Raw genomic sequence first — 202,390 nt, 5'->3', positions numbered from 1 at the left:
CAATATATCTACATAATTTCCCTCCCTCATGATGCCATCTATTTTGTGAAGTACCCCAGTCCCTCTTGCAGCAAAGCACCCTCACAAAAAATGCTGCCACCCCCATGCTTCACGGTTGGGATGATGTTCTTCGGCTTGCAAGCCTGCCCCTTTTTTCTCTAAACATAACAATGGTCATTATGGCCAAACAGATCTATTTTTGTTTCATCAGACCAGCGGACATTTCTCGAAAAAGTACGATCTTTGTCTCCATGTGCAGTTGCAAACCGTAGTCTTGCTTTTTTATGGCAGTTTTGGAGCAGTGGCTTCTTCCGTGCTGAGCAGCCTTTCAGGTTATGTCGATATAGGACTCGTTTTACTGTGGATATACATACTTTTGTACCTGTTTCCTCCAGCATCTTCACACAGTCCTTTGCTGTTGTTCTGGGATTGATTAGCACTTTTTGTACCAAAGTACATTAATCTCTAGGAGACTGAATGCATCTCCTTCCTGAGTGGTATGATGTCTGTGTGGTCCCATGGTGTTTATACTTGCGTACAATTGTTTGTACAGATGAACGTGGTACCTTCAGGTGTTTGGAAATTGCTCCAAGGATGAACCAGACTTGGAGGTCTACACATTTATTTCTGAGGTCTTGGCTGATTTCTTTTGATTTTCCCATGATGTCAAGCAAAGAGGCACTGAGTTTGAAGGTAGGCCTTGAAATACATCCACAGGTACACCTCCAATTGACTCAAAGGATGTCAATTAGCATATCAGAAGCTTCTAAAGCCATGACATAATTTTGGGGAATTTTCCAAGCTGATTAAATGCACAGTCAACTTAGTGTATGTAAACTTCTGACCCACTGGAATTGTGATACAGTGAATTATAAGTGAAATAATCTGTCTGTAATTAATTGTTGGAAAAATTACTTGTGTCATGCATAAAGTAGATGTCCTAACCAACTTGCCAAAACTATAGTTTGTTAACAAGAAATTTGTGGAGTGGTTGAAAAAATAGTTTTAATGACTCCAACCTAAGTGCATGTAAACTTCCAACTCCAACTGTATATACTTTTGTTCCCCACAGGTCCAAAAAGCACCACATTGTGTCACAAGTGTAGAGAGGAGTAGGCAGGAGGCAGTCGCAGGTTTAGAACTACTGAGTTTATTAAAGCACTATAATTATAAAAACAGTACGAAACCCAAAGTGCAAAACAATAAAGTACTCAGGAAATAGTAGGAGAGATTCCTCTCAGGAAAACAAGCAACATTTACAATGACCGACAAAGACAAATGACAGAGGGAGTATATATACAGTGATAGAATGGGGATTGGAACCAGGTGACAAGTTCGGGGTTGATGAGTGAAGGGCGTTTGCCAGCAGCTGAGGGCAAAGACTCAGTTTCTGCAGAAGGTCCATAAAGTTTATTCAGAGAACCTTCTAAAGTCAAAAAATGCAAAGACATGTATTTTTATAACTCTCACCCCCTCCTACTTCCATGCACACACAGACACACAAACAGTAGGTGGGCTGTATCTTTCCCCACAGTTCGAATTCCTCGTTTATCACTACCAAGCTGGCAGTTCTATCCTCCCGAAATTAGAGGGACCTTGACAGGACTCCCTTTCCTGTCGTAAGTTTCTTAGATTTCCAATCAGGTCAGGTCATGCATAGTTCAACTGTCCTCTGTATTGTCTTAGTCACACACTTCTCACCCTTAACTTGTCTCGACCAAACCTTATTGGACTTTAGTCTAATCACATTTATTCATTTTACTTTACATAGTCTAATAATTACGTTAGTCTAATTATTCATAATACATGTTACATAATCTAATAATTATGTTTCAGGGTGGAATTCTTTAGTCATTACCTTAAACATATAAATTCCCTTATCAGCAGCGGATGGAGTTTGCCATAGGGGAGGTGTTTCAGTGTCTTGCTCTGTGTGCAGGTGGAGCAGGAAGAGACGTAAAACCGGATGTCCTGGGCCAAGGTGGGCCACCAGTACTTGGTGGAGAGACAGTCGATAGTACAGCCTATATCCAGGTTCCCCGACACAGGTGCTGTGTGTGCTCAGGCAAGGAGACGGACCCGCACATCAGAGGGCACGTAGGCACGCCCCTCGGGACAGTGGGCAGGTGAGGGCTCCTGTCGCAGGGTTCAACAGATGTCCGCGTCCACATTCCACACAACAGGAGCCCCAATGCGGGACAGGGGAACAATGGGTCTCTCTTTCTCCCTCCAATCCTCTGTGTCATGCACCCGGGACAACGCATCGGCCTTGATGTTCTTAGATCCCAGCCGGTAGGAGAGGGTAAAGTCAAACCTGGCGAAGAATAGGGCCCACCTGGCCTGACGCAGGTTCAGCCTCTTCCCTACTCGAGTATACTCTAGGTTCCGGTGGTCCGTCCAAACAAGGAATGGGTGTTGAGCACCCTCCAGCCAGTGCCGCCATGTTGTCAGCGCCTTCTTGACTGCCAGCAACTCACAATCCACCACCTCGTAATTCCGCTCTGCGGGAGACAGCTTCCATGAGTAGAAGGCGCATGAATGGAGTTTAGGCGGCTATCCAGCGCGTTGGGAGAGTACAGCCCTTACTCTAACCTCTGAGGCGTCCACCTCCACGATGAAGGGCAGAGACGGGTCAGGATGAGCCAGAACAGGTGCGTTTGTAAAACGCACAGAATGCTTCGTTGGCCTCCTCAGTCCAGCGGAGCTATCTAGGACCTCCCTTCAGGAGGGAGGTGAGAGGGGCCACCACTGTGCTGAAACCCCCAATGAAGCACCTGAAATAATTGGCAAAACCTAGGAAGCACTGCACCGCCTTTATGTTGGATGGAACAGGCCATGACCGTACTGCACTGACCCTCTGCTCTTCCATCTCCACTCCCGCGGTGGATATCCGATAGCCCAGGAACGAGACCGCCTGCTGGAAGAAAAGGCACATCTCCGCCTTGGCGTACAGGTGATGCCCTATCAGCCTCTCCAAAACGGACCTGACATGAGACATGCTCGCTTGTAGTGGAGTACACCAAAATGTTTTCTATGTACACCACTACACAGCGACCCAACATGTCTCTAAACACCTCGTTAATGAAGGATGGAAACACAGAGGGTGCGTTTGTCAGGCCGTAGGGCATTACCCGGTATTCGTAGTGCCTGGTTCTGAAGGCGGTTTTCCACTCATCCCCCTGTTTGATGCACACTAGGTTGTAGGCACTGCGTAAATCCAATTTGGTAAAGTACTGAGCACTGTGCATATGTTCAATCACAGTGGGTATGAGAGGTAGGGGATAACTGAATTAAACAGTTGCCTTATTCAGTGTCCGGTAATCGATACAGGGGCGGAGACCTCTATATTTCTTCTTCACGAAAAAGAAGCTGGAGGAGGCCGGAGAGGTGGACCAATGGAGGAATGCTTGGCCCAGCACCTCCTGGATGTAGACATCCATGGCATCGGTCACTGCATGTGAGAGAGGGTAGATGTGCCCATGCCGGAGGGTAGAACCAGGCAGTAGGTCGATGCAGTGCAGTCCCATTGGCGATGAGGGGGCAGGCACGTGGCACGAGTCTTTCGAAAAAGCCACCTGTAGGTCCCGGTATTCCTCCAGGATAGGAACGTGGGTGGCCTGGTGCAGACTTTCCACCGAGGTGGCACAGATAGACACAGAGAGACACCTCCCCTGACACTCCTGCGACCAACCCAACAACCTCCTCTCTGTCCACAATATCCTGGGGTTATGCAACTGTAACAAGAGGAAACCTAAAACTATGGGGTGTGCAGGAGAGTCTAAGATGAGGAGAGGGATGCGTTCATGGTGGTTGTGAGCAACTGTAGGGGAAATGGGAATCGTGGTCTGGCACACCAGTCCTGTTCCTAGGGGACGGTTGTCTAGGGCATGGACTGGGATAGGGGTTTGTAAAGGGACTAGAGGAATGCGTAATGATAAGGCCACTGACCTGTCTAGGAAATTGCCTGCAGAACCGGAGTCCACTAGTGGGGGGCCAGGATAGTCCAGAAAGGTGACAGGAAGGAGGACGGGCTGGGTGGACAGAGAGGAGCAAGGCACGTCCACGCCTACCTGGGAAGGTGCCAGAGCGCTCCTTGGCCTGTCGCTTCCTCACCTGGTTCACCTTCTAGGACAGGTGTTCCAGGGGTGGTCTGAATCCCTGCAGTAGGATCAGAGACCCGATTGACGGCGGCGTTGACGTTCCTCTGGGGGAAGGTGCGAAGTGCCCACCTCCATGGGCTCAGTCTTGCTGGAGGTTCCTGGGAGAGACCCGGGCAACGACGGACACGCAGTAGATTATACAGGCGGATGTTCTTGGCGATGAGCTGGTCCAGCGTGAGGTCCTCATTGCGACAAGCCAGCTCGGAAAACAGTCAACAGGGCCTGGTCGTTCCAGACAGTGGATGCAGCCATTGTCCGGCAATCCAGAGCATACTCAGACGCTGTCCTGGACCCCTGGCGTAGACAGAGGAGATGCTCACCTCCCTCTCGGCCCTCTGTAGGGTGGTCGAAAACGGCATGGAAGAGTTGGGTGAAGCGCTCATAGGAATTCTGGACCGTCCCTCTCCCAGGCAGCGTGCGGCCTGTCAGCACCGAGATCACCAAGGCCACCTTGTCCCAGCATGACGGGCAAGGTAGAGGTCACACTGCAGGAGTAACCCCCTACAGTGAGCTGGGGTCCCGTCAAACCGCTCCGGGAGGGGCAGATGGATGTTGCTGATCGGACCTGGTGATGTAGATGGTGATGGGGTGGCTGGATCGACCGCAGGGAACTGAGAAGATGGTGGTGTAGCCTGCAGCTGGCGTACGGTCCGGAGCACCTTGTCCATGGCAGTCCCGAGGTGCTCCAGGCACGAGTCTTGGTATAGGAGCTTCTCTCCTATAGCGGAGAGGTCAAGATGTCCTGCTGCTTCCTGTTCTCTTGGGTCAGTGATTCTGTCACAAGTGTAGAGAGGAGTAGGCAGTCGCAGGTTTAGGACTACTGAGTTTATTAAAGCACTATAATTATAAAAGCGGGACAAAACCCAAAGAGCAAAATAATAAAGTACTCAGGAAATAGTAGGAGAGATTCCTCTCAGGAAAACAAGCAACATTTACAATGACCGACAAAAACAAATGACAGAGGGAGTATATATACAGTGAGGATTTGAACCAGGTGTGTGTAATGATGACGAGACAAGTTCGGGGTTGATGAGTGAAGGGCGTTTGCCAGCAGCAGGTTCGGCAGCAGCTAGAAGGCCGGTGACGCAAAACGCCTGAGCTGGACAGGAGGGGGAGCCAAAGCGAAGGCTGGTGTGACATTGTAGGAATGACCCGGCTACATGTAGGCTATACAGTCATAAGCATATCGCTGGAGGAGAGGTGGAAGGGGCAGGCAATATCATTATATGATAAGACTTTCTTTCATTGTGAAGATGTAGTACTTTCCTTTATATAATTACATTGTCCCTATATGTATTATGCAAAATAACTTATTTTTCAATACTTTTCCAATACATATCTCCACTATTACTTTACCTTATAAAACATGTGTGTGAATTAAAAGGAGACTACCATCAACCATGTTTTTGTTTATTTACAAAACTGTACATTTCAGTAAGACATTTCAGAGACCAAACAAGTTGGTGTTGTTTCCATTCTGAAGCAATCTTCCCAGAGGGCATAGGGACACCTGGTACATCAGGGCAGTTGGCAGAGGAACCAGTTCTACCTGCTCTGTGCCACTTGAACCATGGAATATTAAATTAACAAATCCAATCACAAGACATGAGCAGAAATACCCTACTGCCATGGTCACATTTAACCCTTTACGTACAGTATGCAAATACAAATCATGTTCCTAATTGAGACAAGTTGAATATCTAATTCAGCTTTAGGGGCAAGGTTAAGAGACAGAATCAACCATGTCAATACAGAAGTTCATAATGAGTGTACAAAGACAATGACCTTTTCAAAAACCTTTTCACACACATAGAGTGCCCGATTTGCTATGTGTTTGCACCCGTTCCTGTTTAATGTGCAAATACAACTAGTAATTGTATTCCCAAGTGTACGTTTATCAACACTTCCACTAATACAGTCATTCAAAACATTGCACATTAGACCTCAGTATACTGTAGCCTACTGTATGTGATTTGATGCACAGGGACAGGGAGCGCCTGTGACCACTCCCACCATCTCAATATTAGAATCACTCCAGAGTCTTCCTGAGGAATTCCACAAGCAGATGATGAGGAAAGGCAAAGTCTGTCTGGATAATCACAAAACCCTACAGACAGAAAGACAGATGACAATGAATAGTATCAGTTCTGTAAAATATTTATTTAGTCCTATAGTTTGTGTATATATTTTAATTTGAGCTTATGATGAGTAAGAATGAAGTGAGGGTGTATGTATGAGTACTCACATCCTGAGAAACAACCTGGGGTTCGATGAGTTCAAACAGATTTGCTCCCTGTTTGTCCAGTAGTGCAGTTAAACTTGGTTCTAGTTCTAAGAAAACAGGGTCAAAAGAGGAACATATTGTTCACAACAACACACTTACCTTGCATTCGGAAAGTATTCAGACCCCTTGACTTTTTCCACATTTTCTTACGTTACAGCCTTATTCTAAAATGGATTTAAAAAAATCTTCATCAATCTACACACAATGCCCCATAATGACAAAGCGAAAACAGGTTTTTAGAAATGTTTGCAAATGTATAAAAAGTAAAAAACAGAAATACCTTATTTACATAAGTATTCAGACCCTTTGCTATGAGACTCGAAATTGAGCTCAGGTGCATCCTGTTTCCATTGATCATCCTTGAGATGTTTCTACAACTTGATTGGAGTCCACCTGTGGTAAATTCAATTGATTGGACACGATTGGGAAAGCCGCACACATATAAGGTCCAACAGTTGACAGTGCATGTCAGAGCAAAAACCAAGCCATGAGGTCGAAGGAATTGTCCGTAGAGCTCCGAGACAGGATTGTGTCGAGACACAGATCTGGGGAAGGGTTCCAAACAGCATTGAAGGTCCCCAAGAACACAGTGGCCTCCATCATTCTTAAATGGAAGAAGTTTGGAACCACCCAGACTCTTCCTAGAGTTGGCCGCTCGGCCAAACTGAGCAATCGGGGGAGAAGGGCCTTGGTCAGGGAGGTGACCAAGAACCCGATGGTCACTCTGACAGAGCTCCAGAGTTCCTCTGTGGAGATGGGAGAACCATCCAGAAGGACAACCATCTCTGCAGCACTCCACCAATCAGGCCTTTATGGTAGAGCGGCCAGACCAAAACCACTCCTCAGTAAAAGGCACATGACAGCCCGCTTGGAGTTTGCCAAAAGGACTCTCAGATCACAAGAAACAACATTCTCTGGTCTGATGAAACCAAGATTAAACTCTTTGAATGTCAATCGTCATGTTTGGAGGAAAACTGGCACCATCCTCATGGTGAAGCATGGCAGCATCATGCCGTGGGGACTTTTTCAGCAGCAGGGACTGTGAGACTAGTCAGAATTGAGCGAAAGATGAACGGCGCAAAGTACAGAGAGATCCTTGATGAAAACCTGCTCCAGATAGCTCAGGACCTCAGACTGGGGTGAAGGCTCACCTTCCAACAGGACAATGACCCTAAACACTTAGCCAAGACAACGGAGGGGTGGCATCAGGAAAAGTCTCTGAATGTCCTTGAGTGGCCCAGCCAGACCCCTGACTTGAACCCGATCGAACATCTCTGGAGAGACCTGGAAATAGCTGTGCAGCAACGCTCCCCATCCAATTTGACAGAGCTTGAGAGGATCTGCAGAGAAGAATGGGGGAAACTCCCCAAATACAGGTGTGCCAAGCTTGTAGCGTCATATCCAAGAAGACTTGAGACTGTAATCGCTGCCAAAGGTGCTTCTACAAAGTACTGAGTAAAGGGTCTAAGTACTTATGTAAATGTCATATTTCAAAAAAATAGTTTTTGCTTTGTCTTTATGGGTATTGTATGTACAGTTAAAGTCAGAAGTTTAAATACACTTAGGTTGGAGTTATTAAAACTCGTTTTTCAACCACTCCACAAATTTCATGTTAACAAACTATAGTTTTGGCAAGTCAGTTAGGACATCTACTTTGTGCATGACACAAGTCATCTTTCCAACAAACGTTTACAGACAGATTATTTAACTTATAATTCACTGTATCACAATTCCAGTGGGTCAGAAATGTACATACACTAAGTTGACTGTGCCTTTAAACAACTTGGAAAATTCCAGAAAATGATGTCATGGCTTTAGAAGCTTCTGATAGGCTACTTCACATTATTTGAGTCAATTGGAGGTGTACCTGTGGATGTATTTCAAGGCCTACATTCAAACTCAGTGTCTCTTTGCTTGACATCATGGGAAAATCAAAAGAAATCAGCCAAGACCTCAGAAAAAAAATTGTAGACCTCCACAAGTATGGTTCATCCTTGGGAGCAATTTCCAAATGCCTGACGGTACCACACTCATCTGTACAAACAATAGTACGCAAGTATAAACACCATGGGACCACACAGCCGTCATACCGCTCAGGAAGAAGACGCGTTCTGTCTCCTAAAGATGAACGTACTTTGGTGCGAAAAGTGCAAATCAATCCCAGAACAACAGCAAAGGACTGTGTGAAGATGCTGGAGGAAACAGGTACAAAAGTATGTAAATCCACAGTAAAACGAGTCCTATATCGACATAACCTGAAAGGCTGCTCAGCAAGGAAGAAGCCACTGCTCCAAAACCGCCATAAAAAAGCCAGACTACGGTTTGCAACTGCACATGGGGACAAAGATCATACTTTTTGGAGAAATGTCCTCTGGTCTGATGAAACAAAAATAGAACTGTGTGGCCATAATGACCATCGTTATGTTTGGAGGAAGAAGGGGGAGGCTTGCAAGCCGAAGAACACCATCCCAACCGTGAAGTACGGGGTTGGCAGCATCATGTTGTGGGGGTGCTTTGCTGCAGGAGGGACTGATGAACTTCACAAAATAGATGGCATCATGGGGATGGAAAATTATGTGGATATATTGAAACAACATCTCAAGACATCAGTCAGGAAGTTAAAGCTTGGTCGCAAATGGGTTTTCCAAATGGACAAAGACCCCAAGCATACTTCCAAAGTTGTGGCAAAATGGCTTAAGGACAACAAAGTCAAGGTATTGGAGTGGCCATCACAAAGCCCTGACCTCAATCCTATAGAAAATTTGTAGGCAGAACTGAAAAAACGTGTGCGAGCAAGGAGGCCTACAAACCTGACTCAGTTACACCAGCTCTGTCAGGAGGAATGGGCCAAAATTCACCCAACTTATTGTGGGAAGCTTGTGGAAGGCTGCCTGAAACGTTTGACCCAAGTTAAACAATTTATAGGCAATGCTACCAAATACTAATTGAGTGTATGTAAACTTCTGACCCACTGGGAATGTGATGAAAGAAATAAAAGCTGAAATAAATCATTCTCTCTACTATTATTCTGACATTTCACATTCTTAAAATAAAGTGGTGATACTAACTGACCGAAGACAAGGAATTTTTACTAGGATTAAATGTCAGGAATTGTGAAAAACTGAGTTTAAATGTATTTGGCTAAGGTGCGGGCAATCTTTAACTGTAGTTTGATAAGAAAAAAAACAATTAAATTAATTTTAGAATAAGGCAGTAATGTAACAAAATGTGGGTCTGAATACTTTCCATATGCACTGTATATCACAATTCACTAAGTGTGAGAGGATGAAACAGTACTCACCGGATATGACTTTTGGGACACCTATTTTCTCCACTGCCTCTTTCAAATATTTAATGTGCGCTTCAACCATCTGGAGAGCATAGGGAAATGAGAAATAAAGCAATGTACCACCGCTACTGGTCACTTAGATTGGGATTCAGCCTATTTAATTCTCACCTGCAGTGTGTCTGTGGACAGTGAATCCTTCATTATGGAAATTCTTTTGTGGGAAGAAGCAAAGTCACATAAGTGTTGTTTCTTTACTTGCACAGACTTGCACAGACATAGGCAACTGAACAAAAATATAAAACTCAACATGCAACTGTTTCTAAGATTTTACCGAGTTACAGTTCATATAAGGAAATCAGTCAATTGAAATAAATAAATTAGGCACATGACTGGAAATACAGATATGCATCTGTTGGTCACAGATAACTTTAAAAAAAGTAGGGGCGTGGATCGGAAAACCAGTCAGTATCCGGTGTGATCCCCATTTGCCTCATGCAGCGCGACACATCTCCTTCGCATAGAGTTGATCAGGCTCTTGATTGTGGCCTGTGGAATGTTGTCCCACTCCTCTTCAATGGCTGTGTGAAGTTGCTGAATATTGGTGGGAACTGGAAGATGCTGTCATACACGTCATTCCAGAGCATCCCAAACATACTCAATGTTGGTGATTATGCAGGCCATGGAAGAACTGAGACATTTTTAGCTTCCAGGAATTGTGTACAGATCCTTGTGACATGAGGCCATGGATATCATGCTGAAACATGAGGTGATGGTGGCTGATGAATGGCACGACAATGGGCCTCAGGTTCTCGTCACAGTATCTCTGTGCATTCAAATTGCCATCGATAAAATGCACTTGTGTTCGTTGTCCGTAGCTTATGCCTGCCCATAACATAACCCCACCGCCACCATGGAGCACTCTGTTCACAACGTTGGCATCAGCAAACCACTCGCCCACACAACGCCATGCACGCTGTCTGCCATCTGCCCGGTACAGTTGAAACCAGGATTCATGAAGAGCACACTTCTCTAGCATGCCAGTGGCCATTGAAGGTGAGCATTTTCCCACTGAAATCAGTTATGACACCAAACTGCAGGCAGGTCAAGACCCTGGTGAGTACCTAAGAAAGCAAAGGTAACTGAACTAAATGACTTTCGCCCCATAGCACTCACTTCTGTCATCATGAAGTGCTTTGAGAGGCTAGTTAAGGATCATATCACCTCTACCTTACCTGACACCCTGGACCCACTTCAATTTGCTTGCCGCTCAATAGATCCACAATTGATGCAATCGTCATTGCACTGCACACTTCCTTATCCCATCTGCACAAGAGGAATACCTATGTAAGAATGCTGTTCATTGACTATAGCTCAGCCTTCAACACCATAGTAAACTCCAAGCTCATTCTAAAGCTCTGGGTCTGAACCCCGCTCTATGCAACTGGGTCCTGGACTTCCTGATGGGCCGCCCATAGGTGGTGAAGGCAGGAAACAACACCTCCACTTCACTGATCCTCTACACAGGGGCCCCACAAGGGTGCGTGCTCAGCCTCCTCCTGTAGTCCTTGTTCACCCATGACTGCGTGTGGCCACACACGCCTCCCACTCAGTCATCAAGTTTGCAGACGACACAACCATAGTAAGCCTGATTACCAACAATGACGAGAGTCGTGGAAATTCAGTCCTGAGAGAGACTTGGTTATTTCTTCAAACAATCATTTTTTTTTTATATCGATTAATTATTGCAATAATGACACTGTCAGCCCAACAGTCTTGTTCTGACTGCTAGGCTGAGAGCCTGAATCATACAGACAATGCACAGTTCATATAGCTAATACCCAGAATGCTTGGTTCCACCACTCCCATATAGATTGGGGGGAACCATAAGCCACTTTGGGCTCATCCTACCTTTAGCTGCCCCTGGCGTTATCTTAACCCCTGGCCTAATTTCCCAGATGCCAGGATGTCTAAGGACCATTGAGGCCTTTGTTCTACTCCTCTCTATCCCAGCTAAACATACACCATATCTTGTCCATGGAATGCAGGCTCAATCAGACCGGAGACATATGTCTCACATGCACCACTAACCATAAAATGAAATGTGGCTGTTTGGGTTTTTTTTTATCACAGAGACATCAATCAATTGTCAGCTTCAAGCTATCTCCAGTAAAACCAATGTCCTCGACACCCAGACTAGCTGCAGGAAGCTAGAGTGGACACCATAAAACTCAGCATTAGCAGGACAGAAATATCTTACTGTTTGTTAAGTAATTGTCAAATATCCAACAAATCAGGTAAATATGTAATTATTCTATCACACGAGACAGCCCACAGGGAGGAGGTGAGGGCCCTGGTGGAGCGGTGCCAGGAAAATATCCTCTCCCTCAACATCAACAAAACGAAGGAGCTGATCATTGACTTCAGGAAAAAGCTGAGGGAGCACACCCCTATCCACATTGATGGGACCGCAGTGGAGAAGGTGGAAAGTTTCAAGTTCCTCGACATACACATCATTCATTTTAGTCATTCATTGATGATCTGAAAAGGTCCACCCACACAGACAGCGTGGTGAAGAAGGTGCAACAGTGCCTTTTCAACCTCAGGAGGCTGAAGAAATTTGTCTTGGCCCCTAAAACTTTTACAGATGCACAATTGAGAGCATCCAGTCGGGCCATATCAACTGCACCACCCGCAACAGCAGGGTTCTCCAGAGGGTGGTGTGGTCTGCCCAACGCATCACCGGGGGCACACTGCCTGCCCTTCAGGACACCTACACCACCCGATGTCACAGGAAGGACAAAAAGGTAATCAAGGACATCAACCACCCGAGCCACGGCCTGTTCACCCTGTTATCATCCAGAAGGCGAGGTCAGTACAGGTGCATCAGACCGAGAGACTGAAAAACTTTTTTTTTAGGGGGTAGATCAGCTTTAATATTGCAGATACTGTAGATTGTAGCTTCCATCAATGTAATTGTCTGCATCACTTCTAATCCCCCATATATATTTTTTCAAATATATATATATATATATACACTATCGTTCAAAAGTTTTGGGTCACTTAAAGAAAAGCACATTTTTTGTCCATTAAAATAACATCAAATTGATCAGAAATACAGTGTAGACATTGTTAATGTTGTAAATGACTATTGCAGCTGGAAACGACTGATATTTTATGGAATATCTACATAGGTGTACAGAGGCTCATTATCAGCAACCATCACTCCTGTGTTCCAATGGCACGTTGTGTTAGCTAATCCAAGTTTATCATTTTAAAAGGCTAATTGATCATTAGAAAACCCGTTTGCAATTATGTTAGCACAGCTGAAAACTGTTGTCCTGATTAAAGAAGCAATAAAACTGGCCTTTAGAATAGTTGAGTATCTGTGGCATCAGCATTTGTGGGTTCGATCCGATGTCGTTTTGTGTATCAGTTCATAAACCATGTGCCATGGAATCGGTACGTCGAAAATCTCTTCCCAACTATTTTGCAATCTATATGGCACGGCTGTCCATTTTTTGGTCCTTAAATGAACCTGATATACTTTTTTATTTATCGCAATTTTCTTTAACCAATGATGGTCTTTAATGCAGAGCCGGCAGACAAGTTCCTTACTTTTTCCCCCTTCCACTTGCCTCTTCCATTTTTGCGATAATGCTGCAATTAGTTGGTTGTAATTTTGGATAGAGCAGACATTTCCATTTGTTTTTGTTAGCTGCATGTGTGACATAACTCCACCAGTCCTATTTATAATATAATTTATGAAGATTATACCTTTTTAAAAAAGAAATTCAAAACATACTGTTTTTTTAATCAATTAGTATATTTGAGTTTAAGCATAATATTTGTTGTATTATTTGTTGTCTTTTCTGGTATGTTAAATTGAAATTGCAATAAACTTTCCATGGCTTGTTTTGAAAACAGCGATATTTGGGAGGGGATTTCCTTTTCAAATAACTGAAAGTGAGAGGTTGTAATCTGAATTAAAGGAAAAAAGGCCTTTCTTGAACATAGGGTGAGACATTCTTACTAATTTGCTAGAGAACCAGTTCGGATTTAAGTGTAACTTTTGTATGACTGAAGCCTTTAGTGAGAGGTATAATGCTTTAATATTTAATAATTAATTTAATAATTCAATAATTCATCCGAATTCATATTCATTATATAAATAGGCCCATTTAATTTTGTCTGGCTTGCCATTCCAAATAAACTTGAATGTTTTTCTCATATAATTAAAAAAAATGTTCTCTAGGTGTATAGGTAAACTGGGATATTACTAAAGAGTTAATCAGGGTGATTTTTCCACAAATAGAAAGGTATTTACCTTTCCATGGTAGCAAGATCTTATCTATTTTTGCTAACATTCTATTAAAATGTATTGGAGTGAGATTATGTATTTATTTCGGGATATGTATACCTAGTATATCTACATCACCATCAGACCATTTTATTGGTAAACTACACAGTAATGTAAAAGTTTTTTTTTTTTGTGATCCAATACATTATATAGCACATTTATGATAATTTGGTTGTAATCCAGAGAGATTAGAACAATTATCTAGATCCTCTATGAGGCTGTGGAGGTATCCAAGTTGTGGATTTAAAAGAAAACATGAATCATCAGTTGACAATGACACCTTTGTTTTTAAGCCCTGTATTTCTAATCCCTTGATATTATTGTTGGATCTGATTTTAATGGATAACATTTTGATGGCCATAATACATAGATATGCCAATAGTGGACAACCTTGTTTTACTCCTCTTGACATTTTACATCTTTCTGAGAAGTAGCCATTATTTACTATTTTACACCTAGGGCTACTATACATAATTTTAACCCATTTTATAAGAGATTCTCCAAAATTGTAATGCTCCAGGCATTTATATATAAACTCCAGTCACACTTTATCAATAGCCTTTTCAAAGTCAGCTATGAAAGCAGGCCTGGTTTCCCAGATTTTTCATAGTGTTCTATTGTTTCCAGTACTTGCTTTATATTATCTCCAATGTTTCATCCATGTAAAAAGGCTGTCTCATTAGAATGAACAATGTCCGACAATACCTTTTAAATTCTATACGCTGTACATTTTGCAAGAATTGTTGCATCACAACACTGAATTGTAAGGGGCCTCCAATTTTTTTCAATGGACTGGATCTTTATATTTCCCACTTGTATTCTGTTTCAGTAATAATGAAATCAGACCTTCTTGTTGAGTGTCTGATAATCTAACATAGGAGTGATTAAAACATGCTAATAACGGTCCTTTGAGTATATCAAAACAGTTTTGGTATGCCTCTACTGGTATGCCATCCAGCCCTGGAGTTTTCCCGGACTTAAAGGCTTTAATTGCATCAAGAAGTTCCTCCTCTGTAATTTCACCTTCACATGAGTATTTCTGTATGGCTGTTAATTTTACTTAAAAAAAACAATTATCCATACAATTAGCTTAAGTTAGAGGAGATGGAGGAGACTGAAACTAAAACATATCCTTAAAGTTGGCCTACTCCGCTTCCACTTTCAAAATATAATTTGGTGAATCATGGGTGACTCTGTCACTTGTAACAAGTTTCAGTAAATAACTTTTGGTAGCATTTCTATGTTGAAGATTTAAAAATAATTTGGTGCATTTTTCCCCATATTCCATCCAGTTTGCTTTATTATTATAATATATTACTCTTGATCTTTGTTGAATTAGTTCCTCCGTTTCTTTTTGTTTTTCCTCTAACTTATTCGGAGCCTCTATGGTACAGTTTTTATTGTTACCTATCTATTCTGTTAGTCTTTCTATTTCCTTTATTAGTTGGACTCCTTTGACCTAAATTGCTTTTGTTTTAGAGATGAGTACTGAATAGCATGGCCTCTAAAGGCACATTTAAAAAGTGTCCCATACAATAAGGGGATTTGCTGTACCTATGTTATGTCGGAAATATTCAGTTATAAATAACTCTGTCCTAGTTAAAAAACAAGTTATCATTCAAAAGGCTATGATTAAATGTCCAATATCCTCGCCCATGTGGAAATTCAGTAAGAGTAATGTATATGCCAATTATCTGATGGTCCGACAGCATTCGATCCCCTATCAACACCGTTTTTACTTTTGGTGCCAATGAGAATGACATAAGAAAGCAGTCAAGACAACTAGCTTGATTGAGCCTCCTCCGTGTTTTTTTATTTAACTAGGCAAGTCAGTTAAGAACAAATTCTTATTTACAATGATGGCCTACCTCGGCCAAACCCTAACAACACTGGACCAATTGTGCGCTGCCCTATAGGACTCTCAATCATGGCCGGTTGTGATACAGCCTGGAATCGAACCAGGGTCTATAGTGACGCCTCTAGCACTGAGATGTAGTGCCTTAGACCGCTGCACCACTCGGGAGCCCCTGTATATCTCACTAGGTCAGGATATTTAAGCCTCCATATATCCACCAGCTCCAATATATCCATGACATTCATGATTTCCTTAAGAGCACGAGGGTGATAGTTCGTAATGTGATTTTGACTACGGTCCATTAAGGTATTTAAAACAGTATACAATCTCCCACCATGATAATAGAGTCTTGTATTGCTTGCAGGGTTGATCATTTATTATATATATTTTTAAAGAAGCGTGAAAAGGTTAATGAGCCATATCTGTTTATGGTCCAACAACGTATTTAAAATCATCCATCTACCTTGCGGATCTGTTTAGACAATTTGCACATTCGGATCAAAATTACTGTTAATTAATATCATCGCCCCTTTTGAGTTACTTTGCCAATGGGAGAAGTATATTTCACCCCCCCCAGTCCTTTTCACACACAACGTCATTTAAAATTGTTGAATCAGTTTCCTGTAAACATTAGATATTATATTCCTTCTCTTTGAGCCAGGTAAATATTGTTCTTCTTTTCTTATTATTTGCTAAGCTATTACAATTATAATTGACTATACTTATTTCACCATTTACCATGAAATACAAGATTCAAATCTATTTATCATAATATATGTTTGTAAATTTACCATTAAAAAGTACCATAGTGATTGAGTGTCCATATAGCTGTACCATGATATTTGCATTGCTACTAAGTAACCCTCCAATTGTTCTCCACTATTCCACCCGCTAAAGCCCTCCCCATCCCAAGTTGGGTTGTCATCCCAGTGACCGGCAGACCACCCAGTCCCTCCGGATCCCTAGCCCCCCCAGAGAGGCCAGGACCCATCCTTTGAAAAGAGCACACAGTGCCACCCACAGAACAGAAGCAGATCAACCGCTAAAAGTATTTCCAATGCTCTCACCTCAATTTGCTTCATATATAGCTATTAAAAATATTTATATATTCAAATATCTTGCGTATCTTAATTTCCATCATTAACAATTAATATGCGTAATAATGTTGACAGTTCATGGAAAGGATTGTTACCTGTAACCAGGATTGCCAATGCATTACATTTTTGTCAAGCAATTATTATTTTAGCAAAACATTATTGTGATTCCTCCTATATTGTCCCTAACATCCTTACCCCCTTGCAACAGATGTGGTATATACACACACACAAATACACTCTTACACACTCAACCCCTTTCCCCCACAATCAACCATAAGCTCAGATGCTCAATGGTTGTTACATTCCAGAGCCCAACTCAAGAAAGGACCTGATTTACAAATGCATATACAGTTACAGCTGTTTGAGAAAGCATGCAAGACTTAACCAATGTCAAGTCCTAGGTGATGGAGATCAGATCCACCCCCTTACCCTGAAACACACACACTCTGGTCCCCCGTTATGACCATTTTCCCCAAGCATCTCTGTGCAGTCAGACCTTTGATTATTTTGTGCCACCAGGGCCACAATAACATGCCCCCTCTCTGATTGTCCGAGTGTGACCCCCTCCCCATGGGTACTGCAGCCAGTGTTACTAGCACAGCTTCTATCTCAAGGCCATCAGACCTTTATATAGCCATCACTAGATGGCTACCACCCGGTTACTCAACCCTGCACCTTAGATGCTGCTACACTATATACATAGACATGGAATCACTGCTCACTTTAATAATGGAACACTAGTCACTTCAATAATGTTTACATACTGCTTTACTCATTTCATATGTATATACTCTATTCTAATCTACTTTATTTTAGTCAATGCCACTCCGACATTGCTCGTCCTAATATTTATACAATACCAGTCAAAAGTTCAGACACTTGGCCTCCCGAGCGGCACGGCGGTCTAAGGCACTGCAACGCAGTGCTAGCTGTGTCACTATAGATCCTGGTTTGATTCCAGGCTGTGTCGCAGCCGACCGGGAGACCCATGAGGTGGCACATAATTGGCACAGCGTCGTCCTGGTTAGGGGAGGGTTTGGCCGGCCGGGATGTCCTTGTCCCATCTCGCTCTAGCGACTCCTGTGGCGTGCCGGGCGCAACAACGCTAACACGGTTGCCAGGTGTACGGTGTTTCCTCCGACACATTGCTGCGGCTGGCTTTCGGGTTAAATGGGCAGTGTGTCAAGAAGCAGTGCGGCTTGGCGGGGTCGTGTTTCGGAGGATGCACGGCTCTCGACCTTCGCCTCTCCTGAGTTCGTACGGGAGTTGCAGCGATGGGACAAGACTGTCACTACCAATTGGACACCACAAAAAAGGGGTAAAAAAAATCTATAAAATACATTTTCCGGATTGACTGACCTTCATGTCTTAAATGATGGACTGTCATTTCGCTTTGCTTATTTGAGCTATTCTTGCCATAATATGGACTTGGTCTTTTACCAAATAAGGCTATCTTCTGTATACCACCCCTATCTTGTCACAACACAACTGATTGGCTCAAATGCATTAAGAAGGAACTGTTTAACTGTTAATTGAAATGCATTCCAGGTGACTACCTCATGAAGCTGGTTGAGAGACTGCCAAGAGTGTGCAAAGCTGTCATCAAGGCTACTTTGAAGAATCTAAAATCTAAAATCTATTTTGATTTGTTTAACACATTTTTGGTTATTACATGATTCCATGTGTTATTTCATAGTTTTGATGTCATCACTATTATTCTACTATGTAGAAAATAGTAAAAACAAAGAAAAACCCTTGAATGAGTAGGTGTGGACAAACTTTTGACTGGTACTGTATATTTCTTAATTCCATTATTTTACTTTTAGATTTGGGTGTATTGTAGTGAATTGTTAGATACTACTGCACTGTTGGAGCTAGGAACACAAGCATTTTGCTACACCCGCAATAACATCTGCTAAATATGTATATGTCACCAATAAGATTTGATTCGAGATTTGATTTGAGCACGCAGATGAGCTTCCCTGAGACGGTTTCAGACAGTTTAAGCAGAAATTCATCAGTTCTGCAAACCCCACAGTTTCATCAGCTGTTCGGGTGGCTGGTTTCAGACCATTCCGCAGGTGAAGACGCCAGATGTGGATTTCCTGGGCTGGCGTGGTTACACGTGGTCAGCATTTGTGAGGCCGGCGTTGAAGGCGGCTTATGGTAGAGAAATGGACATTCAATTCTCTGGCAACAGCTTTGGTGGACATTCCTGCATTCAGCATGCCAATTGCATGCTTGCTCAAAACTTGAGATATCTGAGGCATTGTGACAAAACTGGACATTTTAGAGTGGCCATTTATTGTCCCCAGCACTAGATGCACCTGTGTAATGATCATTCTGTATAATCAGCTTCTTGATATGCCACACCTGTCAGGTGGATGGATTATCTTGGCAAAGGAGAAATGCTCACTAACAGGGATGAAAAGAAATTTGTGCCCAAAATATGAGAGAAATAAGCTTTTTGTGCATATCGAACATTTCTGGGATCTTTTATTTCAGCTCAGGAAACATGGGACCAACACTTTACATGTTGCGTTTATATTTTTGTTCCGTATACTTGTTAGTAAACTGCCATGCAATCAGAAAGTGTTTTACTAAACCATTACAGTCTGTATCCCTTATAGAGGCACAGTGGAGTCAGTATCACAAGAACAATTAAAAGCATGGTCTTCATGTAATGCCTTTACTCACATATGCAGTTCATATACATGTGTATGTACATGTTCACTACAGTATAGGCGCGTAAATAGACTCACTGTGATGTTGTAGCGATTAGGATCAGTTTCTTCTTGGCGTAGGAAGCAGTCACAACAACCTCCACCTCCTAGACAACGACAAACCCCATTCAGCTACTCTTCTTGGACACATTACTGTCTGATGCTAGGTTATCACTTCAAATGTTAAAACAAGTGTTTGTTTGGCTGACCATCTCAAAGTAAAGTCCTGGGATGTCCTCAGCTCCGCTAGTCAGCTCTGCTGCAGCCACAGCTCTGACAGAGGTGCCCATTGAGGTCGTCCACAGGTGAGGCACTGACACACTCCACACCCTCAGCACTGGCTCCTCAGAGGACAGAAACTGACAAAGGGATACAGAGAGACAGGTTTCATACAGGAACAGACAGATAGAAACACTGACTTACCTGTGTACACAATATAAGAGGTTTGAAATACAATGAAACTCAAAACACCACTAAATTGCAGAGGCCAAGATAGGTCGCATGGAGCTGATAAAAGCATGTTGTGTCTGTCTGAGGACTGTCCTGAGTGGGTTTGTCACATTACCTGGCTTAGGAACTCTGGAATGGGGGTAGACAAATGTGTCTTAAACAGTTCCTGAAATGAAATTGACAATGTTAAATAACTGGCATACATTAAAACAAACACATTAATTCAGCTTGTAATGAACAAGAATTTCATTGCCTGTCACAGTGCTACAGTCAGTTTCCCTGCCTTTACCATATTGTAACACCGTGGACCAAACCCCAACAACAAGTCCTGATTACTGTTTTCCTGATAAATGCTGCCTTGTACACTAGTCCACATGACTTCCACTAGTCTGGTAGACACCTACTGTGAGCTCCAGGCCAGAGATGTTGAGGACAAAACGTCTATCTTGGTGGGCAGCTGTAATCAGGGGGTTGAAGACCTCATCAGAGATCCAGAAGTACAGCATGCGGTCCTCTGTCAGTTGGCCGGGGTCGAATACAGACGCATTGATGACAGCTGTCACGTTGTTGTATTTGGCCAGACCCTGGACATTATGGGAAGACAGAAGAAAGATACTGTAATACTTATAATAACAATTGGTATTGTGCATCATCATGTACAATGAATATGGATGCTAGATAATAAAGGGATATACAGTACCTTGTGGTATGATTCAATGTAATTGGATGTGATGACAGGGGCAGAAGTTACTCCAATATCCATGCTGATGTCATCATCACTAAGGAATTGCTCTGTGGGAATCAACACGGAGATGTTAACATAGTCACTGACAGATATTCTAAATAAGAGAAAGTCTTGTTACCTCTATAGGCTTCGTGTGTTATCTACCCAGGATCCCCAAACGTACCTGCTTGTTCCTGTATAAAGTCAGCCAATATGTTTGCCACATTATTGATCTCCTTACAGATCTAAGATAACGAAAACAGGGACATTGTTTCATTTTATGTTGCAGCTGATGTGACAATGTTTTTGCTGGGTTGCATTAACAAGACAGTAGAGGGCAGAGTTGAGCTATCAGTGAGGCCTCTGTCCAATACCTTGATACATTGCAGGTTTATTTAATTAGGAAAGTCAGTTAAGAACAAACTCTTATTTACAATGATGGCCTACCCTAGGTCCAACAGTACATTATTCTCCTATATTTCCCTCTAATCATCACTCACCTGGCTTTTAATAACCAGCTTCACAGTGAAGGTGATGAAGTTTGTGAACAGCCTCTTGAGCCAGCCAGGCCTAAAGCCAGAATGTAAAACACAGGGTTTGTCCTTCACGTCGCAGTTACTTCCCTTGAAGGAAGAGGACATTACAGATATACCATTTTACACTGTGTATAAAACTATCTGGGTTCCAGAATGCCACTTACTCCCTGTCTCCTTGCAGCAGGAGATCCAGCTTGTGGAACGTGAGGTAGCAGTCTGATGTGTCTGCAGCAACTTTCCCCTTTCCACAATCTGAGACAGAGAAAGCACATGGTCAGTGGCAGGAAATACATTACAAAAGGTAAGATAAGATTCCTGTAAACTCTTAGGAAGAATGAGAAGGAAGAGTGAACATTGAACACCACAAAAACAATGGGCAGAAAAAGGTACTTACAGAGTTTGGGGTTAATGCCAAGATCAATGTGCGAATCAATTTCAAAGTCTACTGAATGTCCCACATTGACACTGCAAAACAGATTACACATGGCAGTGTCATGGCCACGCAGATACTCAAGGTAGATATTCAATACAAAACTTAAGTAGTAGCCAACATGAAATGTGGATAAATCACAACATACGTAACTGTAAGATCTAGAAAGTTATATCTAATCATATCACAAACTATTTCCATCCCTCTCATCCTCCCTGTTCACAAGGACTGATGGAAGGACTCACAGCCAGCTTCCATATCCATACTGGATGGTTCCCTTGAAAACAGCAGACACGTTGGAGATGGCAATCTCAATGCCTTCACCTGCTATGAGCTCAAACTCACTCCGCCCAATCGACAGGTTATGGATCTCCAGACTGAGAGGGCAAAGGTCAGGAGAGGACATTATTATTGGTTGTTCATTTTAGCAAGAATAAAGGAGCAAACCAACAAAGCAATGGCAACAGTGTTGACATTCAATCTGTTTTTGATTGAAAAATTAGTGCTTATGCATTCATCCAATCATGTGTCGTATACATTATCAATGGTAAGTGAATACAGGATAAAAGAAGAGCATGTGAGGTAATGGAGGAGGATGAAAGGAACAGCATAAGCGGGCACATGTGGTGCAGGTACACTGACTGTCAGGTCCACTCACTTGGCAAGGCCATATTTCACCTTTCCAACAAAGAGAATAGACTTCTCGTTGCTGATGCTTGGATATTTGGCATGCTGGAAGGCAGCCTGGATGACCTTGGTCGTCTTTTCATTTACTGAAGAGAAAATACACAATTTGTCTATATATAGACTAAAGACAATACTTAACAAAACAGTTAACTACCCGAACAGTAACAGTTCTGGTGGAAAACATTTCAGAACACCATAGGGAGACAGGAATAAATAAGATAGATACTCACAGACCACCGCTGCAGGGTAGGTCAGTCTACAGACAGCCCCAGTGAACCTGTATGCAGAGGCTGGCTCCAGACAGGACTGGGACATCACAACCAGGCCCAGGAAGAGCAGCAGGACTGGGAGTGTCATCACACACTTATCCATCTCACCAGTAGCTAAATGAACACTGACTTCAAAGTGGATCCCAGAGCTGTGTAGTGCCTCCTCAGAACCTCTGAACTAACTGATCCAGGCTGTGTTGAGCATGCACAAGAGACAAGGGGAGGAAGAGGGAGGGAACAGAAGACATGGGGTTCGGACTGAGGCTAAACGTGGCTGAACTAAACTTCACAACACCGCCCCTGTAGTCTGTGATTGGGCCTCAACCAGGCCAGAGCGGGATATGTGGGTGTTGTTACGTGTTTTATCTGGGCCCAGGGGACTACTTCTGTACATGCGAGGTAGGGTTATTATAGGGCAGTAAATAACAGATGTACAGACACTTTTTCTAGGGCACATTCTCAGAAACTCCCATACCTTACAGTCACAGAAATGCCAATCTTGACCCAGAATGATGGAACCATACAGTTAAACTTTCACTAAAATCTTTCAGTTTTATGTAAAGAAAATTGGAATTGTGGTACTATTTCTGCAAATATTCATCAATCATGGCCACGTTGGTCAATACAACTTCCTAAGAAAATATGTACTTTCCAGTAAATATGTAGTTACATGACATACATGATCAGTTGCAGAGTGGGCTGGGTTAGAGGGAGCAAGTCTCTATGGACCAAATGTACTAGCTGAACTCCCTAGCCTGCCTGGATAACTCAGAGGAAGTGATGGGGACAATACATGGAATGTACAACAGTAAACCTCACATTGTAAACATAGAATAGAGTTTGCAACTCCCACATTTCTCTCTACAGGTCAATGAACTCTGGATAGCAAAAGCTGTAGAGTTGGAGCAGAGGCTTAAGGGATCTACACAGCAGTCCAAAAATTCAGCCGCACAAATGTACGTAGAGCTACGTAGTGACCCAAACTGACCTCGGTCGGCTCTGTTTGCGTATACTGTGTAGACCCTTTTACCCCTGTGAACAGTTTTCTTTACCAGAGATGTTATGAAAATGTTAAATCTATTTTTGTTGATTGTTCTCAAACATGTTATCTAAAACAAGCTTGTGTGTCTGAGTACTTTAGATGTGGTAAAGTATTTTTGTTCTGTTAGGTGACTGTAGTCTAGTAAATGACTATCTAAAGAAGCAATCCTTTTAAATAAGTAAGTTTATTGCAAGTCTCCACAAAATATTCTTGATACAGTAGCATCCATTAAAAAGCTGTTTTACCAAAATAAAAACAAAAAGATAAATCACATTAGAACGTACTAGGGGGGAATTACACTTAGTGTATGTGTACAGTTAAAGGCATTCCAAAAGGAATCACAATATATATTTTTCTCATTGTGTAACAAGGGAGCGAGGTTGCTATGCATGATTCCATTTTAATTGCAAAAACAGTCTGGCCTAAGACCCACACAACTGCATATTCCCGTGTTTAACATAATTCAACTTTCAGAAGATCTTTAACCAGTCTAATGAATTAAAGCCACACTATGTTAACACTGCCTTCCGTTTCACATCTGAGACAACCAGAGAAACATTCAATACTCATGCACAACCCTGTATAGCACTTCCATCTCTGAGCAAGAGCAATACAAACTATTTTATCATACAGCACTATAAGCATCTCAGAATTTAACCCAGATTAAAGCAAGCTTGCATAATAAGTATGGCCGGCACAATACCAGTATTGCGATACTCGTTAGTATCGTGGCAAAGAAATAAAACACAAAGCAGATTTAACTATTTCGGAAAACAGCCCCATGTATGTTGGAAACATACAATCAGTGGCCAGTTTATTAGGTACACCACCCCGTTCACGAAAATGGTTTGCTCCTACAGACAGTGAGTCATGTGGCCTGCTATATAAAGCAGGAACACAGGCATCGTAGCATTCAGTTACTGTTCGATTGAACGTTAGAATGGGCAAAACGAGTGACCTAAGCGACTTTAAGCATGGTATGATCTTCGGTGTCAGGTGTGCCGGTTCTCAGAAACGGACGGCCTCCAGGGCTTTTCACACACGACAGTGGTGAGAATGGTGCGGGGGGATAAAATCCTGTCAGCGGCAGGCCTGTGGGCGAAAACAGCTCGTTGATGAGAGAGGTTGTGGGAGAATGGCAAGAATTGTGCAAGCTGCGAGGCCGGCCACAAACTGGCAAATAATGGCACAGTACAAGTGGTGTACAGAACAGCATTTCGGAACGCACAACTCGTCGGTCCTTATCACGGATGGGATTTTGCAGCCCATCCGGTTTCTACTCCTATCAGCTAAAAACAAGAAGAAGTGGCTCCACTGGGCACACAATCACCAACACTGGACAGTTGAGGAGTGGAAAAACATTGCCCGGTCCGGCAAATCTCGGTTCCTGTTGAGTCATGCTGATAGCAGAGTCAAGATCTGGCATTTAGCAACATGAGTCTGACTACGTTGCTATCCTGCCTGGTGTGAACGGTACAGGCTGGTGGCGGTGGTGTAATGGTGTGGGGAATGCTTTCCCTGGCACACATCAGGTCCATTGATACCAATTGAGTAATGTTTGAATGCCACACCTTGAAGAATTCATGACCCTGAGATTTCAGGCTGTTCTGGGGGCAAAAGGGATCTGGCCCGGTACTAGGTGGGTGTTCCTAATAAACTGGCTGCTGAGTGTACATTACTACTCATCCAGAATCACAGTTATTTATTTTTCCAAGATATAGCAGACAATATTTACATACAGAAGGTTTTTAAAGGGCCAAAGAGTTTGATCTGCTTCGTGTTTACATTTTTGCAATGGAAAAAATATTGCGATATTAGTATTGTCCCAGCCCTAATAATAAGATACGTTTTGTAAAGTGCTGTGTACAGACAATACAATAATATTTAAATGTTTTGTTCCAATAAACATTTACAGCATTTACAACCATTTGGCAGAGAGAGGTGTATGTACTGTACTGTACTGTATATACAACCATTTGGTCACTATCATAAGGCAGGAAGCGCCGAATGAATCATATCCCTAAACACACACCCTTAACAGACTACAGCCAGGGCTTTGTATGCATTGACGATTTTAATCATTCATGATTTCTCACAAAATGTCCAGGCATCCATCCAGGCATCCATCCAGAAGGCCAGAGAGAGGACTTCCTGTGACAGAGAGGCAGGTCTGATACTGAGGGAAACTTCAGTTCCAGTGTGCCCCCTGCTGGAAGAGTCGATTATTCAGTTAGCCACTCCCGGGGCCTCTGGGATGAGGGAGGCAAAGAAGGCTTTGAAGAAGATCCAGGCACTCCAAACGACGGACACCCCGTGTTGAGGCACAGGTACTGCAGTCAGCGGGTGTGGTTCATCAGGTCCAACCTCCGCCTCGGCCCCCTCTTCTCCTGCAGGGACCTCCACCTGAGGGAAGAGGAGAGACTCTGTTAGCCCCACCACCAGAGTTCAGATATAAAACAAACACTTAAACTGTATTTTTTTCAACACAGTTAAATGAAACTATATCAGGGGAGTCAAACAGGGCCAGGATGATACCAGTATAACTAATATTTTTCCATGGCAAAAATGAAAACACAAATTAGACCATTCTCTTCGGTCCTTTGAAAACCTACTGTATGGTGCATTCGGAAAGTATTCAGACCCCTTGACTTTTTCCACATTTTGTTAAGTTACAACCTTATTCTAAAATGGATTAAATAGTTTTCCCCCCCCTTATTAATCTATACACAATACCCCATAATGACAAAACAAAAACAGTTTTTTTGAAATATCACATTTACATCAGTATTCAGACCCTTTACTCTGTACTTTGTTGAAGAACTTTTGGCAGCGATTGCAGCCTCGAGTCTTCTTGGGTATGACGCTACAAGCTTAGCACGTGTATTTGGGCAGTTTTTCCCCATTCTTCTCTGCAGATCATTTTAACCTCCGTCAGGTTGGATGGGCAGCATCTCTGCACATCTATTTTCAGGTCTCTCCAGAGACGTTCGATCGGGTTCAAGTCCGGGCTCTGGCTGGACCACTCAAGGACATTCAGAGACTTGGCCCGAAGCCACTCCTGTGTTGTCTTGGCTGTGTGCTTAGGATCATTGTCCTGTTGGAAGTCCGAGGTCCTGAGCGCTCTGGAGCAAGTTTTCATCAAGGATCTCATTCATCTTTCCCTCGATCCTGATTAGTCTCCCAGTCCCTGCCGCTAAAAAACATCCCCTCAATATGATGCTGTCACCACCATGCGGCAGGTAGCCTAGTGGTTAGAGCGTTGGACTAGTAACCGAAGGTTGCAAGATCAACTCCCTGAGCTGATAAGGTAAAAATCTGTCGTTCTGCCCCTGAACAAGGCAGTTAACCCACTGTTCCTAGGCTGTCATTGAAAATAAGAATTTGTTCTTAACTGACTTGCCTAGTTTAATAAAGGTAAAAATAATATAATAAAAAAATGCTTCAGCGTACAGATGGTGCCAGGTTTCATTCAGACGTGACACTTGGCATTCAGGCCAAAGAGTTCAATCTTGGTTTCATCAGACCATCATGGTCTTAAAGTCCTTTCGGTGCCTTCCATCTGGCCACTCTACCATAAAGACATGATTGGTGGAGTGCTACAGAGATGGTTGTCCTTCTGGAAGGTTCTCCCATCTGTCAGAGTGACCATCAGGTTCTTGGTCACCTCCCTGACCAAGGCACTTCTCCCACAATTGCTCCGTTTGGCCAGGCGGCCAGCTCTAGGAACAGTCTTGGTGGTTCCAAACTTCTTCCATTTAAGAATGTTGGAGGCCACTGTGTTCTTAATACCTTCAATGCTGCAGATATTTTTTGGTACCCTTCTCCTGATCTGTGCCTCGACCCAATCCTGTCTCGGAGCTCTACGGACAATTCCTTCGACCTTATGGCTTGGTTTTTGCTCTGACATGCATTGTCAACTGTGGGACCTTATATAGACAGGTGTGTGCCTTTCCAAATCATTTCCAATCAATTGAATTTACCACAGGTGGACTCCAATCAAGTTGTGGAAACATCTCAAGGATGATCAATGGAAACAGGATGCACCTGAGCTCAATTTCGAGTCTCATAGCAAAGGGTCTGAATACGTAAGTAAGGTATTTCAGTTTTTAAAAACCTGTTTTCACTTTGTCATTATGTGGTATTGTGTGTAGATTGATGATAATAAAAATATTTTAAAAATCGTAGATTTTAGAATAAGGCTGTAACGTAACAAAATGTGGAAAAGGGAAGGGCTCTGAATACTTCCCGAATGCACTGTATGTAACATTGTGTGCTATAGCTTGAAAAATCAATAAATGTGACTGGATGACAACATAATAATGCTTGTTTCCAACATTAGGGCTGTTTTCCTAAAGAAGTTAAATCCGCTTCTTTCCTGGGACACAAACTCAATATACTTCAAAATGACTAAAACCAAATCTAAACTGTGTAGAAATGACAATGGACCAACATTTATACAGTTCTTGACTGTCCAGCTTGCTAATAATCCCCAAAATTAAAGCTAGACAGTCAGGGAGTATTGAAAATTACAAAAACAATGGATAGAGGACTATCTTTTGCTAATTCTGACAGCTAGGAAGTATAACCAAGTTTCAGTGCACCCCTCTGGACCACGTTGAAGAACGAATACGACCCCTGGGACAAAATTTGTTTGACACCCCTGCTCTACACGCTGTGTGACGAATGTTACTACATAAGGCAGTACATGCCTTGTAATGAAGCCATATCTGTTTTCCACCCCCAGAGATCCAGCCCCTGAGGAAATGTGTCTTACCGGTGGCACTGGGTTCCTGTCCTGGTTCTGGATGACCTCAGGGACCAAGTTGTTTTGACCTCTGACCAGGGGCCTTTGTCTGAAGGGGAACCAGCCTGCTGTGTGCCTGAGAGGAAGACAACTGGGATTAATAAAGTAGATCTGCATGATTCTTCTCAAACTGTGCATCTATTACACAGTCAGAGTATACAGGATATTTGTGGTGGTCCCCATTTGCATTTCCAGTTAAGACCAGGTGGTGCAAACAAAGAGGAAGTACAGACTGACTGACATGTTAATAATGGTCACTCTATTTACATTCCTATAACCAGGCCAACTTTCCTTCCAGCACACTGAGTCCAATCTAATCATTAGCGTGGGCGGTGGAGTACTAGCGGCTAAACCTTGTTACACATAAAGATAAGGCTTAGGTCCCATTCTGCCACGTCTGTCCAGATTAGTTGATCAGGGAGGGAGTAGTGCCCTTGAGCTGATGCCCATATCTATAGTAACCGTAGCAGAGATGAGGCCTGCTGTACCAGGCAGCTCTCAGCAGCACATAGAGAAACACTCAACCAGCACTACATATCCTCACATTAGACTGACATATGGGAAAACATTCAGGACACTGCGGTCACAACGAACTCACAGACTGTGTTAGTTCCCCTCAACATCTCTCAACCTCTCTCAAACACACACAGCTTTGTCTCCAGTCATACTTTTGGAATGTGTGGTTTGGATGAGAGAGCGGATTCCAGAGCCTGAGGGAGTTGCACAATGGACAGAGCGTGTGACTGCAACACACATCTCTTCTTTGCTGATTAGCACAACATATGGCCCTCATTCTCTCAGGACTACTGTATGGGTGCCTTCATCTGCCCATCACCCATGGCCAATGCCAGCCTCACCATTCGCAGACAGGCTATACACAGAGCCATGTATTTAGAGAGTTGGGCCATTGAGGTTTCTGCATTATGATGCATTTAGATGACTCTACAACATGATATGGCAGCCATGTTAGCACCTCATTAACATTACATTGGGAATAATGTCTAGAATGAGCATTACGACGCATTTACATGACACTTGAAAACATTATTGTCAGCCATGTTAGTGCCGATTAATATAACATGGAGAATATGAACAATATTCAAACTTCTAAAAGTTGGCCAAACTCTCTAAATACATGGCTCTGGCTACAGAGTACCACAGTATGAGTCAAAATACCCATAAAACCTAGCGGTCAAACAGGGAAATGGTTCCAATCGTTTTTCCACCATTCATTTTTCCCATTGGGCATTTTAGAAACACTTCAAATAAGGGTTGTTTTTTGTCTAGGCGTACCCTGGTGTGACGTTTTGATAACCATGTAAATCTCTGTAGGACAAGGTGACTTTTATCAATATATTCGCCTGTATTTACACCCAAAAAATGGAATGCTAATTAGCTGCTAATATGGTAATCGTTAAAAAAAATGACAAACGCCATGATGGTCTGGAGAAGACTGACGAATCGAGGCAAAAGTTAATCCAGAGATTCTTCCCATCTAATGTTAGCTAAATGTAGTAATGAATAAATTGGCTACATTTCTTTCAATGGACAATTCCGTGAACTGTCTTGTGCAAGTTTTAAACGGACACAATACCTGTTAGCAAAGGGGTCCGCTAGAGTTGACATGCAGGAGCTTGCAGGGATTTGTAGTTTGCATGACGTCTACTTGGATGCTAATTAGCATTTTTTGAATATGAGAGTGAACAAAGCCGAACAGATAAAGAAGTCACCTTGTCCAAGAGAGATTTACACAGTTATCAAAACGTCACGCCATGGTAAGCCTACACAAAACACAGACCTTATTTTAAGTGTTGATAAAATCCTCTATTAATAGTGGAAAAACAATTGGAACAATTTCCCTGTTTGACCGCTAGGTTTTATGGGTATAACGACACCTCCACTGTGGGGCTCTATACAGTTATAGACATAATACACAACAACATACCTTGTTTTACAACAAAAAAACACAGTCACATCAACAGTCAACTCACAGGTACATAAGGAGCAGGCTGCTCATGACAAGGGCGAAGCGGCTCAGGCTGGAGTAGAAGTAGACAATACTGAGAAACACTCCCAGACGGGCAGCCGTGTACACCCAATCCAGCCAATCACGATCCATTTCCTCCTCATCCTCCATCACAGGCCCGCCCTGGGCATTCATCCGCAGGTTCTGATTGGCGGCTCCTGGGTTGATAAAGGCACCGTCCTGCGCATTCTGATTGGCTGGCAGGTTGTCAATGGGGGCCTGATTGGGCAGGGCTGCTGGGACAGCGGCTTGGTGGGGAGCAGCAGGCAGGGATGGGCCTGCAGCTGGGGCAAAGGGGGCAGAAGCTGCTGCTGCGTAGGCTGCATGGCTATGGGACAAAAGACAGACACGGTTTCTCAATATGCATACTACCATGCTCCACACTCTCATTCTCCGACTACGTTCTCTTGAGTACGTTCTTGTGAGGACGAGTGTGTGGTGAATGCATAAAACATCCCCCTACTGTATTACCTCCCCCTCCCGTATTACCCCCCCTACTGTATTACCTCCCCCTCCCCCTACTGTATTACCTCCCCCTCCCCCTACTGTATTACCTCACACTACACCTCCCATTCACTGAACCTTCTTCCAGCCAGGACAATTACAACAATAGACTAAACAAGATATACACAAAGAAAATGTTTTACTTCATAATTATCAGCTAACGTTAGATATGTGAATCATAATAATCTAGCTAGCCAGCTAGTTAAACAGGCAAAAATTACCTAAAACTAATGTTATGCAAGGTAGCTACCAATTATTCGTGACTAGCTAGCTAGCTAGCTAGCCAGCCAGCCAGTTAGCCCTATTGACTTACTATGGACTTAGCTACACATTTACTGAACCGTCTTCCTGCCAGGACAATGGCAATAGAGACTAAATAAGATATACACAAAGCAGACGTTTTACGTCCTAACTATCTGCTAGCTGTGTGAATCGTAATAATGAAGCTAACCAGATATTTTTGCTTGTTAAACTGACCTAAAACTAATATTATACAAGGTAGATGTCAATTCTTTGGGGGTAGCTGGCTAAAAATTATTTGTGGCTATCTGGCTAACAGTCGTAGCTAGCAAGTTAGCTTGCATCGATGCATGCTTCAAAATATGTACAAATGGAGTACGCATTCAAGAAGTGCCCTTCGTGCTCCGTTTCGCATACTTTGATTTGGACTCATACTCCGACCCTCCCGTGCTCCAATTTGCATGCTCGGAGCACGGTACTATGTATTTTGAGAAACACCCACAGTAAGCCAGGAGTGTCAAACTAATTTTGCACCGCATTTGTTTTCGATCACTTAGCAAGCTGGACAGAGTGAAGAGACTATAAATGATTTGATCCAGGATTTGTTTTATATTTGCGGGCAAAAATGCTTGATCTTGCAGCTGTAAATCTGACATTTTACATGGCAATATGCAGTGACTTTGCCCGATTTATCAAAAAATTGTGCTGACGAGGAAAAAAGTTGGTCGATGTGTGGCTTGATTGAACCATATTATGCAGTTAATGTGCGGTGATTGGTTGAAATTGCGAGCCCTCTTTTTGTAATGCAGTGATGGCTCAGTTTTATGCAATAATATTGCTATGATTTGACTGTTTAATGAGCAAATAGTGCAGTAATTGTTCAAATTCGCAACCCCTTGCATATAATGCAGGAAATTGTTGATTTTTAAAAAATTGCGATCGTAGAGGGACTGCTAAATGTAGGTCCATTATCATTTCTCCACAGTTGGTTTTAGTCATTTTAATGTTAATTGAGATCTCCCTTTATAGCATATGGCCCTGCGAGCTTACACCCCTGGTCTAAGCCAAACATACTTCATTAAGTATTTTCCCTGCTTAAAATTATGCTATGGCAAGACAGTAGGAAGTCATTACTAAATGTGATAAAATGCTTGGGATTGAATACTTACTACTGCATGTAGTATTGGCGAGCATACATGTGCTGCAGCCAGAGCAGCTGTTGAGGGCTGTAGAGGGAGTAGGTGGGGAAGGTTGGGTTGGTTATCTCTGCTGCCCCTGGCCTAGAGACACACAGGATAAGAGCAGTGTGAATTGCATGTCATGTCAGAATGAAGGATAGACCAACGTATTACATCTCTCCCAGCAATATAACGTTTCATAAAGCAACACAAGTAATAGAGCTATACTTAAATCCAAACTGGTTCTCTAGCAGATTAGTAAGAGTGTCTCACCCCATGTTCAAGAATGGCCTTTTTCCCTTTATTCAGATTACAAATGCTCACTTTTGGTTATTTGAAAACAAAATAATCTCCAAAATATAGTTATTTTTTAAACAAGCCATAGAAAGTTTGTTGCAATTTCAGTTTACTCAACCAGAAAAGACAGAACAAATAATACAACAAATATTGTGGTTAAACTCAAATATACTAATTGATAAAAACAATGACTTTATTTTTTGATAAATGTATGTCACACATGCAGCTAATACAAATATATGGAAATGTCTGCTCTATCCAAAATTACAACCAACTAATTGCAGCACTACCGCAAAAATGGAAGAGGCAAGGGGGAAGGGAGAAAAAGTAAGGAACTTGTCTGTCGGCTCTGCATTAAAGAGCAAAATTGGTTAAAGGAAATTGTGATAAATAAAAATATATACTAGTTTAATTTAAGGACCAAACAATTGACAGCTGTGCAAAATAGTTGGGAAGAGATTTTTGATGTAACGATTACATGGCACATGGTTTATGAATTGACACGCAAAATGACGCCGGAATCAAAACTTCTAATTTTTCCATTTATATGTATACAAAATTCTTGCAACCAATAGAATGTTACATATATGGGGGATATAATTTTACCAGCTCTGCAGATTTTGCTGCGAGGAGGCAGAGTCATTAGATCATTTATTTTGGTCCTGTTCATATGTAGCTCGTTTTTGGTCACAGGTCCAGGAATGGCTGAAGAATTGCAACAATTACCTGGAGCTAACCTGGCAGATAGCACTACTGGGTGATTTGAAAAGTTGTAGTCAAATCGATCAATAATATAATAATACTTTAAGCAGAAAATTGTATCTTTAATTTACAATCTGTAGAAACCATAAGAATAGAAAGGTTTAGAATTTTGGTGAAGCATCACAGCACAATTGAAAAATATATGGCAAACAGAAATCCAATTTGGATGGTGTTAAGAGATACAGTTGAAGTCGGAAGTTTACATACACTTAGGTTCGTGTCATTAAAACTCATTTTTCAACCACTCCACACATTTCTTGTTAACCTCTCTAGGGTAGGGGGCAGTATTTGCACGGCCGGATAAAAAAACGTACCCGATTTAATCTGGTTATTACTACTGCCCAGAAACTAGAATATACATATAATTATTGGCTTTTGATAGAAAACACCCTAAAGTTTCTAAAACTGTTTGAATGGTGTCTGTGAGTATAACAGAACTCATATGGCAGGCAAAAACCTGAGAAGATTCCTTACAGGAAGTGGCCTGTCTGACCATTTCTTGGGCTTCTACACTCTCTTTATTGAAAACTGAGGATCTCTGCTGTAACGTGACACTTCCTACGGCTCCCATAGGCTCTCAGAAGGCGGCAAACCGGTGAATGATGTCTTTGCAGGCCCTGGCTGAAAAACAGTAGCGCATTTGGATAATGGTCGATCAGAGAACAATGAGACTGAGGCGCGTGCACGAGGCGACACCATGTTTTTATTTTTTCGTCTTTGAACTAAAACAGGGTTTCCCGGTCGGAATATTATCGCTTTTTTACGAGAAAAATCACATAAAAATTTATTTTAAACAGCGGTTGACATGCTTCGAAGTACGGTAATGGAATATTTAGAATTTTTTTGTCACGAAACGCGTCGGGCGCGTCACCCTTCGGATAGTGTCTTGAACGCACGAACAAAACAGAGGATATTTGAACATAACTATGGATTATTTTGAACCAAACCAACATTTGTTATTGAAGTAGAAGTCCTGGGAGTGCATTCTGACGAAGAACAGCAAAGGTAATCAAATTTTTCTAATAGTAAATCGGAGTTTGGTGAGGGCCAAACTTGGTGGGTGTCTAAATAGCTAGCCAGTGATGGCTGGGCTATCTACTCAGAATATTGCAAAATGTGCTTTTGCCGAAAAGCTATTTTAAAATCGGACATAGCGATTGCATAAAGGAGTTCTGTATCTATAATTCTTAAAATAATTGTTATGTTTTTTGTGAACGTTTATCGTGAGTAATTTAGTAAATTCACCGGAAGTTTGCGGTGGGTATGCTAGTTCTGAACGTCACATGCTAATGTAAAAAGCTGTTTTTTGATATAAATATGAACTTGATTGAACAAAACATGCATGTATTTTATAACATAATGTCCTAGGTGTGTCATCTGATGAAGATCATCAAAGGTTAGTGCTGCATTTAGCTGTGGTTTGGGTTTATGTGACATTATATGCTAGCTTGAAAAATGGGTGTCTGATTATTTCTGGCTGGGTACTCTGCTGACATAATCTAATGTTATGCTTTCGTTGTAAAGCCTTTTTGAAATCGGACAGTGTGGTTACATTAACGAGAGTCTTGTCTTTAAAATGGTGTAAAATAGTCATATGTTTGAGAAATTGAAGTAATAGCATTTCTAAGGTATTTGAATAACGCGCCACGGGATTCGACTGGCTGTTGAGTAGGTGGGACGGTCCCACATAACCTAGAGAGGTTAACAAACTATAGTTTTGGCAAGTGTTTTTTTTTTCTCTTCACCTTTATTTAACCTGGTAAGCTAGTTGAGAACAAGTTCTCATTTACAACTGCGACCTGGCCAAGATAAAGGCGCTGCAGGCTACCTTAACCTCTCTAGGGTAGGGGGCAGTATTTTCACGGCCGGATGAAAAACGTACCCAAATCAAAACGGCCTACTACTCGGGCCCAGGAACTAGAATTTTTACTCGGGCCCAGGAACTAGAATATGCATATTATTAGTAGATTTGGCTAGAAAACACTCTGAAGTTTCTAAAACGGTTTGAATGATGTCTGTGAGTATAACAGAACTCATATGGCAGGCAAAAACCTGAGAAAAATCGAACCAGGAAGTGAGAATTCTGGGGCTTGTAGTCCTTTCAAGTCATTGCCTATCAAACACACAGTGACTTAGGGTTCATTTTGCACTTCCTAAGACTTCCACTAGATGTCAACAGTCTTTAGAAAGTTGTTTGAGGCGTCTATGATGAACAGAGAGCGAACAGAGGAAGTTGGAAGTTGTTGACTCAGGAAGGTACTGGCGTTCGTTGGCGCGCTTTCACGTGAGAGTTAGCTGTGTTCCAAAACGTTTTTCAAGACATTGCAATCGTCCGGTTGGAATATTATTGAAGTTCTAAGTGATAAAGGCCCTAAAGATTGATGCTATACAACGTTTGACATGTTTGAACGAATGTAAATAGAACTTTTTTTACTTTTCGTCGTGACATTTTCCTCGCGCTTCCTACACTTAGCTTACTGAATGCGCTAACAACAAGGAGCTATTTGGACATAAATTATGGACTTTATCGAACAAAGCAACATTTATTGTGGACCTGGGATTCCTGGAAGTGCCTTCTGATGAAGATCATCAAAGTGAATATTTCTAATGCTATTTATGATTTTAGATGACTCCAAAATGGCAGGTATCTGTATTGCCTAGTGTATTTTTCTGAGCGCAGTACTCAGATTATTGCAAAGTGTGCTTTCCTCGTGAAGCTTTTTTGAAATCTGTCACAGCGTTTGCATAAAGGAGATGTTCATCTATAATTCTTTGAATAACAGTTTAATATTTTATCAACGTTTATGGTGAGTATTTTTGTAAATTGTTGTGCTGATTCACCGGCAGTATTGGAGGCAAAATATTTTCTGAACATCACGCGCCAATGTAAAATGGGGTTTATGGATATAAATATGAACTTTATCGAACAAAAAATTTATGTATTGTGTAACATGATGTCCTAGGAGTGTCATCTGATGAAGATCGTCAAAGGTTAGTGCATAATTTTAGCTGGTTTTCTGGTTTATGTGAGGCCTGTCCTTGCTAGGAAAATGGCTGTGTGCTTTTTCTTGTGTTGGAACTGTCCTAACATAATCTAACTTTATGCTGTCGCCATAAAGCCTTTTTGAAATCGGACAATGTGGTTACATTAATGAGACGTGTACCTTTAAAATGGTGTAAAATAGTCCTTTGTTTGAGAACTTTGAATTATGACATTTTGTGGTTTTGAATTTGGCGCTCTGATTTTTCACTGGCTGTTGAATAGTGTGAAGCGTCCCACCTGCCCAAGAGAGGTTAAGAGAGTCATAGTTGCTCTCGCTGTAATCTGCGCGACGCTGATATTTACATACTGGTATGAGGAGCACAGCGCCACTACAGGAGTTCCGCCGGTTGGATTTCTTCACTTTGACATCCGCTTACGCCAAACCCGTCAAGCCTGACATTTCTACGTTATATAGGTTGCGCATCAGCCGCCTTCCTTCCTACCGGAGGCTTTATTTACTCCCCACAATGCAACACACTTGTGGGCTTCAAAGTTCCCTTTTCACTCCTCTTATCTAGCTTTAACCCAGCCTTAGTTGAACGAGCAGAGGTTCAGCGTAATCAGCGGAATTCCCTACTAACGGGCCCTTCGGTACGCTCCATATCGGTGATGGAAGGCGGGGCACAATTGTACTTCAATGGTTCACTTGACCCAGCCTGTACTCCTTGGAGCTAACCGCATTTGAGACGGTGTACGGCGGCCAGGAGCAAAAACTCCCTATTAGTCGGCCCAATGGAGAAACCCTGGGAGGACCAGGCTCCTCGGAGTGGCCAGTCCTCTGAGGCTGTGCCGAGTCAAGATAAGAAGATTTCACCAGTGGAACCCTACCCACTGGCGGCACCTTTTTTTGGCTGTCAGGAAGTGCATCCTGTATGACTTAGCTCACGTCAGGACCTGCTTCCCTTTAGTATCTGCTCAAGGTCGCACTTAATTGGGCATATTTAGACCGTTTCAGTGTTGTCTACGTCTTGGTTATCAATCACTGCTTTACTCTTTTATTCTCATCACCATTGTTAGGTGTTGGGATCCTGTCTCCTGGCCCTTTTGTTTATACATTTCTTGCCCGCTATAATTACCATCTATTGATGGCACAGCCCTATTGCGTGGACCTTAATACTCTTTTGTTTTATTCTCATCACCATTATTGGGTGTTGGGGTCCTGTCTCTTGGCCCCTTTGTTTATAGATTTCTTGGCCGCTATAATCACCATCTATTGATGGCATGGCCTTATTACTTGGACATTATTTACATTCACCCTCAATTCCACTATTGGGGTTACCTATGGGCAGGTAGTTCACCGGGTAAGGGTTGGAAGGGCCTCCCCTTAAACCCCCTGTCCCAAGGCGCTTGGACCTCTACTGTCCAGGGCTTAAGATTACACTGCCCTTCACAAAGAAAAGAGAACTCTCCCCGGGGCTCCCGCCAGCTTCTCCGGGATCGGTCGCATTACTGCACTGGATGCCTCGCGGTGCCCGTCTCTGCCACTCCGGATTCGGGGATTTGAACCCGACTCCCTCCCTTCCGAACGGCGTTCGCCCATCTCTTAGGACCGACTGACCCATGTTCAACTGCTGTTCTCCACTTCGGCCTTCAAAGTTCTCGTTTGAATATTTGCTACTACCACCAAGACCTGCACCCGCGGCGGCTCCACCCGGGCCCGTGCCCTAGGCTTCCGTACTCACCGCGGCGGCCCTCCTACTCGTCGCGGCATAGCCCTCGAGGCTCTCGTGGCCGGCGACGGCCAGGTATGGGCCCAACGCTCCAGCGCCATCCATTTTCAGGGCTTGTTGATTCGGCAGGTGAGTTGTTACACACTCCTTAGCGGATTCCGACTTCCATGGCCACCGTCCTGCTGTCTATATCGACCAACACCTTTTGTGGGGTCTGATGAGCGTCGGCATCGGGCGCCTTAACCTGGCATTCGGTTCATCCCGCAGCGCCAGTTCTGCTTACCAAAAGTGGCCCACTAAGTGGCTCGCATTCCACGTCCGGCTCCAAGCCAGCGAGCCGGGCTTCTTACCCATTTAAAGTTTGAGAATAGGTTGAGATCGTTTCGGCCCCAAGACCTCTAATCATTCGCTTTACCAGATAAAACTGCGAGACTTCGAGCGCCAGCTATCCTGAGGGAAACTTCGGAGGGAACCAGCTACTAGATGGTTCAATTAGTCTTTCGCCCCTATACCCAGGTCGGATGACCGATTTGCACGTCAGGACCGCTACGGACCTTCACCAGAGTTTCCTCTGGCTTCGCCCTGCCCAGGCATAGTTCGGGTCCTATCGGTTAGGACATCTACTTTGTGCATGACAAGTAATTTTTCCAACAATTGTTTACAGACAGATTATTTAACTTTTAATTCACTGTACCACAATTCTAGTGGGTCAGAAGTTTACATACACTAAGTTGACTGTGCCTTTAAACAGCTTGGAAAATTCCAGAAAATGATGTCATGGCTTTAGAAGCTTCTGATAGGCTAATTGACATCATTTGAGTCAATTGGAGGTGTACCGTGGATGTATTTCAAGGCCTACCTTCAAACTCAGTGCCTCTTTGCTTGACATCATGGGAAAATCAAAAGAAATCAGCCAAGACCTCAGACCAAAAATTGTAGACCTCCACAAGTCTGGTTCATCCTTGGGAGCAATTTCCTAACACCTGAAGGTACCACGTTCATCTGTACAAACAATAGTACGCAAGTATAAACACCATAGGACCATGCAGCCGTCATACCGCTCAGAAAGGAGATGCATTCTGTCTCCTAGAGATGAACATACTTTGGTGCGAAAAGTGCAAATCAATCCCAGAACAACAGCAAAGGACCTTGAGAAGATGCTGGAGGAAACAGGTACAAAAATATCTATATCCACAGTAAAACGAGTCCTATATCGGCATAACCTGAAAGGCCGCTCAGCAAGGAAGAAGCCACTGCTCTGAAAAAAAAGCCAGACTAAGGTTTGGAACTGCACATGGGGACAAAGATCATACTTTTTGGAGAAATGTCCTCTGGTCTGATGAAACAAAAATAGAACTGTTTGGCCATAATGACCATGGTTATGTTTGGAGGAAAAAGGGGGAGGCTTGCAAGCCGAAGAACACCATCCCAACCGTGAAGCACGGGGGTGGCAGCATCATGTTGTGGAGGTGCTTTGCTGCAGGAGGGACTGGTGAACTTCACAAAATAGATGGCATCATGAGGGGCGAAAATAATGTGGATATATTGAAGCAACATCGCAAGACATCAGTCAGGAAGTTAAAGCTTGGTCGCAAATGGGTCTTCCAAATGGACAATGACCCCAAGCATACTTCCAAAGTTGTGGCAAAATGGCTTAAGTACAACAAAGTCAAGGTACTGGAGTGGCCATCACAAAGCCCTGACCTCAATCTTATAGAAAATTTGTGGGCAGAACTGAAAAAGCGTGTGCGAGCAAGGAGGCCTACAAACCTGACTCAGTTACACCAGCTCTGTCAGGAGGAATGGGCCAAAATTGACCCAACTTATTGTGGGAAGCTTGTGAAAGGCTGCCTGAAACGTTTGACCCAAGTTAAACAATTTATAGGCAATGCTACCAAATACTAATTGAGTGTATGCAAACTTCTGACCCACTGGGAATGTGATGAAAGAAATAAAAGCTGAAATAAATCATTATCTCTACTATTTTTTTGACAATTCACATTCTTAAAATAAAGTGGTGATACTAAGGGAATTTTTACTAGGATTAAATGTCAGAAATTGTGAAAAACTTGAGTTTAAATGTATTTGGCTAAGGTGTATGTAAACTTCCTGCTTCAACTGTAGATGGGAGGGGTTGAATGGAGCTGAAGGGTGGGACTAATGACAACAAGATAACCAATGTAAAACATACTGTGTCTGTAAAATGTATATAGGTTCAGAACTTTTGTGAAATAGCACAGTTAAAAATATATGGCAAACAGAAATCAAACTGGATGGAAATCAGAAATAGATGGGAGAGGTGGAGGTTAAAGAGAGGCCAGGACTAAAAACAAACAAAATATAAGTATTGTAAAATAGATTGTCCGTGAAATGTATATATTACATATAAGCCGAAGTGTTGTTGTTTATTAGTTTATCATTTATATGGTACTAATATCACCAGCATTATGCAAAGAATTCACTTGTCTTGTTAACTCACGTTGTAGTGCCAGGCCATGCGGGTGGGGCGGGAGAGGTGGAAGTGTACCTGCGTTGTCTCAGCTTTGGTTCAGTGGGCACAGATGGGGCTGGGGTGGCACCCTCTGGGTTCTGTCTGGTTGGCATGGCAGAGGGTTGTGGTTCTGGCTCTCTGACCTGAATCAGAAGTGAGACATTGTGTTAACACCACAAGTGCGGACATACATACTGTACAAAGTGGCTGCAGTGAATTTTCAGAGAAGCAATGTTATGGTCTCCAGAGATTCCTAAGGAGAGTAGTTGTGCACCTGTCTCCTGCTATGCACTGAGCTGGGACTCCTCTCTCCAGAGGCCAGAACAGCCTCAGCTCTGACACCTCCACAACCACTGATTGGGGGAATAATTTAGACGATTTAGCTGATAGGGCGTTTTGGCAAATTATTCCTCAACCGTGTGAGGTGTCTTTTTCCTAATCTGAATGTCTGGCTTTGACTGTCCGTTGTCAGCTCCGGGAGTTCCCAATTAAAGCTAGTAGATAATATTCATGAGGTGTGTAGGGTTTCTAAAGGAGAACACAAGGGAATCACAGGCACGGCAGAAATAAAAACAAAAAAGTTTCCTGGTTTGGCACAATATCTAGGGGAGCAACAACTGAGGCATTGTTGACTGATGCTATTTAATGAGTATATTTAACATAGCTTCACCTAGGTCTACATCATAACCTTCACATAGAGTACATGTCACAGTTTGAGATGGGGTTCCATATGGGATAGTTTACCTTTGGTCTTGCTCCTAGTGGACCTCTGGGCTGAGTTCTGACTGCACACACCAGGTGCACAGTGGGTGTTAGGTCCGTCTGTGAAGACATACATACATGATGCAATATCCCAGGCGGCATAAGACACAGTAACATCACATCCATTCTTGGCACAGGACATAGAGAGACACTCATTCAACCTTTTGAAGTACAAAATGTATAACAAAGAGTGGCTATCGAAAAATCTTGAGAAAAGTAGTGAATGCAACATTAAACATGAACTGAGTGATCAAAATCTGACTGATCTATAGTTCAGAAAAGGGGACTGCATTCATAACAGTCCTGACACAAAACAATAGTTCTGAGGGGCTCTATGGGCTTGAACTCCAGGGATGTCAAAGCCCAGTTCAGTTTACTGTCTGTGTTTTGCTCTCTGCATTAATCTGAGCTTCTAGCATTGTAATTCATTGACATAATATACACAGTGTTCAGCACAGTTGTATAGGTAATCCAGTAATACTAAAAATAACTAGGACCTAGGTTTAGCAATTCTCTGCCTAATTTCAGGTATTTGTGTATCCCTGTAGGCAGACTGAATCCCTAGGCACATCATTTTGAATCAATAACTTTTTTTTACTGATGATACCAGCAATCTGAAAGGATGGCACATAACTCAGTATTTGCTAGAGTTTTGAGAATATGTCTAGTTAATATTTAGGCGAATAGGCACACACACGTACCTTTCTGAAAATATCTCTGACATGCAGTTGATCTGGGAGCAGCTTGCCAGAGTAAATGAGTCTCTGATCACTTTCAGCCTGTGGGGGGAAAGGGGGACAGATGTCAGCACACACTGACAGCAACCACGATTTGTACATACACAACTATTTATAGCCTAGCTAGCTGTTTGGATTGCATGATTGTTATTGACAGTAGCTAACGTTACTTGTATGACATTATAGCTGGCTAACTTACTGGACCAGTCTAACTTGGCAAGGACTGGCTAGCTTTCTAGTTATGGGGTAGCTAGCTAGCCAAGTTAGCTAGCTAGCTATCACAATCACTCACCGGGTTGTTTGGGTACACCCTCGATAAATGAGTCTTCAACTCTTTCACTGTCCAGTCCGTGTCAACTCCTTCAATCGTTTGATCCCCGTGGGCTTGATTCGGTGTTTTTATCACAAGAGTGATTGTCTTTTGTCTAACGTTAGGAAAACCACTGTTGTCCATTTTTGTTTTCTTGTGACCTCTCCAACGCGACCTCTTAGTTATAATATCAACGGAGTAAGTAATTACAGCATCTAATCATCAAGGTAAAATGTCAGAAAAACAAAGTAGGAATTAATTTATTCAGCCGACAACTTTTTAGTTGAGATGATGAGGAAGTAAGTAGCTAGCTACACAGCCTGTAGTTCTGTGAAAAGGGATGTTGTTTGGAAACACACGGTGGCTTGCTGTGATTGGATAACCAAGGCTCGTGATGAGACGTGGAGGCTCCTGCTCCGGGAGCAGTCTGTTTATCATACGGGCTGTGAAGTTGCAGTTCATCAGCGGTTCGCAAACTTTTTCTGCACACGACCCCAAATTGACAGTAGAAAACACAGGGGACCCACTTGAAATAAGTATATTCCCTAGTTAACGTCGTGTGTTCACATTCTCTCGTTTTTAGTTCTCGCAAGCTGACCCAACACATGACATTAAAGCGCCTTATATTACCCTAAAATGCTTTGTTGTGAAAAAAGTGGTGGAAAAAGTACCCAATTGTCATACTTGAGTAAAAGTAAAGATACCTTAATAGAAAATGACTCAAGTAAAAGTAAAAGTCACCCAGTAAAATACTACTTGAGTAAAAGTCAAAAAGTATTTGGTTTTAATATACTTAAGTATCAAAAGTAAATGTAATTGCTAAAATATACTTAAGTATCAAAAGTAAAAGTATAAATCATTTCAAATTCCTTATATTAAGCAAACCAGACTTCACAATTATTTGTATTTTTTTATTTACTGATAGCCAGGGGCACACTCCAACACTCAGACATAATTTACAAACAAAGTATTTGTGTTTAGTTAGTCTGCCAGATCAGATGCAGTAGGGATGAACAGGGATAAGTGTGTGAATTTGATGAATTTCCTGTCCTGCTAAGCATTAAAAATGTAACAAGTGCTTTTGGGTGTCAGGGAAAATGTATGGAGTAAAAAGTACATTATTTTCTTTAGGAATATAGTAAAAGTCAAAGTTGTCAAAAATATAAATAGTAAAGTAAAGTACAGATAACCCCAAAAACGACTTCAGTAGTACTTTAAAGTATTTTTACTTAAGTACTTTACACCTCTGTGTATTCTATGCCCATTTGAAGAGAAAAAAGTAATTTGTTTGATAAGATTACAGTTTTTCTCAGGGGACCCCATTTCAATTTCAAACTGGAATGATCTGGAATGATCATTGTGACATTGGGATGTTTTCAAAGGGGTACACAATACAAGAAGCCTAGTTATCCCATTTACCTTTGTTGCTTACGTTCCAAATGAAATAGGCACAATAAAAATGTATAGACAATTAAAAATACACACTGGTGTTACACATCAAAACTTCTATCATCAAGCACATGCTTAACAATCAAGAATGTTTTTTTTTTACTACTGCTTAATGATGATAATGACAACAATGCTTCTGGTACTGATGATGATGATAATGATGATGACGTTAAATCTAATCACATTTTTCACAGATGGCTAATGTGTCTAGTACTGATGATAATGAAACAAGTGAAATGTCATAACCAGAAGACTTCTACCAGAGCACATCTAATGTATTATAATTTATGACAATAACAATGTTATTTTCCTTGACCATTGGGTGACTTCATTGAACATGGTTAAAACAGATATCACTGACAATAGAAGGTGAGCACATTCTCTTGGTTTCCCCTCACCAGTAAGACTGGTGGGCGCAGGTCACGAGATAAAGTCTCCAGCCATGCCATGTACAGAGCACTGGGACATTGCCCTCTCCTTCCCACAGGCATGGTCCTGTCAATGAGAGAACATAGATCCGTTATCCCTCTCACCTGTGTTAGCTTTGTCATGGGATGGGGTGGGTTCAAGTCAATGAGAGAACATAGATCCGTTTTCCCTCTCACCTGTGTTAGCTTTGTCATGGGATGGGGTGGGTTCAAGTCAATGAGAGAACATAGATCCGTTATCCCTCTCACCTGTGTTAGCTTTGTCATGCGATGGGGTGGGTTCAAGTCAATGAGAGAACATAGATACGTTATCCCTCTCACCTGTGTTAGCTTTGTCATGGGATGGGGTGTGGTTCAAGTCAATGAGAGAACATAGATCCGTTACCCCTCTCACCTGTGTTAGCTTTGTCATGGGATGGGGTGGGTTCAAGTCAATGAGAGAACATAGATCCGTTATCCCTCTCACCTGTGTTAGCTTTGTCATGGGATGGGGTGGGTTCAAGTCAATGAATGCAATAAAAACATCTGGTTTGCAAAAACAGAGTACGTACACAAATATAATGGCGGCGTCCCTTGAGTAATCTTGAAGAACTTCATTCAGACGAATCTGTCGAAGGGTCTGGTGCACAAACACACATTTAGAAGGGACTGTAACCAGTCTGTCTGAGAACAGTGAAACTGTCATAACCAAATGTTCCACATCTAGCTATGATACATTTAAAAGTTTGGCAATAGAGTGGTCCTGACCAATGAAACCCAGATAATGGTCACCTTGGGCTTATTTGTCTCTATCTCCTCATCAGACACCATCCAGGGACAGTCCTGATTCAGCTGCTCAGCTGTTACATGTCCATCCTTCTGGGCTGTGTTAAGCCTGTAGGGCCCTATCAGATCCTCAAACCTCCTCACACTGTCAGAGAAAGAGGTAGAAGAAAGGGTCTCAACAGAACATTGCCCTGCATACATTGTGAATGGACGTAGATTAAATTAATAATTGTGTGTTGAATCACTGTGCAACTGAACTCTTACGCAAGAATCAGAAAGTACAATTCTGAGTAGTACACAATTATACAGTATATAGTGAGTGACAGAGAACCATACTGTTCAGGTTGTGGTCTCGCATTGATATCAGGCAGAACCTCAACGTCATGGAAACCAAGGCGAAACTTGCTGATGAGGTCCATGACTCTAAAATTGGACACAAGGACATGGTCAGTTGAATTATTCAAATCTATATCAAATCAAAGTTTATTGGTTGCGTACACAGATTTTCAGATGTTATTCCAGGTGCAGCGAAATGCTTACATTCAAAGGAGGGTGAAAGGCCAAGGGGGACAACATCATATCATGTCTCTACCACACAGTATGGCCTTAAACACACTACACTCACTCTTTTCTTTGCTCCTCCTTTCGCTGGGTGTCTCCGCCCACAAAGACGCGTACCTTGCACCTTGCCCAGCGCTTCTTCCGTGTGAGCAGGTAGGGAAGTAGCAACGTCAGACCTTTAAGAGCACAACAGACTTAACATTTACCTTTCACACATAACATAGACCCCTCTGCCTGATGTGACCGTGACATAATTCTATCCTATGTTATCTCTCTGACCTGGGGTACTTGACATGTCACAACATTGTATGATTTACGACCCCACATTATCAATCTGACTATGTTATAAAACCTATTTGATTTGTGGAAGGGCACAATGAAATCCAGAACAATAAACTCACCTCCATCATCGAACAGCCAGTACACATCAATGGTCTTTTTCCCCTGCTGGGACTGGAACACAGTAGAAGGCTGAGGCTGAGGCTCAGTCACCATGGCATCAGGGTCCACTATAACCAATACAAAATATCTCTGTCAATACAATAGAAAAAAAAGGAATGTCATAGACTACAAACTGTATACTCTAAATATGATCATACATACATGAAAAATTTGCTGGGGGTGCAGGGGGGACACAGGTGTTGACACCCCTCTCTGGGCTTGCCTCAAACCCAGGGTTAACTGCAATAAAAGGAAGCAATGATAAATAAAGATATATTGTAAAAGAACATGAAATCTTCATGGTTGTCGGGTTCCTCACCATGTGTTTGTGCCTGCCGAAACATGTCCAGACCCTCCCTCATCCGCAGCACACACACTCCATACTGCAGGTCAAACGCATCACTGAAACAAATGCACAAAGACATATTAAACTGCATCCTTACTCCGTCACGTCCATTACGAACTCAGCTTGCTGATTGGACCGAGTGATTCACTCACTGTAGAATCCCAATGTAGTTGTCAATGCAGGATGGTTTGTCCTTACGCCAGTCCCTTTTGAAGCCCGTCAAGAGAACATTCGGCCTGATCCGACCCAAACCGGCACCCTGGAGTTAGACACAGTAGAACACATTCAGTAAATCCTATGGAACCACATGATGAAATGGACCTGATAGATAAGGCTTGGCAGTTGGCCCACCTGGAGCAGCATCTTAACCCCAGTGCGCAGGTCATTAGCCACCACACCGTGATAGAAGGATTTGATCTGCCGTTTGTTCAGCCAGATAACATGACTGTTGCTACTGGCAGTGTCCAAGGTTGCGGGAGAAGGACCTCCCTGTTGACACAGCAGCAGGGTGACAGAGGGAGTTAGAGGTTAATGACATAGAATAAAAAAAAATAGGCAATGTACAATCAACAATTGACATTGTGTCCTGCGTGGCTCTGTTGGTAGAGCATGGTGGTGGCAACGGCAACAGTCGTGGGTTGGATTCCCGCTGTGGCCACCCATACTTAAAAATGTATCCACGCATGACTGTAAATCACTTGGATAAAAGCATCTGCTATATTATTAACATTAACATATTCATGAAGGTCAAGTCAGGAGTATTTTTTGGTTGCCAGAAGACTGTGATCACTTGCCTGAAAATGTAAAGTAGCTATTTTCACCCACACACAATGGAGGAACCAGAAAGACCAGACTACTGAAATTCTTAGCATTTTGGTTGTTATCAGTAAAATCAAATACTTGACTACTGGGGCAACCTCAGAGCAGGCTCAACTTGCGTGACTGCTCAGGTCACTTTCCCTGGGTAATAGGGCAACCCTTAATGATCTCTGTACGATGATTCAAGATGATAACTCACAGTGACAACATTCCCACATATCATCAGGCTTAGATTCTTGGTGAAGGTTCCGACAAAGTCGACCAATGCAGGACGACAACTGGGCGGACCAGTGAGGACCAGGCACTGAGGTCTGAGAAAGGTAAGAATAAAGGGAATAAGAAAATCACATACAAAGTGAGAAATGGTTATTCAGTTGGAACAGCAACAAAAGGCTGACATTGTTCTCATTAGGTCCTCAGAGAGAGTTCAGGTCTGACCTGTAATTCTTGATATGATCGTCCACTTGGTTCAGGCTCACACAGTAGGACAATGCCATGTTGTATGACCCAGCTTGTACTGATGATCCCCAGTTTACAGCTAAAAATAAATCAATAACCGATTGAGTTGCTGAATATTCAATGAAAAACAATGCTTGCCAAAAAACTGCTACAGATTTTATGGGGGGAATGAATTTGAAACTTTGTATGTGTGTGTTTTCTCACAGGGTCTCTTGTAGAGCACATATCCCAACAGGAAGATGACGATGCCAATAGCGATGAGCGCCGCCCACCAGGTGAGCAGGAACATGATGATCACCGACACCACGGCACCCAGCAGGGACATCCACTTACTGTAGAACCTGAAGGAGGGACGCCAGCCTGCAACACAGTCAATCACACACATTGAACCTGACGCAAATATAATTAGGCAATAAGATATTGAATTTGTTTACTTTTTAACAGGTGTTAGGTTAGAACATCAGAGCAGGACTTTTAATGGTCATGATACCATGTCCTGGTTGAGATACCATGTCCTGGTCATGATACCATGTCCTGGTTGAGATACCATGTCCTGGTCATGATACCATGTCCTGGTTGAGATACCATGTCCTGGTTGAGATACCATGTCCTGGTCATGATACCATGTCCTGGTTGAGATACCATGTCCTGGTCATGATACCATGTCCTGGTTGAGATACCATGTCCTGGTCATGATACCATGTCCTGGTCATTATACCATGTCCTGGTTGAGATACCATGTCCTGGTCATGATACCATGTCCTTGTCATGATACCATGTCCTGGTCATGATACCATGTCCTGGTTGAGATACCATGTCCTGGTTGAGATACCATGTCCTGGTCATGATACCATGTCCTGGTCATGATACCATGTCCTGGTTGAGCTCCTGACCTGGGGAGTTGGTGATGGAGGCATGGAAGCAGCTGAAGTTGATGAGAGCATAGGAGCACAGGAAGAAGTTAGAGATGATGGGAGCGATGGTGTTGAGCTCAGCTGAAGGGTGAGAAGACAGGGCAGGGCTGTGTTACTGTAACAACATCTCCTTTTCACTCTGCATCAATCTTGACAGGTCTTTATCATACCAATGAGAACGAAGCAGACAGCAATGATGTACGCCAGGACGTAGCCTCTGATTGGTTCGTCGTTTTTTCCATTACCCTTCCCAAAGAAACCAATAACTGGATACAGGTTGTCTTTGCAGAGGCACTGTAAGTGAGAAGAGAACAAGATAATGCTAATAGAATAACACACCAATGCCTCTTTAGTTGTAGTGAAAGTGTTTCCCTAAGAAAACCTACCTGGAAGACTTTGGGTGCAGAGACCAGGCAGGCCAGGGCTGAGGAGAGAGTGGCCCCAAATATCCCAGCAGTGATCAGAGGGGCGAACCCTGACACCAAACTCATACTCTGACCACAGAAAGAAGGGGAAGGGAAACAGATACAATGCACCAAGGCCATACTTGTGCATTGAACATTGAAACATGGTAATCAATCATTTGTATAGGTCACCTGGTACTGGTTGCTGAGGCCATAAGTGCAGGTTCTGTTAGTAATACAGTTAGTGAAGTCCCAGCCGTACTGACAGGCCAGACCCTGGCAGCTATCAGCACTAGACACGGCCAAGGTGTCATTCATAACTCCAGACGCATCTCGTACCATACAGGCTCCTAAACCAGGACAGAGAGAGGCCCATACACAGCACATATTGACAGAAAGGAAGCACCAATGAAACCATGAGGAGACACTTTGTGCATGTGTACAACTCACCAATAGTTGCTGCTATGATGAGATAAGATAAAGTGGTCCAGAATATAGCCATCAATGTTCCTCTTGGAATAGCTACTGTAGGGTCCTATATTGTGTAGAAATAAGGGGGGGGGGGGGGGGGGGGGGGAATATATAATGACTAATCAACAGTCAAACATTTGCTATAATAAGCATCTGAATTAAAGATCTCCCTTTCATCCAAAGAGCCCTTCTCTCCTAGAGTGAGGAGAATATACAGTAGACATGTATAGAGAGATCAGAGTAAGGAACCTGCCTTTAGGTCCCCAGAGATGTTGGCTCCTGCCAGGATCCCTGTGGCTGAGGGGAAGAAGATGGAGAACATGCCAAAGAAGTTGCCTTCAGGCCCACGCCAGCCGGGTACAAAGTTTTCAGCAAATATATCCGCTGAGGGGAAAGAATAGTCAGTGTGTCTATTTTAATGATAGAGGAAAACAAAAATAACTGGAATCTAATATGAAATCTGAAATTCAAAACACTCTGTCGAAATGCCATGGAGCTCTGACCTTGGTAACTGAAAAAGCCCTTGGCTTGCTTCTGAGGTGTAGCGGGAATAATGGTCCCCACTATGTAATTAGCAAAGGACACCAAGATGACGAAGAAGAAGAGAACTTGGGCCTGTATAGTTGGCAAAGAACACAATGCACCACATGATAACATGCCATCTATCCAGAGACTCCATAGTCAGAGGCTTACAATAAACAATCATTCCCAAACAAATTAAATACATCTTATAGTAAAACATGTCTTTTACAAATTCCCAAAAAATGGCCAGGATCAACCAACTGTATTGAGTTCTAACATCAAACCTGGTCTATCGTGACAAGGCATGTACTGTAGTTATTTAGAAAGAGTGCCTCCTAGTGGCAGTTTGAACAGACCTTGGCCTCCCATTCCATCCCAGCCAATGAGATGGCCAGCAGACATGTGACAGTGATCACTCCAATGATGCGGATATCATTAATGGGGTCCACTATGCTAGCACCACTCTCCTGAAGTAGGAGGTTTGGGAGACAAATGAAAACAAGGGTACAGTTAAAAAGGGAATGCCAACTCAGAGAGGTTGGCTAGAAGTGATGTGGTTATAGGCCTATGTGATAACACACTGACTTCCATCAATGCTTGCACAGTCTCAGCGAAGCCCACGGTGTGCATGGCAACCGCCACAGCATTTGCAAAGGCAAAGATGAGTCCAATGGATCCTCCCAGCTCTGGCCCCAGGCTACGAGAGATTAGGAAGTAGGTTCCACCTGCAAGAGGGACAAAAGAGGATCAGTGTTATTTGAGTATAAGAAGCCTGTACAGAGCCAGGCATAATCAACATAAGCGGTTTAGGAACTCAGTTTTTCTCTTGTTATGCCAGTCACTGACAGTCACTCAATTAGCCATGTCAGCTAACAATTTTTAGATTGGTAGTTAATCTAGCCAGTTATCTAAACATGTAGTATCATGGCCGAATACCGACCGGGCATGCAGGGCACGTGCCCAGGGGCCCTGACCTCCAGGGGCCCTGACTTCCAGGGGTGATTTTGTTAGTCATTCTCACTCAGTTAAAAAAGAAATCCAATCCTAACATGGCATAAATCATGGCAATATGTGAAGAATTACTGGAAAATAGCTTTAAAACGCCAAACATTTCTCTCCACCTCATGGCAAAATCGGTAGAATTACAGGAAATTAACTTTAAAACTGAAATGTTTCTCTCCGCCATCAAGAGGGGGGCCACTAAAATGTTTTGCCATGAGATGGGAGGCCCACCAACCAAATCACTTAGGCCAGGGCTGGCTTGAACCTGTGTTATTATTGTATTATTTCAGCGAAGGGATAATGCACCTCCTTTGACCCTTCCGTTGGTGGCGATGGCAGAGGTGGACAGGCCAGTGATGCCAGTAATGCAGGAGGACAGCAGAATGATGACCCAGGTCAAACCTAAGAGGAGGAATATCACATACAATCCAGTAAACCATACAAATACAGTCCCAGAAATACACAATCACCATCAATGCAAAAATTGACACTTTAATGAAATAAAAGCGTTGAGACCTATCGCTTGACCCACCAATCCCTGCTTGCGCAGTGATCCAGGGCAGCCGCAGGTACAGGATCACCCCCCAGATGTTGAGCATGCAGCGGATCTAGGGGGAATTCACTTCTCCTTAGCATGTTGTCATGACTACCAGTATAATGGAGTATGTATAGTGTTGTATGGAATTTCAGTTGTTTTGTGTCTGTCGTGTCTTACCATGACTCCCTTTACCCATCCAAACCTGGTTGGTTCTGACTGAGGCTCCTCAACATCATCTTCTGAGCTGTCCCCAGGTGCTCTGCCTGTGTTGGTCTCCTCATACAGAGGAGGGGGACAGGAATCCTCCTTAGGGGTGGTGGTAGGGAAATAGGGATGTAACCATACTGTCTATCAGTCTGTACAATTTGCAGTATAAGAAAAACACTATAGAAGGCCTGACATATTGCAGGTGTGTTGCCTAGAGGCCAAATGTTTCAAACTTACTTCAATGTTGGAGTGAAGCTGAAAGAGGGATGGTCTTGATCGACGCACCCTCCCTTGGGCATTTGTGTTCGCATAGAAGTCATAATTTGGGCCAACATCCAGAGTGTCGTAACCTGTGAGGATCTGTGTGGAGTTCTGAGAAGCCACGCTGGTCCCATCGCCGTAGTGATATCTGTTGCCATCAAAGCCATACTTGGGTCCTTCTTCCCCATTCACGGAGAACTGGCTTCTAAGAGCAGAGAGGCTTATCCCCTCATTTGGTGCTGCTGGTACTTCCTCCATTTGGAGTGGAAGACCAAAGTTTTCAAGTAATAGGAAACAAATGGTGGCATGAGGGGCTTTATATGTCTTGAAAAAGGCAGGAAGTGCCTTTGGCCATGTTGAGATAAGTGAATGTTCAGTTCACTGAACCTATTTGGAACTCCATGAGAGCAATTTGTATTTATAACTAACCCCCTGAGGGCTTGTGAACGTCCTTATTACATAGATTAACTTGTGATCTAAGGCAAGATAACCTTGGCAGAAAGTCACAAAGATAGAAGAGGTAAACCCTTCTCCATAAGGTGTTGCTTCTGAGGAGGAACTGTTACCTTCCTCTTATTCCATATTGATATAAAGGGGCCTCCCAAGGATGGGAGAAATTGAAAATATTTATTTGGAAAGGCAACAAGTTTGGGAGACAGCTCCATCACCTTCAAAATCTCCATTTAAACAATCCATGACTTCTCCTTTGGCCAGCCATTCAGTATTAAACCAAACAGTAGACAAAGGGGATCCTTATAAAATAATTGAATATTTATATCTTGATAAAGTTGCCACTACGGAATAACTTTCAGGTGACCTCATTCTTGCTATGTAAAAGCCATCCCCAAAACAGTCATGCTTGGAATGTTTTGGTGTGTGTTTACCACTTCACTGCCTCAGTTAAAGGATGACCTTGGTATCAGTTGGTCATGTTGTGTAAAACAGCATGGTAAATGACTGTTACAGTCTCAGCTGAGCAATCATGTTGTGCCAGCAGCAATATGTGTTCCCTTCCATTGAGTTTCCATTAAACCGCTGACCCTGCAGACAATTCTGGGTATAGAAGCCTTACTATTCAAAACTGTTGATCCCTCTGACTGCATTTGGGCCAAAATGTAACTGTGTTTTATTACTTACAGTATATCCTGAAAATATTACTTTTTAACAAAGCATTTCCTCCTGGAATACAAATAAATTTGTTTATTTGCCTCCTTGGGGCATAATTGTCCTCCATTATTAAATAAATTAAGTAAAAACTCACAATAACATGAAAAAAAGTTTAATCAAATGCTTTTACACGTCATTGAATTTAAAATCACAGCAGACATTTCATCAGGTGAACCGTAGGAACTCTTCCGCTCCTCAAAGCTGCTTGCCCATTGGCGTCTCGTTGGCAGTGGTGCAGTGCCACCCTGGTGTTGTGAAATAGCCGGGTTATAGCAGGTGTGTGGCATCGGCCTGATTCACAACACCAGCTGCAGCACACACACCTGAGAGTGGATCCACCTTGGCAGACGGTCCATGTCTTTTCCACAGAGACCTCCAGACTGATCTTCACCAGAGCAGATGTGGTGCGTAGCAAGGGCATTGTCTCCAGAACTCATGATGATAAGGGCTGTGAGTGAAGTTAAAAAACTGCATTAAAAGAGCCTGCACAGTCAATTTGGTTGTCTCCATAATGAAGACAAGTCCCCTGTGGTGACAATGGAATCAGTTTGAGAGGAAAGGCTTCGACAATCTAGCGCAGCCAAGCAGACTCCCATCTGTGTTCTCTCAAGGCATTTCCTTCCCTTCTAACCATCTGCCAATAAGTGTAGCAGTGTCATACATGATAGGGCCCATCACAATGTACTTTCAATACAGTTCCTCTCACATACTCAGAGTAGTATTTCTTCAGCTGCTGATAGTGTAGTCATAAAAAGGGAGATGTTATCCAAAGAAATAGACCTTTCTAAGCAAATCAGTCAGGTATAACTAGTAGCAAAGATTGGTATATCATCATGTAATTCCTTATAGATAACCACCAGCAGGGATACAATTTTGTATGTGGGTGTGCAGTTTGACCAATTTACAGAGTACACAGTGGGTGCTGAATTGTCGTTCTAGCACCCACAAAATCGTATTAGCTGCCGGTTTCAGTTTGACATGCTACCTTTATAAAATCAATGGTTTCTCCAAATGTCATTTTTATCGACTGTGGAGGTGGATTCAATGTAGAACACATCTTCTGGTGAAGACAAAACTTTTTGCAAGATTTAGTTCTTCCTGGACCACTGGATTATGGCTAGTTCAATATGATTCCCAATTTCCTGTTGCTTCTATGACTATAGGCAGGCCATGTCTGAGGAATAGTTGGAGATACTTGCGATTAAGCCCCTTTTTCTATTTACCAAGAGTCAGATTAACTCGTGTACCATTTTTATGTCTCAGGGTGCAGTTTTAGCAACAAGAATTAATCTGACTCTGGGTAAGTAGAAAAAAAAGCTTAATAACCAAAATTTTAAAATATGCCTTTTACCATAAAATATCAAAAGGCACAATTGATTTTAAAATCAATAATTCCAAATGAATCTAACAGTACTTCCTTCAGTTTTCTTTAAATCCAGGTAGTATTCATACCACTAATAATTGTAGAGATGACCATGATGCATAATAATAAAAAAAACAAGCAAACTGAAATACTAAATGCAAATGAATCAAATGAAATGAATGCGTAAGAAATTAAATTTAACTGGCATTTTATTTCAATTCATGAAAAAAAAATACAAATATGGAGCAACAAATAAGGACAAAGAAACATAAAATGGGGACGAAGCAAAACAAAATCTGACAGTTGATGAAAAGGGTGGGTATGGCTGGGGCTTGAAGGTATTTTGGGGTCAGTTCATCAGGACCTCCATCTGCACCAGCCGGGCATTGGTGTCGCCTGCCATGCGGTACGGGATAATCCCGGCAAACGTGATCAGTGCACGGGCTTGGCTGCGCAGTTGCTGTTGACACACATAAAAGACATCTTAGAGCTGACAGAGAAATCAATCATGTGTCAAAACAGATAAAAACAAGACATGATAGCACAGTACTCATTATTCAATGAAATATCATATAATGGAGCAGAGGCATGTCTTTACTGCCCAGTTCATCACAATGCACAGCCCCCAAAAGTCTTTATAAAGTTCCTCAGGTTTTATCCCATGGCCAGTATTGCCCTGAGAAGTCACCATCTCCTCACCGAGTCTCTGTCCTCGATGGACCTCTGTGGTCGACCAGGAGTTCCTGCTGTGGCCCCCTTCAGGCGCTTGCACTGCGTGAACAGGATATTCATGGTGGCCAGGAGTACCTCCGACAGATTATGCCTGACCTGGAAGAAGATGCAAATGTGAATAAGACAGAAGGAAAAAAAGGACAAGAGAAGATTACATGTACACTTTGGAAGTGTAGTGTTGCATACTGAGTATAATTATATATACATTAATATATTATACACACACACACACACACACACACACACACACGGTCAAAGGTTTTAGAACATCTACTCATTCAAGGGTTTTTCTTTATTTTTTACTATTTTCTACATTGTAGAATAATAATGAAGACAATAAAATAACACAGTTTTGTAGTAACCCAAAAAAGTGTTAAACAAATCAAAATATATTTCATAGTTGAGATTCTTCAAATAGCCACCTTTGCCTTGATGACAGCACACTCTTGGCATTCTCTCAACCAGCTTCATTAGGTAGTCACCTAGAATATATTTAAATTAACAGGTGTGCCTTGTTAAAAGTTAATTTGTGGAATTTCTTTCCTTCTTAATGAGTTTGAGCCAATCAGTTGTGTTGTGACAAGGCAGGGGGTGGGTGGGGGGGTATACAGAAGATAGCCCTATTTGGTAAAAGACCAAGTCCAAATTATGGCAAGAACAGCTTAAATAAGCAAAGAGAAATGACAGGCCATCATTACTTTAAGACATGAAGGTCAGTCAATACGGAACATTTCAAGAACTTTGAAAGTGCAGTCTCAAAAACCATCAAGCACTATGGTGAAACTGGCTCTCATGAGGACTGATAAAGGAATGGAAGACCCCAGAGTTACCTCTGCTGCAGAGGATAAGTTCATTAGAGTTACCAGCCTCAGAAAATGCAGCCCAAATAAATGCTTCACAGAGTTCAAGTAACAGACACATCTCAACATCAACTGTTCAGAGGAGACTGCTGTGAATCAGGCCTTCGTTGTTGAATTGCTGCAAAAAAAAACACTACCAAAGGACACCAATAATAAGAAGAGACTTGCTTGGGCCAAGAAACACAAGCAATGGACATTAGACCAGCGGAAATCTGTCCTTTGGTCTGATGAGTCCAAATTTGAGATTTCTGATTTCAACCGCCGTGTCTTTGTGAGACGCAGAGTAGGTGAACAGATGATCTCGGCATGTGTGGTTACCACCGTGAAGCATGGAGGTGTAATGGTGTGGGGGTGCTTTGCTGGTGATTCTGTCTGTGATTTATTTATAATTCAAGGCACACTTAACCAGCATGGCTACCACAGCATTCTGCAGCGATACACCATCCCATCTGGTTTGGGCTTACTGGGACTATAATTTGTTTATTAACTTGACAATGACACAACACATCTCCAGGCTGTGTAAAGGCAATTTGACCAAGAAGGAGAGCGATGAAGTGCTTGCATCAGATGACCTGGCCTCCACAATCACCTGACCTCAACCCAATTGAGATGCTTTGGGATGAGTTGGACCGCAGAGTGAAGGAAAAGCAGCTAACAAGTGCTCAGCATATGTGGGAACTCCTTCAAGACAGTTGGAAAAGCATTCCAGGTGAAGCTGGTTGAGAGAATGTCAAGCGTGTGCAAAGCTGTCATCAAGGCAAAGGATGGCTACTTTGAAGAATCTAAAATCTATTTGGATTTGTTTAACACTTTTTTGGTTACTACATGATTCTTCAATGTGTTATTTCATAGTTTTGATGTCTTCACTATTATCATACAATGAAGATAATAGTAAAAAAGAAAAAAAAAGAAAAACCCTTGAATGAGTAGGTGTTCTAAAACTTTTGACCGGTAGTGGCGGAAGTGTTGCCAACATTTACGATAGCAAATTTCAATTTACAAAGAAAACAACATTTTCGTCTTTTGAGATTCTAGTCATGAAATCTATGCAGCCTACTCAATCACTTTTTATAGCTACTGTTTACAGACCTCCTGGGCCATATACAGCGTTCATCACTGAGTTCCCTGAATTCCTATCGGACCTTGTAGTCATGGCAGATAGAATATTCAAATTTTTGGTGACTTTAATATTCACATGGAAAAGTCCACAGACCCACTCCAAAAGGCTTTAGGAGTCATCATCGACTCAGTGGATTTTGTCCAACATGTCTCCGGACCAACTCACTGCCAGTCATACTCTGGACCTAGTTTTGTCCCGTGGAATAAATGTTGTGGATGTTAATGTTTTTCCTCATAATCCTGGACTATCGAACCACTATTTTATTACGTTTGCAATCGCAACAAATAATCTGCTCAGACCCAAACCAAGGATCATCAAAAGTCGTGCTATAAATTCTCAGACAACCCAAAGATTCCTAGATGCCCTTCCAGACTCCCTCCACCTACCCAAGGACGTCAGAGTACAAAAATCAGTTAACCACCTAACTGAGGAACTCATTTTAACCTTGCGCAATACCCTAGACAAAGTCGCACCCCTAAAAACATTTGTCATAAGAAACTAGCTACCTGGTATATAGAAAATACCTGAGCTCTGAAGTAAGCTTTCAGAAAATTGGAACGGAAATGGAGCTCCAGCAAACTGGAAATCTTCCAACTAGCTTGGAAAGTCAGTACCATGCAATATCGAAGAGCCCCCACTGCTGCTCGATCAACCTATTTTTCCAACTTAATTGAGGAAAATAAGAACAATCCAAAGTGTATTTTTGATACTGTCGCAAAGCTAACTAAAAAGCAGAATTCCCCAAGAGAAGATGGCTTTCACTTCAGCAGTGATAAATTCATGAACATCTTTGAGGAAAAGATCATGATCATTAGAAAGCAAATTACAGACTCTTTAAATCTGCGTATTCCTCCAAAGCTCAGTTGTCCTGAGTCTGCACAACTCTGCCAGGACCTAGGATCAAGGGAGACACTAAAGTGTTATAGTACTATATCTCTTGACACAATGATGAAAATAATCATGGCCTCTAAACCTTCAAGCTGCATACTGGACCCTATTCCAACTAAACAACTGAAAGAGCTGCTTCCTATGCTTGGCCCTCCTATGTTGAACATAATAAATGGCTCTCTATCCACCGGATGTGTACCAAACTCACTAAAAGTGGCAATAATAAAGCCTCTCTTGAAAAAGCCAAACCTTGACCCAGAAAATATAAAAAACTAAATCGGCCTATATCGAATCTCCCATTCCTCTCAAAAAATATTTTGAAAAAGCTGTTGTGCAGCAACTCACTCCCTTCCCGAAGACAATGTATGCGAAACGCTACAGTTTGGTTTTAGACCCATCAAAGCACTGAGACTGCACTTGTGAAGGTGGTAAATTACCTTATAATGGCATCAGACCGAGGCTCTGCATCTGTCCTCGTGCTCCTAGACCTTAGCGCTGCTTTTGATACCATCGATCACCACATTATTTTGGAGAGATTGGAAACCCAAATTGGTCTACACGGACAAGTTCTGGCCTAGTTTAGATCTTATCTATCAGAAAGATGTCTCTGTGGGTGGTTTGTCCTTTGACAAATCAACTGTAAATTTTGGTGTTCCTCAAGGCTCCGTTTTAGGACCACTATTGTTTTCACTATATATTTTATCTCTTAGTGATGTCAATCAGAAACATAATGTTAACTTTCACTGCGATGCGGATGACACACAGCTGTACATTTTGATGAAACATGGTGAAGCCCCAAAAATGCCCTCCCTGGAAGCCTGTGTTTCAGACATAAGGAAGTCGATGGCTGAAAATGTTCTACTTTTCAACTAGGACAAAACAGAGATGCTTGTTCTAGGTCCCAAGAAACAAAGAGATCTTCTGTTGAATCTGACAATTAATCTTGATGGTTGTACAGTCGACTCAAATAAAACTGAAGGACCTCAACGTTACTCTGGACCCTGATCTCTCTTTTGACGAACATTTTAAGACTGTTTCAAGAACAGCTTTTCTCCATCTACGTAACATTGCAAAAATCTGAAACCTTCGGTCCAAAAATGACGCAGAAAAATGAATCCATGCTTTTGTTACTTCTAGGTTAGACTACTGCAATGCTCTACTTTCCAGCTACCTGGATAAAGCACTAAATAAACTTCAGTTAGTGCTAAACACGGCTGCTAGAATCTTGACTAGAACCCAAAAATGTGGTCATATTACTCCAGTGCTAGCCTCTCTACACTGGCTTCCTGTTAAGACAAGGGCTGATCTCAAGGTTTTACTGCTAACCTACAAAGCATTACATGGGCTTGCTCCTACCCATCTTTCCGATTTGGTCCTGCCGTACATACCTACACGTACGCTACGGTCACAAGACTCAGACCTCCTTACTGTCCCTAGAATTTCTAAGTAAACAGCTGGAGGCAACACTTTCTCCTATAGAGCTCAATTTTTATGGAATGGTCTGCCTATCCATGTGAGAGACGCAGACTCGGTCTCAACCTTTAAGTCTTTATTGAAAACTCATCTCTTCAGTAGGTCCTATGATTGAGTGTAGTCTGTCCCAGGAGTGTGAAGGTGAACGGAGAGGCACTGGAGCAACGAACCGTCCTTGCCGTCTCTGCCTGGCCGGTTCCCCTCTCTCCACTGGGATTCTCTGCCTCTAACCCTATTACAGGGGCTGAGACACTGGCTTACTGGTACTCTTCCATGCCGTCCCTAGGAGGGGTGCGTCACTTGAGTGGGTTGAGTCACTGACGTGATCTTCCTGTTCGGGTTGGCGCCCCCCCTTGGGTTGTGCCGTGGTGGAGATCTTTGTGGGCTATACCCGGCTTTCTGCTGTGGTTGAAGATATCCCTCTAGTGGTGTGGGGGCTGTGCTTTGGCAAAGTGGGTGAGGTTATATCCTGCCTGGTTGGCCCTGTCCGGCGGTATCGTCGGACGGGGCCACAGTGTCTCCTGACCCCTCCTGTCTCAGCCTCCAGTATTTATACTGCAGTAGTTCATGTGTCAGGGGGGCTAGGGTCAGTCTGTTATATCTGGAGTATTTCTCCTGTCTTATCCGGTGTCCTGTGTGAATTTAAGTATGCTCTCTCTAATTCTCTTTCTATTTTTCTTTCTCTCTCTTGGAGGACCTGAGCCCTAGGACCATGCCTCAGGACTACCTGGCCTGATGACTCCTTGCTGTCCCCAGTCCACCTGGCCGTGCTGCTGCTCCAAGTTTCAACTGTTCTGCCTGCGGCTATGGAACCCTGACCTGTTCACCGGACGTGCTACCTGTCCCAGACCTGCTGTTTTCAACTCTCTAGAGACAGCAGGAGCGGTAGAGATACTCTCAATGATCGGCTATGAAAAGCCAACTGACATTTAATCCTGAGGTGCTGACCTGTTGCACCCTCGACAACCACTGTGATTATTATTATTTGACCCTGCTGGTCATCTATGAACATTTGAATATCTTGGCTCTGTTATAATCCCCACCCGGCACAGCCAGAAGAGGACTGGCCACCCCGCATAGCCTGGTTCCTCTCTAAGTTTCTTCCTAGGTTCTGGCCTTTCTAGGGAGTTTTTCCTAGCCACCGTGCTTCTACACCTGCATTGCTTGCTGTTTGGGTTTTTAGGCTGGGTTTCTGTACAGCACTTTGTGATATCAGCTGATGTAAGAAGGGCTTTATAAATACATTTGATTGATTGCTTGTGTACATATATACACAGTACCAGTCAAAAGTTTGGACACACCTACATATATATATATATATATATATATATATATATCTCACCTCATCACTGAAATTGCGAAATGCAGCAACCCTTTCCTCCACACTGTCTTGACTCAAAGGGACCAGCTTCAGTCTCTCCATCACCTGACAGAGAGACAGAGAGAGAGTTGGAGGGGAGAAGTTAGGGACAGTTAAAAATTCACCCATTTTAAACGTTATATCGTTTTTGTGCATCTAAACACACAAAATCGATATAACATTCAAAAAGGCTTACTCTTTCCTTTAACCCCTAGAGTCGGTGCTTCAATCGAAGTTACATACCAAAAGATTCCCATCAAAATCCATCAGTTTAAACTAGAGATTTTTTTTGCATTGGATACGTCTCAATCCACCACTGTCGAACTTCAGCATCTGCAGTGAAAGTTGGCAGAGGTAGAACGGTGTTTGTCAGACCATGAGACATCCCGAAAATCAGCCTTTTCAGGAAAACGTTTGTAGGGTCCGAATGGTTTGCCCTAAAAACTATTATGGAAAGGGGAGACTCTCACATTGACGTTCTCCGTTTTGGTCTACAACCCCCACAAGTGTCAAGGGACTCGTCTGAAGGTAACTGGTACCGGTTTGAAATAAAAAAATGGAAGTATGAAGGTAGCTTTGTGCTTACACCAAAAAAGGGGATAGAATTTTTTTTTATACATATTTTATATATATATTTTTTAATATATCCTAGATTTAGGACAGACGCTTCAAAACCTTGTTTAATATACATTTTTTTGACTGGCCTTTTTGCCATTTATGAATGTGTTATTCAATGTGTTTCTATGTTCTTTAGTTGTAAAGGCCAAAATCAATATTTTATCAAATAAAATATGAAAAATGATATATAATTGTTTTCCATTAAAAAAAGTGGGGCAATAGGGCTTGAAATTACAGAATTAAAAAAAATATATATAGTTACAATAAAAGTAAACAATTTACTATAAGATTTTACATTTCTTATAACTGTAAAATAAATATGATCAAACTTTTTCAGACAGTACAAAATTGGAACTATTTCATAACTGCAGAAAGAATTTTCTCTTAAATGTCCACTAAGAGGCGCAGAGACACCATTCACATGTGCAGACTTCTTACAACTTCAGCTTTAAGTACAAAGTGATTTCGTCCATCTGTGACCAAGATAAAGTGGTCTTAGTTTAATTATACACAATTATTTAGTATATTTTCATGTTGAGAGCTCTAAATCCGGCTGACCCACTAGATTATCCCGTTTCATGTGCGCTATTGCAAGCACAGATGTGAGTTTCCCAGACACAGGAAATCGTTCCTTGTCTGGATGGGCAAGAAAATGTGTCACGTCACTCCCTATGCAAATGTGGGGTCTGAAACCTGACACTTCAAGTCAGCTTCGCTGGGAGAGTGGGAGCAGAGAGCAGAGAGATGGGGATTTCTGGCAGTGTGAGACACGGACCCTATGACGTTCAGAGAGCTTTGTACACCAAAATGTCATTCGGAGCCAGTCTCCAAACAGGGGACTTATTAACATCTAAGAGGAGAGGAGGCTATCATAACACTTCTCAATGCCATCTGAATAAACAGCATTGTAAGCCATCAGGCAGGAAGCCCTGGGTGATAAGACTCACATCGTAGGCCCGGTCTATGTTTCCAGCATGGTACTCATCAAAGAAGGTCATGAGGTCCAGCAGCAGGTAAAAGGTGCTGTCTGCAGACTTCTCTCCAGCAACACCCTGGGTCCGGTAGCTGAGTCAGTAAACAAGACCACACACTAAAGTTAGAACTGGGCCTAAATGGTCCACTTTTGATGAGGTCCACTTGTCTTTTTAACAATTGCTTTCAGTAAGCCTATATGATGCAACGTCAAACATGATCTAATTTCAGTGGCAATGCAGAATGTAAATGATGCACAGTAAGTATGTGAGTGAGAGTAGGTGGCGAGGATAGTACCGCTCAGCGATGGCAACAGCAGTGTTCTTCAGTCTCTCCTTGTTGGACTGGGCAGCGCTGACTTGGGCGATAACGGGACTCAGCAGCCTGTTCATCAGCTCTAAGACCTTGTCTGGATTCTAAAGATCAGAGGAGAAAAACAGACAAATGTGAGGTGACATTTCATTATTTCCTACTCTTCCTCTACCCAGCCTGTACCTTCACCGAGAGTAAACCCACTGGCACAGCTTGACCGCAACCTTTCCCAGAGCTCTGCTCACCTTGGCCAGCTCATACAGTCTGACTGCTTCCTCAAACAGGCCCTTGTTCTCAGCCTCCAGCGCCACTTTTGTGATAATGGCTCGAGTGTCTCCGGCAAATTTATCAATCACTCCAGGCTGGGGGAGAAGCACAACTCACAATCAGCTCTTTGAACGGCCTGAATACAAATGTTCTAGGGTGCCATGAGCACAATGGAAAACCAGCAGCACCACAAATGCTTTCACAAAAGGGATCATATTTAACTGAGTTAAATAATAATTAACACAATTGAAAATGAAGGCGTGACCATTACCTTTCTGCTGCCATCTTTTTCCAGTCTTCCTAGAAGCATGTCAAACTCTCGACTCTCAATCACCAGCTCGCTAACACAGCACATGAACATGTTCTCCCCTTGGCTGTTTTTTTCATTCCTGTGTCCAAAAGGAAGAGGATACACTTTCACATATTTGATTACCAAACTGAATGATTATATACACATTACATCTTTTAAATAATGATAGAGGTCTGAAGGCTCTCATCAAAATGAACCTGAATAGAAAGAGTAAACCAACCAATGGAATGTGTGAAAGCCTCTGTATTATTCATGGTGAACTCATTCATGGCCCACTGGGTTATTCATATGTATTGTGATTAGATATGTTGATATTACTGCGATTTGAGGTTCCAAACATATTGCTAACCATATATATCTGCAAGACAAGAGAGAGCATGAGAAAACAAGGCTTTGATCAGTCATGGAAATAAGTGCTGAAAACAAGTTGGCTCACTATTTAAAACAAGCTATAGGATGAACAAGACTGGAGTTTTGGCGCAGGTACAGCCGACTACCGCTAGATAAAGCTACTTATAGTAGCAATAAATAAATAATCAAATAGATACTTGGGAGTCAAATATCAAAACAATACTGAGATATGCAACTGTATCGATCCCCCCCATGACTAAGCTTAACGTACCGTAGGAAGTCTACCGCCATGCCTCCAAGTCCTATTGACACTCAGTGGACTGGTGAAGAGAAGAGGTCCCCTCACCTGAAAACAGCACCTGTTAGGAGGATGGCCGCAACGTAGAGTAACGTACCGCAGGAAGTAGAAGTACTGTAGAGCCTCCCGGGGGTCTGTGGACTCAAACTTGCGCGTGTAGAGCATGAGCAGCCGGATGAAGTTGAGCCGACGCACCATAGGGGGGTCCCCAGCTTCCTGACTCACTGAGGTAGAAAATATTCACTTATAAGTATCAGCTTCAAAACTACAATGATGTTTACCTAGAAATGAAGCCCCTTTTTTAAAAAGGAATCAAGCTTTGCATCCCTAATGAACAAGACCACATACTTCATGCAACAGTAAGTCAAGTCTCCTTCCAATATCTGTGAACTAAGACATCCTTTGTAGAACATGACTGATTGTCAACGTAGAGAAAGTCAGACAGGTAGGTATCCTGACAGGACGTACACAGTTGTGCGCTCTGTCCTGATGACTTGAGCAGCAGCCGTAGCTCGTAGAGAACCAGAGCCACGTGAACTGCATGACTGCGTAGACGCTCCACCCGGAACAGGAAGGCCACAGCAGCCTCAAACTGGGCCGTGAGGAACAGCACCTGGAAGTACAGGAACGGCTGTTGGCTGGCCGAGAAGTGGGACTCTCCTATAAAAAGGAACCAAAATAAACTCAAAATCATTAGGATCACATTCACAACATGGAAAATGGAATATAGAACATGCTAATTCAATATAGATGAAGTCAGCAATTTACTGCCAAAACAACTTAATCACATTTGTAAATGAGGGATAAAAAGTATATTGAAAGCAGGTATATTAAGAAATTAACATCCCATCATGCTTAGGGTCATGTATAAAAATGCTGGGCAGGCCATTATTTTGGCTACCATGGCCATGCCTCCATGGGATGACAATGCCCCCATCCACAGAGCACGACGGTCATTGAATGGTTTGATGAGAATGAAAAAGATGTAAACCATATGCCATGGCCTTCTCAGTCACCAGATCTCAACCCAATTGAAAGATTTGTTTTCCACCACCATCAACAAAATACCAAATTATGGAATTTCTCGTGGAAGAATGGTGTCACATCCCTCCAACAAAGTTCCAGACACTGGTAGAATCTATACCAAGGTGCATTGAAGCCGTTCTGGCTCGTGGTGGCCCAATGCCCTCTTAAGACACTATGTTGGGGTTTCCTTTATTTTGGCAGTTACATGTAGTTGCTCAGTATTACAAATATTAAAACATTTTCAAACAAACTATTCCACTACATAGTCAGCCCATCAACTTGCTTTAATCCCTCTCAGTGAAGTTCATGTTCAACTGAATAGGAAGAAAACATGAATACATCAGCCATTTTGAAAGGCAGCAGGCTTATCTATGAGTCACAGTCACCTTTTAATACACGGTGTTAAAATGAGAGAGATAACAAGCCATGACTCATCCTCCAGGTGGGAGAGCTTTGCCTCCCTCTGCGGGATAAAACTAAAGAAAAGTTGAAGCTTTAAGAGTGAACAATGAAGCACTGCTTTATCCGAACAGAGCAGATCCCAGGGGGGACTGAGAAGTGGTGCCATTACACAACTCTACTTTAAAAGTCTAGGCTTGGACGGTATAGCGTCTATCGGGGTATTTTGAAATACAGACAATATGATTTTCAATACCAATACGCCCCTGCTTATAACTATCTAAAATGTGCCTAATAATGTATCTCCAGCTCAGGGCTCCAGCTACGCAGGTATGGTTTGCTAACTTGATAGCTAAGAGGCTAGATGGTAAGATCAAGCTTCTTGGTTACAGCAGAGACAAACAAAAGATTTGATTTGATGATTTGATTTGAAAGACAAACAATCCCCTCCTGGATCAAGATCCCTTCTGCCTAATTTGTTATGTGCGTCAAAATAAATAAAATAAATGCTGGTAATATTGTATACCCCGGTACGGTACAGGAACGGTATGAAAGTATTCAAATCTGAATACCGCCCAACCCTAAGAGTCCTCCAGTCCTAGCCAGTATTCTCTCTTAGAACATAATTAGTATCCAGGTCTATTTTCACTTCAGTAGTCTGGCTGTCATGTATCCTGCAGTGTTCTGAACTCACCGTAGTCCTCTAGAAGCTGTTTCTGTAGCTGGGCCAATGTCAGTCTATCCTGAGGAGCACTGCTGCCGTCGTCATCGAAGCACACCTGGTTGAGCTGTGGGCAGGGTGGAAAGAACAGGTCTACATTAATGTCAGGGAGAATTGACAAGAGGGAAACCTATTTTACCTGATCCTCCCTAACTGGGCGGCAGGTAGCGCAGCAGTTAAGAGCGTTGGGCCAGCAATCGAAAGGTCGCTGGTTTGAATTCCAGAGCCAACTAGGTGACAAATCTGTCGAGGTGCCCTTAAGCAAGGCACTTAAATCTAATTGTTCCTTTAAGTCACTGGATAAGAGCGTCTGCTAAATGACTAAAATGTAAATGGAGTATTGCTGTGTTTAAGGCACCATGTATCATGTACACTGGTAATATTAACATACATGGTACAGACTGGTATTCAGACAGCACCTTAAGCCACAGGTAGTCCTCGGTCTTGTCGGCCACGTCTCCATGGTTGTCTGCGATGTCACACTTCCCGATGAGGCAGTACACGGCCCTCTTGTAGGGGTCAGCACAGTTCCTGAGCACTCTGCGGTAGTGGAGACGCAGCTTGTTCTCTGTGGCGGGGGCCAGGCTGAGGAGAGGATACAGCATAGGTCAGACAGAGCTTAACACAGAGAGACAAAGACTTGGAGAGAGGAGGAGTACTGAGCAGATTAGTTTCTATTCATATGAGAAAAGCAATCACACTGGTGGTTTGGTGTTCTGAGCCATGGTGTTACAGCACTTCAGGTTGCAGGACAAAGTGAAACAGAGAACCTAGACCAGATGACTACACACAGTGGAGGTACACAGTATGTGTGAGGTTCCTACCGTCTGTCAGGGCTATTCATGTACTCCTGGAACCAGGTCTTGAAGTCTCCCAGCTGGTGCTGAGCCCGGTTCACCACCTGCATGGCAGCCCCCAGGTCCCCACAGCGCAGGCAGTAGTAGATCAGAGCCCAGACTGGGTGACCCTCCACCTCACCATCCTGTTATAACACACACGGCTGAGTTTAACTGTGCGAATTGTTTTTTATTTAACTAGGTAAGTCAGTTAAGAACAAATTCTTATTTACAATGACGGCCTACCCCGGCCAAACCCTATCCCAGACGAAGCTGGGCCAATTGTGCGCCACCCTATGGGACTCACGATCGGGTGTGATACAGCCTGGAATCGAACCAGGGTCTGTAGTGACACCTCTAGCACTGAGATGCAGTGCCTTAGACTGCTGTGGCACTCGGGAGCCCTACACGAATCTACACTACACTTAGTAAAAACACCATCTTGAATAATACAGTGCCATGTAAGGCTGTGCACAGCGCTGATGTCGTCTCTAGCAGAATGTGCTGCAGTGTGGGGGCAGTACAGTACCTGCATGCCTGGCAGAGGCCCTGGCAGTTTGATGTTGAGGAAGCTGCGCACCAGCTGATAGGTGCCAGGGACTCCTCCTAGCTGGGCCTGGTGCAGGTTCCCAAACACCGTCACCATGGTGTAGTTCTTATAGCTGCCGTAGTGGAAAAACAAAAGAGAAACGTTAGTGGTGGGGGGGGGGGGGGGGTGTTCTCATTCTAATTTGATGGTTCTGTCCTCCTCCGACCTGTTCTGCAGGAACTGCAGGGCCTGCGTGACGAAAGCCACCTGCATGTCCAAGGCCGTGCGGCTCTTCAGCGTGTCTTTAGCTGGGACCAGCAGCACGTCTGTCATCTGCTTCACCATTAACCACATGTCCGACACGTTCTGGAGACACAAATACATCCAGAAAAATGACAGAATTAGCCATTGAAGGGGAAGAAGAACCAACTAACGTATGCAGATGGGGGGATAATAATGTAGAATGGAGACGTGGATCAGCTGGGGCTTACCTTGTCATCCAGGCTGTCTACCACTGAGGCACAGAGGTCTCCCAGGTTGGGCTGGACATGTCCATTCACTATCTTCTCATTAAAAACGTAGATCTGAGGCACAATAAAAGCAGAGAAAACACTGATGGAGCAGAGGAGAGTGATCAGTGCTGACAGACTGAATGGCGACCGTTTCAGCACTAATGCCAGCAGGGCCCAGCCCTGATCCTGGTCACCACGATCAAGTCACCCAGGGGAGGCTACGATCGCATAGTAAAGTGATGGATGACGAGAAATAGAACAAAAAGGACGAAAACATTCAGGAGGTCATCAAAGGAGGTCACAAAGACCTGTAGAAGATGACGCCGCCGGCGTTGTGGCGACACATTATGTCCTCTTTTACCAGCAGACGCTTTCCTCTTTCACCCAGAATGTACAGACTGGAGGACGAGACAGAGACAGGCTATTCTACACCTAGCATTAGCAGATGTTAATGCGAGTGTAGCGAAATGCTTGTGCTTCTAGTTCTGACAGTGCAGTAATATCTAAAAAGTAATCCAACAATTCCACAACAACTACTTTATACACACAAAAGTAAGGTTCCAGGGCACTTAGCTCCAGGCTGACAGGATGTATTACAGCCTATTGAAGTCTAAAATCATAACATAGGGAAATATATAAAATACACAAGAGAGGATGGGTTTTGATGATTCACATCTTTGAACATTTCAAATGAGATTGAGGACTGCACTTCCCTTTTGGGCCATTTACTGTAGGTATCTCAGGCTAAATCGTTCTAAGTGGTACTGCAGCGCAATCAGCGTCAAGCCAAATTACTGACCTGTCGTCCATAGGCCACCTCCACGCTGTCAAGAGCACTCCGTCCAGGAACTGCTGCGTCACTCACAAAGCTGGGCTGCAACAAAGACGCACAGGGAGACGAATCATGACTACCGTATGTACGTGTATGTAAAAATACAGAAGTGATTTCTGACTAAATAGAAAAAGGTAAAGGAAATGGAAAACCTTAGAAGAGTGAATTGTTCGCTTGGTTGCTCATAATTGTAAAGCCATGACCAATGTAGCGTGAAAGCCATTGTGAACAAAGTTCACGCTTGAATGCAGACACATTCTAAATGCGAGCACGCACACGCACAAACATTTATCCAGATCGACCTTGCATTCTTCAGAACAAAAAGGGACACACCCATACAATGTATGTTAAATGTAGAGGGTTGTCTAGGTAAGGGATAATCAACGAGGTGCTATGCGTTCTATGGAAAAGCATGAACGACGTGGAAGGTGTGTGTGTGTGGAACTGACTTTCCCCGGAGTTGGCATTATTTTCCAGAGAACACTTAGAACCCCGAGTTGATTATCCCTTTTATACCATGGCTATAGTTTAACACATTTGCCACTAGAAGTGTTAATGTGTTCATTTGCCAGTAGAAATGTGTTCATTTGCCACTAGAAGTGTGTTCATTTGCTCATTTGCCACTAGAAATGTGTTAATTTGCTCATTTGCCAGTAGAAATGTGTTCATTTGCCAGTAGAAATGTGTTCATTTGCCACTAGAAGTGTGTTCATTTGCTCATTTGCCACTAGAAATGTGTTAATTTGCTCATTTGCCAGTAGAAATGTGTTCATTTGCCACTAGTAATGTGTTCATTTGCCACTAGTAATGTGTTCATTTGCCACTAATAATGTGTTCATTTGCCACTAATAATGTGTTCATTTGCCAGTAGAAATGTGTTCATTTGCTCATTTGCCACTAGAAATGTGTTCATTTGCCACTAGTAATGTGTTCATTTGCCACTAGTAATGTGTTCATTTGCTCATATGCCACTAGAAATGTGTTCATATGCCACTAGAAATGTGTTCATTTGCCACTAGAAACGCGTTCATTTGCCACTAGAAACGTGTTCATTTGCCACTAGAAACGTGTTCATTTGCCACTAGTAATGTGTTCATTTGCCACTAGTAATGTGTTCATTTGCCACTAGTAATGTGTTAATGTGTTCATTTGCCAGTAGAAATGTGTTCATTTGCCACCAGAAATGTGTTAATTTGCCACTAGAAATGTGTTAATTTGCCAGTAGAAATGTGTTAATTTGCTCATTTGCCACTAGAAATGTGTTAATTTGCTCATTTGCCAGTAGAAATGTGTTCATTTGATCATTTGCCAGTAGAAATGTGTTCATTTGCCACTAGTAATGTGTTCATTTGCCACTAGTAATGTGTTCATTTGCCACTAGTAATGTGTTCATTTGCCACTAGTAATGTGTTCATTTGCCACTAGTAATGTGTTCATTTGCCACTAGAAATGTGTTCATTTGCCACTAGAAATGTGTTCATTTGCCACCAGAAATGTGTTCATTTGCCACCAGAAATGTGTTCATTTGCCACCAGAAATGTGTTCATTTGCCACCAGAAATGTGTTCATTTGCCACTAGAAATGTGTTCATTTGCCACTAGTAATGTGTTCATTTGCCACTAGTAATGTGTTCATTTGCTCATTTGCCACTAGAAATGTGTTCATTTGCAACTAGAAATGTGTTCATTTGCAACTAGAAATGTGTTCATTTGCAACTAGAAATGTGTTCATTTGCTCATTCGCCACTAGAAATGTGAAATGTGTTCATTTGCTCATTCGCCACTAGAAATGTGTTCATTTGCTCATTCGCCACTAGAAATGTGTTCATTTGCCACTAGTAATGTGTTCATTTGCCACTAGTAATGTGTTCATTTGCCACTAGTAATGTGTTCATTTGCTCATATGCCACTAGAAATGTGTTCATTTGCCACCAGAAATGTGTTCATTTGCCACTAGAAATGTGTTCATTTGCCACTAGAAATGTGTTCATTTGCCACTAGTAATGTGTTCGTTTGCCACTAGTAATGTGTTCGTTTGCCACTAGAAATGTGTTCGTTTGCCACTAGAAATGTGTTCGTTTGCCACTAGTAATGTGTTCATTTGCTCATATGCCACTAGAAATGTGCTCATTTGCCAGTAGAAATGTGTTCATTTGCCACTAGTAATGTGTTCATTTGCCACTAGTAATGTGTTCATTTGCCACTAGTAATGTGTTCATTTGCCACTAGAAATGTGTTCATTTGCCACTAGAAATGTGTTCATTTGCCACTAGAAATGTGTTCATTTGCCACCAGAAATGTGTTCATTTGCCACTAGAAATGTGTTCATTTGCCACTAGAAATGTGTTCATTTGCCACTAGAAATGTGTTCATTTGCCACCAGAAATGTGTTCATTTGCCACCAGAAATGTGTTCATTTGCCACCAGAAATGTGTTCATTTGCCACCAGAAATGTGTTCATTTGCCACCAGAAATGTGTTCATTTGCCACCAGAAATGTGTTCATTTGCCACCAGAAATGTGTTCATTTGCCACTAGTAATGTGTTCATTTGCCACTAGTAATGTGTTCATTTGCCAGTAGAAATGTGTTCATTTGCTCATTTGCCACTAGAAATGTGTTCATTTGCAACTAGAAATGTGTTCATTTGCAACTAGAAATGTGTTCATTTGCTCATTTGCCACTAGAAATGTGTTCATTTGCTCATTCGCCACTAGAAATGTGTTCATTTGCTCATTCGCCACTAGTAATGTCTTCATTTGCCACTAGAAATGTGTTCATTTGCTCATATGCCACTAGAAATGTGCTCATTTGCCACTAGAAATGTGTTCATTTGCCACTAGAAATGTGTTCATTTGCCACTAGAAATGTGTTCATTTGCAACTAGAAATGTGTTCATTTGCAACTAGAAATGTGTTCATTTGCAACTAGAAATGTGTTCATTTGCTCATTCGCCACTAGAAATGTGAAATGTGTTCATTTGCTCATTCGCCACTAGAAATGTGTTCATTTGCTCATTCGCCACTAGAAATGTGTTCATTTGCTCATTCGCCACTAGAAATGTGTTCATTTGCCACTAGTAATGTGTTCATTTGCCACTAGTAATGTGTTCATTTGCTCATATGCCACTAGAAATGTGTTCATTTGCCACTAGAAATGTGTTCATTTGCCACTAGAAATGTGTTCATTTGCCACTAGAAATGTGTTCATTTGCCACCAGAAATGTGTTCATTTGCCACCAGAAATGTGTTCATTTGCCACCAGAAATGTGTTCATTTGCCACCAGTAATGTGTTCGTTTGCCACTAGTAATGTGTTCGTTTGCCACTAGAAATGTGTTCGTTTGCCACTAGTAATGTGTTCGTTTGCCACTAGTAATGTGTTCATTTGCCACTAGAAATGTGTTCATTTGCCACTAGTAATGTGTTCATTTGCCACTAGTAATGTGTTCATTTGCCACTAGTAATGTGTTCATTTGCTCATTTGCCACTAGAAATGTGCTCATTTGCCAGTAGAAATGTGTTCATTTGCCACTAGTAATGTGTTCATTTGCCACTAGAAATGTGTTCATTTGCCACTAGAAATGTGTTCATTTGCCACCAGAAATGTGTTCATTTGCCACCAGAAATGTGTTCATTTGCCACCAGAAATGTGTTCATTTGCCACTAGAAATGTGTTCATTTGCCACTAGAAATGTGTTCATTTGCCACTAGAAATGTGTTCATTTGCCACTAGAAATGTGTTCATTTGCCACCAGAAATGTGTTCATTTGCCACCAGAAATGTGTTCATTTGCCACCAGAAATGTGTTCATTTGCCACCAGAAATGTGTTCATTTGCCACCAGAAATGTGTTCATTTGCCACCAGAAATGTGTTCATTTGCCACCAGTAATGTGTTCATTTGCCACTAGTAATGTGTTCATTTGCCACTAGTAATGTGTTCATTTGCTCATTTGCCAGTAGAAATGTGTTCATTTGCTCATTTGCCACCAGAAATGTGTTCATTTGCCACCAGAAATGTGTTCATTTGCCACCAGAAATGTGTTCATTTGCCACCAGAAATGTGTTCATTTGCCACCAGAAATGTGTTCATTTGCCACCAGAAATGTGTTCATTTGCCACTAGTAATGTGTTCATTTGCCACTAGTAATGTGTTCATTTGCCACTAGTAATGTGTTCATTTGCTCATTTGCCAGTAGAAATGTGTTCATTTGCTCATTTGCAACTAGAAATGTGTTCATTTGCAACTAGAAATGTGTTCATTTGCAACTAGAAATGTGTTCATTTGCTCATTTGCCACTAGAAATGTGTTCATTTGCTCATTTGCCACTAGAAATGTGTTCATTTGCTCATTCGCCACTAGAAATGTGTTCATTTGCTCATTCGCCACTAGAAATGTGTTCATTTGCCACTAGAAATGTGTTCATTTGCTCATTCGCCACTAGAAATGTGTTCATTTGCTCATTCGCCACTAGTAATGTGTTCATTTGCCACTAGAAATGTGCTCATTTGCCACTAGAAATGTGCTCATTTGCCACTAGAAATGTGCTCATTTGCCACTAGAAATGTGTTCATTTGCCACTAGAAATGTGTTCATTTGCCACTAGAAATGTGTTCATTTGCCACTAGAAATGTGTTCATTTGCCAATAGAAATGTGTACAAAATCCACTGTAGTAGCTAGCAAGTTTGCTAGATAGCTGCAGTAGTTGCTGTGGTAACCAAACAGACGTGCTAGTTTAGCTAAACAAACCATCAGTCCTAGCTTGCCATTATGAAAATCAAATTCAACAATGCCAATGTTTTTAATTCGACTTTTGCTTTCAAAAGCAGCTCAAACATAGAACATGTAATAACTATAGCCATTGAATTCTACCGTGCAAACATACAGCGCGTTATAGGGAAATAATGCACGCTCTAGAATGCCCTTCAAGCCAATCAGAAACAAGTATTCAAGAATGCCATGGTATAAGGCAGTATGAGGCATGGCATTATAAGAAGAGCATATGAGCAAGAACTAAACACAGTAGAGGGTGTGTTTCTGACATAGGGAGTGAACAGCAGGTCAGACACGGACAACTGTTGGATAATAATGCAATAAGCACAGAGAAGGACAAAATCCCCCAAAAATCCAAGTGTCAACTCCAACACACACTCCACTGGAGAATGTGCCAGAGCTAGTTTAGGAAAGCAATGCAGCTAGTGTGCTAAATACAGTAGCCGGAGCCCTGAAGGTAACCTAAACAAAGCTGTCTGCATAAAACCAAGCTTGCTTTGGTAAAGACCGATAACATGGTGGAAAACCAAAGCCGAATGTGGCTTTTCTTTGCCCATTATTAAAAACAGGAGTACTTCCCATATCTTTTTTTGGAAACGTATCCATTTTTTATGAAAATTCTTGCAAATTGGAGGCGGTTATTGAATTTCGCAACATCCATGTGGGTTAGTATCAGTTTTTGACGAGTGTGTATTTCTCTAAATGTGTGCAAGTCATATATTAAGTATAGAAATTATATCTGGATGTGTGCTTTATGTACTGGAGTTCATAGGGTCTATATGGAGAGACTGACCTCTATGTCTTGGCTGAAGTCCAGAGCATCTTCCCCTGCTCCCAACAAGGTGTGCAGTACTCTCTGTTTCACCTGCTCCCACTGAACCAGCATGGACTCACGGTGGTACTCCTCTGCCAAGAGGAACGTCTGACAGAGAACAAGAACATGTGAGCACGAAATAGAGAGAGAGAAAAAGAGATATGTAACTTGGACAGACCAATTTGAAAGAATTTGAGAGAACCAGGCTAGGCTGCATAAATGGGAGAGACCTTGTGATTTGTTAAAAATAGCTAACACTGCAAAACCTCTCGTCATGAGAGATATCTGTGCACAATAAACACCTCCAATCACCACAGTCACCCATGCAAGTATCCTGGGGCCCCACACAGTGAAAGTGAGATCTGGGACTTGGGCGGGCTCTTCAAACTGGGTCACGCCCTGTGATGCCTGGGTGTGTGGAGGGATGGGATTGTGACGCTAAATGGGTCTGCATTCATGGCTGGTCCAGATTTAGCCAAGAACAGATTAGACAAGGTCTTTGGATTCCATCTCAATCCCACAGGGACAGCGGATGATAATTGGAAGTGCTCCTAATTAAAGCGGCTCTGAAGTCATGCAGAGGAAACCATTTTAGAAAGATAATAGGCTAAGGGTTTAATCGGAACAAGGTGAGCATCATGATTGGCAACTGAGGGTATGGGTTTATTATTTTTATTCAAAAGTGTGAGACTGATTGAAAATATAGCGTACGTATTTAAAAACTAGGTATGCCAAGCTGTCACGGAGAGAAAAGTTAGGAGATACAATCTATGACCGAAACATATCTGTCCCATCTATTCATCAGGTATGTAAAAGAAAATGTAAAAAATGTAAAACAAATGGGACTATTAGATGTGGACATGGGGTGCAATGAGGGTGTGGTCATGGCAACCAGTCAGAGGAGAGTGCGCCACCTACCCTGCGACGTGACTCCTCAATGGCAGAGAGCAGCGCATTGTCCCTCTCATTCTTCAGAAAGCCCTGGAAGGAGAGAAATGGCTGGAGGTTAGACCGACTCTAACCTACTTTCCACTTGACCACACACATACACGGCTCCTGCAAGACGCTAGCTGCAAGGGCTCCTGAGGAGAAGGAAGAACTATCATTATCATGATCGCTGTGCTAAAAATGGGAGAAGCAAACAATCAGGGCGTAGCCCATAGAAGCCTCCTCCAGACCTGACATTCTAAACAGTCCAAAATAACTTCTGTTACATATCTTCTCAAGCGTTAAGACATTTTCATGCTCATTCTATACAGCTCCAGCCCATCTACCAATCCCCCACAGTTGAACAGAGCAAAAACCCAGAGCTCACCAAGGCATTTTACAGTTATTTCAACAGCCTGACTGATAAGCACCAGCCGATTAGACTCACAGCACCTGGCCCTTTGTCCCCATATCATCCCATCTTCAATGTCCTACCTTAGGGAACAAACTCCACAGTGGGCCGACATTCATCAGCATCTACATTCAACTGGCTAACATCATATAGAAGAGACGGATGGATGCATCTTGAAGAGAGTAAAATGTACAACGTCCGTCTGCGGTCAAAATTGTGATATAGCAAGCTTACCATTCAGTACCCCCAAAAATGGCAGTACTATTGCGGTTACAATACCTACACACCCAAAAATTGACCTCGTTTTCTCAAGTTAACAGCATGAGGAGGTTAATGAGCAAATGTGCACACTGTAGACTGTGCTCCTCCCTTACAGAGTACGCTAATTAATGTACACTTTGGAAGGCAGAGAAACAGCCTGCGCTCCTTTCGATGCCCGAAGAAAAAGAGAAAACATTTTGTACCCAGAACAGGCAGAACCGCCCTCAGAGTAGAGCTGTAGGCTTGCACCAGGCAGCCAGAGTGGCAGGGGGAATGACACTCACACACCCACACCATACAGCAAAGATGTAGAACAGGGCGGTGGTGGAGGGGTCAATGCATCTAAATCAGGGTGGGGTTGGCTACGGGCAAGAATAAGAGCTAGCACACTGTATGCCAAATGGTGGTGATGAAATCACCCATAGATCCATTGTGGATGGTGAGTAACCAAAGCCAAGCCCATGACTTTGACGCATAGTGGCCACCAGCCTGCCACAATGACACAGATACCCTGATAAGACACTGACAGTCATCACAATGGATGTCACTCACTAAGCCCATCCTCTGTGGTACTGGACACTGTCTTAATATAATCTAGGCTAAACACCGGCCACACCCTTCCACAATGTGAGGACACTAACTTGCCTTAAAAATTAGATAATTTAGCCTATAGTTGTTTTCCATATTCCATAAGAGTCGGTTACATAAGAGACAGTCTCATGCCTTTTTGAGAGGAATTACCTTTTATGCAGACGTTGACATTTTCAAAGCTGAATAGGGTAATGTCATACTTGAGTCTGCGATTAAAGGGGCAATCCAGTGCAAAAAGTGATTTTCCTTTTTAAATGTGTTATTTTATTTTTACACTAGGTGGTTGAAATAACACTGAAATTGTAGAAATGATTATTCCCTTTTAGAGCTTTTTGAATAAATAAAAAACACCTGGAATTTCGGCCTGTTGAGTGGGAATACAGTTTTTGGCCCAAAGCACGACATCACAATCTGATCTAATTAGTCTGACCAATGACCAGTAATCTTTTATTTGCATATGTATGCTCCTACTTTGAAAGGGTAAGCAGGGTAGGCTCTAGAGTTTAGACGATACTATCCGCCAATCAGGGCTGAGTATGTAAATATATTTACATTTGTATCAACACGATCAGACTGAGCATTTAAATAGCAAAAGGAAGCTCATGGAAATAAATGACCAAATCTATATTTGGAGCTATTTTCATGAAGTGATATATTTGACATACAGTGATGATTCTAAAACAGGGCAGGGGGCTTTAAGGCCTGCAGGCACACATGTACACTTCCTTGTCTAACATTAGGAGATACTATAGAAATATGTGAACATTCAGAAACGCCAGACTAGGCAAAAAAAGAAGAAAGCAAAACTAAGCCTATTCGGTCCTTTTACAGGTGTCAATAGGATATATACTAATATATAGCAGCCTATGCATTCTTTCAGATCATGGGCCTTTTCCTGCAGACCGTCTCGGTCTTGGCGCCCTTCATCTCCAGGACGGACGGAGCAGCATCCCCCTTCCCCCTCACAGCTGCTTCAGCACCACATCCCACCCCCTTGCCACAGGCTCAAACCCTCGCCCCTGTCTGTCCACTCCATCGCATCACCAGACATCAGAGTGGCAGCCGTCCACGTCTTGACTGACAGCTATAAATTATCATTAACTTATTACTTCTTCAGCAGCCGACCGTCAAATGACAAGTGTAAATGCACAGTGTGGAGAGAGCCGGGGGGGGGGGGGGGGGGGCTTTTCAGTATCACAAGTAATAAGAGCAGTAACTATCCTCTATTCAATAGATAAATCAAAAGGATGATTTCCTGCTGTATCTTGCCAATTACATTTCTTGCTCAGTCATTGTGCTGGGTCCTCCCATCCTCCTGTGGTCTGTGGCAGAGAGAGGAGCGCCCCCCTCAGGAGATTCTGCTCTCCAAACCAAACAGGTTCTACCCAGTTTGCACCCTAGGAGCTGACAATGGAGCTATTTATATACCAGGAGAGCTCAGGTCATGTCTCCACACACGGCAAGACACACAAAGAGGAGAAATCTGAATAAATGTATACATTTCCTAGTGATGTGGCATTGTGTGTAGAATAAAACGGATAATGCGTTTCATTCTATGGTTTCCAGAAAGCGAAGGGTCCAAAAGGGAGGGGGAACTTATCCGCATTTTCAGCAATTAATGCATTTCCAAATAAACCTTAATTGAAATCATACACTGTAGGCCATCATTTCATATTTAGGCAACAATAGAAGCTCTAAACTCCCTGAGTAATGGACAAAGAAGCTGTAAACTCCCTGGATCTTATATTCAAGGCATTTATCCAGCGAAATACACATATGCAGTATGTAACCCAATATAGCCAGCGTGTCTGAATCTCTAGAACCTTCTAGATAATCGCATTGTCCCTCACAATTTGTATTGCGTATACTGCTTACGGTTTGGCAAGAACAGAAAACATTCACTATTGTTTACTAAAGTAGAACTGGAGGAAAGGATAAAGCATAGGAACAAATCCACACATGCTCCATAACGCGGTGCTGATACGTGTCACATACATGCGCACATACAATATTTGGCAGGGCTCGGTCAAACGAGCAATCAAAAGCAATCTACGGGTTCAAGAATGATGCATTTTTAATTCACAAATGATCGTGATTGTACTCTCTGCACATGGTTACACCACCACAAACAGAAAGCATTCTAGAACATCTTAAAATAAATTCTCTGTCATCTGGATTTGCTTAATTCTGTTTCAACATTTTCCCTTGGTGTAATGCTGCTCAGCATTTCCACAGAGATAATAAAAAAACTACATGTGAAGGGTCAGTAGCTAAAAACCTGCAGCTCATCTTCATTTACTCTGAGACAATGAGTGGAGTACGGGAGGTGAAACCCCACCCTTGTGCCACCACTTCCTGTGTAGAGAATAAGCATTCATTTAAGTGAACACCACCATAATCAACGTTATCATCTCCATAGTCACAGACAGAGTGACAGGAACAGAGAAAAAGTAAAGACAAGGTGACAGACAGATCTTGACACAGACAGAGCAGATGTATGAACGCAGTGGGTCTGTGTGTGGAGGCAATACTTACTCATGCTGTGGCTCAGCCTGCCAGGCAGGGAGAGAGCAGAGGTGCAGGTAGCCAGGCGTAGACAGACCTATGCCTGACACTAAACACACTGCCCCGTCTCTCCAGCTGAAGAACTGAGCCGGAGCCATTCTGGGGCGTTTTCGGACCCTCTGACGGGCCGGCATCGCAGATGCTGCACCTTCCTCACGCAATGTGGGCCACCGGTGTGAACCCAGATATGTACCACATGAAGGGTTACTGTAGGCTGTTTTATTGTTGGAGGACTGTACCAAGTCATCCCTCAGACACAGGGGGGGATCAAGGAGGAGTGATCACTCAACCTCACAGGTCTTCCCCTCTCCATCAGTAGATCCTTCCCCGCCTCCTGCTTCTTTCCAGCATCCCTGCTGTCCTCTTCTCTCAGTACCACTCATTTCTTCCTTTTTATACATATGCATCATACTCTTTTTCCCTCCCCCCCCAGCGCAATGCAATTAATGTAATGGATTTTCTCTCCCTCTGCTGATGGCTTCCGACATCCTGTCCAGAAAGTGGGCTAATAATCCTCTTAAGAGTCATGTTTAGTTAATGAGAAGGGTGCAGTGGCTTCTCAGGGGGGTATACACCGAGTCCACGGCTGCACAGACCAAGACACAGGCTGCACATGTGAAGCTATTTCCCCAAAGTCTGCTGTAGCAGCAGCTGCGCTTATCAGACTCTGTCAAGAGAATGCATGCCATCACTATAGCTGCTCTCAGAGAAAGAGGGGGGAGGGAGAGAAAGGAGGAGCAGAAAAAGATGGAAGAGAAACAGAGCAGGAGAGAAATACTTCTCTCTGCCATTTTATCATTCCACTCTTTTTCCTCTCTTTCTCACCCCTATTCCATTTTCCTTGGGGTTTTATTCTGTCCATCGTTTCTCTTATGGCTCCCTCTTTCTCTCCATCCTTCCCTTGGTTATTTCTATCACCCCTTTCTCGCCCTCAAATTGTTTTCCTTTGTCTCCATCCTCACTGATGTGACCCACATCAACACATACAAATATAACAAATGGCCAAAAATGCAGAGTAGGCTACATAAATCATATGCATTCACAACCATATATACTACAGACATCATTCACACCTCAGTTCCTCTCTATGAGCCACCCACATAGAGATAGAGGCTACGCCTCATCAGCATCCAGCTTTTCCTTTGTGTTAGCCAAGCTAACCCTTCAGCACTTGAACATACAGTAAGTACTACACACTGCAATCACGCTCCATGTAAAGAACACTACTGAAAAGACCAAGCCATGGATGCAGTACAGTCAATGGGGAGAATGTCAATCACTACCACCTCACATACAAGTATAATTTCCTGGCCTAATTGCCGTGATCAATGAATAGCTCAAAGGTTGGCAATACATAGGCTAGGTATGAAATATATATTACTTAGCAATCAAGGAACACACAGTTTGTATTGTAACATAGGCTATTTGAGAAAAGTGAATTTCATTGTCCCCCAGTTTGAGAACAATCAATCTAATAGCTTTTCTGTACCTTGACTAAACTTTACAAAGGCTCCCTGCCCTCGAGGTTAACACATGAGCCACCAGTAATGTGAGAGTAATTGTGGCTTTATACAGCAAGGCCACATAGGTTTCCAAAACATATGTTCCATTAATTGCCTATGAAAACTATCATGTGAAAAATAGCCAGAAATACAACTATGCATAGTGGATAGGGAGTACAGTACAGTAGAAGGCCAGCCACTTCCCACTGTGTCTGGCCCAAGCACTCAACTGAGTCCAGCTAAAAGGGCCTGGTTAAATCCTGCCAAGAGGCTAAGTGCACTTCCAGTAAAACCAAGGCTCCACCCGGCCAGCCCACCACACATCAGGTTGAAGATTATGGAGAGGGAGCACTGGGGTCATCAGAAAATGAGGAGATCAATACAACACCCCACTCATTCCTTGACTATCTGTGGCCTTCCCACCCCCCTCAGAGACCCACTCAGCCCATGTTAAAGGCCTAATTGGAATCATCATTTTCTGATGGTGTGGATGCAACCTCTTCTAGAACAGGCTAATCAATACACTTGATTTTGCAATATTATGAACACTGCTAAAATAAATAAATATTGTAGTGTCAATGTCTTTTTACCCAATTAAGAGCAAAAGAGAACACAATATTTTACATATAGCAGGTTTTTAAAGGACCAAAGAGTTTAGTCTGCTTCGTGTTTTCATGGGAAAAAATATTGCGATACTAGAATCGTTTGAAGGCCACTAACACAATGGAATAACTGTATAGTAATGGTGCTAAACATCTTTTTCTTATCATATTTCAACATACTGTATACTGACTGGAGGTTATTCTCCTCATCTTCTATTCCTCATCTGAAACAGTTCAGACTGTTCCCACTAAATAGCTTCAGATTTGCAGAAACATCATCCGTGGATGTAACACAATTGTCAGAAGTGTTACCATTAACTAATTAGCAGGCATCTCACATTTCATTTACTTCCATAGAAAATCATATGAGTAAGATGGCGCCGACAGATGGCAGCTCTGCTTCTAGCTCCTAAGCAACTCTGCAGTATTTCGTTTTTGTGTGTGTTACTTCTTACATTATTAGCCCAGAAAATGTTTTGTGTTACTACATACAGCCGGAAAGAACTTTTGAATATCAGAGTGGTGGTAACTCACCAGCATTACGACCAGGAATACGACTTTCCTGTATCCGATCCTTTGTTCGTACCCCCCAGGGCAATTTAACTTATTCCAGCGGCTGCTCCAAAACACCGCCATTGGAGAAGAGGTATTCGGAGTGGACTTCTAGTCCGACTCAGGAGGCGTGCACACCATCCACCACTTCAGAGTATATCACTGGCTAATGTTCAGTCTCTAGATAATAAAGTAGACAAGCTCAGAGGATCTCCTTCCAGAAAGACATCAGGGATTGTAACATACTCTGTTTCACGGAAACATGGCTCTCTCGGGATATACTGTCCCCATCCATACAGCCAGCTGGGTTCTCAGTACATCGCGCAGACAGGAATAAAGAACTCACCGGGAAGAAGAAAGGCAGGGGTGTATGTTTCATGATTAACTACTCATGGTGTGATTGTGATAACATACAGTCCTTTTGTTCATCTGACCTAGAATAGCATACAATCAAATGCCGGCCGTATAACCTCCCAAGAGAATTCTCTTCGGTTATAGTCACAGCCGTGTATATTCCTCGGCAAGCCGATACCATGACAGCCCTCAAACAACAACACTGGACTTTATGCAAACTGGAAACCACATATCCTGGGGCCGCATTTATTGTATCTGGGGATTTTAACAAAGCAAATGAGGAAAATGCTACTGAAGTTCTACCAACACATTGACTGTAGTACTCGCGCTGATAAAACATTGGACCACTACTTCTCAACTTTTCGAAATGCCTACAAGTCCCTCCACCGCCCTCCCTTTGGCAAATCTGATCCCGACTCCATTTTGCTCCTCCCTTCCTATAAGCAGAAACTAAAACAGGACAAACAAGGTCTATTCAATGCTGGTCCGACCAATCGGAATTCATGCTTCAAGATTGTTTTGGTCACTCGGACTGGGATATGTTCCGGGTAGACTGAGAATAACATCAACGAATACAGTGACGGAGTTCATCAGGAAATGTATAGGAGATGTTGTACCACTGTGACTTTTAAACCTATCCAAACCAGAAACCGTGGATAGATAGCAGCATTTGCTGTAAACTGAAAGCGTGAACCACCGTATTTAACCATGGCAAGGCGACTGGTTAAATATGGCCGAATACAAACAGTGTAGTTAATCCCTCCGTAAGGCAATCAAACAGGCAAAACGTCAGTGCAGAGACAAAGTGGAGTCGCAATTCAACGGCTCAGACACGAGGCCAAAGAGGCAAAGTCTACAGACAATCGCGGACTACAAAGGGAAAACCAGCCACGTCGCGGACACTGACATCTTGCTTCCGGACAAGCTAAACACCTTCTTCGCCTGCTTTGAGGATAACAAAGTGCCACCGATGCTGTCCGCTTCCAAGGACAGTGGGCTCTCCTTCTCCGTGGCCGACGTAAGTAAGACATTTAAGGGTGTTAACCCTCGCAAGGCTGGCGGCCCAGAGGGCATCCCTTGCCCCGTCCTCAGAGCATGTGCAGACCAGCTGGCTGGAGTGCTTACGGACATATTCAATCTCTCCCTATCCCAGTCTGCTGTCCCCACTTGCTTCAAGATGTCCACGATTGTTCCTGTACCCAAGAAAGCAAAGGTAACTGAACTAAACGACTATCGCCCCATAGCACTCACTTCTGTCATCATGAAGTGCTTTGAGAGACTAGTTAAGGATCATATCACCTCTACCTTACCTGACACTTCAATTTGCTTACCGCCCCAATAAAGCCACAGACGATACAATCGCCATTGCACACTACCCTATCCCATCTGGAAAAGAGGAATACCTATGTAAGAATGCTGATCATTGACTATACCTCAACATTCAATGCCATATTACCCTCCAAGCTCATCATTAAGCTTGGGGCCCTGGGTCTGAACCCCGCCCTGTGCAACTGGGTCCTGGACTTCCTGACCGGCCTGACTCCACAAGGGTGTGTGCTCAACCCCCTCCTGTACTGTACTCCGTTCACCCATGACTGCGTGGCCACGCACACATCCAACTCAATCATCAAGTTTGCAGACGCCACAACAGTAGTAGGCCTGATTACCAACAATGACGAGACAGCCTACAGGGAGGAGGTGAGGACCCTGGGAGAGCGGTGCCAGGAAAATAACCTCTCACGCAACGTCAACAGAACAAAGGAGCTGATCGCAGACTTCAGGAAACAGCAGAGGGATTATGCCCCTATCTACATTGACGGGACCGCAGTGGAGAAGTTCCTGACCTCATCCAGAAGGCGAGGTCAGTACAGGTGCATCAAAGCTGGAACCAAGAGACTGAAAAACAGCTTCTATCTCAAGGCCATCAGACCATTAAATAGCCATCCCTAGCCGGCTTCCACCAGGTTAACCAACCCTGCACCTTAGAGGCTGCTGACCTTGGAATCACTGGCCACTTTAATAATGGAACACTAGTCACTAGGGTTGTACATTTTAGGAAATATTCAGAGGTGGAAACTTTCCGTGGGAATTAACAGGAATATATGGGCATTATCGGAAATATATGCAAATTAATACCATTTAAATGTAGATGGTTTTTGCATTGGATATATTTACCATATCATATGGAGACAGTAATATAAACCTTTTACCTTATAAGTAGACAACTGCAAATGATTAAATCCTTCCAATTGAAATGAAATAAAAATGAGTTCCGAATTGAACTTTAATTAAATGAGTTGACTCTTCACATGGGACGATTTCACTGAACAACAAAAGGGAATATTGTATGATCCATCGCATCCCCCAAAAACGTTTTCAACATACATCTGTAAAATGATAGTCTAGAAACTAAAGCTTTGGTTGTCTTCCTCTCAGGCTTTCATGTCTTCTCCCTGGACCTCCTCAATGTCCACCTCTTGAACATCTGACTGAGGCCTCATCTTCACTGTCACTTTCCAACCTCTTTAAGGATGGCTCGTTGTCAGGCTCAAAAAGCCTCAAATTTGCCCGGATGGCCACCAATTGTTCCCATCTTGTATTGGTCAGCCTGTTGCGTGCTTTGGTGTGTGTGTTCCTAAACAAGGACCAGTTGCACTCTGAGGCGGCTGATATTGGTGGAATTTGGAGGATGATGGAGGCAACAGGGGAAAGAGCCTCAGATCCACCACGTCCCTTCCACCAGGTGGCTGATGAGATATGTTGGCACGACTGCCATACTGAATCTCCATCCCAAAGCCCTTGCTTGGAAGTGTACTTCGCCAGACTGCCAAGAACATTGCCCTCATTCAGGCCAAGGTGGCGAGACACGGTAGTGATGACACCATAGGCCTTGTTGATCTCTGCACCAGACAGGATGCTCTTGTCAGCATACTTGGGGTCCAACATGTATGCTGTGGTTTGTATGGGCTTCAGGCAGAACTCTTCACAATTTTTGATGTATTTCAGAAATGCAGTTTCCTCTGCTTGGAGCAACAGTGAAGTGGACAGGGCAGTACAGATTTCTTCTCTTACATCTGCAAGCAGTCTGAACATCAGGCAAGATGGCATTGTCTCCCTCAATCCGTGCAATGGCTTCTGCTATAGGTTTCAAGAGTTTCAGACTGCTTACCAGACTGCTCAATAGCATCTCATTAGTGTGCAAGATCTTGAGAATCAGCTGTACATGTGATGTAAGCGAGCACTGCATGCAGAGGGTTGCAATTCCAATGAATTGGGAATAGTTTAACCAAAATATGCCACAAGACCTAGAATTGCCTTATGAGTATCCAACAAAAAAAATGTCACTGTTATAAGCTAACTTTTATGATGAATTTAAGCAAAATTCCCCAAATTCCAGTGCTTAACTTCCCATGGAACATTTCCAGAAAATTTCCAGAAATGTACCTGAAAGTTTGACCCTTTGCAACCCTACCAGTCACTTTAATAATGTTTACATACTGCTTTACTTATCTCATATGCACAGTTTAAGTCAGAAGTTGACATACACCTTAGCCAAATACATTTAAACTCAGGTTTTCACAATTCCTGACATTCATTCCTTGTAAAGATTCCCTGTCTTAGGTCAGTTAGGATCACCACTTTATTTTAAGAACATATAATGTTAGAGTAATAGTAGAGAATTATTTATTTCAGCTTTTATTTCTTTCATCACATTCCCAGTGGGTCAGAAATGTACATACACTCAATTAGTATTTGGTAGCATTGCCTTTAAATTGTTTAACTTGAGTCAAACGTTTCAGGTAGCTTTCCACAATAAGTTGGGTCAATTTTAGCCCATTCCTCCTCACAGAGCTGGTGTAATTGAGTCAGGTTTGTAGGCCTCCTTCCTTGCACACGATTTTTCAGTTCTGCTTACAAATTTTCTATAGGATTGAGGTCAGGGCATTGTGATGGCCACTCCAATACCTTGACTTTGTTGTCCTTAAGCCATTTTGCCACAACTTTGGAAGTATGCTTGGGGTCATTGTCCATTTGGAAGACCCATTTGCGACCAAGCTTTAACTTCCTAAGTGATGTCTTGAGATGTTGCTTCAATATATCCACATAATTTTCCTTCCTCATGATGCCATCCATTTTGTGAAGTGCACCAGTCCCTCCTGCAGCAAAGCACCCCCACGACATGATGCTGCCACACCCGTGCTTCATGGTTGGGATGGTGTTCTTCGGCTTACAAACCTCCCCCCTTTTCCTCCAAACATAACCATGGTCATTATGGCCAAACAGTTCTATTTTTGTTTCATCAGACCAGAGGATCTTTGTCCCCATGTGCAGTTGCAAACCGTAGTCTGGCTTTTTTATGGCTTCCTTGCTGAGCGGCCTTTCAGTTTATGTCGACATAGGACTCGCTTTACTGTGGATATAGATACTTTTGTACCTGTTTCCTCCAGCATCTTCACAAGATCCTTTGCTGTTGTTCTGGGATTTATTTGCACTTTTTGCACCAAAGTACGTTCATCTCTAGGAGACAGAACGCGTCTCCTTCCTGAGCAGTTTGACGGCTGCGTGGTCCCATGTTGTTTATACTTGCGTACTATTGTTTGTTCAGATGAACGTGGTACCTTCAGGCATTTGGAAATTGCTCCCAAGGATGAACCAGACTTGTGGAGGTCCACAAATTTTTTGGGGGGGGGTCCTGGCTGATTTCCCCATGATGTCAAGCAGAGGCACTGAGTTTGAAGGCAGGCTTTGAAATACATCCACAGGTACACCTCCAATTGACTCAAATTATGTCAATTAGCCTATCAGAAGCTTCTAAAGCCATGACATAACTTTCTGGAATTGTCCAAGCTGTTTAAAGGCACAGTCAACTTAGTGTATGTAAACTTCTGACCCACTGGAATTGTGATACAGTGAATTATAAGTGAAATAATCTGTCTGTAAACAATTGTTGGAAAAATGTACTTGTGTCATGCACAAAGTAGATGTCCTAACCAACTTGCCAAAACTATAGTTTGTTAACAAGAAATTTGTGGAGAAGTTGAAAAACAAGTTAATGACTCCAACCTAAGTGTATGTAAACTTCCGACTTCAACTGTATATTCTGTATTATATTCTACTGTATTTAAGTCAATGCCACTCCAACATTGCTCAATGTAATATTTATATATTTCTTAATTCCATTCTTTTACTTTTAGATGTGAGTATTGTTTTTAGATAAATCTTCTAAATAGGTGTATGTGACCAATAAAATGTGATTTGAACATCAGCCCAGCTGCAATTCCACAGCACACATGGAGGATAGGATAAAGCCAGTGTAGATAAAAGAAAAACAGAAAATAACTCCATAGTGCCTTTTCTATAACAGTCACAGTTCAAGAGTGAACACTGGACAGGGTTTGAAACCCACTAATATGCCATGTATCTATTTTGGTTCTGAACAGATTACATCAATGGGTAATTCCATAATATGAAACCAGTAAAAGTATGGTTGTTTCTATAATATGAAACCAGTAAAAGTATGGTTGTTTCTATAATATGAAACCAGTAAAAGTATGGTTGTTTCTATAATATGAAACCAGTAAAAGTATGGTTGTTTCTATAATATGAAACCAGTAAAAGTATGGTTGTTTCTATAATATGAAACCAGTAAAAGTATGGTTGTTTCTATAATATGAAACCAGTAAAAGTATGGTTGTTTCTATAATATGAAACCAGTAAAAGTATGGTTGTTTCTATAATATGAAACCAGTAAAAGTATGGTTGTTTCTATAATATGAAACCAGTAAAAGTATGGTTGTTTCTGACCCCTGATTATTATGACAATGGCCACAAATATTTGTCCATGTTTTTTTCAAATCGCTAGTCATGAGTCTGAGGGCTTAGAGCCCAAATTAGTGTGACAGACGGTGGTAAGCAATAACTATCTTTATCCGCAATTTGGAATACTATCATTCCTACTGAAAATGTTCTGAGAAATTAGCCCTATTCATATTCGACCTATTTCAACTCTAAATATATTAACATGTGGTAGTTATGAATCTTATTAATGCTCTATTTAATGCATTTTTTATCAGTTGAGGAAGAGCAATTAATCCAATTGTGATGCTAGTAAAATTCCTCCGTTGGAAGATTAAGAATCAGAAGGAAAAATCAGGAATCCTCCAACCAGGATTTCTGGAAATTTTACAACCCTACATCGCCACCAATTTGAATCAAATAGGCGTCTACCTAAGATAATCTAACATCCTTTGATTTTAATTAACTTTTGTGAATGCATTTAAAGAAACTCTCAGCATTGTAGGCAGTGGGTTTGATATAGGCTACAGAACGATGAGTAGAGATTTGGACACTATACACGTGTCAGACATCTTTCCCTAGACAGAAAACATTTCTAATCCTCCCACCAGCAAGAGACTGCAATGATCCTCCAACAGAATCCATCAGCCTTTTGCTTATTAGCATAAAAATCATTACACAGTAAACCTCAGCTGTGACATTAACAGAACCCGATATGAATCCGGCAGTTTGACTAAAAGCATAATCTAAAAACCATTAATTACCATCACCTGCCCTGGCTGCCCTTGACTCTGAAAAACACAAAAGCGAAGGTCCTGACATACAACAGGTCAGGTGTGGATGAAAAAGTAGCCCAAAAGCTCAAACAGCCCCACAATAGTAAAGAGTGTATGAATACCTGGATGTCAGTGTCCTTCACTGGCTCTAAAGGTTCAAAGGTTGTGGCAGCACTCAGGCTCTCCAGACGCTGGGAGATGTGGAAGATGTCCAGGCCTCTGGACCCCAGGAGGATGGACCTACAGGGAACAGAGGAAACAGCAAATGACATGTGTTTAGTAGACTATCCTCTAGAGCCCCCATACTCAACGGGCGAACCGAGGTCCGGTTGGGTTTCGACCCCTGGTATCATATAAACACACATAAGACATGGAAAGATTTGTAGAATTGCAGGAAAGTATCTTTAAAACTGCTACATTTTGTCTCCGGCAATAAGAGGGGTGTGAACAGTTTGGGGTCGCATTGGTTGCGAGGTTGGGGTTAGTTACTACGCCAATAAATCAATTTCTATCCGAACCTTCGCCACCTAGGACATTTGTGTGACTGGACCTTCTCAAATAGCACTTGAGAACCCCTGCTCTAGAGGGCATGAAGTAAGTTGAATGCAATGCAGAACATAACACAGAGCTACACATCTCTAACATAAGATAGTTCCCATAAACTTGATGTCCCAGAGTACAAATACAGATGACAATGTAAAAAAAAAGAAAAGAGATTAAACATCACACAAATAATTGGATATTAAACTGATTATGGCATTAGTCATGTAAACGCCTTACTCTGCTTATCTTAAATAGGCGTATGGTCATAATCAAAGTAAGCATAAGCCGATTAAAAACACCTGATTTTCTGCGCAATCTTTTCGAATTATTAGGACATGATAACAGTTTAATCGGCGTTCCAGTGGTGTATTTGATCTGCACATGTGCCAGCACCAGGCAGCGCAGGCTTCCTCTTATGCACGAGTGAAGTGAGTTCGGAAAAACTGAAAGTATGCATCTTAGAAATAGTAAAAATACAAACGTCATATGTCCAAACTCAGAATCAAATAGTCTTCACAAAATAACAAGTCCCATTAGTAGACTGATTTCAGATGTGTCCATGGAAACAGGATTATTAAAGAAATTGTGCTTCTTGCAAAGCATGTAAACGGTTTAATCAAACTACTATATTAACCTGACTATGCACAATCATTATTGTGTGCATGTAACAGTGCTCAATAAGAAAATATCAGTGACTGATACCCAAGAGAGAACTTACGCTTTCACGTCAGCAGCGTCTTGTGATGTTCGAGTTAAGGTGCGGGAGCGTAGCCTCTCTCCAGCCTGCTGGATCTCCTGAAGGTTCCTCTCAACATGAGGAAGCTCAGACACGGCCTCAGTCTCTGCTGCAAGCTGCTCTGCCTGCTGCAGGAGTTCTCCAAAGCCCTCCGCTTCCATGGCAACCACTGGGAGTCAAGAGACAGGATGGCTGGATTAAAACAAATATAACTATAGTGGATTAAATGGTCTGCAGTCTTCATGACTCTAGCCTAACTATTAAAAATACTGCCTAGTCAAACCATTACTCTGTTCCAACTGGCTGATAGGAGTTATTAGATAGGTACGGTTTGGCATAGCACAGATAACTTGATCAATGAGAGAAGATTTCAAATAGACAATATGGCGGCCTGGATGACTTCATGGAGCAATGTTGTTGTTTTTTTTTAAACTGAATTTATTGACAGAGCATTTTCTAAAACATTTGTCATCTTCTTCCAAGTTGGGCTATTGCCAAGTTAAGGTTGGTCGAACATTCTCTGTAATACAACAAATAGTACCTAACCTGTAAGTAAAGCTGAGTTAGCCTGTAACAATCTGACTGCTAGCTATCCTAATCCTGGCTGGGAACATGTCATTTAAACAAATCAGTGACTGTCTGCTGTTTAGGCCTAATGACTGATTCCAGATATCAATCATTCCAGATACCACAAAACATTCTTGATCAAAACTTGAAAAAAAAGACCGTCTGTATGTAATGTTAGTGTATGTAATGATGTTGTCCAGACCAGGACTAATCACTGGACTGGTTCTATATAATTCCGTGTTTATTAATCTGTCACGGGCCACACCATGTACAAACTAATCTCACTTGTGTTTGGACCCTTTTCCTCAGTTTTCCGAAAATCGAACCCAACGCGCGACTGCCCCATTAGCACGATTAGCTATTAGGCTAGCTTGCTATCGTAGTGAGCCTCTTACTACGAATAGATTTTGATATCAGTCTACAAAAACTCAAATACGAATTACACATTTTATGCCATCAACATTTTAAAATAAATCCTTCGTTTACTAACGTTAGACAGGTACAAAGGAAAGCATGTTAGCAAACTAGCTAGTGTCATGCTTGGCAAGGACAGACCGAGTACTAATGAATGGTGCTAGTATCAGCTAGCAGGATAACTACAATAACTAGTATCATTCCTTGCTAGTTATAACGCGTATTAGCTGGGAAACTTACAATTAGACTAGATAGCAAATGATCCTTTCCCTTGTTCCACAACTAGTAGTTTTTTTCTTTCTTTTGGAAACTAGTTATAACAGTTATTTTGCGCTTATCTCATTTTCCCCCCGTCGTACATACATTTTACCCCAGCACTTCTGAGGTCTACGGTGATTGGATGATGCCTCGTTTTCCAAAACGACATTGCGTTTTTTACTTGTGGGCAGCTCTCTGCCGCCACCTGCTGCGCCGGAATGTAATGGAGGTGGTAGATCGAGAAGTCACGCAACCTTGTGCCCATACCGTCATCATGAAGGAGTGGGAGCTCAGCCTCCAACCCAACCCCCTTTTGGTTGAGTCTGCCTCATCCTCATTAGGGATGGGGACAAAATGATCATGTATTGCAATTGTCATTTTTCAATCCTTTCATGTGCTGGCATAACTGACTTGCCTAGTTAAATAAAGGTTAAATAAATGAATACAATGCCTTTTTTTATAACCCCTTAAAGTGTGACAGGCCTGCTATGCCTAATTGGCAACTAAACACCCCAAAAATAAACACTCCTCAACCTAATCTATTATTAATCACTAATCTCAAAGCAGTGTGGACATGCAGGTGTAACTGTGTTAGAACAGTTTATTCACGTCACTCCACAATGTTAAAATACAATGCGTGCGCATCATTTTCATAATGTCGGCCAACCCATCTACACAAACAAAACAGTCGTGGAAAAAGGACAATTAGGCACTTAAACTTATGTAGTGACAGACCTGTGTGTAGTATTTAGATTTGCATTGAAGATTAGATACCAGAAGGTAGCAGACACTTGGTCAAGGACATATCTTAGACTTGCAGGAACCACTGAGTCAGGACTGTGACCTTCACCTTGTCCCCACAATTACTCAGCCTACTTGAGTGGCATACTTGTCCCCAGCAGCAATTGGTTCCCATCCAAATACTTCAAGCCTATTCTAGCTTTCATTGTTGAGACACAGTATAGTATATTGTGGATACATTTAGTACTCAGGCCATTTACCATTAAAAAAAGGTTGTTCTGTCTGCTTAATGAGGTGGCTGTCCATCCTGGTTTTGTAGACTAGACTTAACAAATACAGGACACAAATTGGTATGATAGGTAACCAAGGAGGGTAACCAGAATCTCAGACAACTAGCATTTTAACTTGATAGCATGTTAGCTAACCCCTTCCCAAACCTAACTCTAGCTAATGTTATCCACAAACTGCTTGGAGTAACCCTGGATTGTAAATCATGGTCAAAACAGTGATACAACAGTAGCTAAGATAGGGAGAAGTCTGGCCATAAAGCACTGCTCTACCTTATCACAAACAAGGCAGGTCCTACCAGCCCTAGTTGTCACAGCTGGACTACTGTTCAGGTGTGTGGTCAGGTGCCACAAATACTTAATTACAATTTGCTCAGAACAGCATGTCAATCGTTCATGGGTCAAAGTGGGAGGTTGACAAGCTGAATGCTCCGAGCTCTGTTTAAAAACTACTAGCACGCAGCTCAGACACCCATGCACATGCCACAAGGCATGCTAAAAGGTCTTCAATCCCCAAGACTATGGGAGGCACACAGTATTATATAGAACTAGCCAACATCAGGTAATTGATGCAAGCGTTAAGATCAGATTCAAAACTAATAATTCACCTTACGGAACAGCAAGTACTGTGAAGACATGCTAGCACACTGTTTAGTGTTATACATTTGTGTAATGCCATTTACTGTTTTATGTAAGAGCCTTAGTGTTTGGACCCCAAGAACAGCTAATGGGGATCTGTTAAGAAATCAATTTTGTATTTAGACAAATTGCCAGTACAGAAAATAAAATCTTAAATGGAAACTGATGGTTAACTACGCAAATCCCCCACTTTTAATTTGGGAGGGAATGAAGAAACATGTAGACACTGGAAGGTTAAACATGTGTTGTTACCCACCCCCAGTAACACAAATGAAAGGCAAACTTGAATAAGTTAAATGGAATTTATTTTCTTACATTTATGTACTAAGTCTAGGCTCAAGATGGTACAACCAATTTCGTAGGGAATGACTGCATTGTCAGTCATGCACCAGGCCTCACTGACAACAGCTGGTATCACAGGTCTTGCCCTTGCACACACAGCCTGAAGCACATTTACTGCAGCCGGAAGGACAGCAGGGGCAGCAACCTGACGGGACAAAAACAATCGATTAGTGATGACCAATGACAGACTATTGCATAACCTATTAATGAGGCTCTAGGATGACTTGGCAACTTGTCTCCCCAGTCGTGGTCAACTTACTCAAAGCAAAGACTTTTTAGTTTGGCGTCCTCTTGGAAAAAATGCCTAATTAGGCTACCAGGTGTTCATAACTAAGTGGGAAAATGGTAATACCATCTTTGAACCATGCTTTGAGAAACACATTTTCTAATGGCCAACACGCAGTGTCAACCAAGTACAGCCATCATACTGGTAAACAAGTGTTAAAACTTACATTGCTTTTTATAAAAGTTGTGCAGTTGAATTTCTCTGCCGAAACTGCAGTTATCAAGCCATTTCCTTAGGTGACGCCAGCATGAGAGAGTAGTCGGCGCTCAGGACATAAGAGTTTTCCCCCACTAATTACTAGTTGGGGGGGTTTAAGTGGATTTCTCTCCAGTTGTATGTGGTAAATTACCTTCCCACTTGGTTATCACAGGGTGCACAGCCCGTCCTCCCCATTTAAAGGGCCACCAGACACCATTGAGAAGAGCTTGGGTAAATATACCTACATAGGCAATCTAAAGTGGTATTTAGAATGTAACAACAAAAAACGTACTTTTCTTACAACTGGTGCATGCGCAGTTGGCGCACTTGCAGGATCCACCGCAGTTGCAAGAGCCAGCTACAAATACAAGTTGCGTTAATAGATAATCAAAATAACAGGCAATTGGTTTCGAATAAATAGGCCTATATTCTGATTATATTAATCAATATACATAAACTTACTTTTAGAGCATTCACAAGGATCCATGTTCCAGTTTTTGATCGCGCGTCTTTATTCAAATGAAGTATTTCAGCTTAATTTCACTGATGAGTTGTAAGCTTCAAATTTCTCTTTGGCGAAGCACCGTTTTTATAGTCAGGACAGACGGGTGCCGTGTGCAAAACAGTCTCGCGTTCAGACGATCAGGGTTTGCACCCGGGTTATTTCATTATACTGCGCGAAAATAATCAAGGAAGAGTTTCCTATTGTTTCCGAATTCAAAAGCCTGTTACATAAATCTGATTACACGTTTATCATCGATTAATTAAGGCTACACCCTTATTTAACTATACAAACATTTATCGGGATCTTTTTTGTTTTTACGAATGCCTTCAATAACCCCCAGGGTCTGGAGTGTTGTAATCAATCAAGCCATTATATTGTTATTTTACAGGCACGATCTAATTGTAATGTTCAAATACATGATGATTTCAATTGTTATATACTATAATCTAATCTAGACATATGCCTAAAGATTAGAATGCGAAAAGTTAATATAATTATATTACTTGTCGGGAAGAATTTGAATAGGCCTAGTGTATATGGAAAATATATTAAAACGACGATTTACAAATCACTACATTGTTGACTGGTTTTCGATTGGACAGTCATCGTTACCGTGCACAATGCACACGGTACGCAAATTATTAAACGGTTCAGTTGTCACTTTTTCGGGAGTGGTGTTGTCATTGGTGCTGTGTTGAGAGCTTCCAGTCCCGTGCTTCCTTTATCTGCACACGAGCTGTGCTCATGAGCAACATTCGGATGTGAATGAATCACTTTGCGCATGTCGACTGAGTGTTAGTATTTTCTAGAATATCTTGCCTGAGAAAATGAGCTGTGTCATACCACAAGCATTGTGCGACGTGGTAAGAATAGTCACAGTCAGCAGCCAGTCTTACAATTAATTACAAATGACAGTTAAGAAAACAAAAACAATGATGCATTCAGAACTATTCTACAAACCTCATAAATACTTTCATCATGTATATATATATATATATAAAACGAATTTACCCTAATAAGAATCAGGATCAATACAGAAATATAGTCTAAACTCCATGAACGATGATGACTTCAAAGCACTTGTTTGGTATTGTGGAATAATACAAAGTAACTTGAGCAGCTTTGAGTGACAAGTGAAGTCATTTGCAAATAGTTATTTTTTTTTAATAACTGCCTTTGCATGGTTGTAGCTAGCTAGCTAACCCAGAAACATTGACAGTTAAAGATCGAGGACTTCGTTAAGATATCGTCTCGCTTTATCAAATGGGCCAACTATATGAAATGCTTTGTATGTTCGTGTTGCATATGGAAATGGTGGAATAAATATACCTAGCTATAGTAAGTAGTGAACGTCGTTATCTGTGATGAGTTACAATCGCTGACTGTCTTGTGGATGTGTTCATTTGGGAAAGATAATTACTGAAATGTTGCACTCTAGTATTAACAATATTTTAATTAGTCATAGCTATGCCATCTATCTAGGCATCTGTTCTATCTTTGTTGGCTATTTTCGAAGACTAGGAGGAGCCAATGCAATGAACATGGACTGCCGGGACACCCAGCGGGCGCCTGGAGTAAGCCGTTTCAAAATCAAATTGTATTTGTCACATGCGCCGAGTACAACAAGTGTAGTAGACCTTACCGTGAAATGTTTACTTACAATTCCTTAACCAACAATTCAGTTCAAGAAATATAGTTAAGAAAATATAAACGAAATAAACTAAAGTAACACAATAAAAAGTAACACAATAACAATAAAGAGGCTATGTACAGGGGGTACCGAGTCAATGTGCAGGGGTACAGGTTAGTCGATGTAATTTGTACATGTAGGTAGGGGTAAAGTGACTATGCATAGTGAGTAGCAACAGTGAGTAGCAGCAGTGTAAAAACAAAGTTTATGAGGGTAGTTTGAAAGTGGATGCAACATGCATGCATCTCCAGCAGTGATGATTAGATTTCATACTCATCTCAGAACAAGCATCCAGTAGATCAAACTCACAATATGTACTGTGATTGGTTATTTTTGTTTTAGTAATGTGCCACCATTTTGGTGCCTACAGTACCTTTGCAAATAATTCAGACCCCTTGACTTTTTCCACATTTTATTAGGTTACAGCCTTATTCTAAAATGGATTCAATTGTTTTTTCCTCCTCAATCTACACACAATACCTCATAATGACAAAGCAAAAACAGGTTTAGAAAGTTTTGCTAATTTATACAAATTTAAAAACGGAAATATCACATTTACATTAGTATTCAGACCCTTTACTCAGTACATTGTTGAAGCACCTTTGGCAGCGATTGCAGCCTTGAGTCTTCTTGGGTAGGACGCTTCAAGCTTGGCACACCTGTATTTGGGGAGTTTCTCCCATTCTTCTCTGCAGATCCTCTCAAGCTCTGTCAGGTTGGATGGGGAGTGTTGCTGCACAGCTATTTTTAGGTCTCTCCAGAGATGTCCAATCGGGTTCAAGTCCGGGTTCTGTCAGGGCCACTCAAGGACATTCAGAGACTTGTCCTGAAGCCACTCCTGCATTGTCTTGGCTGTGTGCTTAGGGTCGTTGTCCTGTTGGAAGGTGAACCTTCACCCCAGTTTGAGGTCCTGAGCACTCTGTAGCACTCAAGGATCTCTCTGTACTTTGCTCCGTTCATCTTTGCCTCAATTCTGACTGGTCTCCCAGTTCCTGCCGCTGAAAAACATCCCCAAAGCGTGATGCTACCACCACCATGCTTCACCATAGGGATGGTGCCAGGTTTCCTCTTGATGCGACGCTTGGCATTCAGGCCAAAGAGTTCAATCTTGGTTTCATCAGACAAGATAATCTTGTTTCTCATTGTGTGAGAGTCTTTAGGTGCCTTTTGGCAAACTCCAAGTGGGCTGTCATGTGCTTTTTACTGAGGAGTGGCTTCCGTCTGGCCACTCTAGCACAAAGGCCTAATTGGTGGAGTGCTGCAGAGAGGGTTGTCTTTCTGGAAGTTTCTGCCATCTCCACAGAGGAACTCTGGAGCTCTGTCAGAGTGACCATCAGGTTCTTGGTCACCTCCCTGACCAAGGCACTTCTCCCACGATTGTTCAGTTTGGCCGGGCAGTTAGCTCTAGGAAGAGTCTTGGTGGTTCCAAACTTCTTCCATTTAAGAATGATGGAAGCCACTGTGTTCTTAAGACCTTCAATGCTGCAGACATTTTTTGGTACCCGTCTCCAGATTTGTGCCTCAACACAATCCTGTCTCCGAGCTCTACTGACAATTCCTCCACCCTCATGGCTTGGTTTTTGTTCTGACATGCACTGTCAACTGTGAGACCTTATATATATGCCTTTCCAAATCATGTCATATCAATTGAATTTACAACAGGTGGACTCCAATCAAGTTGTAGAAACATCTCAAGGAATATCAATGGAAGTAGGATGTACCTGAGCTCAATTTCGAGTCTCATAGCAAAGGGTCTGAATACTTATCTAAATTAGGTATTTCAGTTTTTTATTTTTAATACATTTGCAAAAATTTCTAAAAACCTGTTTTCAGTTTTTGTTATGGGGTATTGTGTGTAGATTGCTGAGGATTTAAAAAAAAAATCTATTTCAGAGTAAGGCTGTAACATAACAAAATTTGGAAAAAGTCAAGGGGCCTGAATACTTTCCGAAGGCACTCACCCTCAAGATGAACCATAAAATAAACCCTTGCATGTTTACAATGGGCAGGTTTAATGGGATCCACCCATGCCTCACTGCAGTCACACAATCAGGGAAGGTATGGCCTCGCCCAGTTCCCTTTGGTAGTTGCCATTTACATGTATGCATGAAGCTTGATGCATCGTAATATAGCACTCCAGCTCAAGTGATTCAATCTTCTCTCTTCTATCAGGTGTTCATCCATAACCCTCACATGCGTGGCCAGTGGCAGGCAGCCTACCGTCTGAGCCAGAGTGCCCAGGACTCAGACATCTCTTTGCTCAACATCAACCAGGCATTGAGCTGCTCGACAGCTGGTGCTCGAGGACCCAACACCACTGGAGACACGCTCCTGGTGGGCACCCAGGCAAACCTGCTGGCCTATGATGTACACGAAATTGCTGACATCTTCAACAGAGAGGTGAGCCAAGGACTGGGCAGGAAGCAATGATACAACATAATCATGTTTCTGTTGTAGTAGTATTACATAATAATACAGTTTTGCAAATAATAATGCTATTTCCTTTCCTCTAGGTGACAGATGGGGCCAATGCCATCGCTTTAGGGAAATTGGCGAACATTGTGTCCCCCCTCACCATCATCGGAGGAAACTGTGCCTTACAAGGATTTGACTGTGAGGGGAACGACCAGCTCTGGACGGTATGGATTATGTTCCTCATCATCATGTGAACTGTTGTCAAAGATTGAAATTGAAATAGGAATAGTTTTACCACAATAAAGGAAATTATATGTTTGTTTGTTTGTTTGTCTGGGTTCCTTTTCAGGACACAGGGGAAAATGTCCAGTCATTGGTTCTCTGTGTTTTTACTGGCAATTGAAAAAATGAGGTGACATTTTATTTTGCAGAAGTTTCATCCAAAGATGAAAGCAAGTACTTTGCAATGTACAGCTAGACGACTTTAAATGTTGTTATTACATAAATATACTAGATCCTAAAATGGGTAATATACTGTGTATATTTTATTTTGTCTGGTCTTTGCAGCTTCTTGTCAGATCAAAGGACTTTGACATTAGGGTATACAGATGCACAATTGAGTGCATCCTGTCGGGCTGTATCACCGCCTGGTACGGCAACTGCACCGCCCACAACCGCAAAGCTCTCCAGAGGGTGGTGTGGTATGCCCAATGCATTACCGGGGGAAAACTTCCTGCCCTCCTGGACACCTACAGCACCCGATGCCATAGGAAGGCAAAAAGATCATGAAGGACAACAACCACCCGAGCCACTGCCTGTTCACCCCGCTATCATCCAGAAGGTGAGATCAGTACAGGTGCATCAAAGCTGGGACCGAGAGACTGAAAAACAGCTTCTATCTCAAGGCCATCGGACTGCTAAACAGCCATCACTAGCACATCAGAGGCGGCTGCCTATAGGCATAGATTAGGAATCACTGGACACTTTTAGAAATGGATCACTAGCCACTTAAATAATGTTCCGTATCTAGCATTACTCATCTCACATGTAGAAACTGCACTCCACACTATTCTACAGTGTCTTAGTCACTATTAAATTGTGTTTACATATTGCATCACCCATTTCATATGTATATACTGTATTGTATTCTATACTACACCACCGACTGTTAAACAGCCATCTCTAGCATATCAGAGGCTGCTGCCTATAGACATAGATTAGGAATCACTGACCACTTTAATGAAATGAAAACTAGCCCTTTAATAATGTTAGATATTACTTGTTAGATATTACTGCACTGTTGGAGCTAGAAGCACAAGCATTTCGCTACAACCGCAATAACTATCTGCTAAACATGTGTGACCAATAAATTTGATTTGATTTTGATCAAAGAAGATGAACTTGTGAAAATGAGGTATAGCTCATATTACATACCCAGAGTTGTGTTTCTGCAACAATTTGATGTTTTAAAACTTTAAAAAATCTTGCTGTGTATAGTACAGAAAATGTCAGCAAAGAGAGGATGTGTGCTGATTGTTCTCTCTTTGTGTCTTTCAGAAGGTTACCTCCCTCTGTCATAAGCATGGTAGCAAGTTTGCTTATGCACTGGCCAATGGAACAGTGGGTGTATATGACCACACTGCCCACTACTGGATAATCAAGGTACTGCAAGTTTTGAATGGGTGGAATATTAGTTTTCCTTCTTAATGCATCTCTGTCACTTTACACAAAACGTATTGAATTTGAACCAGCATTATGTTTAAAGATGTGCCAATAACTGTCCCTCTTTCCCTCTGCAGTCTAAGAACCATGCAATGAGCATCCATGTATTTGACCTTAATGCTGACGGTGTTGTAGAACTCATCAAGGGCTGGTCCAAAGGAAAGGTAAACCACCTTGATGTGTCAGTCAATAATCAATTTAGGGCAATCGAGAAGACCAATTTGTTAAAATGAGTACAGAACCAATCAAGGAGAGTCTCTAATCCTTCACTTTGTCACATTGTCTAGGACTGGTTGACACTTGGCACCAGCCTTTCCTCCAAGTGTAAGGAATGTTGTAAGGCCCCTTGACTTCACCTTAATTTACATATTGATGCACGGAGCGATCGAAACAGGTGAAATCATCTTCAAAGACAGCTTCTCGTCCTCTGTGGCTGGAGTGGTGGAGAGGGACTATCGCATAGATGGACAGATCCAGCTCATCTGTACCTCTGTGGAGGGAGAAGGTAAAGACATGAGTAACACTACTAGTACTTCGTATAGGCCTAGTTTATTTGTGTGTATTCTCTCAGAATTTGTCTTTGACATCCAATGTGTTGTATGCTTGTTGTCAGTGCGTGGCTACCTGCCTGCCAGTAAGGAGATGAAGGGGAACCTGATGGACTCCAGTGTGGAGCAGGATCTGATCCGAGAGCTGAGCCAGCTCAGGCAGAACCTGCTACTGGAACTACTCAACTATAAGGAGAATGCCAAGGTTTGTAAGAACTAGGGCTGAACCCATTTAGTCCACTGGTCGATAGGCTGTTGGTCGACCGAGACTTTGTTAGTCGAGCAGTGGCAAATATATTTAAAAACATATGTGGCACACGAGACACCTGTCTGATTCACGTCTTTCTGAGCAGACTAATCCATTGCGGAGGCCTCGGGAATGGTACACCAGTATCACCAGTAGTACATTTAGCCTACTATTCATTTCCATCATTTCTCATCTACATTGTTTAATTACGGTCATTTCTGTTGTCATTGTAGGAGTGGAAATGTTGTCTGCAGAGCGCACAACATAGGCTACACTTGTGAGAAAAAAGTTTGGGTTTATTTCATTCCATTTATGAGTTGTCAATGTATTAATTGTCTTGTTTGGAGCACTCCTGTCAATCTTGAGTGAAGACACACGCCTGAATACACATAGAAGTAGGCTTAGGATACCTGTCCTGATTACACATAGAAGTAGGCCCTAGGATACCTGGCCTGATTACACATAGAAGTAGGCCTAGGATACCTGGCCTGATTACACATAGAAGTAGGCCTAGGATACCTGGCCTGATTACACATAGAAGTAGGCCTAGGATACCTGGCCTGATTACACATAGAAGTAGGCCTAGGATACCTGGCCTGATTACACATATAAGTAGGCCTAGGATACCTGGCCTGATTACACATAGAAGTAGGCCTAGGATACCTGGCCTGCGCGCAAATGTAGGCCTATGTGCCCATTTGGGGATCTGATACTATTTATGATAGTCTTAACTCACCATTACTGTGGAGCTTCTCAAAGTCATTTTTTCTTCGCCTCAAACAGCAAGTAAATGAAGTCTGTTTTTACATCCATTGAGAAGGACAATCGTTCCTCAACGTAGCCTATTAGAAACATCTTTCCAGCTCTCTCCCTTTCCATAACTACTCAGCATGAAAGGGGAAAAAATGTCATGCTCTAATCCAGTGAAAACGTCATTAAATATGCCTACCTGATTCATTTTTATCCATTACGCAAATAGCCTACAGCTGTGTCTGTCCGGAGCTCACTGGAGCAGGAAACTCTGAGGGCCCAGAATATTTTATACAATGTTGCAAGTTTGTTAGCCTCATGCTGGATCAAGTTAATAGTTGACACAATGTGTCAAGTTCCTTGCAGACAGGCCATGCATAGCCAATGTGATTCATAGGATATTTATTTTTATCAGGATATTTTCTACCTCCGGGCTGCAATGTTTTTATTTGTTGGCTTTATGTAGGCTACTTTTACATATTGGCAATAGAAGTTACTTTTAGATTTGTATCATTTTCATAGAATTTTGATTAACCACATGATATTGATTTACTATAAATGAAATGAAACTGTTCTGGTTAGGGGTTATTGATCTCTGGCTCCCTCTTTAGTCATTTTATGTCTTAATTTTTAATTGCAGTGCTTTAAGCATCAGACAGGCTCAGTAGTCTATATATAGTTGATTTTATTCAAACATAGGGTGTGTCTATATATGTTTTAACATTTCGACCAATCGATTGGTCGAAAGAACAGACGACTCCGTCGACCAACATTTTTTTTAGTCGGGGACAGCCCTACTAAGAACAGACACTGACAAACACTTTCACAGAATCAACTATGAGGATAAAGCTACAGCCAAACACACGTTTACATGTATATATACACACTGAAACTCTCTGAAGTAACTAATATTAGAAGAAAACGATAAAGCCCACATGTACAATCAAACACCCACACCTCAGACAAACATTCCCAGACCTATCAGTTACTGTACTCTGAGGAGAACATTGATCCTCCCACTCTATGTACAAACATACACACGCATAGTGTTTGTACCTTAGTGTAAAGGACTGTGTGTCTTGTGTCTCTGGTAGCAGGCTGTCCCAGGGACTTCAGAAGGTGATACCCAGATGGGGGTGATACCAGCCAATACCCAGCTCTAGACTGCCATCTGTTAGAGCTGCCACGGAGTCCCAGAGGGCACACATAGAGCTCAGCATCTCCACGCCCAATGGTAAACACCATCACCCCAAACAGATACCCTCCCTACTAACCACTAACACATTCATGCACTGTCATCAAAACACAGTAAGCAGCTCACTTACACAGCCCTAAAACCGCACAGAAACTCACCATGCTGACCAAACTTCAGCCTGTCCCACATTGAACCCAATCACTCTCTCCACTCACCATCCTATAATCCAGAATGTGCAGCCTCATGTGGCTTGCTGTGGTAACTGAGTGGGCTGAGTACTGTCCTCTTGGATTTCCCCCTACAGAGACCATCATTAGAGCTGTGCTGATTTTTGCTGAGGGAATTTTCTAGGGTGAAAGTCATGTGGTACACCCCAGTGCCCAGAATTGGTCTGGTTGTATCCGTGTTCCCATCATTCCTCCCAAAGTTATCCTTGTGGATCTACACATCAAAGCTTTTGTTGGCGGCAAGAGCAGGTACACATATTTTAATTATGAAAGAGACAGCTGAGTCCTTTGCATAGATGTGTTAGTGAAGTGATTTGCCAGTGAAATTCACACTTTAAAACAACCAATCATTGATTTTGACTATCAATTACTTTCCAACTTTGTAAGTTTAGCAGTACTTTAGCTCTGTCTAATGACAACAATAAATCATTTTGTAATTTGAATGTGCTTATTCTTTCTCTTCCCTTTCCTCCAGCGTTCAGTTCCACGTCTTTGAGATCACGCGTCAGCTGCGTCGGCTGCCTGGCTTCTCCGTGTATGATCTTAATGTTGATCCTGAGGTATCTCAACCTACTGGGAAAGTCACCTTCGCCAGGCCACAGAGAGTAAGCACATTCATTCTTTGTATCTCTCTCTCTCTTACTCTAACTTACACACACACTTCCATGTGCTGTCACGCTCCTCTACAGACTCTTCCAAGCCCCTCTGGCATTGTGCTTCATAGTAATGTTAACTGTTATTACAGAAAATCTGTATTCTCGTCTTTAGGTCGTCATGTGGCTGAACCAGATCTTCCTTCTACCAGAGGGCATTGATACCCCAGTTGTGACGTTCAACTTTCTGCGCCGTGGGCAGAGGTATGTCTACATGTGTTAACACACATCTTCGTGCACAGGAGATCTGTAGTATTTCAAAATGGCCCCTTCAGTGGTTCTTTGCTTTCCAATCAGATCACACTAATCACAGACGACATAGACCTACAGGCAGAGGCAGACTTCCCCACGTACTTTGGGAAGCTGAGGACCACCATGACTGAGGTGAACAACACACTTCCCACACTACCCACCTCAACCTTCACACCAATAGCATTTCTCTCATTACCAACCTCACAACACTTTTAATATCGCTTTATTTTTGTGTAGTGGGCCTAACATTTCTATGTTCTCTTTCAGTCGACTCGGTTCGACGTCTCACTATGGGACACACCCTCTTTTACGGGTCATTGGTTGAAGCCTTATTCAATCAAACCTAACAGGCCAATCAGAGCTTTGTGGGTGTATGCCCCGCGTGTCTATATAACACCCTGCATTGCTCTGGTTTCCTATTTCTTTGCATCTTCACAAGTCTATTTGGGTACTAGCTCATTAAGCAGCGTTCTTCAGAAAACTAGCTCTCAACTGAACTTTTCTTTCCTGGTGGGTTACCACCCCACCATGGAGCATTGAGTGGCTTATTTTCTATTTTCAGGAATTCTGAAATCTTCAGCTTCACTTTACAGAGTGAAGATACCTCAGTTAGCTTGTTAGCAGCACTTTTTGTCGTTGGCTAGCTACAGTACATCTGTTACCTGGCCTTGTTAGCTAGCTAGCTCCACTGCTTTAGCATCCCGCTAATAGCAGGTTCCCACAAATTTAAGCTACTTATACCTGGGGTCTCTAGCTCTCTGTCGGATTCCACCGTTTGGAGCTAGCTGAACTTTTGAATGTCTTGGCTGTGTAGTGTGCTAACGGCTCCACTGGTGTTTTAGCTAGAATCCTTTGGGCTAAACCCCCATTCGGTTTGTTTGGCTAGCACGAGCGGTGCTGTTTCTTCAGTGTGTTACCCCACCATTGAAGCACCATCCCTTTTACGTTCCCCTGTGAATGATAGCCCAGCCGTTCGTTCTACCTCGAGTTATTTAGTTTACACACCGAGTTGGCACTTGGTATCTCACGTGACGGCTCGGCTAGCTGGCTATCGTCACTCAGGTGAAGATTGCGGGCATTACAATTGCGGGCATTACATGTCTGGGACAGATTCCTATCCACTCTGTAATACTTGCCTAGGCATGGAACACGCCATGGAGGCTCTCGTCGACCCCACTAGTTGTGTGCATTGCGCTCAGATGGGCTCCGGTGGCCTAAGACGTAGAGCCAAGTACATGGAAAGTATTGCCCAGGCCTCGTCCTTGCTCGAAGATGACTCTGTTGACAATGAAGTCCCTGAGGAGGGAGAAGCTACTCAGGCATCCCCTCCGTCTGATTCGACCTTAATTCTGACGAATCCGTAAGTGAGGACGACAGCATATCTCTTGCCGCATCAGGCAGCGGCCTTTCTAACCAGGAGATGGATTACGCCCCTGAATAATTTCTCCCCTCTGCTCAGTTTGTGCTACCCAGCCAGACTGCAGAGGTAGGACAGGAGTCAATAATTGACCTCCACTTCTTCGAGGCAATCAGATGCACTGCAACCAAGCTTGTTGTTGAGTATTCAACGCCTCCCACACCTTCCAAGAAGACTAGGATGGATGGAATCTTCTCTCAGAGTAATTCTACATCCGTCCGACAGCGTGTACCAGCCTTCCTAGACTGTCTGGCGTTGTTGGAATCTTCCTGGGTGTGCCACTCAAGTCACCTTCTCCTGTGACTGGCTACCCCTATTTGGATATGCACAGCATGGAGTCGTCGGGATGGCTCAGACCGCCTCCCGTGGAGCTATCCCTGGCTGAGCTCCTCTTCCTCTGCCCCCAAGCGCGCTCATCCCAATGACCGCTTCACCGCGTCCGTGTATGAGAGGATCTACCGATCTGCATCTCAGGTGGGGCACTCCGTGAACACTGCTGCCCTCCTCTCCATCTACATGGCGGTACAGAGTGCGCCATCTCTGTCCGGGCTCCAAGCCACTTTCCTCATCATGGGATTTGGCACGGGTTCTGGATGAACTTACAGGCAATCACTTTGAATCCGTGGAGACAGTGGATCTTAAGACTCTGTCTTATAAGACAGCCCAGTTGCTCGCCTTGGCTATGGCCAAGTGTGTTAGTGACCTTCATGTGCTCTCGGTTCATCCTTCATGCACTCAGTTTCCCCACCGACTACCCCAAGGCTATGATACATCCGTGGTCGGGCTTTGTCCAAACAATGCCTCACCCATTGTGTAGTGGAGGCTATCGCCAAGGTGTACAGTTGTCTGGGATTGCAGTCTCCCCTGGGTGTCCGCGCACATTTCACTTGAGGAATTGCCACGTCATGGGCACTGTATAGAGACATCTCCGTCTTGGAGATTTGTGCGGCTAGTTAGGCTTCCTCTCACACCTTTGTGAGGTTCTATTGCATGGACGTTACTGCGCCCTCCCTGACGCACAGAGTCCTTGGACTGGAGCTGAGTAGGATGGATCAGGTACATTACCATGTACCACAACAGGCTTCTCAGGAAAGGTACTATTGGCAATCGGGGAGCTTTGCAAGTGTCCTGTAGTGAACCGAGTCGACTGAAAGAAAACTTTGGGTTACGGTATGTAACCCCGGTTCTCTGAAGGAGATCTCACCAGATTGCCCCTCTTGCACGATTTGTGTAAGAGGTAGTTCGTAGAATGAGGAAACCAGAGCAGTGAAGGGTGTTATATAGACACACGGGGCATACACCCATAAAGCTCTGATTTCTCTGTTAGGCATGATTGGTTTCAACCAATGACCCACAAAAGAGGGCGTGTCCCATAGTGAGATGTCTTCCTCATCTCCTTCAGAGAAACGGGGTTACATACCGTTACGCAAAGTTACCTATTGTTTGAACAGGCAGATGACTATCTCTCTGTCCACCAAATGCTGATGGCGGCCATTGCAGATCATTCTAATCACATCCGTAACATGCTGGAGCAGGCAGAGGACGCACAACTCATGGGGGATTTCTCTGCTTGGCTTTTCTTTTCATCCCTTCATCTTTTTGCATGACAGGAGGAACATGAAGAAGCTCTACATTGAGCTCTATGACCTGAACAGAGACCTGATCAATGAGTACAAGATCAGATCCAACAATCACAATGCTCTTAAGTCTGTCAACCAGGCCCATTCAGAGGGCAGGGAGACTGAGAGGTGAGTAGGGGTTGAAAGCGTGATCAGTGGGGGATAGCAATTGTAGAGGATTGAATGTGTTTTGAAAGGTTCAGGTCTTTCCTAACCTCTACTACTATTTGTCTCTCTCAGTGGGTAAGCCGAAGAATCAGGTTATCACAGCCTGCCGAGACGCTATCAAAAACAACGTCAATGCCCTGTTCAAGATCATGAGAGCAGGCACAGCCTCTTCCTGAGGGTACCCCCTGTGTGAGAGGGGGGAGCCAGTCTGGGGGGAGCCAGGAGAGGAGGCTTTATAAGTGTGAAGAAAGTCTAGTTCCCTAGTGGCAAGGCCTGAAGAAAAGACAGGCCTCTCCTGCACCCCACGATGTCATTTTTGTCAGCAGTGATGTTTTAAAAGAGTCAGTGGGTGGGAGTAACTGTCACGTTGTAAATGTGATTTTCTTGCCAAAGAAATCTATACTCCTTTAATGAAAAATGGGACCAGCATAGTGTGATACACGTTTACTTTTTGTAGATTGTTAATAGACAGGGAACTTTGTGTGTGCAGAAAATGTAACTCTAAATTAAATGGTCTTTTAACTTAATATGTCTGTTTTTTGTTTTCATTGTAGTATTTTCATTCAAGTCTTGTTGGTTGAATGAATGAATGTCTTCAATGTCTCTCAAGCCAGATTGCTGTTAAGTGAATCCAGCTCCTAAATTGCAGCCATTTAAGACAGCTAGGGGCTAGAAGTGCATATGGTGCTGTATTGCAAGGACATCAATCACCACGATAAAATTACAAAGTGTCTGACAAAAAAATAAGTCTGCTAGGTTCGGATCATTATGCTCCCCCCTTTCCCCTTCCTTCATATTCTTGGAGAGTCCGCTTCCAGTTGCTGCGCTGGCATCTGGCGCACAGCTGGACCAGCGACTCCCACACGTGTCACGTGACCAGTGAAATGAATACCGTTAAAATGCTGTCTTGCCAATTTTGCACGTTTTTCAAAAAGTTAACTTTACCTTACTGAGCCTCCCTCCATACACCATGTAAGTCTGTATTCATTTCATGTATTTTTCTCTCCATTTTAAACTTCGTTTTTGTTGGACCCCAGCACTGTCAGAGACTGCAGTTTTCATACAGAAACCAGATGTTCCCGGGTTTGGCAGTGGCGCTATAAATTGCTTTGGTGACTTTCATCTGTTGTGGTAAGTATGGCTGATGCGTACATTGAATTCTTTGTACACATATACTGATACAATACAAACGCTGTCATTCAATATAGGGCACCCTGTATTATGCAAATATGCAACAGTCTGGCAATTATATGTAAATCTAATGCGTCATGGTCGGCTTTTTCTTTTTTTACATGCGACAAAAGTTTTCCTTTGAGTTAACGCATGCATGTCCGAAAAATGATGCATTTTAAGATACATTTTTGCAAATTATAAACTGCATGGTGAACCAATAAATAGTTACATTTGTGAAGGAGATTAAGATAGGGACATTGAGTTAGGAACACTATGTTCTAATGCACACAATAAGTAATTTTCTATTTAGAAATCTTATGTAGAGTTTACATAAGAACCGACACGCCCTCATAATAGCCGAATTGACCAGATTTGGGGTTAGCTCCTATAGGAGAGGGTGGCAATGAAGTCGTTCTTCAAAATCTTTTGGAACATTTTGGTCTGGTTTAACATTTGCTTCTGAGGTGTCATTTGAACGCTAACTTGGAATCCGTGGTCAATTTCTGTAGACTACTGGGAGATTATCTGTTCTGTTCCTTTGAGGGGGCGTGTCTGCTATAGGAAAAGGTATGAACATTCTTGCATTAGTTCTGGAAACTTGGGGAAATGAGTTTGAACGGTTGGAACTGCAGATATCCCTGTAATGGCGCCTCAGATCATTTATGAATAATAAAGTCAAAGAAAAATAAGAACAAACTATACAAAGTAACTGCAAATATAAAAGTAACAACAACAAAAAACTTTGTCAAATATATTTTGTTATTTTCCTTGTATGTGTAAAATGTCATTCTCGTGATTTATTTTCATATCTAGGATTACAGCCTGCTGAAGAGATGGAATGGAATGAATTTTGCAGACTAAAGGGAAAACCCCTCTGAGATACTGGAGTAGAAACATAAGGACTGCAGAGTGTTGGGTTACGGAGCATTATCCAGCAGGACCTCAGGGTCCCCCAGAAACCTCTCGGGAATTGCTCTTGCATGGGTGATCAGTATTGTGAACTCTTCACAGGATGCTGTATGGAGCTTTCTAATCTCAGAGATCCTGAGGAAGAGGAAAATACAAATTAATGGGAAAAGAGTTGTAAATGAAATCAGCCGTTGAAGGGAAATAGGTTCAGTAGGACACAATGAGGAGAATTCACATAAAAGGAGATGTTCTGTGCACCCTGCTCATGCTGGGGCTACTCTGTCTGCTGTTGTATGCCCACCAATGCTTCACTCCCACCTGGGACACTTGGCACTTAGAGCAGGGCTCTACAAGCTCCCGTGCTCTTCTAGGGGCTCTACCAGAGAGCCACGTGACTAAACTGGTCCCCTCTACGCACCCAGATAAGACAAAGTGCCAGTCTGAGCCTCGGTCACATCCGAAGTCCAAACTTCAGTCTAAATCCAAACCTAAGGCCAAGACCAAATCTAGATCCAAGTCAAAGAAAGATGAGGGGACAAAGAAGGTTGCTCCAACAAAGGCTGCTCCTGTTTTACCCACACAACCACCTTTTGACTTTGAGGGTTACCTAAGAGATAAGGACAACCGGGACTTCAGACTGCTGATAGACCAGCCAGGGAAGTGCTCAGGCGAGCTCTACATGCTCATTACTATCAAGTCCGTAGCAGCAGACTTTGAAAGAAGGCAGGTAGTGCGGCACACCTGGGGAAGAGAGGGTGTTCTCCAGGATTTGCAGACAGTGAAGACTGTATTCCTCCTTGGGGTACCCAGGAACAAGACAGCCTTGCCTTTATGGGACCGGCTCCTTGCCTATGAGAGCCACACCTTTGGGGACATTCTCCTCTGGGACTTTGATGACACATTTTTCAATTTGACACTTAAAGAGACCCACTTCCTCCAGTGGGTGAATGACAGCTGCTCCAATGTCCAGTTTATCTTCAAAGGTGATGCTGATGTCTACGTGAATATAGACAACATTTTGCAGATGCTGAAGGGTCAGAAGCCTGACAAGGACCTCTTTGTGGGTGACATAATCCACCACGCCCGCCCCATCCGCCGGCGCAGCAGCAAGTACTTTGTGCCTGAGTTTGTGTACGGCCAGACGATGTATCCGTCATATGCAGGAGGGGGAGGCTTTGTGATGTCCGGTCACACCGCCAGGCGGCTGAGTGAAGCTTGTCAGCAGGTAGAACTATTCCCCATCGACGATGTGTTCTTAGGCATGTGCTTAAAGAGAATCGGAGTCAAACCGTCACGCCATGAAGGTTTCCGTACATTTGGAATTGTGCGCCCCTCTGCTGCTCCCCACCTCCAGGTGTTTGACCCTTGTTTCTACAGGGAGCTGATGGTGGTACACAGCTTGACAGTGCCACAGATCTGGCTCATGTGGAACCTGCTGCATGACCCCGAACTGAGCTGTCACAGTAACCTGGCCCCCACCCCATGGCCCTTTAAGTGGAGGGGCAAGTTACTCGGGACAACAGGACAGACGGACTCCGAGACTACAGTGGAACAGGACTATGATGTTAAAGTGTTTGTAAAGCATTGAGGGCTTTGTGTTCTGTCGATTAGAGGGACTACACTGTGAAAGAGCCATTGTGATATGGAAGCTGTGATTGAATGTTTGGTACAGTTATTTTTAGGTAATACAGTGGTTTTTCTTATCTTTTTCTTGGAAACATCCTGGATGTAAAACCAGTTGGTAAATTTACTGTGGTGGTAATGTTTTAAAAACACCCCTGCTCCATTTAGGTACAGAATGACTTACTTTGTTTATTTTATTGCACAGAGCCTCAATAAGGTCAATATAGATTGAAACATGTGCCAGGTTGATTTTGTGCAGTTGAATATACAGTACAGCGCTGTAAATGAAGAATCTTTGGGTGCGTTCGTAAATTCACTCTGGCTATCCACTCCGATTTCAGAGCACTCTTGTCTGAGTGTGTCAGAGCGCAGAATAACTGATGAATTTACGAACACTCAACACCCGTTGAATATGGCCGGCGTCAGTAAACGTCGGCAAACATTTTTAATTCAATTGTTTCCAGCAGCACAGTTACAGTCACCAACGCTCTGGATAACATGTAAACAGCCTAACCAGCTCTGCTAGTGCGAGTAAAATGGTTAGAGTGAGGTGTTCTCTAATTTGTGTCTGGAAGTAGGTAGCAAGCTCTGAAGCGCCACACTCTGAATTCACGAACGGACAATCTGACAACGCTCTGAATTTACAAACACCCAGAGCGCACTCTGAGTGCACTCTGGTAATCCAGATTGAATTTACGAACACACCATTTGTGTGCGATTACACATCAAATGATACATGTAGGTAGACTTCAATCTGAAATGGAGACAAAGCTCAATGCATCAACTGTAGCTGTGGCAGGAAGTCCCCAATGGACCTCATTATATATATATACCGAACAAAAATATAAATGCAACAATTTCAAAGAAATGTTGTCCCACTCCTCTTCAATGGCTGTGCGAAGTTGCTGGTATCTTTGCATTCAAATTGCCATTGATAAAAATGCAATTGTGTTTGTTGTCTGTAGCTTATGCCTGCCCATATCATAACCCCATCGCCACCATGGGGCACTCTGCTCACAATGTTGACATCAGCAAACCACTCGCCAACACAACGCCATACATGTGGTCTGCGATTGTAAGGCCGGTTGGACGTACTGCCAAATTCTCTAAAACAACGTTGGAGGCGGCTTATGGTAGAGAAATGAACATTCAATTATCTGGCAACAGCTCTGGTGGACATTCCTGCAGTCAACATGCCAATTGTGCGCTCCCTCAAAACTTGAGACATCTGTGGCATTGTGTTGTGTGGCAAAACTGTACACTGGCCTTTTATTGGCACCAGCACAAGGTGCACCTGTGTAATGATCATGCTGTTTAATCAGCTTCTTGATCTGCCACACCTGTCAGGTGGATGGATTATCTTGGCAAAGGAGAAATGCTCACTAACAGGGATATAAACAAATTTGTGCACAACATTGTAGAGAAATAAGCTTTTTCTGCATATTTCTGGGATCTTATATTTCAGCTCATGAAACATGGGACCAACACTTTACATGTTGCGTTTATATTTTTGTTCAGTGTAGTTCCAGAAATCTTTCTTAGAAACGTTCCAACAGAGGTATAGTTTACATATTCATGAATGTTATGTGCACAGCACCTACTTTTTTAGTTCACAATTAGCTACACTGAAGATGACAAGATGCCAAGCAACAAACCAAAGCCCAGAGTAAACCCTGAACAGTTAAGGGAGGGTGGTGTGCTTTCATTTACAATACTTCTGATAATCTTAGAATCCTTACATGCTGTTTCTTTTTAAACGTGTTATGTTCAGCTATACCTCCAGCTGTAGTCCAAATGCTGTAGGTAGACGACATGCTGTTGATATGAAAATGTAAAGCAATCAGTTAACACTGAAATTGTCCCTGGTGGGAAACATGTGCATGTACTGCTTTTTTTGTTCTTTAAAAAGAAAAAATACAGCTCAAGACCTTTCTTGTCATATTTATTACATCAATATTTTCATATCCTTTTTGTACACACAGTAACAGGATTTTTTTAAATGAACAAAATTCAGAATGAGCAGTTTTATAAAATTCAAAATGTTGAGTTTCAGACAGTAGATTTTATGAGGAGCTCATCTTAATCACAGCATTCTTGCATCTTTCAGGAGCATTGTGCAAGCTTTAAGCAGACCGTTCTGATTCACCGTAGCAACGGTTATTGCTTTTTATGACATGCTTGATAATGTTGATCTACATGTTCTTTATTGTACAGAAGTAAAGCTATCCAAAATATGACACCAGATTCCAATTAATTTGATTCACATTTTGAATTAAGGATAACTCCCATTTCCAGAACTGGGTTAAATTGACTGAAACCACCAAAAATAACTACTTTGGGGAATGGGGATAAAACATACAATATAAAGGGAGACAATACATAGCATTAATATGAGTATTAAACTCAACTGAAGTTGTCCATTTATAATTACAGTCTTAATTAGTCATTAATTCAATCAAATGCAAAAATAGGATCAATTGAGAGGAAATAAAACAGCCAAAGCCAACAGCTGAAAAGGAAGCATTCACTTTCTCTTGGCATTTAAAACAAGATCTATGTCCACCTGAGATTGGGCAAACACAGCCCAGCTCATGCTCAGCAGTAACATTCCAGTAACGTTACCACAACATTGGTTGTGTTGCATTTGTTTGCTCGCTAATATAAATGCAAACTCATCTACAGTGAGTTATATCAGATGCAACAAATGTTCCAGGCCGGGATTGCATTGCATTGTATTTGAACCCCAACAACCAGTGTGTGTAGCTCAGGTCATGAAGGGTCGGCCGGTGGTGATGGTCAGACTGATGTTAAAACCATAGTCTTGCTATGAGATGTTCAGTGATATACATGTTTCTGTGTCCAGCAACTAGAACAAACCAAAACAATGTATTGTGTATTGTGCAAATCTTCCAATCAGAACACCAGGGGTTGTTGAGAGATGAGGATTAGCCCTTCATGACTGAGCTCAGGACCTGCACTGTACATCAAGTCTTTATTCTACAATTTGTCATGTTTTTTAGAGCAAGAGGGAAATTATGGCCTATGGGTGACGGTTAGTCGATCACGTTAGCTTGTCATGCTCAGTCATACTCGATGCTGTTCAATAGTTTCATTTACAGAGAGAAGTCAGGACAGGCTTGGTGGGAAATGAGGCACAACGTTAACAAAGAATTGTAGCTTTTTTTTGTATACTACTTGAACAAAGCAAGGGATACAATTTTAACAACAACAGCAGTACAGGCTTTTTTTCATCGCAACTCATGAAACAAGTCAATGTAACTGAATAAACAATGCCCGTGTAATACACCTGCATCACACACTGCAAAGCTGAGGGCTGGTCTGAGTGGGGCTGACAGGCAAACCAGCCACCTGTGACAGAACAACAACACGACATACCTCTGTTCTAGCACCAGTACATGATCAACCCACTATAACAGGGCGACTGACCACAAACACCCGGTGGTTCTAAACAGAGTGTACAGGGCTACCTTCCCTATCCAGCTTTGTCTCTGATTTATCCTATCTTCAGCATCGGTCTCTAGTACTAATAGTGGTTAAAGCGGAGCTATAGAGATGAATGAACCATTCAGGAACAGGGTTTAGGAGCGCCAGACAGTGTTCTCTCCACTGGGGGGGGGGGAGAGACATCAAACAGAATTCCTATGTAATACAAGTGTCCCGTCTGGCGTGTGCTCTGACCTTAAAACAATTCAGGCCCACATCGTACCATTATCTTAAAATGACAAGCCAAAAGAAAAGGGCACACTATTTACAAATCTGTACAAACACAGAACACCAGAAGAGACTGCTGCACATAGTTCCAAATCTACCTGCTACACATATAGGAGACATCTTGGTTAGAGTAAAAACTGAATGATAAAAGATCTGCATTAAAAAGCACAAAGCAATTATAAAGAATATTATATATTCAAGAAGTACTGAGATGAGATCAAGATTATGGTTCTGGGGCCTGCGATAAAAAAAATATTGTTTTAGGAGGGAATGTCTGCTCTTCTGGGCAAGAGGTCAAGTTGACAACAAACTAAAATGACAATAACTTAAAACATCTTTGGCTAAAATGTTGGCAAATTAACAAAAAAAATTATAATGAATGACAGCAATGATGAAGTACATCTAAGGGGTTTAGCTGGATTCATTTAGATATCTATTGTGAATAGAAAAAGTGAAGTGAAATGGATGGAGAAAGGAAGCAATGATGAGAGTGGAGGAAGGTTGTAAAGGAGAGTGGTAGCAGTGGACGTTGGAGGAGACGGTGTACATCTGGAAGGAAGGAAGCATGGCTTTTCTCTACAAAGTCAATTCAGGTGACAGAGGATCACTAATGGAAACAAAATACACAATCCGCAGTGGATAGGAGACAAGAATCAAGTAAATATGGTGTATCTTAGTGCAAATGTCAAAACCAATGTTTTTATCGTTCCATGCAAAAACACAAAACAAAATATAAATGTATTCGGTGCTTCACCGCCTTGCAATAGGAGGTGGCTTATGCTGTGGACTTGGTCATGGCATGAGTGTATGAATGCGTGTGTGTGGGCCAGTATGTGTATGTTTGTTCATGTACCAAGACAGTACCCCTCACAGCATGCAAAGCACTAGGACACTCCAAGGTGTGGCCAGTTTGTGCTTGTAATCTTAAAAAAAGACAAATATGTTCATGCAATTGTTTGTGCATGCATTGGTTTATGTTGATGCGCATGCATGGTTGTTTCTGTATGTGTATATATCTGCGTATGAAATGATGTACGTGATGTGTTAGTGCTGCTGATGAGCCTGCATCCATATGCATGTGTTTTAAAATCGGTAACATGAACATATAGTGGAAAAAGGATTGAAATGGTTTTGGTGTCTGTGGCAGGCTTTTGGTATCTGTTTCTGATGTATGTTAATCATGTATTAAAATGTCAATTTAAAAAACTACAGCATGCACACAGGTGCTCATTTGTGTAAGCAGGTGAGCATTTGTTTCTGCTCGCAGGCATACAAATGTACACTGTCAACACATCTAACGAGTGTTCTGATGATGAAGAGCATTGGGACAGGGTGAGTCAAAGGGAGAAGGGATGATGGCTGCTGTAAGGCTCCTAGCAGGACCCTGCATGAGGCGCCCGTCACACAGGGGCAGATGGGTCCAGAGGAGCTCCTAGCAGGCCTCTCTGGTGTGAAGATGGCAGTGGCTGAGACAGAGAGTACACTGCTGATCAGCCCAGGGCTGGTGTGGAGCGGACTGGAGCGGTGGGGAGACAGCCCTCAGGCTGGGTATAAGTTGGGGCCTGGGGCGGCAGTGGGATGCTGTTCAGTGGCCGATGGCCTCGGCTCTGGCCCTGCTGCTGGGTCTGGGGGCTCCGTACAGGGTCACTGAAGCTATGTGGTTGTTCTGCATCACCTGGGACGACAAGTTAGCACAGTTCAGACACATACCTTACATAGTTTACATACATCCAGGTCTTTGTACTTCTCAATCTAATACCGTCATCACTCGACCCACACACCAAGTGTTCTTACCTCAAAGATCATTCGCTGTAGTCCAAAACAGAATGTAGAGCCAAAGGGATTGGTGTTATTTGCCGAGGATGACCTGTGAAACACATTGTTTTTCACACCTTTTTGTTAACTGCAGGGCCAGCAGTCAGATGTCCAGTGAAAAGGTTTCAACTGACAGAAGTCATGTAAATTATAATCCAGACATCTCTTACCTGTGGAGCACGACAGGCTTCTCCATGGGGTGTCCAAGCAGCTCCTGAATCTGATCCCACTACGGGAGAATCAACCATAGTCAGTCAGAAGAACACAAACCTCGTCTGAAGTATCTATAACATTCACCCATAGTGGCTCTTTTCACTACTCTTGAGTGAGCTAGGCAAAGACTGAGCAGTGTAGGCATGTCTGACCTTGCTGTAGGTAGTGAGGGTGCAGTCCTCCCCCTGAGCGGCAGCACCTTCTGAAAGACAGACAGGGATACGTGAGGAGACGGTCAGAGTTCACCAAATACAATAAAAATGCTGATTAGAAAACTCACCTTTCTTGATGACAAGTGGAATCTTGAAATCGCATCGATGATATCTAGTGTTGAGACAGTCACATGTTACTGAGTGTAGTGAACAGCACTCCTGTGACTAAATCACTTCACCACTAAGGAGTTTAATAGCCTCTTTTGGCTCTACTGGAAAACATGTATTCAATTGGATCATATGTCTGAAAATGGTATACTTGAGCCAAGGACCAATGAGGTGCCAGCTGTCTTAACTGAAGCAGAGAGAGGCTTACATGTTGAAATTGTAATGGCCGGGGAAGTTAGTATGAAGGACAAACTTCTTCACCAGGTGTGTGCTAGAATCAAAGAGTAAGTCCTGGTAAAAAAACAAAAAGGGACCAATCAAACAGTGGTAAGAAACAAGCAACATCCTACATTGAGCTTTAATGTCAACATAATTAAGGCAAGCCCTCTCTAACCACCCCCCATGGAACACCAATACCCACCACCCCCAGGGTGAAGTAGTTGAAGAAGTAGTCATTGCATTTGGACGGGACCTGCTTGTGAGGTGACGGAGAGTGGATCTTCATCTGAAACAGGAAACCCAAACATGAAGAGAGCTTGTTTATCAACATAGAGAGGACCATATCAACTGCTGAAAGGAGCAGGTCAAGGGAAAGGAAGAGACAGGAAGCAGAGTAGAGGGCCAAACCTTGTCTTCGGACTTGTAGAATACTTTGTGTGGCGAGCCCAGAGCGCTCAGCACATCCTGACAGGAGTCTCCAAAGTAAATGTTCCTCTCCACGGCACGCACCTTGGCATCAGCCATCACCCCAGGCCCACACCCTGAGGAGGATGGGAACAAGACCACTCATTATACAAACTTAATATGACCTGGTGTTGCAAAACTGTTGGAGCACATCTTCCTCTCAGATGTTTCATTAGGACTGTATATCATACATCAAACCCCAGAGACAAACAAAACAGCTGGTCTAAGGAGACACGTCTAAACACTGAGATTGATGAGGGCATATTTTGATAGCCCTCCTCCCCTTCTAATAAAGGGTGTAGTAGGTCATTTGTTTAGCTCAGCTTCCCCAGGGGAGGGGTATGTCAGAGGTGTCAGAGGTGATATATGGTGACGAGATTAACGGGCTAATGTGTGGACTCAAGAGAGCATGGAACGTGATAGACCTGAGGGACTGGCAGGAAAGCATTCTATTGTAGCTCCAGACCATGAGGCTCTATTACAGCCATTACAACAGTACTGGAAGAATTAATTAATTAAAGGGAGGAAGAGAAGAGTAGCCTGATCCAATTAGAATTGAGGACTGATTGAGCTAGAGGAGGAAAATACCTACTTCCTCCAGTCCCTTCAGTGGCATGTACTCAGGAAGCCTCAAAAGGAATACCAACCTGAACAGATTTAGCTTGAATTCCACAGTTCTGATGGTGTTGTACTCATGGGACACGAGTGGGTTCAAATGTCCCCTTGCTAAGTACCTGCAGTGAGGAGGCGAAGTCTCAGACCAAGTGGCCCCACCCCATCCCTCAGCACATCCACACACTCTGCATAAACGTTGCCAAGGAAACAGGCAAGAGGCATCACTGGGGCCCTGAGGAACGACAGAGTGAGTCATAGTCAGGTCATTACAAATTCATGTTTTTCTCTCAATACTTAATAATAAGTATTTAGATAACTCAAATGCATCAGATTTAAACCTAATCATATTCAAAGGAAATGGTGGTGTTAGTTGAATAATTGACATCTGAGTAAACAAGCTCACCAAACACACAGTATCTTCCCCTTCACCCTATCCTCCACCTGCTTCCTCCATCTCCCCATAAACTTGCCATGCTCAACCATTATTCCAGGTGTGCTTGTGAATACATTATGTTCTTACTTGGTGTCCTGTAGGTTGTTCCCAGCGTAGATGTACATCCGTTTCACTGTGGCCCCGTGTGGAATCTGCAGGGAGGCCAAGCCATGGGCAAAGTTAGGCTGTCAAAGCAAAACAACTGGGAGTAGATTGGCGTGTGCATTTCAACAGCTCATATTCAAAACATGGATATACAAGTACTCACATCAACAGCTTTATAACAATGTATTTTCATAAAAAAGACATACTGAGTCATTTTCGGGGCCAATTTGTTTTGTATTCCAGCATTACCAAATGCTTCAAAACCAAATACTCATGTTGTATTAGTAATGAAGTATGTACATTTATTTGTTCATTGCCAAGGGGTCGAAAATAGGCACGGGGGTTCTCATTATCGCTAACAGAAATCATTTTCTAAGACAAATACTCTAAGACAGAAAGACAAGTTCTTTATCTGGTAAACAAGGTCTATTAGGGGTTGTCAGCCAGATAAAGTAAAGCACAGAAAATCAGTGAGGGAAACCAGTAAGGTTTGAACAAGAAGAGAAAGTTATGGAAGACAGTTGCTGTGTCAAACAGGGTTAACCATAAAGCCAGTCAGAAAAACAGCACCTTAGGGATAAATATAGCAGGGTAAGGTAATAGTCTCACCTCATACTTGGGAGCTTCATTCCATGAGTCAAGCTGGAAGGAGAAGGAGAGTCCTCGAAAGTTCAGGTGGAAAAGTTGCTCTGCAGCATTGTATACTGGGGAGTGAGGAAAACATGGTAAAACACAACAAGCCTTGCAGCATTCCACAGTACTATCAATAAGACTAAAAGTTGTATCTTCCCTTACCTCCAGGGTGTGTGGCGCCAAAGGACTGATCAATCTGCTCTATGGTGGGTGCTATAGCCTGAGTGTTGAAATGTACTCCACTGCAAGACAATGACAATTTAGGCCTAGATACTATTACAGTATATGTAGTAGCACAAAATCCCACATCCAACATAAGCTGAAACAATTTGCAAAACAAGTTATTCTCATGGACTACAACAAACTATTCCAGTCAAACACTACATGACCAAAACTATGTGGAAACCTGCTCGTCGAACATCTCATTGCAAAATCATGGGCATTAATATGGAATTGTTCCACCCTTTGCTGCTATAACAGCGTCCACTCTTCTGGGAAGGCTTTGCACTAGATGTTGGAACATTGCTGCGGGGACTTGCTTTCATTCAGCCACAAAAGCATTAGTGAGGTCAGGTGATTAGGCTTGCCTCGCAGTCGGTATTCAAACTCATCCCAAAGGTGTTTGATGGGGTTGAGGTCAGGGCTCTGTGCAGGCCAGTCAAGTTCTTCCACACCAATCTTGACAAACCATTTCTAACAACAGTTGACCGGGGCAGCTCTAGCAGGGCAGAAATTTGACAAACTGATTGTTGGAAAGGTGGCATCCTATGACGGTGCCACATTGAAAGTCACTGAGCTCTTCAGTAAGGCCATTCTATTGCCGATGTTTGTATATGGAGATTGCAAGGCTGTGTGCTCGATTTTATACACCTGTCAGCAACGGGTATGGCTGAAATAGCCAAATCCACTCATTTGAAGAGGTGTCCACATACTTTTGTATATATAGCGTATACATTTGCTATGACACAACTCCAGTCACACTGGTATTAGCACAAGGAACTAGAGATCACTCACCAGTATTTCAATTTAACTTTGCTCAAGTCGTATACTTCAATCACCTAAACATGAGTAATGAGAGACTTGATAAGTCAACATAGACAGCCTTATTGTCTGTAGTGCTATGACCATGCCATGATCAACCAGAGCATGTCTCCCTCACCTTCAGTCTCTGGTTACAGGCATCAAACAGCAGTTTAATTCCATCCTGAGTCAAGTTGAGTATGAGGTCATGACTAAGTGGCGTCTAGAAGCACAGAAACATAACATATAATTTCAATGGACAGTCAATCAAAAAACGGTCAAATTAATCTGACAGCCCACACCCTATATCACACACAATAGTAGTTAACTAGTATCTTACCTGTTCACTGTAAAGAACCTGGACATTCTTGATGATGCGGCAGTGTTTCTGTAAAATGGAAATGGCCTGGGCCAATGGCATCCCTGTGACAAGAACATGGACAATATATTAGAGATTGCTTTAGTTCTCATTTACAAATGACAAACAAACATGAAAAACAACTGACTGTGAAAACATGCATATTAGTTGAGGTGTGTGGTAGGTTGAAGAAATACCCAATAGTCTCTTCAGGAGTCACTTACCTAACGCGAATTCCCATTGTTCATTTCCTAAAGATCTTTCAGGAACAACTTCCAGATCCAGCATTGGCAAGTAGGGAGAAGGATTTTCAACAAGGTTCTCTGCCTGTGCCTGAACTGGACCTTTCTTTAATACTAGACTGCCTAATCCTCTTCTTAAACACTCCTATTGTTTCTATACAAAATGAAGTTAACACAATAAATACTTAATTCATAAACAATACGGCTTTACATAAAACACCATGAACTATATTGACAGCGGGACAAATGGTACGTTCTCAGAGACCAAGACACAAAATATTTAGCGACGAGCGATTACTGTTAACATACTTTGAAGTGATCCTTGCTGACAAGTAGCTAGTATATAGGAATTGCGCAACCAACTTGCTAAATTACACACAAAGCCAACTGAGACTTAGGTTGGTGGCTGACATGTACGTTAGCTAGTTCTACCAACAGGTCGCAGATGAGCTGACTGACTGAGTGATGCGCAAATGACGACCACACAACAACTAGACTGAAGTCTTTCCACACTCGTCACTATCTAAACATCTCAGCTGTCTCGCTTATGATCAGACTCTACAGGACAACTCAGCAGCTTGACAACAATTGTCGGTAACTTGTAGTTATGCTAGCTAGCTATCGTTAACATTAGTTAGCTCCCCTGTAACGTTATTGTAATCGATATTCACGCACAATTATAAACAAATATAACACGATCTTCAAAAAGACGAAACCAAACACTGCAGCTATGTCTGGCACAACATAAACAAAGAACGTCTCAAAGCGTTGACTAACGTCAGCTACGTTGCTATTTTCTTCATTATCGAGGACTCAATAGCAATACAGGCAGCTATGAATTGAAATTACAACCGTGTCACTTAGCTAATATTCAAAACCTCACTATTAGTTCAAAGTCCACCGAATTCCTTTTATCGTTTGATGTGTCTTTATAATGATTTGAAGAGAAGGAATAAAAACTCTCCACAAACAACAGCAACTTCCATCAAAACACCTCCAGTATCAGCTGATTATTCAACTTCCTGTACATCGCGAAGAAACACCCACTTCCTGGTCAGCTGACCAAGTGGGAGGTTCTGCCGAATTTTGTTCAACATGCACTACCTGACCAAAAGTATGTGGACACATGCTCGTCGAACATCTCATTCCAAAGTCATCGCTATTAAGGAGTTGGTCGCACTTTTGCTGCTATAACAACCTCCACTCTTATGAGAAGGCTTTCCATTAGAAGTTGTAACATTTCTCCTGGGACTTTTTAAACGTTTGTATTTAACTAGGCAAGTCAGTTAATGACAAGTTCTTATTTACAATGACGGCCTACCCCGGACGACGCTGGACCAATTGTGCGCTGCCGTATGGGACTCCCAATCACAGCCGGATGTGATGCAGCCCGGATTCAAACCTGGTACTGCAGTGACGCCTATTGTACTGAGATGCAGTGTCTTTGACCACTGCGCCACTCGGGAGCCCAAATGCTTCCAGGAGCCCAAATGCTTCCATTCAGCCACAAGAGCATTAGTGAGGTCGCGCACTGACGTAGGACGATTACGTCTGGCTCGCAGTCGGCGTTCCAATTCATCCCAAAGGTGTTCGATGGGGCTGAGGTCAGGGCCCTGTGCAGGTCAGTCAAGTTCTTTCACACCGATCTTGACAAACCATTCATGTATGGACCTCGCTTTGTGCACTGGGGCATTGACATGTTGCCACAAAGTTGGATGCACAAAATCGTCTAGAATGTCATTGTATGCTGTAGCGTAAAGATTTCCCTTCACTGGAACTAAGCTGCCTGAACCACAAAAAACAGCCCCAGACCATTATTCCTCCACCAAACTTTACAGTTGGCACTATGCATTGGGGCAGGTAGCATTCTCCTGGCATCCGCCAAACTCAGATTCATCCATCGACCTGCCAGATGGTGAAGCGTGATTTATCACTCCAGAGATGGCGTTTCCACTGCTCCAGAGTCCAATGGCGGCAAGCTTTACACCACTCCAGACGATGCTTGGCATCACGTATGGTGATCTTAGGCTTGTGTGCAGCTGCTCGGCCATGGAAACCCATTTCATGAAGCACCCGAAAAACAGTTATTGTGCTGAAGTTGCTTCCAGAGGCAATTTGGAACTCGGTAAGGATTATTGCAACCGATGACAGATGTTTTTTATGCCCCATGCTCTTCAGCACTCTGCGGTCCTATTCTGTGACCTTATGTGGCCTACCACTTTGCGGCTGAGCCGTTGTTGATCCAATTCACAATAACAGTACTTACAGTTGACCGGGGCAGCTTTAGTAGGGCAGAAATTTGACGAACTGACTTGTTTTCCAGCATCCTATGACGGTGCCACATTGAAAGTCACTGAGCTTTTCACGAATGGCCATTCTACTGCCAATGTTTTGTATATGGAGATTACATGGTTGTGTGCTAGATTTTATATATCTGTCAGCAACAGGTATGCTGAAAAAGCCAAATCCACTAATTTGAAGGGGTGTCCACATACTTTTGTAAATATAGAGTATATATATATATATATATATATATATATATATATATATATATATATATATAGAGTATATATATATATATATATATATATATATACACAGTACCAGTCAAAAGTTTGGACACACTGACTCATTCAAAGGTTTTTCTTTATTTTTACTATTTTCTACATTGTAGAATAATAGTGAAGACATCAAAACTATGAAACAGCACATGTGGAATCATGTAGTAACCAAATAAGTGTTAAACAAACATATAGTTTAGATTTTAGATTCTTCAAATTATCACCCTTTGCCTTGATGACAGCTTTGCACACTCTTGGCATTCTCTCAACCAGCTTCACCTGGAATGCTTTTCCAACAGTCTTGAAGGAGTTCTAACATATACTGAGCACTTGTTGGCTGCTTTTCCATCACTTTGCGGTCCTACTCATCCAAAACTATCTCAATTGGGTTGAGGTCGGGTGATTGTGGAGGCCAGGTCTTCTGATGCAAGCACTCCATCGCTCTCCTTCTTGGTCAAATAGCCTTTACACAGCCTGGAGGTGTGTTGGGTCATTGTCCTGTTGAAAAACAAATGACAAATGATAGTCCCACTAAGTGTAAACTAGATGGGATGGAGTATCGCTGCAGAATGCTGTGGTAGCCATCCTGGTTAAGTGTGCCTTGAATTATAAATAAATCACACAGTGTCACCAGCAAAGCACCCGCACATCATTACACCTCCTCCTCCATGCTTCACGGTGGGAACCACACATGTAGAGATCATCTGTTCACCTACTCTGCGTCTCACAAAGACACGGCAGTTGGAATCAGAAATCTCAAATTTGGACTCATCAGACCAAAGGACAGATTTCCACTGGTCTAATGTCCATTGCTCGTGTTTCTTGCCCAAGCAAGTCTCTTCTTATTATTGGTGTCCTTTAGTAGTGGTTTCTTTGCAGCAATTCAACAATGAAGGCCTGATTCACGCAGTCTCTTCTGAACAGTTGATGTTGAGATGTGTCTGTTACTTGAACTCTGTGAAGCATTTATTTGGGCTGCAATTTCTGAGGCTGGTAACTCTAATGAACTTATCCTCTGCAACAGAGATAACTCTGGGTCATCCTTTCCTGTGGCTGTCCACATGAGAGCCAGTTTCATCATAGCGCTTGATGGTTTTTGCGACTGCACTTGAAGAAACTTTCAAAGTTCTTGAAATGTTCCGTATTGACTGACTTTCATGTCTTAAAGTAATGATGGACTGTCATTTCTCTTTGGTTATTTGACCTGTTCTTGCCATAATATGGACTTGGTCTTTTACCAAATAGGGCTGTCTTCTGTATACCACCCCTACCTTGTCACAGCACAACTGATTGGCTCAAACGCATTAAGGAAAGAAATTCCACAAATTAACTTTTAAGAAAGCACACCTGTTAATTGAAATGCATTCCAGGTGACTACCTCATAAGTGGTTGAGAGAATGCCAAGAGTGTGCAAAGCTGTCATCAAGGCAAAGGGTGGCTACTTTGAAGAATCTCAAATTTATTTTTGGTTACTACATAATTCCATTATTCATACAGTGTAGAAAATAGTAAAAATAAAGAAAAACCCTTGAATGAGTAGGTGTGTCCAAACTTTTGACTGGTGCTGTATATATTGACATTTTTTATTTAATCTTTCATTTTTAAATTATAGGCTGCAATATCTATGTGGAAATGTCTGTGTTTGCACATTTATATAATTAGTGCAATTAACACAAATCATTTATAATCAAACTATCAAAACTTTTCTGTGGGTAGCTTATTTAATATTTCATTTCTCATTAATATTCACTTACAGTATTAAACAAAAATATTTGGACTTAAAATTCATGCTTATTATTTTCACTCATGTTCTATATTTATCTCAATGAGCATGCAGGTGTAGTCTAGACCTGCACTGGTAACGGTGGTTGTAATAGGCTACAAAGATGTGCCTATCTGTCCCACAGTAGGTTGACTGTTATGAGGGTCTGTTTGACTACGTTCTGGGTAGCGTAATTTGGGGAATTGTTTTGGGGGGAATGCAAGCTTCACAAAAAAATGAAATTGTTAAAACATTTCTAGACCGTCTGTCTATGGGTAACAGGGTTGACATGTTATGCTCAACCCAACTCAGTTATGCACCACAAAACACCAGAAAATGACCAAACAAGAGTAGAACCAGCTTACCTGCTTCTACACCATGATGTGACTATTAGATCAAATAAATAATAATACATCTTCAGAAATCACTTTGTCAAAACAACAAAATAACTAGGGCTTTACAATGATGGTGAAAACCTGGGGTTCAGTGGGTTAAAATCTTCCTAGAAGTCACAGAGGGACATGTGAAAATGCTGGATTTTGGCACTTTAGTAGGTCTTCTTTATTCAAATAAAAAATCAAATTTATTCCATTTTCCATGTGGTCTATATTAAAGGGAACTTCATTTAATATAATAGTCTTTTCAAATGCAATATTGGTGCACAATTTCAACTTAAAATATCAAAGGGACACAAAAGGTAATCTCCAGTTCTGTTTACCAACTCATGTGTTTACACACTTCAGAGTCTTGTGACTGAATGATGCAAGACTTGTTCTGAGCACACATAGAACTCGCTAAACCTGAGACTAGCAACTTGTTGAGCACAGTAACTATTCATAGGACCATCAAATCATTTCCTCCCACAAGCCTTCCACAAGCTTCCCACAATAAGTTGGGTGAATTTTGGCCCATTCTTCCTGACAGAGCTGGTGTAACGGAGTCAGGTTTGTAAGCCTCCTTGCTCGCGCACGCTTTTTCAGTTCTGCCCACAAATTTTCTATAGGATTGAGGTCAGGGCTTTGTGATGGCCACTCCAATACCTTGACTTTGTTGTCCATAAGCCATTTTGCCACAACTTTGGAAGTATGCTTGGGGTCATTGTCCATTTGGAAGACCCATTTGCAACCAAGCTTTAATTTCCTGACTGATGTCTTGAGATGTTGCTTCAATATATCCACATAATTTTCCATCCTCATGATGCCATCTATTTTGTGAAGTGCACCAGTCCCTCCTGCAGCAAAGCACCCCCACAACATGATGCTGCCACCGCTGTGGTTCACTGTTGGGATGGTGTTCTTCGTTTTGCAAGCCTCCCCCTTTTTCCTCCAAACATAATGATGGTCATTACGGCCAAACAGTTCTATTTCATCAGACCAGAGGACATTTCTCCAAAAAGTACGATCTTTGTCCCCATGTGCAGTTGCAAACCATAGTCTGGCTTTTTTTTTGGCGGTTTTGGAGCAGTGGCTTCTTCCTTGCTGAGTGGCCTTTCAGGTTATGTCGATATAGGACTCGTTTTACTGTGGATATAGATACTTTTGTACCTGTTTCTCCAGCATCTTCACAAGGTCCTTTGCTGTTGTTCTGGGATTGATTTGCACTTTTCGCACCAAAGTACGTTCATCTCTAGGAGACAGAACGTGTCTCCTTCCTGAGCAGTTTGATGGCTGCGTGGTCCCATGGTGTTTATACTTCCGTACTATTGTTTGTACAGATGAACGTGGTACCTTCAGGTGTTTGGAAATTGCTCTCAAGGATGAACCAGACTTGTGGAGGTCTACAATCTTTTTTTTGAGGTCCTGGCTGATTTCTTTTGATTTCCCCATGATGTCAAGCAAAGAGGCACTGAGTTGGAAGGTAGGCCTTGATATACATCCACACATACACCTCCAATTGACTCAAATGATGTCAATTAGCCTATCAGAAGCTTCTAAAGCCATGACATCATTTTCTGGAATTTTCCAAGCTGTTTAAAGGCACAGTCAACTTAGTGTATGTAAACTTCTGACCCACTGGAATTGTGACACAGTGAATTATAAGTGAAATAATCTGTCTGTTAACAATTGTTGGAAAAATGACTTGTGTCATGCACAAAGTAGATGTCCTAACCGACTTGCCAAAACTATAGTTTGTTAACAAGAAATTTGTGGAGTGGTTGAAAAAAGAGTTTTAATGACTCCAACCTAAGTGTATGTAAACTTCCAACTTCAACTGTACAATACCAGTCAAAAGTGTGCGCTGTAGACAGTTTTAAAGTCAGTAATAAATGAGTGTTACTGGTAAGAGTGATTCTTAAAAACCAAGTACAACGATTGTTACAAATTTATTACGAAACATGTCAAATTCAACACTTCATATTTAAGTTTCCCCTTAACAAAACAAGCCATACAAGCTAAACCATAAAACAGAGAGAAAGAAACCTAAATTATTCAGTAAAATGTTAAAAGATAGGCCATTAAACACAGAAATACACAGTTCTTCATTGCGTAACCTGAACAAAACAAAGGTCAACCTGTATCAATAACTTAAAACAAATAATAAAATAAACAATTTATAAAAATAACTAGGACAGTCTCTGGTGTTAATGCCAGCATTAATGCCAGCATTAAAGTGACGGGAGAAGCTCAGACAGGGGTACCAGCTAGCTGGGGCTCTGGGGAGTAGGCCTACACATGAAGGGAGAGACGAGAGGAGGGCCTGTTCTCCAGGGATTGTAATCAATTATGTTGGAAATCTAGGCTGGGACACCCATCACTAGGTAGGGTATATCATAACTCCAGTGTTTTGGACATTCCTGACCTCATGCACACAGATCACACTATTTACAGATGTAGGATCTTAATTTTGATCGCCCTGTTGCAGGATAACTTTCCTGCAATGCACAACATTTAAAACGTGTTGTGTATTTGAGATGTATTTCCACTTTGACATTTCAGACTTGATTTTACATTAAGAAACATTTATCAACCCCTACAAAAATGTCCATTAATTAAAATCCACATAGTAATTCACATTTCCTGTTGTTGCAGGATTATTTTCCTGCTGTAGCAAACTGGTTCAAATTATGATCCTACATCTGTAACAAACATTTAAATGAAAGAAAGATTCACAAAATCGTGAAGTAATAAATACCCAAGATTTCTATTTGTTTTTGGTTGTAGCTGGAGGTAGGCCAGTTAGTTTCTGAGTGTCCAACATGTTTTGTGCACTGACACTTCTATCAGGTAATCTATACACTGGAGTAGATATCAAACAAACCACTTGAAATAGAGCTCCCAGAATATTGTGAAATACTGTACACATTGTTTAAACATCACAATGGTCTATGGAAGATAACGTAAACATGTTCGTTCCTGTTACCCACATTGGTATGCTACCTTGAGATGACTGACTGAGTAAATCTTTGATACACTAAAGCAACAAGCTAAGGCCTGACACATTGTTTTTATGAGATGCAAAAGAGTGGGATGTGAAACATTATGCAAATATGTGTAATAGAAGTATTTGGGATAAAAACCTAACTCAAGGAAATACAATCCCATGCAGTATGAAATTAGAACTTGCTTCGATAGCAAAGTGTGACAAACCACTGCCTCTCCCTCTGTCCACCTAAACCCCATTATTTTTGACCTGCACATCCACATCTTACAACTTGCTGTCTAACGTTTGTCCCTTTACAAAACATAGGATACTTCCTCCACCTTTCCTCTTTATTCAAATTAAAGCAAATTCACTTTGAATAAAATACTGAGCTGATGCATTAGAAATGAATGGAAGAAAACCACAGGTTCATCACTGCTGCTAGACTTGACCATAGCGCTCTCCTTTAATTTCATATGCAGTTTAGTGAGCCCCAGACTGTATAATCCATCTCTGTTCAAACTGATTTAAATACTGCCTATATTTCTGTGATTCATCTTATTTATTTTGAGGAAAAAATCTCCTGACTGACTCTTGGTCTATTTCATCCCAATATTTCATGACTGGTTGAAACAGTGCTGGATTGCAATCAATCATTTATATAAACCCTGGATTGCTGATTCTATGTATTGGCCATTGAGAGCCCTTGAAGCCACCGGTCAACCATATTGGCACTACCCAGTAGGAGCAGTCCTCCATAGATGCGTTAAAGGAGTCAATGGAATGCAGACGTTCCATATACCAGATTGGCGCACAGTCAACAAATCTGATCTAACAAAGTGAGTATTCATCAAATCCGTCATTATATATGTATTGTAACAGGTACACAATGTGGTTTCTTAAGTCCGATTTGGATATATTTGTTTGTAGAAGTTGTCCCTTTTCAGGTTTAGAAGATGTGACTGCTATATGCTAACTCCACTTCCTATAAGCTGGTGAGCATAGCTAGCATAGATAAATATAGCTAGCATACAGAAATATAGCTAGCATAGATAAATATAGCTAGCATACAGAAATATAGCTAGCATAGAGAAATATAGCTAGCATACAGAAATATAGCTAGCATAGAGAAATATAGCTAGCATACAGAAATATAGCTAGCATAGAGAAATATAGCTAGCATACAGAAATATAGCTAGCATACAGAAATATAGCTAGCATACAAAAATTGTTGGTGGTAGTCAAATTCGTTTTTAACTGTAATGCAATTGATTGGTAACGATGACATGAACATGTGTTGGGGTTAACATCCATAAAAGCATTATACTCCGATTTTCACCTCAACATAGTGTGAAATACCAATATTAACAATAGCCTACATTTAGGCTATCTTTCCCCCCATGGCCCTTTCCCTCACACGTTTCCATGGCAATTCCATTGTTTTGGTCAAGTTCGATTGACCTCTTTACCGCATCTATAGGAATGAATGATTCTACAGTTTTTGAAAAAAAAAATGTATGGTGAAATTGACATGTATTTGAGTATTTTTTTGTTGTAGTGGGGACAGTAACATTAGTACTGTCTAAAAAAAAAAGTTTTTCGAGATTATTCATTTTTTTTATGTTTAACTCACATATAATTTAAAAGTATGCATTAATGTGTCTGTAATAGAATAAATGTGTCAAAAACAAATGTAGACATTAATAAATGCATTTCTATAGCTTCCAAAATCTTTTACAACGGAGAAGGAGTACCAAGATGGCTGCATGGTGGCTTCAATACAGCGCCCCGTGTTAGCCATTCAGGGTTTACACACATCATTTATTCCAATAGAGAGTCTTCAATCTCTTTAAAGATGTTGCTCTCTCTAATCCCCAGTACAGACAACTTCATATGAATGAACTGTTAAAACTGTATTCCTGTAAAGGAAGAGGAAGAAACACTGACAACAGCACAATAGTTGATGAAACTCAAAGATATTCAGATTACCTGAAACATACCAAACAAAACTGGAGGGTAAGTTAGTGAGATAATGTTGCTGTGTCCTTGCATAATTTTCAGGGAGATAGATCCCAGAGCTGGATCAAAATGTGCGACAAACCTCTGGAATGAAGCCGCAATGGATCAAAAAAAGAGAAAGTTACTGCTTAGACGTTACAAACTCTGATCTGGATGAAACGTGAAATAAAGAGAATAATAAAAAAAAACAATGCAGAGGAGAAAGCCTCTTTGCCTCAACTTCCAAAGAGCGAGCTCAGAGACACTGACCTCATTGTGCGCTATGTGCTGCTAGAGTCATGTTCAAAGACTGTTAAAATATGCTGCTAACATGGAGGAGACAGGAAGACAGAAAGCGCTGAGGATGATAGACCTTCCTCATCCGGGAAATCAACAGTCTCTTTGTAAAAGTAACTTTTCTTGAACACAACTTTACATATTCTACTGATATCCCATACGATAGCATAAAGACATACAAATACAGTATTTATATATAGAGAAAAGAAATAAAAAAGTAAACATCATGACTTTCACACAAAACATGAATAAAATAATAAAAAATACAATTTCATTAAAATAGTGCTATAATATGATCAATTATAGCTGTTAAGCAATCTTTTATAGTCCTTTATAAATACAAAATAAATAGGTGATTGATTGGTAACTATTTGTACTTGATGGTGCTATCTGGAACATAAAAGGGTTATTTCGGCTGTCCCCATAGGAGAACCCTTTTTTGAACCCTTTCTGGTACTAGATAGAACCCTTTTGGTTCCAGGTAGAACCCTTCCCACAGAGGGTTCTACATGAAAACCAAAATGGTTCCACCTGGAATCAAAAATGGTTATTCTACCTGGAACCAAAAAAGGCCTATTTCCAAACTACAGTTGCTACATCCATTTTTGGACATATAAACTTGGCCAAAAGTTTGTGGACACCCCTTTATATTAGTGGATCCACACAGCCATGTGCAATCTTCATAGACAAACATTGGTAGTAGAATGGCCCGTACTGAAGAGCTCAGTGACTTTCAACATGGAACTGTCATAGGATGCCAACTTCCCAACAAGTCAGTTCGTAAAATTTCTAGAGCTGCCCCGGTCAACTGCAAGTGCTGTTATTGTGAAGTGGAAACGTCTAGGAGCAACAACGGCTCAGCCACGAAGTGATAGGCCACACAAGCTCACAGAACGGGACCGGCGAGTGCTGAATCACACTTCACCATCTGGCAGTCTGAAGGACAAATCTGGGTTTGGTGGATGCCAGGAAAACGCCACCTTCCCGAATGAATAGTGCCAGGAATAATGGTCTGGGGCTGTTTTTCATGGTTCGGGCTAGGCCCCTTAATTCCAGTGAAGGGAAATCTTAACCCTACAGCATACAATGACATGATAGACGATTCTGTGCATCCAACTTTGTGGCAACAGTTTGGGGAAGGGCCTTACCTGTTTCAGCATGACAATGCCCCCGTGCACAAAGCGAGGTCCATATAGAAATGGTTTGTCGAGATCGGTGTGGAAGAACTTGACTGGCCTGCACAGAACCCTGACCTCAACCCCATCGAACACCTTTGGGATGAATTGGAACGCCGACTGCGAGCCAGGCCTAATCGCCCAATATCAGTGCCCGACCTCACTAATGCTTTTGTGGCTGAGTGAAAACAAAGTCCCTGCAGAAATGTTCCAACATCTAGTGGAAAGCCTTCCCAGAAGAGTGGAGGCTGTTATAGCAGCAAAGGGGGGACCAACTCCATATTAATGACCATGATGTTGGAATGAGATGTTTGATAAGCAGGTGTCCACATACTTTTGGTCATGTAGTGAAAATTAATGATACATACCCATTGATTCTTGAAGAATATCATTTATAAATGCCTCATAAGCTTATTTCAACTGTCGTACCGCATCAGAACCCAAAATATAACCCACTGGGCACAGATGTCAATTCAAAGTCTATTCCACGTCGGTTCAACGTAATTTCATTGAAATGATGTTGTAACAACATTGATTTAATCAGTGTGTGCCCAGTGGGAAGCTTGTTTCACTCCAATGTTTCGAAACAAAATAAATGTAAACAAAGACTATATAGCCTCAAAACATGGTTAAAACTATCATTTTGATATTATGGATCGTCAGTCCTTGCATCCATAGCTCTGTCTATGAATTTGAGAGTGGTTACATTTCTCCAGCCCCATCCCTCAGGTTTTTACAGAAACAGGGGTAGGGTGGACGCTTTGTTATTGTTTCAACTTCTGATTGCCGCTTTAATAAGTAATTATCAATAGATTAGAATTTAGCGTGAAATACATTTATGCTCAGTGCTCCTCAGGTGCTACCTGATTTGAAACAAACTTTATGGGAAACAATAAGGAAGATGGAAGAAGATATTTGGAATTATTAGAAATGTAACAATTTAGGAAGAATACGGAATTATTTAAGAACAAATGTGTTCCATTTAATCACCCAGTAATTTCCTATTTATAAAGCATTGTAAAAGAAAGTGCTGCTGAAATAGTTTGCATAGAGGGACAAAAGAAAACATAGGTAGGCAGGTGCTCCATGCATACAGAAGACAATGTGGGTACTAAACTGAATGTATCAGATAGTGCAAAACCCCCCAGAAGACAAGGAGGTTTGGGTCGATCCTCTTACACCACACTTAAAAATGGACACCCACCTCACCCAGTCCCTTCTTAAAATTAAAAAGGGCCCCACCCCCACCCACCCCCAAATCCCTAGCAATGTGGACTTTGGTCTCTCCAGTTAACAGCTTGGTGACAGGGTGTGAGACTGGCATAGTACGATGGACAGGTCACCCTGACCCCACCCCCTGCGTCTCTCTGGCCTCTAGCGCATCTTGTGATCATCAGCGTTGTTGCCCATGTTGGTGCCAGGGCTGGGGTCCTGCTGTCGCCTGGGCTGTTGGCACAGGGAGAGAGAGATGGAGGGGGGGGGCACATTTAATATAGCACACAATATCATGAGTGTGTGTGTGTAATGTGTTGAGAATGGCCTTAGATGGGGCAAAAGTGAGTGCAGTATATGTCATACAGTATATTCGGCAGAGGGCACCAGAGAGCTTCCAGCTGAGGCTAAAAATTGATTTTCTTTTTTGGGCCGAATAGCAGACAGTCATTAGTCGTCGGGGAAGTCTTCAACATAACATGCTTTAAAAATAAAAAATGACTTGTCTGCCTGTCACAGATACATATGTTTATGTGTCTGCGTCTACATCTCTCCCAACATAGATATCTGTGAAACAGACGGACAGACAGGCAGACAGACAGGCAGACAGAGGGAGAAAGCAGACGCTGGTCTCTCAGCCGAAATGGCATGTAGTCGTCATCCAAATGACTCACCATAATAGCTCCTTCTAACCCTGGTTCAGTCTACTACTCTAATCCTAAATGAGACACTGATGCTCATCCATTCTTCCACTTCAGAATCAGAAACGTAAATAGAGTGTCTTCAAAACAATTAATAGCCCTATAGTTAAATATAAAGAATTTAAGAAGATTTTTATGAACTTAACAAGATTTTATGAACTGGCCGATCAAAGTTTTACTCAGTAGTTGCAGAGTGATTTTGACAACAACAACACACATATGCCTGGGCACACACACACACACACACACACACACACACACACACACACACACACACACACACACACACACACACACACACACACACACACACACACACACACACACACACACACACACACACACACACACACACACACACACACACACACACACGGATGCTTCTGCCTTAGTTATCACTCATATTCACCCAGATTACAAACGGAAGGCGTCAGAGCTGTCCTTGAGTCAGTGAGCCAAATACACCAGTTACGGTTTGGTGATGGTTGAAGAAAAAACAATGTCTCAGGCCACACACCATGCAATGTGAACCGGACCAACCTCCAAAACAAGCAGAGCTAAGGAGTAATATAAAGAAACGTCAGGAAGGATTCAACTTTTTATCATGTACTCAGTACCTAATAACATACTGTATGAAGTGCAGCAACTACTCTACAGTCAAACGATTATTATTTTGAGGAGAAGCATTACAGTAAGCCTCAGCCCTGAGTGGAGTGCTGTCGTAGTTATGGGGGGGGGGGGCAGAGAGGAGAGGACAAGCACAGTGATCGATCATTGAGCCAGCCGGCAGAGCGCTAGCCTGTACCACAAGTCAATAGAGCTGAGATTAGGCAGGGCAGACCGGGATCCTAATAAAAATCAATACTAATGCTATATTAATACTTTTACTGGCAGCACATCATTCATCCTCTAACTCCACCAGCAGAATGGGGCCTAATGAACACTGGGCCATTTATTCTGCATCCATCTTATCTTCATCAATCATCTAGATGGCCATCACTGTCCTGTCCTGAATCGCTCTCACACGCACACATGCGCACGCGCACACGCACACACACTCACACACAGGAAAAACATAAAACCTGGACAATATTCATTATACATATTCATTACACAGTGACCAAAACAAGTACAGGTCACACAGCAGAGGAATCAACCTTATATGCTGTACTTAGACATACATACTCAAGAGCTGACACTGATATCCCTGCTAAAGAACAGCTGTGATTTCTGAACTAAATGACAGGTTTCTAAACCCTTAAAGAGGCCTCCCAGCTACCACTGATGGCAGACTGTCATTGTGCTGTTGGCCTTGAGTTACAGTGGACTGAGTATAAGTTCAGACCACAGAAATGCAACGGCTGAATGTACTCAAGAGCCAGACGCTCATATCACATAAAAACAGGGTCCTGATGTCCAAATGCAAATCTTTATCTAAAATAAAACCAACAATATCATTTTTCTCCTTCCCTGAGAGGACAACAGAGCACAGGGATTCACTAATTAAAGAAATCGCTAAATGCTACAGTCCAATCAGAAAATTCTGGATCACAGCAGTTTATGAGACGACATTCTGCTATTTCAACATACTGTAACTTGGATAAAAAAACAAACATTTAAATGTAATGAAAATGATTAGGGGGTTTCATGTTTCCACCACAGTCAGTATTTGAGAATGAAACACATGGACAGTCTTCCGTTAGAATACAGTATATATCATAAGTTCATTACGTGCACACCTTCCACACACTGTTCTGTTTGAGACTATCTCCTCCAGGCTCGATGTCAGTAGAGAAAATAATGATATGTTATTTTTCTTTGACCAATGCATAATACCTCCATAAAGAGCATTGCCTTATAGATTTTCAGAAGAAAAGAGACAATTCTTCCTGAGGGAACTGGAAGGTATGTTTCTGAGGTAAGAAATACTAGATGTGAACATGAAAGCCCTGCTTCAGATCTCCCTCCCTCCCTCTCCCTCATCATGTGCTGCCAAGCTGTGGCAGATATGTCCCAGCAGGCCTTGCAGCGTACTCCTCCGGCAGCAGGGTGAGGGTGGGTGGTGTGTGTGTGGAGGTCTGTTCTCCATTAGGCACTGGGGGAAAGTGTGTGTGGGGGGTCTGTCTTCCAGTCTTCCAGCTTATACCCTGGTAGGATGTCCTGACCTGCACACGTCCCACTATCATAAAATGCATAAAAAAATCCATAAAGCATATTCATATGACTGACCCTGAGACAGTTTATGGGGGATGAGAGGGAAGGAACCCACATTATCACTAAGCATTCATTACACAGTGTGTTAACTCAACAGATACAGTTCATATGTAACTTTCTTTCTCTCTCTCTGTCATTCACTCATTCTCTCTCTCTGCACATGCAGGCACTAAAACAGGCAGACTCAGATACTTCAAATTGTTCACATACATGCACATGCTCTCGTGTTGATTCACAAACACACTCACACAGGCAACACAGACAACACACACACACACACACACACACACAGGGTTTAGTGCATGACAGAGGGACATTGAAAAGCAAAGAAGACAGACCCTGGTCCTTGAATGCCATCAGTCCCAGATTTTTGATGCCACAGGGTCCTAAAAAAACACAGTTTGGTTTTCATCTTAGAGAGGTTGCATTTAGGGTCTGTGTGTTCTAATCATGAATAAACTCTTCATGCACTAAACCTACATACCATAAAAATGCTTTAAGATGAAATACAAAAACACACACACACACACACACACACACACACACACACACACACACACACACACACACACACACAAACACAACCTCAGACAAACACACAATGAGTTCATGATTGTGTTAATGGTAAATATAAAAAACTAAATGAGTTATTCACACAATAAGAGTTCTCATGGTAACAAACACAACCAATCATCATATTTCAACAACACTTCTTAGCGTTAGCACTAATCATGTGACTAGGGGGGACATCACCACCCCATCCAGGCCTGTCAGCCAGTCCAGCCTTTCTCACCTCCAGGTCCTCTCGGTGCGAGCGGTCTCTGTCCTCAAAGTCCCGGGTCCTCCTACGCGACTCCTCAAAGGATGCCTGTGCCAGGGCATCCTCATGCTGAACACACACAGAGTGGGAGAGACACACAGAGACACACAGTTTGTTTGGACTGATGAGTGGGTGTTTTGTTTGTATATGCATAGGGGTAGGGGCGCAACCTGCTTAGTTGACTTTTAGTTAAGTCATTCAAAAGTAGTTTGTCTAGAGGTATATGTCAATGTGTGTATATACTGTAGCCAATTGTTCTATCTAGTTGTGTGTTTTGTGTTGGTGTGGTTGGAGACCAGGGGGTGTAATGTAATGGTATGATACAGTACCTGTGCTCTCTCCTCATCGAACTCCAGACAGCCCATCCCATCCAGGCGCTGCAGGTCTATGCAGCCCTTCCAGATCACACACACTCCATTCAGGATCATAGGGGCCTTCAGGTACACCTGCAGACAGACCACACAGACACAACAATGCTCTGGCTCAAACATCGAGGAAAACATACACTTCAGAATGAATGCACAGACCTTGATACATTACTCAACCACAGTCATTGTGGCTCACTTTCAACCACTCAGATAAAAGTAGTAAGGTTTTCTCAAATACAGGGTCACCCAGTTCACCATCAGAGACACATGTCTGTGTCTGTCCTCTCCCACTCCATCTAAGGCCCAGTGGAGGGGTTAGAGGGATGGGGATTGGAAGGCGAAATAGGACAGTGGTTTGCCCCTCCCTCCCCCACATACACACACTAACATTTCCACTTTCTCTCTCTTCCTGTCTCACCTCAGGCCCAGCCAAGGCACAGTGTAGCACACTGAGAGGTTTGCTTCCTGTCATGTTGCTGTTTATTTATAAAGGCTGCTGTAGGATGGAGAAATAAAAAACCAAGGCTCTCCTATGACAGATCAGTAAATCCTAACTTTATTTATACAAATTAGTGCGTGAGGAAACATGAATACATTAATTAAGTATGTGAATATCCATAATAGAAGGAGGAAGAGAGAGAGAGAGAGAGAGAGAGAGAGAGAGGGGGGGAGGGAGAGAGACATAGAGAGGGAGACAGGGAGAGGGAGGGAGAGAGGGGGAGAGAGAGAGTGACAGAGAGGGAGACAGAGAAAGAGGGAGAGAGGGATTTGGGAGAGGGGGTGTATATGTATAGAACTCCTTACCAGAGAGTGGGAAAGAGTAACGCATAGTTTTTACCAACAAGGAATTTGGCAGGAGAAGTCCCAACCCCCTTCATTTTCAATGAGGGCATGCAGAGAAATGTGCAAGGGATTGTGGGAAGTTGAATGGCGAGATCCCTGCTAGCGGAGTGGTAGAAAAAGTTAAGCTCTGCTCTATTTTATGCAAATTGCAAGCGGAGCAAAGCGTTGTCAAGATGAGGTGCCACTTCTGATCAAAACCCACTGTGAGGGGGTTTAGTACATGGCTGTCTGTTTGGCTTAGGGCCATAGAAATATCACATCCCTAAGACTCTGGAATTCAGTCCCAGACAAAAGCGTGCAGTCTGTCAGTCTGTGGGGTGATGTTTATTTCTGTAGCTGGGAGTATAGGGCAGGAGGAAGAGAGGGGAGGTGGCTTTGGCTATAAACACGTATAACTTCTTTCAGGCATACTCACACACACATGCAAACCTAATCACTCTGAAACACAAACACCAATCCTAGCCATAAACAGAAACCACTTATTGATTTCACAGGATAGCCAAGCTCACAGTGTCAGGAGAGTCTAGCACCTAGAACCATAGCCTCGGTCCTCTCCGCTTCTATTCTTCCAACTCTTTGTCATCGCACCACTACCACATCAATCCCGACTCTCCATCCAAACGATAATTCTTCCTCGCTGGCAACTTACTTTCTTCCTTCATCACCATCTGTACTCCCTCCTCTCTCTATCAGGTCCACACCTCACACAGGCTCTTTACTGGGGTTCCATCAGGGCTGGGCGATGTGGCAAAAATATCATATCATGGTATTTTTAACATTTTTGATGGTAGGACGATATTTGACGTTATTTTATGTTTTTTTTATAATAAAAGTTCTACATGTGCTTTATGAGTAGAGCGTGACCCTAGGGTGGCAACACATATATTCTAAGTGATTTCAATGGGTCTTTCTCCATTCTGATTGTTTTATACTGTTCAATTCAACTTCAACCTAAAATAATTTCCTGCATTTCCATCAGTTTCTGCATTTCCTGCACTCATTTGAGATCATTACCACACTGCCACGATATGGGCAAAAATACTAGGCCTTATATTTTTAACCAAATGTTGCAATTGCGATTTAGATCAAAACCCTTGGGTGAACTTTTGGAATCATGGAAATAGAATGTTTATTATAATTCTATAGTTAGAATATAAATAATAGTGGTCACTTTGAATACAGTGTTGTTTGACATGACAACGAATGAAAATGCCATGGATGAGTTATTGTGACAGGTTAGGAACGAAAGTAATGTTCAGTGTTTCCTATGAGATCCAATAATCTTTGGCAACATTAAAACTTTATTCATATAGCCAAGATATTCATGCTTTTTCTATTCCTCTTTGATTTAGAAGATACTGCTGCACAAACAACATGCTGATTTAAGCCTCCACCAGTACTGGTATCAGGCTGTATTAGCTAGCTACGTTTGCTCTGACTCAGTACTTTTATTAGCTAGTTAGCTAGCGATTAGCATTAGTGGCTAACACGATTTAGCTTAACTTGCTAAGAAAATACAAACTAGCTGTTTGCAGATGTAAGAAACACAAACTAATATTGTAATTATAGAACGCTTGTGGATTTATATTGATCAAAGTTTAAACAACATCGGTATCAACATTGTTGCATGTGCTGCATTGACCATGCAGACAGTACGAAAGTGTCTAGTGGTCAAGCAACAACAAATGCGCTCCTTGAGTGACGAGGTGGGAACAGCTCTATGTGGAAAGCGGCATGGAGAGAGAGAGAGCGGAGAGGGATGATTCAAGTAGCGGAGTAAAACTATAAAAATGGACGTTACACACTGCGTATCACATTTATCAAACCAAACATTAAAATACCGTTATAGAAGGTAAAGTAAAAATCCCAAACGGTCTGTGCATAAATACCGGTCTATAGTAAAATACGGTATACCCCCCAGCCCTAGGTTCCATTACAAAACGTGTTCACATTTTCCACTGAACACCAAGGATATAGAGAAAACTAAGCCCATTCCAACCTTGTCTGAAAGCAATGAATACATTTACACAGGGTGGTACTTTAATTTGTCAGAGGCAAAGTTAAATCTTTAACTATCAACTGAATAGATCTAGTACACAAGCTGCACCTAATACACACCACACTACTCTACACTATAACACAGTGTTTGACGAAGACACATAGGCTACAAGTATAACAAATAAATCATGGAGAAGAATGAATGTGAAAACTGCACCACAGCACATGCACATGGTTATGCGTGATATAGCATTTCCAAGGACTTAAATGTGCACCATAAGTGGTTCTGAGAATCCATATACCATGGGGCAGTGAGTTTAAAATAAACAGAAGATGAATGTCTGCATACATACGGTATATTTTTATCATTTTGGACCTCTCCACCTTTTTTGCCCTCCACCGGCCAACTTAAACAGAGCTCCCCCCCAACCAATACAGTCCTTTTAGCCATCAATAACACATTTAAACAGTCTGTCTCAGGTCCTTCCAGAAGGAAAATTCATGACTCTATCAGGCTAAACACACAGTTTTTATTGGGGGGATGCCAACAATGCAGACATACGAGAAAAGCAGCTCCACTCAAAACCCCCCCTTTCCCCCAGGTTATTTTGAGGCGGTAATACAGTATATACTATATACAGTGCATTCGGAAAGTTTTCAGACCCCCTTTTCAACATTTTATTACATTACAGCCTTATTCTAAAATGGATTAAATAAAAAAAACACTTGTCAATCTACACAAAATACCCCATAATGACGAAGAGAAAACAGGTTTTTAGATTTTTTGGCAAATTTATTACAAATAAAAATCTGAAATACCTTATTACATATCTATTCAGACACTTTGCTATAAGACTCGAAATTGAGCTCAGGCGCATCCTGTTTCCATTGATCATCCTTGAGATGTTTCTACAACTTGATTGGAGTCCACTTGTGGTAAATTCAATTGATTGGACATGATTTGGAAAGGCACACACCTGTCTACATAAGGTCCCACAGTTGACAGTGCATGTCAGAGCAAAAACCAAGGCATGAGGTTGAAGGAATTGTCCGTAGAGCTCCGAGACACGATTGTGTTGGGGCACAGATCTGGGGAAGGGTACCAAAAAATGTCTTCAGCATTGAAGATCCCCAACAACACGGTGGCCTCCATCATTCTTAAATAGAAGAAGTTTGGAATCACCAAGACTCTTCCGAGAGCTGGCCACCCGGCCAAACTGAGCAATCAGGGGAGAAGGGCCTCGGTCAGGGAGGTGACCAAGAACCCGATGGTCACTCTGAGAGAGCTCCAGAGTTCCTCTGTGGGGATGGGAGACCCTTCCAGAAGGACAACCATCTATCTCTGCAGCACTCCACCAATCAGGCCTTTATGCTTGAGTGGCCAGATGGAAGCCACTTCTCAGTAAAAGGCACATGACAGCTCGCTTGGAGTTTGCCAAAAGGCATCTAGAGGACTCTAAACCTTAAGAAACAAGATTCTCTGGTCTGTTGAAACCAAGATTGTTGAAACCAAGATTGTTGTCTCTGGTCTGTTGAAACCAACTCTTTGTCCTGAATGCCAAGCATCACGTCTGGAGGAGACCTGGCACCATACCTACGGTGAAGCATGGTGGTGGCAGCATCATGCTGTGGGGATATGTTTCAGTGGCAGGGACTGGGAGACTTGTCAGGATTGAGGGAAAGATGAATGGAGCAAAGTACAGAGAGATCCTTGATGAAAACCTGCTCCAGAGCGCTCAGGACCTCAGACTGGGGCAAAGGTTTTCCTTCCATCAGGACAACGACACTAAGCACACAGCCAAGACAATGCAGGAGTGGCTTCGGGACAAGTCTCTGAATGTTCTTGAGTGGCCCAGCCAGAGCCCGGACTTGAACCCGATTGGACATCTCTGGAGAGACCTGAAAATAGCTGTGCAGCGACGCTCCCCATCCAACCTGACAGAGCTTGAGAGGATCTGCAGAGAAGAATGTGAGAAACTCCCCAAATACAGGTGTGCCAAGCTTGTAGCGTCATACCCAAGAAGACTCGAGACTGTAATCGCTGCCAAAGGTGCTTCAACAAAGTACTGAGTACAGGGTCTGAATACTTATGTAAATGTTATATTTCAGTTTTTTAGTTCAAATAAATTTATGAAAAAATCTAAAAACCTGTTTTTGCTTTGTCATTATGGGGTATTGTGTGTAGAGTGATGAGTGAAAAAAAAATATTTAATCCATTTTAGAATAAGGCTGTAACATAACAAAACGTAAAAAAAGTCAAGGGGTCTAAATACTTTCCAAATGCACTGTATACATACAGACATACACTATATGGCCAAAAGTATGTTGACAGGTGTATAAAAACGAGCACACAGCCATGCAATCTCAATAGATAAACATTGGCAGTGAATGGCCCGTACTGAAGAGCTCAGTGACTTTCAGCGTGGCACCATCAAGTCAGTTTGTCAAATTTTTGCCCTGATAGAGCTGCCCTGGTCAACTGTTATTGTGAAGTGGAAATGTCTAGGACCAAGAGGTAGGCCACACATGCTCACAGAATGGGACCGGCGAGTGCTGAAAAATCGTCTGTCCTCTGTTGCAACACTCATTGCCGAGTTCCAAACTGCCTCTGCAAGCAACGTCAGCACAATAACTGTTCGTTGGGAGCTTCATGAAATTAGTTTCTGTGGCCAGGCAGCCGCACACAAGCCTAAGATCACCATGCGCAATGCAAAGCGTCGGCTGGAGTGGTGTAAAGCTCACCACAATTGGAGCAGTGGAAACGAGTTCTCTGGAGTGATAAATCATGCTTTACCATCTGGCAGTTCTCCAGATGAATCTGGGTTTGGCGGATGCCAGGAGAACGCTACCTGCCCCAATGCATAGTGCCAACTGTAATGTTTGGTGGAGGAGGAATAATGGTCTGGGGCTGTTTTTCATGGTTCGGGCTAGGCCCCTTAGTTCCAGTAAAGGGATCTTAACACTACAGCGTACAATGACATTCTAGATGATTCTGTGCTTCCAACTTTGTGGCAACAGTTTGGGGAAGGCCCTTTCCTGTTTCAGCATGACAATGCTCCTGTGCACAAAGCGAGGTCCATATAGAAATGGTTTGTCGATACAGTGGAGCTGCACAACTATCCACTCTCACAACAAAAAGGGCACTGGGTTTAAGAGGAAGGTCTAAGTGATATCAGAGAAAATCTGTTCTAGCTATATATAGTGTTTACATACAGCATATTATCAGTGATTTGATGTGTGTGAACTGATCTCTGATTTACTGCTTCACACTAACCCTATTGGGCTTGACTGGAGCCAGACCATGTAGTTTAGAGAGAGGGGAAAGTGATGGGGAGGGGGGCAGATTGAGTGGAGTTGAGCTGAGGTGGTGTTGGAGTGATTTATGGCCTGTTGAGTGGTCACTGGTGTCCTGGAGAGAGAATTTACACAGTGACACACAGGGAGGAGGGAGGCTGGAGGTTGGGTAAGACTACATAGTTAACCTACCTAGTTAATCTACTTTATCATAGACATAATGGCCATAGACAGTGTCACACCCTGATCTGTTCCACCTGTCCTCATTATTGTCTCCACCCCCTCCATGTGTCGCTTGTTTTCCCCAGTGTATTTATCCCTGTGTTTCCAGTCTCTCTGTGCCAGTTCGTCTTGAATGTTCAAGCCAACCAGCGGTTTTTCCCGTTTTCCTGATTTGCCTTTTCTCCTTTTTCTAGTCCTCCCGGTTTTGACCCTTGCCTGTTCTGGACTCTGTTTCTGCCTGCCCTGACCTCGAGCCTGCCTGCCACTCTGTACCTCCTGGACTCTGATCTGGTTATGACCTTTTGCCTGTCCACGACCATTCTCTTGCCTACTCCTTTTGGATTTAAACATCTTAAACTCCAACCATCTGCCTCCTGTGTCTGCATTTGGGTCTTGCATAGTGTCATGATACAGAGGGGGGAGGATGGAGAAATGGAAGAGAAAGACAAATAGCTCCAATAATTTTGACAGTAAAATAGAGACAGACAGAGATGTGTGGTGCAACAAGTTAGGAGGGAGGTGGAGGCTGTCTGCTCAGAGGGAGGCAGTACATGCCTGCAGGGTGGGACTGGTTTAGGGGATAACACACAGAGGATCAGTGTGTTTGTGAAGAGGGGTGGGGGAGTGTGTGTGTGTGTGTGTGTGTGTGTGTGTGTGTGTGTGTGTGTGTGTGTGTGTGTGTGTGTGTGTGTGTGTGCGTGCGTGCGTGCGTGCGTGTATGTGAGTGAGAGAGAGAGAGCTTGCTTTGGCAATGTTGACATATGTTTCCCATGCAGATAAAGCCCCTTGAATTGAATTGAATTGAGAGTGTGAGAGAGAGAGAGAGAGTGTGAGAGAGAGAGAGAGAGAGAGAGAGAGAGAGAGAGAGAGATGGGGTGGGGGTTAATACTGGGATTCAATTCATTGGAAGCTGTTGATTCCTAGAGCCAAAACAATCCTGATCTTCATTATTTGCTCATAAATCCCCAGAGGTACCGGACATTCATTTAGATACATATGCTCCTGTCCGTCTCGGTCTTTGAAAAATGCTTTAAATAAATGCAGGTACAATGCTTTGTATAAGCATTCCATATATTCTTCAACAGCGCAGCTCAAATGTGCCTTTTACCTTGGCTCTGGTCGTTATGCACAGTATGTGTTTATAGTCAAGACTACCCAGACTCTATGATAATAAAGTATGTGTTATGTACGGTATGTGTTTATAGTCAAGACTACCCAGACTCTATGATAATAAAGTATGTGTTATGTACGGTATGTGTTTATAGTCAAGACTACCCAGACTCTATGATAATAAAGTATGTGTTATGTACGGTATGTGTTTATAGTCAAGACTACCCAGACTCTATGATAATAAAGTATGTGTTATGTACGGTATGTGTTTATAGTCAAGACTACCCAGACTCTATGATAATAAAGTATGTGTTATGTACGGTATGTGTTTATAGTCAAGACTACCCAGACTCTATGATAATAAAGTATGTGTTATGTACGGTATGTGTTTATAGTCAAGACTACCCAGACTCTATGATAATAAAGTATGTGTTATGTACGGTATGTGTTTATAGTCAAGACTACGCAGACTCTATGATAATAAAGTATGTGTTATGTACGGTATGTGTTTATAGTCAAGACTACCCAGACTCTATGATAATAAAGTATGTGTTATGTACGGTATGTGTTTATAGTCAAGACTACCCAGACTCTATGATAATAAAGTATGTGTTATGTACGGTATGTGTTTATAGTGAAGACTACCCAGACTCTATGATAATAAAGTATGTGTTATGTACGGTATGTGTTTATAGTGAAGACTACCCAGACTCTATGATAATAAAGTATGTGTTATGTACGGTATGTGTTTATAGTCAAGACTACCCAGACTCTATGATAATAAAGTATGTGTTATGTACGGTATGTGTTTATAGTCAAGACTACCCAGACTCTATGATAATAAAGTATGTGTTATGTACGGTATGTGTTTATAGTCAAGACTACCCAGACTCTATGATAATAAAGTATGTGTTATGTACGGTATGTGTTTATAGTCAAGACTACCCAGACTCTATGATAATAAAGTATGTGTTATGTACGGTATGTGTTTATAGTGAAGACTACCCAGACTCTATGATAATAAAGTATGTGTTATGTACGGTATGTGTTTATAGTGAAGACTACCCAGACTCTATGATAATAAAGTATGTGTTATGTACGGTATGTGTTTATAGTCAAGACTACCCAGACTCTATGATAATAAAGTATGTGTTATGTACGGTATGTGTTTATAGTCAAGACTACCCAGACTCTATGATAATAAAGCTACACAAGACCACTACAAATAAGAAGCACAAATGAATGTGCTCATGAACAAACAACATGGGCCCATTCTCTGCACACAGAGCCCTATACGATTAACAAGCTCAAACACAGAGAAAATAAGGCAAAGCTGAGACAGAGAGGTCTGAACATGTCTGTCTCTAGTGCTTGAATGTATACACAGAGGTGCTGAGAGACATGGTAGATATGCAGACATAATGAGATACATTGACTCACACTCTAGGCAGTATGTCTGAGAGGAGAGGGAGGTGTGGACTAACCAAAACATGGCCAGAGGAGTCATAATGGAGCCTTCAGACTAGAGAATGTAGTAATACACTTTCACACGCCATGTGTCTGTTAAGGCTATACTGTATAAGTCCCTCCCCAATCAACCGCTCCCAAAGTATAGAGAACAGGAAGTAGAAGACAGACGTGTCACCCTGTGTGACATCCTGCTTCCAACGATGCAGTTCTCTACAAAGTAAGACAGAAGAGACAGACTCGAAGCAGATGTCATATGCTCCAGAAATGGGGAAGTGATCATTTATAAATTCGTCCAATTACAGCGACCCAGGAGAGTGGGGCGCACCCCTCATCTATCTATCTCAGAGACATTAAAGGTGTGTGTGCATGTGTGTGTGTGTGTGCCTGTATACCATTGCCCGATGTTTAGACGCTGTCAGACATACACTGAGGTCAACAAAGCGGCAGCTTTACGGCTGGGGAAAGCAGTATTTCTATCTAGGTAAACAAATGATCAGGAATAAATTAGAAATGAAAACACAAACACACACGCAGTGTAAGATGTGGATTCTGGTGAAGTTTGTTTTTTCTGTCAGATACATGCCCAGTCCCACGTTCCTGCATTTCTTTAGAGGCTATTTCTAGCAAGCCTCAAACAGGGGCTTCATTTACGAGAGGGCCAAGCCCAGACCTTCCCATGCTGCACTTGGGCGAGGCGGGGGAGCCTCGCGGCTCTCAGATTGGAGTCGGCTCAGTGTGCTCAGCCCTCAGCCCAGACCCAGCAGCGTCTAAAGGCAGAACAAAAACTCCTCCAGTTGTTACACAAGCACTGCTGAAATGACTTCCACATCTGTAAGAAACTGCATGGCTTTTAAAAAGCACGACTACTTGGAGAGGGAAAAATTTAGACGGGAGCGCAGAAACGATCTAACCACAAACTTCCTCTTCAGAAATAAATGTCAACCCCCACATCCCCCACACCCCAGTGACTGACACACGATCATGTGTGCACACGCACGCACGCACACACACACACACACACGCCCGCAGGCACGCGCACACACACGCCAGCACACACACACACGCACGCCCACATGCACGCACGCGCCCACGCGCACACACACACACACACACACACACACAGCATACCAAATAGGTACATTGTGAATAAAAGTGGCAAAGAACTTGAATTGATGAAACACCCAAGTCTAAACAGGGCAGTTATTGGGTATGCAATACTGGGTCCAAAGATGCCACCATGGCAGACTAACTGACTCAGCAGAACCAGACACACCTAAACCATGAGGACATGAGGTTGAGACTACATTCTCTGACTAGAGAGGTCCATTGTCCACAGATCCACAAAGGAAATGAAACCATCACAGCCATGATTTGTGAGCAGCACCAACTGGGGTCCAAGTACCTCCATAAAGATGGCCGAAAAGACTGAGAGAAGAGCACCCTTGACCTCTATGCAGGACCAGGATCTTTGGCTTTACAGAAATGCCATACACAGAGCCACAGGGAGGGATTTGTTATAGTTTGTATTTTTAACCTTTATTTAACTAGGCAAGTCAGTTAAGAACAAATTATTATTTGCAATGACGGCCTACCCCGGCCAAACCCGGACGACGCTGGGCCAATTGTGCGCCGCCCTGTGGGACTCCCAATCACAGCTGGTTGTGATACAGCCTGGATGACACAGTAAACTACTGTAAAGTTAAGTATGGATTTGACCAACATTCTGCTGTGGTCTAAGCAACAGTATTATATTAGAAAAGCACACAAGGAGTGGTGCTGTATACTGTCCTGTGGTCAGTGTGGTTTCCCTGCCCTGGCCAGCCCTGGCCAGCCCTGGGAGACACTGACCCCATCCCAGGTCAGCTCCACTCCACTGGGGCACTCCTCCCCTCCCTCCCCTCTACAGCCCAACCCCACCTGAGGGTGAGCTGTCCTCCTATCCCATCCATCCTCCCATCCCAGCCACCCTCAGTCTCTCTGTGAGGCTCTGCGCTTATAAGAGCAGTTGCACAACATTCATGCTCTTAGGAAACGCCTTTGATTTGAGGAAAAAAATGAAGGAATGTAGGGACTGGAGCTCAATCACTCAACATCACACAGCAGGACAGTATGACGTCCATATTTCAGAGGCCTTGTTTTGCACTTGACAATAGCAATCATGTTGGGGTACAACAGGACACTAGTATACTCGGATGAGAGTGGAGGCTAGCCGGTCTCCTTCAGGCTGTGCACACGGTTGCTTGCAGAGCCTTGGCACAGGGCCTGGCAACAAGCGTGACGCAGCCGAGCCACTGGCACAGGGCTCCTCATTTAGACACGTGCCAAAAGCTCGTCAGCAGATCTGGGTGCTCTCAGAGTAAAATAAAAGCACTTTAGAGAGAAGGAGAGCAGGGCTGCAGTCCCAGCTGCAGGGGGCAGAGAGGGCAGTGAGCCCGCACACAGGCGACCATTGTCCTCACACACCTCGTGGGTGCTCGTTTGTGTGAATGTGAGTGTGTGTGTGTGTGTGTGTGTGTGTGTGAGTGAGTGAATGCACGTCTGAATGCTAGGAAACAACTGATATAACACGGTACTAATTATGCTATTGAGTGTCTGGGACGTGTGTGGATGTGTGAGTGTATTATTCACACAGTGACCATGAGCACGTGGGGATGACAGATCCCACTCAGGGCCTGAGCTCTCTCTGACGCTCTCTCTCTTTGACTCTCGCTCTCTGTGTCTCTCTCTCTGACTCTCTCTCTCTCTGACTCTCTCTCTCTCTGACTCTCTCTCTCTCTCTCTCTGACTCGCTCTCTCTCTGACTCTCTCTCTCTGACTCTCTCTCTCTGACTCTCTCTCTCTCTGACTCGCTCTCTCTCTCTGACTCGCTCTCTCTCTCTGACTCGCTCTCTCTCTCTGACTCGCTCTCTCTCTCTGACTCTCTCTCTCTCTCTCTCTCTGACTCTCTCTCTCTGACTCTCTCTCTCTGACTCTCTCTCTCTGACTCTCTCTCTCTGACTCTCTCTCTCTGACTCTCTCTCTCTGTGTCTCCAGGGTAAGTATGATGGGGTTCCCCCCTGTAATGTGTGTGTATTTACAGGCAGTCAGCATGCTGTGTCATCATGGCTGTTCTGAAGTCATGCCTAAAAACATGTCAAGTTGACGTCAAAAGTTGTTTTGTTTTGGATTTAAGCCAACCCTAACCCCTTTCCTAACCTTACATTAACTTATTCTCCTAACCTGCTACGTTAATTCTCCTGACCTGCTATATTAATTATCCTAACCTGCTGTGTAAGTTCTGACATAAGCTGTATATTATCTAGTCGAAAACCCTGTTCTGATTCCACCCTCCTGACTCGACACCCTCTGACCCCCATCCTCCCATAAGCTTCCAGCACAACCCCACAATGCTGTGCTCTGGGCAGGGCTACATCTAGATTGGGAGTCTTCAGGTTCCGGTCCAAAGTCACAAACACACAGAGACAGATGCCAATGTTCCCCTCTCCTCCCCTCTCGCCTCCAGGTCTGTGAAACCATGCCAGCCTACCCCGCACCACTCTCTCCCCTTTCCCCTCACCTTGCCCTCTGGCTGGGCTGTAACAGCTGCCTCTGTGCCCCCCTGGTGACTCAGCAACCCCCACTGGGCAGGTCAGCAACCGGCAGGAAGTGACAAACACAGTGGTGCCCAGTTCTACCACCACGTCCTCACCAACAGCCCATTCATACTGTACACTCCCACCCACCCAACCTTAACGAGCAACACAGGAACATAGTCACAAACCACCATATGGGCTTAAACAAACTGGTCTTAAATAGGTACCAGTGCCCACACACTACAGTCTGTAATGGTAACTACAGGACAGAATACCCACACACTACAGTCTGTAATGGTAACTACAGGACAGAATACCCACACACTACAGTCTGTAATGGTAACTACAGGACAGAATACCCACACACTACAGTCTGTAAGGGTAACTACAGGACAGAATACCCACACACTACAGTCTGTAATGGTAACTACAGGACAGAATACCCACACACTACAGTCTGTAATGGTAACTACAGGACAGAATACCCACACACTACAGTCTGTAATGGTAACTACAGGACAGAATACCCACACACTACAGTCTGTAATGGTAACTACAGGACAGAATACCCACACACTACAGTCTGTAATGGTAACTACAGGACAGAATACCCACACACTACAGTCTGTAATGGTAACTACAGGACAGAATACCCACACACTACAGTCTGTAATGGTAACTACAGGACAGAATACCCACACACTACAGTCTGTAATGGTAACTACAGGACAGAATACCCACACACTACAGTCTGTAATGGTAACTACAGGACAGAATACCCACACACTACAGTCTGTAATGGTAACTACAGGACAGAATACCCACACACTACAGTCTGTAATGGTAACTACAGGACAGAATACCCACACACTACAGTCTGTAATGGTAACTACAGGACAGAATACCCACACACTACAGTCTGTAATGGTAACTACAGGACAGAATACCCACACACTACAGTCTGTAAGGGTAACTACAGGACAGAATACCCACACACTACAGTCTGTAAGGGTAACTACAGGACAGAATGCCCACACACTACAGTCTGTAATGGTAACTACAGGACAGAATGCCCACACACTACAGTCTGTAATGGTAACTACAGGACAGAATGCCCACACACTACAGTCTGTAATGGTAACTACAGGACAGAATACCCACACACTACAGTCTGTAATGGTAACTACAGGACAGAATACCCACACACTACAGTCTGTAATGGTAACTACAGGACAGAATACCCACACACTACAGTCTGTAATGGTAACTACAGGACAGAATACCCACACACTACAGTCTGTAATGGTAACTACAGGACAGAATACCCACACACTACAGTCTGTAATGGTAACTACAGGACAGAATACCCACACACTACAGTCTGCAATGGTAACTACAGGACAGAATACCCACACACTACAGTCTGCAATGGTAACTACAGGACAGAATACCCACACACTACAGTCTGCAATGGTAACTACAGGACAGAATACCCACACACTACAGTCTGCAATGGTAACTACAGGACAGAATACCCACACACTACAGTCTGCAATGGTAACTACAGGACAGAATACCCACACACTACAGTCTGTAATGGTAACTACAGGACAGAATACCCACACACTACAGTCTGTAATGGTAACTACAGGACAGAATACCCACACACTACAGTCTGTAATGGTAACTACAGGACAGAATACCCACACACTACAGTCTGTAATGGTAACTACAGGACAGAATACCCACACACTACAGTCTGTAATGGTAACTACAGGACAGAATACCCACACACTACAGTCCAGTCTGTAATGGTAACTACAGGACAGAATACCCACACACTACAGTCTGTAATGGTAACTACAGGACAGAATACCCACACACTACAGTCTGTAATGGTAACTACAGGACAGAATACCCACACACTACAGTCTGTAATGGTAACTACAGGACAGAATACCCACACACTACAGTCTGTAATGGTAACTACAGGACAGAATACCCACACACTACAGTCTGTAATGGTAACTACAGGACAGAATACCCACACACTACAGTCTGCCCCTAAGATGACTTAGATGTGGATATGTGAATGTGTACTGTGTGGGTGTGTTTGTAATGGTGTGTGTGTGGATGTGTAGTTTGTGTGTGTGAGTAAGGCCTCCCAGGCCCGGGCAAGTCAGCCTGGCACTCTACAGCAGGGACCCAGAGGGGCCGGCCGGGGGCTCCAGCCATGGGAGGGAGGGACCCTATCAGACTGTACTGATGGACATTCATTGTCTACAGCAACTGAACCACAGCTGCTTCTCAACCTGGCTACCCAACCCCCAGCCTCCACCCCCCCTCCTCTCCCAGTATCTCTATCTGTTCCCTCCCTCTGCTCCGCTAGATATGGAGAAGCAGGAAGTCCGTGGGAGTCGAGTCAGCACAGTTCCTTTACGGGAGTAGTGTGTGCAATGCTAATCAGGGCTGAGTTGTTTTTTCCAGATACAGTGTCAGTCTATCCATATCTATGAGCACACACACATCCTTCATCGTTGAGATCAAACACACACACACACACACACACACACACACACACACACACACACACACACACACACACACACACACACACACACACACACACACAGGTGTGACCAGGTGCAGTTGAGATGCATACAAAGCAAGATGAGATAGAGCACGCTTCTCTCTGTAATCAGAGCGGATGAAGTTGAACGTTTACACTATTGTCTTGGGCACATAAACCCATCCACACCCACACATCAATACTCAGACAAACACCCTCACACACAACTCTCCGTTACTCCACCCACACCACCTGCCAGAGAAACAAAGAAACAGAGGTATTAGCCTTGTTTTGCCCCGTGCGCTCACCCGTTATTCCCGCCCATCCAAGCCCTATAATTACCCCTCACCACTGAGTCACGACAGGGCAGTTATAGTCCTTTTACTGACCCCCTCCCGCCCAAACCCAGTTATAGTCCCCTAACTGACCCCCTCCCGCCCAAACCCAGTTATAGCCCCCTAACTAACCCCCTCCCGCCCAAACCCAGTTATAGTCCTTTTACTGAGCCCCTCCCGCCCAAACCCAGTTATAGTCCCCTAACTAACCCCCTCCCGCCCAAACCCAGTTATAGTCCCCTAACTGACCCCCTCCCGCCCAAACCCAGTTATAGTCCTTTTACTGACCCCCTCCCGCCCAAACCCAGTTATAGTCCCCTAACTGACCCCCTCCCGCCCAAACCCAGTTATAGCCCCCTAACTAACCCCCTCCCGCCCAAACCCAGTTATAGTCCTTTTACTGACCCCCTCCCGCCCAAACCCAGTTATAGCCCCCTAACTGACCCCCTCCCGCCCAAACCCAGTTATAGTCCTTTTACTAACCCCCTCCCGCCCAAACCCAGTTATAGTCCCCTAACTGACCCCCTCCCACCCAAACCCAGTTATAGTCCTTTTACTGACCCCCTCCCACCCAAACCCAGTTATAGTCCCCTAACTGACCCCCTCCCGCCCAAACCCAGTTATAGTCCTTTTACTGACCCCCTCCCGCCCAAACCCAGTTATAGCCCCCTAACTGACCCCCTCCCACCCAAACCCAGTTATAGCCCTTTTACTAACCCCCTCCCGCCCAAACCCAGTTATAGTCCCCTAACTGACCCCCTCCCGCCCAAACCCAGTTATAGTCCTTTTACTGACCCCCTCCCGCCCAAACCCAGTTATAGTCCCCTAACTGACCCCCTCCCGCCCAAACCCAGTTATAGTCCCCTAACTGACCCCCTCCCGCCCAAACCCAGTTATAGTCCCCTAACTGACCCCCTCCCGCCCAAACCCAGTTATAGTCCCCTAACTGACCCCCTCCCGCCCAAACCCAGTTATAGTCCCCTAACTGACCCCCTCCCACCCAAACCCAGTTATAGCCCCCTAACTGACCCCCTCCCGCCCAAACCCAGTTATAGTCCCCTAACTGACCCCCTCCCGCCCAAACCCAGTTATAGTCCCCTAACTGACCCCCTCCCGCCCAAACCCAGTTATAGCCCTTTTACTGACCCCCTCCCACCCAAACCCAGTTATAGCCCCCTAACTGACCCCCTCCCACCCAAACCCAGTTATAGCCCCCTAACTGACCCCCTCCCACCCAAACCCAGTTATAGCCCCCTAACTGACCCCCTCCCACCCAAACCCAGTTATAGCCCCCTAACTGACCCCCTCCCGCCCAAACCCAGTTATAGCCCCCTAACTGACCCCCTCCCGCCCAAACCCAGTTATAGCCCCCTAACTGACCCCCTCCCGCCCAAACCCAGTTATAGCCCCCTAACTGACCCCCTCCCGCCCAAACCCAGTTAGAGCCCCCTAACTGCCCCCTCCCGCCCAAACCCAGTTATAGCCCCCTAACTGACCCCCTCCCGCCCAAACCCAGTTATAGCCCCCTAACTGACCCCCTCCCGCCCAAACCCAGTTATAGCCCCCTAACTGACCCCCTCCCGCCCAAACCCAGTTATAGCCCCCTAACTGACCCCCTCCCGCCCAAACCCAGTTATAGCCCTCTAACTGCCCTGCATTCACCTGACACCATGCCAGGGCAGAACTCACAAACATACATACATACAATCACAGACAGCCTGGCAGACAGTCTGGCAGACAGACTATTCCTCGGATATATGTTCCTAATCAGAGGATAACTGCGCCTGCTAAGCCTGATTCTGTAATGCAGTAACACTGACTCAAATTCAGTGAGGCTTCCTCTACGTCATTTCCCAATTCAATTGTAAAAGTCATCAAAATGGATTGTTTCTATCTTGCCAATCCAGCGAATAGTGATACAGCTTTACTTTATCCTTTATATTATTTAGAATTGTACAACCCAAAAAGCTATCCAGTTTAATAGAAGCCTTATTATCTGGGTGGTAAGGAAAACGTAGTCTTTGTCACTTTGTCAGCCAGATTATGAGTAAGTTTGGTTATGATTCCACTTTTTTCTACCATTTATACTTTTACTGGGAATAAGGTATAGGGTAGTTGGGGACACAGAGTACACTATGTAAAATAATTTCTTGCACGAAAACCATACACATGATATCCATTTCTCAGTTTTTACAGATGGCTGTTTAACTTAAGTAAATATCATGCAAAGGCAAATTCAGCATTTGGATAAAGTTTCTAACCACAGGAGAATGGGAGAGAGACTGCAGGGACAGGCTACAGAGGAGAATTGGCTGAGTCTACAAAACCCCAGAGGATTCTGAGAATTCACATCAGATAGTCACAGACACTAATATAAACGTCACTCTTAGATATGGAATTGTTATTATCTAAAAGTAGTCAATTAACTCCATTTTTAACAATAAATGAACAAATGAACAAAATAATGGTTGAAAATACAATAGACGAATATTAGCATTTAAAAGAACGTGATGGCGGGCTCAGTTTTCATGGAAAGAGGTAACGACAGTCAAAATGAAGAATCAGCAGGCTTGCCAAGAGCATCTTTGGGGACCTGATTTCTCAGGCACTCTAGAAATACTTGGACCCAAGTCCAGCTCACGTCTGCCATTTTCCCTCTCTGTACAATACTACCAGGGGGACATAGGAACTGGACAGGGAATACTGGGTTGTAGGGCGCCGCTTGGCCCCTCCCCACACACACCCATTACAGTGTCAGGTTGGAAGCAGAGGGGCGAGACACGACCCTACAGGCCAAGTGACCAAACAGGTCTCCCTCTGTGGCCAGAAGAGAACATAGTTCCTGGAATAGTGACCAGGAATGCTGTCGGCAAATACACGCTGTATTTCTCACCTGTGTCCTGAGGCTTCTGGGGAAACAAATCCCAAAGCAGGATGCTTCCCTCTCCTCCCTCCCAGACAGCAACGCTGTCTGACTGCTCCCACTCAGGGGGATGGAAGGAGGGTGGGAGGTTCAGACTTCCATCAGTACAGACACTGAAGTATTTCACCTACTCATCTGGGCTATCCATCTATGACATTTACGCAGGAACAATTTAATGTCATTAATATTTAATTCATTCATGAAATGTTGATTAAGTGACCTGCTCAGATGCAACATCACCATCCAGTTAGGTCCCCATGTTCCAAACTCCCAGGAATCAGAATCAGTTGAGGAATTCCACAGTATCATGGAATGTTCATTATTCCAGAGGGCAAGGGGATTGGAAAACAAAGGAAAGAAAATCTTTAAATTGGCAGGAGGAGAGCGAGAAGGAGAGGGTGAGAGTGGCCAACTGAAACACCTCACTTTTGGTGGAAAAGTGTGATGTCTATATAAAGAAAACAAAAGAAATGAAGGACTCTTGTAACTCTTGCTATTAACCTCAGACTGAGCAATAGATGTTTGCAACCTGGACTCAGGGGTAGACGTAACATAGCAAAAGTAAATCCGGGACACTCCATTTAGTATGATATGTTACGTTTCATATGGTATGTATTAATTTGTGGATGTCCATCATGCATTTCGTATGATATATCACAAATTACAATTCATATGATATGTTATGAATTCCAATTTGTTGTGGCTAACGTTAGCTAGCTAGGTGGCTAAGTGGCAAACGCTAATGTCCAGTTATGAGTCAACATGCTCTCACGTCTCATTGTGAAATGAACAATGCTCCTGTAGGTAGCAGGACAGTTAAATAATAACAGCTAAATGTTATGTTTTTTTGTATGTCTTCGAAAGTAGCCATGATAATGGCCGAACCAGAGCTCACCTGTTTCATTTGACTGTAAGATTACATTTTTCATTTAGGAAGCCATGAAACGTTCCATTTCTTTGTACCCCGCAATAAAGCCTGCGAGTGGTCATTGATCTGAGGCTTGGGATAGACGAAGAGGAAATTTGAGCTGGGGAGCTATAACGAGAACCCTATGGGAAGACTAGAGGAAGGAGTATGATTGACCTTTAGCTGGGAAAAACAAAGCTTCTCTTTCCCCAGCACAGACAGTCAAAACAGGAACATTTTTGTAAAAACCTAATTCAAGAAAAGGACATGGCATAGCCAAGAATACAAAGAACCCCTCTTTTTAACAAACATCAAACAATTAACATCAGATCAGAGGAACACGAGGAGGGCTCAGTGCACAATGGGCATGACAGAGCAGCAGGAATCAATTAGTGGGCTCACTTTGATGATGTCATTGACAAGTAATCTGCTAGTGGAGTGGCTTCTGTTTGAGGGAGACGGAAACAAGAGCCCCCACCACAGAACGAGCTGGCACACTGCGCTCCTCGCAGAGACGCTAGTCCATCATCCTCCCTCTGCCCTGGCCTTCGCCCAGTCGCCCCTCTCCTCATCAGTGTCAGGAGTGAGGGCTGATGCCTCCCTACCCTCCCCCATCATACACTCATTACTACCAGGTCCACTTCAACCAGACTTAAGTACAAACCCCATTAAATATGTATGGACTAAGTATAGTAGCTTTATGACATTAAGGACATAAACTTTAAACTTAGCAACCGACCAATTGGTATTTGTGTGGCTTCCTGAGATCATTTTGTAGCCCTTCCCAAACCACACCCTGCTTCACGTTGGGGCTGAAGATGAGAGAGATTAATTTGCTCAACATTTTGTTTCCTTCAATAACCACCACCGCCAGCAGAAGCAGCAGAAAGTGGAGCTGCTAAATGAAAGCTGTTCCCCCTCTCTGGCTCTGTAACAGGATTAACTGTCAAGCTGTTCCCCCTCTCTGGCTCTGTAACAGGATAAACTGTCAAGCTGTTCCCCCTCTCTGGCTCTGTAACAGGATTAACTGTCAAGCTGTTCCCCCTCTCTGGCTCTGTAACAGGATTAACTGTCAAGCTGTTTCCCCTCTCTGGCTCTGTAACAGGATTAACTGTCAAGCTGTTCCCCCTCTCTGGCTCTGTAACAGGATTAACTGTCAAACTGTTCCCCTCTGGCTCTGTAACAGGATAAACTGTCAAGCTGTTCCCCCTCTCTGGCTCTGTAACAGGATTAACTGTCAAGCTGTTCCCCCTCTCTGGCTCTGTAACAAGGTTAACTGTCAAGCTGTTCCCCCTCTCTGGCTCTGTAACAAGGTTAATTGTCAAGCTGTTCCCCCTCTCTGGCTCTGTAACAGGATTAACTGTCAAGCTGTTCCCCCTCTCTGGTTCTGTAACAGGATTAACTGTCAAGCTGTCCCCCCTCTCTGGCTCTGTAACAGGATTAACTGTCAAGCTGTTCCCCCTCTCTGGCTCTGAAACAGGATTAACTGTCAAGGTGTCCCCCCTCTCAGGCTCTGTAAAAGGATTAACTGTCAAGCTGTTCCCCCTCTCTGGCTCTGTAACAGGATTAACTGTCAAGCTGTTTCCCCTCTCTGGCTCTGTAACAAGGTTAACTGTCAAGCTGTTCCCCCTCTCTGGCTCTGTAACAGGATAAACTGTCAAGCTGTTCCCCCTCTCTGGCTCTGAAACAGGATTAACTGTCAAGCTGTTCCCCCTCTCTGGCTCTGTAACAGGATTAACTGTCAAGCTGTTCCCCCTCTCTGTCTTTGTAACAAGGTTAATTGTCAAGCTGTTCCCCCTCTCTGGCTCTGTAACAAGGTCAATTGTCAAGCTGTTCCCCCTCTCTGGCTCTGTAAAAAGGTTAATTGCCAAGCTGTTCCCCCCTCTCTGGCTCTGTAACAAGGTTAACTGTCAAGCTGTTCCCCCTCTCTGGCCCTGTAACAAGGTCAATTGTCAAGCTGATCCCCCTCTCTGGCTCTGTAACAGGATTAACTGTCAAGCTGTTCCCCCTCTCTGGCTCTGTAACAAGGTTTATTGTCAAGCTGTTCCCCCTCTCTGGCTCTGTAACAAGGTTAACTGTCAAGCTGTTCCCCCTCTCTGGCTCTGTAACAATGATACGTGTCAAGCTGTTCCCCCCTCTCTGGCTCTGTAACAAGGTTAATTGTCAAGCTGTTCCCCCTCTCTTGTTCTGTAACAAGGTTAATTGTCAAGCTGTTCCCCCTCTCTGGCTCTGTAACAAGGTTAACTGTCAAGCTGTTCCCCCTCTCTGGCTCTGTAACAAGGTTAACTGTCAAGGTCCCCCCTTTCTGGCTCTTTAACAAGGTTACTTGTCAAGCTGTTTCCCCTCTCTGGCTCTGTAACAAGGTTAACTGTCAAGCTGTTCCCCCCCTCTGGCTCTGTAACAAGGTTAATTGTCAAGCTGTTCCCCCTCTCTGGCTCTGTAACAAGGTTAATTGTCAAGCTGTTCCCCCCTCTCTGGCTCTGTAACAAGGTTAATTGTCAAGCTGTTCCCCCTCTCTGGCTCTGTAACAAGGTTAACTGTCAAGCTGTTCCCCCTCTCTGGCTCTGTAACAATGATACGTGTCAAGCTGTTCCCCCCTCTCTGGCTCTGTAACAAGGTTAATTGTCAAGCTGTTCCCCCTCTCTTGCTCTGTAACAAGGTTAATTGTCAAGCTGTTCCCCCTCTCTGGCTCTGTAACAAGGTTAACTGTCAAGCTGTTCCCCCTCTCTGGCTCTGTAACAAGGTTCACTGTCAAGGTTCCCCCTTTCTGGCTCTGTAACAAGGTTACATGTCAAGCTGTTTCCCCTCTCTGGCTCTGTAACAAGGTTAACTGTCAAGCTGTTCCCCCTCTCTGGCTCTGTAACAAGGTTAATTGTCAAGCTGTTCCCCCTCTCTGGCTCTGTAACAAGGTTAATTGTCAAGCTGTTCCCCCCTCTCTGGCTCTGTAACAAGGTTAATTGTCAAGCTGTTCCCCCTCTCTTGCTCTGTAACAAGGTTAATTGTCAAGCTGTTCCCCCTCTCTGGCTCTGTAACAAGGATACGTGTCAAGCTGTTCCCCCTCTCTGGCTCTGTAACAAGGTTACTTGTCAAGCTGTCCCCCCTCTCTGGCTCTGTAACAAGGTTAACTGTCAAGCTGTCCACACTCTCTGGCTCTGTAACAAGGTTAACTGTCAAGCTGTTCCCCCTCTATGGCTCTGTAACAAGGTTAACTGTCAAGCTGTTCCCCCTCTCTGGCTCTGTAACAAGGTTAACTGTCAAGCTGTTCCGCCTCTATGGCTCTGTATCAAGGTTTACTGTCAAGCTGTTCCCCCTCTCTTGCTCTGTAACAAGGTTAATTGTCAAGCTGTTCCCCCTCTCTGGCTCTGTAACAAGGATACGTGTCAAGCTGTTCCCCCTCTCTGGCTCTGTAACAAGGTTACTTGTCAAGCTGTTCCCCTCTCTGGCTCTGTAACAAGGTTAACTGTCAAGCTGTTCCGCCTCTATGGCTCTGTATCAAGGTTAACTGTCAAGATGTTCCCCCTCTATGGCTCTGTAACAAGGTTAACTGTCAAGCTGTTCCCCCTCTCTGGCTCTGTAACAAGGTTAATTGTCAAGCTGTTCCCCCCTCTCTGGCTCTGTAACAAGGTTAACCGTCAAGCTGTTTCCCCTCTCTGGCTCTGTAACAAGGTTAATTGTCAAGCTGTTCCCCCCTCTCTGGCTCTGTAACAAGGTTTACTGTCAAGGTGTCCCCCTCTCTGGCTCTGTAACAAGGTTAACTGTCAAGCTGTCCACACTCTCTGGCTCTGTAACAAGGTTAACTGTCAAGCTGTTCCCCCTCTATGGCTCTGTAACAAGGTTAACTGTCAAGCTGTTCCCGCTCTCTGGCTCTGTAACAAGGTTAACTATCAAGCTGTTCCGCCTCTATGGCTCTGTATCAAGGTTAACTGTCAAGCTGTTCCCCCTCTCTGGCTCTGTAACAAGGTTAACTGTCAAGCTGTTCCCCCTCTCTTGCTATGTAACAAGGTTAATTGTCAAGCTGTTCCCCCCTCTCTGGCTCTGTATAAAAGGTTCATTGTCAAGCTGTTCCCCCTCTCTGGCTCTGTAACAAGGTTATTTGTCAAGCTGTTCCCCCTCTCTGGCTCTGTAACAAGGTTAATTGTCAAGCTGTTCCCCCCTCTCTGGCTCTGTAACAAGGTTAATTGTCAAGCTGTTCCCCCCTCTCTGGCTCTGTAACAAGGTTATCTGTCAAGGTGTCCCCCCTCTCTGGCTCTGTAACAAGGTTAACTGTCAAGCTGTTCCCCCTCTCTGGCTCTGTATCAAGGTTAATTGTCAAGCTGTTTCCCCTCTCTGGCTCTGTAACAAGGTTAATTGTCAAGCTGTTCCCCCTCTCTGGCTCTGTAACAAGGTTAATTGTCAAGCTGTCCCCCCTCTATGGCTCTGTAACAAGGTTAACTGTCAAGCTGTTCCCCCTCTCTGGCTCTGTAACAAGGTTATTTGTCAAGCTGTTCCCCCCTCTCTGGCTCTGTATAAAAGGTTCATTGTCAAGCTGTTCCCACTCTCTGGCTCTGTAACAAGGTTATTTGTCAAGCTGTTCCCCCTCTCTGGCTCTGTAACAAGGTTAATTGTCAAGCTGTTCCCCCCTCTCTGGCTCTGTAACAAGGTTAATTGTCAAGCTGTTCCCCCCTCTCTGGCTCTGTAACAAGGTTATCTGTCAAGGTGTCCCCCCTCTCTGGCTCTGTAACAAGGTTAACTGTCAAGCTGTTCCCCCTCTCTGGCTCTGTATCAAGGTTAATTGTCAAGCTGTTTCCCCTCTCTGGCTCTGTAACAAGGTTAATTGTCAAGCTGTTCCCCCTCTCTGGCTCTGTAACAAGGTTAATTGTCAAGCTGTCCCCCCTCTATGGCTCTGTAACAAGGTTAACTGTCAAGCTGTTCCCCCTCTCTGGCTCTGTAACAAGGTTATTTGTCAAGCTGTTCCCCCTCTCTGGCTCTGTAACAAGGTTAATTGTCAAGCTGTTCCCCCCTCTCTGGCTCTGTAACAAGGTTTACTTTCAAGGTGTCCCCCCTCTCTGGCTCTGTAACAAGGTTAACTGTCAAGCTGTTCCCCCTCTATGGCTCTGTAACAAGGTTAATTGTCAAGCTGTTCCCCTCTCTGCCTCTGTATCAAGGTTAATTGTCAAGCTGTTCCCCCTCTCTGGCTCTGTAACAAGGTTTACTGTCAAGGTGTCCCCCCTCTCTGGTTCTGTAACAAGGTTAACTGTCAAGCTGTCCACACTCTCTGGCTCTGTAACAAGGTTAACTGTCAAGCTGTTCCCCCTCTATGGCTCTGTAACAAGGTTAACTGTCAAGCTGTTCCCCCTCTCTGGCTCTGTAACAAGGTTAACTATCAAGCTGTTCCGCCTCTATGGCTCTGTATCAAGGTTAACTGTCAAGCTGTTCCCCCTCTAGGGCTCTGTAACAAGGTTAACTGTCAAGCTGTTACCCCCTCTAGGGCTCTGTAACAAGGTTAATTGTCAAGCTGTTCCCCCCTCTCTGGCTCTGTAACAAGGTTCATTGTCAAGCTGTTCCCCCTCTCTGGCTCTGTAACAAGGTTAATTGTCAAGCTGTTCCCCCTCTCTGGCTCTGTAACAAGGTTAATTGTCAAGCTGTTCCCCCCTCTCTGGCTCTGTAACAAGGTTAATTGTCAAGCTGTTCCCCCTCTCTTGCTCTGTAACAAGGTTAATTGTCAAGCTGTTCCCCCTCTCTGGCTCTGTAACAAGGATACGTGTCAAGCTGTTCCCCCTCTCTGGCTCTGTAACAAGGTTACTTGTCAAGCTGTCCCCCCTCTCTGGCTCTGTAACAAGGTTAACTGTCAAGCTGTCCACACTCTCTGGCTCTGTAACAAGGTTAACTGTCAAGCTGTTCCCCCTCTATGGCTCTGTAACAAGGTTAACTGTCAAGCTGTTCCCCCTCTCTGGCTCTGTAACAAGGTTAACTGTCAAGCTGTTCCGCCTCTATGGCTCTGTATCAAGGTTTACTGTCAAGCTGTTCCCCCTCTCTTGCTCTGTAACAAGGTTAATTGTCAAGCTGTTCCCCCTCTCTGGCTCTGTAACAAGGATACGTGTCAATCTGTTCCCCCTCTCTGGCTCTGTAACAAGGTTACTTGTCAAGCTGTTCCCCTCTCTGGCTCTGTAACAAGGTTAACTATCAAGCTGTTCCGCCTCTATGGCTCTGTATCAAGGTTAACTGTCAAGCTGTTCCCCCTCTATGGCTCTGTAACAAGGTTAACTGTCAAGCTGTTCCCCCTCTCTTGCTCTGTAACAAGGTTAATTGTCAAGCTGTTCCCCCCTCTCTGGCTCTGTAACAAGGTTAATTGTCAAGCTGTTCCCCCCTCTCTGGCTCTGTAACAAGGTTAATTGTCAAGCTGTTCCCCCTCTCTGGCTCTGTAACAAGGTTAATTGTCAAGCTGTTCCCCCCTCTCTGGCTCTGTAACAAGGTTCATTGTCAAGCTGTTCCCCCCTCTCTGGCTCTGTAACAAGGTTAATTGTCAAGCCGTTCCCCCCTCTCTGGCTCTGTAACAAGGTTAACTGTCAAGCTGTTCCCCCTCTCTGGCTCTGTAACAAGGTTATTTATCAACCTGTTCCCCCCTCTCTGGCTCTGTAACAAGGTTTACTTTCAAGGTGTCCCCCCTCTCTGGCTCTGTAACAAGGTTAACTGTCAAGCTGTTCCCCCTCTCTGGCTCTGTATCAAGGTTAATTGTCAAGCTGTTTCCCCTCTCTGGCTCTGTAACAAGGTTAATTGTCAAGCTGTTCCCCCTCTCTGGCTCTGTAACAAGGTTAATTGTCAAGCTGTCCCCCCTCTATGGCTCTGTAACAAGGTTAACTGTCAAGCTGTTCCCCCTCTCTGGCTCTGTAACAAGGTTATTTGTCAAGCTGTTCCCCCTCTCTGGCTCTGTAACAAGGTTAATTGTCAAGCTGTTCCCCCCTCTCTGGCTCTGTAACAAGGTTTACTTTCAAGGTGTCCCCCCTCTCTGGCTCTGTAACAAGGTTAACTGTCAAGCTGTTCCCCCTCTATGGCTCTGTAACAAGGTTAATTGTCAAGCTGTTCCCCTCTCTGCCTCTGTATCAAGGTTAATTGTCAAGCTGTTCCCCCTCTCTGGCTCTGTAACAAGGTTTACTGTCAAGGTGTCCCCCCTCTCTGGTTCTGTAACAAGGTTAACTGTCAAGCTCTCCACACTCTCTGGCTCTGTAACAAGGTTAACTGTCAAGCTGTTCCCCCTCTATGGCTCTGTAACAGGGTTAACTGTCAAGCTGTTCCCCCTCTCTGGCTCTGTAACAAGGTTAACTATCAAGCTGTTCCGCCTCTATGGCTCTGTATCAAGGTTAACTGTCAAGCTGTTCCCCCACTAGGGCTCTGTAACAAGGTTAACTGTCAAGCTGTTCCCCCTCTAGGGCTCTGTAACAAGGTTAATTGTCAAGCTGTTCCCCCCTCTCTGGCTCTGTAACAAGGTTCATTGTCAAGCTGTTCCCCCTCTCTGGCTCTGTAACAAGGTTCATTGTCAAGCTGTTCCCCCTCTCTGGCTCTGTAACAAGGTTAATTGTCAAGCTGTTCCCCCTTCTCTGGCTCTGTAACAAGGTTAATTGTCAAGCTGTTCCCCCATCTCTGGCTCTGTAACAAGGTTAATTGTCAAGCTGTTCCCCCCTCTCTGGCTCTGTAACAAGGTTAACTGTCAAGCTGTTCCCCCTCTCTGGCTCTGTAACAAGGTTAATTGTCAAGCTGTTCCCCCCCCTCTGGCTCTGTAACAAGGTTTACTGTCAAGGTGTCCCCCCTCTCTGGCTCTGTAACAAGGTTAATTGTCAAGCTGTTCCCCTCTCTGGCTCTGTATCAAGGTTAATTGTCAAGCTGTTCCCCCTCTCTGGCTCTGTAACAAGGTTAACTGTCAAGCTGTTCCCCCTCTCTGACTCTGTATCAAGGTTCATTGTCAAGCTGTTTCCCCTCTCTGGCTCTGTAACAAGGTTAATTGTCAAGCTGTTCCCCCTCTCTGGCTCTGTAACAAGGTTAATTGTCAAGCTGTTCCCCCTCTATGGCTCTGTAACAAGGTTAACTGTCAAGCTGTTCCCCCTCTCTTGCTCTGTAACAAGGTTAATTGTCAAGCTGTTCCCCCCTCTCTGGCTCTGTAACAAGGTTCATTGTCAAGCTGTTCCCCCTCTCTGGCTCTGTAACAAGGTTCATTGTCAAGCTGTTCCCCCTCTCTGGCTCTGTAACAATGTTAATTGTCAAGCTGTTCCCCCCCTCTCTGGCTCTGTAACAAGGTTAATTGTCAAGCTGTTCCCCCCTCTCTGGCTCTGTAACAAGGTTAATTGTCAAGCTGTTTCCCCCTCTCTGGCTCTGTAACAAGGTTAACTGTCAAGCTGTTCCCCCTCTCTGGCTCTGTAAAAAGGTTAATTGTCAAGCTGTTCCCCCCTCTCTGGCTCTGTAACAATGTTTACTGTCAAGGTGTCCCCCCTCTCTGGCTCTGTAACAAGGTTAATTGTCAAGCTGTTCCCCTCTCTGGCTCTGTATCAAGGTTAATTGTCAAGCTGTTCCCCCTCTCTGGCTCTGTAACAAGGTTAACTGTCAAGCTGTTCCCCCTCTCTGGCTCTGTATCAAGGTTCATTGTCAAGCTGTTTCCCCTCTCTGGCTCTGTAACAAGGTTAATTGTCAAGCTGTTCCCCCTCTCTGGCTCTGTAACAAGGTTAATTGTCAAGCTGTTCCCCCTCTCTGGCTCTGTAACAAGGTTAACTGTCAAGCTGTTCCCCCTCTCTGGCTCTGTAATAAGGTTAATTGTCAAGCTGTTCCCCCCTCTCTGGCTCTGTAACAAGGTTAACCGTCAAGCTGTTTCCCCTCTCTGGCTCTGTAACAAGGTTAATTGTCAAGCTGTTCCCCCCTCTCTGGCTCTGTAACAAGGTTTACTGTCAAGGTGTCCCCCCTCTCTGGCTCTGTAACAAGGTTAACTGTCAAGCTGTTCCCCCCTCTCTGGCTCTGTAACAGGATTAACTGTCAAGCTGTTCCCCCTCTCTGGCTCTGTAACAAGGTTAACTGTCAAGCTGTTCCCCCTCTCTGGCTCTGTAACAAGGTTTATTGTCAAGCTGTTCTCCCTCTCTGGCTCTGTAACAAGGTTAATTGTCAAGCTGTTCCCCCCTCTCTGGCTCTGTAACAAGGTTTACTTTCAAGGTGTCCCCCCTCTCTGGCTCTGTAACAAGGTTAACTGTCAAGCTGTTCCCCCTCTATGGCTCTGTAACAAGGTTAATTGTCAAGCTGTTCCCCTCTCTGCCTCTGTATCAAGGTTAATTGTCAAGCTGTTCCCCCTCTCTGGCTCTGTAACAAGGTTTACTGTCACGGTGTCCCCCCTCTCTGGTTCTGTAACAAGGTTAACTGTCAAGCTCTCCACACTCTCTGGCTCTGTAACAAGGTTAACTGTCAAGCTGTTCCCCCTCTATGGCTCTGTAACAAGGTTAACTGTCAAGCTGTTCCCCCTCTCTGGCTCTGTAACAAGGTTAACTATCAAGCTGTTCCGCCTCTATGGCTCTGTATCAAGGTTAACTGTCAAGCTGTTCCCCCTCTAGGGCTCTGTAACAAGGTTAACTGTCAAGCTGTTCCCCCTCTAGGGCTCTGTAACAAGGTTAATTGTCAAGCTGTTCCCCCCTCTCTGGCTCTGTAACAAGGTTCATTGTCAAGCTGTTCCCCCTCTCTGGCTCTGTAACAAGGTTAATTGTCAAGCTGTTCCCCCCTCTCTGGCTCTGTAACAAGGTTCATTGTCAAGCTGTTCCCCCTCTCTGGCTCTGTAACAAGGTTAATTGTCAAGCTGTTCCCCCCTCTCTGGCTCTGTAACAAGGTTCATTGTCAAGCTGTTCCCCCTCTCTGGCTCTGTAACAAGGTTCATTGTCAAGCTGTTCCCCCTCTCTGGCTCTGTAACAAGGTTAATTGTCAAGCTGTTCCCCCCCTCTCTGGCTCTGTAACAAGGTTAATTGTCAAGCTGTTCCCCCCTCTCTGGCTCTGTAACAAGGTTAATTGTCAAGCTGTTTCCCCCTCTCTGGCTCTGTAACAAGGTTAACTGTCAAGCTGTTCCCCCTCTCTGGCTCTGTAAAAAGGTTAATTGTCAAGCTGTTCCCCCCTCTCTGGCTCTGTAACAATGTTTACTGTCAAGGTGTCCCCCCTCTCTGGCTCTGTAACAAGGTTAATTGTCAAGCTGTTCCCCTCTCTGGCTCTGTATCAAGGTTAATTGTCAAGCTGTTCCCCCTCTCTGGCTCTGTAACAAGGTTAACTGTCAAGCTGTTCCCCCTCTCTGGCTCTGTATCAAGGTTCATTGTCAAGCTGTTTCCCCTCTCTGGCTCTGTAACAAGGTTAATTGTCAAGCTGTTCCCCCTCTCTGGCTCTGTAACAAGGTTAATTGTCAAGCTGTTCCCCCTCTCTGGCTCTGTAACAAGGTTAACTGTCAAGCTGTTCCCCCTCTCTGGCTCTGTAATAAGGTTAATTGTCAAGCTGTTCCCCCCTCTCTGGCTCTGTAACAAGGTTAACCGTCAAGCTGTTTCCCCTCTCTGGCTCTGTAACAAGGTTAATTGTCAAGCTGTTCCCCCCTCTCTGGCTCTGTAACAAGGTTCATTGTCAAGCTGTTCCCCCTCTCTGGCTCTGTAACAAGGTTAATTGTCAAGCTGTTCCCCCTCTCTGGCTCTGTAACAATGTTAATTGTCAAGCTGTTCCCCCCCTCTCTGGCTCTGTAACAAGGTTAATTGTCAAGCTGTTCCCCCCTCTCTGGCTCTGTAACAAGGTTAATTGTCAAGCTGTTTCCCCCTCTCTGGCTCTGTAACAAGGTTTACTGTCAAGGTGTCCCCCCTCTCTGGCTCTGTAACAAGGTTAACTGTCAAGCTGTTCCCCCCTCTCTGGCTCTGTAACAGGATTAACTGTCAAGCTGTTCCCCCTCTCTGGCTCTGTAACAAGGTTAACTGTCAAGCTGTTCCCCCTCTCTGGCTCTGTAACAAGGTTTATTGTCAAGCTGTTCCCCCTCTCTGGCTCTGTATCAAGGTTAACTGTCAAGCTGTTCCCCCTCTAGGGCTCTGTAACAAGGTTAACTGTCAAGCTGTTCCCCCTCTCTTGCTCTGTAACAAGGTTAATTGTCAAGCTGTTCCCCCTCTATGGCTCTATAACAAGGTTCATTGTCAAGCTGTTCCCCCTCTCTGGCTCTGTAACAAGTTTCATTGTCAAGCTGTTCCCCCTCTCTGGCTCTGTAACAAGGTTAATTGTCAAGCTGTTCCCCCTTCTCTGGCTCTGTAACAAGGTTAATTCTCAAGCTGTTCCCCCCTCTCTGGCTCTGTAACAAGGTTAATTGTCAAGCTGTTCCCCCCTCTCTGGCTCTGTAACAAGGTTAACTGTCAAGCTGTTCCCCCTCTCTGGCTCTGTAACAAGGTTAATTGTCAAGCTGTTCCCCCCTCTCTGGCTCTGTAACAGGATTAACTGTCAAGCTGTTCCCCCTCTCTGGCTCTGTAACAGGATTAACTGTCAAGCTGTTCCCCCCTCTCTGGCTCTGTAACAGGATTAACTGTCAAGCTGTTCCCCCTCTCTGGCTCTGTAACAAGATTAACTGTCAAGCTGTTCCCCCCTCTCTGGCTCTGTAACAGGATTAACTGTCAAGCTGTTCCCCCTCTCTGGCTCTGTAACAGGATTAACTGTCAAGCTGTTCCCCCTCTCTGGCTCTGTAACAAGGTTAACTGTCAAGCTGTTCCCCCTCTCTGGCTCTGTAACAAGGTTTATTGTCAAGCTGTTCCCCCTCTCTGGCTCTGTAACAAGGTTAATTGTCAAGCTGTTCCCCCCTCTCTGGCTCTGTAACAAGGTTTACTTTCAAGGTGTCCCCCCTCTCTGGCTCTGTAACAAGGTTAACTGTCAAGCTGTTCCCCCTCTATGGCTCTGTAACAAGGTTAATTGTCAAGCTGTTCCCCTCTCTGCCTCTGTATCAAGGTTAATTGTCAAGCTGTTCCCCCTCTCTGGCTCTGTAACAAGGTTTACTGTCAAGGTGTCCCCCCTCTCTGGTTCTGTAACAAGGTTAACTGTCAAGCTCTCCACACTCTCTGGCTCTGTAACAAGGTTAACTGTCAAGCTGTTCCCCCTCTATGGCTCTGTAACAAGGTTAACTGTCAAGCTGTTCCCCCTCTCTGGCTCTGTAACAAGGTTAACTATCAAGCTGTTCCGCCTCTATGGCTCTGTATCAAGGTTAACTGTCAAGCTGTTCCCCCTCTAGGGCTCTGTAACAAGGTTAACTGTCAAGCTGTTCCCCCTCTAGGGCTCTGTAACAAGGTTAATTGTCAAGCTGTTCCCCCCTCTCTGGCTCTGTAACAAGGTTCATTGTCAAGCTGTTCCCCCTCTCTGGCTCTGTAACAAGGTTAATTGTCAAGCTGTTCCCCCCTCTCTGGCTCTGTAACAAGGTTCATTGTCAAGCTGTTCCCCCTCTCTGGCTCTGTAACAAGGTTAATTGTCAAGCTGTTCCCCCCTCTCTGGCTCTGTAACAAGGTTCATTGTCAAGCTGTTCCCCCTCTCTGGCTCTGTAACAAGGTTCATTGTCAAGCTGTTCCCCCTCTCTGGCTCTGTAACAATGTTAATTGTCAAGCTGTTCCCCCCCTCTCTGGCTCTGTAACAAGGTTAATTGTCAAGCTGTTCCCCCCTCTCTGGCTCTGTAACAAGGTTAATTGTCAAGCTGTTTCCCCCTCTCTGGCTCTGTAACAAGGTTAACTGTCAAGCTGTTCCCCCTCTCTGGCTCTGTAAAAAGGTTAATTGTCAAGCTGTTCCCCCCTCTCTGGCTCTGTAACAATGTTTACTGTCAAGGTGTCCCCCCTCTCTGGCTCTGTAACAAGGTTAATTGTCAAGCTGTTCCCCTCTCTGGCTCTGTATCAAGGTTAATTGTCAAGCTGTTCCCCCTCTCTGGCTCTGTAACAAGGTTAACTGTCAAGCTGTTCCCCCTCTCTGGCTCTGTATCAAGGTTCATTGTCAAGCTGTTTCCCCTCTCTGGCTCTGTAACAAGGTTAATTGTCAAGCTGTTCCCCCTCTCTGGCTCTGTAACAAGGTTAATTGTCAAGCTGTTCCCCCTCTCTGGCTCTGTAACAAGGTTAACTGTCAAGCTGTTCCCCCTCTCTGGCTCTGTAATAAGGTTAATTGTCAAGCTGTTCCCCCCTCTCTGGCTCTGTAACAAGGTTAACCGTCAAGCTGTTTCCCCTCTCTGGCTCTGTAACAAGGTTAATTGTCAAGCTGTTCCCCCCTCTCTGGCTCTGTAACAAGGTTTACTGTCAAGGTGTCCCCCCTCTCTGGCTCTGTAACAAGGTTAACTGTCAAGCTGTTCCCCCCTCTCTGGCTCTGTAACAGGATTAACTGTCAAGCTGTTCCCCCTCTCTGGCTCTGTAACAAGGTTAACTGTCAAGCTGTTCCCCCTCTCTGGCTCTGTAACAAGGTTTATTGTCAAGCTGTTCCCCCTCTCTGGCTCTGTATCAAGGTTAACTGTCAAGCTGTTCCCCCTCTAGGGCTCTGTAACAAGGTTAACTGTCAAGCTGTTCCCCCTCTCTTGCTCTGTAACAAGGTTAATTGTCAAGCTGTTCCCCCCTCTCTGGCTCTATAACAAGGTTCATTGTCAAGCTGTTCCCCCTCTCTGGCTCTGTAACAAGTTTCATTGTCAAGCTGTTCCCCCTCTCTGGCTCTGTAACAAGGTTAATTGTCAAGCTGTTCCCCCTTCTCTGGCTCTGTAACAAGGTTAATTCTCAAGCTGTTCCCCCCTCTCTGGCTCTGTAACAAGGTTAATTGTCAAGCTGTTCCCCCCTCTCTGGCTCTGTAACAAGGTTAACTGTCAAGCTGTTCCCCCTCTCTGGCTCTGTAACAAGGTTAATTGTCAAGCTGTTCCCCCCTCTCTGGCTCTGTAACAGGATTAACTGTCAAGCTGTTCCCCCTCTCTGGCTCTGTAACAGGATTAACTGTCAAGCTGTTCCCCCCTCTCTGGCTCTGTAACAGGATTAACTGTCAAGCTGTTCCCCCTCTCTGGCTCTGTAACAAGATTAACTGTCAAGCTGTTCCCCCCTCTCTGGCTCTGTAACAGGATTAACTGTCAAGCTGTTCCCCCTCTCTGGCTCTGTAACAAGGTTAATTGTCAAGCTGGCGCCAGGCAGCTCAAAAACACGTTTTGTGGCACATGACCCGTCATGAATATGGAGATTGGCTCCGTAAGTGCAATGCTAGGCAGACAAACACATACATAAAAACACAGTCACACCCCCCCCCACACACACACACACACACACACACACACACACACACACACACACACACACACACACACACACACACACACACACACACACACACACACACACACACACACACACGCTGGTTTTGGGAACAAGCGAAGAAGCTTTAACACAAAACTATTAAAACTCCAATTCCTGTGGTGACGCCTCAGACTGCAGTCCCTTTCACAATGGAGTCATTTACTGTGAATCTTCCCTGTGCTATCTGCCCCCGAGCGAAAATTCTTACATCCAGAGACAGGCCGAAGATTTACAGTCTGCTGCCTCTGAGGCTCGCTATCTGTCTCTCTCTGTTCTAGCCCTATGACAGACACCAACACACCTACACAGTCTCACTATGGCTTACTGCTGTAATACCAAGACTGTAGCTCAAAGGTTTAGGAGTCATTCTACCACTTTCTTCATGTATTTGTGCTCTTAGCTCTTAACACAGAGTGGAAGCACACTGTGGATGGTCTACACCAGCAGCAAGAGGCCAATCAGTTAACAAGCCTCCAAACCCAACCTTGTGGCATGGCCATGCAGACAGAACCCAATTTGTGCTTTGTATAAAGGGAAACCACACACAAGTGCTACTGATGAACAGAGTAGAGAGGGAGATTTGGACAAGATGCCAAACACAATATCTCTTAAACCCTTAAAGCTGAACCACGCTCCAAAACCCTAAAAGTCTCACATTTTAACAAGATTGAGTTGAGGAGACAGAGTTCATATTTAAGAGTCTATCTTCCTTTCTCTTGATACAGTAAAAATCCTATTTTATCAAATGGGCATGACTTCAGTCCAGGTAGTCTGTGTAGAGGTTGTTGACCTAGCCTAAAGAGATACCCTACCCATGATGAGTCATCAGTATCAATGCAATTCCATAACAACAAAGCATCAATCAGTGATGTAAAGCACGTAAGTAAAAATCATTTAAAGTACTACTTAAGTCGTTTTTTGGGGTATCTGTACATTACTTTAACATGTATATTTTGATTACTTTTACTTACTACATTCTTAAAGAAAATAATGTACTTTTTACTCCTTACATTTTGAATGCTTAGCAGAACAGGAAAATGGTCCAATTCACACACTTATCAAGAGAACATCCCTGGTCATCCCTACTGCCTCTGATCTGGCAGACTAACTAAACACACATGCTTCGTTTATAAATTAAGTCAGTGTTGGACTGTGCTCCTGACTATCCGTAAATAAAAAAAAACAAGAAAATTGTGCTGTCTGGTTTGCCTAATATAAGGAATTTGAGATGATTTATACTTTTACTTTTGAGGTTAAGTATATTTAAAATCAAATACTTCTAGACTTTTATTCAAGTAGTATTTTACTGGGTGACTTTTACTTGAGTCATTTTCTGTTAAGGTATCTTTACTTTTACTCAAGTATGACAATTGGGTACTTTTCCCACCACTGGCATCAATGGAGGATCCTCATCAGAGACCCCCTATCTCTCTGAACTCATGTCTGAGGTAAGCTAACTTCACTTGGAACAGATTAATAATTGACTACGACACATTGAATTATCCCCCTCCTCCTGCCTGCTACTGTAGAAATTCAAACACCCTGCACTTCTGCTGCCTGTCACAGTATGAGGACCTGAGTTAAGGACTCTATACTCGATGCTTCCGTGGCAGTTATACAACTTCCTGTTCTGCTCTGTGAATTTTGAACAGTATGCTGCTGTGTATTCATTTCTGTCTCAGATGACTTTCTGAAGGCACTGTTAGCTATCCTTTGGCACTCCAATCTAATCAACTTAATATTGGACTAGGGAGTTAGGGTTCATGACCATTAGGGCAGTGTGGATGATCCACTGGACTGACCAGGGTTCTAGTATGAAACAGTCGGCTACTGGGAGCCCCTGGCAGGGACAGGGTTAGCGGCTCCTCCCCAGGCCCTGCTAGCTACTGCTAAAATGAACCTCCCACACAGCTGGTTCCCATTAGCCTGTAGTGACACTCAGAGCCTGTACTTAAGCTCTACTGGGGGGCTCCAGTGGAGCTGGGCTCACCGCCCCACTCAGATAATACTACTGTCCTCCACCAGAGTCCAAGTTTAAACTGGCCCCGTTCTGCTGGCACCGTCTGTTTTCAATGGTTTATTCACCCGCGCATGAGAGAGAAATGTGAGAGAGAGACCAAGAGTGAGAGACCTGAACAGCGAGTGAGAGAAACACCACAAAAGAGATATAGAAAGACCTAAAGACAGACCAAAAAAAGAGAGAGACCAGAAGAGATGAAGAGAGAGCGATAGAGAGACCTAAAGAAACCAAGAGAGCGAGAGAGAGAGAAAGAGAGAGAGAGAAAGAGACAGAGAGAGAGAGAGAGAGAGAGAGGGAGAGAGAGAGAAAGAGAGGGAGAGAGAGAGGGAGAGAGAGAGAGAGGGAGCTATAGAGTGAGAGAGGGCAGAAGAGAGAGAAAGAGAGGGAAAGAGAGGGAAAGAGAGAGGGTCCCTGGGCTCAGAGACAGAGAGTCCCTGGGCTCACACTGCACTGTGGTTGGTTCTGACTCCATCAATCAGAAACACCAAGACCCATAAAATCACTCACTTTTCATGGAAAGAATATTATAACTGCTCCCTATTCATCTGTTACTCTGGGCTGGCGTTCGGTGGTGGTGAGGGGAGAGCTGCATGCTATATGCTCTTTATGGACCTCACACTTCAACTGGGCATAGGGGGATCATGCCATACATACAGAGACATGGCTGATGTATCTATAGGCCACACCTGGACAGTTCCCTCATGAAAACAGCTAGGCCAGGATCTTTGACAAATCATACAGTGCATGTTCCACTGGCTAAAGGACTTTATGAAATGCTTCAATATTTCACCTCCACAGTTTGCTCTTTTATTTCAGACTTTTTAAAATGTATTAAATGAATACAGCAGCAGACACAAACTGGTTGGCCCACGTTATTTCAGTTAAACCAGTCATCACGTTTCCTCTTCTGACACCACAGACTCCACACACTTTCAGTTTTCACTGCAGACATTCTGTCTATTAACGTCTCCTAGCCAGGCAGTGTGAGATGTGTTTGTGTAGAAGGTTAACAATCACACTAATTAAGAGCAGAGGTTGCAGCGTGCGCAACATCTCTCCCAGCCTGACACCACTAGTCTGCAGGGAGGTAGAGTAGATAGGGGTAAAGTGAGAGGGAGCGAGGGAACGAGGGAGGCAGCGAGGGGGAGGGAGGGACGGGGAGCCCAGAGAAAAATCATACGTTCTCCAAGTAAGTTCCACCTTAGTTCCTAAAGAGAAGTACTTATGACAAGGAGCAGAGCAGTAGCACCCATCTAGAGATTTATACCCTGTGTGTGTGTGCGCACGCATGTCTTCAAAAGTGCATGTGTTTGTGTAGGGTGACAGTGCTAGGAGAGTGGCTGTGACTAGGAGCTCCTTGGGGCTTATTTTGGAATAGGAGAGACGGAGGGCCCAGGGCTCATTAAAGCTGCATGGTCTCTAAGCCTGCTAGAGGGGATAGGGGATATGGTTACTACAAGGCCCCTGCCCCGGACACTCAGCGCCTCATCTGTAAAGTGCTCAGCACGCCTGACAACTCCCAGTCACGCCTTTTTAAATAATTAATGGGCAAAGATTAGTCCGTCAGCCTTGAGCCGAAAGGTCCATCGATTTCTCACGGATGCATTTTTAATGAGCACATTTCAGCGAGGCACTGTCTGTGAACAGGGGGCTCTGGCACACCTTACATACGGCAACAGCCACGAGCCCTCCAGGGGAGCAAATGAATACACAAACAAAACAATAACAAAAAATACAATCCTTCTAAACACTGCATCTTCATTGGTGTGGAAACAAAGGTGTCAAGTTTTAAGATTCCTTATCTAATCTGTTTTTTAAAAAAAATCATTTTGGGTCATCTTTATACAATGACTAGTAAAATCTTCAGGGCTAAAATATGTATGTTTCCCATTGTTTTATTGAGCGATCCATGGAAATGGAAGGGATCAGTCAGTGGTGTTTAACGGTTCAGATAATCATTTTATGACCTACTTTATTCAGTACGGCTCATCCTGGACCAGGCCCAAATCCCCGACACTCAAAGAAGGAAGAGGCGTCGTTATAGAGGCCAGCGTGCGGGATACCTGACGAGACTACGTCGGCGAGTGGATAAACCGCCTCTAACCTCCGTTCTTTTGGTGAACATGCAATCACTGGAGAATAAACTTGACGAGCACCATTCGATCTATCCTATCAATGTGATCTGAAGAACTGTAATATCCTATGTTCCTCAGAGTCGTGGCCGGACATGGAAAACACACAGTACCAGTCAAAAGTTTGGACACACCTACTCATTCAAGGATTTTTTACATTTTTACTATTTTCTACATTGTTGAATAATAGTGAAGACATCAAAACAATGAAATAACACATTTGTAATCATGTAGTGACCAAAAAAGTGTTAAACAAATCAAAATATATTTTATATTTGAGATTCTTCAAAGTAGCCACCCTTTGCCTTGATGTCAGCTTTGCACACTCTTGGCATTCTCTCAACCAGCTTCATGAGGTAGTCACCTGGAATGCATTTCAATTAACAGGTGTGCCTTATAAAAAGTAAATTTGTGGAATTTCTTTCCTTCTTAATGCGTTTGAGCCAATCAGTTGTGTTGTGGTAAGGTAAGGGTGGTATACAGAAGATAGCCCTATTTGGTAAAATACCAAGTCCATATTATGGCAAGAACAGGTCAAATAAGCAAAGAGAAATGACAGTCCATCATTACTGTAAGACATGAAGGTCAGTCAATGCGGAAAATTTGAAGAACTTTGAAAGTTTCTTCAAGTGCAGTCACAAAAACCATCAAGCGCTATGATGAAACTGGCTCTCATGAGGACCACCACAGGAAAGGAAGACCCAGAGTTACCTCTGCTACAGAGGATAAGTTCATTAGAGTTAACTGCACCTCAGATTGCAGCCCAAATAAATGCTTCACAGAGTTCAAGTAACAGACACATCTCAACATCAACTGTTCAGAGGAGACTGCTTGAATAAGGCCTTCATGGTCGAATTGCTGCAAAGAAACCACTACTAAAGGACACCAATAAGATGAAGAGACTTGCTTGGGCCAAGAAACATGAGCAATGGACATTAGACAAGTGGAAATCTGTCCTTTGGTCTGATGAGTCCAAATTGGAGATTTTTGGTTCCAACTGCCGTGCCTTTGTGAGGCGCAGAGTAGGTGAATGGATGTTCTCTGCATGTGTGGTTCCCACTGTGAAGCATGGAGGAGGAGGTGTGATGGTGTGGGGGTGCTTTGCTGGTGACACTGTCTGGGATTTATTTCCAATTCAAGGCACACTTAACCAGCATGGCTACCACAGCATTCTGCAGCGATACTCCATCCCATCTGGTTTGTGCTTAGTGGGACTATCATTTGTTTTCAACAGGACAATGACACAACACACCTCCGGGCTGTGTAAGGGATATTTGACCAAGGAGGAGAGTGATGGAGTGCTGCACAGATGATCTGGCCTCCACAATCACCCAACCTCAACCCAATTGAGATGGTTTGGGATGAGTTGGACCGCAGAGTGAAGGAAAAGCAGCCAACAAGGGCTCAGCATATGTGGGAACTCCTTGAAGACTATTGGAAAAGCATTCCAGGTGAAGCTGGTTGAGAGAATTCCAAGAGTGTGCAAAGCTGTCATCAAGGCAAAGGGTGGCTACTTTGAAGAATCTAAAATCTAAAGTATATTTGGATTTCTTTAACACTTTTTTGGTTACAACATGATTCCATATATGCTATTTCATAGTTTTGATGTCTTCACTATTATTCTACAATGTAAAAAAAATTAAGAAAAACCCTTGGCTAAGTAGATGTGTCCAAACTTTTGACTGGTACTGTACATATTACCTCAATTACCTCAACTACCTCGTACCCCTGCACATTGACTCGGTACTGATACTCCTTTTACATAGCCTCGTTATTGTTATTTTACTGTGTGACTATTTCGTTTTTTATTTTTGTAAAGTTTTCTTACTTTTTAACTCTGCATTGTTGTGAAAGAGCTCGTAGTTAAGCATTTCAGGGTAAAGTCTACACCTGTTGTATACGGCGCATGTGCCAAATATATTTTGATTTGGTAAGACCTGGAGACAGTCTCATGGACTATCAGCTGTCATGGCTGCATCACCTTAACACGCCTGTAATAATAATAATAGATTTTATTTTAAGCGCTTTTCACGACACACAAAGTCAGTTTACATACACAAGAAATCAGTAGTATAAAAAGCAATAAAATCACATATTAAATAAGTAAGTATATAAAAGTACACTAAACATGATGACAGACTAACCGTGGAGAACACTAAACATGATGACAGACTAACCGTGGAGAACACTAAACATGATGACAGACTAACCGTGGAGAACACTAAACATGATGACAGACTAACCGTGGAGAACACTAAACATGATGACAGACTAACCGTGGAGAACACTAAACATGATGACAGTATAACCGTGGAGAACACTAAACATGATGACAGAATAACTGTGGAGAACACTAAACATGATGACAGACTAACCGTGGAGAACACTAAACATGATGACAGACTAACCGTGGAGAACACTAAACATGATGACAGTATAACCGTGGAGAACACTAAACATGATGACAGACTAACCGTGAAGAACACTAAACATGATGACAGACTAACCGTGGAGAACACTAAACATGATGACAGACTAACCGTGGAGAACACTAAACATGATGACAGTATAACCGTGGAGAACACTAAACATGATGACAGACTAACCGTGGAGAACACTAAACATGATGACAGTATAACCGTGGAGAACACTAAACATGATGACAGAATAACTGTGGAGAACACTAAACATGATGACAGACTAACCGTGCAGAACACTAAACATGATGACAGACTAACCGTGGAGAACACTAAACATGATGACAGTATAACCGTGGAGAACACTAAACATGATGACAGACTAACCGTGAAGAACACTAAACATGATGACAGACTAACCGTGGAGAACACTAAACATGATGACAGACTAACCGTGGAGAACACTAAACATGATGACAGTATAACCGTGGAGAACACTAAACATGATGACAGAATAACTGTGGAGAACACTAAACATGATGACAGTATAACCGTGGAGAACACTAAACATGATGATAGACTAACCGTGGAGAACACTAAACATGATGGCAGTATAACCGTAGAGAACACTAAACATGATGACAGACTAACCGTGGAGAACACTAAACATGATGACAGTATAACCGTGGAGAACACTAAACATGATGACAGTATAACCGTGGAGAACACTAAACATGATGACAGTATAACCGTGGAGAACACTAAACATGATGACAGTATAACCGTGGAGAACACTAAACATGATGACAGTATAACCGTGGAGAACACCTGGACATGATGACACACTAACCGTGGAGAACACTAAACATGATGACAGAGTAACTGTGGAGAACACTAAACATGATGACAGACTAACTGTGGAGAACACTAAACATGATGACAGAGTAACTGTGGAGAACACCTAGACATGATGACACACTAACCAGGGAAGTGAACTAGACAGTGGATAAAAGCTAAGCCTGTGTGAAGAGGTGTGTCTTTAGTGTGGACTAGAATATGTGTATGGATTGTGAGGTTCTGACATGGAGAGGGAGGATAGTTCCAGAGTTGGGGAGCTGCACTGCTAAAAGCCTGGTCTCCCATAGAGCGGAGCCTGGTGAGAGGGAGGATGAGGAGGCCAGTGTCAGATGTGCACAGTGAACAGGTGGGAGTGTAGGGGTGCAGGAGGTCCGTAAGGTATGTGTGCGCCAGTCCATTGAGGGTTTTGTAGGTGAGCATGAGCAATTTGAAGATGATCCTATATTGAACTGGGAGCCAGTGGAGTTTGATGAGGGTGGAGGTGATGTGGTCCCAAAGTCTGGTGTGTGTGAGGACTCGTGCAGCCGAATTTGGAATTTGTTGGAGTCTGTCTCGTGTTTTGGCACGGAGTCCGTAGAGAATGGCGTTGTAGTAGTCCAGGCGTGATAAAACAAAGGTGTGAATGAGGGTTTCAGCAGTTGGGTCAGTGAGAGAGGGTCTGAGTCGTGAGATGTTTTTTGAGGTGGAAGAAGGCTGAATTGATGTGGGGGTTGTGCTTTGGCAAAGTGGGTGGGGTTATATCCTGCCTGTTTGGCCCTGTCCGGGGGTATCATCGGATGGGGCCACAGTATCTTCTGATCCCTCCTGTCTCAGCCTCCAGTATTTATGCTGCAGTAGTTTATGTGTCGGGGGGCTAGGGTCAGTCTGTTACATCTGGAGTATTTCTCTTGTCTTAACCGGTGTCCTGTGTGAATTTAAATATGCTCTCTTTAATTCTCTCTTTCTCTCTTTCTTTCTTTCTCTCGGAGGACCTGAGCCCTAGGACCATGCCTCAGGACTACCTGGCATGATGACTCCTTGCTGTCCCCAGTCCACCTGGCCATGCTGCTGCTCCAGTTTCAACTGTTCTGCCTGCGGCTATGGAACCCTGACCTGTTCACCGGACGTGCTTGTTGCACCCTCGACAACTACTATGATTATTATTATTTGACCATGCTGGTCATTTATGAACATTTTAACATCTTGACCATGTGCTGTTATAATATCCACCCGGCACAGCCAGAAGAGGACTGGCCACCCCTCATAGCTGGGTTCCTCTCTAGGTTTCTTCTTAGGTTTTTGGCCTTTCTAGGTAGTTTTTCCTAGGGAGTTTTTCCTAGCCACAGTGCTTCTTTCACATGCATTGCTTGCTGTTTGGGGTTTTAGGCTGGGTTTCTGTACAGCACTTTGAGATATCAGCTGATGTACGAAGGGCTATATAAATAAATTTGATTTGATTTGATTTGAATTGGTGATGTTCTGGATGTGGGGTTTAAATGACAGGGTTGGGTCAAATGTAACACCAAGGTTCCTAACTGTGGAGTTGGAGTGGATGGTGCAGCCGTCGACCCAGTTTGTTAATGAGGGAGTTGGGGCCCATGAGCATGATCTCTGTTTTGTCGTTTAGTTTGAAAAAGGTATTGCTCATCCAAGTTTTCACTTCACAGAGACAGTCAACAACAGAGGGAGGTGACAAAGTGGAGTTTGATTTTGTGTTGATGTAGATAAATGTGTGTGTGATCTGCATAACAGTGAAATCTGAGTCCAAATTGACAGAGGATCTGACCAAGGATTAGCATGTAAATAGTAAATAGTAATGGACCTAACACGGAGACTTGTGGAATACCTTGTGAGACAGGGGCTGGGGCAGACCTGTAGTTGCCAAGGAAGAAAAACTGTTGTCTATCAGATAAATAAGATTTGGACCAGGCAAGGGTTGTTCCGGAAACTCCAAGAAGCCTCTCCATCCGGTCAGTTAAAATCTGATGACAGACAGTGTCAAATGCTTCAGACAGGTCCAGGAGGATGCGGATGGAGATGTTCCCAGCATCAGAAGCACAGAAGTGGTAATTCACTATCTTTACCAAGGCAGTTTCAGTGCTATGCATAGCCCGGAAGCCCGACTGAAGGGTGAGACTGTTGCAGCTGTTGGTAGATAGCCTCCACTTTGTTTTGAAAGGATGCCAGAAAACTGTCACAGAGGTCGTGGTGATTGTGAGAGAGGGTTTGTCCAAGGGGCGGTGAAGTCCGTTGATGGTTGAGAAAAGCACTCCTGGGTTTCCTTGTTCATTCCTTATGATGTTGGATGAAATAAGCAGATTTGGTTGTGGGAAGTGAGTTCTTGTAGTTGTGAATGTGGTCTTTGTAGGCCTCCTCGTGGATAATGAGCCCTGGATAATAAGCCCTGCCCTGCAGTACTGTCAGAATCACAGGAAAAGCAAGGCTTTACTATAGAATTACTATTTATATACTATACTATGCTATACTATACTGTGATATACTATTACTATATAATTACGATTGTATTTCTATGGTTGGAACAGTGTCATCATCTTCCTTCCTCATGGCTTTGAGGGAAACCACATACTGTAGTCATGTGTTCATTGAGTTGGTAGAATGTGTTGGAATTACAGTGAGAAAAATGGGCATGCTAAAAAAAAGAAACAATAGGAGAAACAGTGAAGAGTGGGGTTTTAAGTGGACGGCAGGGCTGCGTTCTGTGTAAAGCAATAACATATCATTACGGAAAGCCCACGGTTTATCCCACCCAGAGAACATATCAATCTGAATCAACAGCCTGGATTCAATCAAACTGTCGGGAGATCAACCTCAACTTTTGGTGAAAAATTCTAGGAATACCTCGCGCCCATACCAAGCTCTTTACAGATCATTAGTGTGCGGTTACATGAGTTCACAGAAATGTCTGGGAAATAAAAAAGTGTCATAGATGAGGTTAAGAAAAATCACCTCTCAAAAGATGAACAGATGAGATTAGAGGGAGGATAAAAAGAGAGAGAGAGAAGAAGAGAAAAGAAATGAGATGTCAGGATTACCTTTCCCGTCTCCCGGTCAAAGTCCACATAATCTCGTGTGGGCGTCTGCCTCTGCTCCCCGTGCAAGTTGGCTGGGAAGAACTGCAGTGAGAGGTTGGTGCCCGTCGCCACAAAAGCCTTTTAGAGGGAAATCAATACAAACAGGATCAGAACACTGGGCCCGAGCATAAATTATGCAGCCCATCATTTCTTTTTCACATCAGAGAGACTTGTGTCTGGAGCCAGCGCTCCAGAAAAAAACAAGAGTCATAATTTTCTCTATTTGGAGTATAGAGTTACGTACATCTGATTTTATTTTACCAACACTCACTGTTGGAATACTGGGCAATAGAGAACTGACTTTAGAAAAGACAGAGAGACTGAATGAGAGGGAGATGGCATGAGTGAGAGATAGGAGGAATACAGTAAGAGAGACAGGGAAGGAAAATCAATAGTAGCTTAAAAGCAGCCCCTGCCTAACACTAATGACGCAGGGTCCAGATGATTTCTTCTGAATTATGTTCCCTGTGCTTGGTTGGTGTTATGGAATTTACCAGCTCATAGGTAAAGATTTTAAACAACTGAGCTCCAAAAATGGACACAATGTTTTCTGTTGTTTTCGCAGCATTACTTCAACCAGAATAAAGGAAAAAACAACACAGGCAGAATACACAAAACACATACTAACACAAAATAAAATGTTATGACCATATAATTACTAAGGCTATATGTGCATAGCATATATTCTGCCTTATTTAATTAACAAAGTCTATTTGAATGTATTTAATTTACAAACATTTTAGGTATGATGATGGTAATTTCAAATGGCTTTCTCAGTCAGAATAATTGTATTTTGAAATAGACACACTTGGGTGAATTGGTAGGGTTAGGACCCTTACAGAGCAAACAGTGACAGTAACAAATCAAACAATCCTCATAAAGCACCAAAATACTTTAACCACAAAAAAATAACTAACTAGAAGTAGGCCTAGTCACAATATTATTCTTGTGAATATCTTTGTGAATCTTTTTGTCTGGAAATGGCAGTGAATGCACTGCAATGTCACTTTATTGTTTAATGGCAAGAGGAAAAATCCTTGATTTGAATTAGCTTACCAAAACTATTAAAAAAATCTGACTCAAAAAGAGTGAAATGTTAGACTACTCTAAGAATATAAGTAATAGGCCTACATAAAAAAAATACATTTGACTTAATTACAGCAAATACCTTACTACACTCTTAGAATGAACGGGGACTGGAGTGAACCTGGAGGAACCCCTGGAGTTCCTCAATGAACCAATGGTTCATATTTGCACCTTTGGTTAGTTGAAGGGTTTCTTGGAGGAACCTTTAATTAATGTTTCAACTGGTAATCTTTTGATAGGCTGCCACCTCTACAATTAAAAGGTTCAAAATGTAACCCCTCCCATCACAAAAAGGTTCCAGTTTGAACCTTTAAACAGATCCTTTTCAAAGGAACCTTTTTGAACTGGAGAGGTTCCCCGTGTGGCATTTTTTAGAACCCCCAACGGTTCTTCCAGGGACAGAGTCCTTTACTTAAGAGTGTAGCCTACGTGAAAATATCGTGATGACTGAAAAAGGAGTGAGCAGAGGGACCGTTTTATGGAGCCACTATCGGTGCCGCCAGACCAGCTCTGCTCCGACTTCAGTCATTGTCAATGCCCCAATTGTGTTTCTCTCCTCTAAAGGCTGTTGAGACAGAGACAGACCTTAATAGCCTTGTCTGTCAGACACCTGATACACAGGTTTATGACCGTTCTGGATAGGGAACTAATCATATTACAGTGTTATGAAATGTTGGTGAAATAATGTTATGAGGATGTTTTTTGTGTTGTTTGCCAGAGAATAAAGGATTAAGTCATGTTTTGGCTGATGTTTTATTTTATAATTTTGTCAAATTTAACCTTTATTTAACTAGGCAAGTAAAATGTCTAGTTCCGTTCCGTGTGTCTATTTATGCAACTTATTGACACACACTTAAGGTTAGTGTAATGATGTCTGATTATAGTGTTATTATCGCAGTTGTATGCTGAACAGAAATGTTTTACTCACTATTTCTGAGCGACCGTCTCTAGAAGCGTTCTGAAACCTGGCTTGCCTCTCCTCGTGCGGTCTGTCTCGGAAACCTGTGTATTTGATCTGAAAATAGGAAGGGAAAATGCATCAATAAAGTTAATCCCAGAGGGAAAAAAATACATAAGTAAGTAGCATAAATATACTTTACTGCGAAGGCATTAATCATGGCTCACTTTACGGCTCAGATGATAGTCTACATTTTAGAGACGTCTTTATTTTTTAGAAATTCTTACAATTCCGAGGTATCAGATTAATTTAATTCAAATGCATCTCCATTTAGCCTATTGAATGATACAATATGGGAAATAAATGGACATTAGCCATGAGGCAAAGTCACCGTGAATGACAGTGCTTCGCGCACTGAGGTGATGAGCGACTCCGATAAGTTGATGGACAAATCAAAACTAAAAATAGTTTCATAACTCTTCCACTTTTTTGAAAAGTGTAGGCTTATTTAGACATTACAATATGAAATAACGTATCAGATAAATTCAACAGCGCTTCATATCTATAATGGAAACCATATCCATCTTTCAGTAAGAAAATAATAAAACGGCTATTGTGCTGCCTCAGCGCAACGTGCATTTCCACATTATGAGATACTTTGTTTCCGCCACCAGATAAAATGTATCCAATGAGTAGACTTGCCTCGCACTCCCGACTGAGTTTCCTGAAGAATTCTTCGTTTTCAAACTTGCTCCTTTGATCCGGGACCACCCGAGGCATCTTGAAGCTTTGCTGAGAAATGTTCCTTGATTTTAATTGTTTTGTGAGCAAGAAAAACCTTTTCCGTGAAATAACAGCTATCCCGCTTCTATTCTCTTCCGTCTTGTTTAGTAGCAATGTGCTAACGTAATATTTACCTAATTGGAAGCAGGGTCGTGATCTCTCCCCGCTTTCAAATCTAAACTAGTGAGTGGTCAGTCTCTGCCACTGCAATGGATTAGGCTCAATTTCGCACTGGGCTATAATTCCCTCTCACCCTGAAGCGTGTGATCCCCGTCCACTGACAACAAACGCCCGCTCTCTCGACTTTATCTGTCGCGCTGCATACTTCCTGGCTCCTCGGAGTCCGATTTATGACTGTACACCCAAAATACTCCCCCCATTCACAATTCTCCTCACTACTGATCCCCAGTGCGCAGGCGCTGAATTTAACAAACTTCAGAGCATAATATATAGCTTTCCTATGTATATGTCCATGTCTCATGTTCCTTAGCCCAGAGACATAAAAAACACATCTTTGTTCGTAAATTATTTGGATCAGTAGGCCTACCTAGTGGAGACATGTTTTCCATAAGCATAAGACTTCTGGAAAAAGACTAGGCTTCTGAAACAATTACTCAAGGCAAATATTTGTATCTCTGGGAGGCACATTAAGAAGAGGCATATGAGAGTACCCTAATGTTGTAGAACATTTGAATTGCTGGAAAATAGTTGCATGTAAAGCTAACGATTTGAAAACTCGGTCCCCATCTCTTTCCTCTCCTTATATCAATCAAGGCCAAGGGCAATAGTGCCGCTTGTTGATAATTGGAAACGTTGAGGCACTTTGTGATCTGTCCCTCTCTCTCTCTCCCCCCCCACACACCACACACCCACACACTCACGCATGCACGCACACACACACACACACACACAAACATACACACAAACATAATTTCATGATCCTAAATATTCTCTTTGTTTTTACTATACACTTACTGATGATGATTATGATTTGTATTCTCTTGTAGAACATATTGGCAAACTCAAGCCCTCCCTTGTGGAATGATTGCAAGATTATGCAATGGCTACAAGGCATATAATAACTTGCCTGTGAAATGACATTTTGCAAAATGTCATTCCAGTTACTAAACAGCACCAATCATGATTATTTTACTGTAAACAAAACAATTTACTCAGGAGTTAATTATTATAATTAACCACATATACTAATTAAAAAGCAAATACACATTTCTGTAAATTATTGAGATAAAAAGTAACTCGTAAAAAATGTGTGACTAATGTGAAATGTTTGGAGTATGTGTTTTAACTAGTATCTCTCTGAGGACAGTGGGAGGAGACAGGGAGTGGGAGAAAAACCCAGAGGGGAAAGCAAGAGCAGAACAATGAAGAGGCCATGTACAGACGTCCTCGTCCTGTTTGGAAGATTGCAGTTACTACTTCACGCAATACAGTTTTCCATCGCTTTCAATGTTGTACAACGTTAACGCCTTAGACACACTTGTGGTTACAAGGTTTTGAAAAACAATGTTTGCTCCAAGTGCTATGATGAACTTGATGACCACTGACCAACAACTTAGATGTTGTCCAGTGGGCTTTTTGGGGGGACTTCTGCTGCGGTGTACAGATCTTGATCGATGAGCACTTTGTCTGTGAGGAGGATATGGATTCCAAATAGACACGTCAGGGTCAAATAGCGAAGGGCGAATTGCCCATTCCACAATTCCAACTTTACAATCAACATCAATTCGAAAACATATATATGAAGAAACATTTCATCACTTGGGTTTGTGCTGTCTGTAGACTTAGCACTTACGTAAATGAAAACTCTAAACCAAGGGGGAATCGGTGATGTGGCAGACAATTAGACTTTCATAAGGCAATTTGGACCAATCACATACAGTATGTTGTTGATGGTTCTTTTGTGGGAATTGTTGCTTTTATGAGCACTGTATCACTGCAGATTCGTTTCTTGGATTGAGATCCTTCATGAGTAAATGTGTTAAAAGGAAAGGCTTCTGGCCAAATGGGGCATGTGAGTGCTTTAATAACACCACAAAACGCTCATTTATTAATAAAATATTCTGTGGTCACCGTTGGAGAGCCATTCTGACAGGCAGCTTCCAGTCAGGAGCTAGGTGTCTGCTCCAATCCTCCTCAACGGGATGGACACAGAGGCAGAGCTGTGGTGGAGAGACACAGAGAGACAGACGACCCTCTCCTGAGCCAACACATACACTGGTGCTGATGAAACATAACCTACTGCAGTTGAAATGTTCTCACATTAAAACGTTTCACTCTCATCGCCTTTAAGTTGCTATTCAAGGCCATGTTAATACCCTGTTTTCTTGTTTTGCAAAAAAAACATTGTTCAGGTTTGGTATTACATATTAAAAGGCATCAAGTGAAGCAAGCAATAACGCAGCACAGACAGAGCTAAGACTACACACATTCCCTTTACTGAACTAAAGAGCCGGTTGTTATTTGTGTGGTTGTTAAATAATGATCAATGGAAATCTATATATGAAACGAGGTGCTTTGAAGCATCTTGACTACTAACACTCCAACCTGAATCTGAACTGAAAAGATCTAAACTTGGCTCTACATGTCTGAACACATTTTCTGCAGACACTGCAGGATAGACAGCAGAGAATAACTGAAGGGGAAATGCTGTAATCAAAAAGAGAAAGGTAAAAAGGGGTATAAAAAAACTATGCATATATACTGCTGAAAAAAATAAAGGGAACACTAAAATAACACATCCTAGATCTGAATGAATTAAATCATCTTATTAAATACTTTTTTCTTTACATGGTTGAATGTGCTGACAACAAACTCACGCAAAAATAATCAATGGAAATCCAATTTATCAACCCATGGAGGTCTGGATTTGGAGTCACACTCAAAATTAAAGTGGAAAACCACACTACAGGCTGATCCAACTTTGATGTAATGTCCTTAAAACAAGTCAAAATGAGGCTCAGTAGTGTGTGTGGCCTCCACATGCCTGTATGACCTCCCTACAACGCCTGGGCACGCTCCTGATGAGGTGGCGGATGGTCTCCTGAGGGATCTCCTCCCAGACCTGGACTAAAGCATCTGCCAACTCCTGGACAGTCTGTGGTGCAACGTGGGGTTGGTGGATGGAGCGAGACATGATGTCCCAGATGTGCTCAATTGGATTCAGGTCTGGGGAACGGGCGGGCCAGTCCATAGCATCAATGCCTTCCTCTTGCAGGAACTGCTGACACACTCCAGCCACATGAGGTCTAGCATTGTCTTGCATTACGAGGAACCCAGGGCCAACCGCACCAGCATATGGTCTCACAAGGGGTCTGAGGATCTCATCTCGGTACCTAATGGCAGTCAGGCTACCTCTGGCGAGCACATGGAGGGCTGTGCGGCCCCCCAAAGAAATGCCACCCCACACCATGACTGACCCACCGCCAAACCGGTCATGCTGGAGGATGTTGCAGGCAGCAGAACGTTCTCCACGGCATCTCCAGACTCTGTCACGTCTGTCACATGTGCTCAGTGTGAACCTGCTTTCATCTGTGAAGAGCACAGGGCGCCAGTGGCGAATTTGCCAATCTTGGTGTTCTCTGGCAAATGCCAAACGTCCTGCACGGTGTTGGGCTGTAAGCACAACCCCCACCTGTGGACGTCGGGCCCTCATACCACCCTCATGGAGTCTGTTTCTGACCGTTTGAGCAGACACATGCACATTTGTGGCCTACTGGAGGTCATTTTGCAGGGCTCTGGCAGTGCTCCTCCTGCTCCTCCTTGCACAAAGGCGGAGGTAGCAGTCCTGCTGCTGGGTTGTTGCCCTCCTACGGCCTCCTCCACCACTCCTGATGTACTGGCCTGTCTTCTGGTAGCGCCTCCATGCTCTGGACACTACGCTAACAGACACAGCAAACCTTCTTTCCACAGCTCGCATTGATGTGCCATCCTGGATGAGCTGCACTACCTGAGCCACTTGTGTGGGTTGTAGACTCCGTCTCATGCTACCACTAGAGTGAAAGCACCGCCAGCATTCAAAAGTGACCAAAACATCAGCCAGGAAGCATAGGAACTGAGAAGTGGTCTGTGGTCACCACCTGCAGAACCACTCCTTTATTGGGGGTGTCTTGCTAATTGCCTATAATTTCCACCCGTTGTCTATTCCATTTGCACAACAGCATGTGAAATTTATTGTCAATCAGTGTTGCTTCCTAAGTGAACAGTTTGATTTCACAGAAGTGTGATTGACTTGGAGTTACATTGTGTTGTTTAAGTGTTCCCTTTATTTTTTTGAGCAGTGTATATATATATATATATATATACAGATATATATACTGTATATATTTATTCATATATATATTGGCTTTATATATACATATTATCTGTATAGTGGTTAGCCTATTTGTCATTCACTTTGCAGAATGAAAACACCATCATTAGGCCTAAAAGTGATGTCTATCTGATAGTTCTACTGGAACTATTATACTGCTTCATTATTTCAACTGATGCAGTGTCTGCCATGACGGCAGATTGAGTTGGTGTGAATAGTAGTAGCCTGCTGTATGTTCAATGAGTTCTGCTGCCTCCTAAGTATTAGCCCAGTTTTTGGGTCATATTCTACTTGATGAAACTTCTGTTGTCATGCCTGACTGGGGATGCAGGCAGGACAAGCTGGTAGACAGAGGGTAGGAAATGAAGCGAACATCTGAATATAGTGGCTGCCTGGGCCGGCATCACAAGTTATTAAACCAAGCATATCGAGCTACATCAGAGGCTGAGAATCACGCGGTCTCAGCGCCGAGGATGATTAATGATGTTACGGAATCTCCTCGGCTTCCCTGTCTCTCACTCATCCGTCGGCCACACATAAACAGCGTGGGGCGCCCTCTGAAACGCTGCAGGCTGCGTTGCAACGTGGTCTCAGGGCAATTCGTATTAGTCTGTATGTAAATCTGTCACACTCGATTTAGTATGATACCGATGTTACATTACGTTATGAATGGAACAGCTGTTGTGCAATATCATACGAATTAGAGGACGTACAGTATCATATGTCTTACAATAGCATACCAATTGGATGACTTAAGTTATTATATGTCTTGGAGGATGTATACAGTAGTAGTATACAGAGCCATATACAGTGCCTTCAGAAAGTATTCACATACCTTGACCATGTCAACATTTTGTTGTGTTACAGACTGAATTTAAAATTGATTAAATTGAGATGTTTTGGTCACTGGCCTACACCCAATTCCCCATAATGTCAAAGTGGAATTATATATATATATATTTTACAATTTCATAAAAAATGAAAAGCTGAAATGTCTTGAGTCAATAAGTATTCAACCTCTTTGTTATGGCAAGCCTAATAAGCTCAGGAGTAAAAATGTACATAACAAGTCACATAATAAGTTGCATGGAGTCACTCTGTGTGCAATAATAGGGTTTAACATGATTTTTGAATGACTACCTCATCTCTGTACCCCACACATACAATTATCTGTAAGGTCCCTCAGTCGAGCAGTGAATTACAAACACAAAATCAACCACAAAGACCAGGGAGGTTTTCCAATCTGTTAAGCCTGCTCCCGCTCCCCCTCTCTTGTGCTCGAGGTGGCAGGCTGCCCTTCATTATTCACACCTGTCACCAACATTACGCGCACCAGCGCTCATTGGACTCACCTGGACTCCTTCACGTTGTTGATTGCCCCTGCTATATCTGTCTGTTCCTCAGTTTTGTTCCCCGTGTCAGCATTATTGTCGTAATGTAGTTTTGTTTCCCCCGTCCAGATGCTGTTCTTGTTTTGTTTGATGCCCATTTTCCCTGTACTTGCTTCTTTTCTCCAGCGTCGGTCCTTACACAATGCCTCGCAAAGAAGTGGGCCTATTGGTAGATGGGTAAAAAAACTAAACAGACATTGAATATCCCTTTGAGCATGGTGAAGTTATTAATTACACTTTGGATGGTGTATCACTACACCCATTCAACACAAAGATACAGGCATACTTCCTAACTCAGTTGCCAGAAAGGTAGGAAACCGCTCAGAGATTTCACCATGAGGTCAAGTAAAAGGTCTGCGTGAAAATCTATGGCAAGACATGAAAATGGTTGTCTAGCAGTGATCAACAACCGATTTGACAAAGCTTGAAGAATTTTGAAAAGAATAATTGACAAATGTTGCACAGTCCAGGTGTGGAAGCTCTTAGAGACTTACCCAGAAAGACTCAAAGCTGTAATCGCTGCCAAAGGTGATTCTAACATGTATTGACTCAGGGGTGTGAATACTTATCTAATCAAGATATATGAGTGTGTTTTTGGAATTTTTTATTTTTACAAATGTTAGAATTTTTTGTGTTAATCGTTGACAAAATATGTTATATTAAATCCATTTTAATCCCACTTTGTAACACAACAAATTGTGGAAAAGTCAAAGGGTGTGAATACTTTCTGAAGGCACAGTATTTGGATCTGGTAATATATCTTTCTCTGAGACCAGGTTGCTTGTTGAGTCAACAACAAAGGATAATTATGTGGAGAATTTACATTGGTGGTTGGGTGAACTAATGACAAAGGTTAGGATAATTTACATGAAAGGTTAGGGGAACTAAAACGATAAAGGTTAGGTAAATTTAGGTAGCAGGTTAGGTGAAATGGGTTAAGTTTAGAATAAGGGTTAGGGGAAGGGTTAGTTAAAATGCCCACCCACCCTACTTGACCCACCTCCCTACGTTTGTTTCTGTCTAAAGTAACTAGACCATTAGTAGGTATCATACAGTACATATTGGAGGTGCTCAGAAAATAAATAAAGTATGTTTCGTATTGGCTCTGAGGCCAAGCTGCTGAAACAGAAGGCAAGGGGTGTCTGGAGGTCAGACGGCTAGACTGGACGGTTTTAGAGAGGCGCGTGGTGGCAAGTTGTCTGTCTGACAATCAGACAGGGGGCTCTCCTCGTGAGAGCAAAAAATAACATCACACACTGACACACATATAGACTGGACTCCATGACTGGGCGGGAAATCTTATGTGACAGGACAGGAGACAGACTTGTAGATTATGTTGAAAGATGTAGGCTATAATGGCTTTAAAATAAAGTTGATAAGTTATTTGATTGGCCAGTCTAAAAAAAGGCTATTTCATGCCCATGGTACCATGATCAATTTACAGAAGGACAAATCTAAATATTGACGAAAATCATCCCTCATTTTGTTATGCAATTACTTGGGCTATGCTTACATTACGAACATATGTGGGAACTAACCACACAACAAGATGCATACTCAATGCATAGCTTATTTTAACATAAAGTAAACAATGTTATTCATTTAGTTTCATACACTTGTCTGAATATCCATTACAATTTAGGATAAATATATTTTTACTCTAAGGAATTGTAGTAGGATTTTTGTCCACCAGAGGGAACACAGCCATACCATCAGTTATTTCCACTGTGCATCTTCTGTATAGACCTGCCTGTGGCCCTGTGCTGAAAAACTCCAGAAAGGATAGTCATTTTGGCTATTCATTAAAGCCAAAACAACTATCCATTATAGCCAAAATGACTACCCAAGGGGTCAAGAAAACATCACAGTGAGTGCCTCATGCTGTTTCTGTCTCGCGCACACACACACACGCACGCACGCATGCACACACATGCACGCACGCACGCACATGCACGCACGCACGCACGCACACACACACACACACGCGCGCGCACGCACGCACGCACGTATGCACACACACGCACGCACATGCATGCATGCACGCACACACACACACAGTTCAACTGTTTATGTAGGCTACTGTAAATTCAAATCAGGTAATGAGGATTTCCCAGCAAAGAGGGAGGGTGGGAATGAGAGAGAGAGATAAAGAAAGAGAGAGAGAGAGAGATGCAACACAAGCATGAATCTTGCAAACTGAATTCACCATACTGTGATATTATCAGGACACAGTAAACGAACGATGCAACAAGCAGCACAAACCAAAGAACAACGTTGTGTTACTGAGCTGGGCACAAAGCAGAATGCCAGTTAGTTTCCATAGCAATCATAGATTGAGGGCCCTGACCCTTGAGGAATAAACATGATCAGCACTTTCTCTTCATTCAAGGATCATTCAATGACAATGACACCCCCCTCCCCCCAGAATAAATAAGACACAATAGAGGAAAATGTACATGTGAGCAGATGTCTTACAGGCAGCAGTCTGGCTTTCTATCTGAGAAGACTCTCAGGACCCTTCTCAGAGGCAACACTATTGTCCATGTCCATTCCCATGAGCGGGCACTTATGTATTCATTTGTGTGCGTGTGTTATGCATTGTTTAATCTAATACTGTACAGGATGTTAAGGCAAAAGCCCTATGTGGCTAGGAGGAATAAGCCTACAGCTCAGATGCATTCACACTGTACAGACAAATACATGGGTTGGTTGGGTCACCCAGTCAACTGTATATACAATGATTTGTATAGTAGCAATTTTCATGGAACATTTCACCTTCCTTGGAAACGAAAAGGGGACCGCTAGCTTGAGAATTCTGCTAGCAACAGACAGACAGCACTGCTGTGCTATAAATATCCTGTTGGTTGGTGTGTGATGTGAGGCTGGCGGGGACAGGAATAAGGCACAGGAGTTTTGGGGCATTCCGAGACTCTGAATTCACTCACGGTGACCTCACACCCTGACTGTTTCAGACAGACAAAGCATGCATGAGCAAGACACACAGTCCAGTTCTAGTGCACTGAATGAAGAGGAGAGAATATAGGCCGACTCTATGAGTCTCAAGGACCAGACAGAATAGCAGCTCTTTCTCAAAAAGCATGTGATAATACATCTACTTCTCAGCTCTAAACCTGAGCTCTAAGATATGTCAGCCTTTACAACCACAAACTTGTCTTGATAGATGAGAGAAGTGTTTGTGTGTGTGTGTGTGTTTATGCGACAACTAGGCTATATGTCTAAGTGAGTGTAGGTTACATGGTTGACCTGTGAGTAAACGCAATGCTCCACGTCCTAAAATGTCACTGTCTGTTTTTTGATATAATGCCATGCTTTAATTTTAGAAGGTAAAGTACTGTAAGGGTACAGTATATCACTACAGTAATTCATCGAGAGGCGGGACCACAAATGGACCTTCCCTTTTGGACCAGAAGATGGTGCAATTGATCCATTACACAGAGCTCAGACCATAGAACCCATTCAGTACCCACCCATCTGCTGGTGCCATCTTTAAAATAAACACTCCCTCTTGCTCTTCCTCGATCTCCCTCTCTCCAACACTGATAAAACAGTCTGTCATGCTAAGGAATCAGGCTGGCCAGACGTAGCCTGCGGAAGTATGTCACTGTAGTCGTGACAGTATTATAATTCCACTGATACTGGTGACCGTCTGAATTAGCAAAATGTGATGTTTGTTGAGATGATTTACATGTTTGTTTGCATTTTGTGATGCATAGCTAATCCCTTAATAATCCCATATTTCAAATAGATTTGGGTGTTTTTAAAATAACGGCCCTCTGGTAATACTATTCATGTTCTTTCACTATGTAGTGTCCAAGCTCAAGTCTCTAATGCACAGTTCAAGACAACTGCAACTCAACACGCCACTCTATTTCATCAAGCACCATCCTCCCTCACTTCCTATCTACCCTCTTCCTCTTCTCACCCTTCACAATCATTCCCTCTCTCCTTCCTTGTCTCTCTCTCTCCATCTATCTGTGCCATGGCTGAACCCACTGAACTTGCAGCCTCAGCAGTCTGCCCAATCAGAAGCTGAGTCCCCCTTCTTGGGCATGACTGTGTGCTTCTGTACTGAATGACAAAACTCTCTCTCTCTCTCTCGCTCTCTCTCTCTTTCAGACAATCAGCTCTCTGGCTTATTCTACTACATACTTCATTTCTCAGATTTGCAATGCTGTTGGTTCTTTTGCCCATCCACAAAAAATACCAGATTGTTACTACACTGAACAAAAATATAAACCCAACATGGTCCCATGTTTCATGAGCTGAAATAAAAGATCAGAGAAATCTTCCATACACACAATAAGCTTATTTCTCTCAGATTTTGGCCACAAATTTGTTTACATCCCTGTTAGTGAGCATTTCTCCTCTGCCAAGATAATCCATCCACCTGACAGGTGTGGCATATCAAGAAGCTGATTAAACAGCATGATCATTACACAGGTGCACCTTGTGCTGGGGACAATAGAAGGCCACTCTAAAATGTGCAGTTTTGTCACACAACACAATGCCACAGATGTCTTAAGTTTTGAGGGAGTGTGCAATTGGCATGCTGACTGCAGGAATGTCCACTAGTGCTGTTGCCAGAGAATGTAATGTTCATTTCTCTACCATAAGCCGCCTCCAACATAGTTTTAGAGAATTTGGTAGTATGTCCAACCGGCCTCACAACCGCAGACCATGTGTAACCATGCCAGCCCAGGACCTCCACATCCGGCTTCTTGAGTTTGAGTTTATTTTATTTTTACAGGGACAGTGCACATTAATCAACATTTCAGTAGTGTCGGTTTTAGCCAGCCGGCTAATTTTCAACCGAAGTCCCTGGGCAGGTTATTAAAAACAATTACAATATAGACAATCATTGAGCAGTGAGCACACGCAGAGCAACATAGGACAAGCAAGACATAGCATACAGACAGAGCAACATAGGACAAGCAAGACATAGCATACAGACAGAGCAACATAGAACAAAAAGCAACAAGACAAAATCCATAAAAGCAATCAGTGTTTCCACACCTCACAAGCTTCGGACAACAGACAACATCAAAAGCGGCAATACACGTCTAAGGATTGTGTTCACAAATCTGATTGACCTTTAGCCATGTCTTCATGTTTTTTGTGAAAGTGTGATAGGTGGTGCAGTCGTGTGTGTCTGATGGCAGTGTATTCCAGACATGGGAAGCTCTCACAGAGAAAGCGGATTTACTAAAGGTGCTTTTCCTTAAGGGAACTATACAGTCACCTCTCATGGCGGACCTTGTGGATCTTCTGCCATATGTTTGGGTTTTCTGTTTAACAAAAATACTGAGTGGAGGGGGAGCCAGGCCATTTAGGATCTTGAATACAAGACATGCGTCGGTATATTGCACAAGATTTTCCCAACTCAGGAGCTCATGCTTTCTGAGGATGTAACAGTAATGATGGCTATTGGGCTTCCTATCAAGCACTTTGAGAGCCTGTTTGCAGACAGACTGAATAGGTTTTAATGTTGTACAGCAATCTTGGGCCCAACTAGTCAAGCAGTATGTTAAGTGGGGCAGTATCATAGATTTGAAATACAGTTTTGCTACTTCTGTAGTCAAACAATTTCGTATAAATCGGAAATTAGCTAGGTTGAATTTGGTTATTTTCACATGCTTTTTAAAAGAGAGGTTGGAATCAAGTATGATTCCAAGGTACTTAAAATCAGATACCACCTGGAGCTTCTCCCCTGACACATAGACATCTGGCTCAGTAGCATCTGTTGCCCTCTTTGTGAAGAACATGCAAACAATTTTTTTTACATTGAGATGCAAACACGAGTCACTGAGCCACTTTGTAACCTGGACCATTACAGTAGTGAGTTCTTGTGCAGCTTGTTGTTTGCTCTTTGCGTGCACATATATCACTGTATCATCTGCATACATTTGAACTTCAGACCCAGTACAGACAGAAGGCAGATCATTAATGTACAGGCTGAACAGGAGGGGCCCCAGTATTGACCATTGGGGCACGCCCACATCATAGCTAAGAGTGGGCGACAGCTCATTGCTCACTCTGACACACTGAGTTCTGCCTTCAAGGAATGATTTCATCCAGCTCAAGGCATCGGGGGAAAAGTTGAACTTGGACAATCTTCCAGATACCCAGACAGCTGATGAAACTGTGGGTTTGCCCAAACAAACAATTTCTTCACAAACTGTCAAAAACCATCTCAGGTAAGCTCATCTGCCTGCTTGTCGTCCTCACCAGGGTCGTAACCGACTTCAGTGGGCAAATGTTCACCTTCGATGGCCACTGGCATGCTGGAAAAGTGTGCTTTTCCCAGATGAATCTGGGTTTCAACAATACTGGGTAGATGGTGTCGTGTGGGCGAGCGGTTTGCCTTCCCTGTGGCTCAGTTGGTAGAGCATGGTGTTTGCAATGCCAGCATGGTGCGTGCAACACCAGGGTTGTGGGTTCGATTCCCACGGGGGGCCAGTCCAAATTTTTTTTTAAATGCATGAAATGTATGTATTCACTACTGTAAGTCGCTCTGGATAAGAGCGTCTGCTAAATGACTAAAATGTAAATGTAAATATCAACGTTGTGAACAGAGTGCCCCATGGTGGTGGGGGGATTATGGTATGGGCAGGTATAAGCCACGGACAACAAACAATATTGCATGTTATCGATGGCAATTTGAATGCACAGAGATACCGTGATGAGATCCTGAGGCCCATTGTCGTGCTATTCATCCGCCACCATCATCTCATGTTTCAGCATGATAATGCACTGCCCCATGTCGCAAGGATCTGTACACAATTCCTGGAAGCTGAAAATGTCCCAGTTCTTCCATGGCCTGCATACTCACCAGACATGTCACCACCCATTGAGCATGCGTGTTCCAGTTCCCGCCAATATCCAGCAACTTCGCACAGCTGTTAAAGAGGAGTGGGACAACATTCCACAGGCCACAATCAACAGCCTGATCAACTCTATGCGAAGGACATGTGTTGTGCTGCATGAGGAAAATGGTGGATACACCAGATACTAACTGGTTTTCTGATCCACACCCTACCTTTTTAAAGATATCTGTGACCAACAGATCCATATCTGTATTCTAGGTGTATGAGGCAGTCAGCCTCATGCATGGTGTGTGTAGCCTATGTGTACCCCCCTGGGCTGAGCTGACTACCTCCATCCCCTGCCCAGCAGAGATGTCAGCTAGCAGCAGGACATCCTTTCTGCAGGCAGGGGGACGGACGGAGGGGAAGTGATCCTTTCATCCCCTCTCACCTCCATCCTCACAGCTATTTCACTGAATATGGGCCTCCATCACACACTCACCACAGGAAATTAGTGGCACCTTAATTAGGGAGGATGGGCTGGTGGTAATGGCTGGAGCGGAATACCTGGAATGGTATCAAATACATGGTTTCTATATGTTTGATTCCATTCCATTGACTCCATTCCAGACATTATTACGAGCCTTCCTCCCCTCAGCAGCCTCCACTGACACTCACACACTCAATCTATCAGATGAGTCACAACCCAAAATTCTTATCCAACCTAGTTTAAGCTTGTGGAATGATTGGTAGTTATGTTTAGAGCTGTTATGGTGACCATATTACCTCCACATCGGCGGTCACGAGTCATGACTGCAGTCAAATTCCAAGTGACCGTTAAGTCAGACTAACTAGACTTCTCCAAGCTCTGATGCTGCTGATGGTCATTAGTAGCTTACCAATCTTGCTAACTGCCTGGTACTCAGCACTCTATTGTCCCTCTAATCACTCTGCCATAGATGCAAACGTAATAAAAAATCGAATCAAACATTTCACAAGAGCCCATGAGTTCATGTTGCGCAACATTTCTATGGGCTATGCAATTACGTGAAACAACAGCGTTTTGATGGCCTCTATTAATAGAGGAGGATCCCATCAGCTTTCTATAGGCTAGATCTAGTATATTTATTTCTCAACTTTCTTAATATTAAGCACATTGCTCCGCTTTACAACAGGAGTATAGCCTACCTGGCTGGCATGAAAATAAACCACAGGGAAAAGCGTCCTCCATTCACTATTTAACTATATAGATGACATGTGTTTTTTCACGCTGCCCCTGTTCCAAGACAGGTGCATGATAATGGTCCATTCTAAATCAAAACTCATTTTACACATATATGTAAAGACAAGATTAAATTAAGAATAGACTGATGGGTGAATGATGCCCAGCATGTGCAGTATAAGGCAAGAAACAGTTCATGCCTTTTTTTGCAACTTTTTCAAATCATAGTCGCACACCTCAAATAGCCTAGCCCATAGGCCTCAATGTTTTGATAAGGTTTGTATCACAACTAAGGTGGCCAAATAACTTCTTAAATTTAAGCACATTCATTTGCTTTACATGTGTAGTGCGTAACTGGCATACATAGGCGGCATGTGAGTTTCAAGTTTGGGGAAGATCATTTTCACCATACAAATGCACCTTCATAATAAAGCATTATATGCATAATCACATTTGTGGTCACTTTTGAGAGTGGTGTTTTCCCCCTATGATTGCATTTTGGAACATTTGCGTGTATAGTCTACTGCTGTGTGCACATTGCTGCGCTTTTAATGTGAAGAAATAGCCTAATAGTTTAGCAAAATTTGAAGCTAAACATTCTGATTTGTTGCATAAGCCTCAGTGCTTTTAAATGTTTTTTTTGATGCTAGTGGTTGTATTAATTTGGGATCTATTGCATCCCACAACTGTCCCAGACTATGTTTGGAATATTTATTTATTGCACAGAAGGACAAGTTGACCAATAGAATAGGTCAGCTTTTGTACTATGGGGGATAGTAGATTAACATACTGTAGGCTAGTGCTTTAGCTGTTTGTTAGACCTACTCATCTTGTTGGCTGACGAAAAGTCAACGTGGACAGTTCTTCTAACACTTTCAATATGCGCCTCGGAATTCAATAAGGACTTAAACAGTTACATCTCTGGTGTGTCTGTCTTCATTTGCAGCCCACTTCAGAGCTGTGATGCCCGTGAGAAGGACCAGATCACGTGATGGGCATTAGTTAATAAGAATTGAGATATGTGAGGGAAAGGTGCTTCGGAGCATGGTGATTGGCAGCCTGGAGAAGGGAGTTATAATTATTATATTCAGCCCAAGGGCACAATGGCCACTTGGGCTGCAAAAGGCATGGATTTTGTTTAGGGGGCTTAACGGCCACACAAAGGGGATGCCGCCAGGAAATTCTAGGCCTGGTGAGAATATTATCAAGTGCTTGTCAAATTGTGAATGACAGACTGATGAAGTGTGTGCAGTCTGCTTAAGAAACAACGCAGAGCTCATGCCTTTCATGCAACTTTTTTCAAATCATCATAAGAGTCTCATCATGCAGTCTTAGAATGTATTAAAAATCTAAACATATAGCGTTTGTAGCACAACTAAAGTCGCATAAATAAAACTCTAAATTAAGCATATCGGAGGACCTGTTTCTTTGTTAACCACGCAACACAGAATAGCCGCATGTGCACACTCCCTCAGAAATCGTTTGAAGAAAATATCCATTATATTTTATTCAGCTATGTTCAATTGTATTCTTCAGACTATAAAATTATATAAAATAATGCCACAGAATTCTAGAGTAGCACACAGCCATATGGCATAGCCAGATCAGGACCTAACATAAGGATAACTCAGAGTATGCGTTTCTGTTCTGAAATAGACTACATTTTCTTCATGTCGTGTTTCTTTAAATCTGTCTAAAATAAATAATGGATTTATTGTGAAGGTGTAGGCTATATTACATGGATTTATTAGACTTTTTAAATGTACTGTAGATGTTCCAAAGGTCTGCATCAGCGGCTTGTAGGCTACGTGTGGAAGCCAGGGGATGTTTATGTTAATTAACGGTAAATTACTGTGAGACCAGCAGTTATTTGCTTGACAATCATGGCTGACAAAATGTCATGACCACAGCCCTAGTTATGTTGTTTCGTGCATTCTTACTTACCTCCCTAGCTCAGTTTCACGGCGTTGTTTATCTTATTAGTAGTTTGTCAAGTGCCGGAAGGTGTCAAGTGCTAGAAGGTGTCAGGTGCCAGAGGACAGTCTAATAGATAGAAGGTGTCAGGTGCCAGAGGACAGTGTAATAGGAGAAAGGTGTCAGGTGCTAGAAGGTGTCAGTTGCCAGAGGACAGTGTAATAGATGAAAGGTGTCAGGTGCTAGAAGGTGTCAGTTGCCAGAGGACAGTGTAATAGATAGAAGGTGTCAGTTGCCAGAGGACAGTGTAATAGATAGAAGGTGTCAGGTGCTAGAAGGTGTCAGTTGCCAGAGGACAGTGTAATAGATAGAAGGTGTCAGGTGCCAGAGGACAGTGTAATAGATAGAAGGTGTCAGGTGCCAGAGGACAGTGTAATAGATAGAAGGTGTCAGGTGCCAGAGGACAGTGTAATAGATAGAAGGTGTCAGGTGCCAGAGGACAGTGTAATAGATAGAAGGTGTCAGGTGCCAGAGGACAGTGTAATAGATAGAAGGTGTCAGGTGCCAGAGGACAGTGTAATAGATAGAAGGTGTCAGGTGCCAGAGGACAGTGTAATAGATAGAAGGTGTCAGGTGCCAGAGGACAGTGTAATAGATAGAATGTGTCAGGTGCCAGACGACAGTGTAATAGATAGAAGGTGTCAGGTGCCAGAGGACAGTGTAATAGATAGAAGGTGTCAGGTGCCAGACGACAGTGTAATAGATAGAAGGTGTCAGGTGCCAGACGACAGTGTAATAGATAGAAGGTGTCAGGTGCCAGAGGACAGTGTAATAGATAGAAGGTGTCAGGTGCCAGACGACAGTGTAATAGATAGGTGTCAGGTGCCAGAGGACAGTGTAATAGATAGAAGGTGTCAGGTGCCAGAGGACAGTGTAATAGATAGAATGTGTCAGGTGCCAGACGACAGTGTAATAGATAGGTTAATTATGAGTGACAATAAGAATCAGAAGGCCCCAAGTTGTAATCATGAAAACTGTGGCTTTTAATGTAAACACTACATTCGATTGGTATTCCAGCACGAACATCCCACATGAAAGAACAACCATTCACTAAAGAGGAGGGAGAAAAAGCAGCACGGAAAAGCATTAACTGGGATAAAAAAAATTGGAAAAAGGAGGGGATCAAAGGAAAAAGAATGCCAAACTGGTATATGTAATAATACACAGTATTCTTTAAAAACATTTAAATCAAGAAGGCAGATAGGGAGGAGAGATACATCTTTCCAAATCTTTGTGTGAATTAAGAGCTGTGCTTTTCTATGCAGACCTGGAAGGTGTTTGAGTACAATTCCCCCAAAATAAAAGAAAGCGCATGAATCTGTACAGCCGCGTACACACCCCACCCTTAACAGCAACGGGGCAGGACGTGCTCCAAAGTGGTTCTTCCAAAATAAAAAAAATAGATATTATATATATATATAAGTCAGGCTAAGTAAAGACACTGTAATGCAGGGAGAACAGGCAGAAATAATCAGTACAGTTCATAAACATCAGTAAGTCAGTAAAAACGGTGTGGATCACGGGAACCCTTGCCAAACATTTTTTTAAATGGGGGAGAGAGAAACATTTTTTTCTGTAGCTACAAAGCACAAGAAATATACTTGAATAATATTACAGAATCATCATTATCATTGATATTGTAATTCATCATCATTTTCTGCATTGTTATTATTGTCATAATCCTACTTTTTTGTAAATGTTTTCTTCAACGGTTCCACATTGTAAAGATTTTAGAACCCAAGGATCTACAGCTTTCTACCAAGACACACAGTCCAATGACCCTTGACCTCAAATCTCCCAGTGCATATGACGGTTGTCTTTTTATGTCGCTGTTGTCTTTTTTCTTTCGTTTTTCCATTTCTTTTACCTTTTTTGTGTGGATTTTGTAGGATTTTTTCTCAATAT

At 43.1% G+C, this 202,390-nt stretch overlaps 7 protein-coding genes, 1 long non-coding RNA gene and 1 pseudogene across 15 annotated transcripts; 2 read left to right on the top strand and 7 right to left on the bottom strand.

The window, feature by feature from the left end:
* Window positions 1–5,554: 5,554 nt before the first annotated feature.
* On the bottom strand, window positions 5,555–23,074 carry cetp (cholesteryl ester transfer protein, plasma). The gene is made up of 16 exons (XM_029757750.1): window positions 22,823–23,074; window positions 22,564–22,678; window positions 22,151–22,282; window positions 21,870–21,940; window positions 21,640–21,727; window positions 21,440–21,509; window positions 21,124–21,184; window positions 20,916–21,007; window positions 20,620–20,799; window positions 20,331–20,381; window positions 19,975–20,124; window positions 19,805–19,872; window positions 9,902–9,944; window positions 9,746–9,815; window positions 6,406–6,491; window positions 5,555–6,267 (listed from the first exon to the last, which is right to left on the bottom strand). Exons 1-16 carry the CDS (start codon window positions 22,962–22,964, stop codon window positions 6,190–6,192), a joined length of 1,497 nt encoding a protein of 498 aa, XP_029613610.1. The 5' UTR covers window positions 22,965–23,074; the 3' UTR covers window positions 5,555–6,189.
* A 994-nt stretch (window positions 23,075–24,068) lies between these two features.
* On the bottom strand, window positions 24,069–43,128 carry herpud1 (homocysteine-inducible, endoplasmic reticulum stress-inducible, ubiquitin-like domain member 1). 2 transcript variants are annotated; one of them, XM_029757753.1, is made up of 8 exons: window positions 42,710–43,128; window positions 42,382–42,459; window positions 41,663–41,740; window positions 40,955–41,061; window positions 32,647–32,757; window positions 30,699–31,061; window positions 28,678–28,783; window positions 24,069–26,306 (listed from the first exon to the last, which is right to left on the bottom strand). In XM_029757753.1, the coding sequence occupies exons 1-8, from the start codon at window positions 42,869–42,871 to the stop codon at window positions 26,130–26,132; spliced, it is 1,182 nt and encodes a 393-aa protein (XP_029613613.1). In that variant the 5' UTR covers window positions 42,872–43,128; the 3' UTR covers window positions 24,069–26,129. The 2 variants fall into 2 exon arrangements, with proteins under 2 accessions (XP_029613613.1, XP_029613611.1); XM_029757751.1 differs by having other exon boundaries at window positions 40,907–41,061; window positions 42,710–43,127.
* A 1,111-nt stretch (window positions 43,129–44,239) lies between these two features.
* Window positions 44,240–52,607, bottom strand: slc12a3 (solute carrier family 12 member 3). The gene is made up of 26 exons (XM_029757749.1): window positions 52,291–52,607; window positions 52,024–52,152; window positions 51,841–51,916; window positions 51,615–51,710; window positions 50,892–51,031; window positions 50,663–50,773; window positions 50,288–50,399; window positions 50,038–50,168; window positions 49,764–49,848; window positions 49,506–49,663; window positions 49,296–49,403; window positions 49,080–49,203; window positions 48,889–48,990; window positions 48,200–48,355; window positions 47,975–48,074; window positions 47,736–47,847; window positions 47,069–47,206; window positions 46,870–46,976; window positions 46,691–46,773; window positions 46,534–46,611; window positions 46,332–46,439; window positions 45,995–46,106; window positions 45,706–45,792; window positions 45,376–45,514; window positions 45,156–45,223; window positions 44,240–44,671 (listed from the first exon to the last, which is right to left on the bottom strand). Exons 1-26 carry the CDS (start codon window positions 52,570–52,572, stop codon window positions 44,530–44,532), a joined length of 3,084 nt encoding a protein of 1,027 aa, XP_029613609.1. The 5' UTR covers window positions 52,573–52,607; the 3' UTR covers window positions 44,240–44,529.
* Window positions 52,608–55,035: 2,428 nt separating this feature from the next.
* Window positions 55,036–91,874, bottom strand: LOC115196822 (nuclear pore complex protein Nup93). Its single transcript, XM_029757748.1, has 21 exons — window positions 91,684–91,874; window positions 90,445–90,631; window positions 89,306–89,423; window positions 75,764–75,826; window positions 74,825–74,953; window positions 69,228–69,302; window positions 68,408–68,500; window positions 68,143–68,282; window positions 67,917–68,049; window positions 67,376–67,533; window positions 66,971–67,136; window positions 66,525–66,618; window positions 64,874–65,065; window positions 64,503–64,629; window positions 63,718–63,835; window positions 63,425–63,541; window positions 63,165–63,283; window positions 62,843–62,960; window positions 61,260–61,343; window positions 55,544–55,672; window positions 55,036–55,304 (listed from the first exon to the last, which is right to left on the bottom strand). The coding sequence occupies exons 2-21, from the start codon at window positions 90,621–90,623 to the stop codon at window positions 55,194–55,196; spliced, it is 2,463 nt and encodes an 820-aa protein (XP_029613608.1). The 5' UTR covers window positions 90,624–90,631; window positions 91,684–91,874; the 3' UTR covers window positions 55,036–55,193.
* Window positions 91,875–93,656: 1,782 nt separating this feature from the next.
* Window positions 93,657–94,807, bottom strand: LOC115196821 (uncharacterized). Its single transcript, XR_003878915.1, has 3 exons — window positions 94,657–94,807; window positions 94,487–94,552; window positions 93,657–93,855 (listed from the first exon to the last, which is right to left on the bottom strand). It is a non-coding gene; the product is annotated as an uncharacterized LOC115196821 (long non-coding RNA).
* Window positions 94,808–96,104: 1,297 nt separating this feature from the next.
* Window positions 96,105–108,129, top strand: LOC115197769 (Bardet-Biedl syndrome 2 protein homolog; annotated as a pseudogene).
* Window positions 108,130–108,460: 331 nt separating this feature from the next.
* LOC115196820 (UDP-GlcNAc:betaGal beta-1,3-N-acetylglucosaminyltransferase 9-like) lies at window positions 108,461–111,394 on the top strand. 2 transcript variants are annotated; one of them, XM_029757747.1, is made up of 3 exons: window positions 108,461–108,733; window positions 109,285–109,342; window positions 109,589–111,394. In XM_029757747.1, the coding sequence occupies exon 3, from the start codon at window positions 109,905–109,907 to the stop codon at window positions 111,270–111,272; it is 1,368 nt and encodes a 455-aa protein (XP_029613607.1). In that variant the 5' UTR covers window positions 108,461–108,733; window positions 109,285–109,342; window positions 109,589–109,904; the 3' UTR covers window positions 111,273–111,394. The 2 variants fall into 2 exon arrangements, with proteins under 2 accessions (XP_029613607.1, XP_029613606.1); XM_029757746.1 differs by lacking the exon at window positions 109,285–109,342.
* A 1,838-nt stretch (window positions 111,395–113,232) lies between these two features.
* Window positions 113,233–122,497, bottom strand: LOC115196819 (UPF0183 protein C16orf70 homolog). 3 transcript variants are annotated; one of them, XM_029757742.1, is made up of 16 exons: window positions 121,460–122,497; window positions 121,218–121,300; window positions 121,017–121,100; window positions 120,872–120,915; window positions 120,020–120,099; window positions 119,834–119,928; window positions 119,207–119,304; window positions 118,806–118,918; window positions 118,015–118,148; window positions 117,809–117,892; window positions 117,596–117,678; window positions 117,348–117,391; window positions 117,220–117,269; window positions 117,025–117,083; window positions 116,834–116,906; window positions 113,233–116,714 (listed from the first exon to the last, which is right to left on the bottom strand). In XM_029757742.1, exons 1-16 carry the CDS (start codon window positions 121,521–121,523, stop codon window positions 116,625–116,627), a joined length of 1,278 nt encoding a protein of 425 aa, XP_029613602.1. In that variant the 5' UTR covers window positions 121,524–122,497; the 3' UTR covers window positions 113,233–116,624. The 3 variants fall into 3 exon arrangements, with proteins under 3 accessions (XP_029613602.1, XP_029613605.1, XP_029613603.1); XM_029757745.1 differs by having other exon boundaries at window positions 117,860–117,892; XM_029757743.1 differs by having other exon boundaries at window positions 119,207–119,271.
* A 10,900-nt stretch (window positions 122,498–133,397) lies between these two features.
* On the bottom strand, window positions 133,398–185,117 carry LOC115196817 (core-binding factor subunit beta). 4 transcript variants are annotated; one of them, XM_029757740.1, is made up of 7 exons: window positions 184,664–185,117; window positions 183,992–184,078; window positions 181,939–182,055; window positions 137,907–138,023; window positions 137,551–137,646; window positions 137,096–137,143; window positions 133,974–134,076 (listed from the first exon to the last, which is right to left on the bottom strand). In XM_029757740.1, the coding sequence occupies exons 1-6, from the start codon at window positions 184,739–184,741 to the stop codon at window positions 137,114–137,116; spliced, it is 525 nt and encodes a 174-aa protein (XP_029613600.1). In that variant the 5' UTR covers window positions 184,742–185,117; the 3' UTR covers window positions 133,974–134,076; window positions 137,096–137,113. The 4 variants fall into 4 exon arrangements, with proteins under 4 accessions (XP_029613598.1, XP_029613600.1, XP_029613601.1 ...); XM_029757741.1 differs by lacking the exon at window positions 133,974–134,076 and adding an exon at window positions 134,674–136,722; XM_029757738.1 differs by lacking the exon at window positions 137,096–137,143 and having other exon boundaries at window positions 133,398–134,076.
* Between the last annotated feature and the right edge of the window lie 17,273 nt (window positions 185,118–202,390).

The sequence above is a fragment of the Salmo trutta genome, chromosome 7 (assembly GCF_901001165.1).
Source record: "Salmo trutta chromosome 7, fSalTru1.1, whole genome shotgun sequence".
NCBI lineage: Eukaryota > Metazoa > Chordata > Actinopteri > Salmoniformes > Salmonidae > Salmo > Salmo trutta.
This window is presented reverse-complemented; position numbering and strand designations above follow the sequence as displayed.

Coding starts and splice junctions, on each gene's coding strand:
- cetp (XM_029757750.1), bottom strand. CDS start 22,964: ATGGATAAGTGTGTGATGACACTCCCAGTCCTGCTGCTCTTCCTGGGC. Junction 22,283..22,563: donor GTGAAATATGGCCTTGCCAA/GTGAGTGGACCT, acceptor TTGCCCTCTCAG/TCTGGAGATCCATAACCTGT. Junction 20,125..20,330: donor TTCCAGAGTTCCTAAGCCAG/GTAATGTGACAA, acceptor TCCCTTTGTCAG/TTTCTGTCCTCTGAGGAGCC.
- herpud1 (XM_029757751.1), bottom strand. CDS start 42,871: ATGGACAACAGTGGTTTTCCTAACGTTAGACAAAAGACAATCACTCTT. Junction 41,741..42,381: donor TCAGAGATATTTTCAGAAAG/GTACGTGTGTGT, acceptor ATGTCTTCACAG/ACGGACCTAACACCCACTGT. Junction 41,062..41,662: donor CACTAGGAGCAAGACCAAAG/GTAAACTATCCC, acceptor CTTCTGATTCAG/GTCAGAGAGCCAGAACCACA.
- slc12a3 (XM_029757749.1), bottom strand. CDS start 52,572: ATGGAGGAAGTACCAGCAGCACCAAATGAGGGGATAAGCCTCTCTGCT. Junction 49,204..49,295: donor CTGCACCCAAAGTCTTCCAG/GTAGGTTTTCTT, acceptor TCTCACTTACAG/TGCCTCTGCAAAGACAACCT. Junction 46,612..46,690: donor TCGGCAGGCACAAACACATG/GTGAGGAACCCG, acceptor CTTTTATTGCAG/TTAACCCTGGGTTTGAGGCA.
- LOC115196822 (XM_029757748.1), bottom strand. CDS start 90,623: ATGGAAGCGGAGGGCTTTGGAGAACTCCTGCAGCAGGCAGAGCAGCTT. Junction 75,827..89,305: donor TGAAGGACACTGACATCCAG/GTATTCATACAC, acceptor CTCTCCTTCCAG/GGCTTTCTGAAGAATGAGAG. Junction 63,542..63,717: donor AAAAAGATGGCAGCAGAAAG/GTAATGGTCACG, acceptor CTTCTCCCCCAG/CCTGGAGTGATTGATAAATT.
- LOC115196820 (XM_029757746.1), top strand. CDS start 109,905: ATGAGGAGAATTCACATAAAAGGAGATGTTCTGTGCACCCTGCTCATG.
- LOC115196819 (XM_029757742.1), bottom strand. CDS start 121,523: ATGCTGGATCTGGAAGTTGTTCCTGAAAGATCTTTAGGAAATGAACAA. Junction 118,149..118,805: donor ACTTCGCCTCCTCACTGCAG/GTACTTAGCAAG, acceptor CATCCTCCTCAG/GGTGTGGGCCTGGGGTGATG. Junction 117,392..117,595: donor GGCCATTACAATTTCAACAT/GTAAGCCTCTCT, acceptor TCTCAACACTAG/ATATCATCGATGCGATTTCA.
- LOC115196817 (XM_029757738.1), bottom strand. CDS start 184,741: ATGCCTCGGGTGGTCCCGGATCAAAGGAGCAAGTTTGAAAACGAAGAA. Junction 182,056..183,991: donor GAGACGGTCGCTCAGAAATA/GTGAGTAAAACA, acceptor TCCCTCTAAAAG/GCTTTTGTGGCGACGGGCAC. Junction 138,024..181,938: donor TTGACCGGGAGACGGGAAAG/GTAATCCTGACA, acceptor GTCTGTCTGCAG/GTGTACCTGAAGGCCCCTAT.